The sequence below is a fragment of the Rhipicephalus microplus genome, chromosome X (assembly GCF_043290135.1).
Source record: "Rhipicephalus microplus isolate Deutch F79 chromosome X, USDA_Rmic, whole genome shotgun sequence".
Taxonomy (NCBI): Eukaryota; Metazoa; Arthropoda; class Arachnida; order Ixodida; family Ixodidae; genus Rhipicephalus; species Rhipicephalus microplus.
In genome coordinates, this window is record NC_134710.1 from 191,252,106 (window position 1) to 191,540,463 (window position 288,358).

A 288,358-nucleotide genomic window follows, 5' to 3' on the forward strand; every position below is an offset into this window, starting at 1 on the left:
CCAGAGGCGCCTTGCCCACTTTACCTTTTGGATATGCTCTTTGGCAAATGTCACAGGATCGCACGTATCTCTTTACTTCTTCCTGAACTCCTGGCCAATAGAATGATCCTAGTACTCGGTCAATTGTCCTCTTGATGCCTTGATGGCCCGCCATCAGACTTTCATGAGCTAGCTGCAGTACTTGGCTCCGCAGTTTGCGAGGAACAACTACCTGCTGTACTATCTTGCCGGAGGATAACCGATAATGGCGATATAAAACTCCCTTTTGCATAACAAACGAATATTCTGTCGATCCTCTCCCAAAAAACACCTGCCCAACTTTGTTCCTACAGAGATCTAGGCTCTTGTCCTCCGCCTGCTCAATCTTGAAGATTCGTTGGTTGATATTCAAAGCGGTTGCTTTCACCGAATCCAACGAAGCACTTGAATTCTTGACTACGCTGATCATTGGTCTCCCGTAGCGATCTGCTTTCATCACCCCTAATCTCTCCTTGACGCTTTTAGACTTCGTCTTCCTTTCCGACAGTCCCTCGCTCCACCTGCTATCTGGATCATTGGGATCACGGGATCCTGGCACGTTTCCCACGATGACGTCATACAATGGGGAAGTCATGCATTTAACGATCACCGTGCCAGAAAAATAGGGCGAAAATATCTCCACTTTTGCTTCGGGAACTTTTATTCTGCTCCCATCGGCTAAAAATACTGTCGTCATAGCTCCTGTCAGCACTTCGTCGGGCACGAGGGAACGTCGCACAACCGTCGTGTTACTTCCTGTATCCCGAAGAACAGAGACAGGCTTATCAAATAGGAGACCCTGGAGAACTGGCATCTGATATTTCGTTGCCATTTGTTGCGTGTGTACTGCCCCCGACACATTATTCTCGGGCCCGCCGCCGGATGCGTTATCATTGTCTTTAGAGTTCTCTTCGGACAATATACATGAAGCCTTTTTATACGTGGCGGGTTTCTTGGTGCAAACTTGGGTATCGTGTCCTGCCCTACGACAATGCCCACAGTAAGGTTGCTTCGTCCGAGCGCGACAATCTGAGGCTTTATGGCCGATTTTGTTGCAAACAAAACATTGCACTGAAGTTTTTGAGGTCGTGCTCCCACTTTTCACAGCCATGCCGTTTTCAGCCTTTTCTCGGAAAACAAGCAGGTTAGACTGTCGCTGTGCCTCTAAAAACTGATCTGCCGCTTCAGCCATTTCTTCAAGTTTACGGCAATTCTTTTCACGCAAAAAGAGCGCCACTCGATCATGACACTTACTGATGAACTGTTCAGCTACAATCAGGTCACGAACTGACGCGTATTCTTTGTCTACTTTCGACATTTCCACCCATCGGTCGAAAAAACTCATTAATCGTGCAGCGTACTGCCGGCCGGTTTCTCCCTCTTGAGGCTTACTGTGCCGGAACTTCTCACGGTACCCTTCCGCTGTGAAGCGAAATCGCTGAAATAGAGCCAGTTTCACTTTCTCGTAATCAAGTGCATCTTCAGGGGATAGGCGACCAAACACTTTTAGCGCTTCTCCGCTTAGGCACAAACTCAGAGCCGTGGCCCACTTGTCTCTAGGCCACTCTTGCCCTGTCGCCACATTCTCGAACCTTTTTAAGTACGCATCTAGGTCATCCCGGTTTTCATCAAATCCTGGTATAAAATTATGAGGATTGACGTTGGAAGACACCCTTGATGATCGACCTATGTCTGCCCCGACAGGCTCTCTGGCGGTTTCAGTCTGAGTCAGTTGAAGGCGCAATTGGATCGTCCTTTGGGCCTGCTCCTCGACTTGTAATTGCAACTGCATTTGTTCCTTCTTCGCCTCTCTTTCTGCCGCCCTTTCCTCACGAGCTCGAGCTTCTCGCTCATCAATCCAAGTTTTCAATTCCGCACCTTCCAAACCCATGCGCATGGCTAACGCCATTAAATCTGTCGAGCTCATCTTTTCCTCACTAATCGTCAGCCTGACTCAAGCGATACAAATGGCCTCGTCCTGTCGCAGCGGACGCCAGTGTTACATTGCAGTGGGTGTTATAGCAACGTGCAGGTTCTTAGTTAATGGGTGTCCGAGCCGTCGCCCCAGACTCCCACGAAAAGACGAGGCCGTTTGTACGCCACACTTTATACACACGAAAAACGAACACACATAACATGGACAGGCTATTTAAAGAATCCTTCACTGTCTCTGTGAACTATCAAAGTCCTAAACTAACCGTCCCTCCTTTTTAGCATGGACACAAGACATGAGGTCGGTCTCACCGAGGTTCGTTGCTACGTCTTGAGCTGGCTCGCGTTGTCCGCACGGTCAACCAGGCGACTAGTTGATGGGTAGGCTCCGCCCCCGCAGCCACGTCGCGGCTGGACACATCTGCTGGAGCTCGTGCCCGTAGCCCTACAGCTCCGCGTTGCTCGCACGGTAGACGAGGCGGCAACTTGAAGGGTATACGCACCACCACCGACCACGTACAGGCCGGACACCTCTGCTGGAACTCGTGCCCGTAGCCCGACAGCTCCGCGTGTCCTCAAGCACAGGATGCCTTGAAGCCGCAGCACGTCAGCGACGCACGGCCGTGGCAGGTAGAACGTGGCAGGTAGGCCGGGCTCGACTGTTACTAGGCTCGGGTCCGGAACCCAACGGCCGAGTCGAGAGCCCCGTCTTCCTCGTTCCTTCTCGTACCTTCGCCGCCCCGCTACTCAGCGCTCGTGCTACCTTCGTCGTTGTCTGCTTCAAGCGCGCACTTTGAATGGCGCGCACTTTGAAGCTTCGCGCACGACACATATCACAAAAGCCCCCCCTTAAATGAGTTTTTTTCTTTCTTTTTTTAAAAAAAAAAAAAAAAAAAAACTGCTGACACGTGCGCGGTCTGTAAACCCCTTCACTGTATATGTCCTCTGTATAGTTCACATGTCGAGGTCCAATATTTACTAAATACACAAGAACACCGTTAAATACACTGACATACTTTGAGTGTCCAACACCCAATATCACAGTGCATGAAGTCCGAACTCTTGGCTCACAATCTACTCATGAAGTCCGCACCGGTATTCTCCGACCCTTTTATATGCTGAATGCTAAATGAGTATTCTTGCAATGCCAGGCTCCACCTCAGGACCCTACTGTTCAAGTGTTTGGCTCGGGCTAAGTACTGTAGAGGTTGGTGATCTGTTTGTACAACAAACTGGTTCCCATACAAAAAAATGTGAAACCTCTGTATCGCCCATACCAATGCCAAACACTCCCTCTCTATGGTAGAGTAATTCTTTTCCCGGGGCAGCAACTGGCGGCTTGCATAAGATACAGGGTGTAACAATCCGTCATGTTCCTGCATTAATATCGCTCCGATGCAGGTGTCAGATGCATCCGACCGAAGTACAAACCTTCGCTCCGGATCAGGAGCCTTTACAATTGGTCCAGAAGCAAGGGCTTGCTTAAGTGTTTCGAATGCCGCCTCTCTTTCAGGATTCCAACAAATCTTATTTCTCTCCTTTTTCCTAGTTAGTTCGGTGAGAGGCTGAGCTTTCTCCGCATAATGGGGAATCATATCGCGGTAATATCCCGCCAATCCAAGAAACGATCGAAGCTGCTTCTTTGTTTGAGGTTTTTGTGCATTGGCAATCTTCTCGACAGTACTATCCACTGCTCGGATGGTCCCTCCTCCTAAACGATGGCCTAAAAATACGACGGAAGTCATAGCGATTTCGCATTTCTGGGGTTTGATAGTCAATCCTGCTTCTCTCACTCTGTGCAGGAATTGCTGCAATGTGTCTAAATGCTCTTTCCATGTCATAGTAGCGATGAGAACATCGTCTATATAATGCGCTACGTTCGGGAGGCCTTGGAGAAGTGTTCTCATCAAACGCGTGAACACTGCAGACGCAGTTTTGATTCCAAATGGCATGTAGATAAAGTGGTAATGTCCGGTCTGAGTTGAAAATGCGGTTACCGATCTCGACTCCAGTTCCAGTGGAACTTGCCAGTATCCTTTGGTAAGATCGAATTTCGAGAAAAACCTCTTGGTCCCAACCTCTGCGAACATCATATCCGTCCGTGGTATGGGTTCCGCATCTGATATCAACACCTCGTTGATGCGACGAAAGTCTATGCATGTCCGATAAGTTTGATCTGGCTTCTTAATTAGCACCAAGGGGGAATTGTATGGCGAATTGGATCGCTCAATCACCCCGAGCTTGAGCATATCTCGAACTTCCTTTTCAACCACTTCTTTCATCGCCAGTGGTAGTGGGTACTGCGGAGTGCAAATCGGATCCGGTGTTGTCAGTCGAAGCGGGCATTCCAGCAAATTGGTCTTTCCTGGCATTTCGGAAAACACATCTTGGTATTTGGTCAGAATCCGCTGGAGCTCAGCAGCTTCCTCTTCAGCCAGCCCTTCACCTATATTAATTGTCTCCACCCCAGTCCCTTGGTCAATAGTGTAAACTGGTATAGGTGAATCTGCCTCCTCTTCTTCCATCACTACGAATGACGCTGTTTGTGTAAACCTCTCCGGTTCGCGATCCTCGTAACGCTTTAACATGTTGATGTGGAACAACTTGGTGTCACGTCCCAAGTCCAACCAGTAGTCATGACTGCCCTTTTTCCCTGTGACCTTAAAAGGTCCTTTCCATTGCATGAGTAATTTATTTTCCGTAGTAGGGAGTAGAATAAGGGCCCGGTCGCCTACTTCAAGCTGACGTTTCGTGCTTCGCTGATCATAGTATTGCTTCTGTGATTTTCTTGCTCGTGTCAAGTTCTCATGAGCCAACTGCAGTGTTTTTTCAAGACGATCTCGCAGATCCAATACATATCCGTAAGTTGTCTTCGCCTCGTCGCCGATGTGTTCTCCAATCCATAATTCTTTTAACAAACTAAGTGGTCCTCTGACGTCACGCCCGTAAATAAGTTCGAAGGGAGAAAATCCCGTGCTGGTCTGAGGCACTTCACGATAGGCAAAAAGGAGTGGGGCAAGCAACCGATCCCAGGATCTTGGTTCCTCCTGGCAGAGCTTCCGCAACATCTGTTTTAACGTACCGTTAAATCGTTCCACCAACCCGTTACACATAGGATGGTAAGGTGTAGAACTGAGGTGCTTAATGGCCAGTAACTCGTTGACTTCTTTCATCAGTTCGGAAGTAAAACAAGATGCTTGATCACATAGAATTTCACGCGGGAATCCTACGCGTGAGAACATCTCCACCAGGCCCTCTGTTACTGTCGCCGAATCGATTGCTGGCAGGGCCACCGCGTCCGGGTAGCGCGTGGCGAAGTCCACCATGGTCAATATGTAGCGGTTTCCGTTTCTCGACACAGGTTTTAAAGGACCGATAATATCGATTGCCACTCGCTCGAAAGGGGTGTCGATCAACGGCATTACGCCCAGAGGCGCCTTGCCCACTTTACCTTTTGGATATGCTCTTTGGCAAATGTCACAGGATCGCACGTATCTCTTTACTTCTTCCTGAACTCCTGGCCAATAGAATGATCCTAGTACTCGGTCAATTGTCCTCTTGATGCCTTGATGGCCCGCCATCAGACTTTCATGAGCTAGCTGCAGTACTTGGCTCCGCAGTTTGCGAGGAACAACTACCTGCTGTACTATCTTGCCGGAGGATAACCGATAATGGCGATATAAAACTCCCTTTTGCATAACAAACGAATATTCTGTCGATCCTCTCCCAAAAAACACCTGCCCAACTTTGTTCCTACAGAGATCTAGGCTCTTGTCCTCCGCCTGCTCAATCTTGAAGATTCGTTGGTTGATATTCAAAGCGGTTGCTTTCACCGAATCCAACGAAGCACTTGAATTCTTGACTACGCTGATCATTGGTCTCCCGTAGCGATCTGCTTTCATCACCCCTAATCTCTCCTTGACGCTTTTAGACTTCGTCTTCCTTTCCGACAGTCCCTCGCTCCACCTGCTATCTGGATCATTGGGATCACGGGATCCTGGCACGTTTCCCACGATGACGTCATACAATGGGGAAGTCATGCATTTAACGATCACCGTGCCAGAAAAATAGGGCGAAAATATCTCCACTTTTGCTTCGGGAACTTTTATTCTGCTCCCATCGGCTAAAAATACTGTCGTCATAGCTCCTGTCAGCACTTCGTCGGGCACGAGGGAACGTCGCACAACCGTCGTGTTACTTCCTGTATCCCGAAGAACAGAGACAGGCTTATCAAATAGGAGACCCTGGAGAACTGGCATCTGATATTTCGTTGCCATTTGTTGCGTGTGTACTGCCCCCGACACATTATTCTCGGGCCCGCCGCCGGATGCGTTATCATTGTCTTTAGAGTTCTCTTCGGACAATATACATGAAGCCTTTTTATACGTGGCGGGTTTCTTGGTGCAAACTTGGGTATCGTGTCCTGCCCTACGACAATGCCCACAGTAAGGTTGCTTCGTCCGAGCGCGACAATCTGAGGCTTTATGGCCGATTTTGTTGCAAACAAAACATTGCACTGAAGTTTTTGAGGTCGTGCTCCCACTTTTCACAGCCATGCCGTTTTCAGCCTTTTCTCGGAAAACAAGCAGGTTAGACTGTCGCTGTGCCTCTAAAAACTGATCTGCCGCTTCAGCCATTTCTTCAAGTTTACGGCAATTCTTTTCACGCAAAAAGAGCGCCACTCGATCATGACACTTACTGATGAACTGTTCAGCTACAATCAGGTCACGAACTGACGCGTATTCTTTGTCTACTTTCGACATTTCCACCCATCGGTCGAAAAAACTCATTAATCGTGCAGCGTACTGCCGGCCGGTTTCTCCCTCTTGAGGCTTACTGTGCCGGAACTTCTCACGGTACCCTTCCGCTGTGAAGCGAAATCGCTGAAATAGAGCCAGTTTCACTTTCTCGTAATCAAGTGCATCTTCAGGGGATAGGCGACCAAACACTTTTAGCGCTTCTCCGCTTAGGCACAAACTCAGAGCCGTGGCCCACTTGTCTCTAGGCCACTCTTGCCCTGTCGCCACATTCTCGAACCTTTTTAAGTACGCATCTAGGTCATCCCGGTTTTCATCAAATCCTGGTATAAAATTATGAGGATTGACGTTGGAAGACACCCTTGATGATCGACCTATGTCTGCCCCGACAGGCTCTCTGGCGGTTTCAGTCTGAGTCAGTTGAAGGCGCAATTGGATCGTCCTTTGGGCCTGCTCCTCGACTTGTAATTGCAACTGCATTTGTTCCTTCTTCGCCTCTCTTTCTGCCGCCCTTTCCTCACGAGCTCGAGCTTCTCGCTCATCAATCCAAGTTTTCAATTCCGCACCTTCCAAACCCATGCGCATGGCTAACGCCATTAAATCTGTCGAGCTCATCTTTTCCTCACTAATCGTCAGCCTGACTCAAGCGATACAAATGGCCTCGTCCTGTCGCAGCGGACGCCAGTGTTACATTGCAGTGGGTGTTATAGCAACGTGCAGGTTCTTAGTTAATGGGTGTCCGAGCCGTCGCCCCAGACTCCCACGAAAAGACGAGGCCGTTTGTACGCCACACTTTATACACACGAAAAACGAACACACATAACATGGACAGGCTATTTAAAGAATCCTTCACTGTCTCTGTGAACTATCAAAGTCCTAAACTAACCGTCCCTCCTTTTTAGCATGGACACAAGACATGAGGTCGGTCTCACCGAGGTTCGTTGCTACGTCTTGAGCTGGCTCGCGTTGTCCGCACGGTCAACCAGGCGACTAGTTGATGGGTAGGCTCCGCCCCCGCAGCCACGTCGCGGCTGGACACATCTGCTGGAGCTCGTGCCCGTAGCCCTACAGCTCCGCGTTGCTCGCACGGTAGACGAGGCGGCAACTTGAAGGGTATACGCACCACCACCGACCACGTACAGGCCGGACACCTCTGCTGGAACTCGTGCCCGTAGCCCGACAGCTCCGCGTGTCCTCAAGCACAGGATGCCTTGAAGCCGCAGCACGTCAGCGACGCACGGCCGTGGCAGGTAGAACGTGGCAGGTAGGCCGGGCTCGACTGTTACTAGGCTCGGGTCCGGAACCCAACGGCCGAGTCGAGAGCCCCGTCTTCCTCGTTCCTTCTCGTACCTTCGCCGCCCCGCTACTCAGCGCTCGTGCTACCTTCGTCGTTGTCTGCTTCAAGCGCGCACTTTGAATGGCGCGCACTTTGAAGCTTCGCGCACGACACATATCACAGTCATACAGATGAAGTACATAGTCGGCGCTCACACTATTTTCCCCCCTTCGCGAAAGAGGGCAGCAAGTTAGAAAGGGTTGGCACGCCGAATACATCGTTTCAGTCGAGAGACGTGGGCGATCTCGGTGTGGCGGCGACGGCGATCAGGAGCCGCGTTGACAGGAGCAACGCGATAGTTGACTTCAGATGTTCGTTCCAGGACGGTCTATGGACCGAGATATCGGTGAAGGAATTTTTCGCAGAGCTCAGGTGCACGAAAAGGTGTCCACAAAAGGACTTCGTCACCTGGGCGGAACACAATAACTCGACGCTTTGCATCAATGGCGATTTTTCTCTTGTCCTGAATGGTAGCAGTGTTGGCGCGGGCGATTTCACGGCAGCGGGCGACGCGAGCGGCGAACTCTTCCGGGAGAGATGAAGATGGATTGGAAGATGTGGACAAAATAGTGGTGTCCAGAACAAAAGTCGGTACACGGCCATACACGAGAAAAAAAAAAAAAGGCTGAAATTCGTCGTACGCTGTATGGCAGTATTATATGCGAACGTGACGAAAGGAAGTATAGTGTCCCAGTTTTTGTGATCCGGTTGCTGTACATAGAGATCATGTCGGACAAAGTTCGGTGAAAACGCTCAGTCAGACCATTAGTTTCTGGGTGAGACGCTGATGTGGTCTTGTGGATGGTGTTAGAGGCCTGGAGGACTTCAGCAAGGACACGTAAAAGAAATGTTTTGCCACGGTCGCTAAGGAGCACACGCGGTGCGCCATGTCGTAAAATAATGGCGCGAAGGAAAGAAGCGGCTACTTCAGAGGTAGCACCAGACGAAAGAGCTGCCGTCTCCGCGTAGCGAGTAAGGTGGTCTACGGCAGTAACAATCCAACGGTGATCGGCTGGCGTAAGCGGAAGAGGTTCGGTAAGTCTATGCCCACAATATATATATATATATATATATATATATATATATATATATATATATATATATATATATATATATATATATATATATATATATATATATATATATATATATATATATAAATCGCCTACCACCTCGTCCATCACGCGCACAACAACGCTGTCGCTCAAGACGTCGTGAGACTCGTCGCGTTTCCTTGTCCATAAATCTTCTTCGCTACTCGTTTTCCTGAAACTGCGTCCGCGCACTGCGCCTCGGCAGCGCGCCAGAGAATGAGGTGTGCACGCGCCAGATAAGGGTCAAGCGAAGGGGGGAGGCTGCGGCGCCCTAATCCCCTATAAGGGGCGGGGGGGGGGGGGGGGGGGGACGAAGTGTGCATTACATAGTTAGAACCATTCTGTCGACGTATAAAAAGCACAAGTTATGGCCACGCAGTTTTTTGGCGATAATGACAGCCAAAGACCCCTCATACATTCTAAGAACTGTTTACTTTTTATATTCAGACTGTTTACTTTTTTTATTCACGTTCATACTCGCATCTACTCGTACGTATTTCAAAGTTCGTGCATCATTTCAATATTTATCGATCACGGGGGTGAATCGCGTAGAGGGTTGTCTTGAAACCCCCCCCCCCCCCCCCAACTCTTCCATGGAAACTCTCGATAAATATATGTTGTGATCTCTTTCAAGAAAAAGGCACTAGTTTGCAACCACTCGTAATTCGTCCTGTAAGGCACACCAAAAGACACCAAGAAGAACGCCGATTGCGTGAGATATTGGTGTTAAATTGGCATCGTGGCCGAAAAAGCTAACTGTAAACCAATGGACTCGTGAGTCTACTCGCTCAGCCTAGGATCGAACCGTGAGTCCGGGTGAGCAACATTTTGGCGAGTTCGAGCGAGTCCGTCTGAAGACAGTTTTCGTGAGTGCGAGTCCGGCTCAGCGAAATTCTGGCGAGTCTGAGTTCGAGTAAGCCCTAAGCGTGGATATACATGTCATGAGTGAGTCTTAGTGAGCTCCACAATTTTCGCCGAGCTACAATTTTCACTACTTCAAAACCAGGGACCGAAGCCAGGCTATTGTGAGAGAAGTACGACATCGCTTCATTTTTTTTTTTCGTTCATTGTTCATATTGTTTGCACTAGACCGCTTCGACACCCCCTACCCATCCGGGACGCCTACGGCTGGAAACAGAGCCCGGCGAGTCCAAATAACTTTTTTTCCTCTTGTGATGAAGACCATAAAGGAATGGTTATAGACGCACCATGTTGCCTTGATTAGATGCCAAGCGGCGCCAGTGGCGTCTTGAGCGATGTTGCGATATCATTCCGATACGTTTACTACAGCGAAAGTGCCAAATGTCGAAGCCAATGCCATTGACTTCTACGCAAGTGCATTCCTGTTTTGAACCCACGTCTTTAGCAGCCGATAGTTATAGCGCGAGAACAAAACGACGACACAGGGACAAGAAGGACACGAAAGACACGAGCGCTAATTGTTTACGTCATGCCATACCAACTAGCCCAAGCTGCCGCACTTCTTCAGCAGCGCGTATGTGCCGGTTGCTAAGTTCTCAAAATATTCCATGCACCTCACAGCCAAGCACGGCAATGAGGGAAAATGATTTTTGGCTTGCAGGAATAGAGGAGATTTACGACGACATTACTTCGTAAGAAATATTTGCTTAGCGAAATTTCGTTGGGATCGGCCAATAACGAGTAAACGTTTCGATGATTCGGAGGAAAGGACAAAACTACGAGATCGACGCCGCTCAGTCCCAGTGAAATACCGCGCAGCCCGAGGAGGCTTCAAAGGTCACGCGTGCGAACTGCGAAACGTGCATGTTCTCAAGGAATCAGGTGTCTATGTATCGTCTGGCAGATCCCGTTGCCAGGCGCGTAGTAGGGGGGCAGATTTCAACGGAAATTTTCTGTCGAAGTCTGGACGAACCAGCAATCAGCAAATAGAAAAGCAACGCTCTTGGTGATTGCATGGTCCTACGGTGAGCATGAACTATTTTTTTTTATTGATATGCGGGTCTAAAGGTCCCAAAACCACCATATGATTATGAGAGACGCCGTAGCGGTGGGCTCCGGAAATTTCGACCACCTGGGGTTCTTTAACGTGCACCCAAATCTGAGCACACGGGCCTACATTTCCGCCTCCATCGGAAATGCAGCCGCGATTTGATCCCGCGACCTGCGGGTCAGCAGCCGAGTACCTTAGCACAGACAGACCACCGTGGCGGGGCATGAACTGTTTTCTGGTGCATACTATATGTACACCAGGTGTAATGTGATGCACAAAAATTTCCGGTATAGCGAGTTTCAGGCGGTGCTGCAAAGTCACGGGAACAATGGGGGAGTTCTTACTGCCTGTAGCTCTCTATTGTTCCCAGTACCCGCGAATGCAAGGGCGTTTCTTCAATCCATCGCTGCATTTGTATACTATATACGTTCCACTTCACAGAGAGCACGTAAGCTGCAACTTTTAGCCTCTGTTATAGCGGGTCGGTGACCTGTGAGCCAACAAGCCTTATGTTTATTTCCTTGCCTATCTCAATTACATATGCTAGCTCCACGGGATTCGATGCCTCCTCCAATTGTTCGGCAACATCGAAGGCATGCATGGTTGAACTGGCAGCCGCGCACGTGGACTCCAGTCGGGCATACGAAAGACGTAGAGGGACGCTAAACGAGTGGCGTGAGCAACATTATCATTGCGGCTTCCAAGTGGCCGGCGACAAGTATCCGCCTCCTGCGCAGCTCTTCCCCGACCACACGGTACGTGACTGATGATGTTTCCGCGCAGCCTCCTCCAATGTTCAGGGTCGCAGCCCGTTCATCGACAAGCTTCCGCGCGGTCGACGGGCGCAACGAGCCCTGATCAGCGCGCAAGGCCGCGTGGCTCACTGGGGGACCCCCCGCACGACCATCGGCAGAGACACGGCGTCTTTTCGGCGCAGAGGGGCTGTGGGAGAGACTGCTTTTCGCACAGACAGATTGGGGCGGGGCCACGCCGCGGCGTTGTCTGCGAGGCGGCGACGCTGACTTCTCGCAACCCGAGGCATCTTTTCGCGCACTCCGAAGCACTGCGCTGCTGTTTTCACGACTCTGAATCGTTCTATATTAAACAACATATCTGGTTCCACGATTCACTTTCATAAAAATACAGAAAATAAAGACAACTTAAACGTCGCATTCGTATCTCACCACCTCAAGAGATGTGGTCGCTATTTTGCGGCGACAAAAAAATCATGACAAACACTAACAAACGTTTCGCATGTGCCGAAGGGACAATTAATAGAATTCTGTTGCAAAAAAAAAAAAAAATGAGTGAAAACAAAGAAGTACCTCGTTGTAGACGGGAGCTGTCTCCATACATTCTGTATCCTACAAATTCGGTACTACCGGGCAAACCAACTACGCAACTTTGACGTCACCGTAACGTTTGATAAAATACCAAATGCAGGGATTCGCTCAAACCACAACGTTCATGACACGGCTGATGACACTCTTCCAAGCTTCTTAGCAGCCAAGACTCAAATGGACAGCGCGAAAATTGCTGGTTATCCCACCATCATTGTTTTTTCTCGCAAATATGATTCGGCCTACAGCGCGTAGCTTGACTGTGCCCGTCCTCGCTGTTCGATCGTTCGCGCTTAAAAGTTACGGAATACCAGCCAGCTCTCACGTCGCGCACCAGACCTTCAAAACAGTGTCTTGTTTCTTTCTTTTTCCTTTTTTTTTTTGTTGCAGCGCTGTGCTCTGGAAACGTATCGTGCATACAGTAAGTGCAATCAAGGCTGACTCATTTTATTTGCTTTTTTCATCTCTCATGTCAATAGCGAAATCACAAAGAAACGCGGGGGCCAATTGGTCGAATCCACGGTACCGGAATACAATAATCGCACATTGAATGGTCCAGATATGCATGTATTCAAATCGCACCCAAAGCACTTGTCAGTGCTTTATATATTCCCGAGCCAGACCCCGTATACTTGGCCGATAAGATCAGTCGACGGTGGCTGACATTATGTCAATGGAGCAAGACGCAGTGGCCGAATTCTCCAGTGCGATTTCTTGTACTGCCCCGCTGTCTTCGCTAATGAAATGCGGTCTGATACAACGGTTGGCTGTTTTCTGCACCCCCGAAAAATTGTCGCCTTATTTTCGTGAGCGCAAGTAATCACTAAAGTCATCTTACGTAACGCTGTATGCTATTAGAGGGTTTTAGAATTGGGTACTTGTGGGGCTTGGGTCCATTGTGTACGCGTGCTACTTTCGAGAAAAAAAAAATAAATCAATCAAAATTCCTGCTTGCACAAATATGAGTTTGGCGCTGGTGCATTGACGAAAACTCAAGAAGATTGCGTACTCAAACGTTTGCGTACCTATAGGCTGTCACTACGGCGATCCCGTTATCAGGATGGCGGGCGCCCGAACGCCAGTTGATCAGGAAGCTCTTTCACGTAGATATGTTTTATGAGTATGGACGAAGATTCGTACACCTTACGTAAATGAACTCTTGCACATAAGCAAACGCACTTGTTTGCAGGCAATAGTTAAAATGTGAGGCAGAAACGGAACAAGCAGACCGCTCACGAGTGACAAGCATAGATCAGTATGATGCACTTTGCGAATCAAGGACCGAATTGACAACGGTTTCTTTTGTCAGAACATTTTGTCGTACAATCGTCACTGTCATAACCAAACGAAGCCACTTCTGTAGTATCGCTCAGGGTACGAATAGCTTTGGGAACACAAACGGTGTTTAAATAAATCTCTGAGAACGTTCAGTGTGATGTGTCCACTACCATGATTTGTTGACGTATGAACGAATTTGAAAACACGGATTGCGTAAAAATGCTGAACTTTGATTCCCAGAGCTCAGTGAAAAAAAAAAAATGTTTCTGTTCGCAAAACCTAGTTATTAGTCGACCACCTTAGCTTAACTTCTGCGCATGTAGAGTTTGACTTGCAGGCTTGCGGGTCGCAGAAATCATAGTAATTGATATGCACCCACGACATTGTACTGGCAGCTAACTTGATTTATTTATTTTTTTCTCTCCTAAGCGGGAAAAAACTACTGCAGGCATTGTTTCCACTTTTTCTTTTTAGAAAAAAAGCGAGCTCACGTTACCACAACCAATATAACTGCTTTGCTTTACCCAACGCCTATATGAGGCACCTTCAAGGCGCTGAGAGACATTCGCTGATAACGGCCCAGATAACATCACACGTCCGAAAAGATAAACGGGCATTCCAACTGACCAAGTAGCACTTGCGCGCATAACAGCCATCGCAGTTGCGTCGAAGTCTTCAAATAGCATGCAAACACGCAACAACCGTGACAGTACAGCTGCTGCGATAACATCACGACATATAACGTCAGCGTATATGGAAAACAGGGGGTCGTGAGAGCGTGATTCGCCACACCCAAGTAAACACGATGGGAATGTAGATGCGCGCGACTTTCGAGACGGATGAATGGGTGTGTCACCTGGATAAATCGAGAGATCTCTTAGTTTTAAAAGAACCGACATCTTGTATCACTGTTGTTAATGTTGCTAGAACGCACAATAAACCCCCCTGAAAGAAAATCCTAATTGTGTTTTAACTGTGGCCGAGTTATTGTATTTTAAACAGCGCTAGCTCGCGTATTTGGTGACATGCTGAGCAGGTGCGAAGTGACGCGACAGCTCCGAAGCCGCACGGTGATCAGTACACTTGATAACTGACAAGGATTACATGCACATGCGTTTGCACGGCTTTCCTTACTTCTTTGTGGCGCTGTCCACTGGCTGGCCTGCAGATCAAGGCAGCGCCGTTGCAAATGATCGCAGTGTCATCAACGAAAGCACAGTCCGGGGTTGACTCGTCGGCCTGCAGTTCGATGACATCAAGGTCGAGACTTCGAAGTGTTTTACAAAATTCTTCATGTTCCTTTCTCGCCAATTCAACGTTTATGTCGCCAATAACACCTGACGCACACAGTTTGATGCTGTTGGGCACTCGACAAACGATCGCATGCGTATACCGCCCGAACGCCATTTTGAAAGTGCTCGTGCAGGCAAAACAAAACTCATCTAGTGGTACGCAAACTAGTTAAATAAGATTGTTATGTATTCTGCGATGAACAGCAAGTTATGAAAATATCAGTTGAAAACTATTTTTTACAATGGGTAATTTACAAGTTTGGTGTATTACGCGAATAATGGCACGTAGAGCAGAAAATAGTCCACTTGTTGACGTGAGGCACAAAAGACGAAAACACCATCGCTATTAGCATCACTCATAAAGCAAGTCAAAATGGAAGCACTACGCAAAACGTTGATGCAAGAAGTCGAGAAATACAAGGCTCTTCAGAAAGGTAAGCTCCTGCGGGACTCTTTCTTGAGCGTATAAACCTGTCGAAGTACTGCAGTAATAATTTAATTGCTCCTAAACAAAATTCGGCATTTGTATCGTCTTGCTCGTTTACCGCTGGCTACCCCTGCACGCGCTTGGCTCTGCATGACACTGAAAGTATGACATGCCTCAAAATTACTACTAAAGCTCGTAACTTATGTAAAAGCGGAAAAACTTTCCAGTGTAAAACGTAACAGTAGTTTTCTCAATCATATTCTTGGCCACCGGCTGTATGAAAGAAATGTCCCTCTTGGCGGGGCGTCGTAATCGAGAGCTAATAAAAAATAGCTCCACAAGAAAGCCGTATTAGCATTCGATGATGTTGCTTCTTGGAAAGTAGTGTAAATGCGGCATTCTGATCGCGCGACCGCATACTTGGTTACGGGCGGCTTTATGACTCAACAAACGCGACTGAACGCGCGTACCAACTATAATGACCACCCACTCAATCGCGATGTTAATGTCTGCGGCCGTGCTTGAACAGGCCGTTTTTGTTGCCTCCCGTTGTGGCTAGTGTTTTACCTGCCTGAACAGCGCACGGGTAACGTAATTTGCTGCAAAGTAATGTGCGGTCTCTCACGTAGGGAATGGAGTCGCTGTAAAAAGCGAATTTCATGTGCTTTGACAGCTTCGGTACAGTCGGTGGAAACTCATTCGTCAGTGTGAACCGCTTTTCCAGACATAGAGGCCTCCGGAAATTAGACGTCAAGTGTAATCCACCATGCTTATTTTTTCTTATTCTTTCGGGGATGTTAAAAACGTGAGCCCATGCTTCATTCACAAAACGTTGCCGCGTGCACCAACATGCCTTGACCTCGTACACTTTGGAACTCCTTTTATGTTAACTATGTGAATTGCTGATTCGTACGCTGCAGAGTTGCAATATTAATAAGAACACAACGAGGCTTTCATGTCTCTTATTGCTGGCCTTATTTGGTAACAGTAGCTATACATGTATAAGTTTTTGTTCACTTGCATGTATTTTGTCTCACCTCATACATGTGTCAGGAAAATTAAGTTCCTTAACGAGGCCTTCATTCTCAGTTCACATAATATGATGGCTGACGATGCCTTTAGCATAAATCGAAGCAGTGATATCAATATATTTAGTACTTTAATATGCTCAAAGAAATCGCTAGATAGTACAGAGTACCCAACTTAAATGCATCACTGTTGCTCGCCAAGACGACAATTTGACGATAATGATGCCACCAAGCGCTGGCCTTTGATTGGTCCAAAGTAATATTGGACGTAACCACATTACTTCAAACAGGAAACAATTATTTGTTTTTCTTTGTATCGCATGTATCTTATCATTGAAAGTCTATGCATCTAATAAAAAATCATAACTGCAAAGAATGGTGTGGTGCTGGCTGCTGTTCTAGCTCGGGCATTTAAGCACTGCTCTAGGCAACCGGATGGATTGATGTGGCTGTACCCTTTAGATCGGGCGGCGACTAACGCCACCTAGCCGTAATACTTAGTGAACCACCAACTAGATTTATCTTTTTTTTTTCCTTTAAATAGTGAAGTATAGGACTGGTACTTTGCAGTGAATGGTTTAATTTTCACTTGTGCCTTGACTTTAGCCACCAATCATATAACCTCCTTCTAGTTAATTCTACCCGCTTAAAGTCTATTTTGTCCTCCCTGTCTCTAAACCCCAGTGCTTTGAAAAACTCTGCGCCATCATCCTGAACTATAGGGTGAAGCCCTTTACAGAACATTATCAAGTGTTCGGCAGTTTCCTCCTCCTCTCCGCATGCACTGCATACCGTGTCTATCCTTTCGTATTTGGCCCGATATGTCTTGGTTCACAGTACTCCTGTCCTGGCCTCAAACACTAGGACTACCCCGAGTATTATCATAGATACTTTCCTTGGCAATTTCCTGCTTTAAAGTTCGATAGATCTCTAGTGCGGACTTCTTAATCATGCCAATTCTCCACATGTCAGTCTCCGTTTCCTTCACCTTCTTCTTAATTGATAGTTCTTTTTGGTTTGGCCCCCTGCTGTTTTCTAAGTATTTACTTGTCAATTTTCTGGTTCGCTTCCTCTATTTTGTATCGATATTCTTCATGTACAAGTAGCTGAATACCTTCCTAGCCCAATGCTCCTCCCCCATTTCTCTCAATCGCTTCTCAAATTTTATCTTACTGCTAGCTTCCCTGCCCTCAAATAATGTCCATCCCATATCACCTTGTACTCCCTAATGATCAACACAAAAAAATCCAAAGCTGTGGTATTCACACCGGTTCAGAAGGCTGTCTGTCGTGGTTTGGATATACACCTAGGGCCCAAAAAAATTGAGGTTGTCAAAGAAGTTTCATAACTAGGAGTAATTTTTAATGAAAATCCTAATTGGGACAAACACGTTAATAAAGTAACTAGAAATATAGCTAGGACATGTGGTACACTCTCTAAACTTCGACAGATGCTTCCAGCAAAAATTAAACTTTTACTCTATAATACGTTGTTTTCATCTCACATAAACTATTGTAGTCTAGTGGGCAGATTCATCTAAAAAAAATCGGAACAAAGTATTTTTACTGCAGAAAAAAGCGATTCGTCATATTGCAAACGTACCATACAACGCACATACAAGCGATTTATTCAGAGAATATAACATTTTACCGATCAACCACATATACAGCTTTAACCTTATTATGAAATACAAACAAAGCTTGCTATCAAACAATGCTTGTTTTCTTAAACTGTGTAACCTCAGAAAAGCTACACAATCCCATTATGACTTTCAGAAAAGGCCTTCCTGGTTCGTTCCTTATTCGCAAACTAATCATGGTTTGAGAAGACTTGAACACTGTATTCCTGCTTGTTTTAACATGTTTAAAAATAAAAACATCGACATCTTTAATATACATAAAAAACAACTTAAGAAGCTTCTTATCCAGAATGGCGGCATGTAGTTTAGCTTCTTCTAATTGTCCGTCTAAAATACTATATGTAAAAAAAACACTCGGTAATAGTGCTTGTGTGTAAAATGGCATCCTATGATGTTTGCTTTCTTTGCCATTTTTTCGTTGTTGCCTTTTTTTACGAGTAAAACATGTAATATTTCACTCGTTAGTGTTTCCCTTGTACATTAAAACTTGTGCTTCTCGCATACCGAGTGTTGTAAACGTCTTATAATCATTTTGTAATACTTTGTTAACTGTTTAGCAACGTGTGCGTTGTTTCTTGATTGACTGTACGCTGTTTTCTTGTTTTATTTGTTGTTTTTCTCTCTCTGTGGTTTGTTTATTTTATGTAAACCTGAAACTTTTGTAATTTTGATGCCTTTTCTTTTTATTTCCTAATTTCTTGAAGATTTGAAAATTGACTTTAAATTGTTTTTTCATGTTTGTGCTCTGCAGATTTGTAATGCCAAGTGAAAAGGGGTAGGAGCCTCGTCAAGCTGCTAACATAGCAGCTTTTTGCTCTTATCCTTGCGTTTTCTTTCCGCAACTCTGTGAAGAAAATGCTCAATAAAACTGAAATGAAATGATTTGGTGTATTCCTGTGAGCTTCTAAATCAAGCGTATCTATTCCACGTTGCTTAATTTCTAATCTTGCTTAAACTTCTGATCTCATGCACAAGACCGCATTGCCGAACGTCAGACCCGGAACCATGACACCTTTCCATATTCCTCTCACAACATCATACCTATTGTAATTCCACAGTGCCCTATTTTTCATCACTGCTGCATTCCTGTTACCTTTAGTCGTTACGTATATTTCGTGTTCCCTTAGGAACTTGGTTCCACTGCTTATTCATACGCCCAGATATTTGTATTTATCCGTTATCCCTAGCGTGACTTCCTGTATCCTAAGCTCACTACCTTCATTATCATTAAAAATCATGACTGCTGATTTTTCCTTACTGAATGTGAAATCTAACCTATCTCCTTTATTACCATAGATGTTCATCAATCTGTGCAAATCTTCCTTGTTCTCGGTCAGTAGCACTTTATCATCTGCGTACGTCAATGCTGGTAGTGCCTGTTCAATTAGTTTTTGTTGTTTGATGAAATAGAGGTTGAGGCCAATTCCACTCCCCTATAATTTGGCCTCTAATCCTTGTAGGTACAACATGAATAACAAGGGTGACAGAGGACACCCCTGCCTAAGCGCCCGTTTTATCTCTGTAAGCTTGGATGCCTGTTTTTCCCATTTTATAACTACCTTGTTACTTTTATAGATATCCTTTGAAAGATTAGTGTCTCCATCTCCCACACCTAGTGTGTCCAGTATTCCCCACAAGTCCTCTTGAACCATGCTATCGTATGCTCCCTTGATATCCAAAAACGCTAGCCACAGGGACCTGTGTTCCTTTTCGGCTATTTCGATGCACTGCGTCATTGATAATGGATTGTATTCCAACCTCCTGTGTTTCGGAAACCCATTCCCCAGTTCCCCCAGTACCCCGTCATCCTCTATCCATGCCTGCAGTCTCTCCTTCATAATCTGCATCGCCAGCCTGTAGACCACTGGTGTCACTGTTACAGGAAAGTAGTTGTTTCTGTCAGCTTTGTCCCCCTTTCCTTTATAGATCATGCTCATCCTGCTAAGTTTCCATCCATCGGGGACTTCACGATTTATTCTTGTTTTGCTCGCTGCCTCTCTCAAAGTCTGCTTAGACTTGGGACCAAATGCCTTTATCAGCATAATTGGGATGCCATCAGGGCCTGTTGATGTACTTCCAGGAACCGTTTTTTTAGCCCTTTCCCACTCTCTTTGTGAAAATGGAGCCACTGCACCACTTGATCTATGCTTGTCTATTAAGGTGCAAAAGCACATCCTATTTGAAATTTTTCTGTCAGCCTTGTTCTTATATTCAATAGCTTCGTCCCCTTCTAGCCTAGCACCTTGGGCTGTAGTTATAGAACTCTGCTCTGGGCTCGTCTCATTTCCTAGGGAGTTTAGATGATTGCAAAATTTCGCAGCTGCCTTTCTATCTCTTTTATGTACTTCTGCCAGCCACTGAGCTCCCTTTCTTCTAATCTTTTCATTGATCAGAAGGGATGCATCCCTTCTACAGCTTAGAAAGGTTTCCCATTTTCTTTCAACATCATTTGTCGGTTCACCCCGCTACTTTTTTTCCCGTCAACAATGTGGCAGTAGGTTTTGAGGATGTGATCGCACAACTCATGATTTGTTTGACAGCCTTTTGTGAAGATGGCGAATAGTGTGATTTCACGCTGCACAGAAAGCCGAATCACGTGGGGCCCAGCTAGCAGAAGTGTCTCGGGGAATTGGTAGTCTTATGGGCGCTTGTGCATCCATGTGCACAAGTGGGCATTGCAAATGCATGAATATCCATCCTACATAGGACGCAACAACACGCAAATTCTCTTCAGTCTGTGTACTACAAGGCACGGACACAGCGTAACCGCAGCGAAACAGACGCACGATTTGGCGCACGATGCTGGACTGACCTGTTTCGACAGCAGCATCACTTCCAGCCACCGCTTGTGGTGGTGCCGCGCAACACCGCCACATTTTCAAACTGAACAGGTTCTATAAACGTTGATGTTGAAGGCTAAGCGTACTCTGCATGTAGACACGCGTAGCATATGCATCAAAGTTTGGCAGCTGATAGAAACGGCAATGCCAACATACTTTCATGTGCTATGCTGCTCAGATTTAGCAAATAGGGATGCTGAAAAAAAGGTTTATAGGAAATTAACTTCCACATTATTAGATTATTTTGCGGCCAATGAGGAGCAGCACATTGTTTCATTGCTCTGGCTACTGATTAGGACTAAAGCTGTGTTTGCATTCACCGTTATTAAGGGAACTGGTTCCCATGCATATTGTCATATTGAGGTACCGTTTTCAGAGTGACTGAAAAGGACATTCATATAATCTATACACCGTTTTCTTCCATACTTTATGCTTTTTTAACTGAATATATTAAAATCTGGATAATATTCAAATTTTTTTGAATTTTTCACTATTAAGACCCAACTTCTGAGTTAATTGGCATCTATGAAAATTTGTAGCACCGCCGCAATAGTCTAGTGGCTAAGGTACTCAGCTGCTGACCCTCATGTCGCGGGATCGAATGCTGGCTGCGGTGGCTGCATTTCCGATGGAAGCAAAAATGCTGTAGGCCCGTGTGCTCAGATTTGGGTGGTCGAAATTTCTGGAGCCTTTCACTATGGCGTGTTCCATAATCATATGGTGGTTTTGGGACGTTAAACCCTACATATCAATCAATCATGAAAATTTGTAGCACCACAACTGTTAAAAGCACAACTTCAATTCTACTTCAGTAGCTTTATGTATTTATGTGAAATAGAAGAAAAAATAATGAACTGGTTTATTTTGGAATACATAGGAAATAAGGGTACCTAAGTAATTGAAAACATGATTTTGAGATAATCGAGACAAAGGTTAGAAGTTGAGTGCAAAGGAATCACAAACGCTGTTCAACTATTTTATTTAGTAGCTACAAGTTTGGTAATCATTGCCAAAGTAAATTTTTCACTTTGGACCTTCTTGTTATGCCCGTCTTGCTTCTTTTTTTGAGACGTCATGCAACTCTATCCGCAATGTGTTGTCGAGTCGGCTGCTGACCCGCAAGACGCGGGTTCGAATCCCGGCTGCGGCGGCTGCATTTCCGATGGAGGCGGAAATGTTGTAGGCCCGTGTGCTCAGATTTGGGTGCACGTTAAAGAACCCCAGGTGGTCTAAATTTCCGGAGCCCTCCACTACGGCGTCTCTCATAATCATATAGTGGTTTTGGGACGTTAAACCCCACATATCAATCAATGTGTTGTCGAGTGTAGTCAATGTTTTCCAGCAAATTGAGTGCAGTTTGGCCCAGCTTTAATCCTAAGTACTTCAGAATTTTCGCTCGTGTGATACTGCCATTATTAAATGCAAGAACAATATTCAGTATTGGAATTTTTAAGACTCTGAACGTAAACAAAGACAGCAAAGACTCTGCACCTCAATTCTTGTTCACTCAACAGTTACACCAGGCCGTTCTCACGTGATATTAAGTCTAATTGCATCACAAATAAGTCATGTCTATTCGAGCATACCCGTTGTCACCATGCACGTGATTTACCTCGAAGGATGCTGAAAAGCTGAGAGATTCAACAATGAAGAGCTTGCTGGTTCAGCGCCTCAGTACGTCTCTTGCATTCATTCACATTAACAAGAGAACTGTATGGATTGCCTTAAAATTTACACTTGATGAAGACCCTCGTCACCCCAGAATGTAAGCTTATCAACAAGCATGACAAACAAAAGGTGTAATGAAGCTAAGAGCTGAAAGTGTTCGAACTTATGTACGCTTCGAAAACAAAGTGTGAATACAAAGGCACACAGTGTCTTCCGACTGCCTTATAAGCTACCCGACAGTTTTCTTTACACAGCTGACTTTAGACAAGCATTGTGACTTTTGTACATGGAAGTTCTTTTGTTTTTTTTTAAGCACAGAGAGCATACGAGAGGCTCACACTAGGAGTGCATTTTCACTCACTGCTCATTTTGGAAAAACTAGTTTTGAGCCTAAATTTTGCCCTATCCTGTGTCCTTAAAGGGGTCCCAGTTTCGATGATATTGTACAAAGTTATTGAGCTGGTAGAGCAATTCATAAAGGGCCAGTAATCAAGGTAGACTTTGTTTTTACACCCCACAGAAAAGCTTGCCAAATTATACAGTAGACCGCAGCGGATGCAATCGTTGCATGTACTAGTTGTAGATCACAGCACTCCGTCATTTAGGACAGCGTCGCTATGGCGTCTGTCGTTTTTCGTGGAGGCTGCGACAATGTTGTATTATAAAAAGAAAACACACAAATTACAATCACAACTGTCACCAGATAATATATCAATTACACGCGTAAAACGCCCAGAAACCGCCAGTTTCCAGGACAGTTAAGGGGCCTTTCGATGGCTTCGCAAGCGCCTGCATTAGAGAGCAGGGATGCATCGTCCAGCCTTTTTAATGGAGGTCAGTGTTCTAACAACTGTAAATTGCTTATTGTAGCACACATTTGCAAAATTTTTGCGGCAGCGTGTTCACACAGCTAAAGTGCTCATATTTCTCTACATTATATTTTTTGGGCTTCAAGATTGTTTACTGGTCCTTTAAGCATCATTTACTGACTGATTGAAGCTCTCTGCATAAGCTGTCTAATTTATTACAACACTGGAAAGCTGCCAGTCGCTGCAAATCACAGCAGCTTAGCCAAACGCGTTTTCATACACCCATTTCCAGCACGATGATTTCGGGAAGCTTGACGTCATGCAGGCGGCTGATCCGATTGGATGTGCGATGCATGTCGCAGGCCATTTTTTTTTACATAACTGTGAACAAATGTTGTTTGTGATCTTTTAAACTTTTTACAACTACTTCTGGTTAAAAATTTGTCACAACCAAAGCAAATACAATCACAATTTACACTAGACTTCAGGACTTCTGGTGCACAATGAATGTCGTCAACGTGCCTGCACATTTTTTAGAGCTCTTGGGTGTAATATGGTGGCACCATCTGGTAACCAGTCTAGAAATGCTCCTTTCTGTGCCCAATAAATTGCACAACTAGCCATTGTATCTTTCCTAAAATTGTTCAATATAAACACAAAACAATATGGACTCGTTCTTAATTGTGCAAAGGGTTTTTTTAGAATAGGTATGGTGAGTATTGTGAGCATTGTATAAAGTTAATTTTAGTACATCTTCAGGTAATATGATGACAACAATGACAGTGTTACAAGATGTCAGCATTTATGTCGTTAGTGGTCTCGCAGCCAACCTTTTTCTAGTATATTAACTCTATGCGATCAGTCAAGCTGGCGGCCCAGCGTTTCACCCACCGATATGTACTGCACTGGCTTTGACGCCACATCACTCAAATGTTCGCTCATGTCACTTTATGACACATAGCCCCTTGAAGGCGGAGCTTAGCCCCGAGCGCTCTAAGGAAAAGTTGAGGAAGAGAGACAGTGGAGGAAGAAAGGAGCTATTCATTATTTATAGCTTGCTTAATAAAGGTGTTTTGACTGAAGCATGCTGCTAATGACTTACTCCAGTTATGGTCTTAGCAAAAACGAGATGTCAAAAAACCATTTTAGAGACCGTTTAATACATGCAGTATGTGACTGTATTGGTACTTATCGGAGAACATTCTTTTGTGTCATGCCGGAACGAGACAGTTTTTGTGCTGTGTGCATGCAGACTCGGACAAACTAGCTTCGTGTACGAGTTTCATAGCTGCATCGTGGCTACTTGGTTATGCCTGCACTGCTGTTGACACCGTTCCTTTGTTACATTACGATAACAATTATTTGATTTGTGGGGTTTAACGTCCCAAAACCACCATATGATTATGAGAGACGCCGTAGTGGAGGGCTCCGGAAATTTCGACCACCTGGGGTTCTTTAACGTGCACCCAAATCTGAGTACACGGGCCTACTACATTTCCGCCTCCATCGGAAATGCAGCCGCCGCAGCCGGGATTTGAACCCGCGACCTGCGGGTCAGCAGCCGAGTACCTTAGCCACTAGACCACTGCGGCGGGGCGATAACAATTATTTGACAGACAGCTAATGTGCATGGTATCTCAGCGAATAGACCAATTGTGGAGTTTCACAAGGTGGCATTTGGTAGGATCCTTTGCACATGTGCTTCACTATGCATATTTTTCAAGCATATCGTGTGCTATAACTGCCGAATTCAAAAGGACGGCAAAGATATGCTTGCCCTCCCTTCCTCATTTCTTTAATGTATTATCAGGTTCTCCCAAAACTGCCTTTCAGAAATATCCCTTTTCACCCCTGTGTGTGGTACTTTTTTGTACGAAACTGAAAAAAAATGCTGTTTCGGGAAATGAGTTGCTTTCAGCCAAAAGTGTACTACCTTTGGTTACGCACCGAGCTGCTTTTGCAGCTGTTCTGTCAGTTATGTAAAACAGTCTTGCCGCAGTAGGTTGAAATTTTAAGGCGCCAATAGGCCCTGAAAGCGACGACATGAACGTGAATATTGGGGTGTCGTGTTATTTACTACCACATGTTGGTATGATATCGCATAAAATGCCCGCTGAATAACACCTATTCATGCATATAGTTTTTATATTTTAATCCTACAGCAATTATATGTCACCCACGACAATGGCTTTAGCAGTGGAATATATTTATTTTTTAAAAATATTAACAATAATGCATTTTATTTACAGTGAGATACACAATACATCAGGATGCAGGCTTCACCTTATGACTTTCGCTTTGCTGTGGGTCAATAGCGCTTTCTTAACGTTAACGCTGCGCCTAGTCATGTCACAGGCTAAAGCCTTTTCTCAGCCATCCTACACCACACGAAGGATATTCACATAGGTAACAATGCTTTATTAGCTACAGTGAAAACAGAGATGAAATTTTTAATGTAGTGCAGCTGCATTCTCAACTGCAACAGGCCTACATGTGACTCGGTGGTAAACTTTTACCTTCATTCTTGTTTTGGGGCAGTTCTTTACACGTACTAACTGTCAACGTGGGACTCGGCAATGCTGATAGTATACAGGTCCCTACATAATCTTCTCATATTTTTATGCCCCAATTGATCGCTATTAAGGCAGGTACAAGTAAGAAGTTATAGCAGTGACAGCAGTACGATTTGGACACGAGCCTCCAACATCGCTCCGAATCGGTAGCTTCGCCAAACCTCCGACAAATGGCGGAAGTTTTGCATCGGGTCTACTAGCCTAACACCGTGCTACTGGCAACGCTACACGACAATGGGCGAGCATGAAATTTGTGTTATGGTGAACATTCTTTCCTCTTATTTTGAATTTTCTAAGCTAAACAATTTTAGACTGTGTTCTTTTATCACTGTTACTTTAGCAATACTATTCATCTGTCTCTCACCTAGTGCATGGAGCCCTCAAATAAAAAATGATGGCTTGAAAAGTATTGAAAAATGCAGATACCCTAGGCTATTTATCAGGCATTTGATTTTCTGTTGGAGTTATCATGCATAGTTTCTTTTGAGAGCTTCACATTATCATGGCTCAAAGGCATATAATAGATATTTGCCAAAAATGACACAGCAAGGTTGTTTTGAAAGCTGAATATTTTAGAGATTACAGTCAGGTGGGGTGCTGCAGAGCTGACAGTTTATAAAATGTGCTGATGTAGAATTGAACGGTACCATGTGCGGAATTAAAGGAAATCATGGCAATAAAGGGGGGTGGGGAGTTGGAGAAATGAATTGGATTAGCACAGCTTATGCAAGAATGTCATGGTTCATCTTCTATGACACTCAAGAGAATAAGTATAAGAAATTCTGCTACCCCAAATTGAGCTGAAATTGAATGGACAGAGCTGTGTACAAAATATTTGTTCTTATTATGCCTTCAGGAAATAATTTGTACACAATTTTATTGAAGTAGGGAGAATTCCACGAGTGCCCAATAAATAGATACTTAATTGCTCTCTAAGGTGACTCATTAATAGATGCACTAAAACAATTACATTGATATGAAATTAGTACCTTGGAATAAAGTTTAATAATTTTGATATACTTATGATAGGGCATCATAACTTTTATCTAAACAGTGTTTACAGAAATGAACTTGCACAAAAATATTTAGTTTGTCTTTTGTATGCTTCACTGGATATCATTGCTGCTGTGTAACTGAAAGGTGCCATATTTTACATTTTATTACCTGCAGACTTCCAGAAGGCATACAGCTTGCGGCACAAACTGGACACCCAGTTGAATGAGAACACTGTTGTCAAAGAGGTAATGACATTGCTCAATTCTGTAAGCAGTCATTCTTTTTATCAGGCTCATTTAGATTGTTTACTTAGTTTACCACTTGTGTGTGGGTACGAAGCAGTGTAACTCCGCTCATTTGCTTCAAGTGTGTTTGTACTGCTGTTTATTTCTTCACTTGGGGGCAGTGAAGACATTTTGTGTTATCTTGTGCTGTTACAATGAAACTTCTGATTGAAATATCACCATAGGTTATCACATTAAAATGCACTTTTTCTCCCCGAAAAACTGAAGCAAATTTGAAGGCTATTATGTGGGGTAAATGTTACAAAAACTTTTCTGTGACAAGAAGAACAAGTAATACGTACTGCAAAAATCAAACAAATATCTTACCTTTTACAGTAAGTATGCTCATACATTATTTACAAACAGCTTTACACACCTCAGATGCATTTTTTTATAGCCCTTGCCTTCATGCTCTGTATCACATCCAAATCGATAGCATCGTCCTGTGCGTGCGTTCAATGTGCAGTGGCCACACTGCCGACAAAAGCTGCTTAAGCAGAGATAGAATAAGTCAGACTAGCGGGTGCAGTGTGCGACAAGAATTGCATATTTTAATCGGCCTAGCGTTGATTGATATGTGGGGTTTACCGTCCCAAAACTACTATATGATTATGAGAGACGCCGTAGTGGAGGGCTCCAGAAATTTCGACCACCTGGGTTTCTTTAACGTGCACCCAAATCTGAGCACACGGGCCTACAGCATTTCCGCCTCCATCGGAAATGCAGCCGCCGCAGCAGGGATTTGATCCCGCGGCCTGCGGGTCAGCAGCAGAGTACTTTAGCCACTAGACCACCGCGGCGGGGCAATCTGCCTAGCGTAAGTGCCCGCTGTCTTGTCCTGTAACTTGTATTTTTAGAGATCAGCAGATATCTTATGGCCTTGTGCTTGTTGCGCTTTTCTTCACAAAGCTTGCTGAACCCTAGGTGGGTGGAATTCAAAGGAATGTCAGTGTCTGACTTTCTGTAGTAGTGAACGCTTACGAAATTCAAAGCCAAATAATAAAGCATAAGCAATTAAAAAAAACTTTGTTGCTGTGGATACTTGTCAGAAAAGACGCATTAAGGTGAGACAACATGCTCTGTTGTCATTCAGGCTTTACCTCTGAAACCAGAATTCCAAGTAAACTGTTCACTGTTCTTGTGCAAAAGGAAGGAAGCACAGAAAGGGTGAGCCTGTGCAGATATGTTTGTACGGTCACTTGGGTAACTAAAACATATGGTTTGTGGCAAGTAGGAAAACTTTCAAGGTCAACTATCATGACAAAAAAAAAGTCACAGCTTTGCCGCGAAGGCGAATCAATGAACGCGATAGCAATAAATTGGAAGGTCATGCAAAGAATGGCAAGCAGATTAAAACGTGCCCCGCGTTTCTCACGCACAAATGATGCACGAAACGTAATCACAGGTGCCTACAAATCTTGATTTTATGCTTATATTCTGGGTATGTAATAATGAAACAAAGTGCGTCGACTCGTTGAAACATTGAAATATATATTTGTAGTTGGTCACACATTAGCTTCGTCTTCCATTCTCCTGTTTTTTGTTTTTTGTTCTAATATTAGAGGTTTTCAGCAAGCTACGGAAACACGTTACAGAAAAAATACGACGTGGTTCCTTTTCGTATACGAGTGCCGGTAATGTTCACGTACGCGCACTTGTCAGCTGGTTCTGTATTGCCGCCTTTCCGTAACATGTTTACATAGCTTTCTACAAACCTCTATTTACAGATATGAAACTATTTTTGTGCTTTTGTCGCAATCAAGCTAGTTAGGAATGCAATTTCTTCGTCTCATTGCGCTCATTCGTTAACTCTGTGAGGAAGCCAGCTTATAATTTTATAGTCTTGAACAGAATCGAGCTGGATAGCGACCGAGAGTCGCCTTGCGACACCCATGTTACGCGCGCCTCTCGTATTACGCTCATGTTACAATCGCGACTCATAACAGCTGATCTGAATCATAGTTCAACAACCATGTCGCGTCCAACATTCCTTTCGCTTAAGGTTTGAAAGCTGCATTAAATTCATCCGCTAGCTGCAACACTTTCCCCGCAGGGGCATCTGCGTAAGCAGGCGTTTGGTGTGTAGCGACACCACAGACCCGAGCTAATGGGAGAGTTTCGACTCCCTCCCACGCCTAGCCGTGCGTGGCTTTGCCAAGTCCGGAGAAAAAGGAATCCTGGGGGTTGAGCCGACGCCGGGTGATTGGACCTTTAAGGCCCCCCTGCAGAGGCAACACACCCCTTTGGCCCCGGCTTCACGTAGACGGTACCCCTGGGCTGACCCACCCAAGGGAAATCGGCAGTCGCCTCTTTCTGTCTCCTCTCTCTCCATCTTCGTCTTTTCTACTACTTTTGGTCTTTCCTGTCCTCTCCTCACTTCTTTTTACTTCCACAATTCCCGGCGGCAAGGATTAACCTGGTGTAGATATCAAACCTTGGGTAGATATATTAGGTTGTAGCGGCCATGTACGGCTGGCGCTTGCGTCTCCTTCACGTCTCGCAGCGTCCCCTTGTTGGACTCGGTGGTGGGTGGCTGGCATGGCCGCCGAATAAGCTACCAAATTCATTGGAACTTCTAGCCCTCTCACAACCAATCGCCCCTCCAAGAGGTGGCGCACCGATGCAATTTTCGAATTTCTTCCAAACAAGAAAGATTACTTCCCGAAATGCCACATCATCCACTGTGAAAGTGCAGAAAAGAAATCTAGAAGCATTTCATCTTTCCTTGTGTCCAGATGCCTTATAGAAACACTAGGCGCAGGCTACAAAGCCACAAAGACCGCCAGTGGTGACCTTTCACTCTAAATAAAAGACAACGCACAGTACCAGAGACTGCATAACCTTAAATCATTTGGGGATTAGCCTATCACAATCGCACTGCATCGAACCATTACACCGACCATGAAGGGCGCTGAACTCCTGCAGGCGGAGCAAACTGCGTCCGGAAAACAGTGGTGCAACTCTGGTACCTAAAGGTAGCATATACAGTAACTCTATGCTGAAATAACACGCGCTCTAGCTAGTGATTGCCACCGCACCGTTGCTACTCCAGCGATACCCCCCCACCATTCTCTCATGTCCATTCGATACGGGTGCTTTCCTTTGTGATTGAGGATTCGACGGCAGTTCTAACACGCGGAGGGGATGTTATTGTATGTGCCCTCCAGGCGACAGAGCTGGGCTGGCTCATTTGATCTCTGCTTTAGCAGCGCTCGCCTGCTTTCACCCACTTGTAAAAATTACGATGCACGAGGGCATGTTACATGTTATGATTTTGGACTTGTTATGGAACATGGCAGCGACGGCAAAAAGCGGCCGACAGTGTCCACAGCAATAATGCAGTTTTTACTGCTAAATAGGTGTTTTGGGTTAGCTCTGCCTTCAGTTCCTTCTTTTTGTTTAATTTGTGCATTTATTTTTCAAATTTTCGAACTGGACCTCTATATAACGAAATCCTCTTTATAACAGATTTTTCCAGGAAAATTTCGATATATCTAGGTTTAGGCGTAATTATTAAAAGGCATAAAAACTAATGCATGCAAGCCCAAGCTATTTGTCGCATAAATTTCCAGATGCAAGCAAAATGAGTTTCCCTTAGGTCGAAATTTTCTAGTTCTAGACAAAAGAGTTTGCAGGGTTCCCCCCAGGTGGGGCAGAGGCTCATTGCAGCGCCTTCGCTCCCTATTATGTCAATGTATGGGGCACACTTTTAGAGGGTATATCATCATCAGCCTGACTATGCCTTCTGCACGGCAAAGGCCTCTCTCACGTTCTGCCAATCAACTTCGTCTTGTGCTTTCTGCTGCCACGTTATACCTGAGAACTTTTTAATCTCATCGGCTCGCCTAACCTTGTTTTCTCAGAAGTGTGGTGGTTAGCGCTAGTTGGTATGACATGACAACAGTTATAGCGCGAGAAGAGAACAACGACAAAGGGACAAGGAGAGGAGCGCTCGTCTCCTTCTTGTCCCTTTGTCGGCGTTCTGTTTTTGCGTTATAGCTATCGTTTTGTCTCCTCCTTGCGCATTTGTCTTCTCTGGGAATCCAGTCAGTTACTCTTAATGACTTGCTACGTGCTACGTGCCCATGTGCATTTAAAGGTGGTAGTGTCGGCCAGCGTCGCTAGTATCCATTACGGCGAGTGTGGAACACACTTTTTTTTTGCCTGTTGGCCTCGGGTAGCATGTGATGTTACTATGATCTGGCAGCTGACTAATAATCCTTCGCATACCACCTGAAGGCGTCAAGTCTGCCAGAAAGAGACCTTCGCTAGGAATGAAGGAAAGAAGTGTAAATTTGAGGGCTCGTCTTCCATGTTAGACACAATATTAATGAGAACTAATTGACAATGATGCCAGGGAAAGTGTAGGGGGTCTTATTAGTAGCAATTCTAATGTAAATGTGAAGAAAGAAAAGTGGAGAAGAATATAACTTGCTGCTGGCAGGGACTGAACCTGCAACCTTCAAATAACACATCCATTGCTCTACCAACCGAGCCAGGTAGGTGGTCATCCCTCTGTCCACATTATAGGGTATGGTATATATGTACTGGTTATCTTTTCATCTATTTTATTTCTTGATATTTACATTACAATTACTAACGATAATATCACCTATACTTTCCTTGGCATCATTGTCATTAGTTACCATTAATATTGTACCTAACAAAGAAAACGATTCCTTAAATTTGCACTTCTTTCCTTCTGTGAGGCTACATGAAGAGTTGATCACTTAAAGCTACCATGCCTTTGGGTAACAGTAGTGTGCCGTTTTCATTTGTCTATAAATGTAGAAATTGAGAAATTTTCCCTAACTGAGTGCATAGACTTGGCACGTCTGACATTTTCTTTTTATATGCAGGAGCTGGATCTTTTAGGACCTGATGCAGGGGTGTACAAGTTGATTGGCCCTGTACTTGTCAAGCAGGATCATGAAGAGGCCAGAGAAAATGTTGACAAAAGGCTGGAATACATCAGCACAGAATTGTTAGTATAACAGTATGGCTTTGTTTACTATTTGTAGGCAAGTGTGAAAAAATTTTACGTGATGAAAAAACAAAAGTACTAAGTAATAGGTTTTACACATATTTGCACGAATATAGTTTTGTGCAGTCAAATCTTACTATAATGAACACCAGTACAATTAAATTTCAACCACAACTAAATTTTTTTATCTCCGCCAGCTGCCCATAGAAAATGATGCAAATGATTGTCTCATCTCGACAAATTATTTTTTGTCCACCACTTCAACAAAGCTTGCATGACCATTGCATAAGGAAAAGGCACTTCCTTAGTATTGCCACAAAATACCTTTGGCAACCTGATTTTGCGTTGGTTCAAGACTTCCAGAGCAGTGCAGCTGCATGACTAGACCTGTATCTTCATGTCATGGTCACTAGCATAGAAGCTTGAGCTAGTTGGTCTGGGTTCATGATAGCAAATTTCACAGTGTGAGAAGAGTGAAAAATTCCAGCAGAGTAGAAAACTATTCTGCTCTGTCCTAATTTTTTTCTATGTTCTCACGTTATGAAATTCACCATAATGATCTTCATCTGAGGCATGTATGTTTTCTGCTACAACCTACACATCGCGATAAATTTTTTGCCATTGAGATGCTCAGAGAGAGTTCAATGCAGGCGGCACGTGTGATGTAGGTGCGAACCGTCGTAGAATTTTTTTTTTCAGGAACTCCCGCCATGTTTCTGACATAGGACCTATAATGAAGCTACTGTTCAGCGTTGCTAGTCCCTCTATTGTGGACGACAGGCATGGCATTTTGAAACCACAGCATGGCCTGTGTGCACCTAGTCCAAGTGAAGCCATATTATTATGCAACCGCTGTGAACGAAATCTGTCATGTCGACGGGATCGTGAAGCAACCACGAAATTATGATTGTATGCATGCATCTACACAGAGCACAGAAGGGAAGCTTTGCTTTCTGCAACCACTGCATACAAAGCCATGGCATACCTGCCAACTCTCGCACATTACCTGGGAGACTCGAGCATTTTGACCATTTCTTACGTTTGTACAGGTTGTCTTGAAAATCTCCCACAAGTCAAAATTTCTGTGCCTGATCTGGCTGCATTGACAAAAATGCAAGACAAAAATGGTGGTTTTGGGACGTTGAACCCCACATATCTATCAAAAATGCAGGTCAGTCTGATCCAGACTTTTTCTGAACCTATCTCATTTTGCAAACACACTGCAGTGATGCAAAACTGCCTGATACAAATTTGCAAAATTCTTCAGCGAAATTCCACTGTGTTCATTGGACCGAAATTCGTAGGCTTTGAACACTTTTCCTCATCGCGGCGGGTGATGTGAACTTTAATACCGAAGCCACCAAACGAAGCCCGAGAGCAGTGTGCTCAAAGCTTCAGAAGTACCACGCGCGCGGACAGTGGATGCACTATCTTTTATGCGTGGGGTTGTCGTTTGCCACAACCGCTGTGGATGAAACTGCAGTCGCTCTTGACTCAATCATGTATGGCGATGACGTAACCGACAGCACTCGGAAAGTCTGCTCACGTCCAACACTCAGCCAATCAAAGAGGCGCCATTTTCCGCAAAAGCTGCGGACAAAGTTGCAGCAAATGCAATCTAACGCAATCGAAAATGGCGGCAAATGCAATCTGCGTGCGCAGCCAGCGCACGCGGAAACAGCTGTCGCGGCGACGCGATAGCGATCTACGAGCTCCGAAGGCACGTGGCTAATGCAGTGGTAGGTTAAAAGCAATAAAGACGTAAAAATGGCTTTAAGCGTTATGGCGTTCCTGTCCAAAGAGTCTAGTAATGTAGCGAAGCTTTGGCCCATGCCTTCGCGGCAGCTAGCTGCTCCGGCCCCTCTGTTCACGTGTGTCCCTGGAAGACATATGCCAGCTTTTTGACAGAAATGATTTTGCTAGTTGTTTTCACTACGTGGAATTTGCAGTATTTGCAGCCCCCCCCCCCCCCCTTTTTTTTTTTTGAGACTCGCACCTTCTACTGTAGTTAAGAAGCCCTACCATCGTGTATTCGGCCACTCTAAGCCATTATAATATAAGACCTCAACACCGATGTTTACGATTGGGGGTTGTTACACGCACGCACCCTGTTTTTCTAGATTTTTTTTTTTGTGTGTGTGTGTAAGAAAAAAGGTACGGGTAAATCAGCACAACCTTTCTCCATAGCAGAAATCTCCCAGATTCAGGATCCTTCAACTTTGCAGGTATGCGATGGTCATTACACTAGTGAATACAAACTCCAGAAATCATGAGTCGAACAAGCACACATAGAGTTGGAACTGAGTCCACCATTTTCCAGAACTGCTGTAGACAAACCCATGCTTGCAATTGACACGACTATTCTGGCAACTAAGAAAATCCGAAATTGCATGTAAATCCAGTGCACACCAAGGTAAAATAATACTGCATGCCATAGCTTCAGTGTACAATACTGTGGTTGATAGAATTTCAGATAACGACGCAGTTCTGAAGACACGTGTGTGGCCAGCACACACTGATTAAAAATAGAACTACCATTCAGTTTCAATTCGCACAGCTGCTGCACACGAAACTGCAGTTGCTATCGTCGGGATGATCAGATGCAACTGTACAGCACCAAAGGTGTACAGCTAACACAGTGTAAGATAAAAGGAAGTAAAGTAGGGAGAAGGCTTGAAACATTCCGGCTTTACTGTTGTTCGGTTATGAACTTGTGACTATGCTGGTATGTACTTCAGCACTGCGATTTGGGTCGACCTTTAGCAAAGCTTTCACTCTTGTGTTTTGCTTGGCACTTTGTGCTTGGCATGCTTCAAGGGTCACCTGGATAATTTGGTGTTCGACCAAATACTTTGGGAAAAAAGTTGGCAAGGGTTCAATAAAAAAAAACTGCATGGTTTCCAGGACCTGAGGGTGCCATAATTATCAGATTTTGCAACTTTTGTGATGTATACATATTTCACTGCAGTGAAGTTCCATGACAGCAAACCTTTTTGCGTCCCCTGGAAATTTGATGTAGCAGTATTTGACTATGCGACACCTAGTTTTAGGCAACTGTAGCTAATTTTCATTTTTGTGTATGCTTTGGGTAGCTGCCATAAACTTGTCAACACTATTACTCAGACTAAGACTATTTTCTGCTATTATGTCTAACTCTGACATGCCTAAACACATATAAGATGTCAAATGGTAGCTTTGAACATGGCAGTTTGCCTAATTTTAAGGGACCCTGAACTACCACCTAATAGTTTTGATGCATTTCTCATAAAAACTCACACTGTACAAAATGCTGCGGCTATCATTTTTTTTTGGGAATGCGGAAGTGCACTGCACACTACTGAAATGCCAAAAAAATTTTTAAAAACCATTCGGTGTTCCTTTCGTGGCCTTTTAAGTGGCCTCGTTACTCATTGTGTTAACTGTTGCTCCTGGTGATACCCATAAAAGTTAATGCTGCTAGTTGGTCAGCTATCAAGATCAAGTTGGCCTGCTTGTTGTGCCTCCATGCAGGTGATTGCATGCCTGCTCTTTCTGGTTTTTGATTGATTATCATACACACAAGGATTGCACGTTTTAAATTATGATGCTCGGCTGCTGACCAGAAGGTCGCTGGTTTGATCCTGGTCCTGATGGTGGCATCTCGATGGAGGGGAAATGGTAGAGGCCTGTGTACTGTGCGGTGTCAGTGCTTGTTAAAGAACACCAGAGAGTCGAAATTTCTGGACCCTCCGCTATGGCATCTCTCATAATCATATCCTTGGTTTGAAACATAAAACCCCAGATAACATTATTAAACAAGAAGCTTGTGCATTCTGTCTCATTCCTCCTAATTTAGCTATGGGATATGATGCAGGTAAATAGAATAGAGTGTACAAAACACAATGTTATTGATCACACAATAAAAATGAAGGAGCTACGGCTGGTTTTAACATGGTAATACTAAAGAGGTCATTTTGCAAAAAGTCTAGTGCCGACGTTGGTAACGACGCAGTTGAGGCATACACTGAGAACCGAAGCCAGGCCAGCAGTTGTGAAGGTTGTGCCCGCTAGGACCAATTACACTGTTGTGTAATTGAAGGTGAAGCGTAAGCGTTTTCCAAGTTTCTTGACATACTGAAACTTGCAGTGTACCTTTCAGTGTACACTGCTTTTTAGGATATCTGTAATTTATGCATCTGTCTCTTCTGGCAGGCATTATTTGCCGGTCATGAAAGCGCTATCTTATACTAGTACCTGCGATTGTGGTAACACAATAGAGTAGAAAAGCCAGATGAATAGCTCACATTGTGATGAGTGCTCATCAGGTAGCCCGTCCATTGGGCTGCAAGTAGCCCAATGACAGAACTGCCATGTGCATTCGTCACATATTGTGAGGCAGACTATCTAAGACTCCACTGGCCGGTGGGCCACAACAGCATGCTTGGAGCACGGATCAGATTGGCCAGTCAGTAGCAGCGGATAGCCCTAAAGCATGGAATTGTCAGCGAAAAAGTCTGGTGTATCTGAAACTAAAAAAAGAGTGTGAACATGACACTTTCTGTGATGTGGTGTACTATCAGAGTCAAATGAAACCCGAACAGCGTCAAGCCTTCGGGATGGTATAGTGCGTGCCGTCCAGCTATCGCCGCGGACAGGCACACGTATATGCGCACAGCTGCTGAACAGTATGTGTGCGCCTGTCAACGTTGGTAACTGGACGGTGGGTTTACACTGTCGATCGACAAGGCTGGCTGCTGTTCGGGTTTCATTTGATGCTGAAAGTAAACATTTAGAAAAGTACATGCTGTGCAGGATATACCAGCCAACGTGAGAAAAGTTATGGAAAGAGACAAACAAGTGGCACCCACATTGTCGATTGTTACGCACTTGTAATTTCTCCTTATAAACTCATTGTCAAAAATAATTGTGGTTGCATATTTATTGTATGCTCATACTCAACTGCTGCCATATAAGAAGTCAACTTCGGAGTGGTTCAGAGGCCTTATCAGGATAGTGTTACTATAGTCTGAAAAACCTGATCACAATAGGCCACCAGGGATGTGGTTAGCACTGTGATATGTGTGAAGCCCTGCTTTTGTGTAAGTCAGTGGAGTGGTGGCTCTACATTTGTTATCGGGCTGAAATTGTTTCCACTTCCGAGTCTTTTTGTATACATTATGCATAAATCATCCCTGTATGTTTTGGATTTGGGTCGATTTTTGAAAGGCTAGAAGAACATAAACTTTATTGATGAATCAAGATTAAAGTCCCGCTTCCTTGGCACGCTAGGCGGCACAGAATTGTGCTGCAGGTTCGAGCTGAGCAGTGCTGTCTTCTAGCACGAGTGGAGGCTGGTGGTGGAAGAGGCAGATGAACCGGCACTGTTCGAATTGTCTATTAGGCCCTGACACTCCCACAGCATGTGACTAAGAGTGGAAACCTCACCTCATGATGTGCATATGTTTGTAGTGTATATGTCTGGATACATAGCGTGCTTGAAAGGCTAGATTTTTTTTTTTGTCTAGAATGTACCAAAACCTGCTGGCTGTGCCAAATTATGTAACATGTCCTATTTTGAAAAGCGGTGACTGTGATTTAGTGGAATATGTAATTTCGCTGGCTGCCATAAGTTGCTCTCGGTATAGTTTTGAACTTTATCCTTTTTTCCTGAAATGTGGCTGGTTTTGGTAGCCCTATGTTTTTTTTTTTTCAAAGAGTATACATTGAAACATGTGTTATGATAAGCATTGCGTGTGAGAATTAGGCAAAATTTCAAGGAACCACCTTGTAAAGTGCGCAGAATATCAGTAACTAAAATCGCTGGCAAGTAATTAGAAAAAGAGATATGGAATACTCATGCTATGTGCCTCTATCTTGTTTCCAGCTCTCGTAAGTTAGCATTTAAATAACGGTCAATTTTCTTGTATTGATTGTTAGAACTAATGCCCATGTGGGATAACCATCGCTCTGCCAATCGAAATGAGCACGCATCATTTATAATGGCTGAAGCATTTGTTTAGACTTGGACAAGTTTTTGGTTCATTTATTATATGCATAAGCTTTTAGTTCTCTTGCTATATGTGATATGCAAAGATAGAAATAACCATTATCTTTCGTGTGCTCGAAAATGCCTCAACTTCTGCTCATAAAAGGTGGAGTAATCATGCACATTTTGAAGTTGTGCAAGAGCTTCCATTGGCTATGCCTTTTCTAGTAGAAAATTAGGCTGTTTGTGATGTCTGTATAAAGACATTAAATGCGTACCGGCACGAAATTTCGTGGCCGAGATAGCCTGCGATTGATTCCTGTGAACATGTGTATATATTATTTGCAAAATATCATATAGCTTGGAAGGTATCTTATATGAATTTTGAAGTTTGATTGTTGAAGGTATTGACACCCTTAAAAATGACCCTACGGTGACCCCCCCCCCTACCCTCATGTTACTACGCTGCAGTCACTATGATAAGTTATGAAGACACCATAGCCGCCATTTTTATTTTGCCCAGTTTGCTACTTCTCGACGAGTGCTCGCGAGTCTGTGGCCACAGCAGACGCATTAATTGAAAGTTTAGCATTTTGCAGCATTGCTGCTCAGTTTCTTGTTTGAAAGGACTTTATGCAGACTGTGCGGAAGTGTATCACAGTTCTGTGTGTTGACGCGGTGAAGTGGTGCACTTGCTAGGTGATTATAGTTGCACCCAGCGGCTTCTTATTTTTGGAGCTCTCTCAAACCGAAACTCCGTCTGGTTGGTATTGAAAAGCCTGTTATTAATTATCGGTCATGCACTGGAGCTAACTACGTGCCGTGTTATGAATAACAGGCTCTCAGCAACACATTGCAGTAAAAGAAAAAGAATGCGAGGTCAAAATTTTTGTCAGTACCCCTTTAAGAAGTGCTAGCTGTACTTTTTGTAAGACATTGGTCTGAAATTTTCTGTTAATGTCTACGTGGAAATCATTCACTGCTGAAAATAAATTGAGTTTTAAGTTACTGAGTTCAAAACCAGTGTGGCTGCTAAAGTGGGAAAAAAAAGAGGGGGAGGGGCAGTCTGGTTAAAATTGCTGACCTAGGTACTGGTATTGCTTACTGTGAAGCAAGTCTGTTGGCATATTTCGCATTGTTCTGCTTAAAAAGAGCAACAAGCATTGGCGGCCAGTTTTGGCAGTACCTCGTGTTTCTCTATATCCCTCGATGTGAAAAAGAGTATTGTCAAATCTCTATAAAATAAGGTGCAGTTTTCAAATCACAGTGGACAGTGTTAATTGCATATTTAAAAAAAATGACATTTAGCACTATGTTGTTTGAAAGTTGGAATAAGTTATCTATTTCTATTGCTCTAAAAAAAGGGGTAGACTGCTACGATTCAGCTTTGTGAATATGAACAGAAGTGCTTTTGTGGTGTCGAATGCCATTCTTGTGCATATCCATTTCTATAAGCAAGACATGAGCAAGAGGAACACTCAGAAGCATATACTATATACAGGCCTTTTTTTTTTCATTAGCCATTTTTGTGTGATAGTCAAAAATATTGCACAACTTGGTCCATGTGTATGAATTATCTGATGTTAACTAGCTTCATAACTTCCCATGGACTATTCCTCACACATTCAGTGCTTCAAATAGTTTTTCTGTGTATCTTTGGTGGCTCATTAAGCTTGGCATTTCACATAGATGCCTGTTTTACCAATATTTCACCTTTTGTAAGCAGCTAATACTTAATTGGCACAATCACTCCCAAAAGTGAATGCCGTTATTGAGCTATTCACAGTGATTTGTGATCATACACTTTTTTTCTTAGGTTCCTATTAGTCGATCGTATTCGAGCAAAAGAAAGCTATAACTCTGTTGATAACTTATTTTACCATGACATTTCACTGACAGCACATGTTAATGCCTATGGCAGCTGGGAGGGTTGTCTGCATGGTCTTTTAGGAGCCCAAGAAAACTGCGATTTCAAATGGATGTCATTAACTATAGACTTGATATTGTGCCAAAATATTTTGGAATCTATATGTCAAACCTTTATTAAAGCAGAAAAAATTACAACCAGCTAGCTTCAATTTCGTTTTGCGACCCCTTTCAAGTCTTGCAAATCAGTGTATTCATTGTTGAAAATTTTTCATGAGGCAGTCGGAAAGATATCGCACAGCCTGGTTCCATGCACATTTCGTGCTTAACCACTGTCAGTTTGATCTACAAATTAGCACCTGCAAGTTCTACACATGCACATTGTCAGCATTTCGTAGCGTGTGTAGCTGTTAATCAAAAAAGCTATACTCGGGGACAACTTGTTGTGGCAATGAAGGGAAAGCTATGGGGGCGGAGCTACTGCACATGTACTCCTCAGCGAAGTAGTCCGGTTTGGCTCGTGTTTCAAATGACGGCAGTGTTGGAATAATGCCAATGCATAGAACTTAGTATGTCTGCTTACACAATTATTTGTAAGTGCAGTTCCTCATAAGTTTCTTTAGTGAGTGTCCAAACAGCTTGAGGGCAGCAACCGCTTTCCTAAAGGCGAATATGCCATTTAGACTGAAATGCACCTAAAATGTGCGACGTTTTCAGACGAACAGAAACGCAAGATGACACTTCATAAAGCAAAACAAATATTATTATCTCCTTCGTCAGTGCAGCATGTCTTTATAAATAGCATCCTGTAAAAAATAATGGTCATGATTTTCACACCAAAAACACAGACGCATGTGTGGGACTATGTTGTTCTGCAGGCACACGCTTTGGTTCCGTAGAATTCCCTTCATTGCCACAGAAAGTTGTTCCCGAGTATAGTAACTCATTCGTAAGAGCATTGCTTTAACTTTTCCAAAAAGATATTGTGCTCTAGAAGGTAAAGAAATCACAAGCAGTGGCCAAAATGCATCTCCGAGCGCTAATGACTGCAGTGCATACAACAGACCATGCATGGTGTGATACCGTTTTCTTCCCTGCCTTTTCAAAGGCAGTGGCAAAGTAATATTCTGCTAACGATATACACTAAGGAAGTTTTATTTGTCTATAGAATTATTCATCAACTGCAGCAGCCTCTTGTCTGAAGAGTTTGCCTTACTTCCGCCGCACTGAAACTCCAGTGTTTTAATGCAGCTGATGGTTTATACACACACAGTGCGCGTCATTGTGCAATCTATCTTTATCGGGTATAGCAAAGATCACCGTTATCAATCGCATGGCACACTTTTAATGGGACATTTTTTTTTTTTGCCAAACGGGTGAAAATATTACTGCATCATAGTGCACTGAACCAGGTGTTTCTAGTGGCGATACAACCGCTAACAGTTTGCCCATATTGACTGTTAGAAGTGCCCCTTTGCCTTAGCCGTTCATTAAGCAGGGTTTAAAAGCGCATCACAGGGTGCCGCAGATTTTCTTTGAACATGCTCAGTAGCACACACTGGGGCTTCTAGAGCTTGGAGATACAGTTCAGCGACCTGATCACGTGCCCTGTTTATTTTCTATAGGGCCTGTGTGGGATTCGGTTCCATGTTTGTGTGTGTCCAATCAAAAATGTTATGGTCAAATATGGATATATCTCTAAATGGATATATCTCAATTACGAAAAGTACCCAAGATGTTGGGTACTCATGTTTTAACTTAGATTTTTTTTTAATCTAGGAAAAGGCACGATTCCTTGCTTGGAGAGTTAGAGAAGAAGCAAGATGCCCAGAGGGATATCATCCGCAAGCTGGAACAACAAATTCAGCAATCCAAGACAAAATAAGCTGGCAAGATGTGAATACCTCGAATATGTCTAAATCTTCCTGCTTATAAAACTTATTTAAAGTCGATTTCCATAGTCTCTTCATCTTTCTTTATGGTTTTTTGTTGCAATAACATTTTAGATGGAGGCGTAAATGCTTTACGCCCGTGTGCTCAGATTTGGGCGCACGTTAAAGAACCCCAGGTGGTCGAAATTTCCGGAGCCCTCCACTATGGCATCTCTCATAATCATATGGTGGTTTTGGGACGTGAAACCCCACATATCAATCTTGTTCCAATAAATACGCAGATAGTGCAGGTGCTGAAACAGAAGCAAAAAGTGAGGTGCTATAACAGTGGCCTTTGCTTTGAGTGCTGTCTGGCATCCTCAGCCACCAAGATGTTTTCAGGTTTTGGTGCAAATGCACAAGTACATTTTCTTGTAGCGTAAAAGCATGTCTTGCGAAGTTGCATAAAAAAAAAAAAAAAACGTGTTATGCTGGACATTGACAGGCCTGCTGGGCTTGGTAGGTCTCTTCCTGGAGTGGAGGGAAGAGGTACGGATCAGAAGAGCAGTGGTGGGAAACCTACGCCAACTGGAAATTACTTCGTTACACTGTTCTAAAAGAATATTTTTTTTTGTCTAATTAGCACCACTGCTACGCTACAAGGTGGTTTTGGAACCTAAAGTAATGTTGACAGAACACATATGAGCGGATATTATGTGGTGGTTGCCACCTTGTATACTTGCACTGCTGCATTTGCGTATACATTTGCACGTCTGTAAGAGCACTGAATTGGCCAATCAATTATTCCCACTTCTGTGTGATTGCGGCCTGCCTTTTCTGGTAACCACTGGAAAAGAAGGCAATGTGGTGACCTCCGAAAAGCACACCAGTATGACATTGCCGATAAAAATCTTTGCATATGGCATAACGCTGCTTTAAGCCTACTGCACGCTTTTGCTGGCTGGCGACTACCTGAGCGCACAGGGGCGCCAATAGCTATCTTACAGGACCATGTTCAGCACGCACCGCTTTGTAGTAACACTATTAGCTGGCAGAGTTCAGCATTGTGAATCGCCGGCAGCGAAACAGCAAATGCAGCGCTGTTATAACTACACTGCATGCTTTCATCAGGTAACAACCGAAACATGCCTCAGTCCGCTGCCAGAACCGCTAGAGCATCGCTTGCTGACAGCTTGCATCATCGCATTAATGTAATAATAGCTTTCTCGCCGCATCAGTGTGCGGTCTGAAACGAAGTACACGCAAGCGGTTTGACGCGTTGTGTACGCAAAGCAGGCGAAGCGCTGCACGCAACTAGTCAGTAGACCGTCGGCTCCCTGCGACCATACTGCTTTTCAAGAAAACTGTGTCTGTTTTCGTTAAGTAGCAGATTTTGGTACACATTTATCGCGGACAGCTGCTAATGTCTGCTTTTTCACTATGCCAGTCGCTGCATCGGCTGCATATCTCGGAGACTGCCTGCCATCAAATGGCCGAGCGGGAGCGCCAGTCATCTTTGAAATTTGGCAAAGAAAAAAAATTGGTACTTGATGGTCTATGCATACAACGTTTAGTATGCAGTTAATTGTCTTCTCTGTGCAAATGTACATATTAATAAGGTTTTACTGTGACAAGCTTTCAATGAGGGGGGGGGGGGGTCGCATAGGCGTGCCCTTCAAAATTGGGGAAGGTTCTGCGCAGCCTGCTGATCATGTCAAAGTATGGGGCTAGCTTTGGGCCCCCCTCACCCCCCTGCCTCCCCGCGCGCACGCCCATGTGAGTAAGTGTGCACGCGCACTACTAGAACTTTATGCTGCAGTTAGCTTGTTGGTGCAATATCCTTTACTGTTATGTCACTGCTTCTGTATATGATGTTCGTTTGTTGTGCTTACTTTGTGGGCTTGTTGCTTCTATATGCAGAATTATGTAAGCTGAGGGAATATTAAACTAAGTTAGAGCTAAATTTTCTTCTGTGTGTATCATGAAAAACTCATGCATGCTCCAAACACAGAGGTAGCTACTCCAAAAGCAGATTTTGCCTGCTCCAATGGCTGCTCCAAAATGCTGGAGGGCGTTCCAACCACTGGGAGAGGAACAGACACTATTTTTTTCAAACCATAAATGGGAGCACACTATCTGCATCTGCAGAGGTATGGAGAGCTGACTAGCAGTTTTCGTTTGTGGCTCCCTCTCTGACCCTGAAAGAAGTCCGTTTTGCATTGGGCAGTCGCCCCACTCATTCAGGGCAAGATTTTTTTTTCATTCACATGCTTACTCTAGCGTATGCTCTCAAAGACACAATGTTGTAATGATGCTGGAAAAACTTCATAGAACACTACTCAGAGCTTGTATGTTGGTTGCCGTCATTTCCCCTATGATGCAAGAACTTGTAACAGCAAAACAATATTTGTGAAATTATTTTTTCAGCCACTCTTTTTGCTTGCTAACTTCAACAAAAGTGTGGGCATAGATCGTCCACTGCTTTTATTCCTAATGATGTGCAGCCAAAACATGCACCTTTTACATGTGCATGGCTTCAATCGCACCCAGAAAAATCCTAGTGACACAATTTTTATGAAAGCACATTGTTAGTCTTTCCCTATTGATAATTGTGGACCTTGATATTCTAAACCAATGAATACAGGTTCAACACCAGTCTCTAGTTATTTGTCTTCACTTTTCAATCTTGAATTGCCATGTTGTGTAAACACAACATTAAAGTGAACTAACAAATGATGCCAAGAGAAGTATAGCGGATATTATTGCAAGTAATTGTGAAGAAAGAAAATATGTGGCACGGATTCATTTGTGCACATCGCATTATTGTAACAAATGGTTAGTTGGAGCAACCAAATTAATGCAAAGTGACGGAAACTCCACTAAAATTGGTTTTTGGGTGCTATAATAAAAAAAAATACCGCCCAAGCACTTCGTATAATGGTTAACCAGCGAAAGATGAAATGTGCAGCCCCGGTATTTAGCAGTTGGTTCAACCCGACACTGCACTGAAGCCTTTCACAATTATTAGTTATATGTTCGTGCTTCTTAATGATGTTTGACACATGTGTGGCTTAGGCTTACCACAGTGTTTATTTCACAAGCCGCACATTGTGCCTCGTATGATCAAAGTCATGAAGAAGTGTAATGAGTGGTTAAATGCATTTCGCAATGTGTTAATCACAGTGGTTGTTTTCAAATCACAGGCAGTCACGGACGTTGTAGCCGAAGCCAAAGTGCCGAAGCCGAACGCCCGTCGCATGCGGCCGTTTGCCCCGGCAAACCCACTCTCGTAGTCATCACATTGACGCCACTTGTTCGGCGTAGCCACTGCACCGTGTTGGCTATAGGCAGAAAGAAATAGGGCGCCTTTTTTTTTTTCTCTTGAAGAAGCACGCATTTATTGTTCGGCGCAACATTGTTGCAAGCGTTTGACATTGCGAGCCAACTCGGCAGCGTGATTTGTAGGATGCGCCTTTCTCCGGCGCTTGGATTCCTGTTCACGGTTTAGCACGGCTTGGAAGGCTGCTGGATCATTCGTTCACAGTTGCTGCTGGCACTCGGCCTCCCGGGCCTGTTTCTGTGCCACGACTGCACGATCGGCCTGGCGAATGCGAGCTCTCTCGCGTTTCTACTGTCGGCGCTCTTCTAGAGTTGTCTGTGGCATACCCATGTGGAAGGTTTCAGGTGCATGCTCGGCACCACAGCTGCAACGAAATGAACAAAGTCACTCACAATGCAGCCAATGGCTTGCGTGCTTGGGTACGACTCTGAGAATGACGTAACTGGTAAGACAGCCAATGGAGACCGCTTGTGACGCTGCTACCGGACAGTTTTTCGTTTTGTCTTAGCCATTACAGCTTTGGCTGTAAAGAGTGGGCAAAAAGGCAACTTGCCACCGGCAGGATTCGAACCTGCGACATTCGAATAACGCGTCCGATGCTCTACCAAGGTAGCGGGCTCAGATCCTGCTGGTGCCAAGTTATGTTTTTGTTCACTTTTATTTATTAACATTTACATTACAATTTTTTGTAATAACTTTCCCTATACTTCTCCTGACATCATTATCCTTTAGTTATTAATTTTGCGTCTTACAAAGAAAACGAGCCCTTAAATTTACTTTTTTTCTTTATGTTATGTGGAGGCATTTGAAATGCATGATACAATCTTTTATGTATTTATTTTTATCATTAGTAAATGTGGAGCATTACCTCTTGCATAAGTGTAAATTTTTCTAGAAGTCCAGTGCTGATAAAATTACAAGTTTGACATTGGATATCCCTTGCATCTGGGTTTAGGTTACAGCGGAGACTCTCATTAAACGTACCCTAATGGTGCATTCAGACGACGGACCGAATCCGGATGTGGCGGGATGGAGGGCGTGTCACATGACCTCACATCAGCGATTCCCCTCGTCTGCGCGGCTCGCAGACGGATGACCCCAACCTGTTTCTCACATCGAGATTCTGGTGGGAGAAAGCCGATGCTTCAGCGGATTAGCTCGGGGTTTCTGGCAACCAGTACACTTTTTGTCTGCTCGCGGCATGTCCTTCATGGCTCTCGGACAGCTGCATGACTGGCTGGCATCATCTACGCTTGAGCATGGTTTACTTAGTTTCCGGGGGCTTTGTTCTCAGGCGATTAAATACGCAGAAATCACTTTCGGTGGTTCGGGAAATGTCGGCGCCGTCGTTTGACACGCGAGATTCTTAGCCATCATGGTCATGAAATGTTCTAACTTCTGCAACCGGCGATGTGCCGCTTCTAAAAAAGGATGGGAGACGCGTTCAGAAGTTCTACAAGTGGGGAACAATGTTGCTGAAAGAAAATTCTGCCAACAACTCCCTTTTCTGCTGAAAGAATAACACTCCTCGTTCATTTGTCACAGCGCGTCAGACATTGCAGCCAAGCGGCGCTTCTTCTGGGCATCCATGTTGAATACTCTCAAACCGGTCTGCTGCTAGCGGGCGCATGTGAGCGCCGAATCTGCTGTCGAGGGTAATCCGGCTGTTTTCTCCTAGGATAACGTTCGTCGTGTGGATGCGCCTGCAGACGGATCATCCGCGAATTAGCCCTCCGTGCCCATGACAAATCTGGATTCGGTCCCTTGTCTGAATGCACCATAAAGGGACTAGGAAAATATTGTTACGATGAGATGCCTTCATTTACAGGAGATGATGAAAGCGAGAATCTAGGGACCTGGCCATATGGGTTTTTCTAGGACATTTTATTGTATGCAAGAACACTTCTTCTGGCCAAAGATGCATAAAAGTTTAACTGCATACATTGCGAGCCGTGAGCAATGTCAAGGCTACAAGCCTCCTACAATCCTGTCAGTCGGATTGTCAGGATTGTCAATCCTGACAATCCTGACTACTTCAACCCATAGCACCCCCAGGTTCATCATTTGATATCGTCGGTGTTGGCCTGCTCGGCCCTTTTCTGCAGTTAACGAACGGCAACCGATGGATTATTGTGGCCGTTGACCACCTCATATGCTACAACGAAACTATGGCGATTCCTGGGGCAAAGGCCACTCAAGTTTCACACTTCACGCTGTCGCACATTATATTACGCCATGGATCCCCACGTGGCATCATCAGTGATTGTGGGCAGCAATTTCTTGCCGATGTAGTTGAAGACCTGCTTCGTCTTGCTTCATGCTATTTTCATCACACTACCTCGTGTCACCTACAGGCTATGGTTTAACGGAACGAACCAATGGGACTTTAGTCAACATGATTTCTATGTGTGTTGATTGCGGACACAAAACATGGTACACCATGTTGCCATTTACAATTTTCGTCTACAACACTTCACAGCACGAAACGAGATACAGTTCATTTTATCTGCTCTACGTACGCCAACCCCAGACAGCTTTGACACTATTCTTCCATTTTCAGAGACCAATCAACCTAATCTCGCCGAAACCAGTTCCTGCGCAGAAGTGGTCCGGCGCATCGCTTGTCTTTGAACTTTCGTTTCCCTGAAATGCTCTAAGAACCGTTACACGACAAAAGTCACCAGCACGTATTGTTTGAGAAAGGGGATTCGGTGTAGCTCTGGACGCCGCTTCACAAGCGTGGCCTCTGCCAAAAGTTTCCGGTCAACAACACTGGTCCGTTTGTTGCCCTTGTTGTGTCCGCTTGTTGTACGCCTCAGCAATGTCACGTACGTGATAGTTGCCTGTTGTCAACTGGCAGCCCCTGAAATGCTTTCATCAATCAGCCTGTCTAAAATGCTTCCACCATTGCAACGATGACTAACTCGCCCAATAGGCATCGACTGCAAAGGGGGAACTGCTTTGATACGGAGGGTCGTGTGGAAGAAGAGAACGACGAAGTCAGCCTGATGGGGATCATCTGTAAATAAAGGCATCTAATCATAATAATATGGCCTATTTAACAGGTATTTAACAGGAATTTACTAGAGGTGAACAGGGGTACAGAATAAAGTATGAAACCGATCAAGTCAAGCTTATGATTTCAAGTATCTAACCTAGAAAGGAAGTAGTGATAAACTCCCACATTGTAATTGAGTAATTTCTTATTAGTCGTTATGGTAACTTACAGTACAAAAAGGTCCTTTTCAGAATTATGTGGTTCATAAAAGATTACCCCACAGGCTAAAACAAATTAGATATCAGAATAGCAATTTCTTTTATTAGAAGTAGTAATTTTCAAACTTGGAAGATAAAATTAGCCTCCAGTAATTAGCTGGTACTTATTGAATAATTACTATTGTGTTAAGGTTGAGAAAGAAAGAAAAGCTTGAGCCTGTAGTTCAAGTGCTGTTGAAAAGAATGATATCAAGTTTAAGTATTCTCACACAAACTTTCTTAGCATGTTATGCTTTTTGTTGGTCTGGTTTTACGTGCGGAGTGACCCACCAGTGAGCCACTGGGTATATCCCCCAGGTGCGTCATGACACACGGGTGGGACACACGCCTATGCTGCTTTCTTTTGCTTCAATGAGAAGGTGCTGCCACCTTTGCAGTGGGCATTTGGCGCATTTGACAGATGTAAAGATGTTTTCTGCATTTTTCACGTGAATCTTTGTTGAAGTACAAAATGCTTCCCACTAGAAAACACATGAAGTCGGTTCCTGTGATAGCAATATTTAGTAGGTGGATAAGAGTTAAAATGTAAAATGAATACTAACCAACGAGGTGGCACTGCGATTTATTTAGCACTTGGAAAAAGTATGAGGCTCCATCAGACATGCTAAAAAGCTTTGGAGCTATAGGGGAAACTCGTACACTTAGTCCAAATGCATGTACCATATTTACATCATTTTAAGTCAACTCACATGTATGTTGACCCCCTGAAATCACACAGCAAATAAGAAAATTATTTTAAGAAAGGCTTTACGAGCGAAACTAGTTTTCAATTTTAGGTTTTAGCAACAAATGCTAAAACCATGCAAAAACAAGCTAAATGGGAATTTTCCAAGGACATGTCTACGGCGAGCGCACAATGTTGCCAGAAATAAGAACATTCAAGGACTCGTGTTTTCTTTATTTTGTTAAACACAGTAATAATGACAGTCGGAATAATATTGCAAGACAAACTAGTTTGTATGAGTGCATCGAAACTTATTTTACGTTGCCAGACAATGATGCCAAAGAACGTATGGGGGATCTTATTAGAAGTAATGTAAAAGTGAAGAAGGAAAAATGGACGAAAAAATGACTTATCGGGGGGGGGGGGGGGGGCAGGAACCAAGCCTACGACCTCCGAATAATGCGTCCGATGCTGTACCACTGAACTAGGGTGGTGGTCATTCCAACGTCCACTTGATAGGGTATATATGTGCATTTCAACGTGTAAGCGTTAGTCAGCGCCCATGCTTTCGTGCCGTTCGTAATCTTAGTGCTGGGCTTGCAGCGTTGACAAAGGAGAGGTAGGTGAAACAGATGGTGATTTTGTGGCAAAGAAAGATGTCCTTAATTACGTTTTTTCTTGTTGTTTTTAGAGTGCACTCTAGGGCAAGCACTCGTCTGCTGACCTGCAGGTCTTTGGAGCAAATCCTGGCACTAGTGGCTGCATTTCCGATGGAGGCAAAAATGCTGTAAGATCGTGTGCTTAGATTTGAATGCATGTTAAAGAACCCCAGGTGGTCAATTTTCATAGCCCTCCACTACGGCATCTCTCATAATTTTATATTGTGGTTTTGGGACGTTGAACTCCACATATCAATCAATCCATCCAAGGTGAGCAGGAGTATTAAGGTTGTTTTTCTGCCACACAGCAGTAATTGTCATCTGGCTTGCTTGGGATTCTATTCTTGAAAACAATGCGCTCTCCACTTTTCTATCCAGAATGCTATGCTGTTCGTGACCATGAAGTGCCAGGCATACGGCGATAATGCAAAGAAACACATGCAAGATATTTGTGGGACAAAATGACACCCTTTACTAGATTTTTGAAGTGTAGGAGAACATAGGGAAAGGATCGAGGTTGCTTGCAGATCATGGGGAGAAAAAAAAAATCACAGCGTATCCATGCAGTGAATGATAATAAGTGGGCCCAAGCGTCCATCTGTCTGTCCGTCCGTCTATCTAGTTAACACTCCAAGTACCGCATTCTCGCATCTTCTCATCATATGTTCATCATTAGAGTTACTGTATATGCTATCTTTAGGTATATGCTACCTAAAGGTAGCATATACAGTAACTCTATTCATCATATACAAGTACTGCCATCCAGCAGACATTCTAAGGACTAAACGAGAGGTGGCGACTACAACTACGACACGGGACATACGACCCACGGCCTAAGGAGCTTCGCCCTAAAAATACTGTGGCAGATTGCTGGCCGATGCTTCAGGCGCCGGCTTCCAAGCGCGTGAGGATTTTCGATTGCCACACACGGTAAGGAAGCGCTGGTGCCGGTTTGTTCGCTTGAAGCACGTTTGCTGTCAGGTGTTATTTTGTTTATCGCGGGCTTTCTTTAAAGCCATCCTGAAAATGTATGCGCAGGCGAACAAGGACAAAGAAAGGAATACAAACTGGCGCAATCTAACAACTGATTTATTAATCGAAAAACATTGACTCTTTTTAACCCTCGGAACAGCGCTCCCTGGTGACCTAAAAAAACACACAATGCACTGCGCACTTACGACAACGATAACAAAAACATAAAAACGATACCAGTTTCATTGATTGACAGACAGGAGCGCGATTTCTTTTGTTAGTAAAGCTACTGAAGGGTGGCTAACACAGTTGTCTTTCTGCTTGTCTATATGATATGCCTCCATTATCTCCCTTGACGTCTTGTTTCTACTCCTATACAGCAAGGTAGTGTCGCTAAAGCAAGGAGAGCATGCGCACTCATTGCAATGCATTGCCAAATGGGTTACAGGCCGACCTTTCAGGCTTGACATATGCTCTCTTAGCCTCGTGTTAATGCACCTGCCAGTCTGCCCTATATATACACAACCGCATGATAAAGGTATGCAATACACCACACTGTGTGCACATTCAACAAACCTGAGCTTATGTCTTATGCTACATCTCTTATGTGCGTTGGTCCCTCTGTCGCATTTCTGGTTGACCAACGCGCACACTCCTCCTATTTTGTTTTTGGCCGAAAACACTACTTTCACATCATACTTTCCAGCCACCTTTTTTAATCTATGTGAAAGCCTATGTACATAAGGGACCGCTACTACCTTAGAGCTAGAACCAGTCATCCCACCTGTTTCCAAACATGGCGCCGTTTCCCTTCTGAGCTTCTTTAATAACCTAGTGCCTACGGCCAACAACTTAAGAGTTGTTCAAGCGGACAAAGAAGGTTTTTTGGTTGTTCTACCGGAGACTATGTATGTAGATAAAGCCTCTGCGGCAATTCAAAAGTGCTTTAAAGAATGTCATGTTAATGTAGAAAGCGTGAAGAGGAAGGCTGTTGAGTTATTAAGGAAATGCAACTTAGAAAAACTTGCGTCGGATGTTGGGAATTCAAAGGGATTGGAATTGAAGGTGTTTTTCACAGCAAAAACCCATAAGCAGGAGGTTCCTTTTAGGCCTATTGTTTCAGAAAAAGGGGCGTGGCAGAAGCTAGTTGCGGGGTATCTGCAAAAGATGTTGAAGTCGTTGAAAGTAAATGACCCTTTTCTGCTGGCTAATTCTGAGGGTCTCACGGGGTTTTTTGCATCAGATAACAGAAAAAACAGTTGGGGTATCAGCATTGACGCTCAGGACTTGTATTACTCGTTGCCGCATGTGCCTTTAATGCATTGTGTCCTAGAGTGCATAACAGAAAATAATGAAGTGACGTTTCGCAACACCTGTGGTATGCCCGTCGAGTCTTTTCTTGAGCTTCTGAGCTTTTATTTAGAGAACACTCACGTGGGGTTCGGGGATAAAACGTTCATCCAGGCGAAGGGGGTATGCATTGGGTCAAAGGTAGCGCCGGTCCTTAGTGACATTTTCATGGGCAGCATAGATAGAGATTTGTCGTTTTGCCTACAAGGTGTAGTCTACAAGGTCTTCAGGTATGTCGATGACTACTTGGTGTTGGGGTGCGATGTGCACAAAGAGGACTTCAGGGTTTCGGTATTGAATGCTTTTAATTCTCTAGGAAAGGGGTTGACATTTACTTCAGAAGTACCGGTTGAAAATAAGCTACAGTTTTTGGATTTGAAGCTGGACTTTTTGTCAGATCATGTGTGTTGGACCTTTTCGCCTAGGGCAGGAAAGCCGCTTATGAGTTTCGCTTCATGTCATTCTAAGCTGGTCAAGAATGGAATTATATCAAATTGTTTTCGGTCTGCATTGGTTAAATCCTGTTTCCATACTGTTCATGCGTCGTTTCATGAACAGGTCTCTAGGCTCCAGGACGAGGGGTACCCATTCTCTGTGATGTTGGCCGTAGGCACTAGGTTATTAAAGAAGCTCAGAAGGGAAACGGCGCCATGTTTGGAAACAGGTGGGATGACTGGTTCTAGCTCTAAGGTAGTAGCGGTCCCTTATGTACATAGGCTTTCACATAGATTAAAAAAGGTGGCTGGAAAGTATGATGTGAAAGTAGTGTTTTCGGCCAAAAACAAAATAGGAGGAGTGTGCGCGTTGGTCAACCAGAAATGCGACAGAGGGACCAACGCACATAAGAGATGTAGCATAAGACATAAGCTCAGGTTTGTTGAATGTGCACACAGTGTGGTGTATTGCATACCTTTATCATGCGGTTGTGTATATATAGGGCAGACTGGCAGGTGCATTAACACGAGGCTAAGAGAGCATATGTCAAGCCTGAAAGGTCGGCCTGTAACCCATTTGGCAATGCATTGCAATGAGTGCGCATGCTCTCCTTGCTTTAGCGACACTACCTTGCTGTATAGGAGTAGAAACAAGACGTCAAGGGAGATAATGGAGGCATATCATATAGACAAGCAGAAAGACAACTGTGTTAGCCACCCTTCAGTAGCTTTACTAACAAAAGAAATCGCGCTCCTGTCTGTCAATCAATGAAACTGGTATCGTTTTTATGTTTTTGTTATCGTTGTCGTAAGTGCGCAGTGCATTGTGTGTTTTTTTAGGTCACCAGGGAGCGCTGTTCCGAGGGTTAAAAAGAGTCAATGTTTTTCGATTAATAAATCAGTTGTTAGATTGCGCCAGTTTGTATTCCTTTCTTTGTCCTTGTTCGCCTGCGCATACATTTTCAGGATGGATAGATTCCAACTAGGCCGAATCGCAGTTTTGCTTTCTTTAAAGCAACACGTACCAGCGCCTTGTACGTACGTTGTTACAAATTAATAGTTGAATTTCGTTTCGGTTTGTCCTATACAGCGTAACTAATGTTGCCTAATTAGCGATTAATCGCAATGTAAAAAGATACCCTAACGAGTGCCACATGATGGCAAACCATACCTCGTTTTGGAGCGAGACAGTAGTGCGAACACTCACCCACAACAGCGTCGTTGTTTTGTGGGTGCGTGTTCGTTCTACAATGAACCGACTCGCCCAGAAAGAAGTTTTGATCATGTCGTTGGTTTCTTTCAGTGCTGTTGACCGCTTTAATTTTAGCCTCTGTGTCTATAGCTATGGGAAACGCCCGAACTGTGACCGCTAAAACGTTCCACATTTCACAGCATTTGGTCGGGTGTGCATGGTGCTGCTTAAAATGTGACGTGGCTGCAACGATGGGGGCGCTGGCTGCGCGTTGACGAACCTGTTGATAGCGGACGCGATAACCGCTGCGTCTGCTTATCGCTGTCATGATTCGCGTCGCGGTGAAGGATGTGTATCGTGGGCATATCACATGGTATAGTTTCGTATTTTGCGGTCAGGTTCAGTTAGCAGGAAAACATACCTAGCAGATCGGAAAAGAAAACTTCTAAGATGCCTTGCAAACCGACCCAGAACTTCCTCAGTGAAACTTTTTGCCTGGCTGCTTTGGTGAAAAAGTTAATTAATCGTGAAGCAAAACATAAAAATAGGGTGACTTACTCCATGCAATAATCAGCAACACGCAATTGGTAGTGCCTTCGTACGTAGGGCGCGTCGGCATAATTTTAAACTCTGGCTGCCATAATATAGTATACATTTATGTGCTCATAACGACGACAAAAGAACAAGACGACGAGCGTGATGACCTTTCCTCTGAAAAATCGTCATGACCTACCAACTAGCCCAAACCGCCACGTCTATAGGTTATGTGCCGTGGATAGCTGAAAATTACGTTGATCTAGATTAGGTGACTTGCCCAGTTGAAGCAAAACTTTATGAAAAAAAACTTTATGGCGTGCTCCAATACTGAATCATCACTGCAAACACCAAACGAGTCTTCAGAATCGGCACAAAACAAGAGGTTATTGCATTCGTCGCTGGTAATCGCGTGACTTGGACAGACGTTTAGTTATTCCCACCAACGCCCCCAGTGGTTTCGTATATATTTCGGCTGATGCTGGCTGATGGGTGATTATCACGCAACTCTAAGGGATCACACAGATATTGCTCAACCTCTTAGACTAGAACAAATCAGCCCATTTCATTCGACAAAGCGTATTTACACTTGGCTATCACCGCAGGTCATTATACACCACATTTCAGTGGATACCGGCTTATTTCACTATTCTTGCCAACGAAAAAAAAATGATTGATATGTGGGGTTTAACGTCCCAAACCCACCATATGATTATGAAAGACGCCCTAGTGGAGGGCTCCGGAAATTTGGACCACCTGGGGCTCTTTAACGTGCACCCAAATCTGAGCACATGGGCCTACAGCATTTTCGCCTCCATCGAAAATACAGCCGCCACAGCCGAGATACGATCCCGCGACCTGCGGGTCAGCAGCCGAGTACCTTAGCCCCTAGACCACCGTGGCGCGGCGACGAAAAAAAAAAAAGGAAGAGGGGACACGCAAAGGACTTCAGTTACAAAATAATAGTTTTATTTCATCAAATATGATGCTTCCCACCTGGATAAAAGACTTGCTTGTGAAGAAAAGAAGACTCTGGAATGTTCCGACACATCATTATGCTTTGCTTTACTAAATCGACCCGCATCTCAAACCTAGACACCCATCGAGAATCATTCGACGTTTAGAAACTTTGTACCATCGCCTTCGTCTGAACACTGCCGGCGAAAACATCTTACGGGTGCCGCTTCAGTCAAGCGAAAAGTATATACTTCAACAACTTGGGCTCAATCGAAAGTGCGCAACACGTTCTGTGTGAGTGTCGAGCATATGTCGATGAGCGTGCGCTGATGTGAACATTGCGTGCATGTTTTCGATCACACTGAGAACGTAATTACTAGCTTGACAGTGTTTTATGCCATTTAACCTGCTTCAAGCAACAGGGGCGTGCGATGAAATTTCTGTTAACATGTTTGGAGGCCGACAGACATTAGTCGTAACTGGCATGCGCATAATGAAAGACTCAACGCCAGCGCACGTCACTACCAAAGAGGCCGAAAACACAGCCAGATTTATTTTTTTTGTCCTATTTTAGGATTCCTTAAAACTTTCTTGGGCCTCCCCCTTCTTGCATTTCTATCCCCAATCCCCTTCCCTACGCAGTGTAGCAAATGACCTAAATTCTCTACCTTTCAAGAAAGAGTTATCTCTTTCTGGTGCTTGCATTTCGGAGGGGTGGGCACTTAACATATAATTTCAGACTTCTGGAGTTTCGAAATGTTAATACATGGGCGCTTGTGCAAAGATGCATGGGCGCCTACGCGGTGCTTTATGGTATGTATACATTAAGCGAGCACCTTCACATTCATCTTCAGGGGATACAACTCGCGCGTATCGTCTCGATATTGTCCTCAACTGCATCAGAAACAGTAGCCTGGTTTTAAAGTGAAAGAAATGCCGTTTCGGATACTGCAAAATCCTTCTACTGGGGCACCTATAGTTGACAAGGATGGCAATTGCCTTGATCCCCATGAAAAAGATAGCCGTTGAAGCCTGCGGTGTGCCAGGCTCTGTTAAGGAGCTCTTTTTTCTTGGCGTTTGTTCGTATTCCTGCACGTCATTCTTAAGTTTGGCAACGCCGCTATTCGCTCTCATGTCTTGTGCAAAACGGCATTCTTTTTAAGCGGACTTCTGAGTGCGACACCTCTTCTGGTAAGATGAAGTATCTTCTGATGTCACGATACGTACTTCGCTGCGGCTTTCATTGTCTGTGGTCGGGTGGAACCAACATGGCGCAGGCCAAACCTCCCAAACTAAACTGACGCGAGATTTATGCGACACCTTTGGTCGCATTCGGAAAGGAAAATCGTTTCGTGCACTTTGTGGGCTTTACAAGCGGTGAAAAACGTCCGCAAAGGTTGTCATCGACAATAGCAAGCGTCCGTGCAGTAAACGAAAAAAAGTGCAATCTCGCAAAAAGGTTGATGATATGTGGGGTTTAACGTCCCCAAACCCACCATATGATTATGAGAGACGCCCTAGTGGAGGACTCCGGAAATTTTGACCACCTGGGGTTCTTTAACGTGCACCCAAATCTGAGCACACGGGCCTACAGCATTTTCGCCTCCATCGAAAGTGCAGCCGCCACAGCCGGGATTCGATCCCGTGACTTGCGGGTCAGCAACCGATGTACCTCAGCCACGAGACCACCGCGGTGGGGCATCGCAAAATGGTGAACAGATCTCGGGCGCGGAGACAGCACTGATGAGCTCTTAGCAATCACATGAACACTTGAAGAGCACATTCTTGTCCACACCGTCATGTACCTTGAAAAGTCCAAATCAATAGTCACCCCGATCTAAATATGTTCTGTGTGCGAGTGAAATCTTGTGAAGGCTGTCGACAGGCGTGGCTCAAACAGACATTAAATGCACCGGCCAGCTCCTTCAGGCGAAACACGATGAATGGTTACTGGTGAGGGGAGGGGGGGGGGGTGCTTGAGCCTGATCCGCGAACATAGATAAAAAGGGTGCGTGAGCGCGCTATCTCTACAGAGATCAGCGGATGGCTCATACGTCCCTTGTCTGCGCCGTGCTTTCCTTAAATACTTGGCGTTTAACTTACACGCACCACAAAAACAAGTTCGCTCGTTGGAGCATTCGTTTTCTCTTCCGCCAGTGTTTTGTAGAATTACGCTAGAACGGATTTTGAAGTTACTTGTCTTACTTCGTGTAACACTCCACTTTGTTGCTATGGCAATCATTGATTCGCCCTTTCCCTGAAACTTTAACTTTTTACCATTTGTATGTCATTTTTTGTCCTAAGCTAGTAAAATTTGCTACCACTCAATAATTAACCATACAGGTCAGCAAGACTACAGACTAATTACAGCAGAAATTAGTTGATTACAACAATATAGTGTATCGTGCAAGATACGTGTGTGTTGCGCTTACTGACATTTCGTACCGACTGCTGAGGTATATACCCACACCAACTGCCTGCATGGACCAGCCCCTGATATAACTAGCAGCTTCTGTATAAAAAAAAACACCTTCTTGCTTCAGATTACTCTTACATGGTGTCATAAGTCGGGCGACTGTTGACCTATCAAGCAGAGGCGACGCGCCAATGCGCCAGGAAAAACGAAGTTACTCAATCCGCACGACCAACTGATTCACTCAGGGTAAGGGTGTGCTGTTGTGCTGATTACTATTCGTAAGCGCTGTGCCGTGCTCCCTACTGGGCTGCAGAAATTAACGTCTTTTTCCTCCTTCTTCACGGCCACTACCACCACCTACTTACCAAGTGGTTCTGAGAGAGAAAGGAAGAGAAAAGTAAGCCCCGTAACTGTCTGCTTCAGGGAGCGACACCTCAACAGTAGCTCACAAGGGATGGGGGTAAGGAGGGATTCAAAGGATAGGAATAAAGGTGTAGAAATAGAGGGAAACAGTATGCCAGAGAGCGAGCGCGACGACATATCCAGGGGATAGGAGAGATAGGAAAGATGGAAACACGGTCACAGGAGTCCGAGAACGGGGCACTGCGCCGTGTCGCCTGTAGGCAGACAGAAATTAGGGGCCTTCTTCCTTTTCCTCACGAACCACTAACAACAACACCACTTGCGAGAGCTCTTGTCGGCGTCAGTAGATAACGTAGGGCAAGTCCAGTCGGTCAGAGCTACACTGTCGTCGAATGTCGTCGGCGTCAGGAGATGACGTAGGGCGAGCCCAGTCGGCCAGAGCTACGCTGACGTCGGAGATCGCGAGGGCACAACCGGTCGGCACGGAATCCAGTGAGCGAGTCCCCCCCCCCCCCCCCCCCCCACACACACCTATTCATGAACGCTGTCGAATTTAATGTCCTAGAAGTTTTGCTCCGGTATCAAACCAATCAAAGGAAGTTATCTTGGCGAAGCGCTGGACAGAAGACTCCGGAGGAACCAGGCCTTTCCTCTAGATATGCTGCATTCGAAACGCTGAACTATTGGGCTCGGCAAGGTCAATAAAATCTGGCGAGGCTCGGAGATAGGGATCAAGTGCACATGAATAGACCATTGTGGCTGCTGGTGTGTACAGATGATGATATAGCAGAACTTTGCAAAGATTGAAGATCCCCGCCTTTGCTCACGGGGCAATGGTAAAAGAATGCTTAAAAAAAAGGCAGACATTCTCGAGTTAGTGAATCCAGAAAAATTGCAGGGGGGGGGGGGGGGGGCATATCGTACCATGGTGGTCATTTATTCAATTTTATCAAAATCTTATTAGCAATTCGAGAAAAAAGTAACAAGAATGAGCATTATTACATTTAAAAGTAACATGACCGTAGTTGGTCTATTGGATTTATACTTCATTCTCATTGACTTTCGCCAAATATTGAACATAAATAAATAAATGTAACAGTTTCGAAACTCTCTTAACTTGCATGTTAGATCACTGCATATTAAAACATTTGAGGCGCGGCAACCCGTAGTATTTCAAAAAACTAGCTTTCAGTTCTGTACTCCGTGTCTCTTCAAAGGCAACAGGGCAACAGAATTCAGCGTACCGGTAGCTGTGCTACACTTAACTCTAAAGCAAATTGGATGCGATGTTTTAAAGAAGACAAATCACGGGAGACTGGGGGGGGGGGGGGGGGGGGCTCTTGCAAGAGGTCTCAGTCTGAACACAAGAGAAGTCTGGACCCTCCGACTCCCCCCCCCCCCCCCCCACACACACACACTCACACACCCTCGATTTAAGGCAGTGACCAAAGTCACCACGCTTGCCGCGAAAAAATGCACAAAGAGAAAATTTGAGCGGCGAAGCCAGCTTAAAATTCTCGCATCGATCACAGTGACGTCATAGACTTTAACGGCGCCTACTAGGTCCTACACTCAAAGAGAAACAGGAAGTATTCGGGGAGTAATGCTACACAACAGTACTCATCATCCGGCTTGCTTGCGCTTCGTTTCTTGAAAGCCCAGCGATGGCTACTTTCCTGTCGCGAATGCTCACATAAAGCGCGCGCTGTTCGTGACCGTGAACTACCGGAACCGTGGTGATAACGCGAGGAAAGTACGCGGAGTAGATGACAATGAATGTGGTGTGGCGGAAACACTCCCCCAATGCTCGATTTTTTAGAGTGTACACTCAAAGAAAATATCGAGTAAAAAGGACGTGCACAGCAATAATCACCCATCTTGCGTTCCCTTCCTTGCACTATCGCCCCGTTCCCGGCACTTCCAGGTCACCAGCGACATGCACATTATCAGCGTGACATAGCCTTCTTGATAGGAAAGGGGCCAGCGCCCAGTTTTCAAGAAACGAAGCGCCAGCAAGCCGGATGATGATTATTGTTTTGGGACAAAAAGACACCCTTCTTACTTGATCTTTTTTTGAGCGCATGTTGTCCCTAATCGGTAAAAATGAAGTACATTGTCCTCTGAAGGGGTCGAAGACTTACTATAATACCAAGTTTTAGGAAATTATGTAGAGTCAATGTGGCCAAATTATGAAAAAGATACGCTTTGAAATCTGGGACGTCATGGCCCGACATTTGAGAAATGGGATCGACTTTTATCAAATCTATTATGCGCTTAATCGAAAAAAAAACATGAATTTCATTGTCTAGGACAATGAAATCTTTGCTCTTTACAATAGGTTCAAGTTTATAACCAGTTTTATTTTAACTTGCATAGTTTTAGTTTTGTACCATGGCAATATGTGTGAGATATAGCCTTTTTGTAAACACTTCTTCTGTACCTAAACTTTTATGCTTATGAACTAGCTTATACTCGTTAAATTGAACTCTAATCAGGTGTAGTTCGATTTATCAGGCGGCTGTCAGAATGAACAAACACCGCAATAGACTCCGCGGGAAGAACCCAAAGAAGCTTCCATTGGAGTCGTTATCGTATACTAGGCGTTTTTACACGTTTGCGGCACGTCATTTCTTAAATCTAGTTAAGGAACGTATAAAAGCGAACACATTTAGTTGATCAATCAGTGAAATGCCAGAAACAAGCATCGACATGCATTCATGTGAGCAGCGAACATTGATGTAAAATATCTCAGTCAACCCGTTGAAGTCACTGAAACGCAGTCTAAGCACGAATCGGTCACTTTGCGTTTGCAGATATCGTCTGAGGGATTGTTCTACAAATGAGCCTTCCTCAGTGCACTGAGTGTATGTAAACCGAGAAGTGGCATGACTAGTGCCCCAATAGTAATTCATCTTCTTGAACTTGCAAAAGCGTCAGGTCGCTTTTCCAACGCTGCTTTCGTTGCAAACGTTAAAATGTACGGACTTTAGTATGCTTCATTGATAACAAGAACTGTAGAACTAAGTACAACTTTTTTGTACATTCCTTTCTTTCTTCTTTTTAGGCCGGCAATTGTTGACATAGGCCCGTATTCACAAACCAACCTTGACCTTACCTCGAGTTTTCCTCAAGCTTCTGTACCCTCTCCATGCGTTCTAAACGCACAAAAATGTTTACAAGGTAAAATATTAGAACAAGATTGGTTCATGAATACTGCCCTACTTTGTACATCATGCGCAATAAAGGCTTACAACCGAGATGAAAAAAACTTAAGGTAAGACAGAGGATGGTTTGTGGATATGGGCCATAATCACGGTTTGTGTCGGTGTACGAAGGGCTTATTTACATTCACATTAGAAAAAAAAAAATAAGTAGCATTATTTCTTTCACATTTAGTGAAATAAAAAAAATGAACTTCCATGCTAGCTAACACTCGCCCCTCCTTCCAAGATGACTCTGCCCCTTGCCACCCTCTTCCAACCTCGTTTTAGAGATGGTGATAACCATAGTTGTAACGACTTGGAGTACCTATTCAGAAGTTAAAAAAAAATAGTTCTGAGCATGTTAGGTTTCGAGATTGCGACGTCGGTGTCATACTCGCGAGGAACCAAGCATCGTCCACTCTGCTTCTCTGAAGGATGGCGAGGGGAGAGAGGCGAGAAGGAGCGCATACAAGCGCCGCATGCGCAGGCTGCACACAGCTACACAGCCCCCACACAGAACACCTATCATGGAGGAAGGAAAATATTTCTCCATGGCCCCCACTCAACAGGCGCGGGGCCGTGCTCCCTACCGGGCGCCTTCTTTTAACCACCACCACCACCACCACCACCGTTGAGCGCCTGCGTTACCTTACCTGTTGTGCTCTTCTTTGTGGGCTCCGTACCTGCGCACGCCTGCACTATCGCTCAGTTGCCATTTGTACCCACACGGCCATCAAGAAAGGAAAATAAAGTCATCGCAGCTTGGATGGCGCTGTTTTCCGTTATCAACGACGTGTTACAGTAGCCAGAAAATACTACGTAATTCAGGTATCACCTTGACAGCATGGTGAGTGAACAAACGCCTATAATGTAACAGTAACAAATACAAAAAAACAAACAAGAACAGAACAACAGCCTCAGATACGCATTCGTAGCAACGTTTGACGTTTCTGGGGAAGAAGAGAAATGGAAAATGCCCTAGGCTGCACCCGTCGTGGCTAGCACCGAGGCTAGACCTGTCGTGTTTTCGGTAACGAAAGAAGGCATCCGTAATTGGGCCGCTGCATACGCCTAACCTAACCGGACGAGATCTATGGGCACGCGATTTGCGTTCGCAAAATAACAAGGCGTCTAAAAACACGTCTTCACAAAGCTCCCTATCACTGGAAACATCTACGACATATAGGGAACACTGGTGAATATATAGTGTCGTTCAATGATGGGCTCATCGACTTCCAGAACGCTGATTCGGGCATTGAAGACGAGTGAAAGAGGCATATTTAAAAGCAATACTTCCGTTACACTGAAACAATAAATGTTGCCTATCGTTTGCACTGTGGCGCACGAGCCTTAGAGGTCAGAAAAACAAGAGATGAGGGGAGATTTGAACTGAATAGGGAGTTTTATGGAGTTTGGGCATAGTATGGGGACATCCGAGCGATGAAAGACGTTGCAAACACGCAATTGCACCATTCGCTGCGTAGTCGTGGAGCTGGTAAGTTGTGTTCCTGTGGAGAGCTTACTTTCTTCCTTTACGAGTAGAACCTGTTTCCACTGAAACGCCAGGCTCGTCGCGGTAATGTTTAGTGAGCATGCAATGAACTGCACCTGTTTAGTTCTACCGTCGCGCTGTAGGATTTCGTTTGCGGGCCGTTGCATTGATCGACAGTTAGTAGGTTCAAAATGGCGTCGTCTTTTGTCGGTCGACAAGGGAGAGGAATAGCAGAAGCAAGGTTGTTTAGACGTGTGCACCCGAATGCAATTTTCGCGCTTAAATTCTTGTGATGTATGGAGTAAATGTGCGTGTTGCCTAAAGACAAAAGGAAAGTTTGTTCTCAATAAAATGATGTCAATATATTACGAGTCAACGCAAGCGTCTTCTGGACAACATCGACAAGTGGCGTCAGTTGGAGTGGCTCATTGTTGACTGCCGATGGTTAGCACAGGTGTCAGCGTTTACAAATTTAGTGCCAAATGAAAGCGTTGCGCTTGTAGCAGAAATAGATAGAGAAGAAAGCCGCGTACCCTATAAAGGTGGCAAATAAATTTGACCTGATAATCATTGGGAAGATGTCTGCTTTTTGTAAATGGTTGTTAGGCCTAAACACTTGTTTGGCGCCATGCCTCCTCCATGGCGTCATAACTGTCTGTGGAGTTGACAGGTCTTGCGTTCCCGTTTTGGAAAACCAATAGAGGGTTCTAGTGACGTCATTTATGTTACGTAGTCGTGAATGAGAAATGGTTTGCTATAAGAACTAATTGTCAGGCACGTATAGCAACCGGATTAAAGCGGCCCTCAGCTTTTGTTGTAGTCAAGCGGGCTCCTTGTGGCTTTTGCGACGAACAATATAATTCGTCGTGTCATTAGCGAACTTTAGAATAGTGTTAGCAGACGTAGCGGGCGCCATATGAGTTTTAGACTAGCGTTTGCCCTCCCCGCAAACCCAAATGCCCGATCACAGCTACACCGTAGCCTCGACACCAGCGCTTCGCAGGCGGCAAGCAATTAGAATTCCCTGCGGGCGGACCGCAAGCGCGAATGGTGGTTCGTGTTATGACGCATGCGCAGTGGCAGCGACCACACCGCAAGGGCTTACGGGGTGCTATTCTAAAACTCTCTTATTGTCCTGTACTAAGGCGTGTGTATGAACGCTATTATGCGGGGTTTTATGGTGTATTGCAACAAACAGTATTCGTTAGGGCAACAATATTGTGCCTCAGGGAGGTTGTGGTAGATGTGGTGTTGTTTATCTGCCAGAAAAATTACTCGACTTACGATGACGAAAAAGCAAATGACTGTTACGGCCGCTGGTTAGCAATTGTTGACAATTATGTTCTTGGGTGTATGTTCTTGCATTTACCTATTGAATTAAATCCACGCATCTCCGTGAAGAATGATGACTAGTGGGCATAACTCTCGGTATCGTATTGTTGAGAAACCGTGCGTTGCCCCATATGATGTAAATTGAACGAGATAAAGTATATATAAAATGTTAATTTATTCTGCCTTCCAGTCGTCTTAGGCGAATTAGGAGAATTCAGAAAATTGCTGGAGTGGAGGATATGGCTTGAACCATCTTACTGGTGGCAAGATACCATTTTAAAATGAGAAGCTTGTTGGGACACATAGTGCTCTTTGTTTGTCTTTGTGTTGCAGGTTTCCTTGAAAAGCCTTAACACCCAGGAATAATTTTAGTAGAAATCCACTCATCCGGATAGGTTATTTTCGCCGGGAACAGTAATCTCTTATATTATTAGCCTATGTCTATGTTGAAGTCTATTGTAAAACCCTTTACAATATAGAGTTTTCGCCCTTATTAGAAAGTCAATGAAAAAATTATTTCACAAATTTTCTTGAATTGTGGGTGCTAATTAAGCACAGGCGAAGAAGGTATGAAATGTGTGTATGTGATATCATAAACCGAGTCCACAAGAATTAAGCTGTCAGTATCATTCTTAAATAAAATTTTGGATGAATGTACAGGGATGGTGATTTATTCTTTGTCGTTCTTTTTCAGATTCCCATGCCATTTGGCAATTTGGCAAAACGGGCTTTGGGTGATGCGTGCATAAAGAGTTTCTTAATGACAAAAAAAAATCAACAAGGAGGAAACCGTCATTGTGCTGATAACTGCTTGGGTAGTTAAGTGTGCACTGATACAATGTGCCAAAAGGAGGTCGATTATCGTAGTCACTTTTCATTCGCGCAACCACGGCAAATCAATCACTGTTCATGCTGATCCCCACCACGCCTGCAAGTAGTGACCTCCACCATCAGCAACTGGGAAATGCACTCTTTCCGTATAATAAGATGTCAGAAGGCAACAGCGCTGCAGGCAGCAATGATGTATCAAGCAACTCACCTTGTATCCGCAACAATGCATCAAGCAGCTGATCAGTGGCAGCGATGGCGGCGGAAGAATGCTAAGCTGACGGTGCGCGTTTCAATCATCACCAAAAAGAAACGTTCTTGTGCGCTAGTGTTGGTGAAGTGTGCGTGCGGGTGTTTTTTTAAAATCTTCGTAGTGTATGTATGTGTGCGTGTCATCGTGTTTGTGGCGAAACGTCGGGTGAGGTGGGCCATTGTCGCGACTGGTGTGTGATGATTTTGTACAAGCTTTGCAGCTGTGTGCGTGTCCCGGTGCGGTGAAGTGAATGGCTGGTGCTCGCAGGTGATGCGAATGTGGTTATTTGCTGCAGTCACGTGACCGCAGCAGTGTTGTGCATCGGTTTGGTTCATCAAGATTGTCAAGTGACTGACCTTCAACGTTTGAAGGTCACGTGATGTGAAATAGCGTGGCGATTTCGCATTGCGACGTGGCTGCAAAAGTGCAGTGATGTGCGTTTGTTTGGTTCGTTATGAAGTGGTTTCAGATTATGTGCGCGAGGTGTGAATTGGTGCGGTGATTGATGCCTTGTGATGGGAGTCGGTTTAGTATGCTATGAAGTGGCTTCGGGATGAACGTCTGGTGAAGTGAATTCATGTGGTGATTTCGTGCTCTCATGTGGCTGCGAAAGCACCGTGAGGTTACGTGCGTGAGTGTGGTGCATCACTTGTGTTGAGCGCCTTCAGGCAAAGAGCCGAGTGACGTGAACCACTCGGTTGTGTGGCTGTGGAAGCGGTGATGTGCACGATAGTGTGGTGGTGGTGAATCAGTGTCATCGTGGCGTCTTCACGTGATTTGAATCGGTGGGGTGACATCACCTCGTGTAATTGTGGGCAGCCGTGATGTGAAGTGCTTCTGCTACAAAATTTATGTAAAACAGATGTGGAAGGGAATCATAGTGAGTGACTTAAAGGGGTTGAGGCCAACTGTGTAAGAAAAGGAAAGAAGTGGACCGTCGGGGAAGTGTGGTGACCGGCTGATCTTCGCCACTGCGACGTGTACAATGCTTCCCTTGTGTGAGCTGCTACAGTTGGTGAAGTGTAGTAATACAAAAGGTAGTGTGCAGTGGTGTGCAAGTGAGTGTGAGGTGCTTCATGAAAGAGTTGAGTGCTAAATCACGCGCCCAGGCTTTGAGCAAACTTAGAAAACGTGTTGTGGTGTGAGTGGTCGTTCTAGCAAGCAGAAGCAAAGGCTTGCGCTGAGCACGTGCTCGCAACGTGAGTGGCTACCTACAATTAGCCAGTGTGCATGTGAGGCTCAGAGCTGTGAAGCGTGTGCGTCGTCAACGTTGTGTCTGCATAGTATTTCGAGCGTACCTGTGATACGTATTTTCGACATGCGCACAAAGCAACAGTGAAGACGTGGTGAAACGTGCAGTGCGTGAGGTGCATTCGTGGTGTTGGCACGTGTGTGGATGTGTGTGTGTTGTGCAGAATGTGGCGGTCATGTGGAAGTGTGGTGAAAGTGAATCTGTGAAAAGTGCTGCTTGTGAGCTGAATTTAGTGTAGACCAGCTCTTGAAAAGAAGGGCAGGTGTGAGCGAGTGCCCGCGAGATTGATGGCGAGTGTTGTCTGTTCACAGCCTAGACAAATGAAAACCAAGCTGGACGTGGGGCAGTTTATGGTGTGCTTCAAGCTGCTGTGGTGCAGAAGAGGATAGGTGGGCAGTGCCTGAAGTGCTGTGAAAAGGGTCGTACAAGCAGTGGAACTGAAAGAACATTAATTGAAAGTTAGCACTCCTTTCCTTTTAAGCATGTGCGTTTGACGGCTTCGTGCGGTGGCGGAAAAAATCGTGTGGAACCGACAGTGGACGTACTCGTATGATTTTTTTTCAGCTGCAACAAAGGTGAGTGATAGGGGAAGTAGAAGGTAGAGTGCCAATAAAAGATTTCTGCGTACAAACAGTGCAATGTCTGACTTTTGCATCAAGAGTACGTGCGCTGCACTGGAAGTGGTTAGGAGGGTAAGTGCCGATGAAAATATTTTGTACGATTTCCTGTGGTTTCAAAAGATTAGCTCAGTGCTGAACCGCACCATTTACGTTTACTAACGCCGGGGGTACAAGGCACACGCATTAAATACACTTGACGAATGACAACTTCGAACAGTGCATGTGCCCGGCCATTTTGTTTTCTGAATGGCGACTTTTAAGGGCCCGAGCAGCGCTTTTACACTGAAGATTACGGTCTGAGGCAGTGAACAGATTCGATAAAAGTGGATATTATTATTTTTTTTATTTACGTATACTGCAGGCCTAGTGCAAGGCTATAACAGGAGTGGATAAATTATACAGAAATAATGCATCAGAGGAAAACAATAACTAGTACATTACAACAATGCGAAAGAAACCGTCGAACAAGCACGGTGTGAACTTTAAAAAAAGTGAGCCTTAAATGCTCGTAGAATTCATAGTGGAACGCAAAACAATGCAGAGTTATGATGCACAGTCTAGAATTGCCGTTCTGTGCTATCAGATTGAATGGGCCGTATGCTTATGCACGATATTTGTGTGTACGTATCATCTGCACCTTTCTGATGAATACTTCAGACGGATTTGTCTACTTGGATACTGGACAGCTGTAATGTATCGGGTTGGGTTTTTTCGTGGAACTTGCGTGATGATGGACGGAAGGACTGATAAGTTTAATTATAAAATGTGATGCTTGCCGCAGACGACTTCAGGTAACTTCGCATTGTTTAAAGCATTTCGCTATAATGCTCAAAACCTTGGCGTCGGTGCCGGTTTGTTTTATATGCATACGTGAGTTTCAGTACCAATTCAGCACTCTTACAAATCAAACACCAGATAAGACAATTTGATATTCAATTTTTTAGAATATTTGATTATGGTTCAATACACGGGCTGACAATTTCGTCAGCCAGATAGTGAAAAAGGGGACTATGCACTCCCGGAGTCCACTTATAATTCAACAGTGGTTAGTTTTTGCTTGCGCATTGACGGGCTGACAAGTGAGCGAGCTTTCAGTTGACATTATGCATGCGAGAAAAAATTACTTACAGATTTACTGTGAAATTTTCCCACGTTAAGAAGCATGTAAGTAGATAAGGCTTCGCACGCGAAACATGTACCTTCAAATATCTTTGAACTCGTTAATATTGTGCGACTTGGCCCTTACATCTGATATCGACTTACACTGACTACGTTTACAAGCGCTTTTGATTGATTGATTTGTGGGGTTTAACGTCCCAAAACCACCATATGATTATGAGAGGCGCCGTAGTAGAGGGCTCCGGAAATTTTGACCACCTGGGGTTCTTTAACGTGCACGCAAATCTGAGTACACGGGCCTACAACATCTCCGCCTCCATCGGAAATGCAGCCGCCACAGCCGGGATTTGATTTCACGACCTGCGGGTCAGCAGCCGAGTACCTTAGCCACTAGACCACCGTGGCGGGGCCAAACGCTTTTCCGTGTGTCAGGAAGACATAGGCAGTTTGACAATTTACAATCGTGCGTTAATTACTCTCATTGTCACTCACGCCTACGCGCATTCAACCTATGCGAAAGTAAGTGCTGCTTCGCCACTTCTGGACTGAGGAGCGGAAATTTCCCCAAAGCGATTGCAGCGCCTATTGCACCTGAGCACGGAGCAATCATGTAGGTGCTCGTTTTTACTAGTGCTGTCATTTATTCTAGAAAGCGGTGGCTCCGTTCAAGAACGAGCACTATCAAGTACAACTGACCACGTTCAGTGCAAGAGCGCTTTTAGTGCAATAATGGTGTTGTTCTGGTGCACAATTTGAATATATTTTTAGTTAGTATGTTTCACGCTGGAATATATCTTGGCGTTGCAATCGCTGCTCGAGTGGTCTGAATGCTACCCAAGCGCCATCCCCTCTTCCTGCGAATATTTCTTTCCATTAAAACAATTCTATAGAACAACTCAGCACTGGAGTGGCCACGCAAAATTATGTAGGTGTTATTTTGTATTGGATGCATTAATTCAAAGCGAACTGATCACCTAGTTTTTGCAATTTTTTTCATTCACCGGAAAACGCGGCGCTTTAGTCGTCGTCAGTAGTGTTCAGCCATAACAGAAGTCGACCCTCCATCCAGACGGAGAATGGAGCAAAACCTTCCCTGAAACGATACCAGCGCTCTTGAACCTAGGGCATTTTATTGAAACTAAACAAGTTGAGCAAGTGCTTGCAATTATTACAAAAAATGACGTTTTACTGTAGTTTTGTCAACTTTTAGTAGAACTGACCGCATTTGTGCGCCAGTGCACTTCGAGAACGACAATAGTGCAGACAACGTGTAAAAATCGAATTACTTTTTGGTTTGAATAAGTTTTAGTAGAGCATGGTGGAGCTTTATAAATGGTACGGCTGTGATTTGACCGAATGCTATGGTGGCGCCTCGCTTAAGTATCTGGCGTCCCCGATGTGAGCCACTGTTTTAGCGATCTGGATGTAGTAGAATCATATAAAACGAATCGGCTGTATGTAAAAGGAGGTGTAGTGCAAGTCAGAGTGGTGCTTAAGAGTTATAACCTAAATGGATAGCTGGTAAACAATTACGGTGACCAGGTCACTTCGCGTACACTTCACGAGTTTTCCGTGCTTTTGAAGGTGTGGTCGTTGTGGCGCTGCGTGTGCTTCTGCCGCCTTTGTCGCGCCGTAGCTATGAAACTTTTCGAGTGTGTAATTGTGGTTCTCCTGCTTGAAATTTTTGAGCACTATTGTCTTTGTAAGCTGACATTTGCCGTTTAGAATCACCTGTTGTGATTATGGTGTACATTACACCGGTAAATTTGTGTTATACACTTGTACGTACGTATTAGACGCTTGAGTATAATGCACACGTTACTAAAATCGATGTAAAATGCGTGTGATGGATGGTGTAATGACATTCGCAGTACCGACTGGTATACCCGTAGCGTGCCAGAGCAACATGGGCGTCAGCTGTTTGTTAAACAACGCTTATAAAAAAGAGCTTCAGATAAATGCTGAATGCGCGAATTTGATATCTTAAATGTTCTAGAGATAATGAGTACCCTAGGGACATTGATGGGGACATTTTCGAGTTGAAGGCATCGACGAAATCTTAAATTAGAGGAGCACGGGGATAAAAGCAGTCGTGAACCGTCAACCTATAGCGCATCAGGGACAACAGTGCTTCATTCTCGTGTGCCACCGTCAGAAATGCTGACGCGTGAAGCCGATGGTTAAAGCCACGGACGGACGCTCATTTTGCCACACGTGTGCCACGTGCATGTTTTTTTTCTCTCAGTACGATGTTGTAGTGAATGAGAACACGTCACGTGGTTTTATTCTATAATTCGCGGGATTTCTCGATACGCCAGAAAAAGTCACATGCGCGTTGCCCCCCCCCCCCCACACACACACACATAAAATAAAGTAACTGCAGACCTGGGGAGAATTTCATTAATTCGCAGATAATACTCGAGGCTGCTTTTCCGAAATATCAAAGCGGCAATCGATTTTTCTCATGAAGGACTTCAATTCTCTTTTTTGACTTAACTGCCTAACTCCACTAATTGAAAAGTTATTTATTTGAACTTTGCTAATTACCGTTACAAATAACATCTTCAACCCTCTTAAGATGACTGCCCACCTGCATAACACCTCAGGTTTATGTTAAGAACTTCAGCTACCACAAGGGCTAAAGTGACCTTTGGAGTTTGTCGTCGGGACTAAGATGTTCCAGATTGATTGATTGATTGATTGATTGATTGATTGATTGATTTGTGGGGTTTAACGTCCCAAAACCACCATATGATTATGAGAGACGCCGTAGTGGAGGGCTCCGGAAATTTTGACCACCTGGGGTTCTTTAACGTGCACCCAAATCTGAGCACACGGGCCTACAACATTTCCGCCTCCATCGGAAATGCAGCCGCCGCAGCCGGGATTTGAACCCGCGACCTGCGGGTCAGCAGCCGAGTACCTTAGCCACTAGACCACCGCGGCGGGGCTAAGATGTTCCAGTGAGCGTCAACATGGGTGCATACCCGTGAAACGATGCTATAGCTGCCAAACGCCTGTGGACATTGCGTGAACTCTCATAAATCAATGTGAAATAAACAATCAACTATACTGCTGCGAAGACACTCCTGCGCGAAGTTCACTTGTAGTGTTATAACGATTTCTATATGACGGAGGGATCAACCATGCTTTTTTCTTATATTTTCCTTAATCTATGTTACTTTTGCACTGTTTTCAAGATATTCAAGCACGTTTTGTTAATGCCAATACGTGTACAGGGCTCAACTCACATGTCTATAACGACGGAGCTTCGTGTGCGGAGCAGTACGAGTGACTTCTGCAGTCGAAAATACGCCACATTTGAGCAAGCGTGCAGCCAGTGATGTGCCTGCCTTGCAATATTGATCCCTGTTTATCACCGTGGATGCAACAACCGCTTTGGCCGTTGAAAGGGCTTTGAACGATTTAGCGAAAAAACAAAAAGCAAGAAAGAAGGACGGACTAATATCATTGTTGCTGTGATATGATATCACGAAGCGAGAATATACAAGGCGCCTAACCGGACACTGTCCAGCAATGATTGCTGGTTTCTTTTTTTATTATTTTTGTTCTATAACGCTGACAGCGCTTCGACGGCTAAAGCAGTCATCGCGGCCGCGGAGATAAAGAAGGGTAGAAATTGCAGGGCAGGCACATCATTGGCGCCTCGCATGCTCAAATGAGGCGTATTTGCGACTGCAGATGTCGCTCATGCTGTTCCGTGCGCGATGCTCAGTCGTTATAGACATGTGAGTTGAGCACTGCACGTTAGTAAGCAAAAGTGGACCACGGAAGTACTTGCCGAAATCGCTGTCTGCACTGTCCTTTGGTGAGCCATCGGCTGTCGAGATCGTTGCTATGACGGAATAGGTGGCGAGAGCATTACCATGATGCATTTTTTTTTGAGAAATGCTCTTGACAGCAGACAGCTAGTTACTTAACTTGAAGGCGCAGACGGCAAAAGTATGCGGTCAGTAATGGTCCGCAAACTTTTATTCTTGGGTGTACATTTAAACCATATGAATGAGTTGCACCCACGCGCAAAACAAACTAATCAATTAATAATTAATTAATTAATTAATTAATTTGTTTATTTATTTACAACACAATGCAGACCCGCATAAGCCCAGGCATGGAGGGGCAAAATTACAAAACAAAACACAGAGTTTGAAAACGTGAAAAATAAGCCCATGGAGACACACATTTAATGTTCAACGTTATACGTTAAGAACTAAGGTCCATCAATTAAACTGAATCAATCAACGATAATGCAAGTGCGTTACATTCGTTAATAGTACGAGGAATAAAAGAAAAAAAACTTGAAGCTGTTCTTGTTTGATATGGAGTTAAGGACTTAAAATGATGATGTCTGGTTAGTCTTGTTACCAACGGTTGTACATGTGGAACAGGTTGAAACGAGAGCTTGTTATTTTTTAGGAGAAAAATTTAAAGGGCCCTAAACCACCACCGATATTTTGCAAACATTTCAAGTGAACACGTATCATGCGCCAAATGCCATCCCGATTAACAATGCCACACGTGACATCGCTCTGAGCTGCCGGCGCGCCGAAAATTTGAGGAAACAATGCCCCCTCCTCTCCGGTCCTTTCCGGCCTGCGTGTGACGCGCAGCGCAGGACATTCTGACGCGCATCGCATTCATGCTCCCACGTCGATAGAATCCCGATTAGTCGAGCAACCGGTTTCCGACGAGCACCAAGCGGCGCTCCTTGGCGTTCATCGTGAGTTACTGTGTTGCTACCTTTAGGTAAAGGTAGCACATGTCGTGTTGCCCACGTGCGCCACCTCCTAGCAGCACATATTTGGTGGTGGTGGTAGTGGTTAGAAGATGAGAAAAGTCACCTAATTTCTGCAACCCGGTCGGGAGCACGGCGCAGTGCCTGGCACATATTTTCCTAGGCATGCACAAACAGCACGTGCACCTGCATGCTAAGTGAGAGTGGAAGGGGCAAAGGTTATTCTTTAGGAAAACACGGGCAGGTAGGAAAATGGAGTGTGGAGTGCTCTATAACTGTTTGTCACGTGAGGACACATCAACCGATACACTCGCGAGTGAATGGGGACTGAAGGGACAGTGAGAGGGAAGAAAAGTCAGGTACAAGAGGAGAGATGTGAGGGTACAGTAAAAAAATATGAAGTAAAAGAAAGTGTGTATGTAAGAGGGGGGTTAAGTTAAGGAGGCAAAAAAAAAAAAAACTTGCGTGATGACCGGAGAAACACCGGGAGGGGCGCTCAGCGAGAGGGCAAAGTGGCTTTTAGTAAGGATACCAGCGGATGATAGCGAAGGAAAAAGCTGGATTTCGGGCAGACCGGTTGTGCCCCCGCGATCTCCGACGACAGCGCAGCTCTGGCCGACTGGGCTCCCCCTATGCCATCTCCTGCCGCCGAAATGAGCTCTCACTGAGTGGTGCCCCGTCCTCGGACTCCTGTGACCGTATCCATCTTTCATATCTCCTCCTTACTTCCATCGTTTTCTGTCGTTCACTGTCCCTGCGCCTAGCTCTTTCCTTCCTCTCTTTATCTACATGCCTTTCATCCTATCCTTTTAATCCCTCTTTACCCCCATCCCTCGGGAGCTACATGTTGAGGTGTCGCACTCTGATGCAGACAGTTACGGGGCTCACTCTTCTCTTCTTTTCTCTTTAAGAACCACATAAGAAAGCAGCGATCGCCACGTTTTGAAATCAAATGCGTCTAATAAGTGATTCTTAAAAGAGAGAAAAGAACATGAAAGTGAGCCCCGTAACGGTCTGCATCATAGTGCGACACCTCAACAGTGGCTCACGAGGGAAGGGGATAAGGAGGGATTAAAAGGGATAGGAAGGAATAAAAGAGAGAGGTAAAGAGATGGGGGCAGCGACAGGGAGACCCACATACAGAAGTAAGGAGAAGATAGGAAAGATGGACATGGTCGCAGGAGTCCGAGGACAGGGCACCACTCAGCGAGAGCTTAACGGCGTCAGGAGATGGCGGAGGGCTAGCCGGTCGGCCAGAGCTGCGCTGTAGTCAGATATCGCGGGGGCACAAGCGGTAGGCACGAAATCCAGCGAAACTCTGCTACAGACGGTTTCGCTGTTTGTGAACAAATCGGGCTCTCACCGAACGGCCTACCCCAGCAGACTTCAGGTGCGGCACTTACGGCAATGCTTTTTCAAGGTCCCGGTGGTGGTGTTTTCGTGGTGTGTTTGAGTTTGCTGCTCTATTATTTCTCGCGCATTTCTTAGGATGTGTTTGGAGCAAAGTCTAGCGACTACATTAAAGAACTCGACGTAGCGCACGGCTCGTGTTACCGACGGGCGCCTTGCAAAATACACGTCGTGGTGTTCCGATGAGCGTGGCTCCCTGCTCCGTGTGGCCTGCTCTAAGAGGGGTCGCGCCTAGACAAACAGAAAATGCATAAATTGTAGGAGACGTTTGTCAGCAAACTTAATTGAGCCAGTTGATTCTGTATGCATGCCGACGATGTGGATGCGCTTTGAAGTCGCAGACCGGGGACGGACAGCGCACACCTGTCTTTTCTCTGTCTGCGTCTTCAAAGCGCACCCACACCGTCGACCTGCAGGAGAAGAGTTGCTCGATTCACGGGGAATTCGTTCAATTCAGCCTTTTGACTAGAACTTTACATCTTCCTCCTGTTGAACCCCGAACATAATTTTGTTTTCGTTTGAGCACGCAACCTCAGGATAAAACGCTGACTTCTGCGTCTGTGTCACACCACACTTTTTAAAGAGATCAGCGGTGATCAGAATCGCTCGCAATCTGACGTGTTCGTGTGACTGAGAAATTATAAATTGTACTGATGTGATAAGTCAACTGCGGCTGCAGGGTCACACGCACAATTATGATTTATTCGCGAGTAAGCTATTCACGAATTAAACTTTCAAGTTGAACCTACCTAAATATACAGTCTTTGTTCATACCCAAAATATAAATTAGCTTGAATGCGGTGATGTTCATTAGTGACAGAAAGAAAGGTGATGAGTCATATTTGCTCGCCCAGATGAGAGCCCACTCAACGGCATCACTTAAAAAAATCAAATGCAACGACAAGGAAACCTGGACACCACGACGTACATGTTGTGCGGTGATTCATGTTAAGATCGGCTACTTTGTGCCCTGTGTTGTGTAGAACAGTACACATCATTGATATCGCTCAAACTATGAAATAAACAGCTTTGCAATGACTTTTCAGGGTTAGCGTTCACGTTTTGTTACCCCTTTGGGGCGTCAGTATACACTTGTTTGCCACGGGTGGAAGAGGACCACGACCGGTGTGTTCCCGGTAACCGGGGGCCTTCGACTAGTCTATAGTCTAACGTCTAAGTATCGGCTCTGTGCCATTAGTCTGCGCTGAGCTTTACATTGCCTTTTATGAAGTGGGCAGAACAGGCCTATGTGCTTTTAGCGGGAATCCAGTTTTTTCGCGTGATCACTGCAATGCAGGCGCTTTTTCTCTCGTCATCGGTCAGAAAACAACGTTTTGACTAGCGTATAAAATTAATTCAGGCATGTAGACTGAATTCTGACTTGACACAGCTGTGCTCGAGTTGCCAGCGCTTCACCAAAATAATTTTATGTGCATAAAACATCTGAACGCAAGCAGCCGCGGCCAGCAACAAACGCTAAAACAACGCAACAACATGCTAAACTGGAAGTTTTCAGGGGTGATTTTCTGGTGAATGCACAATGTTGCTAGAGACCGGCAGGCTCTGGCGAAACCGTCTATTACGGCACACTTTCCGAAAATTCACACGGCTCTGTGTTCATTGCACACTCACACAGAACTTCTCCACCACAACTGAATTTCGACCTGTTTTTGGCTTAGGGGCCCTCTAAGCATGAGTATTTTACGTGGTAATTTCAAAGTTTGTATACAATGAGTATTCATGAGAACTGTTGGTGAGTTGGTGCAACGGAATTAAAAAAAAATCTAACAGCCTTGTACTGAACCATTTCAAGTGCATAAATATTGGGGTCGGTCTTAGGATCCGCGATGGCGCAAGCGTATTCCAACGTAAGCCTGGTTAGTGCTTTATAAGCATTAAGTTTGCTTTCTGGGGGTGTTCGTTTTAGCCTGTGTCGTAGAATAGAAAGTGTACGAAAAGAAGTACAAATGTTATATGAGAATTCCAACTGAGGTTATTAGTTATGATCACTCCCAAATATTTATATTCATTCACTTGAACAAAGAGATTTGTAGGAAGACAAAGAAAACAACCGCTTATGCACTTTCTTCGTTATATGCAAGTATATAATTTTTGTTTCATTTAGCTTCTTGCTCCATTGTTTGCACCATGAATAAACGTTATGGAGGTTAGTATACAAAAGTTCATAATCCTCTCGACAAACAACCTCATGATACAATATGCAGCCATCTGCAAACAATCGAATTTGAGTTGGCCTTGTGCTAACGTCAACGATATCATGAATAAAAATCAAGAACATGAGAGGTCCCAGTACAATATCTTGCGGCACCCTCGAAGTGACTGGCAAACAACGCGAAAGGTTACCATGAATAGTAACAGATTGGGTGCGTTTGTCTAAGTAAGCATATGTACCATATGTACCAGTGCATATGTACCAGTGCCGATGTACACTGGTACAGTAAATACAATTATCATACAACTAATGATGAAAGAGGGGAGACGAATGTATTTATATTCACAAAGTAACTTTTAATGTGAAACAGGGTCAAGCGTTTTCTGAAAAATAAATATATGCAGAGGCGTAACTATAGATAAGACGGCACCCATGGGAAATATATCTCCGCACCCATCAGGATGGTAATGACAGTGATTCTTGTTCTTTTTCTTATTATTGTTACGCCTGAGGAGGACCGTCAAAGGCTGAAAAAGGCCGTTTATTAGGTCGTGAGGGTGGGCTCGAGCAGAAGCGGCTGACTAGTTAGAGAACCTCCTGATCCTCCTCTTCCTTTCTAACTTGGAGCGGCCAGCGCGTTCACTGTAGTCTTCGTTGTCTTCGTTCCCGTGCGCAACATTTCTCTCCGCGCAGACGAAGGCCGCCGGACGAGTCTGCGCCACTCAGAATGCGTGGGTTCGATTCCAGCTGGGACCCTGACATTTTTTTTTGCATTTGTTGGTCGACGCTACCGATGGCGGGTATTTCTTAACGCTCACGCGTTAAAAGTGCCCACGTGTGTTCTCGTCGTTTGTGGGTAGATAGTAAGTGTCAATCACCTGTGGCACGTACACGCATACCAGCGGTACATACCCGCTCATGGGTATGTGCCACTCTATGGCGGAAAGTGTTTGACGACGTACGTGACAGAGTTGCGGCATTATTCATGTCTTGGCCAGAACGTCATACTCGTCAAACCATCTTACCCTCCCATGCTAATTTTAGTTCACGCCAAGTTGAGGGGGTGACCACGAGAACGCCCAAACGTAAGTGGCTAGATAGATACATAAATAGATACGCTCAAAGTCACCGAAGTTCACTAAGAAATGCTTCGCATTAAAAAAAAAAAACGCGAGGCCTTCACCGAACGCGCAGCACTGTCACAGCGAAAACTATAGAAGAGCGGCCTTTAAGAGCCTTTTTTTTTTTAACACTCTTTGGGTAGCTGCTGCAAGTACACTTGCAGGGTACCCACTATGGCATTATTCAATGTGTAGTAGGCAGGCATTCACTATCATACTTCGTCGTTCTTCGGAGAAGCGTGGTATCCGCTAAACACTTAACTTGGGCGATTTTTGGTTTTCAGGCAGTGGCTGACGACGATAAAGAATTACGTCTGAAGTGCGTATGTGCCACAGTAAATTGGTGATGAAGAACAAGCTTTTGTAAAGGGCTGGATCATTCGATGACCCACTCGTTACGCAATTCGCTTTGTGTGACGCCTGTTCTTCTTTGCTGTTCTAAAACGCTTTATGACTCATATTAACGTGATTCATTTCCCGACTTCAAGCGTGCCTAAGGCAAGTTCGCGAACAAGTCCCAAGCACCGGCCTCGCTCAGCGGTAGAATACTGGGCAGGCACGCAGTGGACCCGGGTTGAAATCCCACTATGTCCTAGGGAACTTTTTTATTTGGTGTTTTTTTGTGTTTTTGGTGTTTATTTGGTGATTTTTGTGTTTTTATTGGGCAACTTTTATGTTTATTTTTTATTTGGTGATATTTGGTGATATTATATTGGGATTTCGTGCGATTGTGGTTACGGACACCGGCGGCGGCGGACACTATGGCGCCGCGCGTGACCCGTGTTGTGATCACATAACAGCTTTCGCTGTAAAATGTGACAGAAGAAATGGACCTTGTATTGGTCTGTTGTTGTCCTCTCGGTTTACACGAAATATGCGAAGTTCGTAAATTACATACACCCTCACAAAACAGAACAAAGACGTGTAAACGGTTCTTATTGTTTTTGGCTAACCATAAAAATTGTCGTTCCAAATGATTTATTACGTATATCAAATCTGCTTACTATGCCAACTGTGAGGAGGAGGATGAAGGACGGACAGGGAGGTTAGCAGTCCTCAGACCGGCTGGCTACCCTGTGCTGGGGAAGGGGGTAAGGGGAATAAAAGATGACAGAAAAGAGACGTTGAAGAAGAAGAAAAAAGAGAAGGACAACAGTACGATCCACGACGCTGCTTGTATACAGTCCGCCTCTAAGAACACTTGCTCATAAAAAGCGCAACAACGCTCTCAATGCGTTGCGTGCCGAGGACGGTCTCGGCCAGTGTCATAATACCCCTTTTTCCGAGAATTGGCGATTGTCTAGTGCAAATGATGTGTTCAAAAATTCGTTCCAGATAATCCTATTGTTGCACATGCTATAATGCCTCTTGCGACGCCAGTGCTAAATTCGATGATGAAGAATGGTTTAAAGAAAAACACGGTCTTTATATTTGACACGCGCATTACAGAAGGAGCGGTCGCTCTCCGATCACACATTTCCGCCCTTGGCTGCCCTAGACCAGGCGTGTCAAAACACGCTGCCCTCAGCCCTCACGCCAGTGAAACGCGGCCTTCATCGCATTTCTTTTCTTTGCTTTTTTTACAGCAAGAGCGGTTATGAGATCACAACTTGGGTCTCGCGCAGTGCCGTCCGGTGTCCGTAGATCGACTGAAATTAGTAAAAAAAACAAACCTAGTATCAATGACACAGTGGGGCTCAATCACTGAGCCACGCCGGTGCTTGGGACTTGTTGGCAAACTTGCCTTAGGCAGGCTTGATGTCCGGAAAGCAATCGCGTTAATACGACTTATAAAGCGTTTTAAAACAGCGAAAGTTGTTGCGCAATGCGAATATATAGCGTAACGAGTGGGCCGTCTAATGATCCAACTCATTACAAAAGCTTGTTTTTGTTCATCTATTAACTGTGGCACATAGCCTTTTCAAGCATAATTCCTCATAATCGTCAGCCACTGCATGAACAATTGGCACAAAATTTCCCGCAACAGTTTAGCGAATACCACGCTTCTCAGAAGAATGATGAAAAAATAGCATAGCGAATGCTGGCCTACTACCCTAAAATTTTTATTATTAATGCCATAGTGGGTATCAAGCAAGTGTGCTTGCAGCAGTTACCCAATGAGTGTTTCGAAAAAGGCTCTGAAAGGCCGCTGTTCTGGCTTTCACTGTTACTGTGCTGCGCCTTCCGCGCAAGCCTGGAATTTTTTCCTTGATAGGTGCGGTCATGAGCTAAACAGATATGACTCGTCTAGAGCATTTTTTTATTTAAGGAACCCCTGCGGTCAACATGTTTTGATACATAACCGCGAAATAAACTCAATATTCTAGAATAGTCTTCCAGATTTTAGTCACTTTGGAGGTAAGTTTATGTAACTAGAATCCCGGTCACAAATCGCCTTCAGAAATCGCCCATGTATATGAGAGCGAACGAAGGTATTTCAAATGGCAGTGGGGTGCATTTGAAAAGTAGCCTTTTCTGTGTGTGTTTTGTGCTCCCTCCGGAGTCTACATCGATCATATGACGCTTATACCATCTCATGTAGCCACCATAACCCGTTCACATCAGACATCAAAAGCAAAACTTGAGCTCTATCAACAGAAAATAAAAATTAGGGGACCCTCAAGCTTCCGGGCTTTAGGAGTTCAACGTTATAGTGACATCTTGTTTCTAGTGCGTTATTCAAATACTTAGTGCATGAAACTTTTTCGAATTGGGGTACCGGCTTTGAACCACGGAGCCATTATGATAATCACATGTTCTGACACCCATTGACAATGAATGCTTGTACGACGCATTATACTGCAACGTTTCATGTTACATTGTGAACATGTATACAGGACGCGTGGTTTGTGAAGCATGAAAGCTACTTTCACTGGATTTCCAAACAGAGGAAGTTCTTTTCACTGTTTTCATGAGCAGAGGCGTGGCCGTGTGGTAAAACATCCGCTTGCTCGTGACCACCTTCACCTCCGAAGTAGTGGGTAAAACATGAGCGTATATATATATATTTTGGGGTGTAATACTCCTGCTTGGATATCCAATATACACAGTTAGGAACCTTATTTTCGATGGAGGCGAAGGTGCTGTAGGCCCGTGCGCTCAGATTTGGGTGCCCATTAAAGAACTACATGGATGGGCGGTTCCACTACGGCGTCTCTCATATTCATATGGTGGTTTTATGACGTTAAACCCCACTTATCGATCAGTCAGAGACCTTAAACGTACGCTAACTAAACACATGAACTTGACGTGGAATGAGCAGGGCCATTGAAGAACGCGTAGTTTTGGGTAGGGGCGCAAAAGTAAGTTAACAGAGGAAATAGAGCGGAGACTGAATGTATCTTACTCAATTTTCTTCGCTTCAGACTCAGTGCTGAAGGCAGGTCATCACGAATCTGATTGTTCACGGCGAATTAGAAAGCGCCATCACACGTCACAACGCGTGCAATTGGCCGCTGCTTGGCCGCGGCGCAGTGAAGCTATAGCTTTCATGATTGCCGCGATGAATGTGGCTGCAGACTTTGAACGTAGCTGCGAAGAACTCCAGCTGGAAGCAGGATTGCATTTCAGTGAGTCTGCATTGATCCCCCGTGCTCTCGGAGTGGTAGCAGCTCTTTCTGCGAACGAAGCGTTTCGTCGATGGCATATGGGAGGCGTCCGATTGCTAAATGCTATTTATGTACTCATGTATTTAATTTTGAGTTTTTAATAAGGGCGTTTTCCTTTCGCAAAACTCTAGCAGATACCTGAAGAGAGTCACGGCAGGGGAGCGAGGTCAGAGCCACGCAGTGCTACTCAATCTGCCCCTGGACGATAGTTATAGCGCGAGAACAAAATGACGACATAGAGACAAGAAGGACACGCTTGTCTCTGTGTCGTCGTTTTGTTCTCGCGCTATAACTATTGTCATGCCATACCAACTGGCCCAAGCTGCCACACTTCTGCCCCTGGAACGCTGCACGCATCCGAAGAGTAGGTGGGAGGGTACCATGGCAGTGAGAACAAATGTAACATGAGATCAAAACCACTGAAGTCCCATAATTTTCTGCAGCACAGCGGCAGAACACGCGTGAAAACGCTGCGAGCTTTGCCTTGTGTAAACGACGTCTACATTACTGGAGCCAGACTATACACCTCGATGCTGTTATGGTCGACGCGCTCACCGGCAGAAAAAAAAATGAGTCAGGAAGTTATGAAAAATAATAGTTCTCCGCAAATCACGGCTGGACTGCGTTTGGGACCATTACGAGAAACGTCAAGGGAACTTAGTACTGTCGGCGTCAAATGAAACAGCGGCAAGCATTAGCAATGGTCTAGTGGGCCCCATCCAGTCATCACTGCTGATATGTGCGGTGATGCCAAATAGGGCTGATGCGCGCCTATCAATCGTGATGACTGGAGTGTGCGCACTATACAATTTTAATACTTAGCCCGCCGCGGTGGTCTAGTGGCTAAGGTACTCGGCTGCTGACCCGCAGGGCGCGGGTTCGAATCCCGGCTGCGGCGGCTGCATTTCCGATGGAGGCGGAAATGTTGTAGGCCCGTGTGCTCAGATTTGGGTGCACGTTAAAGAACCCCAGGTGGTCTAAATTTCCGGAGCCCTCCACTACGGCGTCTCTCATAATCATATAGTGGTTTTGGGACGTTAAACCCCACATATCAATCAATCAATTTTAATACTTACCACTGTTCGCATTTCATTGGACGTCGAGAGTAAATATCCGTTAGTGTTTCGCAATTTGCTCTCTTATTAAAGCTCAGTTCATAGCAGTAATGGCATGGATGTGGTCCCCATAGGATAATTACCCACTGCAGTTCTGCTTTCTGCATCTCTTTAGTGCTAGTGTGCACGAGGCCCCCCACTGGAGATACGGGCACTGCAGTCGACATATGCTACGAAATCACGATCATGTGATGCCACCTTGATTTAAAGGCGGGCTGCCGTCAGCCGAAGAGCTTTCATTTCTCCGCGTTTCTTCTTTCAATCAGCCTAGTTTTACAACCAGTTCAAGTGCACTGACATATAGAAGCAACAAGAGCTTAGAAAGCGTGGCCAATGAATTCATGGTGACTGTGGATCACAAATCACTGCGCATGCAAAAGAGCAAAATGTATTTTAAAATTTACAGTTTTACTTCAAAGATAATGAATGTCAAGACGCATGGCTGATAAAGCTAGCTTAGAAGGGTCAATGAGCCGATGTACAATGCATGTGCTTGCTGCATGCACGTCCGAGAAGGCGACTTTGTATGTGCACTGGGAACGCAAATTTTAACTTGATGAGCTACAGTGAGTTCACACATGACCCCCCTCTCTTCACGTGAAGACGCAAACACCTCGAGGTCGTCTAGAAAAGTTACTCGGGGATGTCATTCCTCATATTCAACCTCATCGTGCGCACGCTGATCGGGAAAAATGCTGTTGCGAAATTACCGATAAACATAGAAAAATGAGGAGAGGGGACGCAGTTTGATGAAAGAAATCAGTATGTGAACGAGTTTTTGGTTTGAAAAAGATAATAATGAAACCTTGCAGGTAAGCCTATACTTAGTTTCTTTTTTCGTCCTTTCGTCCTGACGTCTGCCATGAAAGCTCGCCGCAAGCTTGAAGACTGACTTGCCTGATGGGATGGTAAAGAGATTCTCTATCGCAACGCTTCAATAACAAAACCATGAGCAGAGCTTTTTTTTTCGAATATTTGCTAGGGTTAGGGGTAAAATGCAACAAAATTTCGAAAATAGTGAATACTATTTCTTTATTTCAGTCTTCACCATTGAATGTCAATGCTGAAACTTTCCTTTGTATACAAGGTATGCGCTGCCTAAATATGACCATGTGGCCACAGTTAAAAGGTGTGTTTTAAAAATAAATAAAAAAAGTACCAGATGTCTCATTTAGCCCCAAACGGCGGGGCAAAACGAGGCACAGCATGGGGAAAAACGAGACAGTGTGAAAAAATTTCATTCCTTCAAATTTTGCATAGTCGTCGCTGTGTGGGAGCATGTTCTATGCAAAATTTGAAGGTATGAAATTTTTGCACACAACACACACAACATCTAAGAGGAGCTCATCGAAGCACACAAAGTAATTAAACTCGAATGGCTTAGACTCACTGAAACTAGATGGGTGACGCTTTGATTGGGCTATTCTGAAGCCATGCAACAATGTGACGAGAAAAGCATTATCCCAGCAACAATTAGACAGTACATCTCAGTAGCCCGCATCCCACGAAATATGCATCCTAACTACAATCTCGAAAGAAAAAAATAAGAACCCCCGACAAGACTACGGTCGCAATCCAGACACAAGATACACTGATGCAGCGAAATATCTAGGAATGCCTATGCTGTCAGCCTAGTGGACAGCGAAGACAAAGAGAGAACGGCAGGGCAGCTAGCATCTTAACTGAAGAAATCGATATGGCAGAAGAAACAGCGATAGCCCTCGCAGTCTCAACCTGTGCTGACACAGCAATAATTCCAACTGATTCCCAAGCAGCATGTCAAAATTTTCAGAAAAAGAGAATTTCCAAGGAAGCCTTAGAAATTTTCGCCGCTGCTGCGAAGAAGAATCTACCTGAAACGTACATCGTTTGGACTTCAGGTCACGAGATTTTATGGCAAATGAAGCAGCCGACGCTTTCGTCCGAGCTCATATTCATCGGGCCTTCCCACAGGACGCACTAAGGAAGAAAGAAGATGTACCTAAAACGTACAATGACATCTCACCCCAGTCTGACAAGGGAAGAGCCCAGAAGGCTGCGAACATGTACTTACGTTCACGGTACGCTATACTTCACCGCATCTAAGCAACTGACTACGCGTACACCGGCAAGTACTGTGACGTTCCGGACACCCTATGCCATATGGTATGGGGATGCAGACAAAGCCCTGGAACGACTAGACTAACCGAAGTGCTGTGGGAAGCCAAGTTATCGGACCCAGGCCTGAAGAATCAGCGAAGCCTGGTTCGATGCGTGCGGCGAAGGCCCGCGGCTACCTGGAATAAGGAGGCCACCCAACTTGGGCGCACTCTATGCTTGCCCAAAGAAAAGCTTATTTTTATCTTTCTCTCTCTTCTGACTGCAGTAGAAGCACGTGAAATTCACTCCGTGGGCCCCCACGCAATCTTCATGAGCCCACTTTTTGCACTCCGGACTCCGGAAATATTGACCATGTGGGGCTCTTGGCATATTGCCCCTCCCACATGCCCGAATTAAGAAAAAATCTGCTTTTGCTCCTTGCACCAAACGAACCAAGCTATTGGTGGTATATATGTAGCTAGTATACTATAATGTAAAAAAATAAATATGTAAGTTGTTGCATTGACGTCGGAGTACCATCATGCACGGATCCAAAACTTTAACCGAGCAGAATTTCGCCCCTTTTTGACAACTCACGAGCACACCGAAACCAGCCGCGTAATTTTTCTTACGCGAGCAGTGAGGAGCTTTTACACACAAAAAGATTGACAACTACCAGCACATATCACAAAAACAAAGAAATGAAGAAAATAATTTCATTTTGACAGCAATTATATGAACAGTCTCAGCGGGTTTTTACTATTGCCAAAGCTGCCACCATGCACCGTATGTGTATGTATCTACATATAAGAAAACTCAAGGAAGAAAAAAAAAATGGGCCCCGTATCTGCATGTTACACTGCAAATGTCGTCGACGTCTGGAGAGAGTGAACAAAACGTTTATTTGATGTTCTGCGCGAGAAAATTGGTGAATGGAATTCTGGAGGCGCTGCGTTATGGCGAATTTCACTGGTAGATATGGAGCGGCCGGTGAAATCCTGGAGCAAGCAACTCGTATTGCGCCAAGCCTGATCTGCGAGTGGAACGCGTGAATGCCCCGCCTGAGGTCGCGCTGGAAGTTATTTGCACATACGTCACTAAACCAGTCCTGACAACTTCCTCGACTTAGCCGATTATCTTCGGTCGAGACTTCGGCCACGGCCGCTAGATGAACTCCGGCCATGCTAATGGCGGGAAAGGACGTGCAGCTCGTCCTCGCTGCTTCTACTAGTGCTCTCGCTATCGCTCAAAGCGAGAAGCAAATCAGCAGCAGCACGTCCATCAGCACCAAACAATGACATTTTAGAAATATAAACCCGTGCAGAGGGCACCACCCCAAAAAAGAAAAAAAAAGAACCGCTCATGGCAGCTGCAGGCAACAGCGCTGCCCGACTGTGCCGGAAATGACGGCAACGCATTCTCGGAGTTCCCGCGAAATCCGTCTCTGCAAGACGGAGCACGCAGAACGCCCCGTCACGGCGTGAGTTGCTCCTAATCTGGCAGTGGAACACGTGAACTTGCTCCAAATCTACCAGCGAAATCCAGATTCTCGGCCGCGGAGCAAGAAAACTTGCTCCCGCTCGAGGAGTGGAATTCGCCATTAGAGCGCCTTGATGTGTGCAGTGGAGGCGAACAAGCGCATCGAGGTCCGTGAGACATGACCGCTATCTGGCAGTTATTTTGGAAAACGAAGGATGGCCTCTGATGTAGCAAGCGCTCAGCGTGCGCGCCTGTCTTAGAGGCGATAAGGTGTAGAATGCAAGGCGACGGATAGGTGGCACTAGCTACCGTGTCGTCTTAGCAAAGCGTTGGAAACACTTACCTTTTCAGTGTCAGCGCAGCGTGATAAACGCTATGGTCCTTAGAACCACTTATGTATGCAATCTTTAGTATAAAAATGCACACCACAGAATATTGGTGTCTTGTTATTGTGCCTCAGATATGCGCAATAATTGCTTTTTAATTGACAATCGTACAAGTATAAACACCGAACCATGAGCAATATTGGTGGGTGCTGCGGATGGGGTTAGATTTTAAGTGTTTCGGTAATCGTTTCGGCGGACAGACAGATAGACAGACAGACAGACCAAAATTTTTGAGTCGAAGTACCTCACAGATGTTCATACAATAATACCTAGAGATGAATCTAGCGCTATAGTGACTCCGCGGACTCCTTCAGCTGCGCTTATACCCCTATGGAAATTATGGGAAGTACAGGCTCCGGATCCGCTTCGGGTAGATTACGTTCTTGAGATTCACGGCACTTCTGTTCCGAGTGTAAGACAAATTGATATGAACTTGTATTTAATTGAGACTTGCTCCAATTATTTGTACGCAAGCAAAAAGTTTTGGTGACCAGGCAGCGGAAGTGAAACCTGGGCAAATTCGACCATCAGGGTATATCGCTCTGCCATTGCGTTTCAGATTTCTCATTAAGATTTCATGAATTATTTTTTACAACACTTGAAAACAAATATGCATGTTTTTCTCTCGAATGTATGTAATATGTATTTATGGGTATAACAGTAAAGTATTAAGTGATAAACACTGATCGCTTCGTCTTCTGCAACGCTATAGGTGCGTCTGTCCTAGTGGTCCCAATGCACCTCTGGTTTTCGTGTGAAGTCGAGTCAGTGGAGCCAGACGGTGAGTCTACTTAACTTCTTCATTGCTTTTCAGTTGATTTAAAACAAGTTTACACAAGACGCGCTCATGAAAAACACGAACTCGAGGCAATATTCTGCACTGGCATGATACGCTACATCTATGAGCAGCCGTTAGTGGAGGCTTCGTTTAAACTGTCAAATACGACTCTTAAAGCTATAATGTCGAAGCAAATCAGTTCTAGTGGTCTTCAGCTTCTTCGAACGACAAAGGCACTGCTTCATCCCTTTTCACCACACCATACTACCCGCGCTGCACGAAGAATGAAACTGAAACTGTAGAAAAAGGGGCACTTCGTTAGCTAACCCTATCCAAACCGAAGCCTGTACTTCCCTTAATTCCCATGGAGGTACACGATCGTAACGCCAGATTCCCCTCTAGGTATTGTATGAAACTCTATGAAGTACCCCAAGAAAGACTACCCTCTTAAAAAAAATGACCCGAATCTACATGTTACACTGTAAATGTCGTCGAAAGACGATAGTCTTGTTTCTGGAGAGAGTGAACAAAACGTTTATTTGATGTTCTGTGCAAGAAAATTGATGAATAGTATTCTGATGACGCTGCGTTAGAGTGCCTCGAGCGTCTAACGGAGGCGAACAAGCGCATCTAGGATGGATGGATGGATGGATGGATGGATATGGCTGTACCCTTTAGATCGGGCGGTGGCTAGCGCCACCAAGCCGTAATACCTAATGAACCAAAAACTATATTTATTTTTTTTCCTTAAAAAGTGAGTTTGAGGATTCGTACTTTGCAATGAAGAGTTTAATTTTCACTCGTGCCTTGACTTTAGCCACCAATCAGATAACCTCCTTCTAGTCAAGTCTACCCGCTTAAAGTTTATTTTGCCCTCCCGGTCCCTAAACCCCAGTGCTTTGAAAAACTCTGCGCCATCATCCTGAACTATAGGGTGAAGCCCTTTACAGAACATTATCAAGTGTTCGGCAGTTTCTTCTTCCTCTCCACACGCACTGCATACTGTGTCTACTCCTTCGTATTTGGCCCGATATGTCTTGGTTCGCAGTACTCCCGTCCTGGCTTCAAACAGTAGAGAACTACCCCGAGTATTATCATAGATCCTTTCCTTGGCAATTTCCTGCTTAAAAGTTCGATAGATCTCTAGTGCGGACTTCTTAATTATGCCAAATCTCCACGTATCAGTCTCAGCTTCCTTCACCTTCTTCTTAATCAATAATTTTTTTTGATTTGGCCCCTTGCTGTTTTATAAGTATTTACCGGTCAATTTTCGGGTTAGTTTCCTCCATTTTGTATCGACATTCTTCATGTACAGGTAGCTAAATACTTTCCTAGCTGAATGCTCCTCCCTCAATTCTCTCAATCGCTTCTCAAATTTTATCTTGCTGCTAGCTTCCCTGCCCTCAAATGATGTCCATCCCATATCACCTTGTACTCCCTGATTTGGTGTATTCCCGTGAGCTCCTAAAGCAAGCCTACCTATTCCACGTTGCTTAATTTCTAATCTTGCTTAAACTTCTGATCTCATGCACAAGACCGCATTGCTGAACGTCAGCCCAGGAACCATGACCCCTTTCCATATTCCTCTCACAACATCATACCTATTGTAATTCCACAGTGCCCTATTTTTCATGACTGCTGCATTCCTGTTACCTTTAGTCGTCACGTATATTTCGTGTTCCCTCAGATACTCGGTCCCATTGCTTATCCATACGCCCAGATATTTGTATTTATCTGTTATCTCTAGCGTGACCTCCTGTATTCTAAGCTCACTACCTTCGTTGTCATTGAAAATCATGATTGCTGATTTTTCCTTACTGAATCTAAAATCTAACCTATCTCCCTCATTACCGCAGATGCCCATCAATCTCTGCAAATCTTCCTTGTTGTTGGCCATTAGCACTATATCATCTGCGTACATCAATGCTGGTAGTGCCTGTTCAATTAGTTTTTCTTGTTTGATGAAATAGAGGTTGAAGCCCAGTCCACTTCCCTCTAATTTTGCCTCTAATCCTTGTAGGTACATCATGAATAATAAGGGTGACAGGGGGCACCCCTGCCTAAGCCCCCGTTTTACCTCTGCAGGCTTGGATACCTGTTTTTCCCACTTTATAACTACCTTGTTACCTTTATAGATACCCTTTAAAAGATTAGTGACTACATGTTCCACGCCTAGTGTGTCCAGTATTCCCCACAATTCCTCTTGAACCACGCTATCATACGCTCCCTTGATATCCAAAAATGCTAGCCACAGGGGCCTGTGTTCCTTTTCTGCTATTTCGATGCACTGCGTCAGTGAGAACAGATTGTCTTCCAACCTCCTGTGTTTCCGAAACCCATTCTGCAGTTCCCCCAGCACCCCCTCATCTTCTATCCACGCCTGCAGGCTTTCCTTTATAATCTGCATCGCCAGCCTGTAGACCACTGATGTCACTGTTATAGGACGGTAGTTGTTTATGTCAGCTTTGTCCCCCTTTCCTTTATAGATCATGCTCATCCTGCTAAGTTTCCATTCATCGGGAACTTCACCATCGATTATTATTGTGCTCACTGCCTCTCTCAAAGCCTGCTTAGACTTCGGACCTAATATCTTTATCAGCCTAATTGGAATGCCATCTGGGCCTGTTGATGTACTACTAGGAACCCTTTTCTCAGCCATTTCCCACTCTTGTTGTGAAAATGGAGCCATTGCACCACTTGATTCGTCCTTGTCTATTGTGGTGCATAAAGTACTTCTTTGTTGAAATTTTTCTGTCACCCTTGTTCTTATATATTCAATAGCTTCGTCCCCTTCTAGCCTAGCACCTAGGGCTGTAGTTATAAAACTCTGCTCTAGGCTCGTCTCATTTCTTAGGGAGTTTAGATGGTTCCAAAATTTCGCAGCTGCCTTTCTATCTTTTTTATGTACTTCTGCCAGCCACTGAGCTCCCTTCCTTCTAATCTTTTCATTGATCAGAAGGGATGCATCCCTTCTACAGCTTAGAAAGGTTGCCCATTTTCTTTCAACATCATTTGTCGGTTCACCCCGCTGCTTAGCACGTCTGTGTTCCCTGAGGCTTCCTGACGTTTTGCTATGGCTCTCTTAACTTCCTCATCCCACCAACTTTTGGGTTTGTGTCTTCTTTTCCGGGGTGACTTGTCACGCGTCTTAGCAAGCTCTAGCTCAAAGAGTCGAATTTGATTCGTGTATGTCCACACTGTCTTATTATCCTCCGTGATTACTTTCTCAATTTGTTTAGTGGCTATTTCAATTTGCCTTTCTGGATAAAAATTTTCCTGTAGTTGCTCATCTTGTCTCCTTCCCACTTTCACTGCTCTTCCAAAACTTAGCTTGATACGTTTGTGATCGCTACCCAGACTTTTGGAGCCACCTTCATCTATGTGCATTCCCCTTAGCTTATCATACATCCTATGTGACATCAGTGCATAATCTATCGTCGACTGAAGCCTTCCTACCTCCCATGTTATTTGCCCTTCACACTTCTCGGTACTGTTGCAAATGATCAAATCAAGCCTTTCACACATCTCCATGATCATTTTGCCTGTCGGGTCGGTATACCCATCTATATCTTCTATGTGCGCATTCATGTCTCCTAGTATAATTCTCTCGCACTCTCTTCCTAACTCCTGAATGTCCTTTGATATACACTCTACCATTGCCTGGTTTTCCTCTCTGGCCTTTGCTCCCGTCCACAAGTATACGAAACCAAGGAGTGTCATTTGACCTGCCACTTTCCCTTTTAGCCATAAATGTTCCTTGCACTTCTGCTTGACCCTTTGCCAGTCTGTACTTTTATGAATGAATGTACTTTTATGAATGAAGGCACGTTATACACGAGCGCCATCTGGCAGTTATCTTGGAAATGAAGGCATGCGCGACCGCGGAGAAAGATGCGCCCCAGTCACGGAGGTGATAAGGTGAAGAATGCAAAGCGATGGGCAGGTGCCACCCCCGTGCCGTCGTAGCAAAGCGCTGGAAACACCTTCTTGAGTATCGTGTTGCACTGTCAATGCAGCGCGTTAAACGCCAGTCCTTAGAGTTACTTGTGTGTGCCTCTTCTAGTATAAAGGCAGACATACATATTGTTATGATGCCTCAGATATGCGCAATATTTGCTTTTTAATGGACAATCACGCAACTATGAACGCTAAACCTTGAGCAATATTGGTGGGTGCTGCGAATGGGGTTGGCCGTTTGGTGCCATTTGAGGTATCGTTAGCGCGGACAAATAGACAAATTACAGACAGACAGACCAAAATTTTTCTGTTGAAGGTCCCCAAGAAAGACTATCGTCTTTAAAAAAAGCCGCTCGCACTCGGCCCCCAGCACGTCGCGATGCGCCAACGTGCGCTTATCTCCCACATGTACTTTTCCCCACGCATGCGAGCGGGGGGGGGGGGGGGGGTAGGTGTCCTTCGCTGGGGAGAATTGTGTGCCTTGGCCTTTCACCGGAACGATGCCTTGGCCTTTCACCGTTAGTAGCCTGGACCACAAAGGTCAACTTCTCTCCCGGGTCAGGCCTCGTTTGCGAAAAGAGCGCGCTTTTCAAACAAACCGAATAACAGCTAGGACACTCGTTAGTGCGCACTTATATTAGTGCCTGTGATTAAGTTTTGTGCGTCGTTTTTGTTTAAACAGTGCGTGAGTCTCTCGAGACGTTCCTGAGCGTGGACCGACGTGATCTTGCACAACAGATTATTGAAGCCCGCGCGCAAAAGCCAAACAAAAGCGTCGCCATGTTCGCTGAGGATATGGCCGATCTATTTCGCCGCGCTGACCCTGACATGCCCGAGGCAAGGAAAGTTCATCACCTGATGCGGGGAGTTAAGGAACCGCTTTTCGCCAACCTTGTACGAAATCCGCCAACAACAGTGGATGAATTTACCAAAGAGGCGAGCGGGTGCTCTGGCAACGATGCTATCACTTTGACCGCCTGCCCGACCAAATGCCTGTAGGTACCACCCTTCAAAACGCTGCCATTTCCGAAAGCTCTCTACGGCAAATGATTAGGCAAATCCTGCGGGAAGAGCTGTGGGCCCTCGGCCTTCCGTCTACCGAGCCTCCAGTTGTTTCTGTCGTGGAAATCGTGCGCCACGAACTGCGGCAAGCCTTTTCATCACTGGCACCACCACCTGAACTACGTCCTTTGACCTATGCTGATGCCGTCCGCCGTCATCTGCTTGCCCCAGAAGAAGCACCCTTTCCGCCACGGCCCGTTACCTTGCCTTGGTGGCAGCGGGAACCGGTGCGGCGACCACCAGTACGTCGGACCGACTTCTGGCGCACTGGCAACCATCGACCCCTTTGTTTCCACTGCCGGCGAACCAGGCCACATCTCGCGCTGCTACCGTTATCGAGAAGTCTGGTTTGGAAACTTTTCTCGTCCCGCTTCATTTTATTTTGAAGACCCTCGTGACCATGGTGCAGATCACCTGCCGACCAACCAAGCTTCTTCACTTGGTCGTCGCTGGCGGTCTCCCTCATTTGCACGAGGTCACACTTCCCCGAATTGCCAAAGTTACGCTGACGCCGTCAGAAACCGTTCCGCAATCCCGTACCAGGGAAACTAACTTCCGCGACCTCCAGGGGCTAGGTTGCCAATCGCCAAGACGCCAAAAGACCCCCTTGTCTCTACAGAAAGACGACATGATGACGGTGATGACAAAGACGACGACAACCACGAGTGCCAATGCCGCCGAATTTGTACGTGCCGACCTTAGCGTTATTATAAACGGACACTACGTAACAGCACCGGTTGACACTAGTGCTGACTTGTCTATTATGCGACAAGAGCTCGCCGACCACCTTAAGAAGGTCAAGACGCCGTGGAGTGGGCCGAGAATAAGGAGTGCTCGTGGACAGGTAATGACGCCAACCGGCCAATGCACCGCTCGGCTCGTAATTGGTGATTCGAGCTTCGTCGCCACTTTTGTGAGTTTACCGGCCTGTTGAAAATAGCTCATTTCGGGTATGGATTTTCTGCGAGAGTATACAGTGCTGTCATCAACCTTCCAGAACGTATCGTCACCTTTTCCGCCCATCCTTACGCCGACGCTGCCACTGAAGAACAATTGCAACGTTTACATGTAGCCAATGATGTGATGCTTCCGCCAAGATTTTGCTGCCTTGTGTCGGTGTTATGCGAACGGCCGTGCCATAACGAGGTGACAGTGGAGTGGATAGTCACGCCATTGCTTACGCAAGGTGTTCCATAGCTAGAGGCGTTCTGGCACCAACTGATGGGCGGGCAGAAGTGATCCTCACCAACATCAGCAACGAGCGCCGTCACATCCTGAAGGGCACAGCAATTGCCTACTACGACGATGTAGACCAAGCAAGAGATTGCTTCGCTTTGCAACCGGACGACGTGACCGTCCTAGCCTCGACACCTTTGTCTGTCGACATTTGCTCTACCCTGTCACCCTCGGATAAACAGCACCTATTATAGCACGTTTTTCGTGCACGTCGAAGGTCAAGCAAACATCACTGACCCCGCACCAAATCATTGTTGAAGAAAATACGAGACCGATCAGGCGAAATTCATACCATGTGGCTCCGAAAGAACATGAGGATATCCAAAAGCAAGTTCAGAAGATTTCTCTAGACGACGTAATACAGCCTTCAAAAAGTCCCTGGGCATCCCTGGTGGAATTGGTTAAAAAGAAAGACAGCAGCTTGCGTTTCTGTATAGATTAGCGCAAGTTAAACCAAGTCATGAAGAAAGACGTCTACCCACTGCCACACATAGGTGACTTTCTTGATCGGCTGCGGCGTGCACGCTATTTCTCATCAATGGACCTGTGAAGTGGCTATTGGCAAATAGAGGTCGACGAGAGAAACCGTGAGAAAACTTCCTTCGTGACGCCCGACGGTCTTTATGAATTTAAAGTGCTTCCATTCGGGTTATGCTCTGCGCCAGCCACTTTTAAACGTTTAATGGACACTGTGCTATCAGGACTGAAGTGGCAAACATGCTTGGTCTATCTAGACGACGATATTGTCTTCTCAGCTACATTCGAGGAACACCTAAGTCGATTATTCGCAGTTCTACAAGCTATACGTTCGGCTGGCCTGACTTTAAAACCAGAGAAGTGTCATTTTGGTTTTAGTGAACTTTGCTTGCTAGGCCACGTGGTCAGCCGCGAAGGTGTTCGACCTGACCCGGGCAAAATCGACGCTGTTGCAAAGTTTCCTGCACCGCATGACAAAAGAGCAGTGAGGTGCTTCTTAGGCATCTGCACCTCCGGTTCTTGCGCACTTTGACCAGAAAGCGCTAACAGCACTTCACACCGACGCAAGCAATGTGGGCCTCCATGGGCGCCGTACTGATACAATGGCAAGATAACTCCGAAAAGGTGATAGCCTATGCCAGCAGAGCTCTCTCTCGCACGGAGGAGAACTACTTGACTACCGAGAAAGAGTGCCTCGCCGTGGTCTGGGTGGTTCTCAAATTTCGACCATATCTGCACGGCCGCTCATTCAAGGTCGTCAGCGATCACCACTCGCTTTGCTGGCTCAGTTACTTGAAAAACCCATCCGGCCGTTTGGCACGCAGGAGCCTTCGGCTTCAAGAGTTTGATATGACTATAATTTATAAATCAGGGAAGAAGCATACTGACGCAGACTGTCTCTCGCGCTCACCCGTCGAGCGTGCCGCTAATAGTGACGAGTCTACAGACGCCGCATTCTTGGGAGTCATCAATGTAGCCACTATTTCACAAGGTCAGCGCAGTGATGTCAACCTGCTTCCGCTTATCGACTTCTTAGAAGGACGATGTGAAGACGTGCCGCAAGTTTTCGCCAGAGGACTGCCGTCTTTTTGTATAAGGAACGATGTCCTATACAAGAAAAACTTTTCTCCCACCGGCAGCCCATACTTTCTCATCGTCCCTGCATCACTTCGAAAAAAAATTCTAGAAGCCTGCCATGATGAAGTCACCTCCGGTCATCTCGGCTACACTCATTGTCCCGACTGCAAAACAGTTGCTTCTGGTCGATCCTACCTGTTGCTGTAAAACAACACGTCCAAACCTGCGCTGACTGCCAAAGACGCAAAGCACCCCCCGGCAAGCCGGCAGGCTTATTACATTCCGTCCAAGTACCAGCAAAGTCATTCGCACAAATCGGAATGGATTTCCTGGGCTCATTCTTAACTTCTACAACAGAGAACATATGGATCATTGTCGCCACAAATTACTTGTCTTGCTATGCAGAGACTAAAGCCATGCCGAGGGCCACAGCAGCAGAAACGGCTCATTTCTTCATAAAAGACGTCGTCCTTCGGCACGGTGCTCCAACAGTTTTCATCACGGATAGAGGAGCTGCGTTCATGGCAGAACTTTTGGAGTCGGTTCCCAGGCTCTGCGGTATCACCGGAGAACAACGGCGTACCATCACCAAACAAACGGACTAAAGAAGCGCCTTAATAAGACCCTCGCAGACATGCTCTACATATATGTCGACACAGAACACAAGAACTGGGATAAAATCTTGCCTTATGTGAGCTTCGCATATAATACCGCCCGGCAGAAAACTACCGGAATGACGCCGTTAAGTTTAATACACGGGCGCGAAGTCACTACAACGTTGGACGCTATGCTGCCGCACGAGTGTGACGGCACTCATGCTGACGCTGAAGAATTTGGTCAGCGCGTCGAAGAAGCCCGACAGCTAGCCCGCGTGCGTATTTGTCGCCAGAAACACAAAGATGCGAAACGGTACGACCATACGACATAAATTAGTAACCTACACACCAGGCGACAAGGAATAGATCTGGACCCCAATAAGTCGACGCGGACTTTCAGAGAAGCTATTACGAGAATACTTCGGCCCATATCGAGTCACCCGACGCTTGAACGACGTCAACTACGAAGTTATTTCCGATGGTGATTGCAGTTCCAGTCGCCGAAACCGCTCACCCGAGATCTTGCATGTCATCCGGATGAAACCCTATAGTTGTCCAGTTAACTCTCGCTTGTCTTGTGGGTGCCAGTGCATATGTGCGTTTTTAAAAGTAGAGCGCCTTGGCTGCGCATCGGGACGGTGCCATTTTCGGAGGGAGGCAAATGTCACGCGCGTCCTGCAAAAAAGACGAAGGCAACAGTGCATACGCGCATCTGCACGCTTTTATGCAGAACGCAACAACGAGAAAGACGAGGAACGCTATAGCGCGCGGTGAATGAAAAGACCGACCCGCTGCTGCTTTCTCAGCTTCTTCAAATATGACCTCTGTCTTCACGTCGCGACAATGTCAATCAATATTGGACGACATTTTGTATTCAGTGTAGTGTCCCCTTTCCTTTGTACGGGCACCGCACGTGCCGTTCGCCAGTAAACCGGTAGATCTGAAGATGATAAAGATGCACGACAGATATACATGAGGTATGGGGCGAGTGCGGCAGAGTGTCGCCGAGGAAATATATACGAGGCTATGAGGAGCAGGGGATGCTTTTGTCTTCCGGATAAGATGCATTGCGACAATACGTGGTAGCGATAGAATATCTTCGTAGTGTGGGCAAAATAAAGACTTAAGACTCACTGTTTCCGAAGGAATTAAAATACACTGTGAACATGCACAGTAAAATGTTCCGCAGTAGCATCTTTGCCATCAATACGAATACTATCAGTTTGAATCTTGTTAATACTTTTTTTCTGATACAAGAAATCCCAAAATTTTTGAGAGGATTCCTTTACAATATTCGGTAAACCAAGTTGAAAATAGTGCCAGTTATAACATTTAATTTTTTTACCAAGAGTAATACGAGCAGTATAAACAACATTTGTAGATGCTCTTCATTTTTTAAAGCGCTTAAGCTTTCTTTTTAGGCACATGACCTCTCTCGTTATCAAGGAATTCAATTTGTTTGTTTTCTTAGCTATATTAGATACGAAATTATCGAGACAGGTCTGTTTAAATTGAACCCAAAGATCCGACTCCTGAAAACTTCAAAACATTAGTGCGAGATGATCCAAAGTGGTCTCATCACTATAGCCCGAGAAAAGTCTTTTACAAGAATAATTTAAGGGGGAGCAGTACACATTTTTTCAATGATAAAGAATAACAACATCACAGAGTGATCGGAAATACCCGTATTCTCGTAGACTGTAAATTCTCCAATAGACCTAGCAACGAAAACAAGATCCAGAATTGAAGAGGATGTGTCATAAACTCGCGTAGGCTCTGTTAGTATATACTTGTTGCACATCTAGGTTTAGCATAATATCGAGTAAAGAACCAGTATCTGTGCATTGACCAGTACTTCAAAAGCGATAGTGCTAGTCAACAGGTCAGTTGAAGTCACCTGCAATGATTACTTCATTGCAAGAAAAGTGTGGTCGCATACATCACGCAGAAATCGAGATGGTGCGTCGGGAGCTCGATAAACTGCAGACAACGAAAATGTGTGCGCTGCGCAGATAACTTTCTAAGGGCCAGTGACGCTCGAATTTCATATTTTATCTAAACAGCCACACGGCCGCCTCTTGTAGGGTGGTCACAGCGAAATACTCGATACGAAGGCGGAAAAACGTTGGTATCATCAACGTCATCTCAACGCCTGGTTTCCGTGATACCAACAATATGGGGATCAAAACTTAAAAGTTAGCTTCTAGTTCTGTCTTTTTGTTGACGATGGTATAGGCTTGAGCTGATCTGAAGAAGTCCACACCAGTCAATCATTTTTAGAATTATCATGAAAGTAATGCACCTTTATGGTTTGGACATTTTCGTATACAATGAAAATCTCCCCGTTGACACGCAGTTTGTCAATAATAAGTGGAACTTTCGTTCCCTGTTGTCTTTCATCTTGAGTACACGCCCATAATAGCTTTCTTTTCTGCAGTGTCTCACGGAAGAAATCATTTAGAATGAAAATTTCTGTCCCCTTAAGTTTGTATGCGTTCTTGATAAACGTTCGCTTCTCATTATAGTGTCACGGGGTCGTGACGTGAACAAATGAGGCTGACTACAGATCAAATGATAAACTGTTTAATCGGACCAAACTTGTGGCCACGTAAAAGGAAAGTCACATTATAGCAAGAAGCTGGCACTGAGGGCGGCGAACAGAGCGTCGGCTGTCGATCAACTGACAAGTGGCGAAGCGTGTCGGCATTTATACCCTTGCCATCGAATATTATAGCGTTATCGCTAGAGGTTGCGTAGCTCCCAGAAAAATCTTATGCTCACGAAGAGGGCGTGATTTTAACAGAACGATCTACTACAGCCCCGAAGCTTCTCAAACATCGTAGGCGCGGTTTGCGCTGAACGTAGTGTAGCGAACTTGGCAATAGTCTTGAAAGTGAACTATAAAAAACTGGTTTAAGTTTGCCACTTCTGCCTAAGCGGTGAAATATACCAACGGATCGGTAAGGTATGTGTAGCTTATACGCTTAAAAAAAGATAATTTAGAACTTTTTGCTTTAGGTCCGAGTTTTTCTCGGAAGGCCTTTCCTGTATTCCAAAAATAACTAAATTTCGCCATGTACTGCGGTCCTCTAGTTATATTTGAAAGCATTAATTGATTTTACAAGTGATTCAACATAGGAAGATATTTTTTTCTATTTCAACAAACACCATGGAAGATCAGACATAATATTTCCCATAATATTTTGGTGTTCCCTAGGAACAGCCATTTCCTCAGCTAGCTTATTTTGCGCTGCCTGTAGCTCCTTCAGCATTCCTGTTATTGTAGGGCCCGAATCAGTCTCCACGTCGCCACATGAAAGAAGCTCACACACAGAGAATACATTATAGGCAATCGTAATACACTGCTGTGGGCACGGCAGGACCAGAAGGCCACGATAGTCGCTATGAAAGCTTTTGTAGATGCCACTAGTCTGCACGAAGCAGAGAAGGAGGTTCCGTGACTATATGCCACTACCCAGTCCGCCTTAACCCACTCAATCTGTAGATCTGCAGAAGGTCTTATAGGCTTATTCCAATGACGTAGTGACAATAGATGGCGTCGTCGTCCATTTTTTCGTGAAGAAAGGAAGGGAACTATAAGCCAGCTGATATACAGTTTGCCACCATTGTACACGTGTCAATAAGCAGACTCGTGTCAATGTTGAAGCAAGATTTTGGTTCAAGCTTTGCGGTGACCCCAAACAGCAGAGGCTGGCTGTTACGGACGGCCAATTTCGGCGACCCCGCGTCACGGCAATTAACGGGAGCCGTACTTCCCCACTGACCGTGGGAACGGCGGGCGCATGAAAGAGAGCCGAGAAGTGCAGAATGGGGTGCTCTTCTTCGAACGTCGCCGCCGACGTTTGATCCTTTGTAACTGCGGCGGCGTCTGCAAGGTCATGGAAGGCCGCGATGTACCTCGAACAAGGATTAGACTATGGGACGCACCAGCTGAGAGCCAAACAGTCTGACCGTTCCCACGGGGGAAACCGTGGGAAAACCTCTGGTGGCCAAGTCGTATGACAACACCCCAACAGGTTGTCACTCTCGCTAGTTGAGGGCCCTCTCCTAATTAAAAAGGGGTGGGGTCAATATATTTTTAGGGCGGAGTTTCCAACAATGAAACGCGCATAATTGGACCCATGTAGAGGTCTCTTGTCCCCAAGGAAGTAAGCGAGGGGACACGAAGGGGATTTAAGCGCAGGATTTGCCCTGCTAGGCAGGCTAGTCGCTGACCAACATGGTTTACAAACAGATCAAAAAGTATCTCTTCTAGAAGTTTTTAGTGTGGCTCTGTATCGGCTGGCCACCTAAACTTAGCCGTTCGTCTAGTTGTGACGCGATATTAACGTCTGCAACGCAGACATCGGGACTTCGCCTCGAGTTAGCTCAACCTGCTCGAAGTCACCTGCAAGCACTAGCCTCCCGGAGCCCCCAGCGTTGCAACACCGCCGACATCGCCGTCGTGCCAGAACTCTCTTCGACTTCTCTCATCCGATCGTCGGGGACGCAACGCTGCCGGTCATCACACGTATGCCTTCACCTGTTTATATCTTCGAACTTTCTCCTCCGTCGTTCTATTCTTGTTAGTTTGTGTAGCTTGTAATAGTTCTCTCTCGTAAGCTGATTTATTGTTTTGATATGTATTTTTTAGTTGTATGAAGTGTTGATGTATTTTGTTAGTTGTATTGAAGTGTTGTACTAGATCCCGTGTGCTGCAATATCACTAGAGTAAAGTTTGTTTTGTTTTCTCACGTCTCTGATCTCCTCACTGTCTCTGCTTGCGTACGGAACGAACTAACCTGCTGTCATTCCCGTCGCCGACTTCGCGCTGGCGACGCTAGAGTGGCAGCTTGTAACACTGACCAAAGCAAGGAAGGGTGTTTGGGGCCACACGCCGTCTCCCGGTTCACCGTAGCCATGATAGAAATAATGTAGAATTAAAAAAGTTTCTTTAAAATCCTGCAGAACCTGACGTGAAGCCGGCTAGCATGGATGATTGTACACAGCAGTATAAGTTTTTCAATGTAAATTTAGGATCAGCTTGCACTGGTGGCACAAGGATGACACCAATGGCGGTGGTGTTCGGCCTAGCTTTTTCCAAGTATTGCTAATAATGCCACAGTGGTACGGTCGTGAGAGTGGTAATGTACGTGGCGCGAGAAGAGAATGCGCAAGTTGGATAATCAGTTGGTGCGGACGTGCCACAGGACTAGTTACGTCAACTAAGCAAAAAAAAAAAGCAGCCCCTAACACGTATACAGGACAGTGACATAGACGGACGAAGCGCTTCTGAGGCGACTGCGTTACTGTCCCTGTCTTGTGTTACGCGCTGTTTTTTTTTTATCGCTTCGTTGATCATGTACCAACCAGCCCAAATAAGCACTTTAGTACTAGTTACGTGTTGCATGTTATGTCATTTATAGTCACATGACTTGTTGTTACGGGATGCTGCGTGGTCATATAAAGCAGTATCGAAGATGCGCATGGTAGATGCAGCTGTGCCAGACGGTTGCTAGGCAACGCGAAGAAACGTCGTGGGTAGACAGTTTCTGGTGGATACGACATAAATGTCTGCCGAGCTAAACTTCTCGGCTGGTAAAGTTTAAATGCTAAATTAGCGCTTCGCTAATCCTTCTGAGGCGGCTGCGTTATTGGAGAGGGGATGCGCGTCTACCAATACGCCACTTTGCGTAGATTTTGCAGTGCAGATTTCCGTACTATTGACCCACTTCGCATGTCTTGCAGTAAGCAACGTGGTAGTTCATCAGTCCGCGATGGTAGCACATTTGATATAGTCCAATTTTCATCTTTTAAATGTGAAACAGGCGCTAATGTCTATTGTGAAAACATTGCGTTTATTGTGCCTAACAAATGAACTATGTTAGCAGAAATGTTTTAGTGTCCTTCATCACTAACGTAGCCAGAAATTTTGTGGGGGCACGTGAGGTGGTTTAAGCAATACTTCATGCGTGTTCGAAGGCACGTTTTTACGAGAGCGTGCATGTATAAACAGGCAAAATTGAAACTTTTTGGTAGACAGAAAGTGGCGGCGCCCCTGCGAGACTGCCTGTGATGTTATCGTATATGTATTCGCATTGGAGTCGACATTTTGGTCTGAAGCGACCTGGGAGCGAATGAATAACAACGAATAAAAGAGACGCTTTTCAGTACGTGCCCGGGATACGTGATCACCTAACGAAGATGGAAAACTGGAGAAGCGCTGGGCTCGGCTCATGTCATGCAAGAATACGTGAGCGTTTTTCAGCTCTACTTCGACGCAGCGCACTACCCGTAGACACACTATAGGTTCGCATGAACGCGAAGAGGCGTATTGAATTCGCCTGGTGCATCACATCACATCTTGCCACGCGAGATGCTGGGTGCAAAATGAGGACACCAGAAAGGCATTCTTGTCACGTATACAACGTCACGAGGGCGCGGATTGAATGGGTTTCCCTGCAGCTCTATATTGAGAGCAGCGACGAACACAGCAATGTCACAAGTCTAGGCACTCGGCTGTGGAGTCCAATAGTGCTGTGCTGCGAAAAGTTACCTCTATACGGTCCTCGGGCTTCGTAGACTTGCACTGCAGGAGGAATTTCGGTACATGGTTTAGGTTTCAATGTCTGCACGAGTACTTTCCTCGATTATTATCATCGTTCTGTGGGCGTACAAGCAGGAAAAAATATGATAGACTAAACACCAGCCCTGTCATCAATAGAACAATTATCGGTGTGAGCCCCGCCGCGGGGGTCTAGTGGCTAAGGTACTCGACTGCTGACCCGCCGGTCGCAGGATCGAATACCGGCTACTGCGGATGCATTTCCGATGGAGGCGGAAATGTTGTAGGCCCAGGTACTCAGATTTGGGTGCACGTTAAAGAACCTCAGGTGGTCGAAATTTCCGGAGCCCCCACTACAGCGTCTCTCATAATCATATGATGGTTTTGGGACGTTAAACCCCACATATCAAATCAATTATCGGTGTCATTGTTTCATGTATCATGTGCTTATATATGCAGATATCAAATGTGGTTTATCGTTTAGGAATAGAGCAAAAGCCTCTCTTCTACGTGATGAACGGCCAAGGCTAAGCGAAGGGACGATCGCAGAAGCTACAAGAGCTGCCAGATGGGCTAAATACTTTTTGAAGTAAGCATTAGTAATGACGAGTGCCTCGATAGCACCGCACGCCGCTTTGGAGGCCCCCTTGCGAGTAACAGCTTGAGGCGTCCACATCCAATTTTATTTAAAGGAGTTCTGACACAAATCTGTGAAGGTAAAATAACAGTGGGATAAACTTGTGTGGACACACCCGCAGCATTTGTGAAATATTAGTGGATAATATAGCCTGAAATTTATTTAGGAAACAATAAAGGGCGTGTCATGCCACTGTACGCTAAACACACCTTTGATTTCTCGTGTAAACAAGCAATGTCTACGTGCGTCACGAGTTTGTGTTGGCTGTCTTAGCAAACATTTTCAGGGGCAGACTTGCACAGGAGTGTGTGGGATCTCAAAGTCGAGAGCGCCACGCTCTTGGAGTGAATGGACACAGTAGACGCGATCGGACCAAACTAAACAACACATTTCTTTAACTGCTTTTAGATGGACGATATCGTCAGCAGAATTATAATACACATCAATTGTGATGAACACTAACCAACCTTACACAATATTACACAACACTCAAAAACATAACAAACACGAGAACACACTCAAGGCGGCTTCGCCAACGCTTGACTGCCCACGACGGTGCCCGGCGCGCTACCCGCAGTGCCCGGCATCGCATACCCACCACTAGAGACAACCGTTCGCGTCAACCGCCACCCACCAAAGATACCTGCTCATCTCTCCTCTGCCACCACCAAGACTGACCACCAGGCGTCATCGCCGGCGCTACCGTTCTAACAAACATAATGATGATGGTAGTGGTGATAAACGCTCGCTAGCGCAACGCCACCTAGCGTTCGGTAGTCATGAACTTGAAAGGCGGCTTGTGCGCGGAACATGTGCACCACGAGGCGCAAACAACTTTACAGAAATGATGGAACCCCCCCCCCCCCCTTAAGTGCAAAGATTGGTGTCCTTGCCAGGGCACACAGTACATTTTTCGCGGGGTTACGCATAATGCCGCACTGATTTCTCAAGTTTTGCTATCACCCCATTACACGTGGAAGTGCTGCCTTTAGCGAACCACGCCGAAGAAGGATCAAGATCATCTTAGAACTTTTCGATGTAATTACGCGCCCAACGCGAACATTGCAGATTCTTCTGGAACTTACGTGGATGTTAGCGATAAGACTGGAATATTCAACGGCGCATGTATAAATACCAACGTGCATCACCGCTTGTGAGTTGATCGACGGCCGACGTTTTGTCAGCCGCTATCAGTGCCATTGCACATTGCTGTAAGCCGACTTCACGTTTACCGGCGACAAGTTCGGCCAAATAAGCAGTTTCATCTACGACCTGTGGTCTGCTGCCTTCGTTGACGTAACGACCCCGTGAAAATATTGACAATGTCTCATAGCAGCACCCAAAAAGCCTTCGTTGAATGGTGTAGTCAATGCTGTCGGATCTACCGGGGAGGCGAGAAAAGTGCTAGCCCCCTCCCCCTATACACACACAGAAATATTAGAAGGTAGAGACCCCCAAACATACTTTCGACTGCGGTCACTGCCGGCTGCACATTGGAAAAACAAATATTGAGGAAAAAATTTTCTTCAATGCAGTAATTATGTAATTATATAATAAAATTTGTACCCACTTCTGCTGGGAAAATTGCCCTCCTATATAGTCTCAATATTACGCACAATAGGCTTTCTGTGGTGCAGGCCACCTACGCGACGCTTTCACTCATCGCGATTTGGGATTGTAAAGAAGGCTATATCGCTGGCCAGGGACTCTGCAACGTTAGAATGCTCTGTCATGCATGTATTTATGCAGCTCTGCTGGTCTGAAATTCACATAATCGAGGACACAATTCTGAATGGAAACTGGTAAACGCTTTATGAACTGGACCGATCAAACGCTCCCCCTATTCCTGGAAAGTAATTTTGTGCCATAGAGAAGGAATAGCATCACCGCTGCTTTATATCCAAGCATGCTGTCACTCGATTGATTGATTGATTGATTGATTGATTGATTGATTTGTGGGGTTTAACGTCCCAAAACCACTATTTGATTATGAGAGACGCCGTAGTGGAGGGCTCCGGAAATTTTGACCACCTGGGGTTCTTTAACGTGCCATGCTGTCACTCGACGAGTGCGCAGAAATGTTGGGTTGAATTGCGAGAGCTAAAAAAGGTTCCGCTTGAGTCTCCGATGGACGTAGCTTGTACCGATCGCGGCGGCTTCCAACACGGCGAGGCAGTGGACTCCAACGGACTAGAACGCCCAGCTTCGAAGCTTGCCCTGCAACTTCATTTATGGGCAGGGGTGTCCCAACTTGTTCGCGAGTTGCGGGACCAAAACCTTGCTCACACAGAAGGCTGTCATAATCATCATTACCATCCTGACTACGTCTACTTCAGGACAAAGGACTCTCCCATGTTCCACCAGTCAGCTCGGTCCTGTGCTTGTTTCTGCCATTTTATACCCAGGATGTCTCCCCCTAACCAGATCGCCTTCTCTGGGAATCCAGTTAGTTACCCTTAATGACCAGTGGTTATCCTGTCTACGCGCTACAAGCCCGGCCCATGTCCATTTCTTCTTCTTGATTTCAGCTATGATATGTTTAACCCCGGTTTGTTTCCTGATCCACTATGCTCTCTTCTTGCCTCTTCAGGTTACACCTACCATTTCCCTTTCCTTTGCTCACTGCGTCGTCCTCGATTTAAGCTGAACCATCTTCGTAAGTCTCCAGGTCTCTGCTCCGTAGCTAAGTGCCGGCAAGATGCAGCTGTTACATACCTTCCTATTGAGGGATAGTGGCAATCTACCTGTCAAGATTTGAGAGTGCTTGCCAAATGTGCTCCACCCCATTCTCATTCTTCTAGTTTTTTCAATCTCGTGGTTCTGCTCCGTGGTTATTACGTGTCCTAAATAGACATAGTTTTTTACAGCTTCTAGTGTTTTACAACTTCTAGTGTTTTACAACTTCGAGTTTTAGTTTTACAACTTCTTTTACAACCTATCTCGAAGTGCTGTTTTCTTCCGTGGTTGTTGTACATTACTTTCGTTTTCTGAAGATTAATTTTAAGACCTACCTTGCTGTTCTCCTTGTCTAACTCCATAATCATGAGTTGCAAATCATACCCTGGGTTACTCAGCAATGCAATGTCGTCGGCGAAGCGCAGAATATTAAGGAACTCTCCATTAACTCTTAACTCTGATCATTTCTCTATTACCTGATTGACAGTATGAATGTGGTTGATTGTTGAGTAGCCTGTTCGAAATCCTGCTTGTTCCTTTGGTTGATTGAATTTTAATGTTGCCTTTGTAACGAGGGCAGTGGACATGGAACTCTAGTAGAGAAAGAAGAAGACGTGCTGTGATCGCAGGCTTGCGTTCAGTTAGCCCTCGCGCTAAATAAATCTCTCGTTCACCGAGTCAACTCCTGCTTGTTCAACACCCCGTTTCAAGTGGTGGAGGTGCTGGGTACATCTGGTCCTCACCCTGGAACTTCGCAGCCGTACACTCCAATGACCTTCTGCAATGACTGATCTGGGGCCGTCTCAGGCCGCCACTCCAGATCTCGCACCCGTACCTGTCTTCTGCGCTGGCACTCTCCGGCAGTGCGACCCCCCCCCCCATATTTGGTGGCATAGAGAACCAGTTAAGATGTGGACAACTAGATTGCCGAGTATGAACTGGTGAGTGCGTACAATAAGTGGAACGCAGCCAATAAGCTCACAAATGTGAGTTTTTATCTGACCGACGGGGCGAAACTATGGTACAGGAATCATCAAATGGATTTAAGTACCTGGTCGTAATAGGCAAAAACCCTCTCGGAAGTCTTTGGCCATCCTGCTGTCCGCCGCCTTCGTGTTGAACCGCGCTTGCGTGGCAGAGTACAGAGAACAGATGAAACTTTCACGAGCTACACCGAAGATGTGCTCTTCCTCGGCAAGCTCGTCAATTCGACTCTGGACGAGGCAGGCAAGATCAAGAAAATCATGAAAGGAATCGACGACGGTGCATTCCAAATGCTTGCTGCGAAGAGTCCCCAGACGGTCGCCGAGGTGATTCAGCTCTGCTAAAGCTATGATGAGCTGCGTAGGTAGCGCGCTTCCACACGTTGCACTGCGCAAGACACCGCGGACCTCTCATCCCTCGACTATCACCATGACACCGCCGACCACTCTGCGTTGATGCCACTCATAAAGCAATTCATACGCAAGCAGGTCACCCGGCAGCTATCTATAATCACAAGAACTACCAAGCCGATGGCACCCTTGTCACCTTCGCTTCGCCAGGTCTTTCAATCGCAAGTTGCCGAAGCATTGCCAAAGCATTGCCGAAGCATTGCCGCCAGCTCAGGCTCCACCATCTGTTAACGCACCACTAACGTATGCAGCCGCTGTTGCTCGGCCACGTGCGCCATCGCCTCCAGCTATCTACGGAGCAACTCGCCACGTTTATTCGTCGACGCCTCCTGCCCACCCGTTGACCATCCCGTCTCCAGCCGTATACGAAACAGCTCGGAACGTTTATATGACGCCGCCGCCTGCACAACCGTTTACGGTACCTTATTCAGCGAAGAGTGTCCCTACCATCAGCCAATGGCGCACTCAGGATAATCAGTCAATATGTTTTTCACGTAGCATCCCAGGCCACATAGCTCGTCACTGCCACCGTCGCAGATTCCCTTCTCATGACATTGCAGGGGCCTCACATTACATGCCCATCATGCCCACTCAGCCGCGATATCCCGTTCCTGCCGATCCACTTCTAGACGTACGTGCCGGTCGCCGACCATCTGGCTCAAGTCGTTCGCCTTTTCCTCGTCGTCGACCTATTTCTCCAATGTTACGTCGCAACAGCCCACCGCAAGGGGAAAACTGACGGGCGAAGTTCCGGAGGCAAGAACTGCGTTGGTACCGAAAATTTCAAGACCTAACTGCTGTCCCCCAAACGAAATTGAACTTTATATTGATGGCATTAAGGTGCACGGACTTGTTGACACTGGAGCTGCCGTATCTGTAATTAGCGAGAAACTGTGCCGAAACGTGAAGAAAGTGACCACTCTATTTACCGACCTATCGTTGCAGACAGCTACGTCTCACCATGTTCAGCCTTCAGCTTTGTGCACTGCACGAGTCGTCATTCAAGGTGCGATGTACGTCGTCGCATTTGTAGTTTTATTCCGTTCTTCGCGTGACGTTATCCTTGGGTGGGACTTTCTTTCGTCAAATTCTGCTTTAGTCGACTGTGCTCGTTCCGAGCTCCCGTTATCTGTGCCGTGCTATGACCCCGACGATGGCGCTTCGTGTAGAGTGTTTGGTGCTTCTGACGTTGACATTGCGTCTTTCTCAGCTGCCTGACGATGTCGCTTCGTGTAGAGTGTTTGCTGCTCCTGACGTTGACATTGCGTTTTTCTCAGCTGTTGTCCCGGTGTCGTGTGCCTCTCCTCCGAAATCACCTGTGTTGTTTATGCCATCGGTCACATCTGCGTACCGTCGAAATTTCATGCTTCCATTTGCCATCGTCGTTTTTCGCTACGGTCTCACTGCCATTTATGTGAGCAACCACTCGGACAGCCCGTCATCTTTACTACGTGGATAATGCCTGGGAAGCTACGAACCTTACGAGTGCATTCTTCCAGCTACTATACCCGATTCCACGGTTTCGCTCCCAATTTGCGCTGTCACTCCTACCAACGCGCCTAATGATGTTCTCGACGTATTCCCGGATGTCATCGACTCTGAGCACACACCAACTCAGCGTCAAGAGATTATAAATCTTCTATTCCGTTCTCGCTCTTTATTCGATCGTGACCAGTCAGGCTTAGGCCGAAACTTCGCAGTTGTTCACCGTAATGACACCGGTCAACAAGCTTCGCTAAGACAGCGACCATACCGTGTGTCATCTGCTGAACGCCGTGCCATCGACGAACAAGTGGACGATATATTGAAACGTGGCATCATCGAGCCCTGCAACAGTCCCTGGGCTTCACCAATTGTTCTCGTCAAGAAAAAAAAAGGCGGATCCATCCGGTTTTGCGTTGACTACCACCGACTCAACAAGATGACGCGCCCTCTGCCTCGCATCGATGATGCTTTGGACTGCCTACAAGGAGCAGAGTTCTTTTCTTCGTTAGATTTACGCTCCGGCTATACTGGCAGGTGCCCATGGCAGAGGGTGACCACCCGAAGACAGCCTTTGTAATCCCGGGTGGACTATATGAATTCACTGTTATGCCCTTTTGCTTCTGCAATGCGCCTGCCATTTTCGAAAGGATGATGGATACCATCCTGCGAGATCTGAAATAGAAAACGTGCCTCTGTTATTTGGACGAAATTGTGGTATCTTCTAGTGACTTTGCGACCCACCTCAGCCGCCTGGAGCAAGTTCTTACATGCCTTTCCACGGCGGGACTTCAACTTATTTGAAGAAATTCCACTTCGGCGCTCGCAAGCTTGTAATCCTTGGCCATGTGGTTTCTAAGGACGGCATTCTTCCGGACCCTACAAAACTTAATGCTGTCGCGGCGTTTCCAAAACCAACCACCATCAAAGAGCTCCGAAGCTTCATCGGGCCATGTTCATACTTCCGGCGCTACGTCCACAATTTCGTCTTCATTATCACCCCCTTGACCAATCTTCTTGCCGGAAGGTCTGATTTGTCAGCCAGGTCGCAGGCGTGTGATGATGCATTTCAGGAATTCCGACGGCTCCTCACTACGCCTCCCATACTCCGACATTTCGATCCGTCTGCTCTGACGGAGCTTCATACGGACGCTAGTGGTGTCGGGCTAGGGGCTATACTGGCCCAACGCAAGGATGACTTTGACGAGTACGTCGTTGCCTATGCCAGCCGCACCCTCAGTAAAGCCGAGAAGAATTACAGTGTCACTGAAATAGAGTGCCTCGCCATTATTTGGGCAATCGCAAAATTTCGGCCTTATCTATATAGACGTCCGTTTGATATTGTGACAGACCACCATGTGCTTTGCTGGTTATCTTCACTAAAAGATCCTAGTGGTCGGCTCACTCGTTGGGCATTGCGGTTACAGGAATTCGATATCCGTGTTATCCGCTGTTCTGGCCGGAAGCATTCCGACGCCGATGCCCTGTCACGCTCGCCGTTGGCTTCAGAGCCTGTCTGCTCGCCTATCTCCACCAGTGCTGCCTTGGCCATCAGCATTTCGGACAAGCCTTCCGAGCGACGCAAAGACGCTTGGATTTCTTCCCTTTTGGACTTTCTCTCAAACCAGACGCCCGCTCCAGTTTCCAGGACGCTTCGCAGTCAAGCACAACACTTCGCTATTCGAGATAACCTGCTTTACCGCCGAAACTACAGCTCGATCGGCTGTAAGTGGTTGCTCGTCATTCCCCCGACATCTCAGCTCTGACATCTGCGCCATGTTCCCCGATGATCCGCAATGTGGCCACGCCAGTGTGTTAAAAACATACACTTGCTTGCAGCTGTGGTACTACTGGCGCGGAATGTACCGTTTCGTTCACCGTTACGTAAGGTCTTGCCTTACGTGCCAGCAACGCAAGATGCCCGCTCAACATGCCACAGGTCCCTTTCAGCCGTTGCCATGTCCAACACGAGCTTTCGATCGTGTCGGAATCGACCTTTACGGTCCGCTTCCTTATACTTCGAGTAGCAACCGCTGGGTCATTGTCGCAATCGACCACCTAACGCGGTATGCTGAAACAGCTGCGTTAGCTTCTGCTGCCGCATAAGGCGTTGCTTGTCCTATACTGCAAAACCTGGTTTTAAGGCATGGAGCACATCGGGAGTTATTAAGCGACCGCGGCCGCGTTTTTCTCTCCGATGCCATCAAAGCGTTGTTGAGCGAGCATCGCATCATACACCGCACTACCACAGCCTATCACCCGCAAACTAATGGGATGACAGAGCGTTTTAATCGTACACTTGGAGATAGGCTGGCCATGTACGCGTCATCCAGCCATTCAAATTGGGATAGCATACTGCCTTTTGTGACGTATGCCTACAACACTGTAACGCAAAACACCACTGGATTTTCGCCTCTCTTCCTTCTTTATGGACGCGAGCCATCATTAACAATGGATACCATTCTTCCTTATCGACCAGACCCTTCAGAGATGACTACCGTTTCTCGAGCAGCAGCACACGTTGAAAAATGTCGGAAGCTTGCTCGTGCGTTCACGCCACACGACCAGGCGCGCCAAAAACATCGCCACGACGCGTCAACCACGCCTATGAGCTTTGCTCCTAACTCGCTGGTGTGGCTATGGATTCTTTCTACTCCTCCAGGACTCTCCCACAAGCTTTCGTCCAGGTACCATGGTCCATATCGAGTTGTACGCCAAACATCTCCTGTCAACTACCTTGTCGAGTCCCTCGACGCGTCTCCGGACAAGCGCCATCGGGGACAAGAAATCGTGCACGTCTCTCGGCTCAAGCCATACCATGACCTTTCTGCGTACACCTGTCCTTAGGTCGCCAGAATGGCTCCCTCGTCGCCCTGGGGTGATTGTAACGAGGGCAGTGAACATGGAGCTCGAGTAGAGGAAGAAGAAGAAGACGTGCTGTGATCGCAGGCTTGCATTCAGTTAGCCCTTGCACTAAATAAATCTCTCGTTCACCGAGTCAACTCCTGCTTGTTCAACACGCCGTTTCACCTTGATTATGTTAGCAATTACCTTTGTAAATAGCTTGTATACGACGGAGAGCAAGCTGATCAACCTGTAATTCTTCAAGTCCTTGTCATCTCCTTTTTTATGTATTAGAATGTTGTTACTATTCTTCCAAGATTCTGGTACTCTTCCCGTCAGGATACACCTCGTAAACAGGGTCGCTAGATTTTCTAACACAATCTTTCCTTCATCTTTCAGCAGATCTGATGTTACCTGATACTCACCAGCAGCTATGCCTTTTGCATGCTCTCCAAGGCGTTTATGACTTCTTCTATCATTACTGGTGGGGTGTCATATGGGTTACTGCTAGTTCTTTTATTAAGGTCGTGGTTGTGCTGGATACTGTACAGATCTCTGTAAAATTCCTCCGCTAATTTTACTATCCTATTCACATTGGTAGTTATACTTTGCCTTCCTTGTCCCTTAGTGCATACGTCTGGTATTTGCATATCCCAAGTTTTCTTTTCACTGCTTTGACGCTTCCTCCATTCTTCAGAGCGTATTCAATTCTCTCCATGTTATACCTTCTTACATCGGATACCTTGCGCTTATTAATCAACTTCGAAAGCTCTACCAAGTCTATTTTGTCTGTTGTACTTGAGGATTTCATGCTTTGACGCTTCTTAATGAGATTCTTCGTTTCCTGGGACAGCTTGCCAGTGTCCTGTCTAACTTCAGTACCTCCAACTTCCACTGCACACTCCATAATATTACTCGTCAGATTATCATTCATTGCGTCAACGCTAAGGCTGTTTTTCTTAATAAAAGCCGAGTACCTGTCCTGAAGCGATACTCTGCATTCCTCTACATTCCCTCTCAGTGCTAGCTCATTAATTGGCTTCTTGCGTATCATTTTCTGTCGTTCCTTCTTCAAGTCTAGGCGGATTCTAGACCATACCATTCTATCATCACTGAGTCGTACCTTGCCAAGCACTTCCACAACCTGCACGATGCATGGGTGTGTACTAAGTATAAAGTCTGTTTCATTATTATTTTCACCATTAGGGCTCCTCCATGTCCACTTACGGTTCCCTCGCTTTCGGTAGAAGGTATTCAAGATCCATAAATTATTGCGTTCGGCGACTTCTACTAATAGCTCCTCTCAGGCATTTCTAGTACCGATACCGTAATCTCCTACTGCCTGCTCTCCAGCCTGCTTCTTCTCTTCCTTTGCATTTAAGTATCCAATTAGTATAGTATACTGTGTTCCTATCTTACTCATTGCTGATTCCACGTCTTCATAAAAGCTTTCAGCTGACACGTCATTATGGCTGGATGTAGGCGCGTAAGCCTGTACCACCTTCATCTTGTATGTCTTATTGAGTTAAATTACGATACCTACCACCATTTCATAAATGCTATAGTATTCCTCTATATTACCAGCTATGTTTCCGTGGATAAGGAATACCACTCCCAGTTCTCTTCTGTCAGCCAAGCCACGACAGCACAGGACGTACCCCTTCTTTAGCACTGCATATAGGCATCATCTGTCCTCCTAACCTCACTGAGCCCTATTACATCTCATTTAACACCCTCTAGCACCTCAAATAGTACAGCTAGACTTGCCTCACTAGAAGGTTCACGTTTAATAAAGTTCGGGTTCCAATAGCGGCCTGTCCGGATCCAGAGATTCTAAGCAACCTTTGCTGCGTAGCAGATCTGACCACCACCGCGACCAGTTGCTTGGCAGCCACTGGGGATTGAGGGCCGTGAGTTAATTTACGTATCCATCACCACGCATATTTTAAAAAATCCAGTGTTGGGAACTGCGCGGCACCAGGATTCAAACCACGGACCTCTTGTTACGCCATCCCTGATATCCACAGAAGAATATATATATTCTGCTCACGGCAAATTATTTTTTCACCCACTTTTCTTTCTTCCTATTTACATTACATTGGTTCTAATAACTTCTTCTATACATTCCTTGGCATTACTGTCTGTTAGATCACATTAATATTGTGTCAAAACACAGAAAAATGAGCCCTTAGGTATACTATCTCTCTCTCTCTCTCTCTCTCTCTCTCTATATATATATATATATATATATATATATATATATATATATATATCACCAAGAAAACAACGAAGAGCACGCGTAGCGAGAGAGAGAAAGGCGAGGTTCTCATCCGATCAGTTTGCCAGTGTTCTGGTATAATTGAAGTGATTTCTCCTGTATTCAACTGCTGGTGTTTCTGCATTGTGACACTGGTGGAGGCGCTGGGTACATGTTTGGGACACCAGACAACAGCCACGCATCTAGCCCAGAAAGACTTCTGCGCATTGACACCCCCGTTCACCGCAGCAGCCACCGCCTGTTAGGCATCAGGCCGGAGTTCGGTACATTGCCGGGAAGCGTTACCATGCCAAAAAGCATGACGGCGCCTGAAAGCGCTGGCACCAACATGTCCAGCCCAAGCACGACACAGGTGACTTTTTTGAACCCTCGAATTCCGGTTGACTTCCACAGAAAGACATATGAGGATGCGCATGACTGGCTCGAGGAATTCGATCACACAGCGAACGTTAACGGGTAGAACACCCCACAGAAATTGGGCTACGTGTATTTTCCGCTTCAAGACGGAGCCCGAACATGGTTTACGAATCGCGTGTGGTCGTCTTGGTACGAGTTCCGACAGAAGTTCCTCGACACGTTCGCGAGCACCGAATGACGAGAAATCACAGAGCGTCTCTTCGAGTCACGGATTCAGCAACCAAATGAATCCGTTACGATGTTTGTTGAGGACATGGCGCGGCTGTTTTGTCGAGCAGCTGTTCGCTGGTCTCGTGCGGAACCACCAACAAGTGTTGATGAATTCTTCAAGGAGGCGACATCCATCAAACACGCAATGCGTCCACGCTAGCGGCAGTACGACCGCCCAACCCACAGTGCACCAATAAGCGCGGCAGCCACGACCACAGCAACACCCAACGAAGGTTCTTTGCTCCAACTGATATACGAGAAATCGCTCAAGAAGAGCTGAAGAAGCTCGTCGCCAAACCGAATGACTGCGCAATTGCCTCAGTAACAGAAGTTGTGCGCCAGGAGATCAGGCAAGCGCTCTCGTTTTCTGTGCCGAACACGAGCACCCCCAGGGCAAGCTAATGCAGACATAGTCCACCGAGAGCCAGCTGACCTACCGACACCGCATCAGTACCACCAGCAACATCCGCCGACCGCGCCTAGGTCCCAGGCAAAAATCTTTTCCAAGTGGAACCACTTGAAGTGGATTATTGAACCTGGATTTGAAGTGGAACCACTTGACAAGTGGAACCACTTCAAATGGTTCCACTTGTCAAGTGGTTCCACTTCAAATCCAGGTTCCACTTCAAGTGGTTCCACTTGGCAAGTGGTTCCACTTCAAATCCCGGTTAAATAATCCACTTCAAGCGGTCCCACTTGGCAAGTGGGACCACCTGTCTATATCTACTTGTCAAGTGGTCACAGGAACCGCTTGAGCACTTCAGTGAAAACTGTAAACAGATATTAGTTTTAATAATTTATTACTTTACATGAGTGGTATACTTCAAGCATTTAGTTTTCTTTCTTCTTGTTGCGCCGGATGTCCTGTATTTTCTGCGACAAAATTGTCGACAAGTTATCCACTGTTTCTTTAACAGGAACACCCTTGCACGAGCCCCAATGTGTCACAGTGTCTGCAAAAAAAAAAAAAGACAGAAATTAAAACAGGCATGGGAGTCGCATAATTATTTACAGCACAAATCTACCACACCCTTACCAATAATCAAAGCAACCTTGTCTGGGCTCAGCTGTTTCCGCACTACCGCAGTAGGATTTTTGTAATCCTTGGGGGCTAGCTTCCCCCCATAGCTGCGTTCTGCCAATCCTTCACGGCCCCATATGGCTTGGGCCATGTCCTTTACCACAAGGGAAGGTTTCTTGTGGCCCAATATTTTCTCGGCTTGCTGGCTCCCGATGACTAGACCATTTTTCACATGATACTGCAAGTCAAAGCAAGCTGATTAGAAAAGAAATGAAGAGAGCACAGCGATCCACTTACCTTGCCACCACCAATTTCTGTGAATGGAACATCGGTGGCCTTTGAGTCAGCTGCCGATGAAAAATAATAAGTGAAGTTGAGAATTACATCAAAATGATAGCCTTGACACAATGATATTCAAAGCTTTTGAGCTTCTACCTGTGGGCAGTGGCTCTCCAGAAGGCTTGCATTGGCTCTGCAGGCTTCCTGTAGATGTGTCGACACATGATGCCAGCGACGTTGCTGTGGGAGCTGGGTGTGATTTCTCAGCTTGAACTTCTCTGCGCTCAGTCTCCGGAAAATCTGTACACAGTAGAGAAAAAGTAGAAGCAAAACAATTTACTGAGGCTGTTATCAAGATACAACTCTTTATTATCTAGTGAAAAGGCTGAAGGTTTAGCTTTTTGACCAGCAAGAAAGTTTCATAACATTAACATTCATGCAGGTGAGCATACTTCACCTGCAGGGGACTGCTGTGTCTGCTGTGCTTTCTTAGGAGGCGGGGCACTTTCGCTTGCCAGTGTTCCTCGAAGCTGCGAGGCACTTTTGCTAGTAAGTGTCTCTCGAGGCTGCCAGACATTTCCCCCTTGTAGCATTTCTACAACTGAAAAGATAAAAAAAAATTATAAAGATTTGCCAGTAATACTATGAATCAATATAAAAGCCTATAAAGTAAGGTGTTGCACTATCAGCTTCAAATTAAAAGTGAACAGTGGAAAGCATTAGAAATGATAGTCATCCAGTCAGCACCGTTGACAGATGCGCAATGCTCCAGTTTGGTAGCACTGTGCATTTCCATAGTGATGACAGGGCAGCACGCACTGTGCCACTGCTCATGCTTTGCACAGTTTGCATTTCATTCGATGCTGATAGTACATGCCACAACAATCTGAGAAAAGTGTGCATTTGGATAAATTAGTGTTAATGACCCATTCGACATAATCATTTCATCAGATGTACAGGGCTAGAAGAAAGCCAACAGTTGTCTTTGGCTAACCTCCCTGTCCTTCCTCCTTCAATCCTCCTCCTCCTCAACAGTTGTCTTAGCTTATCTTGTCTTTATTTTTACGCTGAAATAATTAGTTGTTGGGGTCTAACATCCCCAAACCACTATATGATTATGAGGACCGCCGTAGTGGAGGGCTCAGGTAATTTAGACCACCTGGGGTTCTTTAATGTGCACCTATCTAAGCAAACATGCTTCAATCATTTTCGCCTCCATGAAAAATGCGGCCCCCAAGGCTGAGATTCAATCCCGTGACCTGCGGGTGAGCGGCAGAGTGCCTTATCCACTAGACCACTGTGACAGGTTGCATTCTACACTGAACAAAACCATGACAATGCAGTTTGTCATAACTGAATTTAAATGGCTATACTCAAGGCGAGTTGTATCACTGTGTAGATTTAATTACAAACCGTTCATGTTTATGGGTGTGCGGTGTCAAAAAAAAAGTTATATAAATCAAAGTAAACAAAAGCTAGGAAGACACTGATTTGTTTGACAAATTATTCAGTTAATATTGCGTTAATTATCTGCTCCTGACATATATTTATACAGCAACATACATTATCTTGCACTTTGACATCAGCTAAACCTGTCCGGTAATGACCTTTTTGACGTCACATTTCACGATACTCTGTGGAAATTCAGGTAACACACACCACTGAAACCTTTTAGATTCTACCAAAGCCACATTTGACAACAAAGATATAGCAATCTAACAAACTGCGGTACACTTACTCATTGAAAGCTTGCAATCCATACTGTCCAATCTTTCATTCATGGCAGCAACTGTCTGTCTCAGTTCATTCCGCTCCCTCAGCGCTTTTTCGTAAGGCTCCTGCCAAGTATATTTCTTCAATTTTTTCTGGTTATGGCCGGTGATCTCGTGCCTTTTTGAAGATGACTGAGTACAACGAATAGTAAGGAGTTGAAAAAGATTGAATAAATTCGAGAAGTGTACATTTTAATGCTTACTTGAGACTCTCGGGCAGCTTTATTTTTTTCTAGCGCACTTGAGGCATGCTGACTCAGTATGCTCTCATAAGCAGCGCTTTTGGATGCTGCCTGACTTTGTTTGAGTTTTTTGTGTGCCTGCAGAAAGAAATGAAAACAAATAAGCAATGTTCGACTGAAACATGGCAAACGTTTAGAGCACTTAGTGTAGTACCTCTTTTGCAGTCAGTGTGCTGTTTGCTGCTGGCTGCTGTAAGTCGAGGTCGATAAGCTCTTCTTCATGCTCAATGTCTGAAGCATTTATTACAGGCCGCGGAAGACGCTTGTTGCTTCTTTGCTTATGCAACTCTTCTTCCGAGTCTGTTATGCACAAATATAAAGTCAAAATGCGTCAATATTAGATTGGAAAAGCTGCAGGCGATGATAACATGGGCACACACACATACACTCAAAGAAAGGTAAGAGTAAAGTGGGCTCCTTTTTGTCCCACAACAATAATTGTCGTCTTGCGTCATTCTTGTTGCATTATCGCCGCGCGCCCAGCACTCTACGGTCACGAACGGCGCGCGTTGTCAGCGTGACGTATATCGTTACTGGCAGGAAAGAGGGCAGTGCCGCGTTTTCAAGAAAGGCAGCGCAAGCAGGCCAGATGAAGATTATTTCTACTTCTTTAGTGTGTGCTTAACAGTTCTGCACCACTGAGAAAAGCAAATTTGTTCAGCATAGGTATTACATTTAACACAAAGGCAACAAGCTAGAGCATCGAAATTTCTGCATGGTATATATGTGTTGGTTAATACCGTGCGGCCGGCAAAAGCTGTTTAGCAAATATGATGACTCCCAACAGTAATCCCTCAAGCAGAGAAGCATAACAATTACGAATAGCATTATTTGTAGACCACACGACTATAAGCAAGTGGGAGCATATGCTCCTCGATTGCTCATGTGATATATCAAACAATGTGATATGTGCGATGCGTTTGGCATGACGCTACTTATGGTGTCAAACCGCAATAAATTGCTAGCTTCATTTACTTACCTGCCAGCAGCAGGATTCTACAGGTGTACGATCCTGTAATATCCGGGTCTTCGTCGATCCAGAGTGTGGTATACACTTTGGTTTTGTTAAAATCGTCCTTGTTTACCGGGTGGAAGCCCTTGATATTGTGGACGGGTACTACGTACTCTTTCTGATCAAAGCTATTTAAAAACCGCACTAATGCGTACATATTGCTCACACGTACGCCGTGTTATGGCTGTGCACCACGAGAAAAACGTGCCTGAGTCGTTAGCACTACACTGACTACACACAACGACAGTAACAACGGACGAAGGCATGCACGGTCACAGGGCACGGGCAGGTGTATAGTGTACTAGATTAGTACACTATAGGCAGGTGTACAGTGGTTCTATGCTTCGGCCATGGCTTGGCTAAAAACGAAGCCAATAACTCGGCCGCTAAATAAACGTTTTGTACGTCAAAACAACAGGCGTTGGTCAAAATATCAATTGCCATTATTTTACTCAAATAAACAAAACACATAAAACAGTATCTTGTAAGCATTTATAATAACTACTTTGATATTTGAAGAAGTCAGTAAGCCAGGATTGAATAACTCTGATGGTAAGCCAGTCTCAACTGTTTGTACAGTCAAGCCGCGCCAAGCCATGCCATGAAGCATGTGAATGTCAGACGTCTTTTGTCACATGTGCGTCGACGTCGTAAACAACGTTTGATTGCCTATTAACTGTCTTATTATTCGTTCTTCATTTGAACCTCTTTGGACCACTTTAGCGTGCCCATCAGAAGCAAGCTGTGACAGGCGTGATGAGCTAGAGTAAAAATAACCGCAAGCGATATCTAGAACCCGATGCGTGGAATGATCGTTTGCCGAAATCTACGCATTATGAAGTAAGAAAGAATGCTACCGCGCGTTCAACACCGCCTGCTATGGACGTCGGTTCAGAACATGTGGTCACAAGTGCGTCTGAATCCTCGGACGATGATGAAGCATCCGTGTCAGTCGAGGACATTGGACGAGAAAACAACATCGTAGGAGAAGAGTCGGCTGGCGACTGCGACACCGACGATGAATTGTCAGATCAACTCTCAAATGCGACGGAGCCGTCTGATGCTCTGCCAAGCTCCAACTTCTTTCGGTTGGAGTTTGCGCGCCCGCTTGGCAACGCAAACACCTTGTCTGTAGGGGATGCCCTCGTGCTTGTAATGGACTTCGCAATTAAGCATGGTTTGTCGTGGACTGCCATTGAAGACCTGTTAAAATTATGTAATAATATTTTAGGAACGAATCTGCTTCCAAACAGCAAGTACCTGTTCAGAAAGTTCACTGCAACTTCACCACAAGATATGAAGTTCTACTTTTACTGCCCGTTTTGCAATCGGCTGCTGGCCAAGACAGGTGGTAGCTTAAGTGAACGCAATAGTCTGACTGGTATGTGCTGTGGAAAGGGCTACACCGGCCGGAAGTTGACAGCAGATGGCTCCTTTTTTGTTGGCTTGCCATTAAAAAAGCAAATTTCATCCGTGCTCGCTGATGATGGTTTGAGAGAAGACCTTTACAAATCATTAAATGAAAAAAAAGACACAGAAAATGCTAGTGTGTCAGATGTGACTGATGGTGCCTTCTATCTGACCCAGCGAAAAAAGCTTGGTTGCCAGAAAGATGACATCACATTAACTGTCAGTGCAGATGGAAGCCCTGTATTTAAATCAACTAACTACTCAATTTGGCCTGTACATCTGACTGTGAATGAGCTTCCACCACACAGACGGTGGAGCAACATCATTTGTGCGCTCTTGTGGTATGGTACCAAACATCCAGACATGACATTAGTTCTCGAGGCATTCGCCGAACAAATGAACGAACTCTCTACTGAAGGAATCTGCTGGAATGTGAATGGTCGACAAGTGCATTCAAAGGTATCCTGTGTCTCCTTAAAATATTGCACCTATTCAGTTTTGTTTTACTCACGCAGTTACATAGATGTAGTGCTAGGAATGCAAATGACAGCCTTCTCGAACTTTCTAGGTGTACTGCATAACTGCTGTTGCTGATGCACCAGCCCGGGCTTCCATGCAGAACGTCCTACAGTTCAATGGCTATTATGGCTGTTCCTGGTGCCTACATCCTGGAGAATTCATTGAAGGTATAATAATATCTACCTTTTTGCTGGTTATATGTGTTTATGAGTGTCACCTGTTATTTGTGTTCTGCCAAAGCTACATAAGTCTCGTCTTAACTTCTGCAGGATGTGTGAAGTACCCTGTTGGTTCAACTTTTGAAGACAGGACTGCAGCTAGCATGTTGACTGACATGCAAATGGCAGCGAAAATGAAGCGCTCTATCAAAGGGGTGAAGGGGCCATCACCTCTCCTCAACGTTCCTGGATTTGACATTGTCTGGAGCTTTCGCCCTGATTACATGCATGCTGTGTTGCTTGGAGTTGTACGCCAAGTCACAGAACTGTGGTTTTCAGACACAGGAAGGGCATGTTATATTGGGTCTCCTCGGACATTAAGGGAAGCAGATGAGCGTCTCCTAAGCCAGAGACCTCCAGTGTGCTTTAATAGAACACCGAGATCTCTTAAGCTTCGAAAGTATTGGAAGGCATCTGAGTGGGAGTCTTGGCTCCTCTTCTACAGCCTTCCATGTCTGAAAGGCATCCTGCCAGCTCAGTTTCTGGAGCACTTTGCTCTCCTGGTGTCTTCAGTGTATACCCTGTTAAAGAGTCATGTGACATCACAAGAAATTGACGACTGTACATTAGAAATAACAAAGTTTGTTGTCATGACCGAATGTAATTATGAGAAAGCACAGATGACTTCTAATATGCACACACTGCTGCATTTGCCAAAGAGTGTGCTACTGCATGGACCACTTTGGGCTATCTCATGCTTCGAATTCGAAAGCAACATGGGTAACCTAGTAAGACTTGTGTCTTCATCAAACGGTATCCCTTTTCAAATCTTGTCACGAATTCTTCTAATGAGCAATTTTAATCAGCTTCTATCTATGGCATCAGAAGAAGTTAAGGAACTTTGTTTGCACACAAAAAAAAAGTGCATGGGAGTAAAACTGCTTGGAAAACCACAGGTGCCTTCACATGACCTAATGGAATTCGTAAATGGCAAAATCACTGGTGTGCAAAGGATTGAAGAGCATAGTCGCATCTGTGTGAATGGATGCATCATGCATACTGATAATTACAATCCAGGGTCAAGAAAAAGAGACTCAACTGCAGGGAAATTAGGAGATGACTATGTGAAAATAGAGAATATATTCAATGTCTGTAAAGTCGATGGAAGCTCTGAGATTTTCATTGTCTCTCACAATTACCAAGTGAAGAGTTTTGAAGGAGTAAGCCACCTAAAAGTAGCACGCAAATGTGCTTCAAAAGCTATTCATTCAATTTCAAGGTCTCTTCGTCCATGCATATACCTTAATTTGAATGGGACAATGTTTTTTGCGGAGTTGTGCAATCGCTATGGATCATTTTAGTGAAACAGTGATGATTCTCATTCTATCTTATGTTCACTCCCAATCATCTAAATTTTATCCATGTTACTTTTGCTGCTTATTCTGTAGAGTCCACATTTTCTCACTGTTCACTGTTAGCTCACTGTTAGTCTTTCCTAAACCTCTTTTTTTAGCTGTTTCGATGCTGTGAACTTCTTTTACAGCTGTCTCTACGACATTCAAGTTGTAGTTCCTCACACATCTGTCTGACTTCCTTTTTATCGATCAACCTCGTCAGCTCAACCAGTGTTTTTTTTTTTTTTTCAGATCTTGAGTTGGTCATGTCACGTGCTTCTCTTTGCTTTTTCAATCATTTGTGGTTTTTGAGCTTTCAGTTCTTGCCTTAGTGCTTTACCTCCAACTTCAAGTGCTGCTTCAGAAACCATTATTGTTACAATTTTATTCATTCCCTCAATGTTGATATTTTCTTGTCTTAAAGCACTGTATTTCTATCGAAGCATTGTATTTTACCTAATCTCTATTTTTACTCTGACTTTATTAGGGTTGGCCGTTCTGGCAACTTGCTTAGCTGAAAGTGGTACATTTGCTTAAAGTGACAGTCTGAATTTCTGAGAAACCTCATTTTGGCAATTTTTTCAGAATGTGTAGCACAATGCTCTGTTAAATCCACTTTTCTTTCTTCACATTTACACTACAGCTACTTTTAATAACATCCCCTAACTTTCCTTGGCATGATTGTCTGTTAGATAATCAAATCCTTACATGTACATAAAAAGAAAACAAACCCTTACATGTAAAGTTATTTGCTCTTTTAGAGGGACCGACAACAGACTTTTTCAACCGAGTTTCTTCTGGCTCAACAGAAAGCTTATCTTTCATAGTGTTCGTAGCTGCAGTAATTAACCCCAAAAGCACGTATTTTATCAGAGGTATTTTTCAATCTGAAAGGCTCCGAACACAAATGTGCCTTTTCGTCCAGTAACACTGAAAATTGATAGCGATTCCAGTAGCCCTTCTAGCTATTTGTGCATGCTGTCCTTGTGCTTTCGCGGGAGTTTCTGCAACTATATTTAACCACATTTATTCTGAGCTTTACAACTATTTTTAAAAATAACAAGTCATTACATTGACACGATGTGGCTTTATACAGCTTCGCTGTGTTGTGCCACATTGCATGCACGCCTGCACCCAAGGTTTTTGAACCTGTGCCGTGGAGAACTTGTCCTTTGTCGTTACTCTCTCGACACACAAGCCAAGCCTAGTCACTGAAAATGTCATTGCGCATATGTGCAGCCGTGCCGAGTAGCAGTACACGTTATTTCCAAGACAAAATGTAGGTAGAAAAACCACGCTGCTCCAAAATCTTGGCGACCTGTAAGCTGAGTACACGGTTTCATGAGCATGCATAGAAGTTGCTCAAGACGTGCTAACGAGCATGGGATCATTACGTCACGCGAAAGCAGCACCACTTTAATGCGTACTACTAATGCAGGCCGGTATGGATATTTTTATGGATTAATATATTTTACTATAAAGAAGCCAACAATATTTCAATACTAACAAGAAAAATTTCTGACCGCATACACTAATCAACTTTCATGTGACAGGGCACATCGAATAATTTTAAGTTTTTGCTACCGGATGTGCTACAGGTCATTTTTTGCAATCTTTATTAACGAAATAAAGGCATAAATTCACTTCTCATGAGAAAAACAGGGTTGGTTTGAGTCACTATGAGGATCATTCTTTCCATTCGTGCAGTAACCTCATTTCATGTTCTGGGCAGTTGTTGGTCCCTATGAAGGTTGTCACTTATGTGTAGACATAAGTTCAACTGTTTATTATTTTGCTTAATGGAGTACTAGGCTTAAAGCCTCATAAGTACCAATTTCACATATATTTATGCTATTACTTGGGTAAATTGTGTATGTATTTATTTACGTCTGTCCCTTTTTACGTTTGTTCCTTTTCCTTAATTATTGAAGCATAACTGAACCAAATATTAAACTGCTTGGCACAAAGTGGAACCTGTTATGGTACAAACTAGTAGTACTGTCTTAATATTCACTTGAAAACTTGTGAGACATATCACTTATTAGAAGCTGTTTCATAGCAAGTGAAACTTGAATGCATGAAGAATCAATTCAGCACATTACACTATAAGTAGCAAGGAAGCAGGACTACTTGTGAGACAACTTTGAATGTTTGAATGTTTATTTTCATATTCTATGTACATATTCTATGTACAGATAACAAACACTTGTTGGACCTATAGCCAAAGGCTAGTGGAAGGTCCAAATAAAGAATACATATAAAGATTTCCTAGCAAAGCAGCGAGAAGAGAAAAGAAAAAACTGTGGTAATTTTCCAGTATACAAAATATTCAAGATTATTTGAAAATCCATAGTAAATCAATTCAACCAACAAGGAATATACATTACAGTACCAAAGAACAAAGTATACGGGCTACATACAGATGCAATGAGAAGATACAGTGCCATTGATCAAGAAACTATGTCGTACAAAAATCTATACATTTGAATCAGTAAGCAATAAGATGACTATAGGTGACCTGTAAAATACGTACCCTATGAGAACATAGAGATATGGCCATATGTTACCTAATAATACACACTATCGCGTGTCAGTAATTGCATAGAAAGAGCAGTAACCAAATAAGTATAAAATTCACTACCTTGAACCATACTAACAACATTTCCATAATTTACTGTGTCTGTAACAAAGAAAGAAAATATTGTTTCAAGGCTTTAGGGAACTTTATGGCAATGGAACCTGTTGTGTCTCCGCTCAAAGCAAGAGGGACCATTTGACAGCAAGTGGTCTCTCTTGTGGTCTGTCAATGGAATCCACTTGCTCTGAAGTGGCACCACTTGGCAGCAAGTGGGACCTCTTGAGAGACCACTTGACAGCAAGTGGGGCCATTTAAGGGACCACTTGGCAGCAAGTGGTACCACTTGAGAGACCACTTGACAGCAAGTGGGACCACTTGAGAGACCACTTGGCAGCAAGTGGGGCCACTTAAAGGACCACTTGGCAGCAAGTGGGACCACTTGAGAGACCACTTGACAGCAAGTGGGACCACTTGAGAGACCACTTGACAGCAAGTGGGACCACTTGAGAGACCACTTGACAGCAAGTGGAACCACTTTAAAGACCACTTGGCAGCAAGTGGAACCACTTGAAATCCCACTTCAAATTTTCGCCTGGGGTACTACAGAGAAACGTCGACGCCGAGTCGGCCACCACCAAAACTGCACATCTGGCGTACCCCTGACCATAGGCCTCTCTGCTTTCATTGTGGGGAAGCAGGCCACATCGTTCGGTATTGCGCTTATCGCGTCGCAGGGTATATACCAAGGATTTGCTTCCACTATTCCTAAGCGCCATTTACAACGAAACGCCTGACGTCGACACGAGTATCGTGACCCTGCGAGATGTTCCTCCTGGGTTTCGGTCGCGCTCACCCTCTCCGGTGCGTTATTCTCCATCCTCTAAATGGAGCGCCACTGACATGCCGAGAGGAAGATGTCCCAGTCCACGCCGAGGAAACTAAAAGCAGCGACCTCAGGGGGAAGGTTGCGAATCGTCGAAGTGCTGAAAATCCCCCAATACTGCCGAGCGAAGCGACAGGAATTTTCGATGATTCGACGATTGATAGGGTTGTAACGGCCGAAGTTGCAATTACCATTGACGCACATAACATCACGGCATTGGTCGATACTGGCGCGGACTTCTCAATAATGAGTGAGAGTCTGGCAGACAAGCTCAGGAAGGTACGAATGGAATGGACGGGACCACAGATTAGAGGAGCTGGAGGGCAGCTACTCACACCTACCGGAAAGTGCACCGCAAGAATGAAATAGGGGATGCATCCTTCGTCGCAACTTTTGTTATTCTTTCCGAGTGTTGCAAACAGGCAATCCTAGGGATGGATTTCTTGCGTAAATATGGTGCCATCATCAATATACTAGACGGTGTACTTCTCAGCGGATTAAAGCGCAGCGCTACACCGAAAATCCCCGTGCGCCATCTGCGTGGCACACCATCGCCATGAGCACTCACCTCAGCACCCGCGTTAGCGCAATTTAGAGTTGCTGTATATGCTACCATTAGGTAGCAGAGCTGCGCATAGGTCTGTCATCTTGCCCACTGAGACGTCTATGTCATGCAGCAAAACCACCCCTTCCGAAAGTAGGAGTCGAAGCAGCCCAGCAGCTCCGTGCGTTTTCTCGCTCGTTTATTCCCCTTCGCTGGTGCAATGACTTTCGCTTCGAAGGAAAAAAACAGAAAACTTTGAACAAAAAATGGTAATACTACTGATGCTATAGCTTGTTCGATGGCAGTCACCATAGGAAGACAGTTTTGTTTTAAATAGCAAACAAGAAAGCCTTGACTTAACGAGAATCGTGTACACAATTTGCAACAACTTAAGTTCTGCAAATCATTTGTTTCACGTAGGTTTTCACTGGTTTAAACAATTAAGTAAATGGCTCAATAAAACAACTGCTAGAACTATACTTCCGTGTTTTACAAATAACGCAAACAAACAAGAATTTCCGACTTATCTATACGTAGCTGTGGCATCCTGTCATCGTGGCGAATACGCAGAACTGAGTCACGGCGCAGTGCCGCACAGACACCAGTAACACTGACGTTCACGAAAAACTGACAACATAAGACACAATCACAACACCATCGAAAAAGTACTTCCTCACTCATCGGGATCACTTCGCCGGACTGTTGGGCAGTGGTGGTGGTGGCGCCAGTGGCGTGGCGGTCACCAGCACCCGCGCGGCCATAAAGTTGGCTCTGCCTAAAATAGATGTTTTTGCACACGTGAGCGTGCTTGGTGAATGGGGGTGCGAACGGCGAGTTCTGCCAGTGGCGCAACTTTGCTACCTAAAGGGAGCACAGTAACTCTAGTGCCGTTCAACCCGTGCGCAACGCTGGCACTTCGCATTCTATCAGGGCTCTCATTGGGAAGATGGTGTGAATTTTTTTATTCGCAATGTCCAAGATGTTTGGGAAGTGCGAGTAATTGCATGCAGTGCTGGAGGTGTTCGCACTTGCTCTTATGTACGCATGTACTACATGGCGTATTGAAGAGCAAAGAAACAATGACTTGGTATAGTTATATTTATTGAAGAGCATGAGAAACATCATCACTCATCTTCTGCGTATACGTGAGACTCGATCACACGCAGATATAAGAACATTAAAAACGGTGGTGCACAATGCCCATAAAGTCACGCGACAAAAATAATAAAAGACTGTATGGCGCAGACAACCAGTGTACACGTTGCAATGAAAGCCAGCGCAAACAGGGTCTTTATCCTCACTTTGTACAGTATCCGTCTCTTGCGAAACGGTATCCTCTTGCAACGACACCCCATCCAACCAAGGGTGGCAAGTATACCCGCGTCATTTGGTCGGAACCGACACGCGCACTGCGCCTATGAAAAGCATATAAAAGCAGCACACGTCTCGTCTGGCTTGCGGGTGAAAAGCACACGATGGATGCCAAAAGCGCACGCTTAAAGAACCAACAGTTTCTCATTTCCCAAATGTAGTGCCTTCCAAAGTAATTAAAAAAAAGGCACCGAGCATGTAACTCTTCATTTTGCACTTCAGCTATGTGGCAGAGGCAACGCCTCGTCACATTTATTAACCTGTGTAGCTAAAGAAGAATGACGATACGCGTCACCGTTTTGGTAACTTCACGTGACGTTGCAGTTTTCTTTGGTAGGAGCTCCTTCCTTTCTAATCGGAAGATCGAAATAAGATTTGAAGGAATATTCTCTAATGCTCCGCGGCAAAGCTGGCCCAAAACTTGGCCACACTCGAGCTGTTTGAGGTTATGTTGCCCTGCCTGCAGCCTTCCTGCGGGCGTGCATGCGGCAACTCGCTGAAATAGTAACAGTGTCCAAGGGAGATTCGCTCTCGCCAAGCTGACTAACAAAGTGTGAGCAAGAAAGTCGCACCCATCACAAAATATGACTGTTGTGAAGGACTGCAAGTGGAAATTGAGGCTTGCTTGTCCAAATTAACACTACGAATAGGAAGAGGAAAAAAACCGCACACACAAAATGAAACATCACAATAACTTACTCCCGCTCGCAGCTATTCAGTCACTTCAGCAGCGCCCACGACTCTCAGCGTTTTGGTTCTCTGGACTAGATGTTTATCGAGGTATTACATCCCGGCAAAGCGACAAGGAAAAGCCGCTGACAAGAAACATCTGAGGTAAGATGTGCGTTGCACAGATTCAACAATGATGCTGGTGCATGGAGCATAACTGAAGGCATTTCTGCCAGCTGCTGTAAATGTGGGAAGATGCATTTATCCACTCGTTCTCTTAAGCAAGCACTGCGCAGTTGTGCTCAGATATCTGGCTAAACTTCTGGACACACAGTACCACTTAGTTATGATAATTAAAAAAATGAATGTGACGAGAAAAAATTTCTTGAGAATACAATTTCAAGTTCACGTCATCTGTCACATCACAATCATTATTATTAATTACTGCATACACGATAAGCTGCTATGTTGTATTTGAAGCTTGCTTTAGAGGCAAGAGTACACATGAATACTAAGGTGTACATATTCCACTATCATTTTCCCCTATATTGGGACAAACGTACACATGATGTGTCTAGGCAGCTTAACAGTATGGTACATGAACTGATTTGGCACTTTCCCTGCACAAAACACAAATTGCACAAGAATTTATATTTCAGACTTCAGTGCACTTTTAGGTATACTGGTCAGTTCAAAATAGTTCAGGCTTAGCTAACGAGCACAGGTTCACCCAACATTAAGCAAACTTACAAAAATAATTACATGGTCATTTTTTTTCTTTCTCCTGCAGCAACATTCAGCCGCATTCACGCCAAAGAGCACGTTGCTCTGGCATTTTATTAAATGCTGAAGGAGACTGATCCGAAAGGCACATAATATGCATGAGCACGCAGCAAATAAATTCTTGCATGTTTGCTAACAGCCATTTCTTTAGCTTGCTTGCTTTTAAGTGTAGGCTGATTTCTGCACTAAAGGCAACAGGAATTCGGGAACAAAGCTTAATGTTGACAAATCGATATTTTTAATTGACCGCAATAACTGGGTCACGAAAATCAGACAGGCATTAAACAGAAGAGAATTGTGACAGTGTTGTCTGTTAACAAGTGCAAAAATGGCACAAAGGTAGGTAAGCAGAAAGCAACCTGAAGCAAACAGGCCAGAGCTTCCTTCATGAAAAGAAAGTTCCGCAACCGATGGAGATTCAAAACAGAAAAAAACAAACATTGACCTACACATAAAATACAACCTCTGCTTCAAAGAGAGAACATGCCCATCACAGACACTGCGTAAAGCAGAGCTGCGTGATAAGGAACGTCAACAGTAACTTTTGGATTCCTTCATTATCATTCTCGCAAATTGAGGACCTTCTAAGGCAAAAGAAGATCCCACTAGCAGTCTACAAAATTTTTTCACCTTTTTTTGTCGATTCTGATATGCGAGAAATTCAATTGATTCAGCAGTGACGAGAGAAAAAAATATATATATGCCCAAGCAAGAAGCATGCATACACCCTCCAATCATTCTGCCTAATCTGGTAACAATTTTTGAAATGTGGCAGCCAAACACCGACACTAAACATTCAATGCTCGCTTCTCAGCATCATTTCTTACATTATAAGACGGGGAACAGATACAGCACATAACTTGTTTTCAATATAGATATACCACTCCCCCTTCAAGCTGCTCGTCTGAGCTGCAGCCTAGGCTACGATATGGGCGGCCTGAGAACTCTCCCGACCTGCAGGACGCTCAGTCATCAGGCACAGGAGGTGCGGGTATGTCGGGGATGCTGAGCCGCAACTGCTGCTTGCTGGACGGAGCCGCGGGGAGGGGGGCGCCAGAAGCGCCCCACTTTGGGATGTCGTAGTAGTGTCGGCTGTCATCGGACTCCGGGGCGCAGGGATGTGGCGCGACACGCCGTAGCGCGGCCGTCGGAAAGTCGTAGTCCAGCAGCGGGTTGTGCCGATGGTCAACGACGGGTCGAGGCACTTGCGGAATGTCGTAGTACACGCCTGCCGATGGGTTCACCACCGCAGGCTTGGCTGCAGAGAACCACAAAATGTCTGATCACGCAGGTGTTTCGCGGTCTGTTCACAGCTTTTTAGCCCAGCCTGTGGTTAGTTATAGTAAAGATACTAAGCACTTCGTTCTCCAGACAACTAAAAATTTAAGTAACATAAAAGCAGGCAGGGTTGCCAGCTTTTGCCACTTTGCGCCAATGTGGATGCTTTAGGCCGGTGGCGGCAAAAAATTTGTCTTGGCTCCATTTTTGGCATTTCCTTTTTTCCTCAATTGAAGCAATATTATCAATGTCTGCTGACGTCGAAGCCATTAGTGTTTCAGTATATGACACGAAACATGACAATCAAAACGTGCTTCCAGATCTAAAAACTAAAGTTGGCACTTTGATTACACAGATAATAAATTTTGTTGAAAAAGATGATACAGTGTCACAACTAGGCTCAACAGTCTTTGGTGGCAATTCAAACAGACGTACAAAAATGCATGTATAAAGTGCCAGTAAATCATGTTTCGTGCACACAACATAAAGCTGAGCATATTTTTTGTGTGAGCGAACACGGCTTTAAACCACAGATCAAGGTGAAAAGGAATCGAAAGCATTCAGCATTCAGGGCGATCTTTATTTACCGACATTAGAAATCGAACTTCCCACGTTTCAAGTGAAGACTTCAAAATAAGAACTCATGTAGCAGGGACATGAGTCACTGAACTTGGAATGAAAAGTGTGAGAAACCTATTGCCACTGGCATCAACGCCCGCGAACGATTAAAGCGCGACTAGGTGAGGAGGGGAAAAACAACCAAAACTGATAACTCGATACAAATAGTCGTAATTTTACATATGTGAAAGTTAACGATTTGATGTGTGGGGCTTGACGTCCCAAGACCACCATATGGCTATGAGAGATGCCGTAGTGGGGGGCTCTGGAAATTTTGACAACCTGGGGTTTTTTAACGTGCACCCAAATCTGAGCACACGGGCCTACAGCCTTTTCGCCTCTATCGAAAATGCAGCCGCCGCAGCCGAGATTTGATCCCACGACCTACGGATTAGCAGTCGAGTACCTTAGCCACTTGACCACCGCAGCGGGCTATATATGGGAACGTTAACAATAAACATACTTTATGTGTATCTGACAACTGGCTAAATGATTGATTGCCTTAATTTGTGGTCGAGTGCCATAAATGGGGAGGGGGAGGGGGCGTATCCAAGAAATATGCTATCAGAGAGCTTGCAAGGTCTATTCACATAGGTCGCGAAAGTTCAAGCAAAAAGCGGTTCAGAAGCTAGTGACAGCGAAATCAGCATGGGGAGTCATGGGAACTGCGATTGAAGCGCGACTGTATGTGAAAGGAACAGACACTAATAGTGAAAAAATCAAGTTTTGTTCAAAGTCGAAGCTATCACTATGTTTTACAAATAACATTTCTTTCCCCAAAAAATATTATGCAGGTGTAGTGAGCAAAGAATTTAAGACAGTTTTTCATTATTACGAAAAAACTTTTTTAGCGCCCTCTGCCCATGCTATACTTCTTCACTGCAGCCCTTGCAGTGCACGAACTGCATGGTCTGCACTGCAGAAACAATGCATGTGCTGTGCAAGGATGCAGTAGCAGCAAACATATGCCTGGCGACCCATGTATTCTAGATAATAAACCAGTGCAATGATAGGGAACACAGTGTTCGCTAGACATTCATGCATCAGTATTCTTGCAACCCAGTTTCTTTCTTGAGCTTGCAGTGCCTACTATTCGTGTTATGCAGTGCCTACAACTATTCGTGTTATATTCATGTAATAAAGCTACGGGTTTGGAGAAATACAACATGTAAGCTTTTCAGTTCTACCGGTTGTACACACGCAGGTAAACATGAGCTTATTGAGTCAATGAAGAGGCACAAAATAAATCTCCGACCTTAGCCACTCACTATACCAGTGGTTAAGTTTCAAATGTTATTCTACATACCAAAAGCTGAAGTTAGGATTTCACGTTCGAACGTGCTACTTTTAAAGATAAGTGTCTTGAACTTGCTCAATAATGCTTACTATTTGAGCTTGTGCAGGCGAAAATAAACAAGAACTTGTCATAGTGTTCGTAAATTACAATTATTCAACCGGAAACATACCTGGTGAGCTCATATTTCCATGCAGCGAAATGCTGGACGGCATGCTGTTCGCCCTGACTTCCGAGATGGTGGACGCTGCAACATCTCCGACCTGCGAGGAAGCCTGTGAAAGATTGATCACATTAAGAAGAACGAAAGATGCAACCAGCCGAGAAGCTCTGCATTCGTAACATGCCCGCTTGCGCGCCATGACTGCGCTGCTCCGTAACATTCCGCGTAAAAATGACAAGTTTTCCTCAATTCGGTTTCCGACAGTGATAAGCAGACACAGTAGTATCGCTTCGGTTGCCAGAAGCAGCAGGTTGGTCATGGCACCCCCGCCACTATCTTTGCTGTCCTGTCATCTTTAAGTGACAGGACACGTGATCGTCGAGTGCTATAAGGTCATCAAAGGAAAAACAGAAGGGTGTGCACAAATGTGTGTGTATATATATATATAAGAACTGTATGTGGACGTACACGAACAGTTGGTTTCGTTCTCAGTGTTGACAGTGATTCTTCCTCTTTTTTACTTTCTTTCTTTTCTTTCTTTTTCTTTTTTTTTTCGTCTTTTTTCTTTCCCCCCCTTTTTTTAAGTTCCCTCTCACTCTCGCAAACATCTTTCAAGGCGAGAGGGACGCGGCAGCAACGAAGTTTTGAAGATCATGTCAGCATAACTTATCCCCTGATGAAGGGAGGACCCCTCCCGAAACTGTTGGGAAATAAATATATTTATCCTTGTTGACAACGCTCCCGTTGTGCCATATCCCATATATATATATATATATATATATATATATATATATATATATCAAATAAGGGAAAGAAGTGTATACCTAAGGGCTCGTTTTTCCGTGTTTTAACGCAATAATAATGAGATCTAACAGACAGTAATGCCAAGGAATGTACAGGGGAAGTTATTAGAACCAATGGAATGTAAATAAGAAGAAACAAAAGTGGATGAAAAAATAACCAGCCTTGAGCAGGCTGGTTATTTTTTCATCCACTTTTCGTTCTTCTTATTTACATTCCATTGGTTCTAATAACTTCCCCTATACATTCCTTGGCATTACTGTCTGTTAGATCTCATATATATATATATATATATATATATATATATATATATATATGCATGCATGTATCATCAGCTGAAAAGTGAAGAAAGGACGTTCACGTCATCTATGGCAAAGCAAGATAAGGAGTTATGGCCAGTACACAAGCACTGCTAGATTACGTTCCCTGATGACTGGCGCGACGAGTGATATCAGGCGATTACTGCGGCTTGCGTCGCCGTGGTCGCGAACAACGTTTGATATGTTGGCAGTAGGCTATGTACTGCAGGTGCGAGCAGTGAGAGAGAGCAGTCTAGCGACGCTTGCCTACCTGCCATAGCTCGTTACTATTTTTTTCGGCAACAGATGACGCTGAAAGCGAACGTGTTTCCTGTCAGTTGATGGCACTATAGGCAGCCGCCGCAGAGCGCAGGCCACACGATCGCGTATTCCATTTTATAAAGGACGACAGTGTACATCTGGTTCCAATGCAATTGAGACTACAAAAAGGTTCGAACCTTTAGCACATAAATGATGCCTTCCTAATTTACTTTACAGTCGAACCCAGTTATAATGATAGTGGTTTTAACAATATATTGGTTATAACAATGAGAAGCTAATTCACCGTCAAATTTTGTATGTTTTATTTGGTAATGCCCACCTGTTGCATCATAAGTTACAACAATGCATTCCGGCAACTGGGTGTCCGTGCCGAAATGTAATGGAATTGATTGATATGTGGGTTTTAACTTCCCAAAACCACCATATGATTATGAGAGACACCTTAGTGAAGGGCTCCGGAAATTTTGACCACCTGGGGTTCTTTAACGTGCACCCAAATCTGAGCACACAGGCCTACAACATTTCCGCCTTCATCGGAAATGCAGCCGCCACAGCCGGGATTCGATCCCGCGATCTGCGGGTCAGTGTAATGGAATCCTCAATTCTTGAAAAGTTGCAGTTTCGCCGCAAGGGCGAAGCAATGAACGCGATAGCAATAATTTGGAATGTAACGCTGAGACTGGCAAGCAGATCGAAACGTGCAGCGCGCTGCTCACGCACAAATGACGCATACACAGGACGAGAGCGAACTAACAATGTTTACTGCTTGACACTTGACGCGCTCATTAAACAAGAACGACGCACGAAACGTAATGACAAGTACAAATGAGTTTAAACTAACAAACATCCCAGTTTTATACTTCGCGGTGTATGAAACGCGCACCCTTTTCGCAAACAGGGCCTGTGCAGCAAGCCAAGGGATTTTTGTGGGCCCAGCAACAACACCGTCGTTCCGGTGAATACTGAAGGCCCACGATTCTCCCCACCGAAGGATAATCGTACGCACACAGGCATATAATCCCCCCCCCCCGCCGTGCCATTTGCGGGGCAAAGTACACGTGAGAGAAAAGCGCGCGTAGTTACCTCGACGGAAACGGAAAAAATTTCATCTATCTGTTTGTACATTTGTCTGCTTGTCCGCCGTAAGGATATCTCAAACGGCTCCGAACGATACCTAAACGACCAACCCCATCCACAGCACCCACCAATATTGCTCAAGTTTAAGCGTTCATACTTGTGTGATTGTCAATTAAAAAGCTATTATTGCGCATATCTAAAGCACCATAACAACATGTCAATATTCTGTATGTGTGTCTTTATACTAGGGAAGGCATACATAAGGAATTCTAAGGACCGTAGCGTTTATCAGGCTGCGCTGACAATGCAATGCCATGCTCAAAAAGGCAAGTGTTTCCAACACTTTGCTAAGAAGACACAGTGGTGGCACCTGCTCGTCGCTTTGCGTTCTACACCTTATCGCCTCTAAGACAGGCATGCATGCCTTCCTTCGTTTTAGAATATAACTGCCAGATAGCACTTGTGTCTAACGTGCCTGGGTACGCACGTTCGCCTTCATGGCACCGATCGAGACACTCTAACGCAGCGCCTCCAGAATACAATTCCCCGATTTTCTCGTGCAGAACATCAAATAAACGTTTTGTTCACTCTCTCCAGACGCAAGACTAGCGTCTTTCAACGACATTTGCAGTGGGCCACTGGGATACGGGGCCAATTTTTTTTCTTTCTTGAGTTTTCATATATACGTATAGATATACGGTGAATGAGGCAGTGGCGGTAAAAAATGAGCCGAGATTGTCCATACAATTGCTATCGGAATAGAAGAAGAAAACTAGAAATTCAAGCTGGAAGCTGCCAAACCCCCGTCCACAACTCCAACGTCCCCGAGCTCCTTCAAAGTCATAACATGCTTCACTGAATAGAGTGCGGTAATGCCGACTTTTGAAATCTGTTATATACAGAGCGGGAGCGGCTTTTGTAAATAGACTTACTAATTTGCAATTAGAGTAAAAAGGTAAAACATTGACAAATTTCAGCATCCGAAACTTGTGACGTTATACCTTGGCGCTACATGCGGTTTGTGGCAGCCCTATGAAAGTGTCCAAATTTTCTAGCATGTCCGAAAAATCGGCAGCTTTGTCATGCTTATCACTGATGTATGTTGGCATATCGCATACGATATTACAGTTCTCTCACAGCAGCCTGCCATATCTCTATTCTGCTTTTTTTCATGCAACCCGTTTGCAGCAATTATCCCTTATAACAATGAAATTTTCGTTACACTTGAGTATTGTTATAAGTGGGTTTGACTGTATTACAAGGTTAATGCAATTCTTTGTTTCACATCCACATATAGTTCTGACAACGAAATGACAACGGATCATAAAAGTATCAGTGAAAGCCAAGAACTGAACTAGGAATGGAGGAGGCAGACGATCCTATCCCTTCCTGCTGTGTTTCTGCTCGCACATTTACAATACCTAGCACCAACTGGCCCAGCAGATCACCATCATGAAATGACGACAATCTCTACACCACTGGAAAGAACGTATACAATTTCATTTTAGGAATAGGCGGCCCCGTGCTGTAAGCACAAAACAGGAATAAAAAAGAAAACAAACCAGATTTTGAGGTATACTGCGTCAGACATTCAACGAGCCCTCATCGCTGCAAGCAGAATAGCTCGCCATCTCTCAACAGTTGTTTTACTCCCACCTCAGCACTGGAGTAGCCAGAAAGGGGGAGGGTTCAGATCTTTTTTTTTATGCACATAAAACGGAACTCACACACACATACGTAAAGCATGGCTGAAACCCCCTTTTTGTAAAAAAAAATATGGCGGCGATACAGCATTCCGGCTGTACCAGATTGAAATCCTCACAGCAAACAGCTCCTTGTTTTTATATTTATGCTCTAAAATGCATAACATAAATTTCCAACAATGCTATACTAGGCCTCAATATCACTGAAACGTTCTGTGTGGTGTTTCTTATGTAAGCAGTTTTTTCATATTTCGTTGAAACAACTTTTCCGCATTTCGTTTTCTTTTTGTTTTGAAATAAACACATTGTTACTATTTTGGGTGAGCAGGTTGTATTTCGTCATTAGCCCTGCGAATGCACGACATATGATTGACTGCTGGCTATCGAGGGAATAGCCCCCCGGTGAAAAGCGATTCCCTGTATTACGATGATTTGCCATTGCTGCGCGTCTATTCATGCGACGTTTCTCACCGGAGAGTGGGGGTGGGATGCCTTCCGGTCGGCGCTGCCTGGCGCAAAGGCGTAGTACTGGTGCATCGCCGTCTTGGGGTTACGCGGCGCCGGCAGTCGCGGGGGCCGCGGCGGCGGCCGTCCTTCCTCGCAAGAGTCTGAATGCGCCCCGCTGTCATACGCACTCATTGAACTTAGCGTGCTTAGGCGGTCGCTTGAACTGGAACCTGCAGAAAGAGAAAGGTTCTAAAGAACTAACCAATGGGTGGGCTTTTTTTCTTATGCCACCTTCAGGCTAATTTTATTGATATGTGGGATTTTCAATTAACGCCCCGAAACCACCATGATGTAGTGGAGGACTATAAATTTCGACCACCTGGGGTTTTTCAACGTGCACCCAAACCTGAGCACAGGGGCCTATAGCATTTTCGCCTCCATCGAAAATGCAGCCGCCACCGCCTGGATTCGATTCCGCGACTTGCGAGTATGCAGCCTAGTACCTTAGCCACTAGACCACCGTGTCGGGCCCACCTTAAGGTTCATCGACACAAAAACCAATCAACAAACTGGTGAACTGAGAGACTACACGTTCATTCATGGTCAGGAAAGCGTGAAAGGCTATAGCGACGACATGGAAATGCTCATACGAAAAGCTCTTGTGCTGTTTTCTTCACATGTCTTTCAACTTCGCACTTGTTCTCTCATCCTCCTCCTTTTACTGCTACTCTATAGTGCTACTACTACTACTACTACTACTACTACTACTACTACTACTACTACTACTACTACTACTACTACTACTAGTACTACTACTACCACTACCAAACTTTGAGAATAGGTTCAACGGTGTAATCAACCATTTATTTCAAAGCGTTCCGGCAATATCACAAATGCAGTGTAAGACTGGCAAAGTCTGACTACGAGGTTAAAGATTTTTTGGCGAAAACGGTGAAGCCAGAATAACACTAACGAGATTCAACGCTCCATTAAAACAAAGTTCTCCAAGCTGTTCTTCAGGAGCGCCGTAATGCTACTGGTGTGCATTGAAACGATCCCGCGTGCATGCCATAACTGAAACGTCACCCGCTTATATTGTGCAAATTACTATTGCCTTTGTGCCTCTGTAATTAGACAGAAAAGAAGAAAACATGGTTGATTTTCCTTTTTTAGGAATCCGTATATTACAAAAGTGAAACGTGTCCTCACAGAAGTAGTTGTACATTGTTTTGCCAGAACAGCTAAGAAATGAATGCTTCAGATAACAAGTGGCAATGTCACGCGACGAACAGCAAGCAGCTTAAAACTTGCCGCGCATACCTCAAGTAGAAAGCGGGGACAAACAACTGTCACAGCTCGACACCTGAAAGCATGCTGTTCGAACAGAAAGAGAGACGCATGAAATGAACGCACAGGTATACACAGGATGAGGGCGAACAACGGTCACGATTCTTACTTTTTCGTGTGGGAAAAGCACACTTCTGTCGTAAACGCGGGTGCGGCAGCGAGAGAAAGGAGGTTCGTGCTATCTTTAACTACTGTGCCTTGAAAGCAAGCTTGCAGTTGAACCACAAGGGGTAAGAAGCATCCATATCCCGAGATAAGCGCGAGCGCGAGTGAGTCACCATGCTAGAGAACATCTACACGCACTTTGAACATGCGTGTGGTGGCACGCACGCACAGCGACGTGTGGGTTGGCGCGTAACTTTCATGCCCGAAGTGCTATCTCTCTACTGATAATGGAAACGCAGTGAACTTGCCGAGTTCTGAAGACCGCCAGCGGTATACAGGGTGCATATAAATGGCTCGCCGTTAACGTGTTGGAGCAGCGTCGCTCTGTGACATAGTGGCTAGTGTTGCCCGTTGAAGGGCGCAAGGTCGCTGATTCGACATCCCACTGCGGAGCTTTTCCTTCTCTTTTTTTTTTTCACGGCAATCTGCTAGTAAACATTTTACATTGTGATATCCGAGACGGAAACATGTCATGGAGTCGTGGTGGACCCCGGCATGAAACGCTTTCGTGCCAAAAAGCAGCACCCGACGACGGCTGGAGATGCCATCGTCTACTTGTTGTGCATAATATGTTTGCACAAGCAGAGTAAGATTTATCTTGTGCTGGCTTTACTGCTTCATACATACTATATAGCGCATACTGAAAATGTAATGAAAGTAGTATTTGTCATGGACAAATAAAAGCTATACTAAGCGAATTGTTTTATGAATTAATGTGTCACTTACTGCCACTGCTGGATGTAGAGACGGCACTAAGCGTGCTGACGCGTCGACAGCCATCAGAGGAGTCGTCTTGCTTCTGTAAGAAATGAAACGTCAAATGTCAGCTGATGGCAGTCAGAGATTGTGCGCTCATTTGCACGTGATAGGGCCTGTGCTGCAACGAACTGATTCGCAAGCTGAACGTATACATTCGGATCAAAGTAGCCGATTCGGCATATGTCACGATATTTCTGATTATTGAACGAAAGAAGGGGAATTCGAAACACTCGTTTTCCATTGTTAGACACAACAACAATGAGAACTAACAGAACAGAAAGCGAAGGTGAGTATAACGAACATTATCTGTAGTAATTATGATGCAAGAATGAAGAAAGTAAAGTAGATGAAAAGATAAATTCTTTTGTTCACTGCACTTCTAATATAATAATTGCTGCAAGTTCCCGTATACGCCTCACCGCGGTGGTCTAGTGAGTAAGGTACTCGGCTGCTGACCAGCAGGTCGTGGGGTAGAATCCCGGCTGCGGCAGCTGCATTTCATATGGAGGCGGAAATGCTGTAGGCCTGTGTGCTCAGATTTCGATGCACATTAAAGAGCTCCAGGTGGTCGAAATTTCCGGAGCCCTCCACTACGGCGGCTCTCATAATCATAAGGTGGTTTTGGGACATCAAACCCCACATCAATAAAATCAATTAACTTCCCCTATACTTACCTAGGCTTTCCGGTCTGTAAGTTCTCATTGATGTTGCACATTGCAACCCGCGCGAGTGTTACATAAGTCTTAAAGCCTTAAAGAACATTTGGATTGTCGAAGGAGTCTGACATCCCGCCCCACTTATGGCACAGCCAGACTACTTTTATGTGACGCTAATATTGCCATCATGATTAGTGCGAAAATAATTTTTTGATTTACATCTGGATACGATGCAGTCACGATTGTGGGGAGCTAAATAGAATCTGTAGTGTGCATGAAAAGGCTGTTACCGCAGAATGTAAAAACTCACCGGGTTCTTTACGCATTCGCATGAGACGACTCAGGGGCAAAAGATCTCCGGTGTGATTATTTTACAGTGCTCTTTAGTACACAGGAACAACAATTTTTAAAGATTTTTTTTATCCAAAGTGACCACGCAACTTCCACGCCTCGAGGCACACCCGAAAGGAACGCCACTCATTTTATTATTTTTTTAGTGAAGTGAGTGAATGTTGTCTATGACCATGCACTTGTTCCGTGCGTGCGTGAGTGTGCGAAGGGTGGAGGGGGGTAGGGGGTGGAATGAAAGCCTTAGATACGCCCGTGTTAACTCATAAATGAACTGCGCCACTTCTCTTTGAAGAGATGGCAGCAAGCTGACAACAAAAGATCACAGCACTAGCGAGCACCATTTTCCAACTCGCACTTGTGGCTGTTAATATTTTAGCAAGTTGAAATGAGCGACATAATGGTACATAATGTCGTTTATTGATGAGTAGAAACCCTGCACATGTAACGCTAGAAGGCTTTTAATTATGGTTAAGCTAACGCTTTTTCGAGTTTAAGGCGACACGAAAAAGGAATATTAGGGACACTACTGCGATGGCACCCGCGGCGTCATATCTGCTAACTAACAAATGAGCACGTCATTTGATTACGCGCTGTTTAAAGGTGTGTAAATAATAAAATGAAATGATTACCAGCCCTGCAGTTTGTCAAGATTGCTTGCATAATACTCAGCCATAACCGAGTTAAACCAACCGTAACAAACTTAAGTGACACTTCGTTGCACTTTGACTTGAGTAGTACAGCTGGTTTTAATAGTTTACGGCCAGTTAATGTTTAATAAACAATACTTATGGGTGGAAGCTGAAACGTCTTGACACTTTCGGTAGGCACCCTACATACTTTTTGTCTTTTGTGACAGCATAAAAATACAGCAAGCGACTATCTTTGCTTGATTGATGCTGTTTTATCGCTTCAGTTATGTGGAATAATGAACACTTGCGTGTCCAACAGTCAGTGTTGATTCCGTAGATCTAACAACAGTCAGTGTCGATTCCGTAGATCTAACAATCATAAAACTGCAACCACACAAAAAACTTAAAAAAAGAGGAGTTTCAGAAAAGACCACTGTAATCTGCAGTAATGAAAAATTGACGTGGTTCTGCAGTCTATGCAGTATGCGTTCATCTTTATGAAACAAAAATAAATGAATAGTGCGTGGAAAGTGGACTTGCCATGTTAGGCAGTGTCGTGTGCTGGATGTCACGACTTCGGCTTCCACGCCTGTTTCCTTTGCCGGTGATGATTTGTCGTAGGTCACTGAGACTGAATGACTGCTTTGCTGCCTGCGCTGAACGCTGCTTCTGTTTGTAAAGCTCACGAAGAGCCTGGAGGTTGCTCTGAGAAAGAACAGAGAATAGAACTAATAAACTAAAAAAAAGTCACAGCTTTGCCGCAAAGGCGACGCAATGAACACGATAGCAACAATTTGAAAGGTTACGTGCAGAATGGAAAGCAGATCGAAATGTGCCCCGCATTTCTCGCGCACAAATTACACACAAAACGTACTCACAGGTACCGATGCACGCGTATAAGCGTCTCATTTGTTACTTCGCTGAGTCTGAAAAGCACGGGCTTTTCGTGAACGGAGACTGCAATAATTTCAGTGACCTTTGCGCGCCCAGTAACTACAGCAGAATCGTTACACGTATAGCCTAAGGCCAGCCAATGCGTACGATTCTCCCCTCCTCGCCACGAGATAAGGGCGCGCGAGGAGAGTAGCTCAACTTCTCTAAGCCGGGCAATTGAACTACCCGTAGGAGATTGGAGTGGGCGCCGCTGCGCGATGTGGCGACGTGCGCTCATCGCGCCATCTTTCTGGTAATGCCGAAAACACAGCAGCAATAAGTGGTAGGTATAAATAGCTTGCCGTTTATATATTTAAGAATGTTCTTTGGGGTGGCTTAGTGGTTAACGCCTCGCTTTTACGACGCAGAGGTCCCATGTTCGATTTCGCGTGCTGAAGTGTTTCTTTTTCTGAATTTTTTTTTCTGCATTTTCACACATATAGATAGGTATACATATACGGTGTATGACGCCGATGCCGGCGGCAAAATCTAGCGGAGAGTGTTCATATAATTGCTATCGCGACAAAAATACTACCCACACAATCAGAGAACTAACAGACACAGCTACGTGACGTCTGACCCCAGTGACAGTAGATCGTATAAATTAATCTGAAATACCTTCCTGGCTATTATTGTCACATTAGTTATGTTTTACTTTACGTGTAATAAAGGTATCTTTTACTTTATATCTATCGACTAAACAGATTTCATGACAACCAACGAACGGTGACCGGCGTCTGTGTTCTTTTTAAGTGTAGCTAAAAGCTCCCCTAAGCTTCCTCCTCGTACTATTGACAAAAGCCCCTGGCAGAGAGGGGCCGACTGCGTCTCCACTGGAGACGGCTGTGGGAGAGGGCAAACGCTTGCGACGAGCGCGTAATTGCCCTCACATGATATGTACAGATTCTCAAGGAACGCATCTTGACAAAGCTTGGCGCCAATACAGTTCAGCTGTGCGCAGTACTATGTCTCTCCTCGTGCTGCAACCAGTGGCAAAAACTCACTCACCACAGGGTCTCGCATACTCTTCGTGAGCGTCCCGCTCTGCACTCAGATACGACGCGATATGCACATGTAAAGGAGGAACCAGGTGCCTGCTGACTCGTGTGAGTAGTTGGGACTTCGATATTCATTCACTTCTACAAAAGCTGTACCTGCCAATGCAGCAAGAAAACAACCGATATGAAAAGATGGGTCTGTACACTCACATCTTCGCTGTTTTTGGAGTTTTCGTTGTTCTTCTTCCAGTCATCAAAGAGCTTCTCAATCTGCGAGAAGGGAATGCCCTTCTTGTACATTTCTATTATTCGAACGAGGTCCTCTTGCGTATTTGAGAAGACCATTTCCGGCATGCCTGGATAAAAGAAAGCGGCACGTCCAAAGTTTCAGGTTCGTCTCTCTCACTTGGTATTGTTGTGAGAACCATATGGCCGACATGCAATATTGCGCTAGCAGAATTTCCCACACACCACAACTGCACTAAACATGATGCCTGCATGTATGCTAGTGCCACTGTCGATGAAAGCCATGATTTTAAAGCTTCGATGGTGATGAGAATTAGAGACAGAAATTACGAAATCGCACGGAATCACCGCAATTACAATTCCAACTCAAGGACCGCCATATCGGTTAGGCTCCGTCTGTGGACAAGCGTAATTTGCAGTTTTTGGATATCGCCATCCAGGGTACACGTTATTTTGAACAATGGTTACCGTATATATCACCCTAATAAATGAGAAGTTGTTTTGGTTCGATAACATAGTTAACATGAAGTGATGAGACCACAACATTCGTGTCAGCATTGCACGATGTTTAGTTAAATAAAGGCATTCGCTCTGCTTGTTAATACTGCTGTCTTAGTTTAGTTACACGCTTTTTTTCAAACTATGCCCCCCCGACTTAAAGTATTTGGCACCCGACATTGATATTGTTGAAAAACTCGGGTCTAAATAAATCTTAAGGCCGTGGTGCATAGCTTTGCCAACGTTGAATTAATTCATTCAAGCTTTGTAATTGTTAAAATAACAATGCATTCATGTTCGTACCACCATAACTACCAAGAATTCGCTCGCCATATTAGAAAAAAATTAATAATGTAGTTTAACCAGTAGTGGTTGCTTTCAACATGCACCAATAGCGAAGAATATGCCTGATGAAGTATATAGCTGAAGAACGGTAGTAGCATTAGTGTTGTAGTTTACATATGCGCTTGATGATTATGAATGTGCTTTCACGTGAAAATGACAATCATATCGCGATTTTGTGGCAGTACCGCTAGCTGTATACTCATTTTTAGTCACTATAAGAATAGCAGGAGAGAAAAAAAAGTACCTTGATCAGTTTGTCCACTTGTGGAATTCGTTTCATTTTTCACTTCACCTTGATCACTTTGACTTGGTGCAAAGCTTTGTCCTAGTAACCACGATGAACGGAAAGTAAATTCACAGTGAATATGGTTGCCAAACTTAGTTCAACAAAACATCGCTTCTTACAGTTCCACGAATGATTGTAAAGGTAGCGAAAATGGTTTGTGATCAAAGTGAATATTATTTTTTCACCTTACAGACGTATGCCTAACAGTCCATGTGAGAGTGATACGTGCAACAAGAAAAAAAAAAATTAGAGTCAACAGTTGTCACTTATCACAGAACTATAAGAAAACAGCGAGAAGGCAATGCAGTTCTGCTTAATTCATTATATACAGGAAGCCCCAGAATTTAAAAATATGCCGACACACGCAATGATGATGTGATCAAATGCCTACTGTTGACTGTTACCTGGAGTGAGTCAGACTATTCTTTACGTTCTCATTATTTGTCGTACTAGGTCAATTTTATTAACTAATTTGTAAGCAACGAAAATGAACTGCACATTCAAATGAGAAACTTGTTCATTGGTTTGCAAAGCATCCAATTAGATAGTTCAGAGCTTTATATCTGTTAATTTTAGTGTTTTACTACTAACTGCAAAGGCCCGCCAAATGCAAAAAAAACAAACCACGTGACAAGCCCGTTTGCGCGCCAGTGCGCACAAAGATTTCGGTGCTCCTAACGTTCCGCGTACGAATGACGATTTGTCTGATTATGCTGTCTAGACAGGGCTGCAACATGGATGGTGGCTTTGTGATGAACACGTTTTTCTATCGGCCATAAAAGCGATAACCGCTGTGATTACAGTCGAGCCCGACTATATCAAACCCGTTTATATCAAATTATCCCGTATATCGAACGACTCCTAAACACGGTAAGTTTACATTGAGAATATATAGCAAAAGTTACTGTTTTATCGAACGAAAATAGCAACAACAACTGATATATCAAACTCCATGTGCCTCAAAAGTGCCCCAGCAAGTTGGCTTTCCCTCGCGGTGGCGGAGAAAACTGCCGGCGCCACCCTGGAAAAAGTTGGTTAGACCCGGTTGTGCGTGGGCGAACACCCCCCTCCAAGAAATAATCCTGGCCTGCTCGCAGCGCTTACAGCCAATTAGAGGCCGTCGTGCTTTCTCCGAGGCGCGGAGGTGGTAGAAGTGAGCGCCATTTTTTATTTATTTATGTTTGTGTGCCTGCTGCTGCCAATTCAGCGTGGTTTGTGGTGTTGCCTGTTGGTGCTCTGTGAACTGTATTGGCATGCTGTCATCATGGCTTGCGCAAAGAGGCAAAACTTGCCGTTCGCCGCGAAACTCGAAATCATCAATTGGGTTGAGCACGGTGAAAAGAAGTCCGATGTCACAGCCGCGTACAAAATTCCAAGGAGCACCTTGAGTACTATCCTGAAGAACAAGGCAGACATCAGGGCCAAGTCGGACAAACGGCTAGGTGCCCGTGGCGCTTGATGTGTGCGCGCTGCTGTGTACGAAGATGTTGAAGCGGCCGTTTACAAGTGGTTTGTGGACGTTCGCTCGCGAAACATCCCAGTGTCCGGCCCTATGATCGAGCAGAAAGCCAAGGACCTTGCTTTTCTACTTGGCAGGAATTATTTCTAACGTGGTTCAGGCTGGCTTCAGCGGTTGAAAGAACGTCACGACATCGTTGGCAAAGCTGTTACAAATGAAAGCAGAGCGGCGGACCTGGAGTTGTAGAAAAATGGCTCGAGGAAAACTGGCGAGATATTGCAGCAAGATATAGAGCCCAAGATATCTGCATTGCGGATGAAACCGCTCTATTTTGGCAAATGTTGCCAAACAAGACACTTGCATGTCGTGGCGACAAGCAAGCGGCGGCAAGACAAACAAAGCTCGTGTGTCCGTGCTGTTGACAGCTATTTTAGACGGATCGAAAAAGCTTCGACCTCTGGTTATCGGGAAAAGCATGGCACCGCGGTGTTTTCGGAATGTGCTGTCGCTTCCAGTTACCTACCGAGCAAAGTCAAAAGCGTGGATGACCGGGGAGCTTTTCAGCAGATGGCTATCGTCGTGGAATGATGATTTGGTAGGCGAAAATCGCAAGGTGTGCCTGCTCGTGGACAATTGTTCATCGCACTACTGCAGTACGGCCTTCAGCAACACCGAGCTGCGTTTTTTGCCCCCGAACGCCACGTCTGTACTGCAACCACTGGATCAAGGCGTTATACGGGCAATGAAAGCCGGCTATCGAAAGCACCTAGTGGAGAGGCTGCTGCAGAACCTTCGTGTAGGTAAGGAGCTTAAGATCCACTTGCTTGGAGCTATTTCTATGTTGAGTAGATCGTGGGCAGATGTCAAGACGGAGACGATCCAGAACTGCTTTAGGCATGCCGGCTTCCACATGCCTGGTGATGACACCCCAAATTCTGACAGCGCTGAAGACACTGCAGGTGTTTCTGCAGAAGTTTGGAACGAGCTGGCAGAGTTCCCGGGTGCTATCGACAGATCGACATTCGACGAGTTCGCCAGTGCGAACGATGAAGTCCCCATCATGGGCCAATTACAAAATGAGGATTACATTTCAGACGTCGTGCCGACCACGAGCCAAAGCGACAGCAATATGAAAATCGACGACGGCCCATTGCCTACATCCTCCGAAGTGATTCGTGCACTTGCTTTGGTCTGGCGCTATTGCTTGATTGTGGAAGGTTGTGGCCTCAGCTGCTCCGACTCATTGGACAATGTTGAGGCGTGCGTGCTGTCGCAGGCAGCCAAGTCGTTGACACAGAAAAAAATCCGGGACTATTTTGTTCCACAGTAGGGCTCGCAAGTAAGCCCTACTCGCAAGTAATAAAGTACTTTTCTTCTAGTTTGTTATGTGCCTATGTGTCAAAACCTATACCGGGCCTATATCGAATTATGCCATATATCGAACTAATAAACGTTTTTTGGCGAGTTTGATATACCCGGGTTCGGCTGTATTCATTGCTGTCATAAACCCCTGCAAGAGAAGATTATCGTTCGTACGCGGAACGTTAGGTAGCACCAAAATCCCGGCGCACGTAGGTGAGCCAGTTGGTTTGCCACGTGGTACTTTTTTTGTATTTCGCGGGCCTTTGTAGTTAGCAGAAAAACGCTAATAATTAACAGATATAAAGTTCGAAATTGTCTAATCGGACATTTTGCAAGCTGATCTACAACTTTCTCATCGAAATTTTTTACCCATCTTTTTTTCTTCAGAAGTTAGTTTTTCTTCAGAAGGGTCAAATAAACAAATAATCAGGAAACAAAAAAAAATTGTCTGATTTACTTCAGACAACGGTCAGCAACAGCAACATGCATTTGACCGCGTCATAATTGCGTGTGGTCATATATTTTTAAATTCTGGCTATATATAGCTGCAGCACCCTGCAGATAAAACAGCACTGATTGTCAAATAGCTTTGAACTAATACTTCTCTGCAGTTTCCCCATGTCTCTACATTAGCAATGACATTTGATGCGTATAATTCCTTGACATATATACAAGCTGGTTTATATGCATGTGTTTATGAGCGTTCACAGTAGCTTTTAAATGTGTGAGTGTTTTCCTGCCAACTCAAAGAGAAAACTGCCTGTCCCTCTGTCATATATGAAGATCATCGCCATAAAGAAATGAATCAATGAAAAAAAGGATCTTCCCGTTGCAGAGGTCGCAAACAAAAACGACCTGTGCGCCATATTTTGCAAGTAAGCAGCCATCCGATTGCAAAGTTGGAGCGATTTCTTCAGCGGCATTCTCCGCACGCCACGGACCGAAAATTGCAGCTCACGTTTTATTCAAAGAAGCAGAGAGCAAGCGAGAGTTCTTGTTCACCCCTGTTTGGTCGGCACATTATGTTGGCGCAGCGAAAGCCAGAGGACGCAATCATCAAGTGAGATATGTGTTCATGTATGCCTATTCGTGTAGAGTGGTAAAGTGTCACACCTTTAAGAGGCACGTTGATCTGTGGCAGCATGCTCAGATACTCGGCCTCCTGGTCATCGTCAACGGTCGGCGGCTCTGGTGCAGCGGACGAAGGCAAAGGTGGTGCCAGGCCATACGACGGATTGCACACGGGAGCGCCTCGAGCGGCGCCAGGACTCGCGTAGTGACCACCCACAGTGATGTTCTCTGGGTACGGGAAGAGCGTTTCAAGGGCGTGTCAAGAAAGTGGACTGACATAAAAACAACGAAAAATGTTTGCCCCTAGTGAATTCAATTTTCGGTTATGCATTCATCTCCGCAAACTTAAATCTCCGAGTTCAAAGAGTACATAGAAACGACACATTCTGTACATATCTTTGAAACAGCTATGCTGCGAAAGCTATGCACAGAGTTGAAAAAGAAGGAGCCACCTTCTCTTCTGTAAATCTTCCAACACTTCAATCATTCGAATTCTATTATTGGGCATATGCAGCATGTTTCAAAAACGTGTCCAATTATCCTAAAAAATAAGGGGAAATGAAAAAAAAATTGCTAGCTGCTTTTATACTTACCTTGTCTTTAGACACGTCAATTACTGCAGTAATTAAGAGAAAGCAAATAAGTTACATTCAATTAGTACTAGTCATTTAAATAGAAGGGAGGAAAAAATAGGAGAATCGGAAAGCTTGCCATAAAAATCTCATTGCCGATTTGAGACTTTCAAAAAGAGGACGGTGGTAGAAAGAGTAGTGTAGAGAAGCCTGACCGCTTTCGTCGGCAAAATCGAACCTAAAATGCAGAAGGGCGCCATTTCTATACTCTTCCGAAATAGTCACAATTAGTGAGGATCATTACGTCAACAACCAACAGACTTCGCTGGGTGGATGCATGTGCAGACTGTGCACGTAAACGTGGTGCATGCATACGTTAATGAATTCAGAAGAACTAATACCACTGCACTTGTTGTAGTGAACAGTGACGTCATTCTAGTCGTCTGCAAGTTGAGCCTATCTGCGCTTTGGTTTTAGGCCATTGACCTAATTTCATTACATTGGAAAAATGATCAAAGGCCGCTTTTTCAAAACTTTAAAGCGGCGATGGGCCCCTCCCAGGAAAGTCTTCAATTCTCACGTTTGACCTGACCTCCTGCATTCAATCATTAAAAAATCAATTTATTTGATTTATTTACGATCTTAGCTAATGTATCCAGCAATCATAAGGTATAGAGAGCAAATATTCCACTTTCCTAATTCTTGAGGACTAACGGACACATTTCTTGAAACACTTTGTATATGCACGCACTCTATAACGTTGCTATTAGAAAGCAATGATAGGCGAAATTGATATAGTGAAATAACAGGCGGAGGAGCAGGACATCGCGCCAAGAGACACTGATCCATTAGCCACATTTGTTCTCTACGCGACTTATAGTGGGCTTCGATGAAAGCATTGATCGATTAGCTTCAAATCGGTAATTGAGCAATCACGGAGCTGTCAATTCCACTGAGATGAACATAAAAATCTTGGCAATTGGACATTTAATATGGATGATCTCTGGCTGCCTAATCAATTTGTGCTTACCATAGTGCATCCGAGGCGGACTGCCTCTACCCGGGTTTGACTGGACTCGCGCAGGAGGGAGTACTGGGGCGTCTTCTTCCACCGCAGGTGTAGTCGCTCTGGCCTGCAGTTTTTTTTCTTTTATAGCATCAACGCACGTTTCACTTCATTTCTTCGCAAATGATATGATAATAAAAAAAGGCAAAAGATAAACATGAGTTGTTCGTGAACATGGTGCATTTCGGTCATCAAGTCATGATTTGAAGGTTCTTGGTTACACACACACACACACACACACACACACACACACACACACACACACACACACACACACACACACACACACACACACACACACACACACACGCACGCACGCACGCACGCACGCACACACACACACACACACACACACAAAGAAGATGATGCAGCTTCAAAAGTTGTCTATACAAAAGTATTTGCTGAATCATAACAGCGAATCTATTTACTGTGATCAAGCGCTCGCCTTTCTGTCAAGTATCACCCATATTTTCTTTCTTGTCTCCCTTTGTCACATCTGTTTTTTTGTGCAGTTAGTCTTACAAATGCGACTAAATACTTTTGACGCCGTTTTTCGGGTGTATAAGCATATAATTTCATAAAGATTCTAATCAGTGATGTAGCGGGTAGGTTGATAACATGCGCTTCTCTCAACTATATTTAACTTTGTGTTAAATAAAACACTTATAATTACGAGAGTAACTAGAAAAAAAAGAAGAAAAAGATGGATCCACTAAAATGCGAGGTAAAAAAAATTAGGATAACATTCAAAGTTATACTCCTACGTTTGTGGAGAATTGATTGAGAGCATCTCAACTTTCACACTCGGCAGAAACAATAAGGCCTCTTTTGTTTAGAAAAAAACAAGCACTGAGCTCTGTTAAGGGAAAATTCTTAAAATGTGACCCCATTCACACTAGGGAATACGGAAATCATGTGCTTAAATAGGAGCATAGGGGCCTTACCTGCTCGTTTCATGTGCTTGTGTGTGTGTTTGCGTGTGTGCATGTGCATGTGTGTTGTGTGTGCAATCTAACCACAATGTTATACAGATATTTGTAGGTTTGGGGGGGGGGGGCATTATTCATAAAAGCAACATCAAATGAAAGTAACCACAGATTTGTAGCTGTCAGCCTCAACATGTCTTGTACTCACACAACGTATCACCAAAGCTAAATCGGCATCCTGCTTTATTGACATTTCGGATGGTCACAACTTGGTTTATTATCTATGCCCTTGTCATGTGCAACTAATAAAGCGTCCACCTATTACTGGAATATTTGCGCGTGGAAGCAATCTTCTACTGTAAATAATTGATAAATTAAAGAATTGGCGCATCGAGATTAGAACCGGGAACATTCATTATGCATTCAGTCATTTGCCGAATGCAGACCTTCGAACAATCAAAAAGATTTTCATCCCATTATCTTGCTTGTGTCAAGCTTTTGTTGGTTCCTCCATGGAGCATGATGTAAAGTATAAAATTGCATGATTCCCCTTTCTGGCTTACTTGAAAATCATTGATTGTGATAGCAAGCCGATGATGACCCGCATTCGATGCAAGCTGAGCAGGCGAGTGGCCTTTGCAGTTCAGCATCTGACAGCAGGCGGTGGCACCTGGACACTGCAGGAGTGCCTGGCTCAGTTCGTGGAGTCCGTAGTGTGCAGAAAAGTGCAGAAGAGTTGGCAAGAGCTCCTCACCTGCACCATGGCCCGAGTGAGCCGTTTACTTCAAGGGGTATATTAAGTATATAGCAAGCACATTTTGAGAAAAGATGCGTGAACACCTGCAACACTACAGGCTGCTACATCCCTCAATGAACCATTTAATCAATGTGCGTGCCATTCTGACTGTTGTGCGACTGACCAAGCCGCGATGACGACGCGTTAGTTATTGTTTCGAATGTAAACTGGAAGGATTAAGCTGAAAGCACGTTCGAAGCACAGAGCCCAGAACCATTGGCAAGATGAAGGAGCGAGACAACTTACAGCGCTTCTTCTCAGGGGCGGCTTGCTGTTGCGGCCCAAGCAGGTGGAAGCCCCTCGCGGGCAAGTTGCGGCGCAGGTTGGTTGCCAGCGCCATGTCCACGTCGTGTAGCGTGGCTAGGCCTAGCGTCAGGCTCAGCATCTCATACGGCGACGTGGCCGACTGGAGCAGAGAGTGCAGCTGCGACATCTGAGACTCGCACTTGAGCTGGCGCACGCCCAGCAGTGCGCCATCGCAATGGAGCTGTACGTTCACCACTTTCGACACCTGCAGGAACGTCTCTGCACAACGTGAAATGGCCGTATGTCAGCACTACAACTTTGCCCGCTTGCATGGGGTATTCTCCATAGCACGTGTTTTGCAAAGTACATTACACGCGAGAGCAGTTCGTGAAAACTGACCCTGTACAGTGTTAAAGGAAAATATCTCATTATTGAATCATTTCAACCGTTCCCTAACAACTGTCGTAAAGATCTGTGTATTCAGTTGCTGCAGCAATTGAACACAGAGTGGCAGCTGTTATAAAACAATTTACTGTCAACGAAAAATGACAGAGGGCGAGACGAACTTAGGTGTTTGCTCATTTTCAATGATTTATTCAACTAGTATACAATATATAATATGAGCTTCATTAACTTATCTTTATAAATTATTATGCCATGAAAGTTTACAAATGTTTCCAGTAATATGTGTGAATGAGTTGCGCACATAATAACAATATCTAATAAACGAAGGTCATGAAATTGTAGTAACAAACACCTTCTCTCTTTCTTAGCGGAACTATAGAAGGAGGGTCAGGACGAACATATTACGCGTCTCATACCTAATTTTGATACAATAAACAGAAAATAAGTTGAGCTTAAGCTACATAAGAAGCTACGTGGCACATTCTCGAACTTGCAACACCACAACAAACAAAATTTTTCAAATAGCAGTTTGTATACACTCACCAGGAACTGTAAACTGTAGAACGTACGGATTCCTCCATTTTACAGGTAGCTCCTGCATCCCAGAACTCTCGAAGAGCACGTGAAACTTCTGGTTCTGTTCCACTGGCTCGTTCAGCATGGCAAACACCTTCGAGTTTCCCTGCATATGGACGAAAATGAAGGACAACTTTCACTAAGAAACTTTGTCATTCATAAAACGAGGAGGCATATTCACCCCTTGTTCAGTGATCAGAACGTCGGACACACTTATTCAGCAGATGTAGTAAGCGCAAATGTGAACACCTCCAGTCGCTCGAAAGTCAGACAAGGCTGAAGAGGCTCTGACACGACAAGCCCCTGAACTTGACTCAAATTTTGGCCGACGACATTTCAGCAGAAGTTGCTCTCTGTAAAACATTTCTTCTCTGCATATCCAAAGTGTCATCAATAACCTAGTTGAAATTTGTAAATTCCCCGCCGCGGTGGTCTAGTGGCTAAGGTACTCGGCTGCTGACCCGCAGAGCGCGGGTTCGAATCCCGGCTGCGGCGGCTGCATTTCCGATGGAGGCGGAAATGTTGTAGGCCCGTGTGCTCAGATTTGGGTGCACGTTAAAGAACCCCAGGTGGTCTAAATTTCCGGAGCCCTCCACTACGGCGTCTCTCATAATCATATAGTGGTTTTGGGACGTTAAACCCCACATATCAATCAAATCATCAATTTGTAAATTTTGCAATGAATCAGTTGCCAATATTGGGCTTGACCAAGTGAGGACTGAAGTGGCGTTCTCGCGCTCTGACAGGGATCCAAACACCACTCAGCTGCTGAGGCACTGCTGCACTGATCACATGGATCAACTGGTAGTGAGCCTTGAATGCTATGAAAAAAAAAAAGCAATACTCGCTACATTATACCGACCTACTATTCAAATATAGACAACGATCTATATGATGTATTTACAATTCATTAGTATGCCAGAAAGATAATTAAAATAAAATAATCGGAATAGCTACTGCAAATTAGTTCCTATGACTATATGAAGTATGCACAGGCAGAAACCTTTTACATTCTTTATTGACAAATTATACTCATAAATAATGAAACATTCTTGCATAAAGACAGTTTTCGAACACGCTCATCACTATTCTTTAATTAAGCAAAATTTCCAATCAGTTATTTCACTGGATATGGAGGTTTCGTGAGTACCGGTCAATGCAGAAACTATTCCGATGCTTATAATGAAAAGTTGCAATCGAAATCAAATATTACATGCAGTTCAATGTATAAATCTTGCACTCATTAAGTAATTTACACGTGACTCGGTTCATGCAAACAATTACTTTATGGTGAACGATGTTCACACGATGCTTTTGAATAAATGTCGTAGGATGATTGCCTAGTGAAGTATACCCTTGTGCATAATAGAGAGTAAAACTGGAACCGAAGGAGCGTGCTTGAACTTCAGTATCCTCTGTGGGAAAGAAAGATCAAAGCCCGTAGGGCTATATACGCGACGCGGCTATATATATAGCCGCGTCGCATATATATATATATATATATATATATATATATATATATATATATATATATATATATATATATATATATATATATATATAAGGAAAGAAGTGTATACTTAAGGGCTCGTTTTTCTGTGTTTTACACAATATTGATGAGATATCTAACAGACAATAATGCCAAGGAAAGTATAGGGGAAGATATTAGACCAAATTGTAATGTAAATATCAAGAAAAGTGGGTGACCCACGGCAAGTTATCTTTTCACCCACTTTTCTTGATATTTACATTACAATTTGGTCTAATATCTTCCCCTATACTTTCCTTGGCATTATTGTGTGTTAGATCTCATCAATATTGTGTAAAACACACACACACACACACGCACGCACACACGCACGCACACGCACGCACACACACACACACACACACACACACACACACACACACACATATATATATATATATATATATATATATATATATATATATATATATATATATATATATATATATATATATATATATATATATATATATATATATATATATATATATACGTCGCGGCTATATGACTAGCACATCATTTAACCAACATAAGCCAACTCTGGCCCAGATAATAGCCAGTACCCACATAGCCAACACCAGAAAACATTAGCAGGAGCTTGTGAGTGCTGATAGTATGCCAAATAATATGGTGGCTACAGCCACGTGACTTCATGAGGCGTTACGGCACTGTCTTGGGATGGCACAATATATATAATTTCAGTTGGAAGTCAGACTGACGATGTTGCCATAGCCAGTTCCAAGATGTGGGTAGCAGAGACCAAGGAAGATATTGTATTTTATATTACACAGAGACTGGGCCAATAGAAATGCACAGACGACTTCCTTAAAGGACTCACTGGGAGCCCATTAGAGCTGACTGGCTGTTCTGGGCGAAACCAGTGAAAGGGCCAGAAGGGCTCACCTGGTGCACTTTGCGCGGACAGAGGCGGAACTGGGCCGTTCCAGCTCCCGAGCCCCGCATGGTTTGATCAGAACGCTCCACAATTTCGCGAGCCGTCTCGACGAGTCGTATGACAAACTCGCGGTCCTGGTTGCGAGCCTCCAGCTGCGGCCACGATGAGAAGTTGGGGAAGGCGGCGCGGAGGGACGAGCCCAGCTCGTGCGGATCGACGCCGCACAGCATAGCCAGGCCACGATCCGCTTCGAGTAATCGACCCACCGAGAAAAGTTCAGCGCCACGCCGCTCCAACAGCTCCAACAGGTCTGGAGACACGATCAGGAGAGAGACCTGTGGTCGCGGAAGCGGGGTGTTAGCACTGATTTCCAAGTAGATGGTACAGCTGTGTACTATTGTGTACGATATATTATATCGAAGAAGGAGCGTTGATGCACAGATTGAAACATTTTCAAATAAACCACTGACGTTTAGGCAATGGGCCTGGCCTTCTTCGTATAGTTTAAAAGTGTTTGCACTTGAAGTTGTTGGCAAGCCTCCATAACAAGAAACAGCGTGGGGAAATAGGACAAAAAAGACCGACAGGACTCGGCGATGTCCAAGTCCCGTCTGCCCGACTGGTCGGATACGAACAGACTCAGTTATTCTCCAGCAGGCGCGTAGCCAGAAATTTTTCTCGGGAGGTGCACCTCCTTAATTTTGGGAGGGGCACCCACTTAAAATAGCCATTTTTCGCGGTCTATGCCATGAAAAAAAAATTTAGAAAGGGGGGGGGGGGGGCACGTGTTCGGTGTGCCATCTTCTGGCTACGCCCCTGTTCTGCAAAGTTCAATGCGTAAGCTGTAATATTTTCATGTGACAGCCTACGCAGCTTGCGATCATTGAGCGAAAACCAACACCAACAGCGATAGCTTGAGGCGGACAGCCGTGGTTGCCTAGTTTGGGAATTCAAGGTATTGACGGCCTTGCATGCATGGACGGCCTTCAGCCACAGGTACTAAATTGGTTGCGAAAGTCCGTTTATCCGTTTCTTTACAACAAGTGAGGCCGACATGAATTGAATATAGAATGATCTTGGTAGCGATTATATACTGACGATTGAACGCCGTATAACTCATAGTTGTGTATTACACCAGTAATTTTTAATAACTTTCACATCTATAATTTGCAGAAACGATATGACTACAGAAAATCTACCACTCCACTAGAGTTTCAAGCTGTTGTTACTTCTTTCAAAATAAACCAAGTAAGGATATAGGCAACTTACAAAGAAGAGTTGTTAAATATATTAGTATGAAGCTGAGTTGAAGTGCCCCTATACAACATCTGTATATGCAAAGAATGAGTGAGGGAGTGAGAAAGACTTTATTTGACAAAGAACGAGTGCGTTATTCTCTCCGGACGTTTCTCGTCCTCGCGGCAGAATTCGCGACGCGAGCAGTTGGTTCATGTGACGTAAGATTGACATAATCTCTCTATTGGTCGATATACGTGAGATGTCTGTTACGAATTGTCGCCTACCATGATTTATCATGCAGTCGCATGCCCGTTGCACCTTCTCTCGCGTGACTACTGTGTGCGATCAACTGATTTCACATCATTTTCTGCATTTGTGACTGCGCAAGCAGTAGCTGCGTGTAGTTGAAAAGCATGAAATCATGACTATAGCTCAAGGTTTAGTGCTGACATTCCGTGTTTTATGAAGTGGCGAGAAGTAGATAGCCCCTGTAGCAAGGGCACAAGGCGATAAAGAAACTACTGTGCCGCCTTTTAAAAGCAGTGTGGTTTAGAGACCATTTAGAGCATTGCCCGCGGCCATATTTGTCACTTATCATTCTCGACTAGAGCATTCCCACACGGAATTCAGTTTAGCAAACTTTTTGTGATTTTCCAAGTTGCAAACAAACACATTTTTACAAGTTATCGTGCCGTTTCGATCTTGTCTACGTAATTCAGACGTCAAGCTGAGGAATTTCATGTATTTATTTTTTTTTCATTATGTAAGGGGATTCAATTTGACGAATAAAAATTAATGTGGGTTTCGCAAAGGGCGACTCATGGAACTGGCTCTTATAGCTGCAAAAAAGAAATAGTTCTAAAGGTATTTCAATAAAAGCGCCACAAAATCTGTCTGGCTTTTCTTTCACTTTAAGCGATTTTAGCGCGCGATGCACCTAGTTTACCACAACGCTCCTAGATGGCGCAACCATCTCAAAGTTGAGTAAGTGCGGAAGTTTGGCGCAGCATGAACGAGGAGTCCGTAAAGTACACTAGTTTAAAGCGTGCACAAATACTGAATAAGTATACTATGGATGGGTTCAAAAGCGATTAAACAGGAATATATAATTTCTTAGTTTTCCCTCTCATAACCACATGAAAGGCTAAAATGAAGCGGTAAGAATTCAAAGCGAGTTCGTAAGAGCAAAATACACGGAATTTGCCAATGTATAAACTATTCGGAAAGCAAATCACAGATCACTATTAGGCTCTCTTAAGGCAGTACGGGAACGGTATCGGCAGCATGCAGTGGTTAGATAAGAAAATTTGCAGGTGTAAGTTATTCGTGCGACGAAAGGCTGACATGGATCCCGGATAAAAGCCCCTTTTCTTGTTGGGAACTATAAAAGGGATGATGACAAAGAAAAGAAAAGTTGGCACATAATCACCAATAACAACGGAATCTGTTGAGTAAATATTTTGCCATGATGACGTCATAAAAAGTGTAAAATTAAGGACTCGTTTTCTTTATTAGGTACAATGTAAATGAGAACTAACAGAAAACGGTGCCAAGGAAAATATAGGGTATGTTATTAGAAGTAATTGTAATGTAAATCTGAAGAAAGCAAAGTGGTCGAAAAGATAACTTGCCACCAGGAGGTCCATGCCGGTGGCAAATTCTTTTCTTTCACTTTTCTTTCTTCCCATTTACATTTCAATTACATCAAATAACATCCGCAATACTTTCCTCGGTATCGTTTTATGTTGGTCCTCATTAATATAGTCGAAAAAAGAGTTGCTCACAAACAGGTAAAACATGACGATGCAGTACAATGTTGTTGACAGGTATCCTGTAAAGGAAGTCAAACGTATAGGAATTGGTACTCGGGAAAGAATAAAATTAAAATGTCAATGTTTTGTGTGCTACTATTGAAAGCGAAACGAAAAAGACATGGTCATATATAATGGTGTTTTTTTTAACTTGCGAATGATTTATACATTATGAACATGGATCTTCAAGCAGCGTCTGAACGTAGTACACCTGAGCAGGCGATGGAAGGTATAGCTTGTGCCCGTTATTTAAGCTCTCCAGTCAGTGAGCCAATCAAATATTAAATCGATTATACGAATCGGCACATTTTAACGAGCAGGGCGTCGATTGCCCAGTCAGGCCTATAGTCAGAATGCATACAATTTTTAATATTCCATGTATAAGCGATCGCCGTCGCTAGGTCATAAAGCGTATAAGTGCGTTCGCAAAAGTTGTTCCCGGACGAAGCGTTGAAAGACTCTGTGGCAGCGTTGCCGCCTATGATAAGAAGTGAATGTATGCGCATAGCAAAACGCCTTCGACATCTCCGAGGAAGGCAGATCTAGGAATACTGCTCGGTGCATCGCTTGCATGCAAGTGTTTTGGCAGAGCACGGGGCAAATGAAAACTGAGTCACGAAGCGAGTGCGCTTCCACCTCATGAGCATTCCATGGGTGCAGGTGACCGTGACGACGCCCGCTGCTGTCATTCACAGACCGAGCCGACTTTCAAGATGGCCGCATTCCTCGCGCACGCACTCTCTCCTTTAGAGCGAAGAGCCGCTGATAAACACGGGAATGCAAAATAAATTCTTATTATTTCGTCCCCAGTGAGTAAACACTAACCGTGTGCCCTCGTGCAAGGCGTCGGAAAAGCGCAACGAAGGAAATTGTTGAAGCAAATGCTTGAAGAGCGTCTCGTCATAGCATTGACCATGGTGGATGAGTTACCACGAAGATAAAAAAGAAATCGTATATATACTGCATGGAACTGTGATACCCATAAGGGAGGCAAGTGACGTTTTTTTTTTGTCTGCCAAGTTAAATGTAGGAACTATGCTGAAAGATAAATGTAGATCCATGAAACGAGAGAACCTTGCACCGGCGGGATGCAAGCCCACATTTTATGCATTTTGCTGACGCGATGCTTCACCATTTGAGCTAAGACACCGGCTATCCTCCTTTTTTTTTACATTTTCTTGGGTTATCGTGTACTAAATCTATTCCAGAGTGTTTACCAGCGCCAATCTCGGCCATGGCAACGGTGAGTCATTCATGACGACATGAAACGTCCTGTCAAATGGAGGCGTGTCGCTTATAAGGTGAACTTACCAACCAGCAACTGGCCAATAAGCCGTTAGATGTCAACTTCATTTTTCTTTCTTCTTGGCCACTCTGCTTAATTTTGTTAACACTCTTTTTTTTCTTTTCTTCTTTCTTTCTTTCTTTCTTTCTTTCTTTCTTTCTTTCTTTGTTTCTTTCTTTCTTTGCGAGCGTGATTTAATTTTGTGGTGATGATTTCGTGACAAGTACACAGCTACACAGGGAAAGAAGCTCACCATACCACGCTGCTCCCGCTGTGCAAGGGTTACCCTGCGCAAATGCAGCTTGATAGAATGTAGGCTTGTGCATGTTAGTAATTCATTTTGGTATTTTGGCGCACTTGTTAACAAAGTAGAGGTCATAGACACGACACGGAGTCAAGGACACACACGTTTTTAAATAGTCAAATGCAGCTGTTTTGTTAGACGACGTTAGATGAAAAAGTTAGTCACCTTTGACAATCAGGCTTGTGAGCTTTGTGTTACTGACAAGGAAAAAAAAAGCGGAGAGAGAGAGAGAGAACGCATAATAACCGACGTGGTATCTGAGGAACTTTAGCGTCTTTCTTCCTTTTTTACTGTGACTTTTATTTCGGAAAGATCGAGGTGCTGCGAGGAACGCATGCCGCGGTGTTCGGCGTCATTTCGGTAATTCCGGATGATTTAGATAAAATAGGTTATCTTTTCACCGCACTGACCTCGCAGAGATAAGAAAGTATGGTTATTATGGCATGGACGCGCCAGTTCAGCTGGTCGGTGTTCCCCGGGACTACAGGCAGCTCGCAAACGCTCAAAGAATACGGAGCCCTCGATCGACATTTGTAAAACTCAAGTACGTCAAATGTTCGAAGGGGGACCGTTTTCAAATCACAGCATCACTACATTTCTCTCCACTTGTCTGGTTATATTAAGGTAAAATTAATTGATGATTGATTGATTTGTGGGGTTTAACGTTCCAAAATCACCATATGATTATGAGAGACGCCGTAGTGGAGGGCTCCGGAAATTTCGACCACCTTGGGTTCTTTAACGTGCACGCAAATTGAGTACACGGGCCTACAACATTTCCGCCTCCATCGGAAATGCAGCCGCCGCCGCCGCCGGGATTTGATCCCGCGACCTGTGGGTCAGCAGCCGAGTACCTTAACCACTAGACCACCGTGGTGGGGCAAGGTAAAATTAAAGGAAAGTAATATGGCTAATGGTAAAGCACTGTTTGGACCACAAGCAAAGCACTTATTCATTGAAAACATCACGTTGCAGCAAACAGGGCTCTCACATTCAACAAAGCACGTTGTAAGAACCTTGATTTCTTGCATGCGGTAACAGTTCATTTCATATTAATAACTTGTCCCAGAATGCAAGCTAAAACAGCTGGAAATCAAAGACAACTTGACATAGAGCTCCATGTACAGACAATGACAAAAATCATAAGTGATCTAGCTTTACGCACCGAAACCACGATACCATAATGAGGGTACGCCGTAGAGAGAGGCTCCGAATTAACTTCGACAATCTTTTGTTCTTCAACGCACACTCTCTTTCATTTAGATTTAATCGAATTCTGGTCGCCGCATCCCAGATTCGAACCCAGGTCCTCGAGCTATACATCTCAAATGCAAAGCTACTACAGCGGGTAAAACATGCAGGGTGAGTTTAAGAAGATCCGCGCCTCTTATTTTTCCAGGACATGTGCGTGAGGGGGTGACAAAAGAAGCCCGTAGGTAGGAGCCCCTAAGAACCAAACGACTGCATTAAGACAGTTAGCTATATTTTGTGCTTACTAACCGCCAGTTTTATGGTTAGGAATGTTAACGTCAAAAGTCGCTGGCCAATGGGAGACTGCCACGCTTACGAGAAAAATCGATAATGAATTCGGTCTCAGGTTACGCAAACTTACAGCGATTCTTACGGTGTAACAATATGTAAGAAAAGGCGCCCATGTAGCTCTGACGGCGAGTGCATCATTGGTGAAGGTGGCCAGTCGATGTTCGTATCAACGTTTATGTAAGACGTTTGTGTGATCATCCATGTTCACACGAACCTCTTACGCCAGAGGGCTTCGTAAGAGCACACTGCTCTGGTGTATTGACAGGCGCAAAGAAAACAAGCGCCACGCATGTGTGGCTGACTGCCAGCGCTTATTCGAGGTTTTTTAATCCAGTCACAACGATTCGACCGTCGACCCCTGAAACAATAATCCTATTTCTGCGCTCATAACTATCGTTCAGGCATTACATTGGATTAGGAGTCTACTGGACCTCTAGCTCAAAAGGCTACATGGGTTTGATGAAGCACATCATCAAAAGACTACTGAAATGAGAAAGAAGAAACTGCTAACAGCTGGCTTACCTTAGCCACTCCCAATGCCTTGGCCCTGTCCTGGGGTAATGGAAGCGAGATGGCGTCCAGGGCCTCCTGGGTAACGGTCAGAGCCTGCTGCCGGAAGCAGTCAGTCAAGTAGCTTCCCCACTCACGACCATCACTGCAAAACAGCATGCTCACGTCGGCCGCCATGCCCAGGCGCAACAGGGGGCCAGGCGAGTCCGTGGGCCCTGCAGCAGCGACGCGCACACATATAGCTGCAGCCCATCACCACGTGATGTCCTTCCAGCTGCCACAGAAAAACTTCCGACCTGTCAATGCTGCCACCGCGGCCACATGCGTTGCACTCTGCGTAGTGAGTAGCCCGTGGCCACCTTATTTTGGAAAGAAATAAGCAAACACCTGTTTTCTGACACCTGAGAAATCAAGAAGTAAAACCATAAATGACTTCAAAATTATCCGTGGCATTCACAGCGCAAATGTACCATCTTGACGCAAAGCTGTATCAGCAAATCGGTAGTAATAATAGAGTAAATTGGACGGCAACAGAAGACAGACAGGTACAAGAAACAAGCAGTACACTCGTATACGCAGAAATGATTTCGTTGAGTATATTGTCTTTGAACACAGAACAGAATACGCGGATGAATTTTAGCCATCTGATTTCAGCGGCCTGGTTTCTTGGTTTCCTCAAAACAACAGTTTTTTCCCCGGCTAATAGCAATACTACGGGGAATCATTTAAAAAATGCTTTGCCATAGCAAAAAAAAAAAAAAGGAGCATACCAACTATGTATGTGAGGCTTATTCGAAAGCGCCAATAATTGCCTGAGTTCAAACGTTAAAAAAACGATCATAAAATCTGATTTACCTATCCAGGTATTGTTCTTAGTTGGCCCTGGCGGTAATTATTTTTAAGCTTACAGTGCCATGGTTTAATATGGCGCGGACATGGGCAACAAGCATTGCGAAAAGCATCAACGTTGTAAAAATAATATCGTTAGTAAAGCACGCATTGTTTATGTTATTGCAACGCTGATGCGCGCAGCTAATGATATAACGCCGACTAGCATATTAACATTCCAAAAACAGCACAGGATTTTCTCTGAGATGAACTAAGTACCAACGGTACCCTTGCCCTTCTCCTACCTCAAAAAAGGAAAAAAAAATATACCGATGCTGCTCCCTCACTGTTGAAATAACACCCAGTATGCCGTGAGCTGAATTTTCTTTTTTTTCTCTTGTCATAACGACAATGGTATGTAGTTGGGCGTGTTGGTTATTCACAACTAATAATATTGCATCGCGTCAGTTTTTAGGCGCTACGATATTATTAGTTGTCATAACGCTCACCCGCATGCAGCATTCCGCCAAGAGTGAAGGCAACGTGCAAGTGATAAGATTTCTAAACTATGAATTGGATACATTAACGCCCCCGTTCCCCAGCTTCCGTGTCCGCGTTTCTGTCTACGAATACTAGGGCATTAGCGAGGAAATGTCTCGTCCTCTATACACTGCAAAAAGGAACGCTCACAAGCTGGGAAGCAAACACGTACCGTATCCGACTATGTTGCTGTGGCGCAGAATGGGTGATGTTAGCTACACATCGACGCAAGGCGTCACGACCGCGTCTTAGCCCCCATAGTGCACGGGCGAAGTGAAAGCCGGAGCTGAAAGTAACGCTGCTCCCAACGACGCCACTCGCGGTTTCCGGCGCCTGGAGCGGAGCTCTTGGCACGGGATGTGATTGCGTCAGGGAACCCCAAGCATTGCGCCGCTGGTGGGACACAGTTGGGAGGATTCGTAACAGCCTTCCTGCTCCCGGCCAGTGACCGTCAGTGCCCCAGAAATGCCGCGAATATTACACGGTTCCTTACAAGCACGGTTGTGTGTGGTACACGCGTATTGAGCAAACCCATGGTCCGGAAAAATACATTTGCCTGCAGAGGCCACACAGTACTCGCAGAGGTCTTTTGTTACCGAGTACGAGCGAAGGGGAATTCGGAACCGAAAATGCGCATGTAGTTTCAGGGAAGATGACCCGAGTGTCCACTACGCTTCATTAGATTGCCCCTTGAGAATTGCATTGCGAATGTAGTATAAGTCTCCGCTCTTTGCCGGCAATCATTCAGAGCAACTTTTTCCAAAACACTCGACAATGAAGGATACATCGTCGCCTATATCTATAAACCCAACGAAGACATACTGTCGTCCTCCTCGATATTACAGTGGCTCAACTACTCGGTTGCTGACCCGTAAGTAGCGGGTGCGATCCCGGCCGTGGCATGTGAGATGGAGGGGCAATGCCAGAGGTTCGTGTTCTGTGTGATGTCCGTTCACGTTATAAAACACGAGATGGTCGGCATTTTCGAAGCCGTTCGCTACGTCCCTCAAAATCAAATCGTGGTTTTAGACGTAAAACCCCATATATTATTAGTTATATGTTTTATTGCCAATTTTCACGAAAGAGCCGTCGCATCCCGGTAGCACCACGAAACTCAAGATCCGTGAGGGTGAATTCCTAAACCACAGTATGACAGCGAAGTAAATTTGCTATAGAGCAAAAGTTGAGTATCGACGTGGAGGTGACGGAGTTCCCACTGTTTCTTTCATATTTGCTCGACCGTGATGCCCCCTTAACACAGGTGTCGAAAATCGCCATATAAGTGGTACACCAGCTGTGCGCTATAGTTCACAGGATCGAGCGGCTGTTGATCCTTGTCTACATCAAGACAATAAATCCTCGTTTCTCTCTTGTTTCAAGGCCCAATAACCGTTAAAGGCTGGTGTCTAGAATCTTTTTTTTTGTAACCAAAGGGTCCCTTTCTGGCAAAACTCGACTGCAGTAATTGTCCTTAGCCAACTAAAGGGCGACGCAACATATTCATATATCGCCAAGGTCGGCAGTAAGAGACAAACACTTGTCAACATTACAACCTTTCAATCAAACATTATACCAGATTATACTAACTCACGAGTCAGGATACATGGGACCCCCCGAATCACCTTCAATTAATACTTTAATCAGTAATTCCGAAACGCTGCCGTCATTGAATTGCGGTCGAGAGGCTTATCCCATGCATTACGAGTCGGAAGAGGCGAGAATGCGTTATGCCTCGCCGCGGTGGTCTATAGTGGATAAGGTACTCGGCTGCTCTCCCGCAGGTCGCGGGATCAAATCCTGGCTGCGGCGACTGCATTTTCGATGGGGGAAAAAAGCTGTAAGCCCGTATGCTCAGATTTGGGTGCACGTTAAAGAACTTCGGGTGGTCGAAATTCTCAGAGCCATCCACTACCACGTCTCTCATAGTTATATGGTGGTTTTGAGACGTTAAACCTCCCATATAAAATCAATTCATTGCCTCAAGTTATGGTATGTAACTGCGTACACGCACTATGGTTACACCCTTAATACAGCGCGTGCTCCATTACTTGCCAACACCCCGGTGAGTTTCAACGGTTCTATCGTTCTCCGTCTGGAGCATCCATGTGGAGAGGACTCCGTTTCATTCATCAGGTGCAATGCTGTGGAAGCTATCCAAGAAGTTCGGCCAGAAACATAGAGAAACATATTTACATAAATAGCGGACACTACCGCAGGGCCTTGCCGCCCAGCTACTGCGCTGCTTTCAGCACCACGAGTAGTTGGTCAGACCCGATAATGTCTTCAGCATAAATAAAATAACAAAATTGTCTTCTCTCCGACGCTGGGACTTGAACACGTATAACGTCATGCTCCGAAAGCTAGTGTCTTTACCACTAGGCTATACACCCATGCTTCCGCGAAGGGAATGCATTTACAACACATTTAAACCACATGAATGTGCCTTTGTGCAAAACAAATGCAGAAAGACAACACTTCCTAGTCATATTTTACTGTTTTCTGTTGTAAGGCATTAAATGTCCTCAGCGGGACTTGATGTAGAGCGGATATAGAAAATTGCACCAATTAATAAAATTTCTTCTTTGCAAAAAATTAATGCCAAACTTGGGTATTCATTGTCCTCCTGAAGAGGCTGTTACATGTCTTAAAAGCGAAGTAAAAAGCGAGGATGGGTACGCCATCTAGCGGTTGGTCAGACCCTTTCTTGGTGGGCCGCGAAAAGGCTCCAGTGGCCACTCTTTATATAGCATATGTTTCTATGAGCAAAACGTATAACTCCGCGCGTTTCGTGTCGCTCGCGTGACATCTGATTAGTGCCGGTGCACCCTCGCAAGTTGCACGTTTCTTTGTGCATCCCTTCGGCGCGATTAGCGAACAAAAAAAAAAAAAACGCGGGCACAAAAGAACGCGGCTATCGAACGACCCTGTTGTGTCCTATCCTGCACTGCAGACGCTGCACCGTGCTCCCTAACGGGCTGCAGAAATTAGGTCTTTTTTTTTTCCTCTAATCACTACCATCACCACCCACCACTGACAATGAAAGTCCAGGTGGCCGCCATCGTGGCGTTTGCAGTGTAGAGAGCCGCTATGTGACGTCATGTAAAAACAAAGCTATACAGCCACATAATAATGCAACGAAGATGTAGGTGTGCAACGAAGTTTTTTGTTTCTAAGGCACACAATATCTTCTATTACTTCTCGCTCTAAAAACAAAATAAAAAATGAAACTTTTCGTGGTAAGAGCATTGAACTACTTTTTGTTGCGAACGCGTACGACTGCAAGAAGGCTCGCCAGCTTCCGCAACGTTGCACGTGATGTGTGAAACAGAGTATACGTATCGCTGCTTCTAGAGTGCCCAAGAAGGCCCACAAATATAGCTTAGAACGCTTGAAAAGCGCGACAAGGAATAGCGAAGGCTCAACGTAATCGCCCATGTTATGTCCCGCTCCTTTGTTCTGTTGAATTTTAATCGCTTTTACATCTGTAGCAATGGCATATCAAGGACGAACGTCCATCCTCGTACAACTACGGTTTAGACTGACGCTCTTGCCCCGCACGCTTACAAGTCACAACACAACCACGTGTGCGTTACACTGCCTGCACGCTGCGCAACGTATCAAAACACACCGAAGTTGAGAACCCTTGAAATAAGCCAACGCACCTGAATGTTGCTGTCGGACCGGCAGTCCGCGGCTGGGCATAGCGCCTGGCAACAATCGACGACTGGGGTCCGACGGGCGCCGCGGCCCTCCAGGCACGACGTTTGCGGGCATTATGACAGCGAAGAACGCGAGGCTTCGTATTCGGCTCTGACGCGTCTCCGATTTCGCGTTTCCTCGGTGCGTGTCGGTAGTCGGATGTCTCACACTGGTACGATGTACCCAAAGGATCCCGGTCCTCCTATTTCAACGCAAACCTCCTCGGTTGGTCGACACGCACTCTTACGTTTCAGAACAAAACTTAAGCCTGCCGAAGCGTGAGCCTGTCGACGGGGCCATCGTTCAACGCGCCCGCCGAACATTCGGTAGGCGATTTCGGCGAGACGAGACCCTTCACCAGGTTGCGAGCAGGCGATAAACCTGGGAAATAGTTAAAATATTTCGAAATAGCTTCTCCCACAAAGTGCCAGTACGGCTACGAGTAAAACATTAGCCTCTCCCCAAGGGCACCTGAAAGCGTCCTTCGAGGGCGTTAATGAAGAACGAACACCACAGGTAGCCAGAATCAAGTAGGTGCCGGTGCTTACACATTGCATTTTAGGAAGGAAACGTCAAGAGAAGGATTGCTGTGATGGAATCCGAAGGGGGCCCCAAGAGGTCCAGGAATACCCCCCGCCCCTCCTTTCCACGCACCGCGATCGCACAAGACAGCCAAAGTCAAGGTCCTTGGCCGTGGTGGTACGCACTGCTCACGCGAGTCCCAAAAATAGAGCACGCCCCGCCAACATCTGTGCCGAACGTGACAGTCTTGGTTCAAATTACTAAAAGGGCTAGGCATTTTCGGCACTGATGGTGACGCAGACCACAAGCGTCCGAATTATCGTCACAAGGAGTAAATCACGTTTGATCATCGGGCAAAAAATGGAGTGAGGTGCTATGAGCATGACGATTGCATAGTCGTACTTTATCATACCGTATACTATCTCGTAAGGCGTGTAGGAATGACACGTAAAACGCAGGCTACGTTCTTTCGTTTTTATTTTTTTCTTGTTCACGTCTGACCGATCTCAACCCCGACCACTGAACACACCTGAATTCATATACATTATCAAAAAGAGACTGAACAAAAACACTATTATTAGATAAAAATGTATTTGGACAGAAAGACCAGAAATTTCAGAGAAACAAATAAAAAAGGAGACCATTTTAATTACAACTGAACTCCCCCCACCCCCCAAAAAATTGGCACTTAGTGGGCACGTATAATTTTGTAAGAAATATTGTTCACGAAAGAACCTTTTTTTTTGTACATTTGTATAATAGTCTGAACTAACTTATATGGACAACCTAATTGCCCACGTCAGTGTACCCAGACTGATTTCATAAGTATAGAAGGGCCCAACGCAAAAGACGTCAAAAATAAAAGAACATTACAGGTACGTCACTAGAACTGCTGAAATTGCCACACTACTCCTGTCGCTTTATACCCTCCCCCCAACCCACACACACACTTTTTTTTTCGTTGCTCAAGTGTTTACAGTGATAGCATCCGAAGCGGTCTTTACGTAATCCCCCATGCGAGTGTTTGCGTCCGACTAGTCTACCGCTGTAAGAGATGAGTTAGGCTACCTTTATAGTGCTACCTTTATAGTGCTACCTTTATAGAGCAACCCACGACGGAAGAATGTTTGCAATAGGTCAAGATTTAACGTAACGTATCAGAATTGCGCTACTAATACTCTTGCTAGCAACAGTGCGCTAACGTTACAACTAAGGTTACGAGCAGCGCCATGTTACAATGCTTTCACTTATGTGAAATTGTTCCTCCTTTTCCTTTTTTGTGTGTGTATGCATTTAATCTCCCTCGTGCCGAAAAAAAATTAAGGCCCAGGGATATATCCACAGCAACCACGCCAGTGACACGACCTAAAGTCACCTGAGTCACGCGTAAACGTTTAAACAGCGATGGAAGTGAAAGAGGAAGGGAGAGAGAAAGGAAATACAGAACATATCCGCTTTGCTACCCGACACTCGGAAAAAGGTGAAAGAGTCAAGGAGATAAATAAGAGTCTGTGACGACACTACACCGCCATGAGAATAGCACCGTTCAAGTATGGCACACCCATAAAATATATAATGGCCTGGTCCATATAAGCTTTAAGCACGAGTTTATTATTTTCTTTATAATTATTTTTTTTTCGCTTGTAGCGCAGTAGTGTCCATGTATACTCTAGAAAAGTGCCCGAAAAATAATGCTGTATTACACGCAACCTCACCCTCATAAAATTAGTATAATTGACATACAGCCAACCCAGTACACACATACACACTATGCCCTAAAGGCAGGTGTACAATACGGCAAAAACACAAGTTATGAAAAGTGTGCCACCTAAGTGTTTCATTGGGTTCAACGAGTGGGAGAAGCAGAATATCATGATACTTAACGCGCAATGAAACCTGAGCATAAAAAGAACATAGACAGCCTCGCCGCGGTGGTCTAGTGGCTAAGGTACTCGGCTGCTGACCCGCAGGTTGCAGGATCGAATCCCGGCTGCGGTGTCTGCATTTTTGATGTTGGAGAAAATGTTGTAGGCCCGTGTGCTCAGATTTGGGTGCACGTTAAAGAACCCCACGTGGTCGAAATTTCCGGAGCCCTCCACTACGGCGTCTCTCATAATCATATGGTGGTTTTTGGGACGTTAAACCCCACAAACCAATCAAAAGAGCATAGGCAAAGAAATAATTGATAAAGGTCCAGAGATAGAATTCGACTTAATCGGAAATGATATTCGCGGTATTTTGCTATCATTTCTAAAAAGCAAAGTTACAATTAGTCGCTAAACATGAAACAAATTCAAGGCCACAAATTGAAATGCGGCCTTTCGCAGCGCGGTATTTGATGTGCAATCAGAGCCATATATGTATACCATATGCCGTGCCTTCACCACACGCGACTGAATCCAGGACTGGTGTCAGGAGACAGAAGACGAGATGCGATGTTCCGCGAGGAGCACATTGGACTATATTTCCGAGGAAAATAAAATCGCAGCATGTCCACGGAGTGAATGATGATGAGTGGGGCAAATCATCCATCAGTCCGTCCGCGCTTCCGTCCGTCTATTCATTCTTGCTTCCGTTTGTTTTCCGTCCACGCGTCCATCTGTGCATTCGTCCGCGCGTACATCCGTCCGTCCATCCGTCTGTGCCTCCGTCCATCTGTCCGTCCGTCCATCCGTCCGCGCGTAGATCCATCCATCCGTGTGTCTGTCCGTCTGTACGTCCGTCTATTGAACACTCCAAGTACCGCCATCTCACATCTTTTCATCACATATACAACATATAGAAGTACCACCATCCAGCGGACATTCCAAGGACTAAACGAGTGGTGGCTACCTACTACTACTACTACTACTACTACTACTACTACTACTACTACTACTACTACTACTACATCGCAAACACACGACTTAAGAAGCTTCGACCATAAAACTGTGTAGCATATAGCTCTTCACTTTTAAGGCACAGGCTCACCCATAATACGGCATGGTATGGTACGGCATGGTATGGAAAATATTTAGGTCCATCCATCGGAGCGTGAACCAGCACGTAGCATAGCTATTAATTAGGCAGATAACTTAAAATTCTTTGTTAGCATTTTGTTAGCGATGGTGACCAGCTAAAAACTAGGCGTTGCTTACGATAGAAATATTTGATTGTCAATTTGACTCTTCAGTTTTTATTTGTCAACGCGATTATTCCGTCGTGCAAGTTTTCATAACTTTTGAATAACTTTGGAGTGACTTCTTGAGCAATGGACGCGTATGTTTGTTTTTTCTTGCTGCCTTTCGAAATACATTTCATGTTTGGGTCCTCCAGGTCCAGTGAATTGTTACTATACTGATAATCAGCTGCCACAGTGTGATGTGGTGAGTCCTGTGGCAGTGCAACCCCTATGCTGTGTGGCCTGTGTTGACGGAAAAACAATCGCAATTTCGTGTTCCCCCCCCCCCCCCCACAGAGCCTTTACGCATGCCGCCCCGCAATGAGGGCCACCTTCTTGTACACCTGAAGCTGCTTTGTGCAGATATGCACATACGAAAAATTGGTAAATCCCACGTACTGTGGGAATCACTGATATGTGAAGCACGAATGAGGAAGGTTAATATATAACTTTAAAATCAGCAGAACGTTATGAGGCGGGCGTGAATTATGTCGTGAATTACTTCCATGTCATGGTGATCACGTTTGGACGTCTCGATTGCCTTCGTAGTCTATTCACGTCACGTCATACCAAACTTAGTATAAGTGGAGGTAGCGAAACGGCCACGAGCGCCCTATGAGCGTAGCATGTAGTCATGTTGTTACACTACACGAATCTCATGATTATCATGTTTGCACCAGTCATATACCTTCACAATACATTCACGTCCCGTAATACCAAATTTGGTATATGGGAAGCTTGCGAAACGACCGCGAACGCACCATGAGCGTGGTGTACAGTCATGACTTACATGCATGTCATGACTTCTACGTTACGGTCTGTCACTTATGTTCGCCATGCAGCCATGTAATATACCATACCAGTTTTGCAATATGTCATGTGAACGAAACCACCGCAAGATCAGCATGACCATGATATCTAAATCATGACATAAATATCATGATTTTCATGCTATGACTAGACACTTATGCTCGTCATTCAGCCCTGTTATACCATACCAATCTTGGTATCGATACCATCATCGAAACGGCCAGAAAAGCTAAATGTCGTAGGCGGATAGATAGATAGATAGATAGATAGATAGATAGATAGATAGATAGATAGATAGATAGATAGATAGATAGATACGCTCAAAGTCGGCAAAGTTTACTAAGAAATGCTTTACATTTAAAAAGTACAAACGCTGTCAAAATTGAAAGAAAAAAGTCTTTTTTTTTTCTTTATATCAGAAAGCCCACTTATATAGAGGTTAACTTAGTATGATTGCTGGTAATATGGCGAAGGCTAAGACATTTGTACCCGAAATTCTTAGTGAACAGTGCTGCGGCCTGTGGTTGTTGTTGAACTTTTGCTTGTCTATATAAAATTATAATTCTCCCTTAAATCATTAATCTGCTCTTTTCATTCATTCAGTATAAGCGCATTCATCATATCCCCACCTTATCATCATTCCAGATACATCGACGATTGATTTTGCTTTTATTACTAGAGGCAAGCAAATACACGAAGACATCCGAATCCGTATACGGCAATTGTATCGTACTAGCATGAACACGCACGTAAACAACACTGTAGTGGTTGTAGGTCCCTTCGATGCGGCTCTTAAGTGGAACTTGTGCCTTGCGTTGTGATTTTTGTTTTGCTTAGTTAGAAACTTCCAGACTCGATAACCCCAGCGTGGCGCATTACTTACTCTAACGCGCACCAAACCGCTGCTACCATGCATGCTATAATGCAGCCGGATGTTTAATGCCGACAGCAACGACGCGACTTAGCGTAGTGTGCGCTTTCCTCTTGTCCACCTACACTCATACGCTTGCCACTAACACTTTAAACGGTAGCGATGGAGTTCTGCAAACCGACGATGAAGCACGCGTTTATCTGCGCGGTGATCCTTTCGCGAAGAGCGCAAGCCTACACAGAATGACCACCCCGATAAATCATAGCGGCGTGTCTTCAAAAAAGGTGGGTTTTGGGGTACGCCGTGCCAGCTCTCCACCTTAACTCCGCGCTTCTCGGTTTCCGACAGGAAAAAACAAACAAACATAAAACGTGGCTTCCTGTTGTTGCTTTTGTAGCAATGCAGGGGTTACCTTCTCTCCCCCATTAACCCGTATTTCAGGCGTCGACGGGCGCGGGTGGCGACCGCTGAGTGCCTAGATGACCGACCTGCGCGAAGACGATGTCACGTGACCCCCGCCTCCGGCTTTTGTGAGATGGAGCGACACCCTCGCTAACCACCGAGTATGGCACGCCAGAAGACATGCGCTTTCCATTTGGCGTACCTTTTGCTGCACTAAAATGGTGGCCCAGCTTGTTGCGCGTTCCAGGGTCTACGTATGCTCGTATAAGGCTGGCAGCTCTTTGATAAAATAACAGAAAAAAGCGAAACCCCACTTTTGTGTACTGTGCATAAATGTCGCTTCATTACAACTTTTTTAAGCGTCTCAGTGGGGGAAAAAGTTGGACTGGCCCCGTGTTCAGGCGCTTAATCTGAAATTATTAGTTGTAGGACTTCCTCGAAACGTGTTCCGGTGTTAATTTGCATTTGTAGTCTGAACAGCTGTAGTAAATCGAGAGTGACTCCGGTCACCAAGAGCTCAGAAGCGTCGTACCAGAGTGTATCTCTATCTCGATGAAGGCGAAATGCTAGAGGCTCGTGCACTGAAAGAAAACCAGATGGTCGAAACTTCGGGAGCCAGCTACTATAGCGTGCTCCATAATTATATAGAGTAGTTTTGGCGTGCAAAACCCTAGATACTACTGTATTGCCGGTGTTATTCCACAAGGTCATCCCAAGAGGACTGTATTGTTCACTATGAAAGTCTACAGAGCGGTCACGTCTTTCACGCATGCACACACCGAGGCCCGCCTCTTTGACGCTCATTGAAGCGTGTTGGCTCGACCGCCAGCGTAATAAAGGAGCCCTAAACGCGCAAGGAGGTCACCAGCAAAGGTTCCCGTCAACCATGCGGCCAAAAGCGTCAGCCACGAATGACCCGAATGAGTGGCAAAGGGAGCCAGGGCTGCGGAAAAAAAGTGGGACGGAATCTGCTGCGATTGGCATCAATTGGCCACCGCTGCGACGCGCTGTCGCTCGGGACACTGATGCTCTGGCCTTTCGAGAAGCTGCAACATCTCAGTTTCCTAACCCAGGAAGTCAATCCGGTCGGCGACTGCATGCAAAGCTCAGTATATCTCAAATATACGCACCAGACTCGACAAAGATAGCAGCACGGCACTGCTAGCGTCAACGCCAAATGTAGCGCATTTATTTCGCTACATTCGGACGCGGGAATAATGGCATTGCAAAGAGAGTTCACACCGTCGCAGCCTAGCATCACATTTTGAGCACAAAAACATCGCATCACCATAAGCAATCAAAAACATCACAAACAACAAAGTGTTACACATAAGAGCCTAGCATACGGTATACAGTGAGTTAAGCACGGGTGCTATCACAATTAATACGCAATTTTTCATTTATCGAGCTTGCATCGTTATGGCGCGACTGACACTAATTTCCACACCAGCTCATACACATGTTCTTATTTACGCAGTCTCTAACTACTGAAATCCATGCGTCATAACAAATCACAAATAAGGAAACTTTGCCTTTGGTTGCATTTATTGAGGCAGTATTAGGATTTTGTCATATAAATCGAATCCACGGAATGCTCATGGATTCGGTTTATACGGACATTTGCCACGGTCGTACCAAGCTGCTTCCCTTAATCTTCTTGCATACGACATCGTAAAAAGATATAAAAAAGGGGGAGGAAAAAGAGAGAGAGAGAGAGAGAGAGAGAAAGAGAGAGAGAGAGAAAAGAAGCCATTTCGGGTGAACAGTATCCCTACCATGTGTCAGCGAGGCAGTTCATGCTGTAGCGCCTATTAGTTTCCTGCACTTGTGACTTGTTTCCTTTGTAATTTCATGTTTATTTCCTATTTTCATGTCGTGGCCCAACATTCGCAGTGGGGTGCACGTTAAAGAACCCCAGGTGGTCTAAATTTCCGGAGCCCTCCACTACGGCGTCTCTCATAATCATGTAGTGGTTTTGGGACGTTAAACCCCACATATCAATCAATCAATCAACATTCGCAGTGAGTTTCCGACATTTTATGAGGTCATCGTAATAATCGAACTCGATAAATTGTTCACTCATCCAGTTCTTCACAATGCTGTCACTGATCAGCGTTGACAATTCAGAAAACATTGCGAACCCTTATAAATAAACCCCACACTGCACTGAGGTCTAGGAAATGAAATGATGAGTTTCGGAAATGCGAGTACGAAGATGTAAACACAGGCACTGAGGCGAACACCAGATGTTTAACCTTCTCAGCGAGCGATTAGTTACGTGAGTATTGAGACTAACGTGATTGAACAAATAATAGGGCCACATTACGCACCCAGGATCCACATATGAGGTTCAGAATAAATAGAGCACAGGTCAAATATAAAGTTTATGCAGGCTTACGGATAGGTGAAGAGAAAATTTTGAAGGACACAGCATCCACACCACAAATAAAAAGAAAGGGACGACTTTTCTAGCACCCTCTTTGTAACGTGCTTGGCGGTACAAAAAACCAACAGGCTATATCTTCGACATAAACAAAGTCATTCAAAAGAAAGACGAATATATATAGCATGCGTGAGACATTTCATTAAAAAAAACAACGTAGCAGACAGCATGCCTTCTTGCGGGACATATCCGAACAAAAAAGCAAAAAAAAAAAAGCTGCACCGCGAATTTTTCGTCGTGTAGTATCATGAAGGCGCCAGAGCACCCCCGAATCCCGGGTACGTGCTCCTCGAAAAAATTGCTTTGACTGCCTGCCCAGCTCCCGTGAGCCCATCGCAATCGCTGGCCCAACTGCCTGGACCACAGCTCACAATTAACAAAGCTAAAATGTGTGCGTACTGTCTGCGCTGAGACGTGCCGAGTCTTACCCGACACGTGCTGGAAGTCCCCTATTTCTTTGCGAGCGTGCATAAACAGCATTCGGGAGATCACAGTGAGCCTCATCCTGTACATGCCGGCAGACTCAAGACAGTTCATCTAACTTGGCTTTCTAACAGCGCGGTTGCTGCGCCGAAGTCTAGTTCTTGTAAACGAACGTTTTTGCACAGACCTTTTCGAAGACAGGCGGCCCATCCTTTGAACTGCGACCAGGTCATTCTACGAGGCTCTCGCATAGCACTGCTGAAAGCGGCCCCCGTGGAGCACGCTCATGCCAGGCGACAACAGGACGCGGTCGTGTGGCGGCGCGCGGCTTCACCACGTGCGCGCTGGTGGAGTGTCGAGAGACAGGGATGGTGCACGGCTTCAGACAGGACAGCGTGCAAGTTTGGCTGGAGGCGACAAACGTACGCCGCGACGCCACCGAGATTCGAAAGGGCTGCTCTGCTTTCCCTCGCCTCCCGCGCGCATGCGATCCCCTCTGAATCCAAAGGCTGGCCAGGGGGTGGGGGCGAGGAGGAGGCTGTCTTCTTCCAGATGCGCCGCTTCATCGCGAGCACCGGAAGCGGCGAGGAGGGGGCGTTCGGAAGTGGTCCCATATCCGCTGCCGCCAGGAGCCCCAGACCAAGGGCCCTCCCCAACCTTCTCTTTTCGCGGCCCCCTATGGGCAACGCCTCTTCTCGGCTATGCTCCCCTCCTAAACTCCACGGCGGGTCTTTCGCGCGGCGGACGCCGCCCCTGGGCTTCGGCAGCGCATCCGAGCCCCCGCGCAAAAAAGCGGGACCGCGTCGCCCCCTCGCTGTTGACACCGGGACGGAAGGCCGCGGTCGTCGTCCGGCACCGAGAACGGGCACCAACAGACAAGTTCAAGAAAGATGAAAAAAAAAAAAGAAAACACACGCCCCTCCATGACGAAATAAAGTAAGACAACTGTGAAAGCAAAACGAATACCGAACCAGGGATGCCGCTGGAGGCGTTCTATCACCCTCTTTTTTGCATGCCATACTATTGTTTTTGTTTTACTCTTCTGTTCCTTCAATGAAAAAATATGAATGGAGTACTACGAAGTTAGGGAGCAGTTCAAAGAAGATCCGTGAGTTCTTTTACGAAAAAGAAACCAGCGTGTACGGGAGAGGAACACCGCCAGTAGTGCCTGCAGGTGGAAGCAGGGAGCAACAGTCCACGTGACAAGTTTTTATTTACCCACAGCGGTAGCTCAGTGCTGTGAGTACAGGTTTGTTTATTTCCAGCTTGCCACAGACGACCTTTGATTAAAACATGGAGGAAAGGGGGCGTGGGGGGCTTTGGGATGCACAAACTCACGGATTCACCTAAACAATCGCACGTAGTCAAGTTTAATGGGTAGTGACTCTCCATATTCGTATGTTTCCCTATGCTAGGACTTGGATAATCAGCCACCACACATTTCATAAATTTATGTAATTGTATTTATGTAAATCGTATTCATGTAATTTTCATAGTAAACTATATTATCTTCTTGTGCTTCAGACACTTTAAAATGGACAGTAAACACCCACCTCGAAAGTATTTATTATCGCGTTACGAGATGACCATATAAAAAACAATTGTGAACATTGTCGTCAATTTTAGTTGTTGTTTGTGAGGCCCACTGTTGTGGTGGTAGCCACGAATTTTCACAACCTGGGGTATTTAAACGTGCATCTATATCTTACATGGGCTTCTGTAGCATACGGTCACCGTCGGTATGTGACCGCCGCGGCCGGGATTGAACACACGTTTTCAGAACCAGCTGCCGCGAACTTTCTCAGAAATCACTCAGGATGACAGCGACAGACAGTGGAAGAGTGATGCCAAACGTCAATCAATTTGTGCCTGGGCTAACACCCACACCCTCAAAAACACAGTATTACTCAACACGACTTGATATTGTAGAGACTAGTAAGTGGTTCTAAGAGATAAAGGAAGAGAAAAGTGAGCCCCGTAACTGTCTGCTTCAGCGAGCGACACCTCAACAGTAGCTCACAAGGGATGGGGGTGAGGAGGGATTAAAAGGGTAGGAATAAAGTTGTAGAGAGAGAGAAAGAGGCGTGAGGTGGTAAGCCAGAGAGAGCGACGACATATCGAGGGGATAGGAGAGATAGGAAAGATGGAAACACGGTCACAGGAGTTCAAGGACGGGGCACCACTTGCGAGATCTCTTGTCGGCGTCAGGAGGTGGCGTAGAGCAAGTCCAGTCGGTCATAGCTACATTGTCGTCGGAGGTCGGCGTCAGAATATGACGTAGGGCGAGCCCATATCGGCCAGAGCTACGCTGACGTCGGAGATCGCGAGGGCGCAACCGGTCGGCACGGAATCCAGCGAGCGAGTCACCTTCTAGAGATCAAAAGCCCGCTCTCCAAAAGCCCGCTCTCAATAAGCACCAACAGGTGTTGCTTATAGAGAGGCTACCTGACAAGCAATGCAATCAATGGAAAAAAAGATGAATAAACTGGTAATTTTAGAGAGGAAGCGTGCTTAAACCACATGCGCTGCAACACGCAGAGTGAATGCCGCCTTCTTCTGGGAAAAGTGCCCCAAGGTGCGTAAGGTGGCTGCTCCTAAGAGCTGGCGCAGATGTGTAACGTGCCAGGGCTGGGAAGCATTAAAATACAATTGAGTACTACAATACTATCTTGAGATACTACTGCGTATCTGTATTTCTGCACCGAGATACATTCATAAAGCGTATTTGTGTTTAGGTAGAGAAATACTTTCACGATATATCCATCAACGTTACTAGAAAAAACTGAGTTTGGAAACTTCGCCGTAGAGGCGGCCGTGTGGCGGTCGCGAGAACTAGTGGCGCTGCAGTCCGATTTTGCTCCTGCGGCCGGCGCATGCTGGGACCGGCGGCAGCGACGTGCAGGCGATTACCGCGAATGGTGCGCTGTATTCACACGTCGCCTCTCGAACTGTTTTCGGTCCTGCGTAGATTCTTGCACGAACACGCGTTTGCGATGTATAAAACGTAGCGAGGAGGGGAAGACTTATCTACAGTGAGGCACGTCGACATGCATCGCACTGGGCTCCAACAGCTGCGACCTCAATGACGACTCCACTTCACGGAGTTTAATTATTTAATTAATTAATTAATTTTTATAGAATAATAATTTATTTTTATAGGCCAGCATAAAAGCTGACATAAGCAGTTTTAGAAGTTCACATATATATAGCCCCCCGGTCCCTTTTACCCTGCCGTGACGGGCTAGCAGACGGACGATCATAAAGGAATTTCCCGTTTCACTTTGAAGGTTACCCGAGAGTTCATACTGTCGTGCAAATAAAAGTTATCATTCTTTTCCATTAATATTAATTATACATGCGGCTGTAATTGGCGGATAAGGTGGAGGTCACGCCATTGAGTACTCTGTATATTGTGTGAGAACAATTATACAATATTTACAAACACAATAATGACTAAACTTGGAGGACACTTGAGCTTCGCCTTCAAGAATAGAACGCGATAGCGTAAACTGGCCCTGGGCAAATCCCCTTCTCGTTACTAGCCTAGCTTCGGTCTCGGTACATGCCTCAACCATGCTGTGAAGGAACGAACGACTGTGCGTGCATTGCAATACTAGCCGTTTCAAACTACCATAGAAAGTCTACTGTAAGTACAATTGTTAAGTGCCAACTACGCCATAATTGTTCGTTTTGCGAATCAGCCAAGGGCCCACTGCGCGTGCGTAGTACGACAAGACGCGAACATATGTTTGAGCGCTCTTTAGGTGGGCTTTCCAAAACACCCACTCGTTGCGCATTTCACATGTTCTGACGCCTGGCGCGATTCTACGCTTGTACCTCGTAGTATTGCGTGTTTTAAAGAGATTCCTTTTACTACTTGAAAGAAAGAAGTGTAAACATAAGGCTTAGTTGTTTTGATTACACAAAATATCAATGAAAACTTACACGACGTTCATATTGATCTTTTTTTAGTCAGTTTCGACCATTGGTGTGCCTTTATGGTAGAGCACCTCATTGCCACGCAGACAGCCTCGGTTTGATTCTCACTCGTACTGAATTTTTTATTTATTTTATCGGCACATTTCTTAATTTTTTGTTTACGGACAAAATAATGTTTTTTTTTTCACTCGTAACAGGAGACGCCGACACCGACGCTGACACGGGAATTTCTGCGAAACGAGCTCTTTGACGCTATCGCGTTCAAATAATATACAGTGCACATAAATATAAGTATAGGTGAGAGACAGTCGTTTATTTAACAACTCAATTTGAGAGCATAATCAAGGATCACACTAAAAGTTATTCGTAACCTTCAACAAAAATAACCCAGGAGAAGGAGAGTGACCAGACGAGGAAAACAAGTAGAGACCATGTTACCATATGTCGGTAATACGTAGGTAATAGGTAGGTACTAGATCTGTGGGTAGGGTCATAATTCAGCATGATGAAGTGAATAGTTTACATGCCATAATTGTTTCGTGATTCGGGTACAAACCAGCTGATGTTCTAAAGCTTAACAATTGATGTTCACTGTAACAGACCTCCAAAGAGATGCGACGCAATTCAAAAGGTGGGAGCAAGCTTGGCACCCCGCCGTGGTGGCCTAGTGGCTAAAACACTCGGCTGCTGACTCGCAGGTCGCGGGTACAATCCCGGCTGCGGCGGCTGCATTTCCGATGGAGGCGGGAATGTTGTAGGCCCGTGTGCTCAGATTTGGGTGCACGTTAAAGAAGCCCAGGTGGTCGAAATTTCCGGAGCCCTCCACTACGGCATCTCTCATAATCATAAGGTGGTTTTGGGACGTTAAACCCACATATAAATCGGGAGCAAGCTTGGCATCGCAAAGATAGAACACTCAATGCCAACATAAAGTCGATGACTTCCAATTTGAAAATGACGCTATGGTAACGCACTACCGTCATGTTTTGACGGACAAGAAGTTTTTAGCTCACATGGAAAGTGGGACCCCCCCCCCCCCCCCCCCACACACACCATACGCAAGGCGCCCCTTCAACGCTCTGTGCCCCAGCTTGGAGGAGCCGCCAGAAATTGAACAGCAAGACAAAAGGCACGCGGTGAACAACGCTGTCGATACTTAGAGTTGCATCACATTGCCATTCGATCAATTGCCAACTGTCGCGCTGCCTTCAAAGCAGTGGATTTTTTGCTTTAACATATTTGTCTTTTATGAACCAACACAATCATATATAAGTGGTGATATTTTACCAGTGATCCGGTTTTGCTAGATTTCCTTCACATTACAGCAACAGATGCTTTTCTCTATCGCAGTGTTGCCCTTTCTGAACCTTAGAGCAGGTAAAGGGGTTTTGCAGATGTCAGTGTCCCTTCTTCTCGGTGTAGAGTGGTGCACCAGGAAGTAACACAGAGTGAGTGTACTAGATCTGTGGGTACGTTTGGAGAAAAGTCGAATTAGTTACAACGTGGAAAGAGTGCTTAGCATCCCTCAGAAGTACTCCTGGGACAGCGGCGCCCAAACCACACGAAAGTGCCCTAACTCAGATTAGGTGTTTTCAAGAAGACTGCTTACATCATCTCTTACGAGGCCTTTTCCTACATTAAAAGGAATTGAAAAGTCTGCCTAGAGGCATTTGACAAAAACCCTACAGTTAATTACCTCTTTTGGATTGTTCTTGAAATGTTGGAGTGACTGCGAGTGTATCTTTTGAGTTATACCGCTCATAATCAAAACGTGATCAATAGAGTAGCGATGTTTTACATTGTCATGAGAATGTAATTTCTTTTTTTCAAGAAAACCAATCAGGAGCTTTCTGTAAAGCTGCAAAATGCCAGAAAGAAGATGAAGTTGCTGTAAACTTCTGCACTAGAATTGCTTTCGATTGATAGCCATCGCGAAGACTTGCCTCGTGAACATTGTAAAGCACAGGTACTGTTTTTTCGAGAATGTCTTTTTTTTCTTGTAACTAGTAGAAACGCCGAAAACTATTTTTCTAGAGCACTTTTGTATTCCAATAAACAAAGTTGTCTGAGGCTTTTACGGATGTTTTAGATCACTTTTCATCTAGGCAAGACGACTGTGGTTACAATGACGGCGGTCGTAATAAAAATTACTCTAAAAGTGCTCATTCACTTGAGAACTTCCATATTTGGAGGTTGAACGCAATACAGACAGCTCAAGTATAGACAGAACATCAATTATTATCCAAATTGTAATGAACAACGCCTCCGGGCCGACCTATACAGGCGACCTTGTGCGTATCCACATAATAAGTCCACAAATGCGACGCGAGAATGTCGACTGGAAGCATAATGAATGTTTAAAATTAATAATAATACAACAGCAATATCGCCGCGAGCAACAGCGCGGTGGACTCGTGCGGAACATCGCCTTAGCAGACGATAAGTCTGACTGCAGCGCCACTAGTTGTCGCGACCACCGTTTGGCCCCCACTCCTCCGCTGGCGGAGATATGGAGCTTTGAAGCGGAACTTATTCTAGTAACGTTGGCATCGATTGCATGAAGATACTGCGCAGGACATGGGTACCTCGTCATTCTTTTAGTCGGGAGTGAGCTGGTGTGTTTTTAAAATGGAAAAAGAGGACTTTTTTTCCGCTAAGCCAAACAAAGGCACGCCTTCTATCGGCGACACGGGGGAGGGGGGGGGGAGTAAGGAGCCGAATCGAATAGTTCCCTGCGCGCACAGAATGGCCCAGGTGCGAGCGGGGAAGGGTTTCGGTACCAAAATGACCCAAGAATAGATACCACCGTGATGCATGCCTTTCCGTTCACGATGTCTGTACGTATTCGTTATAACACGAACTATAGTGTTCGTCCGTAGTGAATTTTTTAACACCAAAGTGTTTTATGCCGGGGTCCACAAAGACTTAACTCACGTATTTCCGTCACAGATATGAGGTTGTTAAAATTAACACTAGCAGCGTGCAAAGAAATGAACCAGAGAAAAAGATTCCCAATTTTGGAGACCCGGGAATCAAACCCACGGCCTAGCAATCAGCGTCAGCAGGTAGCGCGCGCTCAGCCGACTCAGCTATCAACGCGCACCCGAGACGCGCCGCGGACGTGCCTTATATGTCCGACACATCTACGCAGCGTACCCGCTCTCTTCGTTTGTCGAGGCGGTGCCGTTGCCTAAGAGCGGAGAAAAAAAGTACTGCATTATGACACCAACTAACACCGGTTGAGAACGCTGCGGTAGTCTCAGCCCTTTGGCTCTCCGACGCCAATATTCGAACTGACGCTGCGGCATCAGAGCCTACCAACACCGTCTAGGGGGCACTGGCCCTACTTGAAACAAATAAAGGCCCGTATTCACAAACGCTCCTCGACTTGACACTCGACCTTAGGGGATCCTTGAGACTTTTAGCGATGCAGAAATCACAATGCGATACAATCCTCAAGGATACATTGAGGTCGAGTTTCGAGACGAGGAGCGTTTGTGAATACGGGCTAAAGTGTAGCGTTGCTTCCTCAATTTGCTCCGACAAGGTTTCTGGGACTGGTATCGCAGACCACAAACGCAGTGTAATCGCGACGTGCTCTGCGCGTTGATCTGACTCAGTGACGACGCAGTTATGCGTACTTAGTCTTTCGCGTTGGGCTTGTGTGTGCAGTATGTAGTGCAGCTTCGATGTGCAACAATGCTTGATCTCGACCATCTACTGATACAAGTGCGATGGTACCGACTACGAGAACTGTTGCATTAAACGCTACTGAAATGCAGCGGCGTCGATGGGTGACTGTCGCGCAAGTGAGTCCAGTGCAGTGATGGACATACCATAGGAACGGGAGTCCTTCGCGCATTCACGGCCCAATTAAGTTGAGAACTCAGACTCTCACGTTTGTGAAGTTGAGCGCATCACGACTCAACTGGCTGCCATACAGACACTGATACTGAACCGAAATGGTCGTATCTTCAGCGAAGCGACCTATCCACAGGACGCTACTCGCCAACACGACGCTACATGCCAAACACATAGCCACAGGGCAGTAGCAGACCCGCAAGTCACGTTCCTTCTCTATAGCAGACCGTGAGTTCAAAAACTATTGAATGAAAATCCGTTCGGTTTCGCTTGCACGGTTTACGAACGCTCTGGTTCAAGTGAGATTTGCGAGATCCTCAGGTGCGGGCGGTCTTTTCGGAAAGTGTATAGCGGTCGCGACTCGTTGATTGTCGTTCTGAAGAAGATGTGTCACCTGGTATCATCATGAATGCATCAACATCTAAGGGTGCTGTAGCCACTAAACGCGAATAGACATATATCGATGTGTAATAAGCATTGAACTGCTTCTGTGAAGACACGTTACACTTTCATGTGTTATACAGATTCCTATATCAAAGGGATCAACCACCTCTTTTCATTCGTCTCTCCTGTGTATTTCGGGACTTAAAACGCCAGCAATGATTATTGCTGCCGACCGATGCTGTACGGAAGGCAACCAACTTGGAAAGCGGTTTTTGCGTAAGTGAAAGTCATGCAAGAATCTTCGCGCCGAAGCAGGTCTTGTGTGCAAAATAAATGTATGATTTTTCTTCATTCACTTGTGGTTATTAGCTTTGGCGCGATATGCTTGATTTGCAAGTTTAAATACGCTACAACTATATTCATGATATTGTTGCTGTACGTAATAAATGTGACAGCGGAGCTTCAGCATCCCCGACAGAAAAAGTTACCCAAGTATCTGCATTCTTACATTTGTATACATTTATCAGTATTCTCGGATACTGCCTTCATATTTTTTGCAAAGATATCTCCGAAATATCCCGTGGTGGGAATAACAATTTTATTTCAGTACCCGTATTGTAGGCTTTCAGCACAGGTATTTGGACATCTGTGGTCAGAGATACTTTCCTGGGCATCTCTTTCCAACCCTGAACGTGTAGGATACGCCACTTTAGATGTACACGTCACCAAGCGTTGAATGGAAAAATGAAGAACATATTTTTTTATTTATTTCGGTTACCTGAAAGGCCCCGGTTTAGGGTTTTTACATGAGGAGTGGTCAAATAAAAAAAATTAACAAGTGTTTGACAACTACTTCTTTGAAAAGTACCGAGCTGCATGGAGTGGTGCACGGTACCAGCATGGAGAAAGTTCCAGTTTTTGGGCGTCAGCACGAAATATTTATAGCCAATTTACCATTGGTTGCGGTGATCAGGATGCCTCTTGGGCGCAACCATTGAAAATGAGCCCTGACAAGTGATGTAAAAGCGCCTATAATACCCCTTTAGAAGCGTAGTCATGGTATGTCAGGAAAACATCACAGAAAAATAAACACACTGCTCACCACGGTGGTGTAGTGGTTATGGTGTTCAACTGTCGACCCTTAGGTTGAGGATCGAATCGCGGCCGTGGCACACGCATTTCAATGGAAGCGAAATGCTAGAGGCATGTATTTAGAAACTCGTTAAAGGACACCAGATGGTCAAAATGTTCGAAGCCCTTCACTACAAAAGTCCCTCATAATCATATCGTTGTTTTGGGACGTTAAATTTTGAAATACCCAAGGTCTACAATTAGCTTACCGATGAATACCCAGGACACACGAATGTAGATGCAACACCTTCGAGGACATACAGTATGCGTCGGTGAGGGTTATCTCTGGTGACGCAAAAATATGCCCGGGAGGTTGCCACCGAATTGATTCTACGATGTAGCCTAGCTAAAAAGCACCAGTATTTATCATTTAGCTAATGCGTCACAACTATAAAAGTGCCCCACCATGCTTCATTTTGTCACGCAATATTATTTTTTCGAATTTTGGATAAAAGTTTTCGCGTTGGGTGCTACCGTGTATCTATCCTTGGCCCAAGGAAGCAAACTCCTCAACTTCTCATTGAAAGTTATATTGGTAGTAGTTACCAAATGTGTTTAATTTATTCTTAAGAGTAGTAGTTTATCCAGCATTATGCTTTCACGGAGTGGGGTTAAGTTATGGGGATGGAGGGCTGCTTTTTGAGGAAGGTATGTGAGGTGTTGTATAAACCACTGCTTAAAGGGGCACTATTGGAAAACGTCAAGTTGACGTTGATTGTTGAAATGGCGGTACGGAAACCTCGTAGTGCTACTTCTGTGCCTAGAAAGTGGTTATTTAAAAATAAAATCACGTTTGACCAGCCTGCATCCCGTTAGCGCCCTTCAAACCACCCGCCTGCACATGGATTTTCTCACGTCACTATTTCCGTGTCCAACGTTGCCTGCCCTAACTGCGCGGACACAGACACTAGTCGCAGCTAAGCGAAAGTAGCGCAAACCACAGCAGCAACAACAACCTCTGAGCAATTTTTTGCCTACTTGGTTCAACTGGGCCCCACTAGATGCGACCACCCGTCCAGGCTAACCATGTAGGTGAAAAGGGAACTTTTGAACCACTCGCGCCGTTAATCATAGTAAGAGCACGCGGTTATTTTTTGTATAAATCAAACAGAAACGAATAAGCAGCACTTTGTTACTTTTATTATTGCACGGGAGGTTCCTTTTTTTGCAGTTAGTTTGATTACTAGCGAATAATCATAGTCGGACGCTTTCACGTCATTAGGATCATTTGAAAAAAAGTTAAAAAATCCTGGCGCACGTCATTGTTTCATTTAGCGTAATTTCTCGGTAAGTAGGGAGTTTCTGTTCATAATATTGCGGTTTTAGACGTTGTTAGTATTGAACTTACACTCTGAAATAAATTATTATTTGTCTGTAGTGTCCCACCCCACCGTGGTGGTCTGGTGGCTAAGGTACTAGGCTGCTGACCCGCAGGCCGCGGGGTCGAATACTGGCCGCGGTGGCCCCATTTTCCATGGAGAGGAAAATACTTGAGACACATGTGCTTAGATTTAGGTGCATGTTCAAGAACCTCAGGTAATCGGAGTTTCTGGAGTCCTCGACTACGGCGTCTCTCACAATCACATGGTGGTTTTGGGATGTTAAACACCAACAATTAATGTTATTCTCTGACAGACTAGCGGTGAAATACTTGAACATAGAACTTTTACCCCAATAGATCCTGCATTTGTAATTGTGAATACTACGTGGCACAAGAGAAAACAAGCAGGCCGAATAAAGTGAATGATGGCAAGGTATCATCAAGTAACAGACCGTATTATCAAGATAAGGGAAGACCATGTCAGAATTTCGAACTGCACATAGTGTAGTCACAGTGTCGCGATCAACGTCCAAGTATTGGACGTTGATCACGACACAAGTGACTTGTTGAGATGCTGCATAAACGCAAAAATGACAGAAAATAAAATATGCCGCAGATTCTAAGTTGGATGACCGAGCTTGTTATGGCAAAGGAAAAAAAAAACATGTTCCCGAGCACTGTTGCAATCACGAGCCCCGTCGCGTTTGCCGCATTCAGGCCACGGCAGACATCGCAGATCAGGTGCATTTACCATAAATGTGCTACCATTCTTAATCGTATGGATTGGTTTACACCCGCTATCCGATACTAAACAGAGATGCGACAAAGCCGTACGTGCCACCAAATCCCACACACCATGACGCCGCGTGCACGAACTACAAGCAAATGAGTGTTGATCGGCACGATGGAGAGACAGCGGCCATTGCGAAAGCTGAGGGCGCCTGCCGCCTGTTACATGCTCGAGGAGGGGGGACCAGCGTACCGTGGGTCGGCACATGGTGAGCTCCGCCGTCCGCCGAATCTGCCGAGTGTGTCAGTGGCGTGGGTGCCATGCTGCAGGCCGACTCACTCGCTGACCGAACCTCCCATTTCACGTACAGGCGACGCGGGACGGTAAACTGTGCCCACTCGGACGTCTGGAGACTCGTCGGTACCCCTGCTGGCGGACCTCGGCTCAATGAGCGGGGGTGGTGGCGCTAGCGCAAAACGGACGGCTGCGCGCTCCGGTCCCTCGAACGTATTTTTAGCTGCAGAGCCGCGCGAAGAAGAGAGAGGGAATAGAAAGCGAAAGAAAAAGAATGCGCGGGAGACGTAAACAAATGTGGCACGTGACGCGGCAACACCGCGGTGGGATTTCGGCAAGGAACGGCAAGCAAGTAACTTGTAAGCCGTACCTCTGGCCGTACCTACGAACAGTTGGACTCCACGGCTTACGAGGGCGAGTTCGTCGGTAGCGTAAGCGGGATGTGCCAGCGACGTGCTTGGCGACAGTTTGACTGTCAAGTTCAAGGCAGCTGTATTGTCGCTGTCGCCGAGGCATATTGCAAAGTTCAGCAGTGCAGTGTTTTCGTCTCTCCTTTAGAATGTGAAATACGCATCGCCAGAGAGACATCCCTGGTCGTGTGCGGCCGGGTAACAGTGAGTCAGCGATAGCTGTTTACTTTCAGTGTGATCTTCGCAAGCATCAGCTTTTTTTTTTTGTGTCATCCAGGCTTTCACACATCATTCTCTCTCTATTTTGCTTTATAGTTATCTTACGTCTTGTGATACAAAAAATCGATGCAGTCTTATCTGACGATCGAAACAGAACTGTGTGCTTGACTTGAAAAAAATATGCTCAGGAAATTCTTACGCACATATATTATTCATCCATAATATTGTTGCTTTTACCATCCCCAAAGCATCATAGAAGGTGACAAGGTACATCATGCTGAAAAGCTCTGGATTATTTTTTTTAAATTAGGAATTCTCTGTGAATTCAAAGCATAGCACACGAGCGTCTCGGTCTTCTTCCGCTGGTTTGAAACCCACAGATACGAGCCTACGACATCTTGTTGCTCAAACACCTCTGCATATGCCCTACACGACGATTTATAACCGAGAAGGGAGCGAGAAAGAAAACAAAGCAGGCTTTAATTTGTAATATGTGACAAGTAACATGAAATATTGTATCCCTCAACTAAGATATTAGGATTTAGTGGCTAAAACACGGAAACTGCAAAAATAATAAGCGTTATTAGGCAGTGTTCACAGTAGCCTTTCTTATATGAACCATCACGGCTTGAATAAAGAAAAGCTTCAAAGCAGTGGAAAGTCTATCTTACTTCATAGTTGATAGACAGAAAGAAAAAAAAACAGCTTTTCAGCTTTATTTGTACATATTTTGATAAGCTGCAGGCATAATTATTTTTATGTGTGACATTTTCTTTCTTCTATGAAGCGAGTATATACAAATTGAGGCAGATTAATACTGAACCATGGCTGGCTTAAAATAGCTACGTTTTGATATAAAGGCTGAGAAGACTATATTAAAATGTCTACAGCATTCGGTTACCTTTACAAAAGATTACAAAGCAACAAACATCTTTGCTACCCATGTAAGCTCTTTAGCCGGTTATTCCAAAGCACCATTGCAAAGGACAGCTACAATGACCGTAAAACTGACTTAATATCTACATGCAAGTTCAAGGTCACATCAACGATTGAACGGTTCAGAACGTTTATTAAACTTTAATGACAATAATAGTATCGTGAAGAAGTAAATTTAAGGGCTCTTTTCTTTTTCTCAGGCACAAGATTAAAGAGAAGCAACTGACAGACAAATGAAAAAATAGAAGGAAAAGAACGGCAGGAAGGTTAACCAGTCTATAGGCAGCCGGTTTCCTACCCCGCGAATGGGAGGGGGATGGGTAAGATGAAAGATAGAGAGGAGAGAGGAAAGAGAATTAAACACAGCACACTAAGCAGCACATGCACGCACAAGCAAGAGACAGTGTGCCAATTAAAGCACATGGGATGTCGTTAGTAGTAATTGTAATGTAAACGTTAAGCAAAAATAGCGGACGAAACATAACTTGGCCGCTGGCAGGGATTGAACCTGCGACCTTCGAACTAAGCTAGCACCTGAGCTACAGCGGCAGTAGTCCCCCGTCTACTTTAGAGGGTATATATGTGCATTAAACGTCCGAGCGTCTGTCAACATCAATAGTAACAATGACGGCGAGTGTGGAACATTCTTTCAAACCTGGGAGTGTTAGTCAGCGCCCCTAGTAGCCATGGCGGCGAGTGTGGAACGCTCTTTTTAAACGCGGCAGTGTTAGCGCCACTAGTAGCCATCATGGTGAGTGCGGGACAACCTGGGAGAGTTAGTAATCACCACTAGCAGCCATGACGGCGATATGGACGTCTCTTAAACCTGGAAGTCTCAGTCAGCGCCCCTCGTAGCCATAACAGCGAGCGTGGGACACTCTTTAGAACCTTGGAGTCAGCGCCAGGAGTAGCCATGACGGCAAGTATTTAACACTCGCCGTCATGGCGAGTGTGGCTTACTGACTGATACTCCAAGGGGTAAACGCACATATGTACCCCAAAAAGTGGACAGTGGTATTAACACCGCTGTAGCTCAGTTGGTAGAGCATTGAACGCGTTATTCGAAGGCCGCAGATTAGGTCCCTGCCAGCGGCAAGCTATTATTTCATCCACTTTTCTTTCTTCCCATTTACATTTCAATTACTACTAATGGTATAACCCCTATTTCTTTTGACATGACTGTCTGTTAGTCCTCATTAACAATATTTTCGGGGGTTTCATGGGCCAAAACCAAGATGCATTTGTGAGGCACCCCGTTGTGGGGGGGGCCCGCGAATTCCGACAACCTAGGGTACTTTAACGTGCATCCATATCTTATACGGCCTTCTGTAGCACATGGTCACCATCGGTATGTGACTGCCGCGGCTGGAACGAACTCGCATCTTTAGAACCAGCTGCCACGCATTTTAACCATACCACCGAGCTGGCATCGAAACTCGGTTCCATTGCCAATCGACTAATGGTGAGTTGGCGCTTGTTGACCGAAGCATTAAACTCGGAAACGAACATTGAACCAGAATACGATTCCACTCCCCCCCCCCCCCCCAAAAAAAAAAGAGAAAGAACGCAAGTTGAAGCGAGGGCATCAGCTTTTTTCCGTCAAAGTCATTGATACACCCCCATAGATCTCCGAAGGCGTGCGTGAAACCCCCTCTCGAGTCGCGCGTGGCATAAAAGTAATAACGGTAAACACAGCCCTCTCCCGTAAAAAAAAAAAAAAAAAAAAAAAAACACGCACATACACACACACACACACAAGAGCGCAAACAGGCACTCCCGACTACGTTGTAGCCTATCAGACACACGCCCCGACACCGAAGGAAACGCATCGTTCTGTTTTTTCTGCGCACGCGACCACCAGGCAAAGGAAATGAGGGAGAGTGATGGCCAGGGGTGTCGCGGGGCGCGATCGACTCGGCCGATCTCCTCTGCCTGCAGATGAGCGTCGCGGCGGAAACCCGGGGCGTTTCCCCCGCCTGGTGTTGTTGGCCCAGCAGCGGCGATGCACTTATCAGACGCCCACGTCACAGCGACGCTGTAAATACGTCGGCCGGGTCAAAACACTGACTGAATTGGATGTTTTTATTGTTATTTATACTCGTCTTGCCCGTCACAAGCGCACAGACGATCATGATCATGCAGAAAAAAGTGCGGGATCAACAATCAAGCAGTGGGGTCAAATACATTTCGGGCAGTAGAGCCGCTTTTTTGCCCTTACGTCTCGTGACCCCCATCCTGCATCGTTGTTCCGTTAGCTCACACTGTTACGCAAGTGCGCAGCTGCGCTGATGCTTTCCAGGTTAGAGCGACTCGCAGTGCGTCCAAGCAAGCGTTGGAGCCACACACTCGACTAGGTCCAGTGTGCTCGAGCTCCTCCGAATTCAGAACCCAGAGCAAAACAGGGCGAAACTGTTGGATTAGTTTAGTGGATATAGTGGATATGCATTTGATTTGCTGAGCTCGAGTGACGGGTTCAATTCCGGCAGCGGCGGCCATGTTTCGGTGGAATGCGAAATGCGGAATAATAATTATATAATAGGTATGAATTAAAATATTAAAATGGCAACCTAGTTTACGCAGAGGCTAAGTGTGCGTTAAAGAACACCACGTGGCCAAAACGAGTCCGAAGTGCTCCAGAACGCCATGCCTCTTAATTTTTCATGATTTCAGCACGTGAAACCACAAAACTCATCTTTCATTCGTAAAACTGCGTGTACAAAACGTGGGAAACCCTGTCTACGTTCAATGTCTTATTGGTCGGCTGACGACACTGTGGGAAGTCAGACAAGGAAGACGAAAAACGTCGCCAAAAAAATGAGGACAAAAGCATGAAGAAAGATGTTCCATTCTTTTTTCTCCTAAAGGAACCACGTCTACTTCATACGAAACTGATTTTTTTTGCTACTAACAATGTGGTTGGGCCACTCCAACAATTTTTTGCCAGTATGTTCCTCTACTCTAGAAACCCTAAATGTGTATTGTGGCTAAAACCTACATTGCCCAATACTGTCGGTATTCAGGGGTAAAGTTAAAATTTGGCTCTTGGAACTTCTCATTTGGGCTTGAATTAGCTCGTAAAAAAGTCCTAATCACAGTGAATGAACGATATAACAATATTCTGAGACAAAATTAACAGCACCCCTGGGCTTCCGTCAGTTCCACTGTTTGTTGATTGGGCTTAATAACAATGAGTAGGCTTATAATGCACCAGGTCTTTCCACGTAACAGGCACGTCATTTTGAACGAAACTGTCGGAAGCGTTTTCTTGCTCTCAGACTTTAGAGAAGGTCTTCAAAAATGCTCCAGTCCTTATTCTTTGCTCTGTTTATGCCGTGCCGCTTCGGTTCTCTTCTTGTTGAATTAATAGGTCGGTACCCTTTATATTCATTTCGGTTGTCTTCTATTTTAAATATATCATCTTGAAGCGAAAGAAGGGCAGCTTAATGTAGTGTAAAACTAAAAAGAAAAACACTGGCATGCAGAGAAAAGTAGCAATGTCGCCCTCTTACTTTTTATATTGGAGTTTTGCCCTACAACGTCATGTTCACGAAGTACCAACTCCCACAAGAAAAGCTCACTGTGGAACTAAAGCACGACAGAAAAGCAACTAGGACACAAACGAAACAGACTGGATGAGGCCATTTTGGTTGTTTGGGTTATGATTGCTGACGCAGCGCTGGTGTAGCGGATCTGGCCCAGTTTGATTCAAAGATGTGTTGGATCTGGTTGACTTTTGACTAATAACTGCTCTTTTTGAGTCCATATTACAACAGCCAATTGGCTCATTTTTATTACAATTGTTTCAAAAGTGAAAGGTATACATAGGCGCTCTTCATTCTTCCAAGGAGTTTTGACAGTGTCGTTTGCTGAATTTATCTTTTAGAAAAAAAAGAGAAAAACGAGAGATGTTATAAGCATATGAGGACATATCTTTATGCTTTTATTGTGCTTTGTTTCCACCGTCTTACACGTTATAAATAAATACTAATATTTTGTTGCACCATTGTCATGAAAAAGAAAAGCCTATTTGCCCCATAATCTTTAACACCACCACTTACCATGAAACAAGACAGTGGCCGGTCGGTTGTTGTATTCGCCAACAATATCAAGAAGTTTTATTCTCTGATACACATTTCCTTCCTTCAACGCAGGTACGTAAAAGTCATCCGGAGAGGAGAATCAAGGCTATCTCAGCCAGCGTGATCTGTTGCTGCCACAAGTGTCTCATTAAAAATCCATTAAAAGACAATAGCGCAGAAACTTGTTTCACAGGAAACAACGTATTGATTCCTCTAATCCTCTACCCCCTGATAAACTGAACAAGGAAGCCTCGCCAAGAAAGTCTAGGTGCAGAATACTTTGTGTAACAAATGGCCGTATATAGTCAGACGGCTACGAACGCGACCAACCTGTTTTATGAAGGTCTGTAAAAGCGTGGATTACGTTAAATTTCCGACCTAAGGCGAAACACATGTGACAGTGACATTACACCAAAATTTTTGCAGACTCACATTTAGCTTCTTAGTGAAAAAAAAAAGCGATTCACTATTGATAGCCACGTAATCAATAAGGCGCACTTTGTGTCACTTTATGAAAGCTTCATCACAAGAAACCGAGACTGGCTTTCTAGAGACTGTGTTGCAACCGCTCATGTGGGCTTGGAGTAGCCAATGCAAGACATGATTGACAACAACAAGAACAAGAAAAGAAATAGTATGTTTTTTTTTGAGAGACTACGGCGAGCTTTGTAGGCAATACACCTACATTAGGGGCTCTAATTAGGACACGGAGCGATGAAGGCAATTGGAAGAAAGCCGCTACCACCTGAGTTATTACACCGTCAAAATTAGCCGCCACAAGACACGAACAAACAGGAACAAGAATCAAAGCCATATATGTGAAGACGCAAAGAAAACAGTCATTGGCTTTCTGTTTAACGTGAGAAGTTCTAACAAGGCAGCTTATGACATGCGCGAGGCTAAAAACGTGTCACTGTAAAAATCTAAAATTTACCTCGTGGTTGTGTTTTTACCGTTGCCAATAATTTCTACGACCGGTAAGCGCATTTCAAATCCACAGACATTACAACGCTCCTGCAAGTGCGCACTTTCTTTATTTCATACTACTACAAGGGGTCATTGCGCCCAGTGGTTTACGCATTTTATAGTGATGTTTGACCAACTAGCTCAAGAAATACACTTATGCTTTGTAGGCAACGGGCTTGCGACAGGTTAATAGTGCGAAGTAAGTTGAAACAGACAAAAAGGAGGTGTGAACACGCACAAGCAAGAAAAAAAATTACAAACACCCTTCTGTATTCTTGAAAAATATACGAACGAGTTGAATATGTAGAATCTGAAGTCAGATGAATGTGTGTAATTGATAGAAGCCTAAGATAGATGAGAGAAAGACTTCTGTCAAGTGCTTAGCTATAAAGCGATGGTGAGGTGCGTCGCGTCGCTAGGGCGTCAAAGCAGAACATCGGTTACGTGAAAGTGAAGTAGAAGTTTTCAATGCTTGACAATGCTGGACCTAAGTGAAAGACGACGTGGAAGAGCTTATTGAGGGCAACACATGAATTTTGTTATAGTCCCATTGAACTGTTACCATGTCTGTACGTAAACTGTAAATGCGACGGTTCAGCTCCACATTTACAATCGATCACCGAGAAGAACCGGTTTAAGGAACTGTAGCAGTGTTACGTTGCTTTGCGGTACTGCCTACAAAGTTCTATATTATCTGAAAACGATATCGAATTCAGCCGTTTTATTACACTACGTACAACGTCCCGCTCAACGTCGTAACTACGACCAAGATGAGGAATAATCCTCTGCCTCTATAGTTATAAAGAACTACGGGCTGCAACTGAAATATCACGACCCCTTAGTGTGGTCAACTATAAGAGCCCAGCGCTGCGGAATATCGGGCATTGTTTACGGAAGCAACGCTGATATTAGTCTTCCATTGTTCAGCAACTGTTGTCACTTTGTGCCATGGGTATAAATGTATTGTTTTATACAAGTTAGAGGGGCGGAAACATTGCAATGGGCCAGCGTAGATATGTTTCTAAATTAATTTGCTTCATTATATACCCTAACCGCGAACGTAGGTGGTCATGTTAAGATAAAAAAATGTTTTCGAGGCATGAACATGTTTGACGCAATTGAACTAAATGTAAACACCGACGCATTTTAGGGAGTACATTTTTGTTCCAGATAATCAATTTTCACGCAGCATATTGTTGATGGCAAAGAAAATACTAAATATAAACGGGTCAAGTTAATAACGCTTTTATGTAAACAGCAGCTATCAGAAGGTACGAAGCATACAAAATTGACGTATTATAACTTGTATTCGTCTTCGAAATATGGTCTTAATATGTAACTCACACATTTTCAAACCTTTTGAAAAGATTTTAACATTTTACCATAACTGAATCTTGCACAAAACATTCGGTTGCTTGAAATGCTGCATATCACATGCTATTTACAAGGTGACGTCTTGTGTTAGGCACAAAACTCTGAATTTGTAAAACAAATATTTAAAGCTTTTCAATTGAACGCGTACATTTTTATCATTTATGTAAAAACAACTTGGGACTTTTTGCCTTCTACCAACCACACACAATTAAGATTCTCTTCCCACAGCATGTGTGTAGAATTGAGTATTTGCCCTTGAATATAATGAACTTAGTTCGTTCTCATTGGACGAGCGGTCCTCTAATGAGAGCAGTTCTGCATCTGACATGTGTCTGAATAGACAATTCAAAGGTGGGCCCGGAGCAGACAGTTTCTCTTACTCCACACAGTGCTTACAGTCTTAGCCTAAAGCTAAATGTCTTGGAAAGTTCTAATAGCCACAAAACTGATTTGATTGATATGTGGGGTTTAACGTCCCAAAACCATCACATAATTATGAGAGACGCCGTAGTGGAGGGCTCCGGAAATTTCGACCACCTGGGGTTCTTTAACGTGCACCCAAATCTGAGCACACGGGCCTACAACATTTCCGCCTCCATCAGAAATGCAACCGCCGCAGCCCGGATTCTATCCCTCTACCTGCGGGTCAGCAGCCAAGTATACCTTAGCCACTAGACCAGCCACAAAACTAGTGCGGCTTTGCAAGATCGGCATTATTAACGTTTGGAAAAAAAAAAGTTTCATGCAAAGATATATTTCTCCAATCACGTTTTCAATTCCTGAGTAAATCAAACGAAAGTGCGTCCTTAGATAATGGTTTTCAGTAAGTCGTATTCTTGCAGCTTCTGCGGGTAAACAATACTACAGAATTGCTGCCTTTTCCTCAACTTGGTAAGCTTTGAAGGAAGCAAGCAAACCAGAAGCAACTATTATGATGGAATGTGCGTGCTTGCTTGTGCGTGTTTTTAACTTCAGTTGGGACGTTGGGCTTCCCACTATGGAATTTCTCGTTTGCTCAATTATTTTAATATACAACGATTGCTTCTGCGACAGTGGTCCTGGAGCAATGGCGTCATGCTGAACAAAAGAAGGGTTCGATTCCCGACAGCGGCAACTGCGGGTCTGAAAGCGCAAGTTAAAGAAAAACGCCCGTCCGTTTAGATTTAGGTACACGTTAAAGATGCCCGAGCTGGTGAAAATTAGTGTGCAGTTCGCTACTCGCTATCAGGCTGTTTTCTTACGACGCTTGTTAAGTTGGCAAGAGAGCATTCAATTCAGAACACGTTCGCGAAGCTGTCATTTTCCCTATTTAGCCATGGCACAGCATCATCAGTAAGGTCAGTACCGGCGACGCCACAGTGACCCTACAGTTTTTCGCAAGACAATGTCATGTGATTACAGAATGTTTCAGAGGGGACTTACCCTTACCTCGGATATTGTTTGTTGACAGGATGTGTTTCACGGGTCTCGCTATACGGAGTGGCCGAATGCAGCTCTGGAGTAACAAAACATGGCCCCCTTTCGAGGCTTTCAGGATGCAATAAAGAGAAGTGCGCGAGTGGCAAGTTATGTTTCCGCGAACGTCGTCATATATGAGACGTTTAGGTTGCAGCGCAGGTGCAAAAGGGACGTGAAACAAAGGATGAAACAAGATCAGTATGGGAACGAGCTTCATCAGCTTTGATTACGATAATCATGGCCGGGATAACAATTGATTGTGCGTAGAGTTGGTGGAGGTGACTGGCACGTCGACGTGAACGTAGTCTCTCTACGCGCCTTTCGTAGCGCTGAGTGGAAAGAGAAATACCGAGCGTCGCGCTAGGAGCTTTGCCAAATTTTCTCCTTGCAGCAAATAGTGCCTTTCTTTCATCTTGAATCACTCTACGTGGGACAGCGATAAATTATTATTTATTATTATTCGGTTTTTACATTCCACAGGCACCATATGATTATGAGAGACGCGGTATAGTGGAGGGCTCGGTAAATTTAGACCACCTTGCGGCAGCCGCATGTTCGATACAGGCGAAAATGCTTGAGACCCGTGTGCTTAGATATAGGTGCATGTTAGAGAATCCACCGCCGCGGCCGGGATTTGATCCCGCGACCTGCGGGTTAATAGCCCAGTGCCTCAGTCACTACACCACCATGGCGAGTAGGCAGCGATAAATAGCGAGAATCTGTGTTTCAGTATTTTTTCACTTTTTTGTATGTGTTGAACAAGTTGATCGTGTATATAGTAATGATTTGAGTATTACACTTTAGCGTTGGAAGGTAGAGGCTTAATACCATGCACTGCCGGTCAGCATTTCTTCCTAGCATTGCAGGCGGATTTCTGTGCACTTCGCAGACATCTAAGGGGAAATTTTCACTCCGTTACTTGAGCACTTCACAGCGTGCTCGAAACAGTTAGGTCAGTTACCGTGATACGCTCGCAATCTGCTGAGAACATGTCACCATCATATATCATGTTTGCTATATTACACATTTATAAGGTTAGCGTTCTTAATCTTTGATATAGTTTCTTTATTGACAACCGTATACAGCTATATTTTCACTAACTTTATAATTGTCGGCCACCACATTCCTCTTGAGTAGTAAACTAAGAAAAAACTTTTATACTCTAAAAAGCAATACTGAAGGTTATGAATTTCTAGATAGATTCAGGCAGCGAGGGTAAAATACAGTAAAACTTCGGTGATTCGAGTCTGATGGCATCACCATAAATAATTGTATCATTCAAAATTCGTATCACCAGAAAGCATGAAATATCAGCACGCAACAAAAGAAAACAGTCGTACATTTTCATTTATTGTTTTCAGGGCCGCAGCAACATCAAGAAAGAATTTCAGTGATTGTGAGTCAAGTTCTTAGGTGTCGATAATTTTACCTGCACGCGTAAATATACTGCCCGTACACGCGAGTTTAATTGATGAACCAGATGCCTTGTCACCTACGGCAGCAGTAGCCCCTTCCAAATTTTATTATGCTTTTTTTGCATGACAATGCAGTTCTGCGGCAAAAACCAACCAAAGAAGTGTTTTGACGTGATAGAATAAGACGACAAAATTTTAAACCACGGTGGTATGTTATGATTTTGTTATTTGGGAGATGTCAGGAATGTTTTTTTTTTTTTACTATTTTCGACCACGCCCGCACAAGTGCAACCTCAACAGTCGTGCATGTTGAAGTTGTAAGGCTCGACTACTTTGCCAAAACCATCTCGCCTTCTATCCCTCGGTCCTCGTCCACCTTTCATAGAATTTTTGATGCATGAGGCAGGCACGTGTAAACACAGTACTACGACAGCAACCCGTGTCGACGCGTTACAGGGGCGCCAAAGCCCTCTGCAACCTAACCGCGAAGGCACTCAGAGGCACATTGGAGCCTCAAAGATTCGTGCACACAACCTCGGAGGCCATACGCGTCTCCGAAATTTGCTATTACAGCAACGTCCACATGCCTCGACAGCCCACAAGGCAGTGAAAGCCCTGCTGTGTTTCTTGAGAAAGGCAGGCTTGTGTGAACGCCTCTGACATGTGGTAGAGTTCTACACGCTGCAGTGAAATTACTGTCAGTCTCTCCCCCACCTTTTTTTATTTCCCCTCTCTTCCCTCTTGTCTTTCTTGTCCCCTACCCTAATACCCCAGTGTAGGGTAGCCAACCGGATGTCTTTCTGGTTAACTTCCCTGCTTTCTCCCTTTTGTTGCTTCCTTACTTGCACCTACCGCAAGAAAAGTATTTTTTTACACTATAATTTTGACCGTTTGCTGGTGCGGCACCCATGCCCGCGCTCGCGTTCCCGCTCTCGCAAGTGCTTGTCGCGTCTTCTACGACAGCGCGGGCAGCACCGCTTCGTACCTGGGCGGTAGCGAACGTTCGTATCAAACGTCACGGGGATAAAATTCGTTCGCAACAGCTATACTCCATTACGTTGCAGGCCAATGGGTCTTGACCGGGACTAAAGAACAACTCACATCATTTCCGAATTCGTATGAGCTGTGATCGTATTACCAAGGTTCCACTGTATATATGTCATTCTTCAGTCTTGGACACTGATCTTACAGAGGTAAAAGGCGAGCATATATGTGTCAGTCCTGACAGATATAATAATGAGCCGAGTTGGAACATTCTGAAGAGGCTGCAATTCGGTCGAAAACGAACGAGCCTATAGAGTTGAGCAAAATATGTCGACGACACTTTATACACGCATGGGCACAATAGTCCAGCGACTTGGTACATTTTGGGAAATGTTAGCAGCGCACAGTTAAGCGACAGTGCATATAAAGAACGCTGTTGTTGATTGTAGGGAAAATATACACAAGGTACCCCCGCTATCTCTAGCTAAAGCTTAAAATTATACAAATGAACTTTACGAAGACGCGACCAAACGCATGCGTATTGCTGACCATGAAGTAAAATCTCCCTACCTATGTTTTTCCACTTATTTGCCCAAATCAGCATTTTTATTTACCTCTCTTTTCGAGCAAAGAAGCTGGGCGAAAATTTCAATGACAAAATTGCAGAACGGCTTGAAAAAAAAAAGAGAGATCCCACGTACAGTGGGAATCCATGACATGCGAAGCAAGAATGAAAAATGTTGATATGTCACTTTAAAATCACCACAAAGTTACAAGGCGCATGGATGTAGTACACAGTTAACACAAGTGGGAATGTTATGCTCACTCAGGTGTCTGGATAAAATGCAGATATGTTGTTTATAGTTGCGTAACGACGACACTGCAAACGTTTGCAATACCAGCCCCAGCAGTAGTAGGTGTTTAAATTACGCCGTACATGACTTCCATGTCATGATTATCATGTTTGCGCCTGGCATTTGTGTTGGTCGTCCATTCACGTCACGTAATAACAAATTTGGTATATGTGAAGCTAGCGAAACGGCCGCGAGCGTGCTATAACCGTAGCATGTAGTAATATTTTACATGACACGAATTTCTTGATTGTCATATTTGGATGTGTCAATTACCTTTGTCGTGAATTAATGCCACGTAGTACCAAATTTCGTATACCTGAAGCTAGTTCGCCCAACGACCGCGAGTGCATTATGAGCGTGCTATATAGTTCCTACATAACACAAATGTCATGATTATCATGTTTGCACTAGTCATATACCTTCGTCATCCATTCACGTCACGTAACACCCAATTTAGTATATGTGAAGCTAGCGAAACGGCCCCGAGCGCACCATGAGCGTAGCATGTAGTCATGTTTTACATGACACGCATGTCATGGTCCTCATGTAAGGGCTTGTCATTTCCTTCATCGTCTGTTCGCGTCACGTAATACTAAATTTGGTATATGCGAAACTAGCAAAATGGCCGCGAGTGCACTATGAACGTACAATGTAGCCACATTTTACATGACACGCATGTCATAACTATGTGTGGACGTGTCATTTATCTTTGTCCTCCGTTCGCGTCCCGTAATACCGAATTTGGTATATGTGAAGCCGGAGAAACGGCCGCGAGTGCATCATGAGCATGGCAGGTAGTCATGCTCCTAGATGACACGTATATCATGCTTAACATGTTTGCACAAGTCATATATACTTTCCTCATCCATTCATTTCACGTTGTACCAAATTTAGTATATGTGAATCTAGCGAAATGGCCGTGAGCGCATTATGGCTGGGGCACGTAGTCATGTTCTTAAATGACACCGATATGATGATTACCATTTTTGCACCAGTCATATGCCTTCATCATACATTCACGTCACGTAATACTAAACTTGGTGTATGTGAAGCTAGCGAAACGACCATAATGAGCGTGGCATAGTCTTGCACTTAGATGGCACGCATGCTATGATTTCCACATGAGGGCCTGTCAGTTGTTGTGTTCGCCATGCAGTCATGTCATACCATGCCAATCTCGCGATATGTCATGTGAACGAAACCACAGCAGGAGCAGCAAGACCATGAATCGTAAATCATGACAATAATAACATATCATGATTCTCATGTTATGACTAGTCACTAATGCTTGTGGTACAGTCATGATATACCATACCAATTTTGGTATCGATACCATTATTGAAACGGCCAGGAGAGCTAAATGTCGTAGGCGACTAGATAGATAGATAGATAGATAGATAGATAGATAAATAGATAGATAAATAGATAGATAGATATATAGATAGATAGATAGATAGATACGGTAAAAGTTGCCAAAGTTCACTAAGAAATGCTTCGCATTAAAAAAAAAAACATTGGAGGATCCTTAAGCTTCACTTTTAAGAGTTGAACGCGATAGCTACATCCTGTCCCTAGTGCGTACGCCAAGCACCTAGTGCATGCAATCTTTTCGAACTCGCTGTGCACCCACTACGTGGCCTCAAGGGATAGGCGCAGTAGCGTGTGTGCCTTTTTCAGTGGCTGACTGGCTTTCAACCGCGCAGTCATCATGATAACCACATTTTCTGATGCCCGATGGCAATGTACTCTGTACCACGCATTATTACTGCAATACTTTATGTTTGATGCGTGTTTGTAAAGCATGAAAGTTACTTTCACTGCATTTCCAAGGAGAGGAAGTTATTTCCATTGCATTCACAAGCAGAAGCATGGCTCTGTGGTAAAACACCCGCTTGCCACGCAAACGACTCAAGTTAAATCCCCACTCAAACCCAGAATGTGTTATTATTATTTATTTATTTTTTATCGTTCTCAATTTTGCAGTCACGCACAAGATGATTATTTGTCTGTTACAACCAATGACGCCGGCACCGAAGCCGACGCCGGAATTTATGCAAAACGAGCTCTTTAACGCTTTCGCATTAACATGATTTATGTTTTTTGCTTTCGATCTGCTAAGAATGTTAATGTTTTTCTGCGTAAGATGCAGCTAGCCGCTAAATACCAAAAAGAACTACAACGTGACATGCCAACTTGCATGCCTTTACGTGCTGGGATTGCCGTTCCTTAACGTTCCACGTGGAGCATTTGGCAGGACGGGCTGCCTCGACAGTGACGCGACAATGGTGGCGGCCGCGCAGTGACGCACTCTTTGCTAGCGGCAACACAAGCGATAACCGCTGCGTCTGCTTATCGCTGTCATGAACGGCTGCGAGTAAAGCTTCAATCGTTTGCATGCGGAATGTTAGAGAGCCCTGTGTGTATGGGAGCAGAAGGGGCTTTAAGGAGCATAAGCGGACATGTCACGTGGTATTTTTTGTTTTTGTGTTTCCGGGAACATGTAGTGAGCAGAAGAAAATATACTTAATATGTAGGAGTAAAAACTTCTTTTTAAATCAGACGTGTTCAAGTCGAATCTGCAACTTCCTCATTGAATCTTTAACCCAGCTTCGTTGCTTCAAAAGCCTCACCAATAAAGAGACCTAAGTAGGAAATCAAGATGAAAACAAAAATATTGTGACTTACTCCATGCCATAGTCTGCAACATGAATTTTGTCATGTCATAGAGTGCGTCGGCATATATCGAAACTATGGCAGGCAAAATATAGCTGTGGGGTACCCTGTATATATAGTATATGAATATCATGAAGTTTCTGCATATGTACAAAATATTTTATCATGAAAAACTCAGTACTGAATCAGCCCCTATGTTGTTTTTACATCTTTTCACCAGCAAAATTTTTATGTAGTGCTTTTTTTTTTCAATGTTATATCAAGAATGGTTGCCTTCCTAAAGAGCAGTCCCGGTAGAAAATGTCGTGGAAGGCCTTTAAAAACAAAATCCTGTAGTAAAACTACTTCAGTATAAAAACACAGTAAATCAATCAATCAATAATAAATCAATTATTCAATCAATCAATCCATAAATCTTTCATCAATGAGCACAGGTAGTATAGAAGCCTTTTTACCACACCGCTAATGAAATAATACACAATTTATGAAAAAATACGAATTTGGCGCTTTCGTCCTTTGATATATATGTTACTGGTGGCCTGTTAGTCATAACACGGCTCATAACTTGCTGCAGAGCGCGGCAGAGCACTTGCTCAGACTGCCATCGCATAAAAGCACAATATACAAAAAAAAAGAAAAATAAAGCAAAGGATTCAGTTTAATAAGTACCGTAAAATTTATAAAATTCCGAGCAAGGCCGCCTACCCGAGCAAGTGCCCCCCCCCCTCTTCGGGATAATTCAAATATGGCCCCTCTTTTCCCTCTCACCATTTCCACTGTTTCATTAACTGTTCTTATTCCTCCGACGAGGAAGACTGAGAACAGTGAATGCATGCCTATACATTATAAAACATTTCATTGGAAGCACGGGTGTGCATTCTTTATTTATAGTGGCTCTTTCACCGCCATCTAGAATACTGATCTGTTATCGAGCAATACCCCCTCCGCCCCTCCAAATCTTGTCGAATTATATTTCACCGTAAGAGGGGGGGGGGGGGGTGTTACTCGGGATATTACGGCATAAGCAAACTTTCTTCCTATATTCTTACACTTGAATCAAGCCTAAGCGCGAGTCGAACAAAGGACTACTAATTATAGTCCTATACGAGTCACGCTTCTGGGCGATATCTGCACACGTATCGTCAGACGCTTCGTTACGTGAAATACAACAGCAGATATCGACCCAGACGCTGTCTAGCTTTAAGCGACCACTTCGTGAAAATTGGAGCTAATAGAAAAGCACCCTCTTTAATTCACTCAGCAAGCTTTCGCAACCGACGCCAGTTTCGCGTTCATGAATAACCGTTAACTAGGCAGGGGAGATGACAGAATAGAAATGCTGCAAGGTGAATAATGCGTGATTCTCGTACACTAGCCGCAGTGCTGGTCGAGGGACTAAAGCGTTCGCCTTCAGTGTGGAAGGCGCCGGGCTTAATTTCCAGTGCCACCGACCAACCATCGTTTTTTGTATTGAGTAGAATAGTACCACGACCTGGCGCTCGGTGTTGTGGACACTCATTTGTCGAGAAGGTGACCTCTCCTTCTCTTCCTTCACTCTTCTTCCCCCTCTCCCCAACGATGCTGCGTCATGGTCTCTTATAAATCTCTGACGTAAGCATCTTTGCTAAGATAAAAACACGAGCCTACATACCGAAAAGTAAGAAAGGGAAATTACACGAAAACACGTTTGTGGCACGAAGCCACAATGAAATTCGTACGGATTTCTTTCTGAAAAATTCATACGGATTTTCTTTTGGCTTCGCACCACAAACGGGTGGCTGTCTCATTTCCCTTTCTCACGACCTTGCGGGTGTCCGCTGAAGTTATTTGCAATACCGAAAAGTGCAGGTGATATCGGCAACTCAGTGCCTCTAGTGGCACAGTGTGACAATACAAGGTGACAAGGGGAGTCTATTCACTTCGTACTGCATAATTTCTTCAATGTAAAGGAAGAACATACGCTTCCTGGTAACTTTTCTTCAACAGGAGCGATGAGCAAGCGTGTTTTGTAATTTAAGAATTTTTTCAGTGTTTAGCGCCTGTCATAGCACAGTGCGATGAGACGAAGATACACGGCGGACCATTGCAGCTGATCGCGTTTTCTACGAAGCCATGTACAGTGCTCAACTCTAATGTCTATAACGACGGAGCTTTGCGCGTGGAACAGCACGGGCGACATCTGCAGTCGCAAATACGCCACATCTGAGCATGCGCGGCGCCAGTGATGTTCCTGCCTTGCAATACTGATCCCTGTCTATCACCGCGCATGCAACAACCAATTTGGCCGTCGGAAGCGCTCTGAACGATTTGGCGAAAAAACAAAAAAAGCAAAAAAAAAAGACGAAGTAAAACCCTTGTCGCTGTGATATGGTATCACGAAGCGAGAATATACAAGGCACCTATCCCGGAAATGGCTGGTTTCTTTTATTATTATTTTGGTTCTATACGTTTACAGCGCTTCGGCGGCCAAAGCAGTAATCGCGGCCACGGAGATAAAGAAGGGTGGAAACTGCAGGGCAGGCACATCACTGGCTCCGTGCATGTTCAGATATATTTGCGACTGCAGATGTCACTCGTGCTATTCCGCACGTAACGCTCCGTCATTATAAACAAGCGAGTTGAGCCCTGTACAGTCAGCAACTACGCAGACAGTTCAATTTTCGGTCCCTGGGTCCGCATTTATATGGAGGAGAAATGTGAAGATCATCGTGTGATAAGGGTTAGGCACATCTTAAAAAACCTCAGGTGGTCGTATTTCTACTGGCGTGAACTGCTGCTACGTATATCATAATCACATGTAGAAGCTTTTTATTTCTTATATATATATATATATATATATATATATATATATATATATATATATATATATATATATATATATATATATATATATATATATATATATATATATTATTGAAAGTTGTTTAGTTATGCGAGTTTTTGCTCTTTTTTCCAAGGTTGCATACAACGCAGAATTTACGCGGCAGAAAAAGGGATACTTTATAATGTGCGGATAAATCATTATAGAAAATATGACTGCCTTGAAACAAAAGTCGTCCTTTATTTTTTTTTTTAAATTGTAGCATGTGTTACACAGACTATCTCACATAGCTCAGGCTATTCGCAAGAGCCGGAGCTGCACCAAATCATCACAGTTGTTATGTTAGTGAACGTGGTCGTCCAGCACCAACAATCTTTTAGAAACAAGTTTGTCAATGTGGTTTTTGAAACGTGAAAGCCGGAGTCCTTTCGCCACGTCCAGTGATGCCTATTCCTCGACCAGCCTCAACGTTTTCTTCTCGAGCTGGCGACAGCGAATAAACAGCCATCAGTTCCGACACGCTGTCGTGCGTTATCGCGCGCCAATGATTAGCATGCAGGCGTTTCGCTACGCCGGAGGTCGCGTCGCGCTTGGTTGCGTCATTTCCGTATAATGCCGAGCAGCCACCCTCTTCCGTTGGGGGCGAGGCAGCGCTTGCTCGGTGCGATGTGATACATGCATCCCAATCGAAACTTTGACGCTCCTTGCATATCGAGGCTCAGCAGAAAGAGAGAGAGGGAAAGAGGAAAGTAACCGCGGCAATCGCGCTGTTTTGTTCCGCGTATTGATAATCCTGTCGACGGAAGTAATAAATCAGGCACTAAAAAATACCGCGACATATTTACTACACGCGCCAACTGTTCCTCCGATTGGCTAAGCTTGTGACTTTATTTGACATAAACACAATGCTCCTATAAACGCCATACAGCTTCCTCAACAACAAAAAAATAAAAATGACCTATATTGATGCAAGACACGGGATCTGCGTTCGGTATAGAGGCGAGCGTATGAGAAAGTTCATTGACGAGTGGAAAACAAGCGAGCGCCGTAGCTCCGTGGCAGGCCTCCGCATAGGATGATTTTCAAGACCAAGTAATGCATATGTTGTTCGGTTAGTTGGCCTTGAATTTTGAAAGAAAAAAATTACAGACCAAGTTTCGTACGAACTGCATGCTGACTGCTTGAGAGTCCAAGAATGACAGAGTAGGAGCTATCTGCGCCAGTTGACCCGTAACAACAATAACAACAAAAAAGATTAGTTTCTTTTAGCGAGTGCATAATTTTTTTGTATACGCAGCTTTGCGGAAGAACGAAAGTGTGCCAAGACATTGCCAATGAAAGAGGCACCTCTCCGAAGACATTTGCGAATCGTACTGCTATGCCAATTTTTTCTTTCAAGTTAAAGTGAAATAAGCAAGCCGAGATTATAGGTAAATTAAAGTAACTAGTTAACAAGAGATAACGAAGCAGATATGTGTTCGACTTACAACTCCCTAATAACACAACAACAAATACAAAAACAGCCATAACAACAGGAACGCGAGTTCTAGATAACCGATAACAACTCTCGTTCACGCCAACCTAGAGCTCATTTCCATTGCTATCAATATAGCAGGCGTTATTGGCCTTGCGTGCACTGTAAGGGTCAGAGGCCGCTCAGCAGGAGTAGTGATAAGAATATATGAATGGAAACTAAAAGAACACACGCTCGATAGTTTCAGAATACAGACGTTGACACACGCTTCGCAAGTGCGTGCCTCTTGATCCGATGGCAGCGAAAAGACACAAAGAAATATGCCCCTACTCGCGCAGAAAGGAGCGTCTACCAGATGTCAGTCACGACTTTTCCCCCCGGCGTAATGTAGTATATATATTTACTCACTGCTAGCCTTGCAAGAGGCGCACGCGGTTCCCAGAGCTGTCTTTGTCACACGACTCGCGGAGCAACGTTGAAAGCCCGCCCCGGGCTCGACGGTGACAGTTGGCCGTGGGCGCTGAACTTGTTCCGTCAGCGCTGACGCTGGCGACCCGAACGCGGCGGCGCTACTTTGCTCCGGACCGGGCGAAGTTAGATGCTCCGACGTACCTTGGCCGACCTTCGCGTCGGGGCTCGGGGCGTAGCAGTCCAAACACGGCGGTGGAACGAGGAGCAGCGTCCGCGCGCAGTGCCTCAGCTCACGACATCGATCGGTGAGCTGAGCTAGCCAGGCTGCTGCGATGCTCGTCGGATGCATCGGATCGCAACGCCCGGATCGGACAGCGTCGTCTTCTGTCGTCATCCCTCGCCGGCGCTCTCGGGATGCGATGCGCGGGAAAAGCCCCCGGGGTGACTCAGTCCTTGAAGAGAGCCTCTCCTCCGCTCCAGAGGCGCCAGAGTTGTCGCGACACGGCGGCGTCGCCTCTTCCGAAAAGGACGCGCTCTAAGCGACAAAACAACGGGCCGAGATCACGGCGGCGGACGTCGCTCGGAATGTCAATCGACGTCGTTTTCCGGTCAGTCCCAATTATGCGGACAATGAGTGCCGTCGTTTCGCCATGCTGATAAGCAGCCTACAACGTTTATTACGCACCGCTGCGTGTCAAGAGGCGAGTCGCACTGATCGGTGTTATTTGCCCGCGCCCTTCTAATTGCCTCTTTTCTCCGCAAATAAGCTCCCGCAGCCACTTGAGGGCTGCAGGAATTGCTTCGTGTGACGTGGCTCCTCGCACAAGCCGTGCGGAAACTATGGCACAGAACCAACTTTTCACTGTGCTTATCCGGTATTACTCAAATAAAAGTCGTCAGGCATATTTGTAGGCATAAGTAACTTCATCATCATCAGCCTGACTGCACAGCGGGTCAAATGCATCTCCCATGTTCCACCGATCAACCCGGTCCTGTGTTTTCTGCTGCCACGTTATGCCGGTGAACTTAATATTATCTGCCCACCTAATTTTCTTTGTCCTTCTCCCATGATCGCCTTCCCCGAGAATCCAGACAGTTACCCTTAATGGCCAGTGGTTATCATGCCTACGCCCTACGCTCCCGACCTATGTCGATTTCCGCAATGATATCCTCAGCTCCCGTTTGTTCCTTGGACAACTCTGCTTTCTTCCTGTCCGTTAAGGTTACACATATCATTTTCATTTTTATCGCTGGTTGCGTAATCCTCAATTTCAGTTGAATCCTTTTTGTGAGTCACCAGGTTTCTGCTCCGTATACATACGTACCGGTAAGATGCAGCTGTTATATAGTTTCATTTTGAGGGGTAGTGGTAGACTATCCTGAGGTAGATGTAATGGTAAAGAAATGAAATAAGCATTCGTAAATAAAGTGGAAAGTTACAAGCTGAACTTTGGTTGTGAAATTTGACAGAAATGTTCGTAATGAGCAAGGGTGGGAGACAAAGGACACACTTGACTGAGGAGTGCGGCCACTATTCTAAATCTAACAGAAAATGACTCGCAACGTTAAAAGCAAGACCGCTACATGTGGATCACAATTACCTAGAAGTGGTCGTAGCGGCTCTATATCCATATCTGATTTTTACAGTCTGATATGCATTCAAGCTTTTATTATTTAGGTTAGTAATAACAATGATTTCCATGTACGTGTCATGAAAATATGTATTTATGCCTCTCTCTCTCTCTCTCTCTCTCTCTCTCTCTATATATATATATATATATATATATATATATATATATATATATATATATATATATATATATATATATATATATTAGGCCATCTTTTCAGTGACTACGTCTTTTTCTTCTTTCTGAAAGTGCATCATCGGCACGATGTTTTCGATGTTTTTTTTTTTTTTGAAGGGGGAATAATGCGACGTACTTCGTTCTACATAATCAGGCCGGAAGTGCGCTTCTACCTCTTTCACCCCGGCGGCAGCGGATCTCTGCCTCCCACAGTAGTGGCAGATGGTCAACTATTTCCTCAAGGCTGTGGTAGATTTAAGGTGTGCCCAGGGGCCTTTTGCAGGGCTTTACGGGGTAACCTTTCGAGATGAGTACCAATAAAAAACCAAGCGCCAGGTCGGTGTACTTCCTCTACTCATTGGGATAAACCGGTGGGTTCCCGGTCGGCACCAGGAATTGAACCCGGTACCTCCCGCATGGGAAGAAGCACACGCTCTGATCATGTAGCCTAGGTGGCCACATGGTGAAAGCGTCGTGAAAAGGGAAACGCGAATAGATGCGCCTGCCGCGACCAAAACTCGCGCGGCATGTCGCGCGACTTTTTGCCGATCTAGTGAGTACGTAGCCTTACTTGTATGAGTATACAGGAAACGAGTGTACATGAGGTTGGAGCGGCACTTCTTATCACTCGTTTCCAGTGTTAGGTTTAATATTAAGCAGAACGTACTGCATAATGCATGCGCATCCACACGCGCGGGCGCTTTCGCAAGCACGTCTTATTTCTCGCAGGCGTATATGCCTACATGAATGCCCGATTCGCCAACAACTTTTCTTCAGCCTATAAGGCGCCTCTTACCTAAGCTCCTTCATAACGACTAAGTCAACGTGGTACCGTTTGAGAATGGATGAAAGTTCTCGGAGATAACGTTCAAGAAAGATCAGGAAGCGTATCACACCGGTGCTGCTCACGCTTCCGTGAGGCTTAATGCGCAAGAGCGTTTAGATCGCCGCTATTGTTCTCCATCAATCTTGGTCCACCATGCGGCGGCTACCTTAGCGGTCTGCGAGTCTACAAGCGTATAAAGCACAGTTTTTCCACGGTTGTCTCACCCACCACCGCTTGTCCTGCCATTAACTTCATCTTTGTTTTCACCATGACAAACAGTAAGCGCGTCTTGGGTTGAGCCCTGTCTTCCAGTTTTTTTTCTATTACTCTGCAGTGTTACAAATGTTTTCACAGTATAATTTTTGTATAGAGAGTGGAAGCAGCTTTCCGTTTATATAGCTGCGTGTTTCCAAATATTTTTTTTTCGAATAGTGGGTTCAGGGGATGCCAGCCATCCGCTACAATGGCAATCATTATAGAGCCGACTTAAGAATGCCTCTTGCTGTCTTTACAAGTCTTTATTTAAAATTATTTAGAATCTGGTTAAGGAGAACGAAAGCTTGCTGCTTTCTCCTTGGGAGAGAACGCCTTGTTACGCCAGGGAAAATACACGATATGCGAGTTCTACGATCTATCACCCTGACGCAGCAACCCTCGAGTCGTTCTTGTATTGATGCTCTGCCAGCATGCTTCTGTTTATAGTAACGCCTATATACATACATATCATGCCTCGGTACAGCGCTGTAATAAATGCCAAGCACACACACAAAATAATGTTCCATCGTCAGCGCAAACGCATTAGTGAAAACCTGGCCGCCTAGCTCAGTGAAGAACAATCTTTATATATGCTAAAAAACATTTTCTTGCTCTCTTATCACTGGGTCCATACGTTGTGATCCAAGAAGTAGACCATTTTCCTAACAGTATATTGGTAGAAAATGTGCGAGGAGGGAAGCGTATGCTTCAACAAGAAATCCAACTTTCACGCGCTGCTATAAATATTAAAGTAGAAACGAAATGAGCAATGCATATCAAGTGGCATGTTGGCGACATAAAGCCTGCGCAGCAAGACAAGAGCCTTCGACGATGCGGATGAATGTGGCGAGCGTTTCGCAAGTTCTTCCTGGCGCCTGTGGGGGTAACAGAGAGGTTAGCAACCTCGCTTGCATTAAAGTGGACGCAGCGGTCTTTGCGCCCTTCTCTTCAATTTGCCCTAATGACATCTCAAGTGGAACCGGGGGCGCTCAGAGCCACACAATCACCGCCCATTTTGAGGCTGGTACGGCGCATGCAACAAGTTGCGCTTTACATACACGCGTAAGCGAAGATGAAACGCTGGCCGCGACTAAAGGAAACTGAATTTTGCTGGTCAAATAAATGCACAACATTAAAACGGCCTAAAATACCTATACTAGCCCGGATGTTACTTTTTTTGCAGGTCGTATTTGCATCAGATGATAATTTGGGTGATTTTATAGCTAACAATTACAGGACACTTAATCCAGAAACAGTGCTTGCGCTCATAGAAAAAACGTATACAAGCATTGTTTCCAAGTGGACTCTTCAAGGAGTGGATGATGTTAGACAGAATGACGTCAGTTTGTTTTATTGAAGACGGCTGTAACTGAAGTGAATGAGCAAGACGTGATGATAAAAACATCGTTATTAGAACATAATAATGTATGGACACAGTGACGAGAAAATGGCGTGAAATGACTGCGAAATGACGAAAAACATTAAAAAAAAACGACGACCTGTCATCGTTTTTGAGGTCAAACGCTCGTAACAAGAGCTGCCCAGATGTTTACGGTCACTCTAACTAATATTTTTTTTACAGGGTATGTAAAATAGCATATTTTACTCATACAAATAGCATAGGATTCTTGGACGAGTAATGATATTTGTTACCTATAGCTTTAGCGAGCCCTTCAGAAAATTTCGAAATACAAACAGCAAAGTGCCCTGTATGGGCGCATACTATGCTGTTAAGATGGCAGCTGGCGACAAGCCGTATGTAAGTGTAGAATACGCGAAGGCGCGCTGACATTTAGCCGGCGGCTAGTTCTCACGCGATGCTGGGCGCTGTTGTTGTTCCCGGAGACGAACACGCCGCGAACACGATGGCGACACGCTCAAAAGGACAACGGCACGAGGCCAAAGACGGAGTCACAACCAAGCATTGTTTTAGGTGCTTGCGGTGTTGAGCAGGTGTTTTGATCAGGGAATTTAAGCTGCCCACAACACTATTCCGGACCTATACTGAGGAGAAGTGGGATAGCTCACCTCCTCTCCCGTTCTCATGTCCTGACCCGTCACCCGCTTGAATATTGCTGCGTTTGGCCGTGTAACATTTAATCTGCGGCAGTGTTGGGCTCCAAGACTGGATGTCGATTTGGTGAAATGGGTCCTGGCTTGATTGGCTGACGCCAGGAAGGAAAGACTGGACTGTACGTGTTATAATGACTGCGCGGGGTGCGAAGTTTGGCACCGAAAACGACGCTCATCCAGTCGCTTGTCGCTGATCTTCCTGACTAGATTTTTTTTCCACTTTTCCGTGATCAGTGCGTAAGCAGGTGTCATAGAATTGCCATATCAACCTGTCTGCTTTCATTTTACGAACTTCCTCGCTTCGACCCGCCACGGTGGTTTAGTGCACGGTTATGATGCTGCACTGCTGACCCGCAAGTCGCGTGATCTAATCCCAGCCGCGGCGGCCACATTTTAGCTGAATGCGAAAATGCTTGAGGGCCGTGTGCTTAGCTTAGATTTAGGCGCATGTTTAAGAACCCCGGGTGGTCGAGATTTCCGGAGTCCTTCACTACTACGTCTCTCACATTGATATCGCAGTTTTGACACATTAAACTGCTATAATTACGAATTGTCGACTTCCTGGCTTCATTTTTACTCATCCCGAAGACGGACACATCGCAGTAAGGCAAAGAGATGGGCGAGTTGGAATTTTTACAAACACGGACGCGCTACCAAGTGGAGTGCGGGTTCGACGTACCTTTGACGACCCGAATCAAGCGGGTTTATGCACTGTGATGCGGGTGACGACTGTCTCTGTAAAGATAATGCTTCACAGTTATGTACGGTCAGGCACACCGACAAAGTAACTAAAAAATTCAAGTGGAATCCAGTGCACTCCCAGAGAAGCCACTCTAGTACTACGAAGAAAAAATAAAAAGAAAGTGGCTGCCATGAAATATACATGTCTTGCACGTGGACTTTCCCGTAAGATATAGAAGAAGGTGGGGGAAAAAACGTCGCCGGCAATTTGTGGACCGTCAATCAGGAAAATGACAAACGGTAAAAGGATATTTTTACAGTAAAACCAGATCCAGGGGGGATGATTCTGCCATCAAGGCCTGGTGCGGGTAACACAATATCTAACGTAAAATGAAATATTCGAAATTTTATTTAGGCTTGGTTTTCAGAGGCACGTGGACATAACCGACCCGCGTCACGTTATACGACATGCCATCGATCACTGCATTCGTATCTCTGCCCTATCTCTCTTATGAACTGTTTTGTTTCGCTCATAATAAAGCTGACAATATCTAGGCATTAAAAAACGGCGCTCACATAAGGCTTATCTATCGATGAACTGGGAGACAAGAAACTATTGGAAGCTTGCTCAGTCAATCTGAGTGTTAGACAGAACGGATAGACAGAACGTCACTTTTTTTGGCATTCGTTACCGTTCAAAATATTAAGTAGAACTTGTTAAGATCTTACACGTGAGTTCAATCTTGGGCAATCACCTGTTTTCAATCCCTCAAAATATTGCTTCATTTTTGGTGCAGCCTTGCATATAGCTTCAACCGCGAAACACACGGAAGGTTGCGAAGCAGTGACTGCGTTTGTTGGTGTTGCGTGATCTCGCGAGTATTTCTTCGTATCTAGATTTTAAGCTTCGCATGCAGCACTGAGACAGATAATAGTGGGGTGAAGGGGCAGTGGGGTATTGCAGCTTTTAGAGCTGAAGCTTTGGGAAGAAAGAAAAGCCATCAAAAATGAAAAAAAAAGAACGAACACTTACAGAGAGATCCCTTTATGAGTAAGCGAAGAATAATTTTACACCGGTATATGAGCGCTAATCTTTCGGTGCTAAGTAGTTACGGTATTACTTTCCCCCCTACTTCCGCACACGGATTCATCGATTGCCTTGCTATTGCCGTGGTGAAAGTCACGAATTTTTTCGTTCGTAACACAGGTTAGGCGTTCGGTTGGGCCGTTTTTGGTCATAATTACACGTATTTTTGCGGTCGTGATTGACAGGCACCCCTTTCTACGAAAAGTTTGCGTCTGAGAAACGATTCACGAATGCCGACCATGGGTATGCTTAGCAAACGAAAGCGCAATAACGAACCAGATATCGCACTCCCGAAGTATACTTCTAGTAAGTACAGGCCTACTCGAGCCGAAGTTTGCTCCCGAGCATCGTGCGTTCCTGTCACGGCGCGGCGCGTGGGCGTATAGCGATGTCGGAAGCGGCCTTGCTCGTCTCCGTTTGAGGCCTGCAGCCGCTGCTTCGGCTCCTATGCAATTCCATCTGCAACCCCAGCTTCGCACCCTTTCGTGCTTTTCCCGACCAGATGTGTAAGACGCTATCAATCCATCTGAAGGTCGCGCGGTGTAGGCGGCAGCCGGTTTGGTCCTATATATAGGCAACTCGCACGCTCTGTTTTGAGGTTTCCGCTGCCCACCTTGTTTTCGTTTCTTCTCGGGAAAAGTTTGCGAGGGTAAAAGAAACGAAAAACTTAACGATAGGAATCACAGGAGAAGTTTTTAAAACAGTGTAAGGTGAGCGCAGTCTTTAAACGTGCACGGCACGAGTTTTCCCAGAAATGTGTCTCGGTCATGCGCGGGCGGACTCACCGAGGCGGTCGGTGTTTACCGCATCTTTAAAGTTTGGTTTCACTTGCTCTCTTGAAAAAAAAAAAAAACACGTATGTGTCATCTGCATGTAGAATAGTTGTTCGTAGAAAGGCATCGAAAATGCAATGAAAGCTTCGTTCTCAAAAAATTGTGTAAGCTGACTGTTACTGCTAAAAGAGAAAGTATAAAAGAGTGAAGAGGGTGACTTGACATTATTAGAAACAAACCGGTGCATGACGTCACACCAAACGGTCTCATTCACAATCTAGACGGCACGATAAGGGCACAGAAGAGAGTTATTTAATGATTAACAGACCAAGTACAATCATGATTCGATACAGCTGTGAAAGAAGAAATGCACGAGATACGAGCTTTGCATGCCAAAGGTGTTGAAATTCGAAAGGCTTTGCAAGATAAGTGAAAAAAGAAGGAGGCAGCAGGAGAGATGGAAAAGTACGCTTCGTATTTAAAAATGAATGGCGAAGATATCGAAGCGCTAAGTGTTGCGATTCGTTCTAAAGACAAAGAATGTCTTATCGTTGCACGTGTACGAGAGCCTTAAAAGGTCCCAGCCATAATACTAACCTGCATGGAGTAAGAATTTAGGCGCTGCAGATATTATAATATATATACCTGATACATTGCTTTCAATATTTCATAAAATAGCCAGATTTTGAAAAGAATTGCCACATGCTTGACTGAAGTAAACCCGGAGAGAATTAGAGAGGTAGATGCAAGGAAAGACCGAGAGGTTAACCAAACGCACGCGGGTTTGCTACCCCGCACCGGGGGAAGGGATAAAGGGGGAAAGAGAAGGGAGAAGAGAGGCAAGAAAGATAACACAATCACGAGCATAACGAGCATGCGAGCACATCTAACAATCTAGACAGCATCTTATTCATCCGACTCATAAGATAACTGATGTCCAAAGAAGAATGCAAAGAAATGAAAACGCTTGCCGTAGTTATTTTTGTTTTTGAAATAACATTTAAAAAAAGCGTGCGGTATATCGCACTAATTGAGATAAAAATTATCCATCAAGCGAACACAAAGTCAGTAATGAATCAGTAAATGAGTGTTCGTAAATGTGGTGATGAGCCATAAATGAGGCACATCACAGTGTGCTCGTGTCGCGGTAACCGAAGTGGCAGATGCAGCCGTTAGTTTAGAGACAACGAACGTAAGCGATATTTGGCGAAAAGTTTGAGTCGTACATACAGGGGCAATGTCCATTAAATGAAGTGGTGTTAGAGCGAGAACGCGGTATCGAGATACACCGGCCATTTTCACGCGCTGATCGGGTGGGTTCCTCAACTGGCTTTGTCTCAACGATACAGCAGTGTCCCGGATGGTACTGAAAAATTATATGTTTTATAGCTTCACATCGATTATGAGCCTATCGAATCTCCGAGTCGAGTTGTTTGCTGTGTTCATGACGCATTCGAAGTGAAACTTAAGTGTCCCCTGTTGGTGGTGAATCTTCACTGATAAACCGAAGTGAAGCATGTAATGCAACAAGCTTCGCACTTGTCGACGTATATATTCCTACAAGGTGTCTGTAAATTGATTTTTACAGATTCTCTGGGATGTCTTCTCCCGCAGGGATTTTGAGATTCACTGAACCATCTGTTTAGAGATGCACGCTGTATGGATATTCCAAAGTTGTTCGCTCTAAAGCTTGCAGCGGCGCCCCAGCGCCATCGCGCAGACGTCGCAATGGCGCTGGCAACCGTGTAGCAAGAGTGAGGTGCGCTGATTAGTATAGGCGTGATATATTTGAATGAGTTTCGCAAATTTATAATGTTGCCTGATGTGCTTGTAGGCAAACAAGATGTTGTGAGAAAACTTGACTCGAGTTCCGAGTGAGCGCTTTTACGTTTTCATTAGCAATGTGGACTGCAACGGGATAATTTTTGGCAATGACCACGAATACTGCCGCGACTGAATGATCACTAAATGAACTTGTCGGAAAGCATTAAACTAGTTCGATAAGTTGATAAGCTTTTCGAAACTTCATTTTCATTGAAAGTTTGAGTGATACGTTAATTATTAGCCCAAAAATGAAAGTCAAAGTGCGATTTGTTATATTTCACACCAAACTGTATAGCGGCGGTGCACGCACATTCGCACACATGCACACGCACATTCACTGACATACACGCGGGCGCACGTTCACCCACGCAGGCAGGCTTGCACACGGCCATACACATACACACAAAAATTCTCACGCAGTAGAACTGTTCGCACGAGCCAGCACTGTATCTCCTTGAATATTTAGACAGGTCGCAGGGTGGGTAATCATTGAAAGCGCTACAAACAAGACGACACGCAAAGCGATCCACTCTTAGGGCACGCGATGTCTGAGATCCTAATGGGGTTTTATTTGATGCGGGCCACAGTTGTGAGAGGAGGCGTTTAGCAAATAGATTAGAACGTTTAGTACTGGAAAAGGGAGGGGGCCGGCTCATTGTGGAGTGCTGGATGGAGCACCCTAGTTTATGGCGAGCCCCGTTATTTTCTCCCTCGTTTTATAATAGAAGATGCAACGCCCCCCCCCCCCCCCCCCACGGCCTTATTAAAACACAGCTTGGTTGTCTGTCACTCGCGTTAAACATTGCTTGCCAACCCGTATAACCTGAGAGAGAAAAAGTTACACTGCAACTTTACATAATCTGCACCTACTAAAGCAGGTATGCTCCTGTAAATTCATCCTCACGTACAAGAAGTCGTTCCCATTGACGCACGCAGCGTGAAAAAAACAAAAGCCCCTACGTTCACCCCTTCATAGTGTGGGTCATCGGTCAGTCCAAAACGACAAAGCTTTGTGTTAATTAGGGTGTTGACTGGAGTTACAGTCGGTGAGGTTTCACAACAGAACGCAAGGACAACCGAGACTTGGCCTTCTTCTCGCTGTAGGGCGGCTCCAACTGTTATCGTTACTAAGTGGAAACAGCACAAGAATAGGACGAGAAGAAGTAACACACTATATTCAAACAAGCGCTGACGAACAGTTATAGCGCAAGTTTATTGCGCCGAGAAATAAATACCGTAAAAAAGAACTAGACCATTATCTTCAGGACATAATAGCCGACTGTGGATGGGAAACTGTCCGAACAATGCCTTCATAGCATGATGCCTTTGTGCTCTGAAGCCTGACTTCATATAGCGGGCCGACGGTACACATATTCGATCGGGGACGGCGAGAAGTGAGCGGCGGAGCTTATCGCCTCCATGCTTCTTTCGCGGCTTGTGCGACAGTGCTGTTTCAAGCGGGTAGATCATGTATGTACCTATATATGCCATAGGTTATCGTGTCTGTTGCGGAGCGACGGCGAAGACAAACGCTGACATACCAGGTCCGCGCTTTGAACAGCTGATTCAGGTCGTCTTTAGAAACCAATACCACTTGGTCATGTCACGTTGTTGGGTTGGTGCACAACGCAAGGGGTGACTAGAAGGGGCAGAGCGCGTCACTTGGCGAGTTGCGCCTTTCCCATCTGGTGTCGCTATCTAACCCCCTCCCCCCCCCCCCCCGCGCGCGCGTGTGTGTGTGTGCTGTTCATTTTCGAAAATCTGTAGGTTCAACAACGCTGCCAGGTTTTCGTTAGGCCGAGACGGGACCAAGGTCAAGTAGTACGGAGAGCCACGTGTAAATGCAGCCACTTTTTTTTTTCTTTTCACCGCGGCGTTTGTCTCAAATCGTCCAACCGAATCCCGCGATTCTCCCAGACATAATATTCCCGAGTGTTGCCACGCGTTGCGAAATATCGTACGTCGTTCGTCGGCAAGAGTGAGTAGTACCGACTCTGGGCGGTGCTATATGCTGAAGGAGTGCGCAGGCGACACGAAGATGTAACTCTTTTTTTGTTGTTTAGAGTGAATACTCGGCAGTCGAGGCCGACCGGTGCGCCCACCCCTCCAGCGGAAGTGTACTCGCGTGCCAGCCCGCTTAAACAGCGCCACGTGGGCCACTCGCGACCACGCTCGGTCCTGCGGTGGTATCGAAACGCGTCGTCAAACGGAGCGTCGTCTGGGCGGGGACGCCCAAACAGATGGTACAAGTCGTCGAGCCTAAGCGAAATAACGAGGGTCGTGTGACGGTGGTGCTTTTTTTTTTTCTTGCTTCGCGTTTTGCGGAGAACGGGAATGGAGGGGTGGATAGGCAAAAGGGCTAAATTAGCTTCGTGCACCGCTATCGCACCAAGGCGGACCGGGCGAGGAAATGCAAAAAACATGGCCCATGTGGCTATAGCTTAAGCATAGATAAGACAGCAGGGGCGGCGCAGGACGTGTAGAGAGACTGACGCTCGGTGCTCGGGCTATAGTGAGAGCGAGCAGTCTGAACCGTGATCCGTAATGCAATATAAAAGAAAAGCGTGAATACGAGTAAACGCCAGTCAGGTATCCACAACGGGTAGGCCACCTACAAATAGGCTAGTTGCTGATTTCGACACATGTTGACGACATAAGCGTAAGAAGTTTACGAGGAGCGGTATCAGCAGCAAATCCAAGTACTGAAGTGATCTGGCCGCCCTGACTTGCCATTTTTTATATATGTTTACTTTTATACGGGATTAACGCACTATTGTGCAGTATTATTCGTTACTCACGCAAAATGCTCGGTATTTGAGCGCTTTTAATGAAGCACCCCATGCTCGTTGCCCTCAACCCTTATTATTTTGCAAACGTTAATCACTTCTAATCACACACTTATTTAGAGGTCCTGAGCGAAACCGAAATAGTAAATGAACAAGTGGATACGAAGATATATATATATATATATATATATATATATATATATATATATATATATATATATATATATATATATATATATATATATATATATAACCTGACATGCGTCGACGCCGGAAGGCTTAGCAGTTACACGATCTAAAGTACCAGTTTCTGAAAACATTGGAAGCATTGCAAAGGCTTTCGTAAGTGAGAACCGTTCTTGTGAAGGGGAGGGGGTGGGTGAGCACGGGCTTGTTGAGCAGCAGTATTTTAGTAGAACATACTGTTGGGCTAGTAGGCTATATTCATGAACACTAAATCAACACGCGCTAAATATCGACGAGCGCACAAGAAGCAGAGCAGACAAAGCACCTTTTGTCTGCTATTCTCTTTTGTGCTTATTCTTTTTAGTGTTCATGAGCAGTAGTATTCGTTACGACAAAGATCTCACCTCTTATTTTTCCCGCAGGCACAAGTTCGGGAGAACAGAAGTCGACGAATGCAAAGGTCGACAGTATTTGCGGGACAGGAATGCTGAGCTGGCATCCAAACGCACATTGCGATATTCAATGACAGGTGCAGTGACGTGTTGTCAGTTATCTGTTGAAACAGAAGGCTATTGAAACCCGGCGTTTGTCGATAATGTGCGGCTTGACTGGTGGACGTAATACGTTATCAGACTGCTGCCGGAAATATTAAGGTTGACATGACGATTAAACAACACGTGAGTGAATCAGTGACGAAGTGACATCATACGTTGATGCTGAACTGCCACCCCCGCAAATAGAGCTGTATAGCGGAAGGCGGACGAAAGCCTCTTCTCCATTGCGCACCCATCGACATAAAACGTAGAGGAAACGTTGAACGCAAATGGTAACGCAGTGGTTGCTTCGGTAGACGGCCTCGCGAGCTTACATGTATTGCGTGATCACCCGAACAGGGCACTCCACATTTTAACTGATTTAGTGCGTAGAAACTGTAACATTTACAGCTCTAAAGAAATCTAACGTACCACTAAAAATTACGTACGAGTTAATCGATTAACGCTTTCTCTTGCAATTCGACAGCAGTGACACCTCCTTGGCCTTAATTAAAACAGCTTTGAGCAGATGCGCAATACAAAAGCAGTGTTGGTGTTTGTGAATATCACTCACCCGGATGAAACTTTGTGAATGATTATTTTGTGTACCTATGTTTGTGACTTTACGTATTATTTGTGCATGTGTGATCATTGTATACAACGTATCACCACCCGATTCCTGGAGTAGCAAGCACGCTAATAAACCAGGCTAACCTTTCCTAAAAATGTCGGTAAAACTGCTATCGATCTGATTCACACCTACTGACTTGTGACCTCGCCAATTAAGAGACAACGAAAAGCGATCGGTCTTTGACACGATTACGTACGCGCTGACATATCCCAAAACACTAGGAATGATTGCATAACATGTGTACTAATAGGTCACGACACTCCATAAAGCAGCGCACAGAAAGACCAAGTTCCATCCACGTGAAATGACGCTAACACAAGCTCTGTCTTGCATGGCTTGTGCGACAGCGCTTGACTTTGCGCCATTTTACGCGTTCCTGCTTTGGTCCTTCAGTGCGGTGCTTCATCAAAAGATAATTGCGGCTTTGTTTTTCTATTCAGTTTGCCCAATACCAAAATAGAGCTGATCCACGTTCAAAACCAACCCGACCAACTCCCGAAGTGGGCTCGCAATAATCGAAATTTCAGTGGCCCAGCCGCAATAACTCGCATTCCTTTCTCCGAGCACACGACCATTTAAATGATCCCGTCACGCGACAATGTCACGCGATCGACAGTCTCAAATTGCCACGTCTCACGACGAAGTGACGACGTCATGTGACATCGTCAAGCGGCGTGGACATAAATATAGTATCCACGTCGATATAGTCGACAGGCGCAGCAGAAGCAGGCACGCCGTGCCCAGATACGCTGCTGCCTTGACGGTCATGCCAGTTTGCTCCGCCTTCCTCTGCGTGCTCCGCGCTGGTTTATTTACAAGCTCTACTTCTTTATCACAACCTTCATCAAATCGGCCAATCTTGTGATCTCTCCCTCGATCCGCACGTACAAAACCACCCATCTTATAAATGTAGCAGCGAATTCATAAAGTTTTTATTTGGTACGGTTATTAGTGGTACTCACACTACTGCTCGTATTATTCTGACAGAGTGGAGCGTGATTGCAGTAACAATCTAGTTTCTTTAGTTACGCAACTTAAAAACGGTATTATCTCATTAAAAAAAGGGTTATGACACGATCTTCCTGTAATCTTTGATGGGCTTCTAGTACACTCAAATAAATAAATAAATAGTTTCCAACGCTTTGAGACCCCATGTGGCAGTGCTGCATGTAGAAGTAAAATGTCGGGGCGATGAATTACGTCAAGTAATTATTGCAGATTGAAGAGGGAAAAGAGAGACAAAAAAAACCAAAAAGACAAAAAAAAACACTGGATTCCCATCTGAGAGCACTCTTCTAAGGAGGCCAACGTTATACATTCAGAGGCGAACAGAACTGAATTGATGAAGAGGCTGAAAGCAAGGACTCACTGCTGTTAGGTCAGATGAATATGTGGGCATACATTATACGCATCCAAACCAGAAGGCAGTGATCACCAAACAATGACCAAGCAATACGAGTGAGATGCACCGTTACTAACTTGCAGTCGCAGAGTCCCGTCGAATTCCGTTCGTCGTATGTGGCTGACGCGGTGAGGCGGGATCTGCGGCCGGAATAGGCGCCAGCGGTTTCGGTCGACCGGAATTAGACGCGATGGGAAAAAACTTCTCGTCGCGCGGAGAAGCAGCGTCATGAACGAAGTGCGAGAGAGGAAGTCAACGAGGAACGAATGTCCCGGCTGGGAACGAGGCGCCAGACTATTGCGCCCTTCGCTTTATTTTATGCCTGCCCGCAAGTCTCTCAAGGCTTGTTAGCCAGAGGAAAATAGCGCTTTCTGTTCCGCTACGCACGCAGTGCCGGTAAGGATCTTTGCCGGCGTGGCGACCTTTCCTGTACTCTTCTCAGTGCCAAACGGGACTTGAACTTCCATAACATTGCGCCATTTCGTTGAGGTAACCGAACGAAAGGGGTGTTACCCTCATTCAAAAGTACACTCGGTTGTTATAGTGGCTCAATCACGGATCCCTGAGAGCTGGCGAAAATTAGAAAAACGGCTGTACGATTCATCAGCTCTAGCTCATCAAGGAGCGAGGCACAAAGGAATCGTGCGAGGAAACGCGTCTCAGTTGTGGGATAACGCAAGGTAGTTCACGATGCCCGCGAAATAATAAAAAAACGTGAAAAAATGACAGTATACCACGTCATATAGAATAGAAGGATTCATTCTTCATTTTTTAAGAACGCGCGAAAAAGAGAAGCGAGTGAAATATAGGTATAGGTTGGTGAACTCACTCATGATTCGACTCAGTCGGACTCACTCAGAATCAGTACGAGACATGAGAATGAGTGAGTGCGCGTGTGTAATGTTTCGGTGAGCTTGAGTCCGAGCGAGCCCAGCTCAAGAAAATGTTGGCGAGTTTGAGACCGAGTCAAAGCACAATATATATTTCTTGAGTGAGTACATGTGAGTCCCCCCTCCCTCCTCCCTTATTTTTGGTTTGGCGAATGATGGATATAGGTAAAAAGCAATGTTTTTTGTGGAGTAGAAGCGCGCGACGGAAAAACCGGAAGGAGTAATGATGTTAAATGAGTGACGCGGCGCACCTTAAGAGCAGAGAGTGCCGATTGCACCTGAACGAGGAAATTGCACAGCAAAGCAAGCGCTTCGGGCAAGCTTTAAAGGTCGCAGCTGTGCCCGTTTCTATGTTTTTACTACCTTTTTTGTTTGTTTTCGTGCTTGTTTGCCTGTTACCCAAGTGCGATGAAAAAATCCGCAAAAAAGGGTTGTTTAAACAGACAAGTATACTTGTTTTCTTCAATGCTATAGAACTGCACGCAGCCCCTTTTCACGGTTTTTTTTTCATCGCAAGTTTCCAAGTTCCCCTTCCTGCGTTTTTTTTCTTTTCTACCAAGAACGTATAAGACGAAAGGAAGGTTACCACCCACCGGCAATACAGAGGACTGTTATTTACTTGCGGTAAACCACGACAGCGCATAACTGTTCGCATATTCGTCCCCGCTGGCCTAACGCTGTCTTACGCCATGGTGCACAGCAAGTGCCCCGCCGCAGCGATAACAGTTAAGCCTAGCGTATGCGGCCTAACGGTCAGGGCGTATACCAGTCTATCATAAAGCAGGTGTTTCTACGCGAACGATTTCTGAGCTTCAAGCTGTTTCCGCAGTATTCGTCACAAGTTTCGAGGCAAACAATGCGGCCTTTCATTTGATTATTTAAAAAAAAAAACATTTTTTGACATGAAGGCCAAAAATAAGTTGAACACCTACGTCTTTCGTGGAACAATTCTGACAATAATGTTCAGGTACTGGCGTTGCCCATTAAAATTGTTACGGCCACGTGATCCGTGCTGTAAAATAACGAATTAAAATGTAGCTAGTATAGTTATTGTTAATTGGTCGATTATACTTGTAGTGCAAGTGAGGTCCGGCTCCTGGAGTAGTCGAACTGATGTTGCGAGCTGTTAGATAAGCCACAGTGGGTGAGAAAAAAGTCTGCATAAACCGTAGCCCTAAAAAGCAATGACAAAAAGAACTCCAAAGTAAATTATGCGGTTCGCTACCCTTCAAAGAGAGTTAGTAAAACGCGTTTCCAATTAGTTTGGGTTCTCTCTGTTACTTGCTAACACTAGTTGCATTTTATGTGTGTGTTTTACGTGTCATCGTCTCTGTGTTGCTCGATAGGAATGTACAACAAAACAACAGCGGTAGGAAAATTACGGGCGCAATACGACTTTAGCGACGACAGTGTTACACATCGGTAATACTTCGCACTTTGCGTGAAAACTTAGCCAAGATTTCAGATTTGATTTCTAGACCCCGCGAGAACGTACCAGCACGTGTGAAAGGATATATATATATATATATATATATATATATATATATATATATATATATATATATATATATATATATATTACACCGGCTTACCAGCTGCTTACTGCGATGGTGCCGGTTTATTGCTGTGGTTGGTACGAAACATCGAAAGTGTAGCAGAAGTAAAAGTGCGCAGTTTCTTCCTCCTTTTACAACGGAAGCTGTTAAGAGATCACAACACCGGTCGCGCACGCGCCGTAGTGATCTGCCGCCGCGGCCGGTGTCCGCAACCAATATTGCACGAAATAAGCAAAAAAAAAAATAAAACTGAGTAAATAATAATAAAAAAATATCCGGCGGTCTTATAAGATACGAAACCGGGTCTCCTGCGTGCCAGCCCAGTATTCTCACACTGAGTGACGGCAGTTTTTTTTTATTTCCAGTTAAACTTCACACACGAGATGACGAGGTAAATATATTACAATACACAACAAACATGACAGAACAATTACTATTGTCATCAAGCACGTACTGCTAAAGCACATCCCACTTTCAAATTCCTTCATAGTGAGCAAGGCTTCTACCTTTTCTAACCATGAAGGAACACTTTCGTTTATTCTTACTACCTCGAGAAACGTTCTCAAGCCTGCCGAAGGCCAGTTTGCAAAGGAGTCTCAAGCACCGGCGTGTCTCAGCTTTCTTTAAAAATACTGCCTTAAGGTGAATACCACCAGGCAGTATTAAAAAAAAAAAAACTTCGCCTCGCCGTTGCTTGGGACTTCTTTGCAAACTGGCCTTAGGTAGGCTTGATGTCGGGAAAGGAATCGCGTTATTATGAGTAATAAAGCGTTATAGAACACAACAACCAAGTGTCAAATAATGTGAACAGCTCAACGAGTGGGTCATCGAAGGCTCCAACTATTTGCAAAAGCTTGATCTTGTTCACCTATTAACTATGGCGCATGCCCACTGTGGGGGATTGTGGGGGATTACAAAAGCTTCTGGCATAATACTTCATCCTGGTAAGCCACAGCTTAAGAAAATTTCACAAAGTTCCTTGAAAGTGTGCAGCAGCTACTACGCTTCGCCGAAGAATTCCGAAGGATAGCGTGGTGAATACTTGCCTACTACGCAATTATTAAAGAGCGTTAAAGAAGCCTCCGAGAGGCCGCTTTTTAGGGGCGAAGCTCCTTAGGGCGTGGGCTGTGCGTCCCCTGTAGCCTGTATGTAGCCACCTCTAGTTTAGTTCTTGCAGTGTTCACTAGATGGCGGTACCGTCCCCTGTATGTAGCCACCTCTAGTTTAGTTCTTGCAGTGTTCACTAGATGGCGGTACCGTCTCCTGTATGTAGCCACCTCTCGTTTAGTTCTTGTAGTGTTTACTAGATGGTGGTACTTGTAGCTGATGATGAAAAGATGCAAGATGTTATAAACTAGAAAGCGGTACTTGTAGTTGATGAAAGACGCGAGATCTTATAAAATAGGAATGATGTCCCATATGGCGCGTGTCATTGGTTGAAGGCAATCGTTCGATTTAGTGCGGCGACGTACGCTAGGGGGAGCGTTGTAATAAAATCCGTTCGCTGTTGGCGCGCGCTCGGAGTCGCCGGATGGATAAGGCTGCACAGCGGAGAGAGCGCAAGGCGGCAGCAGCGCGCGCTCGCAGACAGAATCCCGATGTGCGAGCGCGTGAGGCAAGGGACATCGCAAGCCATCCATCGTCTAAGAACAAATAAAAGTTGATTTGTGTATATACACACACAGCGTTTCTCACGTCTTTACATGATGATCGACTGGGCGAATTACACGGAAGATTCACAGTTTACCGATGAATCCCTCCGGAGCTTCGCCCATTCATCATCATTCACCCCGTGAATATGCCGTAATTTTTTTAGCTTTCGGTGTGACAGTGCTGCGCGTTCAGCGCAGGCCTGCCGGTTTTTCATTGTAAATTCATCCTTTTTTTTTAACACGGAGTTCACAGGTACATCTTTGGACCTCATTTTCAACTGACGTGTGGCCTGCGCACTACGTCGAATGCCATCAATTACGCTCACACAGCAGGTATAAAATGTTATTTTCTCTTGTATATACACTCCCAAAAGTTATGTATGCACTGGTACAGAGAAAAGAAACAGTACAAGTTATAGTTTCAGAGCCCACGAGTTGATATATGCATAGCGAAAAGTACGTTTTCATACAGACTACGCTTACACTTGTCTAATAAGGCGTTCGCCTCATAATACAAGTTTTGATTGTCACTGGACCATTAAAACAACAACAAAAAAGAATATTTTCTCTTCAATAGTTCTGAATTGTTGTTAATCATGTTCGATAATTTCGAGCAACAACAGATAGACGAAAGCCGGCGATCACTAGCAAACACTTCATTGAGCGCAGCGCCACCGAAAACATCGATAGACTTGACGCGTTTGGCTCGCGTTGCGCAGTACAGGAGGTCGCTTACCTCAATTCAAGCGGCGCTAGACGTGAACAGCGTGCCGCAAGAGCGTGACAGAAGCACGTGGCGGGAGCTCCCCAGGCGACAGCTGCGTCTCTCGGTGCCGGCCGCCATGCGCGTGTGTGCCGTTAGCGGCGGCGGCACGGGTGGGAAGGGCACGCGTCGGGAAGGACCTTCGGGCGTGGTGTTGTTCTTCGCTGGCGGCCGCTGTCACCAGGCCGACCCGCGGGCGGCCGCGCCGGATGCGCAAAAAAAAAAAATGAAAAAGAAAACACACACACCAAATAACAGCCGGGGCGGAAGGACCCGTGGCGGAAGCTAGAGGGCGTTTGCGGCGCGCAAAGCGACGGTCGCGTTAAGGTCGTCAAAAGTCAGAGGGCGTTGTGGTCTCACGACCGATCCACCAACGAGAACGCTATTATTACACCGCCGCCCATTAGCGCCAACTCGACGGGACGGGCGGGCAGAAACACTGCATCTGGGGCGCAGCGCGCGATGAGTGACGTCCATACGAGCGGGGCCCCCATCCGGAGGCTGTCCTCTGGCCGCGCACTTTGGACGTGTATCTCTTTTATAGGCTTTTCTGGACGTCGGTTCATGCCAGTTTGGGGACCTTACGCCGCCCTCTAACCCCTTTGCAGTGGAGATGCCGCAAGCAGCATTATCAACCAAAAGATCCCCGAACTAGCGCCGACCTAACGCTAGGGGTGCCTGATAAATGTGATTGTTTGGGGATGGTAGGGACGAAGTGCAAGTCTTTAAAAGATGTGCAATGGAACACCTACGAGACATATCGTATTTAAACTCCTCTGGCACATAAAGAGTGGCGCCACGTTTTCTCTCTCACTTGGTAGCACATGTGCGGCTTATTCACGGCAACATTTGACATACTTGTTTGTTCTACAGAAACCGCGACGTTTACCCCATACTAAAATAATCGATTTGTAGTTATGATTGCTTGCACATCGTTGACGTCACCGCATGACTTGACACTCTGGGAGTCTTACTTCAATTGGTCAGTGAACCCTGCAGACAGCCTCACAGTGAAGAAGGGAGATATGCAATGGCTTGTTTGTGAGCAGCGGGCTGGCAGCAAGCGGATGTTATCGCTAGACTTCATCATCATCAAAGTAGAGCTTGCAGCACGCCTCACTTTATACCTGCATGCACGTCCGGGTTGCTTTCACCAAATGAAACGCCAATCATAATTCGTAGTCGAAGGACTCTAACAGATTGGGGCCAAGGGGAGAAACGATTACGTGAGATATTGGTGTTGAAAAGCACTGACACCATGGTCAAAAACGGTAGTTCTAGGCTAACGGAATCACGTGTTGACTCACTCGGACTCACTCAGACTCAAATTGAGCCGTGAGTCCGGGTGAGTATTTGGTGAGTGGTGGTCCACGTGAGTCGGGTTAAGGAAAATATTGGTCAGTCGGAGTAAGCTCCACAAGTTTTGTCAACCTATAATTACGCATAAAGTGAGCGCTTGTGTAATGCGTAGTAAATAATCCTGGTATAGAACTGACTATTTTCATGCTAAAAAACACAAGCGAATTTCTTAAAAAAATACTTAGCTTGCCGTTCTGAGGATAAGAATACGTTTTCATCCCCCCCCTTTTTTTTTCTTCTTAGAGAGCGGGTGTGTTCGGAGTTATGAGATTTAACCGTCAGCTAACCCTGCAAAGTCCATCGGGATTTTACGATATTTCAAATCGGCATCAAAATGTACGCTTACATTTTGATGCCGGTAGTGGGGATATAGGAGTTATTTTATTATAATTAAGAAGAGGAGGTGCAATGCATATGCGATCAAGGTGGCATCGCATTTCATTTGAGTTATACAACATAATGTACATGACATAAAGGGTTCAAAAACTGTGCTTCGGCGCTGACATGCAAAAATAGATTTGGCAAATAAGTGTAATGGTAACGGTGGTTAAGCCTTAAGTTTTAGTTGGGTATAGGCGCAGCCTTGCTGCCTTGGACCTCTTTTAACAATAAGTCGTATTTTTGACTCACTCAACTGAAATATTTGAAGGAGGCCGCATCTAGACAACCAACCAATAAGATATTGTAAATTCCTGAAAAAATATTACTGCTGAGGCACAGTAACAGTGCAATTAATTTTTCTAAAACACTCAAAATGGCCTCTCAAGAAAAAAAAAATAAGCCGACTTTTTTGTGGCTCTCGTCGTGACCGGGCCCAATAATTTTACTCTGAGTTGTCTGCGGTTTAATTTCGGCTTCTTGCACGGTGCGTACGGATGAGGGCATTCTAGAAGAACGGCATAAATGTCTTCATTGCCAAAGTCGCAATCGCCGCGGGGAATTTCTTGTTTCGTATAGGAAAAGCCGTTGCCTTGACATATATGAATAAGTATTTACGTGCCACTGTCTAGAGACAACGGATCGCTGAATTCAATGAGACATTAGGTATAATTGATTGATATGTGGGGTTTAACGTCCCAAAACTACCACATGATTATGAGAGACGCTGTAGTGGAGGGCTCAGGAAATTTTGACCGCCTGCGTTTCTTTAACGTGCACGCAAATCTGAGCACACGGGCCTACGCCAATTCCGCCTCCAACGAAAATTCAGCCGCTGCAGCCGGGATCCGATCCCGAAACCTGCGGGTCAGCAGCCGAGCACCTTAGCCACTAGACCACCACGGTGGGGCCATTAGGTATAATTACAGAACTGAGTCTTTTCATCAAACCGCGGGCGTCTAGATGTTAAGAAAATATGTAGCTTTTAAAATGAAGCGTACTTTATTTCCAGGTAGTGTGAGAACCTTCATTCCATTACCGAGGTACCTATAGGGCCTGTACTAGAATTCTCCATCGTGCAACTGAAGTAGGACAAAAATGCTGCATTTAAATGCAATGAAATCAGAAAGCCTGCCCAATAGCCAGGGGCGTAGCCAGAAACTTTTTTGGGCGGGGGGGGGGGCATCTTTCTGACTTCGGGAGGGCTGCCTCCTTGAAATGGTGATTTTTCGCTTTGTATGTCCATCAAAAAACAATTTCGGGACACACACACACACACACACACACACACACGCACACACACACACACACACACACACACACACACACACACACACACACACACACACACACACACACACACACACACACACACACTCACACACACAATGCCTAACGATATAAGAAAGAGACGGCAGCAGGATGGTCGGAACAACGAGAAACGAAGACCCATGGCAATACGATACAATATCTATACTTGAACGTGGTGCGCTATAGGCAGGTCAGTTGCAGATGCATACGCACTCGGTCCACGTTCTTACGGGGAGGGGCACAGCTATGGAATTACAGACCTTCAGCTTATACAATTCGCTGAAAATTAGCTTTATGTGTTAATCATCAAACTAATAGGCTTGAAACTGTGCGCCGACCTTTTGGGAACTTGTTTCTTACACAGTCACCGGCACGCTTCGCGCTTCTCGCCACTTCTGACTCGGCGGCTTCCACGTTTCACCTGTTCGTGTGTCTTTTTGCAGTGCAACATAACTTACGTAAGCGCTTAGGGCTCGTACGTAAGACGAGCGAAGGACACATGACAAGCTCCCAACTAGCCCAAACTCAGTGGCTCCCTTTTGCATGCACTGCAGTTTATAAATCTCTCCACGTGAGCATCTGTCGTCCAAAGGTGTTGAGTGATAGTCTGAAGAGCGTGTTCAGAAGCCGTTTATTGAGTCAGCGGAATCCTTCAGTATGCGCTTGCCTGACTGCGCACCTTTATAGGCTTTACCGCTTGATGGCTGGTTTAGGCGGACTATAGGTATGATGTTTGCGAAGGTAATCATCACTGCGAAGACTCGAAAGGTGTTACAGGTGAAGAGCGGAGGTGTAGCGTCGGGAGAATATTGTTTTGAGAGCACGCCACTGCTCGTATTTAACCCCTAGTTGACTAATCAAATATCTGCCTTCATTCAGTTTAATTTTGCTTGACTGAGGCTTAGTAAATACGCGTAATGTTAAAGACTACTGGGGGTTAACGCGCCAAAGCCAAGTTGCGATTATGAAGCACTCCCTGATAAGTGATTCCAGGTTAATTTCGATGCCGTCGTGTTAATTACCTTGATCGTTAAATTGCTGCCCACCGGTGTTCTTTTGACTTAAGTTTGACATCGAAATACGGCCGCTGTGGCCGGAAATTAAACCCGCGAGCTAAGATAAACATAAAATTACATCTAGAAAGATGTTATAGTATTGTCCGCCAGAATAAAACGCACCTGTAGCAACCAGATATATGGCATTTCCTCCCCTCTGAAATTGAAAAAGTCCACTTTAAACGAAAATGAGAGGATATTATGAGAGTTATGCCCCTGTCACACGGCAAATCTAATGTCATTGACAACAAATGACATTCGTTTGTAACGTCATTTATTTGCTGTCACACAAGAAAACTAATGCCATTTGACTAAAATGGCATTTTCTGTCCAATGAGTTCCCGAAACATATTCGCATTCGATTTCGTACCGAACGAGTAGTCTCGACACCAGGGACTTTTAGAGAGATGACTGTTAACTTATATATACGAAACTTTTATTATTTGTAAATATCTTTCTTTCTACTATATCAATATGGAGGCGGAAATATTGTAGGCCCGTGTGCTCAGATTTGGGCGCACGTTAAAGAACCCCAGGTGGTCGAAATTTCCGGAGCCCTCCACTACGGCGTCTCTCATAATCATATGGTGGTTTTGGGACGCTAAACCCCACAAATCAATCATCAATCAATTCTACTATATCAATGTATTACTGGTTTAGTGACATAATAGCAAGCGCGAAAGTATCCGAAAAAAAAAAAAGCTACTCTCAACTACAGCGGCTGGATGCCGGCCACGTTTCATTTTTGTTTTGTTGTCGTTGCCGCCTGAGTCGCGGACGTTGATTGTTTGATCGTACGTGTGTTGGTGCATGAGGTGGTGACTTCACGAAATCGCTGCCGCCGTCTCATCTCTGCAGCCGGGGAGTCAGTCATGCGCCCCGCTTCAGTTCACTTTACAACAGCACTCATGCCCGGTCATATCGTCTGCCATGTTGGTTTTCAGAGTTTTGTGCGGCTTTGGAAAGTTGTGCAAAACAGCCGCGTTTATGTGATAGGAGCACCTTTTTACCCATCAAACTTTTTTTCTTGTGGATACACGCATGTCTCATTTAAGTTTTAGTATATTTTTATTTCTCCCGAAATCCACGGCTTAAAAGAGCTTAGGTCATGGTCATCATTTCAAAATGCACTTGTTTTTGTCGTGTGACAGCACGCAGGTAAAATGAGACTAGGCCCGCCTAATGTCATTCTTTATAAATGACATTGGATTTGCCGTGTGACAGGGGTATTAGTCTACAAGACGCGAAATTGCTTGTCGTTTTCAGGTCTGCTCTATGGAACCGCTGAGGTGGTCTAGTGGCTAAGGTACTCGGCTGCTGACCCCGGCTCGGCTGCAATCCCGGCTGCGGCAGCTGCACTTTAGATGGCGGGGGAAATGCTGTAGACCCGTGTGCTCAGATTTAGGTGCATGTTGATGAACCCCAGGTGGTTGACATTTCTGGAGCCCTCCACTACGACGTCTCTCATAATCATATATGGTGGTCTTGGGACGTCAAACCCCACATATTAATCAGGTCTGCTATACGGGGTACCTCGACGCCTGTCCCACCGGTGTTCACAGTCAAGATCTTTAATGCTGACAGCAGAGCTTATCACGTCTCACTTTCTCGCTTTTGCCTTTCTATGTGCCATACACCGGCACTCTGGAAAGCTACACCCTTCTGCCACGACACAAGTATAGTTCCAGAATAGAGCGCGAGACCTTCGAGATGAAAGTTAATCGTACAATCGGCAGCAGTACTCATTCAACTTACTGTATAATGAGGACAATAAGGTCTCGGGTAACTTGCTGTCCTGCCTAGCCAGTGGTATATCTGTTGAGGTGTAAGAAGGCTCGTCTGTAATCGGGTTGCTCTATTGATTCTCGCTCGCAAACGGCTATACGCTCGCACGTGTGCTTTAGGAAAGGTGCATTGGTGCTGGTTCGTAATTTCAAGCTGCACGCATGTGCCTGCATGTGTGTGCATGAATGCGCGAGTCTGTGTGCTGGTACAGGGCTGCGCGTGTCTTGTGCTTGTCCGCGCGCTGCGATCACTTCATCTGCTAGTCGGCTTTATTTTAGGGGCGAAGCTCCTTATGGCGTGGCTTGGGCGTCCCTCGTATGTAACCACCAGTGGCACATACCCGAAATAGGTATAACACTTGACCTCCAAGGTGGTGCCAGTGAGAGATTTCTTCTGTGCGTTGTTTAACAATAAAAAATAGTGCTCAATGTACATGCCAATGGCTGCTAATGGGGAATGAGAGACATGAGCATTCGGCTTTTAGTCAACGCGCACGCTGCGATCCCCATTAGCAGCCATTGGCATGTACATTGAGCACTATCGGACAAGAAAGGGATGCTACATTATACTCGCTGGGTGTAACCTCCTTAGCTTTAGAAAGGTTTAGCGAGCGTTGAGCCGCAGTGCCATGAATACAATGAACTTGTATATACCATGAATGAACTCAAGGTGGTTAAAAATGAGAAGTAGATACGAAGCGCAAGCCGTAAGAAAGTAAAAGCCGAATTTTCCTGTCTCTCATTTCTCATTAGCAGCCATTGGCATGTAAATTGAGCCCTATCTGACAGGGAAAGGTTGCTACGTTATACTCGCTGGGCGTAACCTCCTTGGTTTTCGAAAGGTTTAGCGAGCGTTTGGTCGCAGTGCCATGAATACAGTGAACTAGAATATACCATGAACTCGAGGTGGTTAAAGGTGGGAAGTGGACCCAAAGCGCAGGCCGTAAGAAAGTGTGCGTGTGCCACCTCTCGTTTAGTCCTTGGAATGTCCGCTGGATGGCGGTGCTTCTATATGGGGAATATATGATAAAAAGATGCGAGATGGTGGGACTTGGAGTGTTGAATAGATGAACGAACGGACACACAAACAGATGCATGGATGGACGCATGAACGGACGCAGGGGCGGATGCATGAAAGAACGCAGGGACGGGCGCACAAACAGACGCATGGACGGTCACACAGACGGACGCATGGACGGACGAATGCTTCGCCCCACTCTCCATCATTCACTCCGTGGATATGCTGCCATTTTTTTTCATGAGGAGCATTTCCAAAGGTCTCGTGTGATCAGTGAGTTCCTTCAGGAAGCCTTTTTTAAATAAGTATGAAGTAATAGTCACTCCCCCCAGAAACCCTCACAACATTTGGCGCGGGGCATCTTGCTCAGTTTTTCAAGTGGTACAAGGTCCAGCGTGTGAATCTGCGGCAACGTACAACAAGGAAAACAAAAAAAGCACTTATTGTAAATTAGGGATTAAAACTAGATATGCTCCTAATGGTGGTTACTATAACGGGATATTTTTTGATATTTGGAGCAGACATGTGCGGTTCGTTCTTTGTGCTCGCTATGGAAATAAGACAGCTTACTGCTCTTCAAGGTAGGGCCGATTGCTTTTATATATATTTACTGCATTTTGGGTTCTCACTTTTTTTTGTAAACTTCTTTATTGAACTTTTCTAACCCATGTACAGTCTTTAAGACATTTCTGATTTTACCTTAATAAAACAATGATTTAACATTCATGCATTCGCTTAATTTTCCGTTGTGAGATGAATAATTGCTTCTTGTATTGCTACATAGGCAGTATATAATTTAGTTCTTACAAACTAATTGCAATCAATGTGCATTTGTGAAAAAAATACAATTTACCACATCTTTTTGGTGCATCTCTTTGCTGTTTTGGCACTTGCTTTTGTTACGGGGGTGTTCAATATCATGCGTGTGGAGACCACGCCAAAGAATTAGCGGTCGTCTGGAAGATACGTTACTTTGACTGAACCCTCAGGTGCACTTGTTCACTTCATTATTTCCAGCCTTACAACGCTGACTGCAGCCGGTCAGTGGCGTATATAGCCAGAGGGCGGCACACTGGGCCCGTTCCTTCTCTCCCGTCCCCCGGAAATTTTACAGCGAAAGCTGTTATGAGATCAGAACAAGGGTCACGCGTGGCACCGTAGTTGTTCGCCGCCGCCACCACCGGTGTCTGTAACCAGTATCGAACGATAAAAAAAACTTGGTGAATAAAACAAACACGAATGACACAATGGGATTCTAACCCGGGTCCACTGCGTGCCTACCCAGCATACTACCATTCAGCCTCGCCAGTGCTATGAAATCAGTAAAAAAACATCAATGACATCATCATTATCAGCCTGACTACGTCCACTGCAGGACAAAGGCCTCTCCCATGTTCCGCCAGTTAACCCAGTCCTGTGCTTGCTGCTGCCAATTTATACCCGCAAACTTCTTAATCTCGTCTGCCCACCTAACCTTCTGTCTCCCCCTAACCCGCTTCCCTTCTCTGGGAATCCAGTTAGTTACCCTTAATGACCAACGGTTATCCTGTCTACGCGCTACATGCCCGGCCCATGTCCATTTCCTCTTCTTTATTTCAACTATGATATCCTTAGCCCCCGTTTGTCCCCTAATCCACTCTGCTCTCTTCTTGTCTCTTAAGGTTACACCTACCATTTTTCTTTCCATTGCTCGCTGCGTCGTCCTCAATTTAAGCTGAACCCTCTTTGTAAGTCTCCAGGTTTCTGCTCCGTAGCTAAGTACCGGCAAGATACAGCTGTTATATACCTTCCTCTTGAGGGATAGTGGCAATCTACCTGTCATAATTTGAGAGTGCTTGCCAAATGTACTCCACCCCATTCTTATTCTTCTAGTTACTTCAATCTTGTGGTTCGGCTCTGCGGTTATTACCTGCCCTAAGTAGACATAGTCTTCTACAACTTCAAGTGCACTATTACCTATCTCGAAGCGCTGCTCCTTTCCGAGGTTGTTGTACATTACTTTCGTTTTCTGCAGATTAATTTTAAGACTTACCTTTCTGCTCCCCTTGTCTAACTCCGTAATCATGAGTTGCAATTCGTCCCCTGAGTTACTCAGCAATGCAATGTCATCGGCGAAGCGCAGGTTACTAAGGTATTCTCCATTAACTCTTATGCCTAACTGTTCCCATTCTAGGCTTCTGAAAACCTCCTGTAAGCACGCGGTAAATAGCATTGGGGAGATTGTGTCCCCCTGCCTTACACCCTTCTTGATTGGTATTCTGTTGTTTTCTTTATGAAGCACTATAATAGCAGTTGATCCCCTGTAGATTTCTTCCAGAATGTTTATATATACTTCATCTACGCCCTGATTCCGCAGTGTCTGCATGACGGCTGATATTTCTACTGAATCAAACGCCTTCTCGTAATCTATGAAGGTTATGTATAGTGGTTGGTTATACTCTGAGCATTTCTCTATTACCTGATTGATAGTATGAATGTGGTCAATTGTTGAGTAGCCTGTTCGAAATCCTGCTTGTTCGTTTGGTTGATTGAATTCTAATGTTTTCTTTACTCTGTTAGCAATTACCTTTGTAAATAGCTTGTATACTACAGAAAGCAAGCTGATCGGCCTGTCATTCTTCAAGTCCTTGTCATCTCCTTTCTTATGTATTAAGAAGATGTTAGCGTTCTTCCAAGACTCTGGTACCCTTCCCGTCAGGAGACACCTCGTAAACAGGGTGGCTAGTTTTTCTAACACAATCTGTCCTCCATCTTTCAGCAGATCTGATGTTAACTGATCCTCACCAGCAGCTTTGCCTCTTTGCATGCTCTCCAAAGCTTTTCTGACTTCTTCTATCATTACTGGTGGGGTGTCATCTGGCTTAATGCTAGTTCTTATAGTATTAAGGTCGTGGTTGTCTCGGCTACTGTACAGATCTCTGTAAAACTCCTTCGCTATTTTAACTATCCTATCCATATTGGTAGTTATTTTGCCTTCTTTGTCCCTTAGTGCATACATCCGACTTTTGCCTATCCCAAGTTTCCTCTTCACTGCTTTGACGCTTCCTCCGTTTTTCAGAGCGTGTTCAATTCTCTCCATGTTATACCTTCTTACATCGCATACTTTACGCCTATTAATCAACTTTGAAAGCTCTGCCAGTTCTATTTTGTCTGTTGTACTTGACACTTTCATGCTTTGAAGCTTTTTAATTAGGTTCTTCGTTTCCTGGGAAAGCTTGCCAGTGTCCTGTCTAACTACCCTGCCTCCAACTTCCACTGCACACTCCGTAATGATACTCGTCAGATTATCATTCATTTATCTACGCTAAGGTTGGTTTCCTCACTAAGAGCCGAGTACCTGTTCTGCAGCGACACTCTGAATTCCTGTACTTTCCCTCTCAGTGATAGCTCATTGATTGGCTTCTTGCGTATCAGTTTCTGTCGTTCCTTCTTCAAGTCTAGGCGAATTCGAGACCGTACCATTCTATGGTCACTGCATCGTACCTTGCCAACCACTTCCACATCCTGCACGATTCCTGGGTGTGCAGTCATTATAAAGTCTATTTCATTCTTATTTTCTCCAATAGGGCTCCTCCATGTACACTTGCGGTTTTCTCGTTTTCGGTAGAAAGTATTCAAAATCCGCAAATTATTGCGTTCTGCGAATTCTACTAGTAGCTCTCCTCTGGCGTTTCTAGTGCCGATGCCATAATCTCCTACTGCCTGGTCTCCAGCCTGCTTCTTCCCTACCTTTGCATTAAAGTCGCCCATCACTATAGTATACTGTGTTTTTACCTTACTCATTGCCGATTCCACGTCTTCATAGAAGCTTTCAACTGAAGCGTCATCATGGCTGGATGTAGGCGCGTAAGCCTGTACTACCTTCATCTTGTATCTTTTATTCAGTTTAATTACAATACCTACCACCCTTTCATTAATGCTATGGCATTCCTCTATGTTTCCAGCTATGTTTCTGTGAATTAGGAACCCCACTTCCAGTTCTCTTCTGTCTGCCAAGCCCCGATAGCAAAGGACGTGCCCATTCTGTAGCACAGTATAGGCCTCATCTGTCCTCCTAACCTCACTGAGCCCTATTATATCCCATTTAACACCCTCTAGCTCCTCGAATAGTACAGCTAGACTTCTCTCACTAGATAAGGTTCTAGCGTTAAACGTTGCCAAGTTCAGGTTCCAAAGGCGGCCTGTAGTCCAGAGATTCTTAGCACCCTCTGCTGCGTTGCAGATCTGACCGCCGCCATGGTCAGTTGCTTCGCAGCTGCTGAGGACTGAGGGCCGTGAGTTATTTGGCGTATCCATGTGGGAGGTAGTGGCCAGATACTGCACCAGGGTGGCCAATCCTTCTCTGGTGAGGCAGTGCGTTCCCGGCGGTGGTTACCGGTGAGGCCGCACCCCAGGCCTCTTAATGCAGTTCCATCAACACGCGGATTTTTTTTTTCCGGTTGGGAACTGCGCGGCCCGGGATTTGAACCACGGACCTCTTGCATGCGAGGCGGATGCTCTTACCCCTACGCCATCGCCGCCATAATGACATAATGACATAATGGGATCCAAACCCGGGTCCACTGAGGGATAGCCCAATATTCTACCACTGAAACGTGAACACCAGTGCTTGGAACTCGTTTCTAAACTGGCCTTAGGCAGGCTTGATGTCGGAGAATAAATCGCGTTAATATGGGTAAAAAAGTGTTTTAGAACATCAAATGAATAGCCAGGCGTCTCACAATGCGAATAGCGTAACGACTGGGTTGTGCAATGCTCCAATTCATTAGAAAACTAGTTCTTGAACACCTATTAACTATGGTGCATACCCCCTTCACGCAAATTTCTTCATCACCGTCAGCCGCTGCATAAAAAAAAACCGCAAAAAATTTTCAACAAGTGTGTAGCGGATACCTACCAAGTGTGTAGCGGATACCTACCAAGTGTGTAGCGGATAGAGAATGGTGGCCTAGTACACAAAATAAATGATTATTTATGGCGCAGTGGGTACCCAGCGGTGTGCTAGCAGCATCCCAAAGAGTGTTTAGAAAAGGCTCTGAAAGGCCCCTCTTCTAGCTTTCGCTGTGACTGTTTTTCTTGCTATGGCATAGAGCCGTAAAAATGACACTCAACCACATCTGCCTGCACGGTCTCCACTTCAGAAGAAAGGAATGCCCCCCCCCCCTCCCCCGAAAAAAATGTCTGCCTTTGCCTCTTCTGCTAGTGCGCAATGACTTCTTAAAGGAACTGAGAACTGATTTTCATTGACCTATTTTTTACGGTGTGGCAGAAAGCTCACCCTTCGTAGTGTTTGTGGCAAAAGTAATTAATCCGAAAAGTACGCAGTTAATTTACAAGCAATATTTTTCGATTTGAAAGGCTTTAAACATCTTTCCTTCAACAACACTCAGAATTGATTGTGCTGCGCCTGCCCATCTCGCGATTTGGGAGGGCAGCCATCGTCTTGCTTTCGCAGGAGTTCCTGTAACTCTGCTTCAGCCCATTTGTTTTGAGCATTTCTACTATTTTTGAAAGTAGCAAGCTGTTACAATGACATGATGTGACATTATACTCTTTCCCTTTATTTGTACCGCGTTGTACACCAGGCTGGTGCCCAAGGTTGCTTGCGCCTGTGCCAAAAGGGGCTGGTCCCGGCTTCCTTAGTCGCTCAATACAGGAGCCAAGCCAAGTCATTGAAAATGTCAATACGCGTATGCACGGCAGCGCCGAGTAGCAGGGCGCGCCATTTCTGAGACAAAGTGTAGGCAGAAAAGCTATGTTGCCCCATAATCTTGGGGGCCTAGAAACTGCGTGTATGGTCGCACGAGCCCTTTGAAAAGTGACTGAAGGCGCGTTGACGAGTTGTTGTTGTTGTTGTTGTTGTTGTTGTTGTTGTTGTTGTTGTTGTTGTTGTTGTTGTTGTTGTTGTTCACCTATTGGTAGTGGCGCACACCCACTATGGGGGATAGGCCAAGAATCGAGTGGTTTAAAAAATTACTGTTCATATTTGGAATAATGGAGGTATAACAGAAAGATTACCGATATCCTAGGAAAGTGTAGTGCTTAATGTAATGCATACAAATATTTACATAAACGAATTTATTCTTAGAATAGAGCAATAATTTGATTTTATACGTGGACATGTAAGGATAATGGAACTGGTTACTTAGTCAACCTATTAGTTTCACCAATATAGTCCCGGACGGCCGCGCATACTGTCGCATTAGAGAAACCAGAAACGGAAGATCCAAAAGACAAAATGACAGGCACAGATAAGTCCATACCAATACCACGTAAAGGTATTTCTAAAAGGGTTTTTTCGTTATGTGGTAAACCGCCTGCAGGTCAAAAAGAAATGATCTATTGTTTACAGTTCATCACAGAACGCGCACCGTGGCGAAGGTGCCGGAGCAGACCTGTGTTTATAGAAATTTAGATTTGGTACCCGGCAACGCAGCCTAGTGATAGCTACTTCTTGTTTACGAGTGCGGAAAAGTCTCTCCGCCAGGGATATAATAAATGGCGATATTCCGTAGAGTTTGTTAGTGCTGAACCTTCAAAGACTTCCGTAAGCGTACGTCTGCAGAATCGAGCAGCAGTCACATAAGCGGATGATGGACAGTGCGGTAGAATCGGTTCACTGATTGACGACTTAGGTAAGGAATCGGCTATTTTGTTTAGAAATAACCCTTTATGTCCAGGCACCCAAACTAATCGTACTTTTCTTAAATGCGCAGGTACTAGTGCATGAAACGCCTTTGTTACTTGATTATCAGCACCAACAGAAAGTGCCGCACAGAGAGATAGGGAATCTGTTATTGTGACAGCTGATGTAATTGCTGTATCTAACTTGCGTAAGGCGAGCACCACTGCTAGAAATTCAGCCACAAAAACGGGTATGAAATCAGGTAGTCGAAAGGAACAAATCCGATTTAAAATCGGGCTGAAAATTCCAACCCCTGACTTTTCGTTGACGAGCATGGCATCATTACGGCACGTGAAGGCATTGCCACTTTAATGCATACTACCAACGCAGGATTATATGAACGTTTGTATGGAGTACTATCTTTTAGTATAATGAAACGAAGAATATTTCAATACTAGCAAAACAATGGTTGACCGCGCACATCAGTCAACGTGACGTGTCTAGGTACATCGGATTGTTTGTGCTATTGCCACGAGAGGCGCCACAGGTCATTTTTCGTAACTTTCAATGAAGTGAAAAAATAGTCATAGTTTCACGAAAAAAAACACAAAAGAAAACAAAGTTGGTTTTTGTAATGTGACAGACAATCTTTACAACAGTAGAGTCATCGAATTCCATATTCTGGGTCGTTGTCAGACCTTTTATGACGCAGAGTAACCACCTTTCTTGCTGGTTTATCACTGCGACGCGCTTACATTTTGTTTCGACTATTACGATGCTGGGACGCAACACAACCGAGTTGAGTGTACTCTGGGTGGGAGTATAATGTGCTGGTCAATTCAACAGGCCGGGCTTCATATGTGCGCTGATTTCACACCGCAATGGTAGTACTAAACGTCACTCTGCAGCTGTCTGTTGTGAGGACGGCGAAAAAAAAAACTGAAAAAAGAGAGAAGGTTTTGAGAATGATCGTCGAAATAATTACTGGAGTCCCACAAGCATTGTTTTTTTTTTCCTGCTGCATGCCTATGTATCACGTGTGCAATTTCCCAGCTGTTGGCTCTCTAATGGTCTAGGATGGCGAAAATAAAAAAAAAAAACACGATTTAGTATTTTCCTAGTCAGGAAGCGACCCTCGTAACGTTCGTCGGCACTCGAGCTGCCGAGCTTCTCCGCTCAAAAACTTCCGGTGGCCATCTCCTCTCCTTTAATTGGTCGCTGGCTGGCTGGGCAAATATTCAGCGCGCCGCGTCACCCTTCGCACTATGATAGTTACAGCGCGAGAAAAGAACGACGACAAAGAGACAAGGACATGAAGGACACGTTTCTTATTAGGCTCTTTGTCGTCGTTCTGTTCTCGCGCTGTAACTATCGTCATGTCGTACCAACTAGCCCAAGCTGTCACCCTTCATACTCGTTCGCGTCTTTTGAAAATCGCTTGAACACGTATACCGTTTACCCACTCTCGGTCTCACGCTGGGGTGCTTTAAGTCCCTCATTCAAGGATGCCCTAATGAGTTTCTAGAATCCGTAGCGAGGGTCCTTGTCGAAGAACCACACGTGGCCTTTATTCATTATCTCCTCTCTTGTGAAAACCCTAATTTTGTGCATTTGGCCATCTGGCTGCGAGCGCTGACTGTCAAGGTGATTTCCAGCCTGTCCTCTGCAGCCACTACCATTCCATTGGTTTCGCGAAATCAGCAACGCTGCCTCGAGGGAGAGCTGTGCAGAGGCTGAATGGCATGTCCATTAATCTATTTCGTAAAAAAACGAAAAAAAAAAAAGCCACGGGAGTTCGTTTCAGTTCATTGGATAGCAAATTCGTGCGCAAAAAATGTCTTGTGGATACAGCGGGTCAATTTTCTTGGTATTTGTATATGTTACGAAGGACATTCTCGGAGCCCCACTAATGTGTCTTTATTGCCTTGATCGGAGCAAATCGCTAGCGTGTTCATATAAATTTGAGCAACAGCTTTGCTCCTTTTACTCGACTTTGGTGTAGAACGCTTAGAGTCAAAACGCCTTATCTTTGAAGACATATTTAGTATTCGTTACTATTCGGAAGGGTGCGGTTGACCAGTGCCGTATCACATTGACGAAGCAGTCTGACAAAGCAATCTTGTATGCAGTCTTAGTCGCACATACACATGAGAAAAATATGACTCATGTGAAAATCAAGTCGCACACATCACTGAAAAAAAAAAAAAGCTTAAGGTAGCTTCGCATTACTGGTGCCAAGCCTAAACGAACGAAGTAGCTAGGTGGCCTTCCTTGTTTCTCGTTATTGTTACTCTCCGTGTTTTCTTTCTATTTATATCTCTTTTTTCTATATCTTTTTTATCTCCATTTGTATTTCTTCCATTTTATCTCACTTCACTTCACTCTTTTTCTCATTCTTTGCACATTTTTCACTTCCTTTCCTTTCTCGCCCCCTCTTTCCTTGTTTCTCGCTTTTTCACTCTTCATTTCTTTTTCCATTTTGCTCTGTTCTTTTTTCAATCCCTTTGTGTGTCTTTGTGTATTTCTTACTTGGTGTATTTTTTTATTCCTCTTTCTTCCCTTCCTTCTTCTTTTTTTTCTGTCGCTTTGTCTCCCTTTTTTTTTTCTCTCTATGTACTTGTTTTCTCACCACGCCGCACAAATAGGCGTAACGGGAGAGCGCACGCCGGTGCCCCACTGTCCGGGGAGCGAAGCACAACTCGAGTAGCATGGAGACATGCGCGCGCAGGCCGAGCTATCACCCTGCATTTGCTTAAAAGGTGGATGTAGTTCATCATGATGGTGGTTTATTTTAACACGCCACGACTAAGTTTAAAGCTTAAACAGTTCCGCTGTTAAAAAAAATAAAAAGGGGTAAACCGCGTAAATTAAGTCTGTCAAGCATGTAACAAATATTCGCCATCATATGTCATTTTTCTTCTCGCTCTCCTGCACTGAATGAAATCTTCTCCGTACTATACGAACACCATGGATGACTGGAACAGTATGTAAGAACAAAAAAAAAAAATGGAGCGGGAAATCTCAACCGAACAGCTGTTCGATTGTGCGTGATCGTATTGTCTGTTTTTCATAATTTAGCTACGACTAGGTTACCTTTCTGACATTAGCAGTCGTTCAACCTACAATGCCAAATCTGAACCAATGCCAGCAAACTAGACGTCAAGGCCGATGGAGGTGAGGTCACCGGACATCTTTCACTGCACCAGATATGCCTCAGCCAGTTTCCATGTTTCATAATGAGGTCAGTGTTCTCAAAGATTGTGTTCTTACGTCGGCTGTAGTGGACACGGAAGCAGCTGTTATTGTTATGAGCAGTGATTTCAAGAATTGACTTGGTCAGAAAGTGATGTTTTCTTGGCGAAGCAAGACAATGTTTCGTGCATTGAGTGAGGGGCCCCTTCACCCAGTAGGAGTGTACACCCCTACTGTTATTTTCGGCTCAAAAGTGGTCAGGAAGGTGTTTGCCACCCTATATATGGTAATATTTCTTAAGACGTTATCCTGGGTACCAACTTTCAGACAGAATGTGAAATCATCATAACCTACGGTGCTGATGTAGTTTTAGTGTCCCCTTTTTGTGAGGAGCTCACGTGCTGCTGACAGACTATTGCCACTGTTGAGGGCATAATTAAACCAGCGCTGTCCATAGTTCGAGTTCCTGTTGATCTCTGTAATATGGCGGCTGATAACGTAGATGTCATAGTTGAACCAAATCAGCCCAGCTCTGCAAAGAAGGATGTGTTTGTATCACGTTGTGCAATTTCAGAGAGCAGTGGGAGCAGCAAAGTGGTGCTTAATTGTTGATTTGAGCTGATTCGAGTGCCTAGAGGAAATCTGTTCGAACTGGACGCAAGGGATGATAGATGGTCGTGGAATGCTTCACCCGGAATCCAACCTCACTTCCTTTCTGTCTTTCACAAGTCGTCGATAGTCCAGTATCACTATGAATAAAAGTAGTTCAGTGAAAAATTTCGCAATATATTACGCACATTACAAAAAGCCGCGTATACACCATTTAGAACGCGGTAAAAATAATAATATCATGCATGACATGTAATTACACATAGCAAAATACATATATATGAATACGTACTAACGCCACATGGCAGCAATCAACGGGAAAATACAAACCATGCCAACGTTACAAAACACAAAGAATAGATAAGTTGGGAGTACATGCTCCAGGTTCTTCAGCTCAGCTAAATATGAAGTCACTGTCACTGCTTCCACAACCTCACCGGGGAGATGTTGCAAAGAAGGAGTCCATGTATGAGTTAGTCTACAAGAAAATTCTTGGAGCTTTTCTAATGATACGTCCGAGTCTACATTTTCAATGTACGGAGTTGATTCAACGTGAAACTTATCGCAATAAAGCAAGTACATATATTTTATTAGTGAAGTTAAGCGCGGCAATGAATTGACGATGATGGGACAGGGAGAACACACACGTGCGCTTGTGTCTCTTCTGTACTCATCAATTCATTGCTGCATATCACTTCATGAACACGTTATACCAAAAAGGCCAACAAGCCACCCTGGCTAAATTCATGCACTTTATTACTTCGTGATATTTTAATTTTACATCTTCGTGCAGATGTAAGTCTTCCAAGTTCGCTCTCTGAAGCAAAGCACTAACCGACGTAAAACTATTGTACAAGCTGAAGACGAATCAAGCAGAGTTTCTTTTTTTAAGTTTTCTAGTTTATCAATATGTTTCTTAGTGTATGGGTCCCTAATGATGCAGGCTCCTTCCAAAAGTGGATGAATGTAACCTTTATAGTGTAATTATTTCTTGCGTTGACTGCTGTAACGATCTTCAAAGGTATCCAAGTTTTTTTCATGGTTTTCGTTTTTATAAAAGCAATTCGTTTATTCCACTGGAGGTATGAAGTGATTACTACACCTAAGTATTTATTATAACTTCCAGCAGTAAGACGGCGACCATTTATTGAATACTGCAGTCAGCGGTGCCTTCTTTCTTATAACAGTCATGAAAACAGTTTTATTGACGGTTTCAAGGTCACAAGCGTTGTAACCCAAAAAAATTTCCGGTCACCTCATTTACCAGCTCCTAGCGTTTAAACTGAAAGCACATTTTCAAACTTTTCTTCAAGGAAAAGGAAATATTCTCATTACTTTTTTACACAAAGGAACGTACGTTAAGTTCAAGGGAATCTCATAATTTTTGTGTAGCTCGAAAGAACATCTATTTAAATATATTTTGCCAAATAAGGGAAGAAAAGTGTCGAAAATGAGCGGGCTATTTTCTAAAGCTCTTCCTGCCTACCGATGCTATTAAGGCATATCGGTGGACGAAACCGGATGTCATGAAGGGCGTGCGTTTGTCAACAGTGAAATGGTGTTATGAGTATTGATGTCCATCTGCCATTTTTCCCACCAAATACGTAGTTTGTCCTCGGCACAATACTTAATGAAGCCTGGTAATCAAAAGTGTTTACTTTCTGATATAGAATGAAATCGTCCACGAAAAATATAATTTTGACAGGTATTTCCTTTAAGATGTCATTTAAAAAATTACGAAGAGAACCAACCTTGGGCAATGTCTGATCTCACTACTGCCAGGCGTGAACATCAGCTGCCAAGTAATACTCATTGGCTCCTCGAATATAATTATGATTCTATTCATAATGACAGTGAATTATTTTGTAATATGAGTTTTAATTTTAGCAAAAGCTTATGGTGTGGAATGGAATCAAATGTCTTCTGGAAGTTCAAAAAGTTATGTCAATTGGAGTTTGTTTATCCAAGGCCAAGGGAAAGTTGTGTATAGTGTAAACATCGACATTCCCTTACGGGAACCATGTTGTGAGCGATAAATCAGATTATTTTGTGGCAGAAAGCGTGACTCGTGCGTAAAAATAATAAGTTCTAGCATCTTTGAGCAGGGACAAATTAAAGATGTTAATGTGTACGAAGTAATTAGTGAAGGAGTTTCAGCCTTAGGCTTGGCACAACTTCCGTGCGCTTTCGATCTGTCGAGAGCTCTGCGGTGAATGAGGTTTTTTTTAAATATAAGAAACAGTTACTTTGACCACAATTCTGTACATCTTAATAAAAATGCGCCCCGTATACAAACAATTCCTAGTGATTTCTTTACGTCTGTGTTAACCCCGCCGCGGTGGATATTGGCTAAGGTACTCGGCTGCTGAACCGCAGGTCACGGGATGAAATCGCGGCTGCGGCGTCTGCATTTTCGATGAAGGCGAAAATGCTGTAGGCACGTGTGCTCGGATTTGGGTGCACGTTAAAGAACCCCAGCTGGTCGAGATTTACCCTCTACGGCGTCTCTCATAATCGTATGGTGGTTTTGGGACGTAAAAATTTGGATTTATTAGACTGAACTGACATATTTGTTAAACGATGACGCGAGCCGTGATTCGTCAGTGACTAATTCACACCGTCAATGAGGATTTCATACGATTTTTGCTTCCTAGGTTATACGTGTCGCGGAAAGTTCTCAGGAGCTATGAAGCGTTGAAACTTGGGTAAGTTGGTAGGACATAACTGAATATACGAACAACAGAGCTTGTAAGTAGTTACAGTGTAACTACTTTAAAAGTAGTTGCAGAGTAACTACGTTTGAGTTGTGCTGTTCGTATATTCAGTTATGTTCTCAGGATCACAAAGCAAGAAATATTTTTCCTAATATATGTTGAAACAGTAGTTTTTGCCTTCTGTATGGTTTCATTTAACTGTAGATGCATATTGGAAAATCTTGATGCAGGAGGTGGGGAAGGGTTCTGGCGTAGTTCGCGTCCCGCACGCAATGATTGCCACGTATACGATCGGTTACAAACTATAATTTGACTTATATGAGTGGTTTAACGTCTCAAAAGTACTATGTGATTATGTGAGGTGCCGTAGTAGAGGGCTCCGGAAATTTCGACCACCAGGTGTTTTTTAACGTGCACGCAAACGGAAGCACACAGGCCTACAGCATTCCTGTCTCCATCGAAGATGCAGCCGCCGCAACGGAGATTCGATTACGTGACCTGCGGGTCAGCAGCCGAGTACTTCAGCCACTATAGACCACCGCGGCGGGGCTCTTTCACAAACTAGCCCAGCTCTCAACCTTCCTGGTAATATTTCTGATAATTTTTGAGGGAACACAACTTGGTACATTTCAGAACAATATTTTTGAAGAAACCCCACAAATATTCGGAAGAGGAAGTTTGCTTGTACAAGAAAGCGCTTTAGGAAATTTGTTGCGTTACTTGTGTGAGCGTATTTTTCGCACATGCTCATTTGCTGCGCAATTCGTAGTGAAACTCATCATCTAATTAAGCTGCGGTCATTTTTCATTTCGCATGCGTGTATATATTCACGCACGCAACCGCGTGCGCGAAGGTCGCGCGTGCACGTGCGTTTATGTATGTTCGTGCGTGTATATATCACGTCCATGCATTTCTAACACGCGCAGTGTGCGTGAATATATTTGCTTTGATTATAAACTACTGCCTACACAAACAAGTGAATGTTAGAAAGCACACGGCCTTATTAATTGGAAATCTAATAACATAGATCGGCGAATGAAAAGAGCAGTCCTATTATAATCGAAACTACCGTTTGCCTTATCTCAAAATACACTGGCCAAGGCATAGATCCGTTCTGTAATCAAGTGAAGGCATCCATATTCAGTTTTGATGGGACAATGGAACTCAATGGGATACACGCAATCCGCAGCGTGAGTCGCGGCGTAGTTACTTAAAAAAAACTGGCAAGGCCTTACCTGTAGCAGTGTAGCAATGCATCGGCAAAGTACCTATCGGAGGCACTCACTACACATGAATATTTGCCTTCCATAACCTCGAGCTCGCTAGGCAGGTTCTTCAACTTGAAGTAAATCAGATGCAATTCGCCAAAGAGTCTTGACGTTTGCGTGCACAGCGTCCGCTGTTTCGCCAATGAAATTCTTCACACCGATGAGAATGATGCGGTTTGCGGCCAGCACGCTTTCGTCTTCGCCGAAGCGGCGTGATCCGACGCCACAATCAACAAACTTCGGCACAGCGCCAAGCGAAAGTGACGCTATGGTGTATATTCTAGTACGCTGTAGTGCCGCGTTGATCCCGTTCAGAGTAGCTATTTTTGTATTTCTTTTCTATCAGTGTTGCCAGCACACGAAGCGTTTTCTGAAGTTGCGAATACCAAAGATGGTCAAGGTGTTCTGCCTATTTCTAAGAGGTATTATAGTACCTCTTGGAAATAGTTAGCTCTCGAAGCTTACAGTCTTTTTTACCAACTTATACATAATTGTTTCCACCTCACACACAGCCGTAGTGACGTATTTCACTTTCCTTAACTCAATACCATCCAGCCTCTTCCGAATGCTTTTCTGATCTCCTAAAAGCTCCACAACCAGCTTGTGGCGTCTCCGCGAGGCGAACGCGCGCCAGGCCACGCTCTTGGAGTGAAAGCACACAGAAGACGCGGTCGGTAGAAAGCACACAACATACATACATTTATCAACTAATTTAGACGACGACATCGTCCGCCGAATGTTACATCAATTTTAATTAACACGCTACCATACAAACAACATAACGCAATGACACACTAAACACACAATAACATGATAAACACACACTAACACACCCAACACACTAACACATACCCAAGGCGGCGTCGCCAACGCCTGACTTTCCACGTGGGACCCCGGCGCGGCGCAGACAACCCTACAGGGGGGTGGGTGTCAGCACCCCCACAAGCTCTAAAACGTCTGGGTCAGCATCGAGCTCGACTTCACGAGAAAAGGCCCCGCCGCGGTGGTCTAGTGGCTAAGGTACTCGGCTGCTGACCCGCAGGTCGCGCGATCGAATCCCGGCTGCGGCGGCTGCATTTTCGATGGATTCGAAAATGCTGTAGGCCCATGGGCTTTTGCAGAGCCCTTCACTAGGGTGTTTCTCATAATCATATGGTGGTTTTGGGACGTTAAACTCCACATATCCATCGATCATCTTCACGAGAGGACAGAATCAACGAGAGAAGCCATTCGCGTACGCCATAACAGATGCTTCTAGGCTATAGTGGGCATGTCGGCTGGCAAAACAAAAAGGTCGACACTTTTGATGATGAAATATCATCGCTAACACGCGTGAAGAAAGTAAGCGAATTTGACATAATGCCGACGCGAGCCCTGCTGACACGCTCACTTATAATTATGCCTACTTGTTAACTATGTTAAGATTCGCGATGTCGCTATTTGGCTTATTCGGTGTTTTGTTTATTGTTATGGTTCGTTAACATATTTTGAACGCACAACCTACCAGAGAAGAGTGTTGTAATGCTGGCACAGGAAGCTTCAATCATACGAATGAGCTCACTTTGAGATTGACAAAATCAATTCTCAGATGAAAAAAAAAAAAAAACATTTGGTGCTTGTACACCTCGTGCGAGGCGGGATTACGAATTTTCCCGCCAGAATTTTTTTTGAAGGAGTATTCGAGCCATCCTTTGTTGACAGGTACTTGTAGCGAAAGCCTTTGCTGACGAATCGAACATGCATGCTATCTTATTTTCTCGGCATTTCTATCGGCAGGTCTAAAAGGACTCTTGGTAGACATCCACGACACTGCAAATTTAAAGTGCAGCTCTTAGGCACCCGTTGCTGCCCTAAGGGGCATCACCGCCACCATTGCAGTTCGTGGTGTAACCGATAGACGCGAAGCAATAAAACGAGAAAAAAAAAAAAAGAAACACCCGGGATTAGAACGCGGGCCCTCCACGTGTTAGCCGAGTATTCTGTACACCACACAGCCACGCTGGTGCTCGAAGCTCACTTGGAAAAAAGACCTTATGCATACGTTATGTCGGGCAAACAATCGCGTTCACCTATATATATATGAAATATGAGCATGGCAGAAGAGTAAAATAACAACAGTTATCACACAATGTTGATTGCACTATCATTGTGTAGTTTGCTTAGTCGTGACGACATGGACGCGTGGTAGATAGGTTATCACTGTTTTTAATACATGTACCCATACACAGTCTAATTACAAAAACAATTAATAAAAAGGAAATTTGCGCTCATCTCACAGTTCGCGATCACACTGGCCAGATCGTTTCTAGCTTCTCTTGGCTTGGCCTTGTTGATAATGTTGCGCTTGGCAAGTTACGCACAACGGTCAAGTATATATATTTAGAGCAACGTTTTATTATACTACAAGCAGTTATTAGATGAATATGTGCGTGTTGGATGCGACTTTTCTTTTTTTCCTTTGCTTGCTGAATTAATTAAGCCATGGGCAATGATCATAGTCATCGAGTAAATCAGTGACATTTGTTTTCGTCGGGTGACAATATGTATGAGAAGTGACGTTCAGTTCACGTAATGAAATTTGATGAAAATGACGTCCCATTTGCCGTGTGGAAGGGGTATTAGTACGGCTGCAGCAGTTCCGCATATACTTACAACTGAAGGCTACAAGTGAATGTCATATGAGGCTGGGTGAGCGGCACTTGAATGGACACTGCGAGAAATTTCCGAAGTCAAGACTAAGCCTTAATTAGCGCTGAAAGTGGTTCACCAAGTCTGCTTAAGAAGACGTCGCTTGAGCTTCGGACGCGATAAAGTACACGTCACTTCCCAATTTCAATATTGAGCCGAGGCAATATCAACACCTTCTTCTTCTGTGCCGTGTAGAAACAAAGCAATTTCTCGGAGATGGACTCTTCTGGCCGAGCCCCACGGCCCGATGCTGAAATAATATTGAACTCCTCTGCCGGCTGGTTCCTCCGCTGGAAACAGATGGCGCTGGCGCCGCGATAGCGTTCATTGCCCGCACCATCGCTCTATGAATGCTGCTGTTGAATTTCAGATTCGAACAACCGCTTCTCGAAAAGGCTGTAAACCAGGGAATAAAATCACCTGGTGTCTATATTTAGGTGCGATGTTATTGAATCTTTGTTTACAAATCACGCAATCCTTTTTCGGGCCCAAACAGGAGTGTGCACATCGTTAGGTGAAAAATAAGATTAGAAATAACACATACAGGGCAACGCACATTTGCAATGCTTCATTTGTTTCGATGAATGTAGCAATAAATACAAAGCTGGAAGAATAGGTGAACAAAAAAAAAAAAAAGAACAAGCCCAGTGAAACGACACTCGAGCGCAACAGTTTACTACATTCAGCAAATTACATAGCATAAATAAATAGACAACTCACGTGATAAATAAATAATTAACTATCTTCAATGTATGATGTAGTGTGACATTATTAATCAAAAGAAAAACTGTTAACAAGTTCAATGAACGATCGCGTTGTATTAATATGTGGGGTTTAACGTCCCAAAACCACCACATGATTATGAGAGACACCGTAGTGGAGGGCTCCAGAAATTTCGACCACCTGGGGTTCTCTAACGAGCGCTCAAATTTGAAATCACGGGCTTACAGCATTGTCACCTCCTTAGAAAATGCAGCCGTCGCCACCGAGATTGGATCCCGTGACCTGCGGGTCAGCAGCCGAGTACCTTATCCACTAGACCACTGTGGTGGGGTACCATCGCGTCTTATTAGCATTGGCTACTACTTCTTGTAAATCATTCAATAGCACCATAAAACATGAAGTATTGATGTATGTTAAGGTGAATAAACGGATGCCCATTTGTTTTGCTGTGGTGTGTGCGATCAAAGTATATAGGCAGCTCGGTCACGTATAGCGTTCAGGCGTTATCGTAAGGCGAGTATCATAAAGCTGGTAGATAAGCTTTGACCGGCACACGTCTCTGCAATGAGCGAGTTTTTAACTTCCTCATATCTGAATGACAGATATAGGCGAACATTTAGAACAGATAAAAGTCAGGGCGAAACTTTGCACCCGTTCTGTATTAGCAATTGCATGTTGTTGACACTGGCTCTGAATGAATTTTGCGTATTCCCATTTTTACCTCATGCTACTAAATAATTAGGAACGTCAATAATTATGGAACTCCAGCACTTCCTGCCGCTTCCCCCGTTTCATATACTGCTCAATTTGAAAACGAGGAACTTCACCACGTATTTAATCCGATCAGTATGCTCACTTGAACAAGGCTGCTAGTTGGTGTGTTTTGTTCTGTTTCACATATCTCATGAGAGCTTCAGGGAAATAGTAGCTTGGCCACTTCGTTTCGCTATGTTGTAAAAATATAGGCACAAATGATGACGCTGAGTTACATAAGTGAGTATAGATAGTATGAATTAAATAAATAAGTATCACAACTTAACAAAATACGTTGCTGAGCTAGTTAGTTCATTATCTTCAAAATTGCACAGCGTCAATTCTTACAGGACAGAAAAAGGACACAGATGCACAGAATAGGCTGCAGGTCTGCCTTTTCAATAGACGTAGAGAACTTATTCTACTTCGTTTCCTTCGAGACCCTTTTACCTGCTGTGCGCTGTTTGACCTGCCGTACGCTGCTTTCCCGAATTCTACTGTTATTGCGGTTCATAATTTCATGGTCTTACCTATCATAAACTTACGTTGCTTTTGACAGCGAGATATTCCTCCAGCAAAAGGGAATTTGTATTGGTATTTGGAATACATTTGTAGTTGCCATTGACTGTGACCAAAAAACCTTTCGGACAGTGTGAAAGTTATATGATTCTTTAGATATGCAGACGACTTTCTTGTGATTTTAAGCACAGATTTGATCCAGACAAATAGTATTGCTATTGACGATATTTTAGACTCACTCAGACGTCCCCCTTTCCAACTTTTATCCCCCCTATTTTTTTCAGTGCAGGGATCAGCCGTATATAGCCGGGATCAGCCCTGGTTAACCTTTCAGCCTTTGTTCTTATTCTCGCTCTCTCTTTCTCTCATGAAAAGGCTTAACCTTCATCCATAAACTTCCTTAGGAATGATAACTTGCATTTTAAATATTAATATGCATGGTTTTAAAGGAGCAGCATATTTTCTGAAAGTACTCTGCGCGTGCATGCTCGGAAAGAGTGCTTACCTTTTGAGCCAGCTCTTATAGGCTGTGAAAAAATACTATTTCATCACAATGCCTTGAATTGGTGCTGGCATATAGTCCTGTGCTCACTTGGCTCCGGATAGTTTTAATAGCCATGGGTTGAGCGCTTACAAGCCTTTGGGTTCTCCCACTTAAACTTGATTGTTGTGTCCGAAAGCCTCCTTCAAAAACTGAAGGGCAACAATAAGAAATAGCTTTACTCTGCTCATACAAAAAAAAAAAAAGCCGGAAGGTGTGCCCGGAAGGTGAGCCGGAAATGTGGCAAATAGGTACAATATACATGTAGCTTTTTTCAGCGCCACATAAAATGGTGGGGTGCTGCCCACACATTTATGCACCACTCAAGCAACCGATCGACGTGCGGCCATACGTTACATGAATGCGTCGTGCACAAAATTCCACTTACTTGTTGCAGGGTTGCTATGGGACAGACTGGTCATGGCGTCGACGATCGAGCATGGGAACACGAGTGATGTGTTAAGAGTGATTTGACGTTTCATTTACCTCTGCATTGTAGGCCATGTGCTTGTGAAATAGCGCTGACTAGCATACGTATTCTTAGCCGAAGTGTGAATTCTCTGGCGAGGTAACTAATGGAGGTTTATCTTATTAAAAAGAAAGATAGTAGTTGTATCTGTGGCGCCACTCTTGTGCTGCGCAGTACGAATAAAACTCCTTTTAGAAACATTGTTATGATGTGCACATGTGTTGCTGCTCTTATACTGGTCAGCGTTGTTGACAGTGACGTGCAATGCACCTGCACACACCACTCGTCCGTGTAAAAAAAAAAAAACGCATCTGCCCTGCGCATCTCTATTTATTTACGATTTCGCGCTATTCAATTTCGAACTATCGAAAACGTCACTATTGTAGCGTTCGCTGACAACAGTAGATTAGACTGAGCAGAAATATACGTGCGAGATATTTCCGTTAACTATGCGTGATTTTGTTGTAACTACTCCTCAATCAGGATTTGCGCAACCTTGCTTTTTTTTCCCGCACCGGTAATTTACCTTAGACGAAGTTTTTGAAAAAAAAAATTATGTTAGGTAACCTTTTCAGAAAAAGGGAGCAATATGAACAGGGCCCATGTTTCGTAACTGGGAAACTTCCTTCTTTTTTTTTTTCAGAAATCTCTATCAGTTTCTCTTGTACACTTTCGCGCTAGAAATGGGTGCATACAAATATTTCCTTTCGTAAGTCTTCCTCTTTTGGCTTGCCAATAATGTTAATAATATTGATACGTGTATGAAACTGTCACCCCGACACAGCTGAATTGGAACCCAAATGAAGAAGAAGACAACGTGGTTGTAGTGGGTTGGACTCTCGAGCTTCTCCCGTTGGCCTGCATGACTGTGCGCTCTTTAAGCCGTTAGCAAGACCAGCTCTCGGTGAATAAATCTTCCCCGTAACATCTTTTGGTGGAAGGTGCGGGTTCTTCACACAACCCGGCTCTGGAACTCCGCAGTGGACGCCAGCTTTCTCCAGCCGCGATGCCTGAAACTGGCATTCAGGCCTCGCCATCCGCGCCGGCTACATCACCTGTGATTCCCCCCATCTTCTCGACCCTGGCACGTTTACCGGGACGGACAGCACGGACGTCGAAGAATGGCTCGCATTATTCGAGCGCGTCAGCAAGCACTACAGGTGGGACGAAACGCTTATGCTGGCAAATATTCTGTTCTATCTAAGGGGTACGGCACGCGCCTGGTATGAGACGCATGAGGAAGAATTAACCAGCTGGGACACATGCAAGCAAAAGCTTCGCGATTTGTTTAGTCGGTCAGTTGCTCGTCAGATGGCAGCCAGGCAGGACCTCGCGTCGCGTGTTCAATCATCGACGGAGTCGTACGTCACGTACATCCAAGACGTACTGGCACTGTGCCGGAAGACGGACAAAAACATGTCCGAGGCGGACAAGATCAGCAACGTGTTGAAAGGCATTGCTGATGATGCTTTCAACATACTAATGTGCAAGAACTGCACCACTGTCGACTCCATCATATCCGAATGCCGACGATTTGAACAAGCAAAAAGCAGGCGAATCACCCACCACATAGCGAGACTACCAAACACTGCTGCGGCTTCGTCTTGCGAGGATTCTGCAGCGCCCCGTTCACTTGCGCCTCCTGCCAATATCGCAAGGATTGTTCGCCAGGAGCTGGAAGCCATGGCACCCGCTTCCTATCAGCCCCCTGCGCAAGACCACTGGGCAACAGTCTCGCTCATTCAAGCCGTCGTACGCCAGGAGTTTGCTAACTTGGGCGCCCAGGTTCCCCAGCCGCAGTCCATGAGCACACCTGTCCACAACGCTGACCACCACTCTGCCCCACTTGTCGCTGCGGCAGCTTCGACTCCTCGGTTTCCACCACGCTACCGAAATCCATCTGAGTGGCGTACGCACGATGATCGACCCATCTGTTTTTCTTGCTCTCGAGTTGAGCACATCTCCCGCCATTGTCGCAACAGGGGGTATTTCCGGCCAAGCTTTCGTAATGTCGACCGCCGTCAGGACCGTGGACACTATTCGCAACCCGGTTTTTCGGATGACCATATTCAGGACTCTTCAGCTCGCCGTTCATCTCCACGCTCCGAACCGTCCTACGCTGACGTCGTCGCCCAAAGGAACTGGTCAAGCCGCTCGCCGTCACCTCAGGGTCGGTCGTCACGCTCCCCTCAACGCCGCCGCTCTCCGTCACCGGCTTATTCTGGCCATTCCCCGGGAAACTGACGAGTGCAGCTCCTGGAGGTGGCGCTGCGTTGACGACTCGGAACGAAAACCCTCAACCGGCTACAATTTCAAGACGCAATTTACTTCGGGTGTTCGTTGATGGCCACGCCGTTACTGCTCTAATTGACACTGGTGCCCAAGTATCTGTTATGAGTTCTACACTTCGATCTCGCCTGAAAAAAGTTCTCACACCAGCTATGTTCTCTACTGTTCGAGTTGCTAACGGAAGTCGAACATCGGTACTTGGTATGTGCACTGCCCGCGTTACTGTTGCTGGCCACCACACTTCCGTTCTCTTCGCAGTCCTCGATGCTTGCGCACACGACGTCATCCTTGGAATTGACTTCTTAACCACCCACTCCGCCCTCATCGATTGTTCTACCGGTATCTTACGACTCGAATTGCCTTTGCGCTCCGATTTCACTCCTCCAAGTCGCACTCGGCTACGATCCGTGGAGTCTCTACGGCTACCGCCCCAGGCTGCTATGTACGTTCCTCTGTCGCCCTTCCCGTCCGTTCCTGATGGAGACTATCTGGTAGCTCCCCTCATTGATTTGACCCTTACGCACCACATCGCACTACCACATACTATAGTGATTGTTGCTAACAACACGGTGCTACTTCCAGTTCTGAACTTCTCTACATCGACCCAAGTTCTTCCCCAAGGCATCACTTTAGCCGATCTTTCCACCCTTGATGAATGTTCGATTTGTTCTTTTACACCTGACACTAAGACCATGGCGAAACCTGTCATCACGTCGCAAAATAAGGCGTTCCTCGACAAAATGATATCCAGCGACCTCTTACCTTCCCAATTTGCGGCGCTCCGGGGTGTTCTGTTTTCTTACCTGGATATCTTTGACGTCGACGACCGTCCCCTGGGCCGCACAAGTGCCGTAACCCACCGCATCGACACCGGCGACGCCAGTCCACTCCACAAACGCCCTTATCGCGTGTCACATGCTGAGCGCCAAGTTATACAGACGGAGGTCGAGAAAATGTTGAGTAAAGACGTCATTGAGCCTTCATCGAGTCCTTGGGCCTACCCTGTGGTCTTAGTTAAAAAGAAGGACAGCACCTGGCGCTTTTGCGTCGACTATCGCCACCTGAATCGGATCACCAAGAAGGACGTTTATCCTTTACCCCGAATCGATGATGCGCTCGACTGCCTCCACGGCGCCAACTATTTCTCAACCCTTGACCTTCGATCCGGATACTGGCAAATTTCGGTCGACGACCGCGACCGCGAGAAGACAGCATTCATCACACCCGACGGCCTTTACCAATTCAAGGTCATGCCTTTTGGGTTGTGCAATGCCCCGGCTACGTTTGAACGTATGATGGACTCTCTTCTTCGCGGTTTCAAATGGTCGACCTGCCTTTGCTATCTGGATGATGTAATAGTTTTGTCGCCCTCCTTCGAAAGCCACCTGTCTCGTCTCTCGGCAATTCTTGACGTTTTTCGTTGCGCTGGTCTCCAACTGAATTCGTCGAAATGTTCATTTGGACGTCGGCAGATTAAACTACTCGGCCACCTTGTTGACGCCACTGGTGTTCAACCCGACCCTGACAAAGTCCGTGCAGTCCGAGAATTCCCGGTTCCGCGTTCCACACAAGAAGTTCGCAGTTTTATTGGGCTCTGCTCATACTTCCGCCGCTTTGTCTGCAACTTCGCGGATATTGCTAGGCCCCTCACGGATCTCCTCAAAAAGAATGTGGCCTTCTCTTGGGGAAGGGACCAAGAACATTCCTTCGCGTCGCTAATTACCGCCCTCACCTCACCACCTGTGTTGGCTCATTTTGATCCAACGGCTCGAACAGAGCTTCGCACCGATGCAAGCGGCCATGGCATTGGTGCTATACTCGCTCAGATACAGAATGGCACCAACCGTGTGATAGCCTACGCTAGCCGCTTTTTGTCGCAAGCGGAACAAAATTATTCTATAACTGAGCGGGAATGCTTAGCCCTCGTTTGGGCTATCGCGAAATTCCGTGCGTACTTATACGGACGTCCGTTCGCAGTCATCACGGACCATCATGCGCTTTGCTGGCTGTCGACGCTTAAGGACCCTACAGGAAGACTCGGCCGATGGGCTCTTCGATTACAGGAGTACACGTTCTCGGTTGTTTACAAATCTGGAAAGCTGCACAGCGATGCTGACTGCTTATCCCGGCACCCCGTTGATCCACCTAGCTCCACTGATTTGGAATCCGATGCCTGCGTTTTAGCCATCACTGACTTTTTGAACGTGGCTGACGAACAGCGCCGAGATCCATCGTTGCTCACCATCATTGACCGCCTTCAATCGCGTTATGCTGACCCTTCTCTTAGCAGATACCTGCTTCAAGACAACATTTTGTACCGCCGCAACTTACACCCCGACGGCGCGGAACTTTTACTCGTCGTACCGCATCACCTGCGAAAGGATGTTCTGCGACAATTCCACGACGCTCCAACTTCTGGACATCTAGGAGTCTCCAGAACTTACGACCGCATTCGACGACGAGTATTCTGAAAGGGTCTGTACCACTCTGTTCGCCGTTACGTCACATCTTGTGACCTCTGCCAGCGCCGAAAGAAGCCTACGACTCCCCCTGCCGGTCTTCTTCAACCTATTGAAGTTCCAGCCGAGCCATTTTATCGAGTGGGGTTGGACTTGCTAGGTCCTTTTCCTACTTCTACAACTGGAAATAAATGGATTGCAGTGGCCACAGACTATTCCACTCGGTATGCAATCACTCGAGCGCTACCAACCAGCTGCGCAACCGACGTTGCCGACTTCCTGCTGTACGACATTATTCTCCAGCATGGCGCTCCGACTCACCTGCTCACAGACCGTGGTCGCTACTTTCTATCTCGTGTGGTTGATGGCCTACTCCGATCTTGTGCTACCCGTCACAACTTCACCACATCTTACCACCCTCAGACTAACGGCCTTACGGAGCGCCTAAACCGCACATTGACGGACATGCTTTCCATGTACGTATCTACCGACCACACTGATTGGGACATAGCTCTTCCGTTCGTAACCTTCGCCTATAACTCGTCGCGTCATGAAACAGCGGGCTACTCCCCTTTTTATCTACTCTTCGGACGTCATCCCTTACGGCCCTTCGACACACTGCTTTCATCAGACCACCCATCCTCCACTTCGTACGCTCAGGATGCGATCACCCGGGCCCTCACGGCACGCGCGGTAGCGCGCGCTCGGTTATCGTCGTCGCAGACAGCACAGAAGTCCCTTTACGACCGTCGACATAGAGATGCCGTTTTTTCTGCGGGATCTCTTGTTCTCTTGTGCCTCCAATCTCGATGTGTTGGCCTCTGCGAGAAACTACTATCGCGATACGCCGGGCCCTACCGAGTCATTCGTCAGGTCACACCTGTGACCTACGAGATTTCCGCTACCACAAACTCATCAGCTGCTGCACCCAGAACGGAAGTAGTCCACGTTTCTCGTCTCAAGCCCTACAACGCCGACTCGCTCATTTAACAGGCACCGAGACGGTTCCTTACGGGCCGGGGCGATGATACGTGTATGAAACTGTCACCCCGACACAGCTGAATTGGAACCCAAATGAAGAAGAAGACAACGTGGTTGTAGTGGATTGGACTCTCGAGCTTCTCCCGTTGGCCTGCATGACTGTGCGCTCTTTAAGCTGTTAGCAAGACCAGCTCTCGGTGAATAAATCTTCCCCGTAACAATATGTCAATTGAAAATTGACATGAAAGCACCTGCTAGCTGCGCGTGCCCGAACATTGAAGACAGAATTTTCGTCTTGCTTAACACGGTCTGCAAAAGACGCTTAAGTTGGGCATGTGCTTCAGCGTAGTTAATAATAATAATAATAATAATAATAATAATAATAATAATAATAATAATAATAATAATAATAATAATAATAATAATAATAATAATAATAATAATAATAATAATAATAATAATAATAATAATAATAATAATATTAAATAATATATTTAAACACTCCCAGGAAAAGGTTCAAATTATCCCCAACGAGCCAAGGAATAACTTTTCCAAAAAATAAAGTGATTGACTGATCTTCAATTCTTGATCAGGAGGCTCCAGTGAATGACTGACACTGTAATAAAGTTAATCATGAGGCATTTGAGTACGAAATAAACAGTACATAAGGAATATTATCTTAACAGTGGTGCGCGAAAAAATGAAGCCCAAAAGCAAACACCACGCACAATTTGCTTTTACGGAATAGAAAGAAGACAACCGCTCATTTGTAGCACGAAGCCGCAAAGAAGTCCAAACAAATTTCACAGCAAGAAAAAGCTTCTTAGCAGCCGAAAAATTTGTTCTGGTCTAGGGTTCGAGCCTGGGACCACCGCTTTTCAGGGGTGGTCGCTCTACCAACTGAGCTATTCAGGAAGGCAGCTGTTGGCAGTGCGAGGGCGAATTCATTGACAACTCGAAGCACACGGACACAAATTGTGCAAGTGAGTTCTGCGGGTTTCTCATTTGCGCAGTTTAGTTTTCTTCCCATTGTGTTTCATTCCTTCGCACACCACCGTTAAGATGAGTTACCAGCTCGCCCAGCAGTCCATGCTTTTCAGTCTGGAGGTTTGTCGCGGCGATATGTGGCCACTTGCATAAGCGCGCGCAGGGTTCTGTAGGAGGGGGCGAAGGAGAAATGGGTCAAGTTTTATGTGACGTTGCCACATGGTCAGCTTTCTTCTCACTGAATGCTGACGCTGTGGTTTGCCGACGCTTGCCAGAATAAACCCCACCATAACACTTCCCGGTTGTACAGAAAAGCTTGCTTTCTGTTCGGTAAACATTGCAGGCAATGGGGTATTTCAAATATACCACAATTCACTCTCGAAAGATGACCGGGGCCAGGGATGAAATGGCTTCGTTTCTCTGTACCAAATTATCTATCTCGGCTTGTATTGAAAATGATGCGTGATTAGTTGAAATATTTGTTCAACATTCGCAATCAAACATTACCACACATCAATCAATAAAGCTTTTCTCTGCGTACAAATAGGCGGCTTTCGGTTTGGTCTACCGGCGCTGCACATGAGCAGTGGCAGGGAATTAAAGCCTTGATTAGAAGCCCACAAAATTTCTTCCCTTTTTTTGGTATTTTTTAGCATGTCAAAGCAGTAGTTCCTTAAGCCGTACAAAGTACTACGAGATGTTCTCTTTCATTCTACGCACCGTCATTTTATTCGAAAGTGTAATAAGAAGCTTTCGTTATTATACATAACTTAAAAACGTGGCTAAGTTTAGGTGTTAGACGATGATTAAGGAAGTGATCGGAAGTATCTTAGGTTGCAACGCTTGATGCTTCTATCGCAACTCTTAAAATACTGATACATGCCAGAATTACGCGATTGAAGTCGGTCGTTATTCAACGCCCCGTGCCCACCGGATGTATATTGCAATAGGTATATAAAATCAAATGATTTCATTTTCATGAAATACGTCTCATTACTGTCCTGAAGAAGAGAAATCCACCCGTTGAGGAGTCGGCCCCCGCAGCATCCCCTGTGTTCAACGACCCCTCACTCTACTTCGATACTCTATCTTACCATGAACTTATTTCTCGTTTGGAGTGAAAGTTACACGTAACTTCTACCCCGCGGCGAATACGAATGACTTTTAGGGAGAATGATACGTGCAAAGACTCTGGATGTTGTCAGACGTATATTACCAATAGCATCTAGGCTTTTACGTCCCAAAACCTGGATATAATAATGAGAAACGTCGTATAGTGGAAGGCTCCGGAAATTTCGATCATGTGCACTGACATTACACAGCGCACGGGCCTCAGCCATTTCACTGCCACCGAAATGCGACAGCCGCGACCGGGAACGAAGCCGTTGAGCACCATAGCCACTGAACCACCGTGGCGGACTTGTCCGAAGTACGGATGCCGGTTCCATAGTTACAAAAACAGCTACTCGACAGCCCTGAGCACCCGATGATTTCAATCGCACCATGTGTCGTCAAGATTGAACGGGAGGAGGATTAGGGCAAAAGTAAGTCGTCTACGAACCAATTGATGATTGATGCGTCATGTCTCATGGTGGGCAGCAGCGTGGATGATGCGCTGTCGAAGAGAAAAAGAGGAAGCTTGAGGCAGCTTCGCACTCGTGCAGCTAAGCCTGAAATAGGTGCGGGGTGGGACAGCTTCCTTGTTTCTCTTCGGTTTTCTTTTTCTTTCGTATACTCCCCCTTTTATTTTCTTTTTCTCTTTTTCAGTTATACTTGCCAATTTTCTTTTCTTTATTTATCTGAATTTTTCTTCCCATGTTTTTCTTCTTTCTCTTTTTTATTTAGTGATTGCTTCCTCCTTTTTCATACGTAGTTTTGCTTGCGTTACGGCGAGCGACGACAGCATACGACATCACGGGTCCCTAAAGGTCTCGACACTTCAAAAATTAAGCTGAGGTAGGTAAAGGGGGTGTGGATAGTTCACTTGGGTACCAATAGAGGCATCAAGTAGCAAGCAGCATTACAAGATGGCAGCGTTTATCTACCGTTCCCCTCACAAATCACGTAATATAAGCCAAGCTTTCGCAAGGTGCCAGTTGCAAGCCAAAACCTCTCTAATCGCAGTGGCCTACACTATCCAGAAATTTAGTCAAGTGCGAAAGTCGTGATGCATGAACTTACCTTGAACACATTTCATGGGCATGTCTACGGAGACTTATACAGAAGAGTTGCAACCCCAAACCGGGAGAAGCGAGAAACCACGGTGCTCAGTTCATCTACCAGAGACCAATTATGGGCAAGCCAGCAGGCCGAAGATGACGTCAAGACCCAAGGGCTGCTGGCTGACGCCTATGTGTAGTTTGACTCACCAAACATACTTGCGGACTCAAAATAAACTTTCTCGTTTTCTCTCTCGCTTGCCTACTTAAACTGCACTGTCCTTAGGAAGTCCCAAAGTAAGAAGTACGTAACATGTTCGTCAAAATACGTGCCATAATCTACCCATAAAGCGTGCCATATGAGAGCCTCCTTTTTAAATATGAATTTCTGAATTGACTAAACTTCACCTCCATAAAATATTTGTCATTGGCCCTTGGTACCATCGCTAACATTACATTCTAAATTTCGATTGGCGACTATGGGCGCACCGTTCTTTTATTTCTACTTTTGTGAATACAAGATCTGAGCTGCGAGCAAGGCTATGGCGAGTGGAAAAGTTGCACGCAATTACATACTTTTTTAATGGTATCAGCTGAAATAAGTCAAGCTTTGTGCAAACTTTACTTTTGAGTAATGAAGAAACTGCATGGTGACTTCAGTTTCATGTTTTTCACAAACTGCCTGCTTTAGAAACGTGCATGCATACATGCGGTAAAAACAGAACAGGCTACGTTTGGCGCCGCTTGCGGAATTCGTAATCGTACATGATCCCGCGGCGTCGAGATGACATGTGATAATACAGAAAAGCGGGCTAGTTGGTTTGGCTGCATACTGAAGCTTTTGCCCATAGAACACGAAAACAAAAACGAAAGGTTCACAAGAACGATGCTTTTGAACCTTTCGTTGTGTCTTCGTGTTCTGTGCACAAAGTTTTCAGCGTGCGATGATATGCTTAAAAAATATCATTAGGCGCTGCTTCAGATTTCCGCAGTCAGCCCACATGAAGTCGAAAAAAAAAACAACAACTTTCACTGGGACGTCAAGTTAAACTGTGGTGTGAGGCGAACTTCGGTTGCTCTATATTCCGTGATTACTTCGAAATAAATACAAATGATCCGCTAATAATTAGACTAAGCTCTATGCATTTCACCTAATTGTTCTTTCTCTCTCTCTAACCCTTCACTGAGGCGCATATTCTTTAAATAAGATCTATAGTGATTTTCTCTATATACCTCTGCTCTAATTCAACATTAACCGAACACCATGCGTTAGCTATCGTAGGACGCTCTGTGACGCTTGAATGTTCAATGATTAGGGCGTTCTGCTAAAGAAATAAATTGGTCACTGCCATCACCATTTTGTATGGAAGTGCGTATACAATCCAGCCAGCTGCGTTTCCAAGCTGTTCGAGAGCATATGTATAGTGATGGCGCGGTCGATGTTCATTTGCGGCACTATCAGGGTAATGACGCGAGTTGCATTCGGTCACGCGAGAAATGAGGCTGGCATACCATAAGGTGTGATAGCTCATCCGTAAAGTCTAGAAAAGGCCATCACACCGCAAAAGTGTTTGCGCTAATAGTGTAGGATGCTTTCGCTCCTCCGCGCTTAGTGGAGATGAAGCACGCGCCAAACTAGCTCACATTGCAGCTTGTAGCTCACTGCTAATTTATTAGCGCTTTATATTTAAACGGACAGTGTGGCACTACCCGACCAACATTAGCATGATATACCGAATGCTGCGCTTATCAAGGGCAGCAGCTGTGCCATAGTTCTGGTTGGTATTCGGCGATATACAGTTCCGATTGAAATGAATGTAGCTTTCAGCTTGGAGGATGGAAGGATCAGCTTACTTCGGTTCCCCACTTTCTACCAAATAATCAAAATATCGATCGCTACCTGCACCTTTCTCTTCCATAGAAGAATCCTCACCAAGCATTTAGCCAGCTCTAGCAAAATGTAGTCAGCAACGTAATAGAATGTGGTATTTTCAGTTGCGCTAAAGTGCATTTTTTGAAAGGTTGTGTACCTTTTCGTATTTTGTTGTTGCTGATTGAAGTTAGTGTTATATGCGGTGCCGTGAGCTCTAAAATTTTGTTAATATAAAGCAGCAGTCGGCAACCTGCGGCCATCGAAGTGGTATATAGACTCTTTTACAGGCGAGTTTCAGCGTCGCCACAGTGGTAATTAGTCTAAAAAGACTAATTACCGCTGTGTTTTGCACCTTAAGCAACTAAACAAATAGTGTTACGCATACGCATGAAAACGCTTGCGCCGGTGCTCACGATGTTTTATGGTATAGTTCACGTCACAATATACAAAGCCAAGGAAACATCGACTTAACAGCCCAAGATTGCGGCGCTCGGGTGTACTACAGAAAATAGCCTGTGATTGACATGCCGTCTTCACTCTCTTCACTTCAGTGCCGCTGTCTGTCTCCTTCTTTCTCTTGTCCTTCGTTATCGGCGCTGTTTTTTATGTGAATCATGTCGTACCAACTCGCCCAAGCAACCACGTTAGCCACTCTCTTCCCTCGCCTTGTCACTTCATATCTGAAAGCCAACACTGCAGTTCTGAACTCAAATAAGTGTCTGCATCCAACAGTGCTTCACGAATTGACACTTTGCGACATGTGTGCTAAAAATAAGCAGTATTTGTATATTTCTGTACCAAATGCTCAAGCCACCGAATGTTTTTTTTTCTTTTGCCTGCAAGCCCCCCCCCCCCCTCTCCCCTCCATGTTACCGCTCCACCGCGTCGGCTTCAAGCAATTCGGCCCATCGCCTCAGGAGGCTGCTGACCCCGGATCTAAGTACTTTTTTACCCGGTTGAAAACATTCTTTCAATGCAATTGCACTGCGGAATCGATATAATAAACTCGGATATAATTCGATTAAGCGCCGAAATGTCGTCGCGCAGAAAAGTAGCCTGTGAAAAACACGTTGAGACAATAAAAGCGCTGAATCTCTTCGTCGACGTTAAGCTGCAGTCACCGACCAGTTCGTAGAGACAGGGGTAATAACGCCCCGGATATCTTGGCACTATCGCTAAAGATCATCGTTCAAATAGCAAAGTCCCCGTCAAGAGTTCGTTTGAACGCTTCTTAGTCGCATAGTAAAAATGCCCCCCCCCTCCCCCCCACACACAATGTTTAATTGACTGATGGCCCCGCCACGGTGGTCTAGTGGCTAAGGTACTCCGATGCTGACCCGCAGGTCGCGGGATCGAATCCCGGCTGTGGCGGCTGCATTTTAGATGGAGGCGAAAATGCTGTAGGCCAGAGTGCTGAGATTCGGGTGGACGTTAAAGAACCCCAGGTGGTCGAAATTTCCGGAGTCCTCCACTACGGCGTCTCTCATAATTGTATGGTGGTTTTGGGACGTTAAACCCCACACATCAAGTCAATCTAATGACTGATGTATGAAAATTAGTAGCTGGGCTGCGCACTCGTAAGGCTTGCTTATTTAAATGCGACACTTCCAGTAACTGGAAGGGTTTTAATGTAGGGGCAATAACAACGTTCGGTGTACAGATACCTTTAGGGAAGGATAAAACGAATGTTATTTACTCAGACTTATCGATGACAACAACAACGAAAACATTCGAATTCAAACACTCAGAACACATGACAGCGTATACAAATGCGCTTAAATTACTCAAAATCATGGAGAACGAACAAACAAACAAAGAACTACTGATACAATGTTTGGTACAATTTCTTTGTAACATACGCCTGGAAATGAACCATGCCATTACTGTGTAACGACGAATGTTCACTACAAGCAATTTTTGCTTATCGAAACAACCATACGAAATGAAAATGCTAGACATAGCTATGAAACAAGCAATATTATATTTGACAATACTAGTGCTTTGAAACGACACTTGGATATTGCACGGTAAATTAAAAAGAAGTAAATGTATTTGAGAAAGAGGAACTGCAAGTGTCTTTTGCACTAGTGTTATGAGGCACCTGCATTTTGAAGGGCACAAACATCCCGGCCACTTCGATATGTGCGAGAGCTCTTTGGTACATTCGAAATAACATTCAGAGTTGCCGGGCTTGTGCGAGGTGACTCTGTGCTGCCATCTAGGAAATATCAGCGGAAACGCCACTGAGAAGCGCGTTCTCCTTCCCTTCGACTTTGTAGGGCCAGAGAGGTACAGCTGTTTCAAATGCCCCTGCCACGATATAATTTTTTAAACTGTTTATTTTAAACAGTTAAATGCGTTCTTTCTCCGTGAGTGCATGAAATTCAAGGAAAGGCAACACGTTTCAAACAACGCCGCTCAACATTTTGCGAGTCTCGAAGTACAGCAGCAGATGAAAGGCAAGACGCCAATTTTTCGGCGATACAGATCACTGACTCGTCCACATGGGACAAGTTAAAAAAAAGGTGAATGAATAATATATAATCACATATTATCTAACTGTTTTTGTTGAGTGAAGCGTAATTACAGAAAAATGTGCTGAGCTTATGACCATGCATACTAAGGAATAAGGCAAATGGTGATGCGTTACAGAATGACCAATTTCGCGAGGAAGATTAATTATTCGCATACATGCTCGATTGATACCGATATTTATAAAATATAAAGTATGTGCTTGATATAAAGACATGCGCTTTGAATGGCGCGCTTATTAAACTAATGTCTTAGATGGCAAGCCTTATGTAGAGATGAAAAATAAATGATGGCTTGTCAATTTGTGTCAGCATCGCTAATTAAACAGGTATTTACACTATAGGTATCGGACCTTACTTTACGTCTATGGTTTTCTCTTTAAAGGGCGGATGTCTGTAAGCATTTTGTTGCACCGGGTAGTGTGAATTGTGCTGTGCTGTCCACTCACTCTGTCCACTCACTCTGTCCTCTTCAATTTCTGCTTTGCTCCCACAGAATGCGTGACGATTAGTCCGGCGTGCAATACAAAAGCTGAGATGGGCGTCTCTGATACGTGACTAAAAATTGCTAGATATCACGTATAGTGGGAATCGATGATGTGCGAAGCACGAATGAGAAAGGTTGAATTGTCACATTAAATTGAGCACAACTTCACGAGGCGAACGTAAATTGTGCCGCGCATGAACTCCATGCCAATATTATGATGCTTGCGCCTCGAATTTTCGCTCGTCGTCCATTCGCGTCAGCTAATACTAAATTTAATATACGTGAAGCTAGTGAAGCGGGCGTGAGCGCGCTATGAACGTAGCATGTATTCATGTTTACGTGACACGTATGCGGTGATTATCATGTTTGGACGTCTCATTTATCTTTGTCATGTATTCACGTCACGTGGTACCAAACTTGGTGTAGGTGAAGCCATCGAAAAACTGTGAGTGTGTCATGCGCGTGGCATGTAGCCATGTTATTGCATGACACGCATCTCATGATTATCATTTTTGCATTACTCATATACCTTCGTCATCCATTCATGTCACGTAACACCGAATTCGGTACATGTGAATCTAGCGAAATGGCCAACAGCGCACTATGAATGTAGCATGTAGTCATGTTTTACATGACACACATGTAATGATTATTATTTTTGCACCAGTCTTATACCTTCATCATCGATTCACGTCAAGTACGTAATACTAAATTCGGTGTATTGGAAGCTACCGCGAGTGCATCACGGACGCGGCATGTAGTCATGTTCTTGTATGATAGGCATGCCATCATTATCAGGTTTGCGCCAGTGATATACCTTCATCTTCCAGCTTCTCGTAATACCAAATTTGGTATATGTAAAGCTAGCAAAACTACCGCGAGCGCATCATGAACGTGGCATGTAGTTCTTACATGACACGTCAGATTTGGGTGCACGTTAAAGAACCCCTGGTGGTCGAAATTTCCGGAGCTCTCCACCACGGCGTCTGTCATAATCATATGGTAGGTTTTGGGACGTTATTTGACAATGACTAAACTACGGATTGTGAAGTATGGATTGAGCTTTTCTATCATGTTTGTGTTCAAGCACATGTTGATTTCTCAGGGTACTCACAAAAAAAAATAATTCAGATCAGTCATGACGATGTAGTTTACCCAAGCAAAGTGCTATTATTTGTGGTAGGCGAGGGAGCAGTGGGAGCACTATTAGCAATACCACATTCGCAAAGCCATAAAAGGTATGGAACAAAAACGGTCATGTCGCAAGCGAATGGTCGGCGGGCTGCGTGTTTGAGGCCCCTGATCTACACGAAAGCCAATACAACAGTGTTTTTTTTTTCGGCATAGCTTTATCGTCGGAATGATAGCTAACCGTTTCTTCTCCGGTAATCGCTTTCCCGTCCACTGCGAATCAGAAATAACCCAGAATTAGAATGATTAGAAACTGAAAATGTTGATAGCTGGATGCAAACTGAGGACACATTTCTGCGTTTTCTGCCTACGCAAAAAAAAAAAGCTACCGAAATCTAAAATACAATGTTACGCTAAACTCATGAAACAATTACGAGACAATAGGGCTTTAACTATGCAAAAGTGAAAATAAAAGTGCAATTAAGCTCCGTGTATCAGAAATTACCGAGGAGCCGAGGGGTGGCATTTTACCACACTGATAAGGGCGACCAGTTGGTTGGAGGAGCAACAATCCGCAGACGTCGGGCAGACGAAGAGCGAGCCTGAGAGAAGGCAGGACACGGCCCGACCGCCAATTGAGCGTTTAACGAAGGCGTTCACTAGATACACCTAACGAAGCGTTGTCACAGTCACGCTTCTGGGCTGGCGCACGTAATGCAGATGTGAGCAAAAGTCGGCGTGAAAGATTGCGCGAGAAAATCGAGGCAACCGCGCAAGGAAACGGCGTTTCGCAGCTTTTATTTTACAAAAGAACTTTTTGCTCAATTCGAAAGAGGTGCGGACACAAGCCCAACGTGGATATATACCGTATGCGGCATTGCACGAAGTCTTTAGAACCTTGCGTGTGATGGCATAGCTGAGAATTTTTTTTTTTGGTGGAGAGGGTGCGATGATGGTTGTTTAACGAAGCTTTATATACGTTCATGCGTGTGTTGGTATGTGTGTGTGCGCGTGTACAAATAGAAAAAAATTAAGACGGGGGAGAAGTGAACTTGAGCCCCCACCATGCCAATGCTTGCGTGCAGCGCTGTCACTCCCTTGATGGTCGGACCACGAACGACCACAAGGTGGCAGTTAGGTGATGGCTGGCACGGAGTTACTGTATATGCTACCGTTAGGTAGCAGAGTTGCACCAAGGTACGCCATCTTGGGTTCAAATGTCGTACGTGAAAGCCACTCACCACCCACGTTGGAGGAGCGCTCGCGCTTTACAGTACTATAGCCTAACTTCATTTTACTTTTTGTTTGCTTTCTGTTTCTATGATGGTACGAGCAAAACTCGGTGTCTCTGGTCACGCCTACAAGCCTTGATTTCATTCTTACGTTCTGGGTATACGTAATAATGAAACAAAGTGCACCAGCTCGTTGAACCATTCTGTGTGATATAAATTTATAGTTGGTCACGCATCAGCTTCGGTTTCTTTTTTGCTGAGTTTCCCACTACAGATATGACATTATTTTGGCCCTTTTGATCGCGACCGAGCCAATTAGGGATGGAATTTTTTTCTTCGCGTTGGGCTCATTCGTTAACTGTGTGAGGAAGCCAGCCATAGTTTTATAGTCTTCCACTGAATCAAGATGGATAGCGATCGAGAGTGGCCGTGCGACGCCCATGTTACACGCGGTCCTCGGCTGTATTACGCTCGTATTACAATCGCGGCTCACGTCTGTTGAAGTGAATTATTGTTCAACAGCCCTGTCGCGTCCAACATTCCTTTCGCTTAAGGTTTGAAAGGAGCAATAAATTCACGCGCTAGCCGCAACACCTTGCTGATTCGAAGAGTTGTAGTTTAACTTCTTCCTTTATTTTAAGCATGGCCGTGCCTGTCCAAATGGCGTATGTATGAATGCCACAAGAATTATGCGCCTTTTCTAGGCGATGTCGAGTGGTTCGCCATAGAGAATCAATCTCCGAACGTTTTGCTGTTCATTGTACGCCGCCGGCCACAATCGGAGTAACACCTCATTAGAAGTATATTAGGCCACGAAAACTTGTACGTCTGTGCCCCACCGTAGTGGTCTAGTGGCTAAGGTACTTGGCTGTTGACTCGCAGGTTGCGGGATCGAATCCCGGCTGCGGCAGCTTCATTCCCGATGGAGGAGGAAATGTTGTAGGCCCGTGTGCTCAGTTTTGGGTGCACGTTAAAGAACCCTGGGTTGTCGAAATTTCCTTTGCCCTCCACTACGGCGTCTCTCATAATCATATGGTTGTTTTGGGACGTTGAACCCCACATATCAATCAACGTGACGTGTAAGTCTGTACTACTTCACTGAAAAAAAAAAGAAACTTGCGCATATTTTTGTTTTACAATTTGCTGATGTGATTACTTATATAAGGTGTTTGAGAGTGGATGATCTAGTACCCGTCTTCACTAGTAGTATACCACCAACCATTGGCATTTTGTTGCGCCAGGAAAGAAAACCAATTGCGTACTACATTCCGCACATTATTTGTTTCGTTTCACTTGGTTATCAGGTTAGTGGACATCAAAAGCTAAATTTTTGATGCTTTCATATCTTGCATATGAGCATATTTTTAATCCATTGTCAGCTTTCTTTTACAGGAGACTGAAAGAAAACAAAGCATGCCCAACTTGCTTTGCTTGTAAAATAACTCCCAAAATGCCTATCCGACGATGGTTAAAAAGAAAAAAAAATGACATAGATCTTTTTTTAGTGAGTTTATGAATCTTTGAAACGAACGAACACATTAATGATAGTGTTATGTTTCATTAACTACAGACGTGGGTCATTGAAACTGAGCAAAATGAAGGGTAAGCGAGCGTATACCTTTGCACGATGTAACAGATAATGACACGGAATATAGTCGCTTCGCTGTAGCAGCGATCGCTGGTTGCGGTGTCGGTGATTGTGCATGCTGCAGGCGTGTAGGCTTTGGTAAGCGCCGCGCCCAGCCGTAGTCTTCTTGAGAGGGTCGCGTATATTCCGGGCAGTGCCAAAGTACGTAGTCAGAGGTTATTACTCAGGGATTGTAGTCGTGTATATCTGAACTTCGACTATAGTCATGATAACATGGCGTTTATTGGCCTGAAAATATGTCGAGCTTTCTTGCAGTATCAGCCTGTGAAAGAGGAACCTATTTGTAGGCCCACGTGCTCAGATTTGGGTGCACGTTAAAGAACCCCAGGTGGTCGAAATTTCCGGCGACTACGGCGTCTCCCATAATCATAGCGTGGTTTTGGGACGTTAAACCCCACATATCAACAGGAATTTATAAACAATGAGCATCTTTACGGGTAGTGGACCGACTTGAAACACTGGTTAATTACCGATAAAGCTTTAATGTCTCTGTTAACGCAGAAAAATAATATTGTGCGCATTTTCAGCGTATTATTGTATCACTGCAGCGCTATCAAATTTAGGTGAGAATCGCTACGTAAGTCTGATAATTACCTCGGCAATTTGAAGTCTTCGAGTCGCAGAAAACTTACCATTTGTGCGATACTTCACCACCAACGAAACGCAGTGTGACATGAAGGGCGGGAAGTTGTACGGCTGTCAATTCTGTCGGGTAAAATATATCAAAACTGCATGAAAATAAAACTAGAACAACAGCAGCGAAATGTTAAAGTGTCTGGTTACAATGTAGGTCATACAGAGTTCTATTCATACTGTCATCGAGAATTCGCTGTTTTTTTTTTCCTGATGGGTGGCTGTAGCCAGACCAGGCATTCGGTTGTGTAAGGGTACTCATGTTGAGAAATGGCCCCATAAAGATTTTTCGGCCGCACCTGGGTGAAATTGTGGAGAAACTGGCGCTGCCGTTGGTGAGAGGCAGAGAATGGATGCCGCAGAGTTTCTACCGTCGCATATATAGGCACAAATGTGCTTCCTGGCAGGCGCTCGGAAGAATAATGTTTCAGGTCACTTTTTAGGGCATGCACCCGTGGGAAATTATTAGCATAAGTCCAGCAGGCCTAAAATAAGGTCACGTTCATTTATATATCTGTTTACTTTGGCCCTTGCCAGGCAATTCGTAATTTCAAATATTATAAATGAACAAATAAATGAATATAAGCTGAAATACATGCAGAAATTAACTGCGTAGATTGTCAGTGGGATGCCAGGGCATTCATGAGCAGTCGGAAGGACGAACTCACGGTTGTAACTCTATTGATCGAGGAATGTTAATTCATGCGTACCGTGGTCGTCGCTCTAATTGTAGTCTTCATTGCTGCTTTCCAGTATCGAGGCTAAGAATATGTAAAAATAGAAATCAAAGGCCTACTCGCACGATCTCTGGTCAACTTCCTCGTCAATGCGTGATCAATGAACACCACATTTCTGCCGTTTTTAGATAAGCAAGAAGTGTTACAATTAAATAAAACAAGTCCTCGCTTTGATTTGGTGCTAACCTTTCCATGTCGCTTGAAGGCCGAGGTCTAAGATTCGCTTCCTTTTGTGTCAGCAGCTTAAAAGTCACTTGTTGTTCATTCATACTTAGAATTCAAAATGAATTTCTGCGTAAGATGTAGCAAGCTCATTCAGATAAAAACTCAGCAAACGTTCTTGTGTCACCGAGATTGAGAAATATCTGCCATCTGAGCAGGACCACGACTTTTGTAAAACTGGTCAAAAGAGGACACGTTTTAAAATAGTGCGCTGAACAAAAATTTAATTTTTGGCACTCCTTGATAGTCTGTTTCTAAGGCATTGTAGAAAAAACTTTTCCGGTAGCCCTCTCTCGTTCACTCTACTTGAATATTGGTATCATAATGTGTATAAATGAGTCTCGGCAGACGTGTATTTCTCTCTCAATAAAAAGGGTATTCTTTAAACTGAATGCACTGGGCAATACTTCCAGTTGAAGCCCGATAGCAAGCAAGCAACTGTTTTATTTTGTGGTGGTCTAATTTCCGCCCCTGTGTTCCGTATAAGGTCAATGATCGCCGTTGGAGCTCATGTAAATTACGAAGGCCAGTAAGAAGCACGCTTATCTTTAGGAGGAGCCGCCAGCAATATTGAACGCGTGCACATGCTTACCTGACATTTTAGTAGTATATACTCTGCCAAGGAGGCGCTGTTAGTATACTTCAATTGAGATGTTTCCATTAGTGGTCTTTGAAGTTGAAAAGGAAATAAAGTGTTAAATAAACAAAACAATGGGATCCTGTTTGGGCAGGAATCAAGTGTCGTGTTGATACAGGATCCCTGGTTCGAGTGTCGTCAAACCTTGCAGTTTTATGTACGAGCTCTTCATTTGTGAGGCTAGGAAGAAAATGTCAGGGGATGGGAGGTGCAGTCTCGGAAATTTCCGTCAAGGAAGACGCGCATACATGGTGCACTCCGAAATTCGCGTGGTAATATATGACAGATTAAACTTCTATGATCCCGACAGCATTCATCTCAATGTGAAAACGGTGAGATTCACCACGCGCTCATCCTTTCTGAGCAAGCCCGTGCACTTGTGAGTATGAGCCAGCCAAATCGACGTCGTAAACGTCGTCGGAATTCGAGGTACAAGGCCTCGTGAAATAAAGCACAAAGAAGCAAACGTTTCAATGCATCGGAATTGGAGAAAGGGTCGCTTTATCACGAGACTCACACTACATCCAGGATAGCATACAGGTTGTTTTAATTCACTACAGAAGTAGGAAAAGAAGAAAAGAAAAGAGCGCGTCCCGTCACACAATGTTCTCTACAGAATACTGATACCTTGGGCAGCCTTTGCTAGTGGTATTCTGCGTGTTTACCTGCCAACTAATCGTTCAGTTCGTTCGCGCGGTTGTTGCTAATTACCTGACAACTGTGAAACAGCGGAAGTAGATTTTGTTTGGCGAAAGCATAAACTTAATGCCAGTAAAACAATACGCCTAATAGATCTAATAATACTACTTGAAATTCTTTGGCAATGAAATATACACAATAAATGCCATAGCAAAGGTTGTCCATTTGTAGAACAGAAGTCGTAAGAGGCTCACGACCTCCCATGTACCTAACTATATAATACAAGTTTGGAGTTGAAAACTTCTCACTTTCACCATTACAAATTCACTTTGGTTTTTGTAAAAAGTAGGATGACGCGAGTAAGATGCGTCGCATAGCACTTTAAAAAGAAAAATACAAATCACAGCAACACAAAACTTTCAACGAAAGTGAAAAATAAGATGTCGCGAAGGTTGTAATTTGTGGTCATTTCGAGAGCATCGCTTTCACGCTAATTGCAAAAACCATGCCCTAAACAACAACAACAGAAACATCGAAACAGTAAGAACGTAGCAGTGTGTTGTGATATTCAAATGCACTCTGATTTCTGTTCGCCCCGCTCCCTCGCCCCCTGTCTTTTTACAGGTGCCGAGATTGCACTCTAAACGGACACTCTGAATCGTCTCGTCACATACGACGAGGCATGTGAGAGTACAGAAAAGCGTAAACGTCAACGAAAGACCTCTTGACAGCGGAACGAGGGCACATCAGACCACAAAGGGGGAACAGGCGTGGTGAGCACCATCTTGCGACCGGAGAGCACGCGCGGAGTTCATTGATATCCCCTGGACAAAGCACGTACACAATCAGCACCACACTGTCAACTGCAACACTGGCATATCTCCAGTAACAAAACAGACACCAACACTGTCAAGACGAGCACAGCCGTTGGAGAAATGAGTGAAAATATGGTCAGTTATTTTTCTTCTTCCTTATGTCCCTGTTCTTTTGCAACATCTCCGGCACGTGTTTTATGATAGCGTAGCCGGATACAATGAGCAAACATTCCGCTGTACGCTATCTCTCTTCTTTTTATTATTTTCATCTGTTGTGAAAACGGTGGGACAATTACAGCAGAATACATTTTTTTCTTCCTTGTAACAGAAGAAATACACGACGCCGGGTATTAGATGACACGAGCGTCATGCAAACAGTGACGACAATAAATAACATGTCTTTAGATTTCTACACAGTCACAACAGTAAAAAGTATATCACCCTGAACACATGGTGAACGCCCGATCCATTCGAGATGTGTACCTAATCACATCAGGCTTTGCATACCACGCTACAACACGGGGTCCTAGCCTGTGTTGTCCGAGGACATCACTCACTGTAATAATGAGTGCCTGAGACAACCCAGTTCCGTTTTTTTTTCTGACACCCATCCCTCCCCCCCCCCCCCTTTTTTTTTTTTACCACAGCCGTCAATCTCCTGAGGTCGCTACAGCGTGCCTCCACACCGTTAAAAGGTTCATGGCTCGGAACGCCCCATCGAAGGAGGACTGCGAGCACGTTAACCACACACAGGCCATGTCGTAACGATCGCATGGACTGCAGCATCCATGCGTGCAAATGAAATCCTCCCTCGGTGTATCACGCGAGCCCGGCGCAGTAACGCCGTCTTCACAGGGAGCTTCCGCAGCGACGCGACAGGTACGCGCACAATGTGTCAAAAGTCTGCGAGCCAATCAGTGAGTGACATGACGCGTCACCAAGCTTTGCGCTTGTGGCCGGTGCTCCCTATTCTAGGAGTGTGTTAAACCCTTTTCTGTGACGGTATCTGCGGCTTTAGAGGAATGCAGAAGTTCTACAGAAACTAATCGTTGCGAGTTGGCAGTGGCTTTCAAACTTCTGACACAAATTGCACCCCTTGTCACCATCGCACGCAGGCAAAGCTAAACAAGCGCATTGTGACTCTTAAAAGTGCTACACGGAACACGGTAATTCCCACAGCTACAAAAACTTGTGGTAATTCGAGTATTTGGAGACGTAGGAGCACAGGGGACAGCGTACGCAATGAGCTGCAATGATGCCGCTCCTTATATGAGGCATGATTACTGCAGCCGGTCCATGTAATTTTTAGCCATAAATGTCGCGCCTAAAAGCACCAAGGCTTCCACAAATTTTCACTCACTTTAATGATGACATAATATTTACTGAACCAAATGTATAGGATTTTGTTTAAGTGGTAAAGTAAAAGACAGAAAATACCACTGAATTCCAATTGAATAACAAAAATACTCAAGTACACTTGAGTAGCTTTGTCGTATTATGCAACCTGGTAAAGACTTTTTTTCTTAGATTTTTATGCAAAATGCATGCTCTGACATTTGGCAAAGGACACGACCAGATACATACAGCACACTACATCGTACAGAAAGGAAGTGCCCAGCGTTGAAAACGATAAAGGATAAAACGAGGCAAGGGGACGTAAAGAATAGGCAGAAAGCTACAACGAACAACACCAAATCACCCTAAGTACAAAGTGAGCAATGAACGGACGCCAGTATTTCCATATCGTTCGATCGCCAAGTGTGAATTTCCTCAGCATATGGTGTGATGCGGCATTCTGGGGTTGGAGTGTGATCATGCCACGTGCGATGAAAAAAGAAAGCCAATAAAGAAAGAGATTACACACAAATGCCCAATTTAGTAGAGAGAAATGTCCACAATGCACCGGAGAGCAGCCTGTACGAACGATAGATCATGTAGCGCTCATTTTAGCTATTTACATGCTTACATTTATGAGGGATCACTTCAAAGTGTTAGAAGTAATTGTGTGACGTTTCAGTTATAAATAAAATATGCACATGAAACACCACACTCGTTTTTTCACACTGGTTGTGCTCTTAATATGTTGAAAAGAGCCCAGGGATTATTTTATCGGTGAACACGACGAGTCGAAGTTCGTCCGATAGTTTCGGTATCCGCTGACTTCTTTCTGGCTAAGAGACGTGACCAGGAAGTGACCTGAAAAGCAAGTAAACTATGCAAGAAAAAACTAGTTTCATGTCATAAAGTGAAATTAGAAAATACTGCTAAGCTCACTGTTACGGAATATTTGAATTTTTAAAGAAGATAACTGCACGAACGCGGAAGTTTAGTATTTTCTTATTTAAAAAAAATATTTTCTGATAAAAAATGCTTTACGGAAATCCAGATACCCTAATCCACATATGCTTCTCGTCTGAGTTGAACTTAAAACGCTGTTGCCTAAAGCTAAATTAAACTAGCGCATAATCACGCCCATGTAAAGATGCAGTACAGAGCTACGCACTTGAAAACAGGTACCATTAAAGAAACCTGTAGGCAGTGTGTCCTTTTCCTACAAGTATTTGCCGTTGTTCACTTAAAATTAAGGACGGGAAGCGGGAAAAGGGCAAGCTGCTCAAACGAGCTGCACGAATTTCTCGCGAGGGCTCTTCTGATTAAAACTGCGTAACATTCTTCAGCCGAATGTTCGATCACAATTCCACTCAAAATACGCTTAGTCATCATTTGCAGGAAGCGCTGGCCAATGGCACGATTGTTTGAATGCTGGAGTCCTCATAAGTTGTGCAAAAATATTACTACGACGATATGTGTTTTGTCAATTACTGTCAACTTGGGATTGCGTAAAAAAGTCTTCACTCGAAATAAAGTTTCTCTGTCGGCTGACGTGTTGCCCATTGGCTATTGCAATGGGTCAGCATTTGATATTCGGGTGACCCTTGATTCTAACCTTACGCGAGCTTTGGAAAATGGGTCATCGAAGGATTGGCTGCTCAGAAATTAATCATAAAAAACTTCCTACATATAAAAAGTGCTGTGAAAAACAGATGAAGTGAAATGCACATCAACTAGTCCAGCATACAGTATCGAGCAATCCCAGTTGAAAGCGCGGAGCAATCTCTTAGTGTTGTGGCCAGCCCTTAAAATTGCAATTGCTGAAGAGCTAGACCGTGTATTTGATAGGTCAAGCGCTCTTAAATTGACATTGTAACAACGACAACAAAATAGACTCGGACGGGGTGCGTAATGCACAGTAAAGATAGTTTAGGTTAGTACATGAAAAGGCGTGCATGGTCGACAAGTTTAGGTACAGTTAGAGATGGCTGCAGAGAGGGTAATGACCTTAAAAAATTGACAGGTGCAAGTTAAATTGGATTAACATACGACAGGGATAACATAAGATCAATTAAAATGATGCTTCCCCAATGAACTGGAAAATGACTTCATTAAGTGCTCACAAAACAACTTTATGAAACTGGAGTGTCTGGTAATCTTGCATCTACTGTGACTTCCATATGATGCGCGGTAGAAATGAGACAAGGTGTGCTTCCTCTGAAAATGCAAGTCCTCGCGACTTCGGGAACGCTAATAGTTATCTGATTTCAAAACATGGCTTTTAGTTTTGATCTCGCTTGCAGATCGCTCAAAACGTTATGCCTTAGTTGTACTGTATTCAAGGTGCATCCTGCGGACATGCGGTAAAATTTCTACGTATAAGACGAAGTGCTTTGTCACATCAAATACAAACGGATACATGCGACGCCTTCTGAAAAGCATCGCGATGGGGGGATGTGCACTTTACCAGGGGTCTAACTGGATTGACCAAGAACATTGACGGATGAGTACTACCACAGTCAGGGGGGTTCTATAGCACAGTTAACTTTAGAAATTTAAAATAAGTAGCGTTCCGAAGAAAGTGTTTTGAAAGAAATCAACGAAAAAAGGTTCAAATTTCAGCGGTACAGTTTTATTATACTAATTTACTTGATGCGCCCATAAAACTACTAGTCGAACATTCATTAAGTACACCTATTAAGCAAACACCCACATCTCGCCCATATAAGCATTTATCTACGTGCTAATTACCGTACCAGATAAGCTGGGCAGCGGCTGCAATATTTGGTAGAAGTGTTTTTTTCTAGAGCAGAAAAGCTGGAATTAAATGGCATTTCGGAGTGACGTTGCGTTGCTGCATTAAATGCCAAATCGAAGTGCATGCGGGCCAGCTTACGAATAAACCTATGCAGAAAAGGGTCTCTCTTTCTCTCTCTCTCTCGCACACACACACACGCACGCACGCACACACACACACACACACACACACACACACACACACACACACAACACACACACACACACACACACACACACAACACACACACACACACACACACACACACACACACACACACACACACACACACACACACACACACACACACACACACACACACACACACACACACACACACACACACACACACACACACGCGCGCGCGCGCGCGCGCGCGCGCGCGCGACAGGGCTTGCTTTTTTGACACTGATCGCGAAGCAGTTCACGCTCGTTGCATTGAATACCCATGGCTCATCTGTGCATAACAGAAAACAACATTAGCTACAAGTGAAGCTTGTTGAACGTAATACAGGTTCTTATACATAGCTTTATTATCAGCCCGTGATATGATTTTCCACGTGAGGAGACAGTTGTGTTTCAAATTACACTACTGCCTTGAAAAGTGTTCCAAATTGCATTACAGCTTTCGGAGTGTTCTACCATTGCTTGTGGTACAGTTAAACATGCGGTAGGTTTATAGGACAGTCGTTATTCCTACGTTTTTGAAACTCTGCGCAGTAAGTAGGAATGATGCTCTTTCAAATTTATTAATAATGCAAGAGCACATCAGCAGTGGTTTTTTAACACTAAAACAGCGACGCAGTTTATAGCCTCTCATTTTGATTCCCTTCTACTAAAGCGCCATCCTCGTTCTGAAAATTAGAGACTACGTACTGAGGAAGGATTGAGAGAGAAAGATTTCGTCTAGACGAGCGTCCACTTTGCTTTCTCTCATTGCGCTTAAAGGCAACAAAAGAATAAACGGGCAGATAACAATGCCCACACACAAGACGGAGACGAGTATAGACTAACGGTCGTTCATGCAGGTGCGCATAACAAAAGAATAACTGTAGGGAATAAGGAAGGAGCCTCTACACTATCCCGCCGTGGTTCCAGCCATCTTTGCAAAATATGACGTCCAGAATTTTCTTGACACCAGTGTGACGTCATATAGTGTGACGAACCATAATATGAGCGATATGGCAGGGCAGGATAAAAATACTTTGAAATTGTATAGAGATACAATATAAGATATTCGGGCAGCAATTATGTAAAATACATATTTAGGGTACTACCGCAACAGCTGTATTTGACACGATACTTTTTAATTGTATCTGAAAGGGGCCCTGCCAAACTTCTTTTAGTGTGGTAAGAAAATGTGGATCGGTAGTAGAAGCTCCTGACAGCACGTGAGCCAAATAATATAAGAGCAGCACGTGGCTTGGAATTTACAGTGAATTCACAACGTAAGCCAGAATCCTCCCCTATCTGCATGTGATGGCATGAACCGATATGGCTGCGCCATATACCCGGAGTCCCCGGCCATTGGCTGATTTGAGCCTTGTGAGCTGTACTGTTACCACGGCCGCCATGGCATGCCGCTAAGTGCGGTCGGTCGCGACTAAAAAGCGCCTTCGAGGAAGTAAAACGGAGACAAACGTGCTCAAGCTCATGATGCGCGCTCACGAATGGTTGCAGTTTCTTGCCCCTTGTCACCCCCTCCCCACCTGCGTATATTTCAGCGCACCCGCAAGTACAAAAGGAGAAAGAAATCACATAGCTAGACAAATGTTCATAATTCCGCTCGTATACTTGACGGGTTCTAAAACTTTTTTATTTACGGCAGTTAATTCGTGAGGCAATAAACTACTTTAATAAAGGCCTTCGGCTAATACTTGTGAAACTGTTGTAGAGCCCCTAAGGTAATTTGAGAAATTCACAAATTTTGCTATTTAGATGCATATGATGCAACAGCAAGCGCCGACGCACAAATATACTAGAAAATTTCTTACCAGCTATTAGGGTGTTTTTTTCGAATGAATCGTTAGTGATTATCTCAAAAGCTTTGTATTTTTTGCTCATAGTACATTAGTTTTTATTCCGACAAAATTTATCGGCGTTGCTATGGCTGGTTAACTTAACAGCTCTTCATACGCTTCGCTGTCAGCGGTTTTCGCTCGTCATTGATGAGAGTCGCTGCTCCTCTTGCCCACCAGCTAGCGGATTGCCATCTAATTAATAGAACGTCAATAAAAAGCCTCTGCACGACGGCGCACGTGCGGCTGTATGGTTTTGTTTTCTCCGTGGGTATGTGCAAATATTCGAAAATTTCAAAAGCATATCAATTCAATAGCGCTCTGTTCGATTGTATACTCGAATGAAATAGTGCATATTTGTATTACAGAATATCCTTTAAATATGTTTTGAATAATCAACCAAGGCCTAAAATTCTGTGAGCAAAGAGACGTTATAACAGGTAGCATTTCTTGGTTTTATCATCTAGATGCATGCAGCCAATATATAAGTATGCAGATGCATAGTTACGGGAATATCGACACAATGTTCATCACAAGATGAAGGCACTATGCCAGCAATCCATAACCTTCCCCTTGGCAGCCATGAGGCTGTTCATTCATAAAAAATGTAATATTGATGTATAAGTGTTATTTAAGAGTTGTTGACACAAATACCACACGGAATACTGTACTCTTCACTGCTATATTTCAGCTGCAAAATACAAGATATTTCCAACGCTCTAGTTGATGTTGTCTACGAACTTGCCTCAGTTGAAATAACTATGGCATTTTCGCCTATTGCCTTTGAAATAATGTCTCCTTGTCAACGCTCGTGAACATTTGTTTCACATAAAATTTTGTAGAACGCTCGGGCTGTTTTGACGATTGTTACCGTGCATCTAGGGCTGCTTTGAAAATAGTTTTTTTGTATTATTCCAAAACAATTAAAACAGTATTGGATTTGTATTTGCATTCAATTTGGTGTCATCACTATTCTATTCGCATTCAATTCGGTTTCAAAACTCGCTATTAGAACTCCCATTTTTGTCCGTAATTGCACATACCGTTTGCGCAATGCCGGATCACTGGATAGGCTTGCAGCAATGACAGCGCTAGTTGCTACATCTTTTTGTGACACATCGAGTATAGAGCGTTGTTGTCGACATATTTACTAACACGTTGTCATTAAATATGTTCTCTTTAACAAGAGAACTAACTTGTGCAGCTCAGAAACCTCTCACACGTATGTTGAGTGGCACACAGCTTCGCAATGCGTCACCTCTACTGCCACTTGTAGCTCTGATTACCTGGACCCGTGCGCTAAACATTTCCGTTAAGAAAACATTTCGGCCAATGACGATACCGGACATTAGTGAAGCCGCTTGAGCAATGGTGAAACGCACTTACAAAAAAGAAGTTTTGTAAATTCTACCTCTTGCGATTTGTAGCGATAAAAAAAATTTAGGGTGACCTAAAAAAGGGACAGGAAATGTAAGTGAAATAGATGGCAGTTCAGAATAAAACAATCACAGTGAATAAGTATACAAATATAATACACGCAGCAGCCCTAATATTCCTGACAAATATAAAGTACCATCAACTGACCTGCTAAGGACATGCAATAGAAAACTTAGTGCAGATAAAAAAGATAATAGAAAGGCTAGTTAGAACACCCATGGGGAAAAATAGAGTACTTAATATAACAACACTTATGCAACCCGCTTCCAAGCGGCTACAACACGGCTCCTAATAATTCCCATTATTGTAATGAAAAACCATTTAAATATTCTTTAATAAGCAGAAATTTTGCTACTGTGTGCTCTGGGGACGCCCAGATTACTCGACATTTGTCCTGTACATCACCTTGACATAAAAATAAAGTAAAATGGAATGTGAGTTTGTAAATACTAGTAATAACGTAGACAGTTAAAGGAAAAAATTAAAGGCGATAAGTTATCTTCGCAGCATGTCCATTCTCGCTAACATAACGGGAAAATGCTCTACACTGACATAGGTAATGTATAGGATGCAAAACAAGGACCGCCAGAGAAAGGGTTGTACTAACAATCAAATTAAAATTTTAACATAACTTTCAAAACAGACAGCAGAAAACACAAAGACGCAGTGCGCCCATATATCTTCTGCCGGATAAATGCTTGTCCTTTACTTCTGGCATTGGTACCTGTGGTGTGATAACTACTAGAATCTCATTCGCAATAAGTCAATCTCATCTCACGTGAGTCACAGTTGCATCAGCGATATATTTCAAATCGCTGCTGTGCGATAAACACAAAATCTAAGGTAAGCACATTACTGTATTCTTCAGACTTCATAGCAAAGCACCACGTGAGGGAACCTCCGATGACGACACCGTAGAGGAATTAGAATTTGCGGAATGAACAGCGCACGCGTTACATTACACAGCACAGTACAGTGGCTACGAGCAAGTGTTATGGCATCAACACCACTTTAGGGAAAAAGAAAGTATAGAAAAAAAAAGTCCCTACAGGTCGACGTTAGCACGTTTTTTTGCTAAGGCGGCGTTGCCACATAGGGGCGCTAGTGCCACCACGTGACTCTGCTGATCCATGTAGGGACGCGCCGACCTGATCGCTGGCCCTCGCTGGCGGACTCTAGCGGAAATCTAAAGTAACGTTGCTGCCATTACTTTTATTCGGGTGGTTTATTGGCCGCCGTATGAGCTCGAAAAACGGAGCTCAGTCACCATTTATTGTTTCTCATGGTGGTGTTGTGATAGCAGTATGCTGAATCTTGAGAGCCATGTTACATTATTTCATGTATCTGAAATGAAGATACTGATGCATGTCTTACGATACGCATTATAGTACAGATACGAGATACCCAAGGAGTACTTATAATATAGTATCTAACGGCCTTTTTGACTAATCGCACCGGTACGCATCGCAGCCCTTAGACACAATGACGATTGACCGAAACAGCTAACCAGGTCACCCCGGAGTGATTTGATGGAGATAACACAGATACTTTGAGTATTCTATACAGCCCAGCACTGTCATAGGAGCGATGATATCACGAGGTGCTACCAACTTATATGAGCATTGCCTATTACTTCCAAACCACATTAAAATATATACTAGACAATATTTGTTCTAACACTCGATCAGCGGTACTATAGCATGCATGAGAACCAAAGAGCCCACGTTTTTTCGAGTTTCAAATTTTGGTATGAGTGCTCCTTTAACTTGCCTCACCACCAAATTTCGCTTTCGGTTTGACGGCATTCTTCGAGCTCGGCGCTAATAAACTGAAGCAGCGTAATGGGATAAGTGTTCAGACGTATACTCCAAGAAGATTTTCAAATATTGAAGGATTTCAATGTGAGACGTAACTCGATAGAGCCAAATTTTTTATCGGATAAACTTATACTTTCTGAACTGTGGCATTATGGAATGCAAATGTGTTTATGAGCTCTGTCAAGAGGTACACCAAGTGAATTATTGCAGCTGTGCAACGGCAAGCAGCTGTACGGCTTATGGTGCAAACGTTTATACATTTAGGCGCTGAAAACCACCCATAATGTACCATGGAGTGCAATAGACGTATCTGACAGCCTCACAATGTCGTCCGTGGCTAGTTTTAATGGCTTCTTGTGACAACATGTGGCTCCTTAGCGTGAGTACAAAGGCTAGCTGTACGGGATCCTTTCAGCGAACAGAACTTAAAAACTGCCAATCATGCTCGTTTTTCTTCATGCCTTGGTTCACGTGGTGCGACATAAAAATGACTTAGTGGTTTAATTCTAATTTTATCAGAGGAATAAATACAGATAAAGCTACCAAATTGAGGCAGCAGGTAGTATAGAAACACAGGTCCTGGATGGCGTACGATTTTGTGAGTCGACGCATTGCATTGGCGAAAGACAAGAATTTCAGTGGGCAGCGCGCTCATCTTCAACACGTTTCCTCCTAAAAGTGGCCGAATAATTCAAATAAATTTACTTCTAGGCTGTGCACAACATTATTAAAGATATCCTCTCACTTTAGGTGTCTTTCTTTGATCTGAAAGCGGAAAAATAGCCTTTTCTTGCTCTACAAGTATACATAGAAAAAGCTTGCTGCTATGGTGTTAGCTATTAGAGCGATAATAGAATTGACAGGAAGTTTGTTGGGAAGCAACGCGTAAAATTGAGTGAGAAAAAACGTGAATGAGGAGCTAATGGTGTAAAATGACCAAACAGTATACAGGTGAACATAAATTGTGAACACTTTAGAACGATCGTGTCAAGAAAAAACAAACATAATGATGCACGCTTTGCTAGATTGACTTGACTCAATGAAGGTGACGTGAACTTACATACAAGCAATATAGTATTCTTCCGTGTAACAAGGAGGCGATGATAACTTCCATAGTTCTGCGTGAAACAGCTATCACTAAGAAATACTAGCGGACACAAGGCATGCATATGCGATAAAATACAATAGTTCTGGAATGAAATAAAAGCCCTCTCGGACATGCCTATGTTACCTGAAGGAATTGCGTAAAACATTCTTTTTCTGCAGAGAAAGAACGTTCCCCACGCGTCGTAATAGCTACTGGCGGCACTGGCTGGTTCTCCCACACTTAAGTCTACCATTTACCAAATGGACGGGCAGATGGCCGCCGTGGTAGTTCAGTTGGTAGATCATCGGACGCGTTATTTGAAGATCTCAGGTTTGGTCCCTGTCCGCGGCAAGTTATCTTTCCATCCACTTTTGTGTCTTCACATTTAGATCACATTTACTAATATTACCATCTTCTATACATTCCCTGGTAATATTATCTGTTAGTATTCATTATATTATGCCTTAGCAAGGTAGATTCAACCAGCAACATTCAACAACTGTCTGACTTAAAATTGTGTCTCGCCATAGTGAACGACCCTGGTACATGTAGAGAAACGAAAAATGGCAAACAATAGTGAGTATTATGCAAGTGGCATAGGCTTGCTCCGTAATTTGTTCTTGGTAAGGACATTCTTAAACATTCGAAATTTTTTTTTCAAGAAAGAAAAAAAATTACGAGAAACAATGAGCTCGACATGATAGATGGATATACGAGTGTCTCGTCACTTCAGCTCACGCAGTGGGGAAAGTTAACCCGAATCGATCTTTATTGTTAAAAGCAAACGCAAGAACAAATGTGTGCAAATGACTAGGCTGAAGGGAGCCCTACTTTTTTACAAGTAAAGTTTGGTAGTTCACGAAAACACACCCACGTAAAAAGATCCGTCTTGACTTGGTGATAAGCTTAGAGCTTATATACCTATGGATGTGGGCAAGCTTTGATCTCGTATAGATTTTCTTTTTCTTTTCATACAGGTGCCGTAATCGCGGCAACTGTTAAATCACCATCGGTTTCAGAGCACATGAATTGTCTCCAGAAAATCCGAGGTTATTTGACCATGTTGTTGCTGCACAGAGCTCCTCATGTCATCGCTCGTACAGGGGATATATACTGAGGTGCACAAAATAAAATCATTCGGAATCCTGATGTTTTTTTTTTGCAGTCCGTTTAGTGCGTATACCATACATTCCAGGAAGTGTGATACTATAGGGGACACATTACAGGACGTCGTCAGGAAACGCTTAAGCAAACGCTCTGCACTGTCCTTATGAGTAACGGACAAGAATCAAACGCGAAGTTCGACACAGCGACAGCACTAGCACAACAGCCGAGCCGACACATCAGCACAACAGCTCCTCGTGCCCCCGCCTGTACCGGCATTCGCCGACTACGGTGCGCTGTACAAATGGATGCCGTCAAAACTCGCACGCATAGAGACCGACCGGCGTTCCCCTTGCGGCGCAACTGTGGGCTGCCTTCTGTACCCTGCTACTGATAAGCATTTATCAAGTTAGGGCGTAGGCCGGACCTCACGAAGCGGGACGACACCGCCAGAAATGAAGATATGTATGAAAGCACGATTTAATTAGTTGGTATGCTTGGGTTTTGTTTGCTGTTCTAGCCGTGCGTTGCCTACGCGCTATCCTTATAACCCTTTCCTCGTCTCTTGCAAGATTGACAACAACCAATATTGCCCTCCCCCCCCACTCCATTCTCGCCTCTTATTTTCGGACGTCCTCGTCCCTGCAACCTGCGCAATCAAAACCCGAGTTTACGTGCTGCCTCATTTGGTCAGCAAGAATGTTCTTTCTTGTCGTCGGCAATATTTTCCTCGAATCACACCCGTGAGAGTAAAATACAGTGGGGGTGATGAAAGTGGCCATGATGTAAGCTAGAAGACGAAAGAAAAGAAAGGGCCGAGGGGACAACCGGACAGATGCGCGGCGCATCCAGTGTAAGCGCAAACCCGCAGTGGCATGCTGGCTGGCCTCTGATCGACGCGCGGTAAGGGCCCATTGTGCGCGCCCGAGCATCGTTCAGCCAAGAAGCCGCTCGCCGCGGACTCAGAGGTCGTGCGCCGCCGCAGTGGCGTGCGCGACGAGCCGGGCCGACCGGGCCGGCGGCAGCATTCGTCACACGTCCGAGCCGCAGCCCCTGAACTTTGCCGGGCCGCCGGCGGTCAGGTTCCCTGCGCTCATGGTCTCAGTGAGCGTGTGCAGCGGGACGGCCGTGGCGATCCCGTTGAACGTGACCCGAGTGTCGGCGTACGGCTCTGAGCACGAGTAGCGCGTGGCCGCCATGTGCTGGCGCAGCTGCGCAGTTTCCCGGTCGCTGAAGGCCAGGCAGCAGAAGACACGCTTGAAGCCCTCGCGGAACCTGCAGAGAGCGCAATGTCGATCAGTCCTGCAGCATGATCTGCTCGAATTAACGCCGTGTTTTACGCCGCTTAATCATCTACAAAGCCCGGTGAACACGGGCCATGCAAGGTATATGAAAACGTGGTAGCGTAACTTCCGTAGAAGCCCATGTATGAAGTGGTTGACGGCTCATTGCCACCATCGCCATCTACGTATGAAGGGGACAACTAACGTGAAAACCAAAACATACACCAAAAACATTGCAGGCGGAGAAATCCTGATATAACTGTTCACGAACACAGTAGCACAATAGTTTGAAAACTTACGTTGTCCAATCGTGAAAAACCACTGTTGTGAGACAGTACCCTTGAGAATATGACTCTGGCAACCGTAGCGTACTACATGTCGTTCCCTAGCATGTCGCATTTACCCACTGTTGTGAGAC

At 44.8% G+C, this 288,358-nt stretch overlaps 6 protein-coding genes, 1 long non-coding RNA gene and 1 pseudogene across 16 annotated transcripts in view; 3 read left to right on the forward strand and 5 right to left on the reverse strand.

Annotated features, from left to right (window-relative positions):
• The window catches only part of LOC119177330 (N(G),N(G)-dimethylarginine dimethylaminohydrolase 1), a 111,368-nt gene extending 96,201 nt beyond the window's left edge, over window positions 1-15,167 (reverse strand). For all 3 annotated transcript variants that reach the window (XM_037428802.2, XM_075878401.1, XM_075878400.1), the window contains exon 1: window positions 14,862-15,167. In XM_037428802.2, the coding sequence (XP_037284699.2) occupies window positions 14,862-15,134 (273 nt within the window). In that variant the 5' untranslated portion in view covers window positions 15,135-15,167. The remainder of the gene's footprint in view (window positions 1-14,861) is intronic.
• Window positions 15,168-15,220: 53 nt separating this feature from the next.
• Window positions 15,221-42,050, forward strand: Pfdn6 (prefoldin 6). Its single transcript, XM_037428805.2, has 4 exons — window positions 15,221-15,453; window positions 27,174-27,244; window positions 32,143-32,267; window positions 41,878-42,050. Exons 1-4 carry the CDS (start codon window positions 15,393-15,395, stop codon window positions 41,981-41,983), a joined length of 363 nt encoding a protein of 120 aa, XP_037284702.1. The 5' UTR covers window positions 15,221-15,392; the 3' UTR covers window positions 41,984-42,050.
• A 20,570-nt stretch (window positions 42,051-62,620) lies between these two features.
• Window positions 62,621-67,117, forward strand: LOC119177335 (uncharacterized). Its single transcript, XR_005110572.2, has 2 exons — window positions 62,621-62,824; window positions 64,848-67,117. It is a non-coding gene; the product is annotated as an uncharacterized LOC119177335 (long non-coding RNA).
• A 20,659-nt stretch (window positions 67,118-87,776) lies between these two features.
• Window positions 87,777-88,965, reverse strand: LOC142777054 (uncharacterized; annotated as a pseudogene).
• A 25,856-nt stretch (window positions 88,966-114,821) lies between these two features.
• Window positions 114,822-118,671, reverse strand: LOC119167610 (uncharacterized). The gene is made up of 9 exons (XM_075878408.1): window positions 118,332-118,671; window positions 117,507-117,652; window positions 117,314-117,430; window positions 117,077-117,242; window positions 115,796-115,939; window positions 115,495-115,638; window positions 115,357-115,406; window positions 115,075-115,297; window positions 114,822-114,991 (listed from the first exon to the last, which is right to left on the reverse strand). The coding sequence occupies exons 1-9, from the start codon at window positions 118,519-118,521 to the stop codon at window positions 114,870-114,872; spliced, it is 1,302 nt and encodes a 433-aa protein (XP_075734523.1). The 5' UTR covers window positions 118,522-118,671; the 3' UTR covers window positions 114,822-114,869.
• Window positions 118,672-118,746: 75 nt separating this feature from the next.
• On the forward strand, window positions 118,747-123,834 carry LOC142775909 (uncharacterized). Its single transcript, XM_075878407.1, has 3 exons — window positions 118,747-120,233; window positions 120,343-120,460; window positions 120,563-123,834. Exons 1-3 carry the CDS (start codon window positions 119,244-119,246, stop codon window positions 121,810-121,812), a joined length of 2,358 nt encoding a protein of 785 aa, XP_075734522.1. The 5' UTR covers window positions 118,747-119,243; the 3' UTR covers window positions 121,813-123,834.
• A 3,100-nt stretch (window positions 123,835-126,934) lies between these two features.
• stumps (DBB domain-containing protein stumps) lies at window positions 126,935-226,800 on the reverse strand. 8 transcript variants are annotated; one of them, XM_037428809.2, is made up of 15 exons: window positions 226,573-226,800; window positions 161,454-161,656; window positions 154,759-155,085; window positions 152,295-152,433; window positions 151,347-151,625; window positions 150,868-151,058; window positions 149,343-149,445; window positions 147,783-147,968; window positions 143,807-143,887; window positions 142,684-142,829; window positions 141,083-141,247; window positions 138,874-138,946; window positions 136,660-136,865; window positions 132,036-132,138; window positions 126,935-129,931 (listed from the first exon to the last, which is right to left on the reverse strand). In XM_037428809.2, exons 2-15 carry the CDS (start codon window positions 161,616-161,618, stop codon window positions 129,639-129,641), a joined length of 2,457 nt encoding a protein of 818 aa, XP_037284706.2. In that variant the 5' UTR covers window positions 161,619-161,656; window positions 226,573-226,800; the 3' UTR covers window positions 126,935-129,638. The 8 variants fall into 8 exon arrangements, with proteins under 8 accessions (XP_037284706.2, XP_075734521.1, XP_075734520.1 ...); XM_075878406.1 differs by lacking the exon at window positions 226,573-226,800 and adding an exon at window positions 221,816-221,984; XM_075878405.1 differs by lacking the exon at window positions 226,573-226,800 and adding an exon at window positions 221,706-221,852.
• Window positions 226,801-274,079: 47,279 nt separating this feature from the next.
• The window catches only part of LOC119177337 (tachykinin-like peptides receptor 99D), a 479,365-nt gene continuing 465,086 nt past the window's right edge, over window positions 274,080-288,358 (reverse strand). The window contains exon 8 of the mRNA XM_037428811.2: window positions 274,080-287,932. Coding sequence (XP_037284708.2) covers window positions 287,689-287,932 — 244 coding nt within the window. The 3' untranslated portion in view covers window positions 274,080-287,688. The remainder of the gene's footprint in view (window positions 287,933-288,358) is intronic.

Coding starts and splice junctions, on each gene's coding strand:
- Pfdn6 (XM_037428805.2), top strand. CDS start 15,393: ATGGAAGCACTACGCAAAACGTTGATGCAAGAAGTCGAGAAATACAAG. Junction 15,454..27,173: donor ATACAAGGCTCTTCAGAAAG/GTAAGCTCCTGC, acceptor TATTACCTGCAG/ACTTCCAGAAGGCATACAGC. Junction 32,268..41,877: donor GAATACATCAGCACAGAATT/GTTAGTATAACA, acceptor TTTTTAATCTAG/GAAAAGGCACGATTCCTTGC.
- LOC119167610 (XM_075878408.1), bottom strand. CDS start 118,521: ATGTACGCATTAGTGCGGTTTTTAAATAGCTTTGATCAGAAAGAGTAC. Junction 117,431..117,506: donor GCACACTGACTGCAAAAGAG/GTACTACACTAA, acceptor TTCTTTCTGCAG/GCACACAAAAAACTCAAACA. Junction 114,992..115,074: donor CAAGGTTGCTTTGATTATTG/GTAAGGGTGTGG, acceptor TTTTTTTTGCAG/ACACTGTGACACATTGGGGC.
- LOC142775909 (XM_075878407.1), top strand. CDS start 119,244: ATGGACGTCGGTTCAGAACATGTGGTCACAAGTGCGTCTGAATCCTCG. Junction 120,234..120,342: donor GTCGACAAGTGCATTCAAAG/GTATCCTGTGTC, acceptor CGAACTTTCTAG/GTGTACTGCATAACTGCTGT. Junction 120,461..120,562: donor TCCTGGAGAATTCATTGAAG/GTATAATAATAT, acceptor TAACTTCTGCAG/GATGTGTGAAGTACCCTGTT.
- stumps (XM_075878402.1), bottom strand. CDS start 207,267: ATGACGACAGAAGACGACGCTGTCCGATCCGGGCGTTGCGATCCGATG. Junction 142,830..143,806: donor AAGTGGACAAACTGATCAAG/GTACTTTTTTTT, acceptor TCTTTTATCCAG/GCATGCCGGAAATGGTCTTC. Junction 141,248..142,683: donor ACTCCAAAAACAGCGAAGAT/GTGAGTGTACAG, acceptor GTTCTTTCTCAG/AGCAACCTCCAGGCTCTTCG.